General features: G+C 44.8%; 1 protein-coding gene and 1 long non-coding RNA gene across 2 annotated transcripts; both read right to left on the bottom strand.

The window, feature by feature from the left end:
• Positions 1–158,708: 158,708 nt before the first annotated feature.
• Positions 158,709–214,328, bottom strand: LOC142814624 (uncharacterized). Its single transcript, XR_012894994.1, has 3 exons — positions 214,011–214,328; positions 163,491–163,559; positions 158,709–158,961 (listed from the first exon to the last, which is right to left on the bottom strand). It is a non-coding gene; the product is annotated as an uncharacterized LOC142814624 (long non-coding RNA).
• A 9,419-nt stretch (positions 214,329–223,747) lies between these two features.
• On the bottom strand, positions 223,748–281,511 carry LOC119172376 (uncharacterized). Its single transcript, XM_037423442.2, has 2 exons — positions 280,914–281,511; positions 223,748–231,623 (listed from the first exon to the last, which is right to left on the bottom strand). Exons 1-2 carry the CDS (start codon positions 281,383–281,385, stop codon positions 230,854–230,856), a joined length of 1,242 nt encoding a protein of 413 aa, XP_037279339.2. The 5' UTR covers positions 281,386–281,511; the 3' UTR covers positions 223,748–230,853.
• Positions 281,512–288,358: the final 6,847 nt, after the last annotated feature.

Below are 288,358 nucleotides of genomic sequence, written 5' to 3'. Positions count from 1 at the left end.
ACTACCCAAGGACTTCAGAAAATTTGTGCTACGACCACGTGGAGGAATAAATATCTCGAGAATTGGCACTGGAGCCGTGGCAGACGCGATAGTACTGGCAGCCAGCGTCAAAGAGGAGGAGGCCAACAGGACGTGATCTGTTCCAACTTGCGGCAAAACATGAGGGTGGCAAGCACTCCGGACCAAGACAGAGCTTCAAGATACCTCAAGGTCAAGCAAATTGACATTGGAGGCAAAGTTTTTGACGTTAGCGCGTACGCCACGGCACCCCACGATACTTGTAAGGAAGTGATTCACGGGATCTCCTTAAGCGATACTCAGGACATTTTCACCCGAAAGATCGTGAACGCGAACAACCCACTCGCGCTGCAGGCCAAGAGAATCAAGGACACTGGGACAATCATCATAGCATTCGAAGGACACAAGGTGCAAAGATTCGTGAGATATGGACCTTCACTCTTGCAGTGCTCTATTTACCGCAAGAACATCGATATTCGTTACGTCTGTGGAAAGCTGGGACATCGGTCTGACGTCGGTTCGAATCCAGTTGAAACCATCTGCAGAGGCTGCGAGATCAAGAACCCAAATGGCCTGCACCAGTGCAATCCAAGATGCAGGCTGCGCGATGGTCACCATCCCACGGCAGATAAGGAGTGAAAGAAGAGGTTTTAGTGCCATACGTCGTCAGACGCAGACGTTGGGAAAGATCGCGAGCAGCCACAAAAGCCCGGGACTCATCAATCACATCGAGTCCAGACAACAACGACAAGCAGCTTATTTCAGCCTACAGGACCCAGAGCGTCCAGACTACACAAGAACAGAAAAAACGGCCCGACTCCAGGGGGAGGTCGCGTTCAAGAAGAGGTTCTAGACCAAAGGCCCGCTCCCAATCACGGGGGCGCTCGAGTTCTCAAGGTCACCATCAGGGTATGGATCAGCCTTGACGGCACCCGAATGGCCAGCTGCCTGGCAGTCAGTTCGAGATCACGGCTTCCAACGCGGGGAGGACGCCTGCAGTTACACCAAAAGGCAGCTGGGCTGAGCAAGGGCGCAACGGCGTGGCAGAGGTTATGACAGGTAAGCTGCCAGAGCATGATATAATTTCACAGTTAGAGCAAGAAAACGCGAGACTTACAAAATCGAATGAGATGCTGTCAGCCGAGTTAAAGGAACTAAATATTCTTCCTACTGAGCTAACCAGCGCGCAGTCTTCACAGCCAATGCCTCAGCCAGTTGATGTCCCTGTGGCTGAAAACGTGGGGGACTCGAGAACCACAAAAAAGAGGGCAGTCATGGCAGAACACGTCAAAGCCAACCAAACGACCATGTCAGATATGGAAGAGGTATTTGACACGCTCAGCAAAGTAGCAGCCAATCTTAGCGAGCAGATGGGTAGGCTACAATCAAGCGTGGCAGCACTGGAAGAGCCTATGACTTTGCGTATTATAAAGGTCGAAGCATATCTGCACAAAAAAGCAAGGCCTCCTCATGCACCAAACTCACCTCTTTGGCCACCAATACTAGTGGTACCAAATCTGTCGACAGGTGCAGCATACGGTTCTGGCGGCCCATGTAATAACCATGATGGCAGCGCTACGTGAAGCATTTCCTATCTGGCAATGGAACTGTAGAGGTTATCTTAAAAAGAAGGCAACCCTACAGCAGTATATTGGGAGCAGCCAAGAAAAGCCTCATATTATATTATTGCAAGAGACCCTTTCACAGCAAGCAACGCTGCCTAGATTCCGGCCTGTAATAGAGGTTACTGAAGGGAGGGGAGTCTGCATCTTCGTACGCATCAAACTAACGCACGTAACCCACGACCTCAAGATAGAAGCAGGCCGGTCGGAACACGTCATGGTAGAGATGGGGCCAGGTACCAGCAACCGTGAGAGCATTTCATTCTTAATATATAGAGCAGTCCAAAGGAACAAAAGCAAGAGTTCAAGACGGTTCTAAAGAAAGCTGTTAATATTGCCGGGGAATGTCCACTCGTCATAGCAGTTGATTTCAACGCCCCTCATCATACATGGGGTTACAAGTGCAACACTGGGAAAGGAAATTGACTTTGGCAAAGTTCCAGTGAACTTGATCTCACCCTAATCACAGACCCCAGCCTACGAACAAGGCTTGGTACATGTTGCTTCAGGGATTCCACCCAGGACCTTACATTTGTAAGGAACATCAAGAAGGCCCAGTGGATGAACCTTGCTGTACACCTAGGAAGTGACCACTGCAGTCTTGCCACTACCTTCTCCGTGGAGCGTAAAAAGCAGAGAGAATTCCACTTCACAGACTGGGATAAATTCAGGACGATAAGGATGGAAAGGGAACAAGATGGCCACAGACAAGGCTTCGAACAGTGGGTCAAACATATTAAAGAGGACATCAAATCCGTCTCCTCAACTATTACCACAGATTTTCCGATTGAAAGAATAGATAGCCGGCTCGCTCATCTTCTTGAGGCAAAGCAAGCACTACTGAACCGTTGGAAGGGTCAGCGCCTGAACCGAAGACTGAGAAAGAAGGTAGCTGAGGTAAACAGATCAGTCGAGGAACATTGTCGCGCACTATCCAGGCAGCAATGGGACGAAATCTGCAACTCCGTCGATGTTCAGATGCGCAATGGCAAGACACGGAATATGTTAAAGCATCTCCTCAACGAAAACACCACCAAAACAAATCAAAAGCATGTTATCGCTCGAATTTTGCACAAAGAGATAGGGCGCACTACAGAACAGCAAGTTGTGCAGCGTCTCGTGCATAAGTACCTCCCAATCAAAAGAGGAGTGGCACCACCAAATAGGCAGTACCAGGGCACGCCATATCCAGGTCTTGAGGGGGACTTTAACATCGAGGAGATCAGAAGAGCCTTGCATGATCTCAATGGCAGGTCGGCCCCTGGCTCGGACGGTATATCAAACAAGGCCCTTCGTAACCTTGATGAAGATTCAATTGAAACCCTGAAGGATATGATCAATGCAGCATGGAAAGAAGGCAGGGTGACAGAGCAGTGGAAGCTGGCCAGGACGATCCTTATTCCTAAGCCAGGAAAGCCCCCTAACTTGGACAACATGAGGCCAATATCCTTGACATCATATATCGGCAAGGTTGCAGAACATGCCATACTGCACAGGATAAACAAGTACTTGGAAGATAACGACATATTGTTGCGTATATTCACGAAGAAAAAGAAGCGTATACGGTGAACGCACTTGTCGCCCAGAGCGAGAGAAGAAGAAGAGGATCAGGAGGATCGTTACCCAGTCGGCCGCTTCTGAGCTGCCCCTCGCGACCTAATAAACGGCCCCTTTCAACGTCTACCAGTCTCTTTCAAACGTAACAGAGTGGTGGAGGAGCTGGGTAAGCGCTTCAACTACGGAACGATCACTGCCACAGCTTCGACGAAGCCGTCGACTTGCCGGTCTCCCACCATCTGCCGTGAGTGACTTCGACATGCCCGAAGAAGCAGGCGTTTCCAGGACGGCACCATCTGGCCCGCTTCCATACTACCGAGTTCCACCGCCCTTCGGAGGAAAAGCCGAAGAAGATGTCGACGCCTGGCTCACCAAGTACAAACGTGTGGGCAAGTCCAACGGTTGGGATGCAGCCGCTATGCTAGCCAACGTAGTGTTCTCCCTGACCGACACAGCATTGCTATGGTACGAGAACCACGAGGACGCACTCACGACGTGGGATCTTTTTGTTGAAGAGCTCAGGGCGTGTTTCGGCGACTCGGTTGCTAGAAAGAAGCGGGCTGAGCAAACACTGTCGCAACGGGCACAGCTACCAGGTGAGACATGCACCACTTACATAGAAGAAGTGTTAAGGCTGTGCAAGGTGGTCTGTGCTACCATGTCGGAAGAGGACAAAGTTGGGCATCTGCTGAAGGGAATTGCTGAGGACGTGTATAATTTTCTAATTGGAAAAGAAAGCCTCAGTTCTGTGTCCGACGTCATTCAGCATTGCCGAACGTTTGAAACGCTCAAGATGCGTCGAATTGCGCCCAAGTTTGGTCGGCTGGCTAACGTTACAACTGTTGCCAGTGTGGACACGAATCCTGGCCTCGACCTTTTCTCTACCATTCGACAGATTGTTCGTGAGGAACTGTCGCACCGAGAAATGTCGTGTTCGACAGCTGACCATCGCGAGTTGTGTCTGCCACGTGAGGCTATGGATGTGCCTCCTTTGACCCAATGGCAACCGACGATGAGCGCGGCAACTGTGGAGTACAGCCCAGCCCCACAGTCAAGAATGACAACCAGATTTCCCGCGTCGCGGTATGACCGACGCTCTCAGCGCATGCCTCCTCGACGCCCGACGTCTCGGTACGACGCACCCAACCAGTACATCCGTCACACAAGAGCAAATGATGACGCTGTATTCATCGACGAGCGACCGACGTTTCGACCTCGGCCGGTGTGCTATTCCTGCGGTGTGCCAGGCCACATATCGCGATTTTGCAACCGTCGGGTGACTCCTCGGTATCACCAACCATGCGATTTTTCGCGACCCTTCGAACAGCCTCATGGTGTCCGGCGGCCGGCCCACATACCACCTGAACAACTATTGGCCCAGCAACTTCCGCAACTACTCCCCGGCATCTGACAGGAGTTTAACGCCCCCACCGCGACCTCGTGCTCATCGTTCTCCTTCACCGCTGCGTCGCAAAGCGCCCTCTTCGCCACCGGAAAACTAGCCAGCGCGGCCAATGGGGGTGAGGTCGCTGGAAACGTGCTACTAAGAGAAATACCTCCTGTGTGTATGTTTAAAAACAAAGTGCGTGTTTTGGTGGATCATGTGCCTGTGATGGCGTTGGTGGACACAGGTGCAACAATTTTCGTGATGAGTGGTTCTTTTAAAGACGTGTTAGGGCGGAAAGTTGTTTTTACCTGGGATGAAACTTCGACGTTCTGTGGAGTGAGTGGAGAGCCATTGCGCCCTATTGGTGTGTGTAGTGCTGAGGTATTTTTGGGAGGCCTTATGATAACGACAGAGTTTGCGATTATTCCTCGGTCGACACATGATGTCATTCTCGGCATGGACTTCTTGCGAGAATGTGGTGCCACTGTAGACTGTCGCACGGGGAAAGTCTTTGTGAGTGGCCAGATGCCTTCAGAACTTCTGGAAACTCCAGCGAATGACCAAACTACGCTGTGTGTCTGTGGCGATACGTTCATACCTGCGTTGTCTACCGTACGTGTTCCTGTTGTTTGTCGCGGCGCTGATTCTGACAGCTTCGATGCGAGCGTAGAACCAATGCACATAAACTGCGTGAAGAAGAATGTGTTGGTTCCCCATTGTGTGGTGTCGATTGATGGCGGAAGAACTGGCCTATGGACTGTAAACTGTTCCTCTGAGCCCGTGACCTTACCCAATGGTTTGAAATTAGCTTCGGTCAGCAAAGAACACGCGACCTTATCAGTGGTCGAGCTCACAGACGTGCCGGAAGAACGTGACGGAACTGGTTGTCACAATTTAGACGGGGCGCTTATGGCAACGATAAATAAGTCGCTTAGCTCAAGCGAGCGCCGAACTTTAATGAATGTGCTGTTGAAGCACGTTTCGGTATTTGACTTTGCGCAGAAGGGCAAAGTAATCCCTATCCCCCTGTCTCGAACGCGCCATACCATCAACACTGGCGCGGCAAGTCCGATTCGCCAAAAACCGTATCGTGTTTCCCCATCAGAAAGACAAATTATCAACGGACAAGTGAAGGAAATGATGCAAAAGGGAGTAGTACAAGAGTCAGCCAGTCCGTGGGCAGCACCGGTAATCCTTGTTAAGAAGAAGGATGGATCTTGGAGATTTTGCGCCGACTATCGCCGACTGAATGCCGTGACTAAAAAGGACGTATACCCGCTGCCCCGTATAGAGGACGCAATAGACTGCTTACATTCGGCCTCTTATTTTTCCTCCGTAGACTTACGATCCGGTTATTGGCAAATTCCGATGCACCCAGAGGACAAGGAAAAGACTGCCTTTGTAACCCCTGATGGGCTATATGAATTCAACGTAATGCCGTTTGGACTGTGCAATGCACCGGCAACCTTCGAGAGGTTTATGGACACCATTCTGCGTGGCTTGAAGTGGAACATTTGCATGTGCTACCTCGACGACGTCATCATCTTTGGCCGCACGTTCAGTGAACACAACTCTCGTCTGGATACTGTTTTGAACTGCATCCGAAACGCTGGCCTAATTTTAAACTCGAAGAAATGCCACTTCGGAGAGCGCCAGACGCTTGTGCTCGGGCATCTCGTTGACAAGGATGGCATCCGCCCTGACCCCCAGAAGACAGCAGCAGTTGAGGCGTTCAATGCGCCGCGTTCCGTCAAGGAGCTTCGTAGTTTACTGGGGCTTTGTTCGTACTTCCGCCGCTTTATTCCGAAGTTTGCCGACGTGGCGTATCCTCTCACATGCCTCTTACGAAAGGACAATTCCTTTGAGTGGACTCCGGAGTGCGATTCTTCATTCCGTCAATTGAAGTTTTAGCTGACGTCACGACCCGTCCTTCAGCACTTCAGTCCTTCTGCTCCGACAGAGCTTCATACGGATGCTAGTGGCATAGGTATTGGCGCCGTCCTAGTACAACGTTACGGCGACCGCGAACACGTCATCGCATACGCAAGTCGCTCCCTAAGCAGGCCGGAACAAAACTACACTGTTACGGAACAAGAATGCCTGGCGGTATTATTTGCAATTCAGCGGTTTAGATCTTACCTGTACGGACGCCCATTCACAGTCGTAACCGACCACCACTCGTTGTGTTGGCTTGTCAACCTTCGTGACCCTTGTGGTCGCCTTGCGCGCTGGGCACTCCGGCTACAAGAATACAGTTTTACCGTCGCTTACAAGAGTGGTCGTCGACATGCTGACGCGGACTGTCTTTCACGTATGCCACTTAGTACAACAGACTGTGAATCCGATGACCTTGACCAGCTTGTAGCGTCTGTGTCGCCTACGTTCCCGGACTATCCCAGTTTCAGAGCAGAACAGCGGAAGGATGCTAAACTGGCACCACTATTCGCCGCTGCATCCGCTTCTACTAGTGCCCGCCGTTTCTGTATGCGTGATGGACTGTTGTTCAAAAGGAACCTCTCCAGTAGTGGCGCGCGTTTTCTTCTAGTGGTCCCGGAGAGCCTGCGAACAGTTATTATGAGTGTCATGCACGACGACCCTACATCTGGACATTTAGGTTTGGCGCGGACGCTTCACCGGACTAAAGAGCGCTTTTATTGGCCTGGTATGCAGAAGTCTGTTGAGAGCTATCTGGCAAGCTGCATGCAATGTCAGCGTCACAAACGTCCATCAACTGGTCCAGCTGGTCTTCTGCAGCCGATGCCTACTCCAGGCGCACCTTTTGAACAAGTGGGCATTGACTTTCTGGGCCCCTTCCCAAAATCGGCTAAGGGCAACCGATGGATAATTGTTTGCGTCGACTACCACACACGCTACTGCGAGACGGTGGCCGTCCCCTCCGCAACTGCCAGTGAAGTCTCGTCGTTTTTGTTACAGTACGTCATCCTCCGACATGGCCCACCTCGTCTGATTATCAGTGATCGTGGACGACAATTCAGAGCGGATGTCGTGGAGGAGCTACTCCGTTTATGTGAATCCCGCCTGCGTCACTCGACACCATACCACCCCCAAACTAATGGGCTGACCGAGCGTACCAACCGCACCATTATCAACATGTTGTCTATGTATGTTTCCTGCGACCACAAGAACTGGGATGACGTACTTCCTTTCATTACTTACGCGTTCAACACCGCGAAGCATGAGATTACAGGCTATAGCCCTTTCTTTTTGCTTTATGCCCATTCGCCCCGGTACACAATCGACACGATATTGCCTTTTTGTGACCACGACAACGTCACTGTCGCCGAGACTCTCTGCCTCGCCGAAGAGGCGCGTCGCATAGCTCTACTGCGCACATTGGCATCGCAAGACAAGGCGAAGGCACGCTATGACATTCACCATCGACCAGTGATTTATCGCCGTGGTGATCTGGTGTGGTTGTGGACTCCGATGCGCAAGCGCGGGTTATGCCAAAAGTTTTTGGCCACTTACGATGGACCTTTTGTGATTGTTGACAGACTTACAGAGGTCAACTATGTAATAGCTCGTCTCACGGCGAGTGGTCGACGAGCTGCCAAAACTCAAGTGGTTCATGTTGCCCGCCTGAAACTTTACACGCCACGACAACTCGACTGACTCGTCCGGCAGCCTTCGTCTGCGCGAAGAGGAATGTTGCGTATATGCACGAAGAAAAAGAAGCGTATACGGTGAACGCACTTGTCGCCCAGAGCGAGAGAAGAAGCAGAGGATCAGGAGGATCGTTACCCAGTCGGCCGCTTCTGAGCTGCCCCTCACGACCTAATAAACGGCCCCTTTCAACGTCTACCAGACTCTTTCAAACGTAACAATATATACGCACAATATGGTTGTATTCAGAGCAGGGCTATCCACACAAGATGCATTGAAGCTTATCAAACACCAGGTCATCCACAACGAAACGAGAGACGTGAGAGCCATTCTGTGCCTAGATTTAGAAAAAGCGTTTGACGACATCCACCACTCATTCATACTCACAGCAATTTCCAAGCTTGGTCTGGGGAAAGACTTCCATGACTACGTATGGTCTTTTCTTACAGATCGGAAAGCCGTGATGAAGATTGCAGATATCGAGACCGCAGCAATCGAACTAGAAGCAAGGGGCACGCCGCAAGGGGCAGTGATTTCACCAATGCTGTTCAATATTGCCATGATTGGACTGTCAAAAAAATTATCGAGCATTGAAGGATTGAAGCACAGCATCTACGCAGATGACATTACCATCTGGTGAAGCGAGGGGCAGACTGAGAGCGCCCTGCAAGAGGCGATTGACACCGTAGAAGAGTACCTTCGTCCTTCTGGGCTCAAGTGCTCCTCGAGTAAGTCAGAACTTTTACTGTATCGAACTGCACGCCGGGGACTGAAACCCAGGGGATGGAAGCCGTTAAACCAGATAGACATCCACCTCTATACAAATCAAGGGGATTCCATCCAGAGGGTCGACTCCATCAAAGTCCTGGGCATGCTGATAGAGTCTACCGGCGCCAACAGCAAATCTATTGCCAAGTTAACTTGGAAAACAGACAGTGCGGTGTACCTCATACGCAGAGTGGCCAACAAAAGAAATGGGATCAAGGAAGACAACCTCATCAGATTGATGCATGCGTTTGTTCTAAGCCACTTCACGTACGAGGCAGCAATGCACAACTGGTCAAGAGCAGAGTCCGAGACACTGAATGCGCTCCTCAGGAAAGTTATGAAGAAGATCCTGGGCCTACCCATACGTGCCAGCACCGAGCGTCTACTTGAGCTTGGCATTCACAACACGCTCGAAGAAATAGCAGAACTCCACGAGAGAGCGCAGTTTGCAAGGTTATCTACAACAAGGTCGGAGAGAATGATCCTGTAGGAGCTGGGCCAGCACCCAATGGCAATCAGACGCAATTACAATGCTATCCCCAACAACATCAGGGAGAATATCACGTTATCTCCTATACCACGAAACATGCATCCAGAACACAACATCGAAAGAAGAGTAGCCAGGGCCAGGACTATACTTCGTCAAGCCTCAAACGAGAAACGAGGGGTCGTATTTGTTGACGCGGCTTCTTACGCCGATAGTCTCAGCGATGGTCGGGACAAAAGACCCAATCATTGCGGAACAAGTGGCCATCGCCTTAGCACTCAAGATGAATAACAATCAAGTCGTCTACAGTGATTCCATGGCAGTACTACTGGCCTTCGCCAAGGAGATGGTCTCTGAACAAACGCTGAGAATACTGCAAGGCAAGAACATAACGCATCATCTTCTGAGTTGGTTTCCAGCTCACCTTGAGCAAATCAACGATTCCCCTCCCAATCTCAATGAAGCAGCACACGAGGCGGCGCGGGACCTCTCCAACTGCGCCTCCCCGGGTATGCGTTCTACCGGTGAAGGGGATAACCGGGAAATTCTTACAACATATAACAAGCTCACTAAATATTTCTACCTGTCTAGAAAGATTTTTTCTCCACCTCACAAGAATCTAACTCGGCCCCAAGCACTTACATTAAGGCTTTTGCAAACGCCGATGTACCCTACTTTGAAAATGTTACACATCATGTACCCTGACCTATACCCAAGTAATTTTTGTCCACATTGTGGGGAAATAGCTTCATTATAACATATGCTCTGGCTGTGCACCAAATTCGCTCATTTATCGAACATCACCTCTGCCAGATGGGAAGCGGCAATCCGCAGCTCGTCCTTGGCAGATCAGCTCTGGGCTGTCCACCAAGCCAGCGAGGCGGCTGAGAAACTTGCCATCTCAGTCCCCACGTGGGAGCTGCCCGCAACACAGTGATCTGTGTTTTGTAGGACCAAATAAAAGTTTATCCAATCCAATCCTCCTTCTCTTAGTATTTGGTATTATTCGAAAGGCCTTAAACTTCATATCCTCAATTCTTGGCCAATCCCCCTGAGTGGGCAAGAGCCATAGTGGAGGCATCATCATCATCATCAAGGCAAAGAAGAAAATACGAGCACGTGTGTTGTACCCTTTGCCTTCCATTCCTCGCCACCTAGCGAGGGCGCTCGCAACGCAACGGAGAAGAAGGATCGCTACGTGGCTCATCGGAGATCGGCTCAACGGTGAGCGGCAGGATCCTTTTAGCTAAGATTTGGTTTGCCTTTCATTCCTCGTATTGTTAGTTTCTCTCAACTGAAACGTTGTTGCAGCCCTTTGGAGGTCAGGCAAGTCAGAATATTCTGACGTCTTTCTCATCACCCTGCCAAAGGCACTCCCCTTGGCTGGCCTCACTACCGTTCAAGGATTGGCCGCTCGATACCTTGCTACGCAGTGGAGATAGCTACGTCCCTGTGCCTCTGGTTTCTCCAAATGGAGGTTCCATTACAGTGAAGAATCCCAAGGTGATACAAGTGGAGCTTCAGAAAGCCTCGTCGCTTTTCCAGAAGATTACTGAGGTTCACCAGTTCGGCCGAGGGGGTATCCTGTGCTGTTCTGCAGACCAGGATTGCGTCCGAGAGCTTCTGAATTGCTCTGAATTTGCTGCACTGCCGGTGAGCTCGTTCAATCCAGCTCATCTTGCATGTACGAAGGGCATAGTCCGTGGGGTGGATACGAGTCTGGCACCTCAAGAAATTCTTGACTTATTTGCTGTAGCTGGGGCAGTTTCAGTCTATTGTGGGGAAATAGCTGATTAGAAATAGCTTCAGAAATAGCTTCATTAGAACATATGCTCTGGCAGTGTACCAAGTTCGCTCATTTATCGAACGTCATCTCTGCCAGATGAGAGGCGGCAATCTGCAGCTCGTCCTTGGCAGATCAGCTCTGGGCTGTCCTCCAAGCCCGCGAGGTGGCTGAGGAGCTTGGCATCTCAGTCCCCACGTGGGAGCTACCCGCAACACAGTGATCTGTGTTTCGAAGGACCAAATAAAAGTTTATCCAATACAATTATTGTGCGAAGCTTTATGCCCTTTAGTATACAAATAATGTTAGCCCCCTGAAACGCCAACATCATGGAAGTACATATGTTTATAAAATACATATGCAGAAACGCAACCACAATGGAAGATTCACTAAGGCTACACTTGCAACAGAGCCTTTATCCAAAACAGTTTTGAGACCTGACGTGGCTCTGCGGTAGACCAGTTGATGCTCGCGAAGAATGCTTGAGTGCGATTCCTGCTGGGACCCGATGTTCATTTGTTGCATTTGTCAGGTCAACAATGCCGATGTTTGTTTTTCATCACGCTCTCCCAGTTAAATAACCAATGTCTTCTCTCGATGTCCCTGCGTTGATATGCTTGTCTAACACTCCATCATTGTTTTCCTTTACTTCCGTCTTTCCACTCCTCTTTCTCCCTCCCTCGTTTCACTTCCCTCTTCACAAAAGAGCATGCAGGTGTTGTAGACATCAAGCCAGTAATAAATTGATCTAGTAAAAATAGGATATTTACATGTGACAACAGTGGCGTATGCATAGGTTAACAGTCATCTTCATAAGATTTCCTGGCATCAAGGCTACTCAGTCGGTCGTAAATGAACTGTGAATGCGTTCCGGGAACTAATTCGACAGAAAGATCATTTTCAACAAATGGCATTAGTTTCTTCGTGTGACAGCAAACAAATGACATTACAAACGAAAGACATTCGCTGCAAATCACGTTATATTTGCCGTGTGACAGAGGTATTAGAGTATTTAGTACTCGACTAAGGGAGACCAAAGAGCCATCCTCGGGGTAAGAGGAGCCTCTATTCAGAAAGAGGGGTTACCTAATGTTATGCAGACCCAGTTTCTTGTTTGAAAAAGCTGACTCCTCACGCTGCACAACCATTCACTGGCCACCCCACATATATACGCACTGGATCTTGACCTCCAAAGCAGGGCCGGTGGGAAATTTCTTCTTTACGTTGTTGAACAATAAAAATTCGCAGCATGCGCGTTAACTAAAAGTGGACGGCGGGTCTTCGTGTTTAATCGGACTCTTCTGTTTCTCACTGCCAAATAGCAGCGATTGGCATTTTCCAGCCAGCAGAAAACACCGGTCCATCGCTGCATTTTTTACCCCTCCCCAGCTTTCTTTCCTGCGCAACGCCACCACGAGCGCCAGCGTCATCGTCGCACTCAGTGTAACGTTAACACCCGCTGCTTCGCTTCTACGCATGGTTTCCTTTAGCAGCAGATGGACTAATTTTTTTTTCAATATAACTGCATCAAAAGCTGTAAACAGTCGCAACTTATGCTCATTCCTTTAAATATATCCCGCAATATCTTCAGATGAACATTATCATTCATCTTAGTGATGCATAGCAAAGTAACGTAAAACGGCTGGTCTTCTATTTCTAGATGAATGTTTACACTGAGTTATAAAAAATGACTTATCGCCTAGCGGCCTCCCCACTCGAAATTTATTGTAAAGTTCTTCCAATATACCGTTATGGTCTGCCAATGTTTCTGTTTCCAATGTGACTGGCTGCCCCTCCAACCTGCTTTTATCACTCCAGTGATTTGTAGTTTATTTGAGCGAACACTATCATTTTCACACGCTCCTTTATACATTATGTTCTTTCCACCTTTAGCGTGAATCCTGTCAGAAGCATACTCTCAGTAACCACAAAAAAGTGACACTACACAAAGGCAACCACTTTTACAACTAAATCGAATAGGGACCTTGCTGTTCGGTCTAGATGCTCGTGTAGGCGTTAATGCTAAAAAGTATGGCGCTGGTTATTCCAAGGTTAACCGAAAAAAACGTTGTTTCGCAACCAAGGTTACGGGCAGGGAAAGAAGAGAGCTTGCTCGTCGTTGCTGACCGGACGACTCCTCGGACGGGCGAAGAAGACGGGGACATCCATAAATTACGGCAGCCCCCTATATAGCGCTCCCTCGCGCACTTCCGCATTAAAGAAAAACGACGCTGGAATGGTGGCTGAAAAAGCGTTGGGGCGGTTTGAGTTATGTGTGCCTCTTCCTAAGCGCCCGCAAACATTTGCTTCCCGTGCGCTTTCCGCTTGCGCAAGATATATAGTTGCTGACCCTGAGAGCGCGATGCCCGCCAACGTATAGCACAAAGTGAATTAACGACGTGCGATCTTCACGTATATCGGTGAGGAGCTAACGAAGTTAACGCGCATACTATGTAAGGCCGCAAGCTTTTAAAAGACGCTTGCGTCCGCAAGTGAGTTTGAGCCAGCGAGAGCTTGTTCTGCTGGCTCAGTTAGACCGTCGAACGAAAATTAACGCGTGAAAGAAAGAGATATATATAAATAAAAAATGGGGACTTGAAAATAGAGAAATAAATGGAGTATAGGAATAACATATATTGAGAGAGAAAAAACTGAGAAATAACAAAACGTGAACAGAGGGAGAAAAAATGTAAAAAAAGAGAAGTGATAAATATCGAGATAATAAAGTAAAGGGAAAAAAGAAATGTAGACCGAGCTAGAGTGCACCAGAGATGCTGAGAAACAAAATAAATAAAAATAAAGAGATGGAAGTGCCACAATGCAGCCTATACGTAATGTAGTACTCCAGTTTAGACATGACATGCCATTGCCAAAAAGAGTTGCTCTCGGCTTTACGGTTCACACGGTCGAGGAATACATTGAGCCGGTGGTAAGGTGTTACAACTGCCAGAGATATGGGCATAAGGCTAAGACTTGCAGGGGAACCAAGAGATGCAAGGTATGTGCGGGCGCACATGATTACAAAGAATGCACCTCGAAGCGTCCACCTAAGTGTGCCAACTGTGCTGGACCACATCCGGCGTCGTTGTCAGGCTGCTCTCAAAACCGTTTGGCATCAGCGGCACAAAGAGAAAGAATTGTAAAAGGGTACCATAAGATACAAAGAGGTCCAGCACCCAATGCGGATATAGTCGAAGATGTTCCTGCGGCACAAAGAAATGCAAAACAGTGGCGCCACGACTCTTACTCGGAAGTATTGAAGCGCTCAGCACCAAAACATCGCGTTGGCAAAGAAGTCCGGGCCCAGGAACATGCTGAAGTGGAACTTTCTGTCGGGCCAGACACAGCCAAGGAGCCACTGACTACCAAAGGGAAGGGTCACAGCAGCTTGCTGAGGAAAAATTCTTCAAGAAATGCGATCTCGGCGGAGACAGCCGGAAACGAGCAAGTCGTTTTTCCAATAATCTTTGCGGCTCTCAAAACGATTCTACGATCCCTGCCACAAGCAGGTTCTTTACCAGAAGGGAAATTGCTGCTAGATGTTGAGCATCTTCTCTTGTCGTAATCATGGCTACCGGACTATCTAACTGGTACAAAAGAAGTGCAATATTCCAGTGAAACTGCAATGGTTTGCAGAATAAGAGTGGAGATTTTCGGAAATTCATCGCTCAGCACGGGTTTCCTATATTGTGTATTTCCGAAACAAGAGTATCCACTAACTTTCACTTGTCCAATTATGTGGTGTACCAAGCAGAACGTCCTGCTGCAAAAAGCAGAGTGATGTTGTGTGTGAGACGCGATATTCCGTCGACACTTGTGGCTACATCAAAAACAGATGCACCGGAATTCGTTAGATGCAAGGTGAAGTTTGGTAACGTTACTGTAACGGTAGTTAGTGTTTACGTGCACGCTCAAGCAAACGTTTCATACGCAGAGTTGGCTGCAGTGTGTAGATCTGACCATGATCCCATAATTATATGTGGTGATTTTAACGCGCACCATAAATTGTGGGGTAGTGAGCGTCGTAGTGTAAGGGGATCTGCTATAGTAAAAATATGCGAAGATTATGGTTACACTATACTAAATGATGGTTCTCTGACGTTTCTATGGGGGCATAACTACTGCAGCGTACTAGACATCACTGTGTGCTCCTCTGAATTAGCGGCTGGAGCAGACTGGACTGCAGACGCTGATACAAGAGGAAGTGACCACTTGTCAGTATTCATATATCACCCAAAGTTGAAGAAAACGAGAAATAACTGCACAACAAGAATTACAAATTGGGCAATCTTTCGAGAACTACACAGACAAAATCTTGAACCTTGTTCTGGCGCAGAAACGTATGCATCGAAGATAGAAAAATTTCTAACAAAAGCAACTCGTGCAGTACCCATTCCAGATGGGTATTCGGGTGTGGACGCTGAGTATGAGAGGCTTCGGGCAATACGTCGCCGATCTGAAAGAAGATATCGCAGGTCGGGTAATTTAGAAGATTTTAAAATTGCACGGAAAGTACATTCTGCAATGCGTAACCAACTGCAGAAGCTTTCAACCAAAAGGTGGCAAGATTTATGTGCCTCACGTTCTCCATTTACCTCGGCGCCTCAACTGTGGAACATGGTGCGCGCCCTCCGACAGCCAGTAGTCCACTCGAGACCACTACAGGCTCTAGCGCTGTCTCTAGGAGTTAGCGAACGCGTGATTGCCGAAGAATTTTGTGATCTTATACTGAGAAATGGAGACGGCCCAAACTAGCGAATATAAATCCTCAGCAGAATCAGCTTTGGCGGTTGTAACAAAGTTCTCTGCGATCAGTTCATCAGATCTGGATGACAGCTTCAAACCAGAGGAGCTCCAACATGTGCTGTCTTCAGTAAAATGAACAAGTTCACCAGGAACAGATGAAGTTACATACGCTGCTCTTTCAAATTTGTGCAAAAAAGGAAAATTACACCTGTTGGACATCTACAATAAAAGTTGGCAAGAAGAAAAAGTTCCGGAAAGTTGGAAGATATCAAAAGTAGTACCGTTGCTAAAGCCAGGGAAGAGCCCTATGCAGTTGGACTCGTTTAGGCTGGTTAGTTTGACAAGTTGTTTTTCAAAAGTGATGAAAAAAATGATCAATGAACGAATTTTATGGTGGCAAGACATGAAAAAACTACTACCAGAAAGCATAGCCGGCTTCAAAAGAGGTAGATGCACAATTGACTGCATTCTGGATTTGGTCACAGATGTGGAAAACCAACGAACGCAAGGAAACATCACTGTCGCTGTATTCCTTGATGTCCACCGAGCATACGACACAGTGAGTCACCTTCACGTTCTGGAAGGTCTGGTGTTACAGGGATTCAAGGGCAAGATACTGCGTTGGATCGCTGACTTCCTGAAGCACCGGAAAATTTTTGTAGTTACGCAGAAGGGCGCAACGTCAGAACATGTCGTCAACCAAAGAGTGCCACAGGGCAGCGTGCTAAGCCCTACTCTCTTTAATGCAGTCATGGCGCAGCTCCCGCATAATCTTCCACCTAACATCAGATGTTCAGTATATGCTGATGATATAAGTATATGGACGTCTGGTCCATCGTTTTTGGATGTACAACAAACTCTACCAGAAGGATTGGATTATGTAGACCGCTTTCTAAAAAAAGAGGTATGGCACTGAGTCTGGCTAAAACAGCCATACTTCCGTTTACATTAAAAAGGCCTGGAAATTTCCAGATTATTCTGCAAAATCAGCCTATTCAAATGGTTAAAACTCATAAATTCTTGGGAGTAATTTTAGACCGGAGATTAACATGGTCGCCTCATGTCCAGTCCCTGGAACAAAAAGCGTATCAGGCCATTCGAATCCTCCGGCATCTCTGCGGGGCCAAATGGGGTGGTACTACAGAGTCGTTATTAGCCCTACATGTTGCCTGGATACGCCCCATCGTAACTTACTCACTGCCTCTGCTGCACGGACTCCCAGCCTCCACCGAAAGGAGACTTTACTTGTTATTGGCAAGGAGCTTGAGGGTATTTCTGGGTTTACCACGGTCAACTTTAGTGTATGCGGAGGCTCGAGAGCCACCTTTGGCAGTACTCCGAGCTAAAGAAACATCTCGAAATTTATTTAGAATCTTCACGCAACATGAAAGTCATTTTTTATCTGGTGCACTAACACAAAGGACGGCAACGAGACTGCAGGATACTATGTCATCATTTCAAGCAGTAGTACCAGAATTTAAACAATGGAAACCTTCAAAACCACTTTGGACGCTGCCACTTCTCAATGTTATCCGTGAAATAGACGGCATAGAGAAGAAAGCAGACATGGCACCTCTAGTAGCGGCACAGTTGGTACTTCATCAGCTTCATGTAATGCATAATGAAAAAACGAAGATATATACAGGCGGATCATGCACGGAAGAAGCGTCAGCCTGTGCGGTCTTTATACCCGAAATTCAGAAAAAGAAGTACAAATTATCGCACAAATCTTCATCGACGACAGCAGAATTGGTGGCTATCTTTGAAGCAGTTAAGCTTATCTGCGAGAATCCTGAGCCACGAAAATGGGTGATATGCACTGATAGCAAACCTGCTCTTCAGCTAATCAGAAATGTGAGGTCACCTTACAAAAATGATGAAATAGCACAATGTATCGCAGAAACTGTGGAATATGCCTCATCGCAGGGTCACAACATCGTATTACAATGGATACCCAGCCACATTGGAATAAAGGGAAATGAAGATGCTGATAGTCTCGCGAAGAAAGCATTGAAGGAAGGACGGGATTGCGCAATCCCTATGTCTGATTGATTCATTTGTGGGGTTTAACGTCCCAAAACCACCATATGATTATGAGAGACGCCGTAGTGGAGGGCTCCGGAAATTTCGACCACCTGGGGTTCTTTAACGTGCGCCCAAATCTGAGCACACGGGCCTACAGCATTTCCGCCTCCATCGGAAATGCAGCCGCCGCAGCCGGGAATCGAACCCGCGACCTGCGGGTCAGAAGCCGAGTACCTTAGCCACTAGACCACCGCGGCGGGGCAATCCCTATGTCTGGGGCGGATATTCGGCATTTTATATCACAAGGAGCTAACCATTGTTTCATGGAGAAGTGGTTTGAGAACCCTAAATCAAAGGAAACGGTACTTTATGAAGTTGATTCACACAGAACTTTTTCCATAGCGACAGACCTCCCACGACACCTAGAGACATTGATCCACCGACTTAGACTGGAAGTAGCATACACAAACAGCTTCCTGCACAAGATACATCGATCCAACTCACCGGAATGCCATTGTGGTCATTCAGAAGAAAATGTTCGCCATATTCTTTTGGAGTGCGTTAAATACGCGAATGAAAGAGAAAAATTAAAGAACAAATTAGCAAGTTTGGACAAACGGCCCCTCACAATAAAGAAACTACTAGGACCATGGCCTGAGATGCATCTCCAGATGCATCTCTTTCATTTCTTCTTTCACCCTCTATTTATCTAATTCGTGACGAATATCTATAGTTTCGTATTCGCTAACCACTATTACCCTGACAGCATGGCCACGCGTCAGTGTTTCACTGATAGTAGGAGTGGTTTTCTGGAAACTCGTTGAACGAGAGGGTTTGCTTGAATACCATATATTTTCGAAAGTACATTATTACCCGGTCAAATAGTAATGGCCTTGAACTCCAATCGAAAGAGAAATGGCAGGTTAATATTGTTCATATCGGCCCCAGTTTTAGACAGACAGACAGACAGACAGACAGACAGATTATCTATCTATCTATCTATCTAGATAGATAGATAGATAGATAGATAGATAGATAGATAGATAGATAGATAGATAGATAGATAGATAGATAGATAGATAGATAGATAGATAGATAGATAGATAGATAGATAGATAGATAGATAGATAGATAGATATTGCACATACCATACAGTTTCCTGAAATAACTTCAGGGGACTCTGGCACTGCGATCGTTCAGCGATGATGGGAATGACGGGTAGTACACGGATTTGCCTAGTCTTCGTACTTGCGGGTGGCGAATCGCGCTTTTGGCTTTGTGCATTGCTGTGCTTCAGTTTTTTTTTTTCAAAGAAAAGAACGAACACTTTTGAACTTCGCTACCCGATTTGAAGTGGTTAACTTAGAAAGATTGAGCTGGTTAAGTGCAACCGTTGAACACTTGCCGATTTTTGAGAAAACAGCTCCAAGCCACACGGACACCACAGAGCCAGAAGTACGAAGATTAGACAAATCCGTATATTACTCATCATTCCCATGTTCGATGAAGCGCCGTGCATGGCAGTTCTTTTAGACATTAGCGCCAGAGTTCCCTCCACACTCTTAAAAAAAGGGGTAGTAACTTGCTAACTGTGGCTAGTAATGGTTTGTCACATATGTTATAACCCTGGTAGTATGTGCCTTAAGTAACGGCGAGGGTGGTAACAGTTACTACCTTCACTGTTACTACCAGCATTTAGTAACTGTTACCACCCTAGCTGTTACCACCCATGGGCAGTAACGTTTAAAGGTTTCAAGAATAAAGTAGTAACCGATACCACAACGCTCACTCATTTTGGCATATATGTCTCCATTGCTAATGTTGCTTTCCATTACAACACAGCTTACGGTAGTATAGCGTGGTGTGCCATGATCACAAAGAATACGTAGACCTAACAAGTTCACTATTTTTTACGCGTACAGTATGAAGTAAGCGTGGGGTATATATAGCCCCTACTTTACAGGGGCTATATATACCCCACAGGGCACAGGGGAGCAGGGGTCTGGCACAGGGGAGCACTTCTGTTTCAGGATAAATTACAACACACTTGAACGTATACCACTACCTGGTTACGTGTGTATGGGGACGTAGCAGAAGACTTTTAATCAGATTTACTTATAAGCACTATATGTCATATTTATTTATTATAAAAGGGCCACAAGAAGGCGTTATCTACAGTGGCCCAAAATAAGGTAGCGAACTCGTTCTCAATGCATTTCAATGCTTCACGCGGCTACTATATGAGCTGTGAAAAGGTAATATACGTTCTTTGGGTTTGACGCGCCAAAACAACAATAATAGTTGGAGACATGCCGCAGTAGATCAATTGTGACCGTCCCCGGGGCTAACTGTGACTGTCTCGTTATTTTGATTGGCTGGTCTTGTTAATTTGCTGTAATTTACTAAGATTGTTGTAATTGTCTATTACAGCGCGTGTAGCACTTGCCTAAGGTTTTTTAACCGGTACTTCTCCGTTTCCACAATATCAGAATGACGTTTGCATATCTCGGTTGCATAATTTCAAACAAAATGTATTTTCTGGAGCTAGGGATGCCTTCTGCGTCATTTTTTTGTTAAGTTATAATGTGTCGAGACGATTTCTCTCATAATATGTCAGAATCGGAGTCACACACTATTTTGGATTAGATAGTCAACAGCCTGGTAGCGAAAATGTAGTAAACGGGGCAAGAAAGGTAGTAACGGCTGCAGTTACTACCTCTTTCATTCCAGTTACTAACTGTTTACTAACGTGGGTAGTAAACTGGTAGCAAAAGGGTAGTAATGTGGAAAGAAAGGTAGTAACCACTGCAGTTACTACCTATCTGCGTGCAGTTGCTACCTTTTTACTAACTCTTTTTAAGAGAGTAGTGTATATTTAAGAAACTCTATGACCCATACTGCCTGAAGGTTGCAAATAAATGCTTTGTACTTGAAAACTGTGCTATGAGAACATTACAGTTTCGAAAATAAACACTGAATTTTATACAGAACATTTAGGTACGTCCTCATACATCGATGCTATTCAATAAGGGGAGCAGAGAAAAATGCTTATCGGAAATAAGATGAAGACTCACGTGGAGCTTACTCTAACTTGTTAACTCTTGAAGCCTTTATAATTTGAATAAACTTGTCCTTTAAGTTGTCTTGTAATGTATGGGTAAATTTCCAGCCACCGTAAGTTTATCCAAGGAGAAATGTACAAGAGAACATCGTAATCAGAAGAAAAGGCAACTAAAGGCGGGCCTTCAGTGGTAGAATCGCGCGCGTTCTTAAACACGAAACGTAGGAAATTCCCAACAAACGTCATTACTGGTTCTTTCGTAATAATACGTGTGGGCCACAAAGAGCTTCATTTGCTTTGCAAACGTTTTAAGGATATGCGCACAGGAAATGATTCATGCATAGTCTGGACCACATCAGAAATATCGCTTCTAGCGTTCTACAACGCCTGCCTCGTCGACTGGATAATTTCGTACGAGTATCGAGAGGGAGAAATAGACCCCGACCTTCATGGAAACCCTTTATATGTCAGTTAATGAGGCTGTAGTTGTACGGCTTATACATATTCCTACTATAAAAGTACTGAGTGCTTAGCTTTTACGAATGCGCCCTAGTATCCTATAATGCACGGGGCTGCGACATCTTCACAGGCAGGCCATCAGCCTAAGCTTTGGTATAAGCAGCTACCAAATAACGTGAAGTGAAATGCAGAGTAATTTCCCGTAATGGTCATTAGTCTGGAAGCGCGGCCTTGCAAACAAACAAAAAAAGCACTTACTAGCGTCCGGCCGTAGGGGAGTGTGCATTCTTCATTACACAAACGTACAGCGCCAGGCCATGTTCGGCGAGCGCGTTGCTGTACATTTTGGTCTCCCCATTGGACGGCGCAATGGACAGCGTACGCAGAACAATTGGTCTACACCAAAGGGTGCGCACGAGTTTTTGTCAATAACCGTCTCTATCATGCATCATCCTGAGAAATACTACATGACTGCATCTTAAAAACGAAACTCCGAGAAAATCTCAACAACCAAGAGATTAACTGAAGGTTAATAAGTCAGAAGCACCAACGGCATTGTAGAAAGCACGTCTGCTTATAATGGTAAAGTGCGAAACTAACAAAAAAGGTTGGGTTGTAACGGGAATTTTTATTTTCAAAAAACTACAAGACTGCTGGTGCAATAAATTTAGTAGTAAAAAAGGTGGTAATGAGGCTGTCTAAAAACGCTAGCTGTAATATTTATAACCCAATCTATATTAACGAATGCATACCTAATTACTCCTGGCGAAATTGGCGGGAAGGCCAGTTATGATCAACAAATAGCTGCAGAGTTGGTACCTATATTCAGAAATCAAAATCTGTTGAACCATTCTTAAAAACATTCAGGTTTGAACGAAGATGCATGTAAACTCTTTGGAGGTTTGAATATTATTTTTCCTGTCTGTTGTATATAAATGTGGCGGTAACACAAAGCGTTAAAGCAGAATAAAATATTTTCAAAAAGACCAACGTATGGCGTCAAATTTATTTAAACTTTCGACCACTGGTCACTACAAAACCAACTTGATCCATTTTGTATTCACCTAATGCGCGTAAAGTTACACGACTAAGTTTGTGGAAATACGAAAGAAATAAACACAAATTAGCAAGATGTTTTTTTATTATTGTTGGTCGGTTTCGTTAATATTTCCGCTCCGTGCAGCAACTGAACATTGTGAAAACAGTTGTGCGGAAATACGAAACTTAAGCAAAATTTTCAATTATCATGCATTAACGAAGGCTGCATACACCTTTCTCCTATTCAGAAAAAACGCTAAATTACAATTACATATGAAGCAATAAAACCTGCAAGGTATCGGTTGGTTCACCCTCTCTCCAGAAAAAAAAATCAGAGATCAAGGTACAAACGAGTGATCGAGAATCATCGCTTTTCCTAAACGACAATATTGAATGTGCTATTCAAAAGATGTGCTGAATGACTATAACACCGAGTTTCAGCAGATAGTACTTCAATATATATTTTCTTGTTTGGCATTAGCAATGAGGCTTTTAATGTGCGATCAAAATCAAGACGCGATCAAAATTTCCTTGACAAAATAATGTTTCGTTTGGGTGACCAGCTTCATGTTTGACTGGACAGACCTTGTACATTCGTATTCGTCAAACCTTCACCAACAAAATGTGCAAAGTTATTAGTTTTCGCAATGTAGAACTATACTTTCAGTGCTAATAGAAGGACAATGATGAAGATCTTGGCAAAGTACCCACGGTTTCTTCTGATTTGTTGAACTTCATAATGAATGACAGCTAGCAATATGTTGTAGTGTAAAACTTGTAGCGAATACGAATGCCCAGCGCTGCAGCCAACTCACCAATTCTTCACGAGCCACGAGATGCACGGAGCTGCTGTCCGGTGGCTGCTGGCTATATCTCGACATCTTCGAGCTAAAAGACGTTCAGCCTTCGACGCTGACGTGCAATGGGCCCATGCGGGTGTCTTCAAAACACCCGAGTTTCGTCATGGTTTTAATTATGAAGAGTGTACACCTTTGTGTGAGAGTACGTTCTGTCACGACAACAATGCCAACGCTACCAAGCTCTTCCTCAGCACGTCTTTTGTACGCTCCAGCCAGTCCTTTTCCCGGTTAGGCCCTTCTACCGTATAGGCATTGATTTTTTCTCAGACTTTTCCCGTTCTCGTCTTCCGGAGGCCACTGGGTAGTCGTCACCGTCTACCACTTAAAGGGGCCCTGCAACACTTTTTGAACATGGTCAGGAAACGCTGCCTATAGGTTGTAGAAGGTCCCGACAACAAGCGAGCGAAATATTATAGCACAGCACGTGGCCTGGAATTCAAAATTTATTATCAAACTCAGCTAAAAATAGCTTTCTCTTTTCTCGACAATAGATGGAATTAAGCCCAGTAAGCCTATCTATCAGTCATTGGCTGATTTGAGCATGGTGGGCTAGGTTGTTACAGAAATCGCCACGAGAAACCGTCACTTGTCCACGCATGCGCGCGTGAGCACCCTGAAAAAGCCGCGTATTCGAAGAAAAAAAGAAAAAAAGTGCTCAAGGTCACAAGGCGTGAGTAACGTTTTGTTTTTTTGTTTTTTGCCCCTCCCATTCCTCCCTGCTAGCTTTCAGCGCTTTCGCCGGGACGAGAGAAGAGAGAATGTTATTGCAGCGTGTGACATATCGTAACTCCGCTCGTACTGGACGGATTCTTAAAATTTTTTGCGGTTTTCAATTTCTGCGGTAATACGCTTTTCCAGTAAATTAATTCTATGGTCACTCAAAAAATTGTTTCAGGGCCCCTTTAACGCTGTACGCAGAAGCAGTCGCTCTGCCAGCTGCCACAGCCCATGGCGTAGCATATTTTCTTGTGTGCAATTTTATTTTCTTTCACGGCCCACCACGTCACGACCCGCCAGTAATGGAGGAAGTGCGTTCCTTTCAGAAGTCAAAAATGCACGCTTTGCTGGACGCCGTAATGTTCATCGCACTACTATCGCCGACCATCGCCAAACAAATGGCTCTACGGAAAAATTCAACCGCACCCTTAGTGACATGACCTTCAAGTACGTTGCCTCTGATCACTCTGGCTGGGTCCTAATTTTACCTTTCGTGACGTACGCCCACAAAACGGCTCCGCAGGTGACTACAGAGTTATCGCCATTTTTGCTGTTATATAGACGAGAACATCTCATCACACTCAACCCCATTTTGCCGTACCAACCCGATTCCTCTGAACCAAAGCCCATCTCTCAATACCCCATCACGATTTATTTATTTATTTATTTATTTATTTATTTATTTATTTGTGGAGTTTAACGTCCTAAAACCACCATAAGATTATGAGAGACGCCGTAGTGGAGAGCTCCATAAATTTTGACCACCTGGGGTTCTTTAACGTGCACACAAATCTGAGTACACGGGCCTACAAATACCCCATCTCTGAAGTTGCCCAGCGCGCCGAGGAATGCCTACAGCTAGCCCTCTCGTTCATTACTGGAGACCAGTGGGCACATAAATTTTGTCGTGACGATGACCACACGTCCATTGAACCTCATTTTCCTCCGAATTCTCTTGTGTTGGTTTGGGTTTCAGCTGTGCTTACTGGTCTCCCCTCCAAGCTTGCTTCGAAATATCAGACACCTAACCATGTTGTTATGCAGACATCACCTGTAAACTATATATGTCATCAAACTAGTTGCACCTAAAGCCCCTATTTGCCCCGAGATCGAGTGGAGTCGCTGCCTAGTGGCCACTGGCTGAAACACACCAAGTGTGGATTGCTCCCTGCGTCGCCTGCTATGCGCTACTAGCACGTGCGCGTACGTCATGCTCGTGCTCAAAGGGCGGTGTGTCTCACTCTGTTAGCGCGAGAGTAACTGCTTGTATGTTTGCCTAGCACTGTCTACGAAGCATTTGGCCGTGCTTGGCTGTATATGTAGCACAATAAAATTAGGTCGAGCACTTGGCCAGAGTGATGTATATCGTCGTCGTAGCCTCTCTTCGCCAGTACCATGTCGGTGTAGGTGCCGCTTCGTAAAGCCCATCGTAAAGTGCGCTTGGCGTTGTCCCAAACATGATGAATATCAAATATAGTGTGAATGCAGCATTTTAGCGACTCGGGGATAAACGGAAGTTTTAGATTGTTTTTAGGAGCCTACTTCCAAAACATTGAAGCGTTCTTGCTGATTGGTTAGCTATGCGACGAGTTTTAATTGTTATTTGGATAACCCAGTTTTGTACGGTGATAGTCCCATGACACTGCTGTATAGCAAAGTCTGACACTTTGGTACTTCAATTGAATGACACGGAGCTGATTAAACTTGAGTTGCCGTGCGCAATTTCAGCATTGGGCGATATTTATACAGGCAAAACACTGTGCTTATCAAAAGTGAACATTTCGCAGAAGTCTGCCTGGTTGGGATAGAAGTGAGGCCATTAGAAAACCTCAACCAGCGATTGTATTCCGAAAGCCGACGTTTCGAAGCCAGATCAAGCGCTGACTCAAACACTATAGCACAATTTTTGATTGGAATTTCCTAATTGTCTTGCCCGTGTTCTTAGATTTCGGTTCGCTTAAAAGAGGCCAGATTGACGAAATTATTCCAGATGGCGTGCTTCACATATGTCGCATAATTTTAAGGAGAACGTCATCTTTTTTTTCACATGATTTAGAGTGTTTTTGTGGCGTTGTGCTAGATTGACAAAAGAAGTGGATACACATTCGCTTGAAAAAAACTTTGTTCGGTATAATAATCGAACCTTTGCATCACTTTGATGCAGATAATCAATAGAAGAAACTGCAGACTGAACTATTACCCATTTGTACTGTTAAGAGGAAGAACAAGTGCGCTTAAGCAATGTAAGTCACGTACAGCTTTCCTCAATAAACTTATCAACTGTCCTACATTTATTCCATGAGTAAATGATTAAGACGAAAATGTGGATGACTAATCGCTGTATTTTTGGGTTCATCGCCCAAAAACATCCGATTTTTTTTACTTTTTAGTGGGGGCAGGAAGGAAGAGGTTGACATTCATGACCAGCGTGTATGAATGATGAATTTAGTCATGCTACTGCAGCGCATAGTAGACGGGACATAAGATCAACACCTAAAATAAAAATACAAGAAACGTGACACACTGCAGTGCGAACGCACAGACAGTTTCCAAGTGTGAACATCCGCGAACTTGCGACAGACTGCGTTTCTGTCCCAAGTATTAGTAACTTTCGGTGAGCTTTGTGCATCTGGTAAGCAATGAATGGCATATATATATATATATATATGACGAGTGGGCAGTAGTCAACGCATTTTATTCGCCGACAATCGGCTCACAGCGCTCAGAAAACGCACCGCTGGGTGCATTGGCATGCGCGCCACCGGCAGCCTATCCACACTAGCACGGTGACGGTTCTGCCTCCTATAGCCCGATCTCGGGGCGAATACGTTCGGAAAAGTACAGCCTTCTTTTGATCTGCGACGCTTCCTGATCTTCAACGGATCTTCTTGTCTATTCGGGTGGATGCGGCCAAGAACTGGTTTTCGCCGCTCGGCGCCATGTTGCATGCTGCCAGGTGCCACTGTGTTGCTTGTTCGCCGCATGCAATGTGCAGGATATCGTAGAGCATTTCTCTCAAAAGTGGTTAATGTATCGAATTTCATGATTATCGCGGCTGTTCTCAAGTGCCTCCTGTGTCTGCAACAGCGTGAATGTCGCGTATGCTCCTTATGAAATGAACCGTTGGAACTTGCAGAAAAAAAAGAACCCGCCTCATTGCAATACCTATGACGATGTGTTGAACTTTTTCATTGCTTTGAGGTGATACTGTACGTCGAGTTCAGATGATACATCGCTAGAAATGAGCGAGCGGTAATTTTGACAGTAATGGCGCGACTGCGTTTTTTGACCTCTACAACACAGCAACGTCCTTGCCGTCCAGCAATTCGAAATACTTTCCGTGTACAAGACCGACCTTTATCGCCTACAAGACCGACCTTCATCACCTACAAGACCGACCTTTATCACCTACAACGCCCATGAAGACATGTGAAATTTCAAGACAATGGTTGCGAACTGCACTGCAGAGGACAAACATTTCAGAACGGCGTAGTGCATGCACAAGTCATTGGACAGGCAAACGATGTAGCATGTGAAACATCACAAAGTTCTGAGCCATGACTTTCATGGACATTGTTCACATTGCTGCAGTTATAAAATATCCAGATAATTTCTACACGCGGGAACTATTCCTTCCCAAACGGCATGGCTTAAGGCACCACAGCTGCGATTTAAATATTTCTTACCAGTTCTCAATAATTAGCGTGCCGAGTTTACCTAATTTAATTTCAACCTGCTCTCAATAACTCCAGTTATGTAAATCAGCGCCAGATACACAAGGAAGCGCTACGCTGCGAAAAGAAGTTTAAATGCCATGACATTCGCTACAACTTGTGCATGACTTGCAGCAGCTCTTCTGCCGTAATACCGATGGTTAGCGCACCCAGTCTTGCCTAGATAATCAACGCAGAAGAATCATTACATAAAGCCGTACGCGAGACACGGTCACGGCTGTACAGGAGCGGCCGTAACTAATGCAGCAGCAACTGCAAGCTCGTGGCGCGTTACAGGGGGCGCCACTGTCGCAAGCGAAAGAACAAAAAAGCTACGCGCTGGAGAGGAGACAGCGAGGAGGAGAGCAGATGGCGGTACTTTTACGAAGTACAGGGGTTTTAGTTGCACCGCCTTCTTGCCAAGGCTTTCGTAATCGAGAAGCCGTTGACGCCCAGCACCTGAAGCTCTACTACCATCCACTTGTACTTTGCTCTCCAGGAGCCACCACCATGGCTTCTTTTTGGATGGGGGATAGCTGTAGCGAAGAAGAATGCCCAGTGCTGCAGCCCCATCTCCAGTTCTCCACGAGCTAGAGCTGCTAGCCGGTGGTTGCTGCAACGCTGCTTTTGTCTGTCCAGCTTTCTGCTAATGTTCAGACAATCCTTGTGTTTTCTGCCCAGTGTTTTCATTACATTAGTAACATGTGCTTGTCCTATTTCGCCGTTAAGAAACCGAAATGTGCATAAGCAATACAACAGGTTTTATGCTAATTTACAAATGAAAATCAAATACTTGTGGGTAAGGATGCCGAAGGTCTACTGCCGAGTTGCTGCACAAAGTGTGCACACTTGGGCTGTGTATGAAGGGGACAATAATATGTCATTTTACGCCAGGGTGGAATAAATGTGCTGTGCTGATTGAAGTGTTTATTGGGAAGCTTAATCTCGCATGATGTAAATAACGTGTCTAATTTTTCAATGCACTAGGCATTTCCCGAGTGCAGTGTGCTACGATAAAGTGTATTGATAGATGGAAGAGTGCAGTTGGAGTGTTTTTTTTTCATTATAACACTTAAGTGAGAAAGATATTTGTAACTTAGGTATGCACGCGAATCTACTCACGTGGTCTTATGCAAATTCTCGCAGAAGGTAAAGTCAGTGGTAGGTGAGAGATTGACAAACCTCAATATAACAGTTCATAAATGTTAGCCGTCTGTGCATGATTAACAAGAAGCAATCCGTCAGAAGTCAAGCAGGAACTTTCGCCCCTCCCTGTCTGGATATTTTTGTTGCAACGCAAATACCGACGCATGCTTTCACAGCGTATTAGCACAGCACTCACTGTGACGCTCACACAAGAACATGGATTCCAACCGCATGCAAACAGAAGATCTCTAAAACCTTCCTGGCATATTCGTAAAAATTGCAAAGAATGCCTTAAGTTTTGTCTTACCAAAATGTTGAAAATTTGTGCTATCGACAAATACCTTTCCTTAATTTCATAAAACCGACCAATCGCTCAGTTTTCTTTTTTTTCAGTTTTTAGGGTGAGCTATTGGTGTTGCTTCCCACTTCCCAGTGTTACTGGCCTCACATACTCTACTTTCCTCGGAAGCGAGAAAACAGAAAATTCAGCCTTTAGAATTAACTACACGCGTTAATACGAGTATTATTTTCTGAGTCACCAGTGTACAATGATGGTGATTGGTGGAGTGGAGAGCTCCGGCAATATTGACCTTCTGGTGCTTTCTTTGCGCCTGAGCACACATGACACGGGTCATTAGCATCTTGCCTTCATAGAAATGCTACCAACACGATCGGAATCAATACCGAAACTTTCTAGTCAGCAGGCGAGCTCCAAAATCAAAGTTTAACCAAAAACAAATGATGCTGTAGTTTTCTCTTCCTCTACACACCTTCATTTCTTTTTTATCTTCTGTCTCTTTCTTCTGCCTTTTTGTGTTCATTTATTTCAACTTACTTATATCTATCTCTTTCTCATCTTTTTTTTCTTTCTCTTCTTGTCCTTTCTTTAGGTTTCTTTTTGCAAGCTTTTTTATGCTATTATATACTTCTTGTCATGCTCACATCTCTTCTTCCAGTGTAGCTTCTCTTTTACACCTACTTGCTAGATTTATTGTACAAGGCTATAATTTTCTCGGCTAGCGTGCCTAAAGAGCTGAATAGTTAGAATGCTAGCCTTCAGTTCGTGATCCCATCCGACAATTTTTTTCAGCGAGAATCTTTTTGTGCCTCTTTTCGTTTACTTCTCCCTTTCTTGGTCTCCTAGTCCCTGTATTCATTCTCTCGCTTATCGGAGTTATTGCATCCTACGCAGGAGAAATCGCTGCTAATGTGCTGAGAGCAAAGCAGGAGATGGTGAAAGGACGATGAGAGTGAGTTCCGTGTCATAAATATCATCATTACTGTTTTTCTGTCAAGGACGCATGCTTGACTTGAAAGGGTCATAAGCAACCCTTTGCGCTTGGCATGAAAGACACCTCAGAATGATTCAGACGCTTCACAGAAATACATAGCTGAAACAATTTTAGGGGCAAAGCTTCTTATAGCGGCACCCATTTGCTCCTCGTAGTCGTAGTAGTAGTAGTGTGTAACAAGTCTTACATTTTGACCTCCAAGGTGGTGCCGGTGGGAGATTTCCTGTGTGCGTTGTTGAACAATAAAAAATTCGCAGCGTGCGCGTTAACTAAAAGCCGAATTCTCCTGTCTCTCATTCCCTCTTAGCAGCCATTGGCATGTACATTGAACACTATCTGACAAGAAAGGGTTGCTTCGTTATACTCGCTGGGCGTAACCTCCTTCCTTTTAGAAAGGTTTAGCGAGCGTTGGGCCACAGTGCCATGAATACAGTGAACTAGTATATACCATGAACTCGAAGTGGTTAAAGGTGGGAAGTAGACACGAAGCGCAAGCCGTAAGAAAGTGTACGTGTGCCTCCTCTCGTTCAGTCCTTGGAATGTCCGCTGGATGGCGGTGCTTCTCTATGAGGAATATATGATGAAAAGATGCGAGATGGTGGTACTTGGAGTGTTGAATAGGTGGACGAACGGACACACAGACAGATGCATTGACGGACGCACGGATGGCTGCACGGATGGATGAACGCATAGACGGACGCAGGAGCGGATGCATGGACGAAAGCAGGGACGGACGCACAGATAAACGTGTGGACGCACGAACAGACGCACGCACGGACGGGCAGATGGACGCACGGGCGGCCACACAGACGCACGCTGTTGCGAAGTGCGCCTCCGACGACGTTACGAAGGGCGCCTCGAAATCTCACCGCTGCAACCACTGTTTACGAAAGACGGCGACGCCAACACGGTCCCGAAGGCGCCACTGCTTCGAACTCCGCAGGGAAGGTCACCAGCCGTTTGGTAGCGTAGGTTTCTCAGCTCGCGACTGCTTCTGCGCTGAGCTGATAGACGAGCGGACGAGACGATGGTGAGTTAAACAAGGTTTATATACAGCATATATACAGAGGCGTTACAAATTCGGCACTGGGGCCAACAGAGACGCGAAGAGCCGAGCTCTTCTCTCTAACACATAGCTCTACTCTCAAATGGGTCTGCTAACACATAGCTCAACTACCACATAGCTCAACTCTCCATCACACAGCTCTCTTCTCTACCACACAGCTCAACTCTCTATCACATAGCTCTCTTCTCTACCACACAGTTCAACTCTCTATCACATAGCTCTCTTCTCTACCACATAGCTCAACTCTCTATCACATAGCTCTATTCTCTGACACACAGCTCAACTGCGACACACATGTCTGCTCTCACACAGGACTGCTAACACATAGCTCAACTGCGACACACATGTCTGCTCTCACACAGGACTGCTAACACATAGCTCAACTCTGACACACAGCTCAACTGCAACACACATGTCTGCTCTCACACAGGACTGCTGCTCGCGACGCGCCGCAGGGCTTCTTTTATAAGCACCGGGTGGATTCTTTGAATAACAAAATGTCCAACCAGAAGCGCCGCTGGTCATGAGGTCAGACTCCTCCAATGGGGTCGCCGCTAGGCCGCGTCATTCTTTCTCATCGAATCTGGAGAGGCTGCGCTGCAGGTGACTGCACCCAAGGACGAGTGACGTCGCAAGCATTGCGTCAGACCCGCCAGACAGGAAGACGCCGGTTGTTTACTCGGCGGCTCGCTTGCTGAGGTGACTCACTGCACGTGGGCGACAGAAAGGCACCGTCGCGTGTTGATGCCCTTGAGCTGTTCATCGCGTCAGGTGGGCTCGCGTGCTGGCCTTGACACCGATTTCTTTTTTCCGAGGCATGGACGTTTGCTGCGGACTCGCAGGCATAACAACGCATGGATGGACGGAAGCAAGAACGAATGGACAGACGGATGCTTCTCCCCACTATCTATCATACACTCCGTGGATATGCTGCCATTTTTTTTCGAAAAGCTAAAGTAGAACCGGAGATACGCGATCGCAAAATTTGCCTGACGCATTCTTCCCCTAATAGCTTCATTCCGCCAGAAAGGGCAGCACTGTTCGTAGTGCCTCGCGCAGTGCATTACGCCACCTTAGTTCCGTGTTGTGTGGTTTCTTTTTCCTCGTATTGCAAAGGCGGTGACGACGGCTGCTGATAGTTCATAGTTCTCGTCAGCTGCTTCTCCATTAGCTGTAGCTGTGCGGTCTGGCGCGGTGTCTCCACTAGGGGAAACTGGATGGCGCTTCGAGCGCGAGGAGCGGATGAAGTAACCACAAGCAGCCGTTTTGTCCTGGAAGCGAGCGTGGCACCACTCGTTTTCATTGGGCGGGCCAGCGTTTCTTTTGCTTAGTTTGCAACAATGCCTTCCTGTAGCGCTTCAAACTTTTCAAGCTGACTAGCAAAGCCATCGAGGAGGACGTGTCCAAATGAGGTGATCCGAATTCGTACCAAGTTTCAGTCATTTTGCTACGAAATAAGCACTGGGGTAGGATTAGGAATCGACTGCATTTTTGTCAGCTCCTCTGCAAAATGAACTCGAAGGGAAGGCTAAGCTGAGCCTTTTTTTTTTGTCGTCATATGCTAGCATTTTACCTGGCTACATTGCAGTATTTCTGTGTGATTCTGATGTTGTGGAACTCCAGTACGAGATGGGTGCCACTGGCGTAGCATCTACAGGATTGGAGTCACATCAGCAGATGCACTAACGCTTCCTCACGAGCGCAGGTGCCACGATTCATGCGCTCAATAAGTGCTTCCCTCGAATAAAAAAAATAAACTTTCTACTGTACCGGAAAGTCCAGCAGTGCCATATACAATTATTTTATCAGTGTGAAGCAAGGTCCTGTGTGCATGGAACAATCCACTACGCGCGCTGGACGTTGGTGCGCGGCACAGCTATTCGGTGCTGACATTGGGCTTTTAAATTGCTTTCAAAAGTCTGGCTAGGGTCATATCGTAATTCAGCCTAAAACGAGAGCACTGTGATACAAATCACCATAAGTGACAAAAAATAATGAGCTAGCGAGGCTCGAATCCTGCCCGTCAATGCAGGCTGCAATACCACAACACTACACTTCAAGGACAAGGAGCTGTGTTTTTGATTGAATTATAAGTGGGGTTTAACGTCCCAAAACCACCAGATGTATATGAGAGCCGCCGTAGTGGAGTGCTCCAGAAATTTCGACCACCTGGGGTTCTTCAACGTGTACCCAAATCTGAGCACACGAGCCTACAGCATTTTCGCCTCCATCTAAAACGCAGCCGCCACAGCCGGGATTCAATCCCGTGACCTGCGGGTCAGCTGCCGAGTACCTTAGCCACTAGACTACTGAGGAGAGGCGGAGATGCGTTTTTATTTTATACCTTATTCCCCATCACTTATCACGATCAGCGCACAAAAAAGCAAAAAGAAAAACTCAAGAAAGTGCACGACAAAAGCGTGGGGCACGTACACTAGGGAGACGGGACGTTGCCTCAACGTCCGTCCAAGGGAGCACGCTAGCTCTCTGAAAGGTACACCATCTACGCATCTCCCTCTCTATTGCCGACATAGAGACCAGCGCACGCGTGAAATTGCCGAAGAGTATGAAACCATAAGTGTAAAAAACACAAGCATGACCCCGCCTTCAATCGCTCTCACAGCTGCTCAAATTTCGTATCTACAGCATACTCGATTTTGTGCTCGGTGGATGTAGCCAAGATTTCTCGTGCCGTCATGCCTGCATATATATGACACGTTTTTCGATTAAACTTTCAGTTGTTATCGGTGCTTTTGTCGTGCACTTTCTTGGGTTTTTGTGCTTTTTCGTGCACTGATCGTGATGAGTATGTTCCAACTAGCCCACTTTACTACATTACTTCAGTTCAACGCTATACTATGGTGACCTGTCTATTCAACACCTTGTTCAGAAACGCAGATTTCTGTCTCTCAGCGCTCACGACAACCCAACAGAATATAGTTCATTCGTTTGTTATGTGTTGCCCAGAATCAGAACGTCAACCTGGCACGTTTCGTAGAAAAACATGTGTAACTGCAGATGTGACCTGCATTCAACTTCCATTCGTGCTCGCTTGAATTTAAGCGGGTGCCCTTAGATCAGCAGATGGTAGTCGGGCTCTACAAAAAGCGGTCATCTGTTCTAAAAATGGCAAGAAATTTTTTCCACAATTCAGACTCTTTCTTTTAGCCTCTGTAAAACAACAATTCTGCACAGTGCCAACCGGAACAATGCATCTGATCCAAGCTATGTTCTCGATTTTTATCGCTATTTCCAAATGTCTTTTTGCGACGTCCGATGACATAATCGGTATGTTCGACCACTGACGCCTGATCACCAACGAGAGTGAGGACGAGTCTCTGTTTGAAAAGAGGGCAGACAAAAAAAACAACTTCATGCTCCACTTCTGTGCTTTAAGCGGTGCGCGCACGAATGTGATATTCGGTTGAGCAGTACATAGCTGCGTCTGCTTTTCGAAGGGTGCGTTTTTTCAACAAGCCGAGGGGTGCCTCTGCTTCCGGACCCCTTTAAGCAACTCTGCTGTAAAATTGTATCGCGTTCTGCGAAGCACTTAGTCACAGCGGTGGCAGAGCATTGCACAATAAAACATAAGCTCTACCAATTTATTAAATTTTGATGATGGAGTCACTGCGCTGTAAAAACCTGAGGTTTGATGTATTCTCGCCAGTATTTTTACATCTTCATTACGATGAAACTAACATAGCGAGAGAGAGAATAAAAGGAGAGAAAGGCATGGACGTAAATGCAAAGTTCTCAAGGTAAAGCTGTGGGCCAGAATTTCGAATTTTCATCTGAGTTTTATGTATGTTTGTCAACTTATGCTTTTTACATACTTATTTTTTTTATTTTTAGCTCGGTGACATAAACATGGTTATAGGGTGTAACTATTTAAAAAAATAGGTATATAGTGCAATAGTAATCGATTTGTGCTCCCGAAATTTAAATGCAAAATTACTCAACGTGCATGCTTGCAGAATCAGCTTACAATAAGCTTTTCATAGTAAACTTGGTCAATCTCTACCAGGCTTCATTTCTATGCTACAGTGACAACTTGAATCAACTCAAGTGTCTACGCCGATGTTCACGATTGACAGAAAATACAAGGAAAAACTTATACAGCCATCAACTGCTGCAATCATGGCGCATCCACCTTCAATCGCTACATATTCATATTCAGACACACGACCCAACGGGGAAAAGTAACAATGCATCTATGAGCACCGTGCATGAAAGCGCTGCTTTGTAACGCTAGCGTGCACAGGCTATACAGTGTGTCTGAGGTGTGATAACGTCTTCTCGCGAAGCATAATTGCCGCGCTCAAAGACGACCTCGTCCGGGCGCCGTAGCGACTTGCATCGGCGGTAGCCTTCATATCTTTCTTCACATGAGTCCAGTTATGTTCATTGGTGTGGACGCTAGAAGCTGAGTGATTTGTTTGTTTGTTTGTTTGTTTGCCTGGACTCATGGCTCACACCCACTCACTCAGGGGGATTGACCAAGAAAGCGTAGTGCATTTTTTGTGTGAGCATCATAACTATGTGTAATTAATTCGTATTATAATATGACTAATGTAGGGAAGAGAGCAAACGAAAAAAAATTGAAAAGTCAATTTGAGAAATTTTGAGATTTCAGGTGTTGTGATTACCACTCAGCTGCGTTTACTTCTCCTCGTCATTCAGAATTTTTTTTGATACTAAATATAGGTGCAATATTGTCTTTTATTTTCGTCTACCTTTTTCAGGATGTGTAATTTCAACAAGCCGAGGGATGCTTCTGCTTCCAGACCCCTTTAAGCAACTCGGCTGTTAATTATACAGCGTTCTGCAAACCTCTTTCTCACAGCAGCGGCTGAGCATGCGAAATAAGTTATTAGCACTGCCAATTTAAACTTTGATGATGAAGTCACTGCGCTGTAGAAACCTGAGGCCTGATGTATTCTTGCGAGTCTTTTTACAGCTTCATTACTATGAAACTAACATGGCAAGAGAGAGAATAAAAGGAGAGAAAGGTACGGGCGTAATTGCTAAAGTTCTCAAGGTAAAGCTGTGGGCAAGAATTTTAAATTTTCGTCTGAGTTTTATGTATGTTTCTCAATTTATGCTTTGTTTCATATACTTATTCTAATAGTTAGCTCGGCGTTATAAACATTGTTACAGGGTGCAACTAATAATAAGAAGATAGGTATAGAGTGCAATAGAAATCAACCTGTGCTCCCGAAATATAAATGCGACACTGCTCAGCATGCTTGCAGAATCACCTTAAAGTAAGCTTATTAAAATAAGCTTATTGCGTTAAACTTTGTTAATCTGTACAATGCTATGCTAAAGTGACCACTTCAATCAACTCAAGCATTCACAATTCACACAAAATATAAGGAAAGATTTATACAGCCACCAACTGCCACAATCACGGTGCATCCACCTTCAATCGCTACATATTCATATTCAGACACACGACCCAACGGGGAAAAGAAACAATGCATTTATGAGCACGGTGCATGAAAGCGCTGCTTTGCAACGCTAGCGTGCACAGGGTATACATTGTGTCTGGGGTATGATAACGTCTTCTCGCGAGGCATAATTGCCGCGCGCAAGGACGACCTCGTCCGGGCGCCGTAGCGATTTGCATCGGTGGTAGCCCTCATTTCCTTCTTCACATGAGTCCAGTTATGTTCATTGTTGTGGGCGCTAGGAGCTTGGCGATGTAGGCGGAAGCCTTACACAGCCATGGTAAAGTGTGCCCTGATAAAGGTTATGAGTAGTAAAATACACTCACGGGCGCTCAGTAAAATGGTTCAGAAAATGAAAACTAAAAAACTATTGGCCAACAACATTTGTCAGATTAGCTAACTTTTGGCCGATTTTTTCTACGCCGATCACATTTGCGCTTGTGAGAAAGGAGAAGCATGATTTTTTTTTTTACCTTTAGCATCCGCAGGTACAATGCGTTAAACATTCTTGGCAAGAGAGTCAATCCCTTCCAAAAACAGCATTTGTAGCTTTCCTCGGGTGCCTTCTCGGCAATCCGCCAATTAGTGAATTCATGGGGCGGAAGATAAGGCTCCAGTCCAAACTCGAAAATCGTAGAAAAGCGCTAACGTTTACTTTTGAAGGCCCAGTTCTTGGACTTGCGCAGTTGAAACTCAATAAATGTCTCTCGTGCTAAGCATATTCGCAGCTTGCACAAAAAGAACTCCTTCGATACAAATCGATTCACTCCAACACGGCAGCCAGAGACACACAGACAGAGACTACACTCTGCTTAAAATCTGCTCCCAGAAAGTGATGAATCCACAATGCGCAAAATATTTATGATCTAGCATCGTGCAGGCTTTTTCATCAGGCTTCTCTGAGTTGGTCGTCTTTTCCATTGCTGGGAAGCCCCACCTACTTGCAAAACAGTTTAACTCATAACATTGGCAGAAACGGCTTTTAACGCGATAGTGTTAGAGAGATCGTTTCTCATGAGTTCGGCCGTCGGTGTCGGTATCTGTGTAAGCGTCATTGGTTATGCGCGAGAAATTGTCATCTTGCCCGTGACAGAAAATTGTAGAAATAAAAGTAAATAACTTATAAAAAAGTTCTTTCTGAGTGAGAATCGGAACGAGGCCGTCAGCGTGGCAAGCAGGCGTCCTATAACAAAGTGATGGTATTGCTTGAAACTGAATGTTTCGTAGTGGAATGAATGTCTCGTAGCAGAAAAAATCTTTGCAATGTTTGCAACATTGCGGGGCCGCAGCGTAGAATGTCGCCAGGTGATAAAATATGTGAATTTCAGTAAGTAAGTGTTTTTAAAGAAATAAAATTGCAAAGCGGTCGCACACAATTGATTACCGTCAGCTGCAAAAACGTCAACAAAGGAAGCATCTGCATATATACACGTGTTGCCTGGCGGACGCGTAGTGAACCGTCGGCTCATTCACTAAAAAGAATTATAGGCTCACAAAGCTAAGCTTGGTGGCGCCTGCGACTCTAGACAGGCAGCCCCATCTCTGGCAAAAAAAAAAAGAAACAGTTCGGGTGGACGGCTTAAGCAATGAACGTGATAGCGATACATTGGGCTGTTATACAAAGCAATGTTGGGACATTCACTACAATTCCAAATGTAGTGAATATAGTCGATTGTGCTTGAATTGGCAGTAATGCAGTAACCATAATATCTAAACAGGTATTTTTTAACAGTTCACTGCGTAACGCCCGACAGAAGGCGAAATCCAAGTTTGGCTTTGATAAACGAAACAAAGCTCTGGTTTTCACGTCGATGTACATTAACGTTAAAGTCTTCAGTGAGTATCATTGGCAAATGCTGTAGGCACACTCCTCATAAGTTGTGCAGCAAGAATTTCAAGACGACAGTCCGCAAGTTTCCTGGTGAGATGTACACTGTCGCGACAACAAAGCCGTGCCATGTTCTGAAGGCGCAAGCGTCACCACAACTAATCTGGGCAGCGAGTTAAGCTTGTTCATCAAGAGTTAAAGCGGCGGTGCGCATTTCGATGGGATTCAAATTCCCAAGCATGACAGTACCACCAAGATCCCGAGTAGCCCTGGACTTGATGCGAAGGTTTTTCCCTGTTGCTTCATCGGAACAAGAAGTGTTAAGGCCTGTGTACTGTACGGTTGATACATCGCACAATACACAGGCCTGAACCTTTTCGGCTCCATCGGAATGCCACCATCGCGACCGGTATCAGACCTGTGACCCTCGGATAAGCAGGCGATCACGAATCCCACTGCTCCACGGCGCCGCGCCTTGAATATACTTCACCAATCTGATCTCCTCATTAGCTGTACCCTATATACAAATTGGAATCGATAGAAAAACTGCTCAGCCTAGTTACATAGCTTTTATATATCATTGGGATTCCAGCATTACTGAAATTAGATGTAACTTTTTTTTGCTAATTTGTATTCTCGGTGCTATCTCACCTTTCTTTGCCACTTTCATCAGTAAGTACTGATTGTTGTAGAAAAAAAACCCCGAGGCAGTACACCGACCGACCTTCATCTTTGTATCATCCCAACCAGACGGTCTTCCCTCAACCTTTACACTTCAGTAAGTACTGCTGCAAATCGTGGGCCAGTCGTCTTTCGCTTGAAGTTCATTCAGGTACATCGAGTCGACTGCAAAATCACATCTATTGAGACGCATTTTCGGACGCATTCAATAATGCTCAATGCCACATTCTGTAGCTCCTTCACACCCGAATGAAGTTTGTTAGCTGACTGACTGACGCCATCGCCCAAAGGAATAACCTTCCATAAGCTAATGTTTCTATAAAATACCCTGTCTGATTCGGTGAGCCATTGCTAGTTTCTATGTTCTCATGGCTGTGTCTACCAATAGTTTTTTTTTTGTCTTATTTTGTATTTACTGCATTTTCTGATAGCGTTTATTTTTAATCCTCCCAATGTACAATATTCTTTGCCGTTTTTTTTATGTTACACTCACTCTGCTTTAATAAATGAAGTTTTTACATCTAATAAATAACTGAATAAATATCGTTCCGGCCGAGTATTTGTCATTGACCCGGTGTTATACCTCAATGTACATATTCGTGAAACGTTGCAAAAGCCTGCGCCAGCGCAGGTGAGGCGTTTGCACAAAATACACACTTCCGCACTGCTCAAATCAGTGCAACGACACTTCTAAATGGCGGCTCTTGTTGATATACTAAGGATAACTGTACGGTTAATGTATGTAAAGCATCAATCAATTATAGAGAGAATTTTTATAAAGATTTTTTGTGTAGTTTGTCGTAACATAATACCTTAGTTCCTTTATTCTTATTTGTTTGGCTCCCCTCTTTATGTTTGTTAGCTTCGTCGCGATAATGCCGACACACTGTAACATCGACAGAATTCGCCAGGTTCACCCATCAGCGTTTACGGGACCAACGAATATTTCCAAGTGGCATCTTGTTTCCACAACAACTCCATGTCTAACCTGGCAACCTTTGGCATTCATGGGTCCTTCTATTGATAATTAACGTATTTTCGATCATATGTTGTTTTTTTTCTTCATTAGGGAATGCGTTGCACGACATAGGCTGTCACATTTGTACCCGCGTTCACGCGCACGTCATTATGCCGTAATTATGGGGAAACTGCGGCATTTAAACTTACTTAAGCATAGCCTTCTTGAACTCACAAACAACGCACATTCATTACGTTGTTAGTTGGACGTTTCGCTCATTAGTACATATTATTTCACTAATTTTGCAAGCACCCCTCTAATTACGAACACAGTAACTAAGCTTTCAGCCCTAATGCATCAACAAAATCTAATAGTCACTACAACAAACGAAAATAAAAGAATATTGTTACCAACTAATGAAGCCTTATGAAAAGGAACCTTGATTACCTGTGACCTGCGTGAAGCGATGATTCAGGCGGCAATTAGGAACAATCGAATGGCGCGGTCGGTGATGAAACAAAAGGATTTCACGACTAAGTAACGGTTTGCACTAATCACCTCACTCGCCATCATTTCTTGCGTTTCATGCGACTACGGGTGACTCACGAGTGCTCTGCAGCACACATTACTTGATGGCGATTCCTGAGGATCATTGTTAAAATACAGGCAGACACTACGCTTAGTTGAAGGAAGACTGGGGGCTAAAAAATAAACTGAGAAAAGCGGAACTTGTCCCTTTTTTTTTTCAGCGAAATGAGCTTTCGTTCAGCTTAGGACAGTTCTGTGTTCAGGTGCATTTAAAAACGAAATGCAAATCTATAAATATATGCCTGATTTTCTTTACTCAAGCACATCTTAAATTCTCAGACGTAAACTTCAAACAACTAGAAGATAGCTAGGCAGAGTATTGATAATACTTGCGAACGTGTTCCTGCACACTTCCCCTGATCTTCAACGATGCAATCACTCCATTTGTCTCGTATTTACTTTTTGTCAGCGGTTGTTTAAACAATCGAACCCATCAAAAACGTGTGTTCTATGCGCATTGATGCTCTTCTACTTGTGCTGAATATTCTTATTGGGACAACGGTGAATTTCTTCATTTACTAATTTGAAAGAACTTTTCCATATTGGTCGTTAATGTCAATCTTTTCTCCAAGTAATATCAACAATCGGTATTCTCTAAGCAATTTACCTTTTATGTCACCTGAAGCGTAGTCAGAAAAAAATCGTGTTCATTTTCAGAACTGAGTTGCCGCAAGTGACACTGAATAATGACTGCGTGTGCTTTTTTTAATTTTTAATAACGAATTCGTTTAAGGTCCCCGCATTTTTAGGCCTATCCTGCACCCCCTGTAAAGTATGGGCCACAGACATAGAATAAATCTGAAGACTCGCCATTGGTGCACTAAAAACAAAGAAGTAACAGTTAGTCCAACCAGCAGGTACGTGCCGATGAAATTTGTGCAGCCGATAAGAGCACTAGCATCATCACAAACAGGTGTGTGATACATAAACTGTGTCAACCCGCACTAGGCACAGCTGCTACGCTAAAAGAGAACAGAGCAACAGTTAGCCCAACACGCTTCCTAAAAGCATTTAATAAAAAAATCCAAACTTACTAACATCTGCTCCTCTACGAGTCATCTTTTTCACATAGTCAATTTTTTCTTCTCTTAATTTTTTAACAAATTCTACTGCCGTAGGCATTGTGTCCGATCCTCCGTGGTCCATTGAGCAACTACAAAAAAAACAACTACGTAATGGGACGGGCGACGACGGCTGCTAGAAGGCCCCGAAGTGAAGTAAGGCCGATGCCAAAGACGACGTGGCGTATATAGATCTACGAGAGATGTGAACGCTTGACTTCAGCACGAGTTTCTGCCTTTGGAGTGTGTGCATTAATGTCATGTCTGCGACTGTATGATTTGGCTCGAAACTCTCTGCGCTAAGAATGTACGCCTATACAACCTAGCATCACCGATCTGAAGCCTAGAAACGACAAAGCAGCAACCTATAGAAACAACTCCCGCCACCTACCTGATGCATAAAAACTGCCTTGAAACAACCAGATTAGTCTAGAGAATCGCCTAGTCCGTCTGCTTCAAGCATCGCGTGCCTCAGTGCATGCTTCACCAATTTCTTTTTCAGGTAAGCTATGAATAGAAGACGCAGGTAAATACTTCTTACTTCAGAATTAATGTTGAGATAATGTGATGAACGCAAGTAGGTCATCATTCGGTCAGCGATTATTTGAATGTAAGTACATATGCTTTTCAAGCAGAAACCTGGAGATTTACAAAGAGGGTTCAGCTTAAATTGAGGATGACGCAGCGAGCAATGGAAAGAAAAATGGTAGGTGTAAGCTTAAGAGCAAGAGAGCAGAGTGGATTAGGGAACAAACGGGGGTCAAGGATATCATAGTTGACATGGGCCGGGCACGTAGCACGTAGACAGGATAACCACTGGTCATTAAGGGTAACTAACTGGATTCCCAGAAAAGACAAGCGAGTTAGGGGGAGACAGAGGTTAGGTGGGTAGATGAGATTAAGAAGTTTGCGGGTATAAATTGGCAGCAGCAAGCACAGGACCGGGTTAACTGGCGGAACATGGGAGATGCCTTTGTCCTGAAGTGGACGTAGTCAAGCTGATGATGTTGATGATGAAATATGCTTTCCATAATCCTGCCTTATAAATGAAAACCTAATAAAGGTAAGAAAACAACCTCTCCTAAGTATTGGAACAGGTGCTCGCAGTTTAGGAATGAACGCCCGAGAAAGAAACCAGCTGTACTGTTCTTTTTTTTTCGATATAACGAAATCGTCTTATGCGTGTTCAATATTCTATATTGCAAGCTCCGCATCTTAGACGTGTAGAAATATTTCTAACAGCAACATCTCTTTTAACGAAGGCAAAACAAAGGCATACAGCTACATTTTTACCACGCATGTTGATTGAAAAGGCGGCATCTCTAGTAAAATACGTCACAAATAATCTAATCACAAACGTACTGCAGGCCCGTTTAGCGTATCTATCTATCTATCTATCTATCTATCTATCTATCTATCTATCTATCTATCTATCTATCTATCTATCTATCTATCTATCTATCTATCTATCTATCTATCTACACAAATCCAAACCTATTCGAGATTGTGGATTTTGCCACTCATGATGTCTAAAATATCTCTCGCTTTTAAAATCACTACCTTGTGTTGGAGGAAAAGGCGGTACGTGGCATAGTTTCATCACCACCTCTGAGGCACGTAGTTTAAAAGGAAGTGAAGATGCAGTTGTACTACGTGGGGAGTTTTCTGTCACATGATTTTTACCTGTCGTTTTACAGTTTATTACCTTACTGCAAGCTGCACCTGCTTCGGTGACGCTCTCAGTATCGTGAATCGTGAAGGTATACGAGCATCACAGATGTTGTTTTTTTCGTTTTTTTTTGAAAGATGGTATGACATTGTCACACGTTATTGCACACCACGAGGCAACTAACTTCCACTGAAATTGGGAGCTATATAAGCAAAACTAGAGAGGAAAGCATTCTGTGAACAAAAAAGGGTCATTTCTAAGACAATAAAAGCCTGCTGGAAAGATGTCTTCCAGAGTGTTGTGAATCATTGGCTTTTGTGGCCCTGCAGCATGGAGACAGGCGGAATAAGAAGCTTGCACTGTATGTGTCTGGTTGAGCTGATAAATCTGTCATGTTCTACAATGGAGCGGCCAACCGCGAGCCTGCGAACCTAGCTGGATACAATGCTTCCGTGCTGAATTTCGAAGAGCTTCCAGTGGTAGCAACATCAAGCTGGCGTAATCGTCCATGGTCGCTTCATGTAGAGTGACCCGTTACAACTTCGAAGCGATAAACAAAAGGCTTCGCTAAGTGTCCACACCGAGCCGGTCAGCGGCCAGTGTGAGTTCATCGCCGGGCCAGGTGAAAGAATCGTCGCATTGATTTCGTTTCACAGAAGACAATGCATGTTGGAGTAAAGTGCCGTCCGAATTGTCCACTCCATGCACCAACCGTTCTCACGCATCTATAGCGCGAAGATGGGCACTGATACGGGGCAGACTGAACCAACGAGCAGCCGTTGGTGAGCACTGTAAAAACCCGGACGGTGATCGGTCTCTTTGGTTGGAAGTACAACGCTCGATGAGACGCCGGAGATAGCAGACAGGCATTTTTAATTTGTGCCGAAAAGAACGACAAAAATAGCACGGGAGATGCCTTATGTGGTCAGCCGGTGTCTTTCGTCGCACGGCCGTGCTTCTTGAAAAGGCCTAAAGACGCCGTCGGTAAGAAGCCTGTATACAGGTGTGGCACCACTCTTGTTCACCTGCATTTCCCCTTCTTCACGCGTACTTCTTCGCCCGCTGCTGTGTTTGTGCACCGCCGCTCAACGGAAACGATCAAGCTGCCGTGGTTTGTGCGTGCATAGATATATTTTGTGTACTTGTGCATCAGAAGTGCTAACGCAGGTGGGGTCAACAGGCCGAAGTGTCAACTACTTAATGGATAATCAAAAGAGTGAGCTCAAGCGAGTCTTCCCTATAGGAGGTCAGTGTGACTCACAGCGACTAGCAGCCCACCTTAATTTTAGGCGTGTGTTTACACTTTATTGTTGATCAACACAGGAAAACATACCCCTCCTACCGGCACTGCATGGCAGGTCAAAATGATTTCCCTACATATGCCGGCTGTCCAAGAGCGGTATACGTTAACGCGAGCACAGCGTTCAGGTGGTGTTTTATTGTTTATTGGTTGCGTTACTGTACGTGTGCGTCTATGATAATATCTGCATGTGTCATAAATTCTTCCTCACTTGACGTCTGATAAATTCATTCGCTCAAGCAGTCACAACTGTAACAGTCAGCTTCTTTTTTTTACTACCTGAATTTATCCTCAGAAATCACCGTTAAACATAAGGCAGCAAAAGATTACTCTATACTCGCTTAAAAACATCAGTGGGGTAAATAATTACTACCCTTGACATTTTCAACGACTCGGTTAGCATGAGGGTAAATTTCACCTCAATTTTTAGGTAGTCAAAAAACGCAAAAGGAAGTGCAATAGAGTACAAGCAGTTTACCCCTTTTTCAGGTTGTCTCATAATATTTTTAGTATCTATCTATCTATCTATCTATCTATCTATCTATCTATCTATCTATCTATCTATTCGCCTACGTCTGGGTGCTCTCGTTATCACTCCCTTAACTTGAAAGAAACAAAATTTGTATGCAACGGTAAGAGAGCTTGACAAATCTGGCTCGTTGGTTATCACAAGAAAAATGTGACAATCCCGTCTAATGTGAACTACTTCTTCCAGCCACATGTGACACATACGTGTATGCATACCGGCATAAATCGTATACCAAGGGTGGATATGTGCCACGGGTGCGCGGCTTTGTGTCGCAAGTGAATGATAGTTTATTACTCACGAATCGCGAAAAAAAAGACATTGATAATTTAAATGCGAGAGTGTTAAGCAAAAGCGAACATCATCGCAGCATTGACCGCACGACTGCAAATAATAAATTTCAGGGTCCCAGCAGGAGTTGAAGCCCAGCAATTTGCGAGGCAATCGATTATTCTACCACAGAGCCAAGTCAGGTTTCGGAACTAATTTTCAAATAGACGCAAATGATCGTGAAACGTCATTTGTGGTAGCAGTGCTGAGTATGCAATTTTATAAACATTACATGTATACTCCTATGATACAGCAGTCACCTCATGTTGTATTTCAGCACCATGCACTACATTGATTTCATAAGCAGTGTTCAAGCACAAGCGCTACATATCAGCTTACCGCTTGTGTTGACGCTGCCTTTGTTGCTGTTGGCATTGTTACACGAGTGTGAACAGCTTGTTATATAATACCCAAGGCATGGTTTAACACATACATGTTTGTACATTTGTGTGTTAATTAGCACTATTTTGTGAGGTTCGCGCAATAAAAATTACAACGCAGTTACCATTCCTACACATGCTTTGCATAACCTCAGTTCCGAAGAAACGTGGGATCTGGCAAAGTTTGATGATTCACCAAAAGAGATGGGGCAATAAATTGGTATCCTAAAATGAGCTCGTAGTGCTTCCAATTGCGTAGCTACTTCACTTGTAACAAGAGAATGATTAAGTAACTCGCAAATTTTCAAGAATTGCTAGCCTGCTCGGTAAAATTTAGGCACAAGGCAGGAAACCGAATAGCGCAACAGTACGCCGAACGTCTAACGGCTTCTGTTAGCTATATTACGAAAATGTTCTGTTTATCTCAAACAGAAGCACACAGCGTGTGTTTCTGTTTGGTTCTGTATACAGTAAATGCTGTACTGTGTTCTTACAGACAATAAAAACATGACGCCCAGAGTAATCTTGTCATACATACGTGGTTTATACAGAAACAATAAGACTCGACCACTCAGAAACTGTGAGGCGCCCTAGAAAACAACGGTAACAATGTCTGCTCAAACTGTTAAAAGATCTGTCTGGTTGGCATACGGGGTTGACATCGAAAAGAGACTAATGCTGTGGGAGAGAGTGCAGTGGAGTGATCCGCATACCTTGTACCACCTGGTATTCTTGAAGGTGCACTGAAATCAAACTTTACCATGGCTTCAAGTATTTTGCCTACCGAAAAGCGACTGCCACGGCCGGGACCTAAACTGCCTTACTAATCGGCAGCCAAACGTTGCAACTACTAGTCTACCTCGGTGTCCTCTTACAGAGTGGAATATAAATTGCCTGACGCCTTTAGCTCAGGGCATGCCAGAAGATTTAGGCTAATGATAATTTATCTCGCACTTCAGCATTTTTATAGTGGCACGCCACGTAAGTCGCACTATGGATTTAAAGATATCTGCCCGTATCTCCTCTCGCGTCCTTCCAACGTCTTCCCTTAATAACCAGGGAAGCACTGTGAAATGGCTTCTCGTGCTGTCCTCTCAATAGTTGCCACTTGTACGAAACCCCAATCTGTGCATCATCGAAGTTCTTCCCGCACAGAGTCTAAGAATAACCAACAGGAGAAAAACAAATACCAGAATTTGTGGTGAGGCCACGAACCGGAGAGGCCATGGTGGGTGAAGCCAGGTCGCTTTAAACCAACCGCACGCAATCGTAACTTGCGATCACCGAGACATTTCGAGTTTAGTTTGGTTTAACTTCTTATCGTATATATCCACGAGGAAACGAAACAGGCTTGCGTGCATTTGGCATAACCTGTCCATTCCGGATCCAAGCAATGTTGCTTTCGCCTATTTTCTTTTCTTTTTTCAACGTGCGCCTTCTCCTGGTTTAACCACCTCGTCTGGCCACGGCATCTTCTCCGCAAGATCTACCGAAGGCTGCTGTGTTCCTTTTTTGCGGTGCAGATAAGAAAGTCGCTTTTGCTAAAATGTGTCTTGTGTTCTTAGCCGCAGCTCATTTGCAAGCTTGATTTATGAGCCAACAAACCAAAGAGAGAAGGGGCTGGATAGTTTGACCAAAAGGCCTTCACGCATAAGTGCTGCATGTATAGGCGCCAGTGCTTTCGATATATATCTCTTCAGTGTGAAGAAGAAGAAAAACGTAAACAAACATAGTTTGAGCGCTTTTTGTGCTAGCACGCTGCCAAGTGTAGCTACGTATGTTACTAGTTAACCACTCGTTGATCCAGCGCTTTACATTGGTGTGATGATTTCTGCCATTACGGGGCAAGATTCTACCAGCATTAGTATGTGTGCGCGTTCAGTTCATGTTTAAAAATCTTAATTTTCTTGATAAATGTATATTCGCAAATCATGCATTCACATCATGGGGTATGCTCACTTTTAAATTCACCCGTGGTGTCATTTTATGCGATTCTTACAAGCAACAAACTACGCTAACTTTTCCCTGTTTCACGAGCCATGGAGCAACACTTTGGGCACCCTCAAAGTTAAAAAAAAACACAAAATAACATCAGTGAACATTTACATCCCTTCATATACTATATGCACGTAAGAGTTCTTATTGCGATTATGACAAGAATATGAATAAAGGGATACTAGACAAAAGTTTTCCTACCATGACCTTCAATCAAATCGAAAGATTGGGTACTGAAATCAATAGAAACAACCTTCGTTCCCGGCACAAAAATAGTGAATTTAATTATTTTTTCACAAACTCCGCGTCTAACGCCTGCGCCGTGAACTAGAGGATGTGGCGTTTGGTGATGTTACAAACACCACCGAACACCACGAAGTCTTCCAGGCTGGGTATTTTCAGCCAAAAGGGGTCGCAGGAAACGTTGAAGAAGACTAGCAAGAGGCGGGCAACTGTCCCGCAAGGTGGCTACTTTTAGGACTACTGAAATAGTGATGGTACTTTGCATATATACTTTTATGTGTGAAGTTGTGACAACGTTTGACTTGCCGAGCAAAGAGTTGTATTTTCTATTGGCTGTTCTTCGTCCGTAACTTCTCTATATTGAAAGCATATGTATACCTTTGTTTTTCATTATAGACAAGTTTTCATATTAACTTTGTGGTTTTGGACGTAGAGTTCTAGTTTTTCATATTGTCATACTTATCCATACTCATTTCAGAATGCGGCGCCAGCAGCTTACGTGCTTAGCCATTCAGTCTTGGGCACTGTCAATATTATCTGTTTAATTGTAAAAAATATTCAACGTATTAAAGTACTAAGTTGTACAGAGGCCATCTAAATACTGCGGACCACGGGAGCGCGTGTCAAACAGCACTGGGGCGCCTCCTGGTGGCTGCCTACGAAGCTCGAGGGAGCTCAATTCGCACACGTGTCTCTTTTTAACTATAGTCATACCAGCCTGCTCATTCGCTCTTAACAGCGCTCGCACCGGAACGCCAGAAGAAGCACAAGGTGTCATTCCTTCTGCCCCCGCAGAAATACCGAGCGATGATATCGTGACGAAAACACCTAATTTGTACTGAAAGTTCTACCGGCAATGCTCGATGCGCACCGCATTCTGCACCTAAGTCTCAAAACACTCCGCTCTGCCGAAAACGGATATACCAAAAATCAAACTTTGTGAAGTGGTTTAAGCAGTCACAGCCGAAGTGACGACACCTTGCGCTTCTTCAAGCATACCGGTGCCCGCGCTATCGAAGAGAGCGAATAAGCAGGCTGGTATGTAAAAAAAAAGGATGGGTGGGGGGGGGGGGGGGGGGCGTGCGCAAAGTGCGAGCTTTTGAGCTTCACAGGCTGCCGTCAGAGGGTGCAGCAGTGCTCTTTGACACCCGCTCCCGTGGTACGCAAAAATTTTGAAATTTTGACCTAAATACCTCTACCTAAATACCTCTACCTTTTGACCTCTACCTAAATACGCCGAGAATAAAACGGTGTTGCTGTTTCACTGAGGGAACTAATTGTTTCGTTTATACATTGTCATGAACTTAAGTACAATAATTAGCGAGGCTTCTTTGAGTATATTCCGGGAAAGAGAGTATGTCTATGCGAGGCATTCATTCAAATTTTATAGTCAAAAATCATGAATTTTTGGCTAGTTATACCTGCAAACTGCATATTTTGAACACACAAATACAATAAGTTGTATTTTGATCGCACCTTTCTTCCCCATTCCCCTTTCCCTTATTGCAGGGTAGCAAACCGAATGCCACACGTTTTCGTTAACCTTCCTGCCTTTCTCTCATTTTTTCCCTCTCTCTCTCCTGAATATAGATTTGCAAAGTATGAATATGAGTTTTTTTTTTAAGACTTAGCGTCATAATTGACGCCTACTTTGCAATTTCTTGTGTCTCTCTTTGTTGGGACTGCATTCTATAGATTATACTATAGGCAGTTACCGAGAAGATGATGTCCATGAATAGATATCATTCGTCTGTCGTGATCGACAGCATTTCTGTTCACACCAACTTTTTCATCGAAGGCATACACACCAAGCTGCTGCTACGTAATAGTAGACTTGATTTGCGTTCATTTCGTACAAATACTTTCAGGCTGCTTTTTATATGGCCCTTTTTTGCACTATGTATTGTTTACTAGTGCCAGACGATTGCTGCTTTTCATTTTGATTGATACTATAAAGGTTTTTCTTTCTCAACGTCTTGTCACCGGTCGCTGTTTTTGCTCACTGGCGATCGGCTTTGCTTCGCTTCAGTAGACTTTTGCTGTGAACATTTCCTTTCAAGACTGTTTACAACTAGTGTTTTTTTTCTGAAATGTGACAACTGCGGCCGAGATCGAACTCGAAACTTTCACGTCTGAAGCGGAGCACTACGGAAGCCTTAATTCACGACAGCTGCTCGTTATTTGCGGCTTCTCTACTTCAGGAGATGCTGTCTCGTCGTATTGAACAGAATTATTGACACAGATGCGTACCTAGTACACGTGAATTATTAGTATTAGGTCTCATAGTGCTACTGGAACGAAAAATAAAAAAGATGCTGTCATATATGTCCTACAGCCACAGCTATACAAAACATCAGAGCTAGTCACTGGCTTTTAAGCAGCGTCAATTAAGGAGACTTGTTTCAATGTGGCAAATTTGCCAGTACTGATCATGCCAATGACAAAAAAAAAAGAACTTCGTGATCATCAGTATATTTGTTGAAAACGTTTTCAAGAGCATAGCCATTTAAGGCTTAGTAAAAAGTTTGGTCGCCATCAAAAACCAGAAGTGCGTAGGGCCACAGAAAAGATTTATATCTAATTTTTGTTTACGTAAAATTATTTGATTTATATCTATCTGCACAAAGCAAAGGGCGAAATAGTAAGACAAAAAGAGTGTGAAAGAAAGAAGGAGAAATATAAGGTTAAAGGGGGAAAATAGGACCATGAAAGGCCGACTTAGTGCCACTAGTGCAATGCTGTACGTTTTTCGTTCACAGCGCCCACTGAAGGAGACACTCATCTGATTGCGACCCTACAGAAGGCGCGGCGGTTTCCGTTTTTGGGGATCTTAATATTGAAATTGTATACGTTTTCGCCAAAAATCAAAGCACGAAATCGCGTCTCGAATATTTATGAGGAAACCCTACATAGAGGGAATAATCTGGGCAACTTCGTGACCGAGCACGAAGCCAAAAGCTGCGATTCTCTTCCTCGAAAGACACTCTGACAAAGCGGATAATTTGACTCAATGCGTAATTTGTTTTCCAGTGATTGGGGCAGAAATGAATGCAGACATTGTACCTCGCTCTCCTTGAGGCATATAATTACTAGCTCGCCTGCGAGAATTGTCGCAGATGTCTGATGAAACTACCCGTACGTTTTCGGAAAGTATACCCCCGTTTAGACGCTTCTCACGGCCTCTTTTTGTTATTTTAAGCTTGATGAAGGGGTCCCATAATGCTTCCAAGTTGCGAAAGTGAAATCGCCCCGAGGACGACAACTATATATGTGTGCCGTGCCAGTGATGGCAATCTTCTACAAAGCACGAGAACTTCAAAAGAAGTCGCTTTTTTTTCCTCTACCTTCTTTGGAACTGTGCTTGCCGAGTATACCACGAGTCGAGTAGTTGCTTGTTTTTCCACGCAAAAGACAATAACGTTCAGGAGAAGACAAGGATCAGCCTACACTCTCCTGTAAGAAAAAAGTGCAGTGCACTGAACACATAATTTAGTGTTCGGAGCAGTATTTCTAGAGAACGAAAAATAAATGGTCGCGCACTGCTTCTACGATGAATTCTCGTGTGAATATTGTGGAGTCATTTATATTGATGCCAAGGACGTTCATACACAAAGCTGGTAGCATTATTTTGAATACCTGCGAAGGGATACAGTGTATTGGAAAGTCGTGGCTCTCTCAACGGATGCTCGTGCGCAATGCACAGTTGTATTGAATCTGCTGGTTGATAATATACGAGGTTGTGATGCGATACTCAAGCAATCAGGTTTTCGGTGGAAGAACTCGGAGGAGAGGGCCTATCTCTGGAGACCGTCGAAATAGCTGCACGCACATCCTGGGTGGTATCATCTCGCATCCTCCTGGCAGTGCGTGCAGTGCTAGCGGCTGGGCATAGATACGGCGGCATATGCAAAACACACGCTGTGGTTATCTCTGACCCCTTACTTAGGTATGCGACGCAACACCCTTTCTGCTTCAGACAAACGAGGGTTTGCCGCGTCCACGGAGCCAGCGGGTATTGCGTGGAGCGACGCACTTGCCCGAAGATGTGAAGATATGCTTTACGCACTGTGCTGCGTGCTGGTGTGTCCGTGCCTTTGCAGCCTATCCGCTGTTCCCGCCTTCCCTCGACACGTTGCATGGCAGGCTGGTCGGGCACTGCTCAAAACAAAACAAAATATAGACACAGAAGAAGAAAGGCTAAGTTCAGGTGGGTCGTAGGAGGTATAGAAAAGACCATCATAACAAACTTGCGAGTTATTGTAGAATTATCTGAGCCAACAAAAAAAAAAACATATAGGGCCACCGGAGGACTCACTAATCACAGGGAAACTCAATGGGCCGGTAACGTACCGCGTAGGCAGGATAACCACTGGTCATAAAGGGTAACTGACTGAATTCTAAGAAAAAACAAATGCGTGAGACGGGGACAAAAAAAATAAGGTTGGCAGGTGTAATTAAAAGAGCTTGCAGGTATAATGCAGCCGCTTAAGGCACATGACCGGGTTGATTTGCGAAACATGAGAGAGGCCTTTGCCCTGTAGTTGGTGTAGTTAGGCTGACGGTGATGATGAACATTGAACTTCGATATACGTTAAATGGGATTCTTTCAGCGCTCAAGATGTTGTCCCAATCATAACAACAGTATTTATAGCTTCGTTTTATTATTTCATAAAAAAGCGTTCCTGTTTTTTCAGAGACTTGCAAAGAAAAAGAGGTACTTCCTGATATAATTTATTGTATTACGATTTTATGTCAAGGGGTCCACTTCTATGAGAGGTACTGAAACAACAAAATTACTTGTTTTTTTGTTTTTCGGAATTTTCAAGGTCGTCACAAAGGTGCACAGCACAATTGGTAAGCACAAAGGAGGAGGATGAGGGTGAAGAGGAAGGGAAGGGAAGAAATGAAAGACAGGAAGGTTAACGTCCCGTTAGCTTTCAGTGACAAAGGTCGTAACGTAGTGGAGTGTTAGCGCATGTAAACGCAATTGAGAAATAAAAGACGCAGGAACCATCTCCAAAAACCATAACAGTCCGAAAATAGACTTCTTAGGCAAGAGCATGAGTATGTATTACAACCAGTTTCATATAAGAGCTGGAAGTCGTTGTCCGGAGAACAGAAATGCTCGGGGATAGAGCGCGAGTGCTAAGCTCTTTTGTAAGCTACAGAAAAGTTCCCTATACATTTATATGGAATCTCTTTTATAGTTCAGACTAATCATCAACCTTTTCAATAATTGGAGCAGGCGCAAGACATCTTAAAAGCAGAGTGTCGAGATTGAGTGAGGCACTACAGGAATAATAATACCACATGAAGCCCATCAAGGGGTGTGGAAATGTTGGGGCAGACTGCTTGAGCCACGTTTAATAACCACGGACTACTGCACTCATTTTACCACGGTCACGTTATATCTCATTGCAGTAAACCACTTGTCACAGTAAACTATCGACATATTGCAATGGGGCGTTTTTTTTTCAGCTTAATCTGTTGTTGTTGTTTTTTGCGAATAAGTGATCTAATCAAAAGACTGACCGGTAGTTTTTTGTGCAAGAAAACTTCCCCACAAACGGGCCTATTGTGGGGAAGTGCAGTGACGCGGTGGTGTTGTTGAAGTGTGATGACCCCATAGTGTTGTGTGAGATATGCTGGGAGGCAACGGTAGCGGTGTTTCAGTATTGAACGGTGGAGAGAAGACGACGACCTAGGCGCGAAGTGTCACGCGTAAAACTCCTGCCCGCCGAAAAAAAGTAGAAATTCTCGGGAACATTTACATGGGCAAGGCCGTTATGAAGACCAATGGGAAGCAGACATGAGGAAGAAGAGAAACAAAAATTGAGGAGCCATACACCATTGGTGCGAATACTACAGAAATGGTGAGCTGGTAACCTTGCTCAATTATTTTTCCTTTTCCTCACTCTCACGTTGATTCCTCTTCTGTTCTGTTTTGCTGTGGAGAGGTTGAGCTTCATGTCTGTTTTTTTTTCTCTGCTTTTTTTTTCTACGTGAAAGGCAATAAACGATTCGCATCCTTTGTTAAACATTAATGAGCACAATACTCAGAAGCGAGCTTGTTTGCTGGTTTCATTAACTTATACTATTATCATACACGTAATAGTGATACTAAATCAGTTTATATAGTTTTCAAACAACAAAATTAGCGTTAAACGTTGGTACATTTATACAGTTGTCAGTGAAGCTAGAGGTGAACAAATAAATGTGTGACCTTAAAGGAGTAATACGACGTTAAAAGTTAAGCAAAAGAAAAGCTCATTTTGTCGGCGTAAACGCATCGTTTCTCATAAAATTGTTCCAAACAGCTTAGACTTGACGTTCATTGAGAAGTGCAGGGCTGCAAAATTAATGCTCCGAATAGGAAAAATGTGCTTACACGTACTATTTGTCAATTTCCGCATACACTAGGAGTGAAAAAGCAAAGTGTGCATTCCGTTACCACTGCTTACTATAAAATCTACATACTCATGGTCTCCTCTTTTCATTTAATGCTACGCCGAAGTCTGTGCATTCTCGCTCCATCACATTCTTATTGATGTTTGTGAAACGTTGCCTAAACAAAAACTTCCACTAGCTATATTTGTTAGTATTGTCGAAACTTCAGACTGAAATTAACACCATCGTAGAGAGTACTGTTGCGAGGTTAATTATGTTTGAACTAAGGGACAAGAACATGGAGGAGATATTCGTTAGACACGATAACAATGGCACAAATCCGCAGGTGTACCGGTGTTTTTTGTACAGAGAAAAAAGAGAATACGTCCTGCTTGACACTCGTTTTTTTGTTGTCGTTGTTGTTCTAGTTGCTTGCAAAAATCAAGCTTGCCATGTGGAAAGGGCAAAATGCTGAAAGGCTGGTACGACCGAACTCATTTGCATGTCACCATCTGCGGCACGGGTTGCCTGGGTGGGAAAACGTCAATCTTTTTTTCTACTTTTCACTCATTTTGTTTTCCTACAGCGTCTCACGACAATGAATCCGTACTTTTGGACACTTCTGTAGACGGCCCCTTTTTATACGTTTTCATTTTACTCTTGAGTTAGCCCATCTGCATGATTTAACGTTCCTTTAGTTTTGATGCATCACTTGTGGCGGGAAACAATTGAGCGTGGTGGTCGTTTGCATATGTCGAAAAGCAGACACATCGGACGACGACAGGGAAAAGGTGGCTCACTTCGGGCCAGATGGAGCCCGGCGAGACAACAATGCCTGCTGCCAGTTCACAGACGGACACCCGGGGAGACAAAACCGCGAGTCAGCGTCTGCAACCCGCAGAGGACGAGGGTGGAAAGAAACCCGAAATATACCGCTTGAACGACGCGTGAGGCGACCGTTGTTCAAAATAAATTGTTACCGCAGCGTTTCTTGACAGCACGGATGCCACCGTCCCTCTGTCACAAGGTTTCGCCCTTCCAGTTTCCGTTTTAAAGACTTCCCACTTGAAAAACGAATTTTTAAAACGATTGAGTGGCCCTTTTTTTAGCCGAGAGCAGGCAGTCTTAGGAATATTTGCATAGGTTGCTGATTCCCAGCCTATGAGTCATGCAAGACTTTGACAGCTGGCGATGAACAGGAGGTCTTCTAATGAGCTGAAGGCAGCTGAAAGTGTAGAAATGACAGCACTTTCTTTTAAAGAACACATTTCATTACCACAGTTCTAAGAGCCAGGGGTTGTTAAACAATTTATCTAACGAAAAAATGAGGTTGGCAGCTTCAAGTATTGACAACAATTCTTGAATTATCAGGTCTTAGTAGAGAATGAGCCGCACGAACAACGTCTCCTGAGCCAAGTATCTAACAATACCATCCTGGTTTAGAGCTCCGCAACTGCATTTGCCGCTCAGCACGCACGAAAAAGAATAAACAAAAACCCGCGCACTGAAATTTATCTTGGCCTCGAAGATCAAGCCGATCACGGGTGTTTCTCGGATATTATTTGGCGAGATGGTGTTGGCGCTGTGCGTTGTAAGACTTTGTTACTCATCCCTTTCTTTTTCCTGAATGACTTTGGTACTTATAAGTATCACTTTGTCTTGAATTTAGTTGTATGCCAGTGCTTTTTTCTCTGTGTCGTCTCTCTTGTGGCGTGTTTTCGCGCTGTTACTGCCACGCCCTTCAATGAACGAACTCGCCTTAAAACTTCGATAAAGAATTCTGATTCTCAAGATTTTCCCGTCGTGAAAATCTACGCAAGCAGGTTCTAGATCAAGCGGTATTGGCCGCGACACATGGAGGAGTCGCCGCATGGTGATGTCGCGCTATTCGCACCGAGTCCGAACCAAGTCGCCACCTGGTGACTACTGGCTGAAGCCCGCCTAGTGTGGATTGCTTCCTGCGTCGTCTCCTAGCCACTTAAGCTTAGCATGTGCACGTACATAATGTTCATCCTTAAGAGGGCAGCTAGTCCCACTGTGTTGGCGCAAGTTTAACTGCTTGTACGATGCCTAGTACTCTCTACAGGCATATTTGGCCTTGCTCGGCCGTATATGCACTTCAATTAGATAAGCTTTTTCGTGCACTTGGCGAAAGTGTTGTGTATTGTCGTCGAACTGTTCCCCAGGATCATTTCGGTGCAGTGGCCGCTTTGTAGTTGAAACACTTCCTGAAATGAACTTTGCCTTGTTCTAAACACAAGGAGCATCAAATACTTGGTGAACGCAGTGTTTTAGTAACGTACTCATAAACAAAGTTTTGCGTTGTTGTTAGGTGTCAAACCGGGGCTCGCTAGCTTATATGTTATGCGACGAGCTCTAATTGTGATAAAGATAACATTTTAGTGTATGGTCTTGGTCTCACAACAGCGATATATTTCTGTCTGGTAAATTCTGGCACTTCGGCACCTGTTTGTCATTTAAGGAGAACAGAATATACAAGGACATGAAGCCTTTACCTTCAGTCCCCATGCGAACATCTAACAGTGGGCGAAATCTATACAGACACACTCGCGGGGTTAAATCTTTGTTCACAAAAAAGAATCCAGATGGTCAAAATAATCCTCGCACTTATCTCGTAATTATTTTACGTAAAACGTCGTCATTTTTTACGCTATCTTGAGCACTTTTGCGGCATCGTTCTCGACTGGCGGAAAGAGCAGACATAATTTGCTTCAGAAAAGGTTTTGTGCTATAGAATAACCAAACCTTGTTTCACCAGTGCCATGCAAATAATCCATCGAAGAAAGTTGTGTACTGAACTGCTACATATTTTACTGGTATTTAAGTAAGAACAACTGCGCTAAAGCACTGTGAGCCTCGTAGCTTTTCTGAATAAACTTAACTGTACTACGCTCATTTCATGGAGAACTGAATAAGCAAAATTCGGCAGAACCAACGTACCTGAAAATCGATGTTATACGAAGCATGGGGAGAAAAAGCGACCGTGTTGCAATTTTTATTGAGCAAAACATTATGAAATGACGCTAAATATATGCACAAATGTTGCACGCATAGATATAAGTTGAACAGTTGAAGATGTTTATATCACAGGTTGTTTGGACTAGCACAACGATGCCAACTGTAACATGCGCATTAGCAACACCAGAAGCTGATATGAAGCGCTGATGCTCGCGATGATGCTGGCCCTGGACACTGCTACATCAACCAACTTCAGCGCATGACAACTAGCGATAATTGACGTTTACACGACGTGACGGCTGTATCAAAGAAATACTTATGTAATGTTTATAAAATTGGGTAGGCCGCACTGCAACTACTATTAACGTTTCACGAAAATTAGCGCCTATTTGCAAAGTAGTTCCAAGACCTGGCCTAGCTCTGCGGTAAAATGCTTCATTGCCACGCAGAATGCTTGGGTTCGATTGCAGCTGGGAACCTTCTTAGCATTCGTCGGGTACACGCTACCGATGTCGGGTATTTTTTAATGCTCGCGCGTTGAAATTGCCCATGTGTTTTCGTCGTTCCTGGGTAGATAATAACCCCCGTATTCACAACCACTCTTTCACTTAAGGGCTCCTCTCGACTTGAAGTCAAGGCGGAGCGCGGTCCTCCAATCAAGGGGCCGCTGTGTCTCATGAACGCTCCTCCACACTTCCTTCTCCAAGGGAGGCCTCAGGAATTTTCGCATCTCTTGAGTGAACTGCATGGGCCGATAAAAGCGCCTGATAACGAGAGTATTTAAAATTATGATTAAGAAGTGCCCATCTCTGTACAATAAATGAACCGTTTTCTTAATTATTCTTTTTTATAAATTGACATCACAGCGAAATACATGCATTTAGAGTTGTAGCGTGGTTTGCGTAAGCCTTGAGCCGGTATAGTTGGTGAAACGCCCGCTTCAAGTCTGGCAACAGTCGCGCCCAGGCAGCTGTTTGCTGAGAGTTTCTACGTGATTAGTTTATTTCGTCTTGAAGGCGTCTATTATTTGCCGTCTATATTTACGGTAGTGTGTGCGTGTGTGTTGTCTGGAACTCTACTTTCGCCGGGGTGAGTAACGAACTATGCGAGTGATGACAGGAAGCGCACAACATACCGTTTGTTGCTTTGTTGACTTTCGCTTTGCTCAGAGCCCTCTGATCACTAGTGTAGCCACCAAACGCATAACGCGGTGGAGTAATTTTTACTATATCATATTAGATTGGCGTTTTGGCTTTGCTTTGTAGAATATGATTGCTAGGAGTACCTCTTGAAAATGATCTTGGTGTCGGTACTGCATTCCGAAGCCTTGGCAATACATAATTTATGGGAGATGTTTTATTCTTGGAAAAAGTGTCGTCAAGAAGCGAAAACATTTACTCTGCACATTTAACGAAGACTAGTGCAACAAAGGGATAAAAAATGCGGAAGTACTAGTATTGCAGTCATCGCGGATACATCTGCTCAGAACCCTGTAAATAAAATATCTGCTATTGTTGCAACATTAGCATGTCTGCACGCTGGAACCACGCCATCTCAGTTTCGTGGAAGGGGAGTGGTGCTGCTGTATATAAAACAAGTTTGATTTTTGTACAACTGCTTCCTGTTAGAATCGGAGAAGTCGTTTTTGTGATCCTGTCTCATCCTATAAAGACACACATGGCGATAATTATGTGTTATAAATGAACAAAGCCGAAATTCCGAATGGCAAAATGAACCTTTATTACATGTGACTGATGAAAAGCAATGTGGCAAACACAAGAGTGCAACTGCGAAGTGTCCATCAATCAAGCATATACAGCTGGCACAATGCCAAGATAAAGTTCGAGCTTGTAGGTCATCATAAATAGGATCGAAGTAGTAGACCCTTCAGAGTGCCCAATACAGTGGAGCTGCGCGCTTTCACTGCATATTTTGTCCTTTTGTATACAGTCGTGCAAACATTGCAACGCATTGCTAATGCGGAACGTTCTAGGAGACTTTTCTTCTGTGTTCTCTTGTGTGCAGCCTGGCTCCTGTACAAAACAGGCAAGAAATAATATTAGAAAAACGCAATAGCTAGGAGACCAAGGCCACCTTCTTCTTTACTTCTCGTGTTAACACATGCATCAATATTTCATGGGTTAAAGAACAGACATGGCTGAGCTATGGAGCTTTGACTATTTTGGCGCAAGATTTGCTCGGGCACTTGCGCAGCGGACCAGGCACTTGGTTATGTAATTTCATTATCTAATTGCACAAATCAATGGCTGTTCCGGCAATATATTTTAGAGGGGTGGGGGGTTCAACCATCCAAAAACAAACCTATAATGTATCTGCTGTATTTATATTTCATGTGCTTGCGTTTTGATACGACACACCATGCATTTTTGCGCACGAAACTCTGCTTGATGCCCTAAAGCTGGGTTTGGTTGTTCATTGATACTGTGAGCTGCGTAGACACTGTATATTGAAGCTATGTTTCACGCATAGTAGAAACAACAGCACACGCATTGCGCTCAATTGCATTGTGTTTTGTTTTTCCTGAACTGTCTGTAATAGTGATTTGACCTAAGCATAAAGAAAATGAACTAAAAAAGCAAGAAAACTTACCTTCTCGTTCATACAGACGATCATCTAACGAAGGTATGCTTCACCGTATATTTAAGCTAGGGTACCAAACATTCACCGGAGAGGAAGCCGCTCAGGAGTATGGTGAATGCAGCGCATCGAAAGTTTCCAGTTACATTTTCTCTTCGCTTGTTTGCCAAGCTTTCGCGCCACGCTTTAACTGATGTGCTGTGCGATCTTCATCGAAACACTTGAAATCATTGGCGTCCGCACTAAGCCTTGGAGTAGTCGGGCGACGAGTATACGCACGCCCGAAGGCAGGTAATCCACTGGCTCATGCACGAAACACAACACACCACGGCACTGGTGAGCGCTCCGCTTGACACCACGCCCGCCTGTCCCGGTGACAAAGTAGCCGTTGTCGAACCGTTTGAAGACAGCTCCGTAGTAAACGCGCACCGTCACTGGCGAAAGAACGTGGTAGTGGCAGCCTATATAATTGGTCGAGAAACACCGTCAAAGCGAGACGGGCTCCACCATGGACGCGATGTTGGCGCCAAAACTTCACTCGAGAGGCGATTCAAGGTAACTCGATCGCTTTCTTGAAAATCTCAAGGAAACGCTCGAGCTTTTCTCAAGCGAAAGAAGCGTTTTAGGTGTAGGGCGGTTTGTGAATGGGAAAACGCCACTCAAGGAACGTTTCGAGTGAAGGGCGGTTTGTGAATAGGAAAACGCCACTCAAGGAACGTTTCGAGTGAAGGGCGGTTTGTGAATGGGAAAACGCCACTCAAGGAACGTTTCGAGTGAAGGGTCGAGTCGAGGAGCGTTTGTGAGTACGGGGTTAAGGCCCATATTCACAAACGCTCCTTCACTCAAGGGCTCCTCTCGACTTAACGAAGTCAAGGTGGAGCGTGCTCCTCCACTCAAGGAGCCGCTGCATTTCATGCATGAACGCTCCTCCACACTTCCTTCGCCAAGGGAGGCCTCGGAAATGCTCCCTCCACTTCAGGGAACTGCACGGGCCGAGAAAAGCGCCTGATAACGAGAGTATTCGCAATTGCGGTTAAGAAATGCCTATCTTTGTATAATAAATGAACGCTTTTCTTACGCATTCTTTTTTTATAAATGGACATCAAAGCAAAATACATGCATTTAGAGTGGTAGCATAATTTCCGTAAGCCTTGAGCCGGTAGAGTTAGCGAAACCGCGGCTTCAAGTCTGGCAACAGTTGCGCCCAGGCAGCAGCTGATGGCGTTTCGTCTGCTGCTGAACGTTTCTACGTGCTTAGTTTATTTCCTCTCGTGTGAGTCTATCGATTGCAGATTATATTTACGGTAATGTCTGAGTGGGTATTTGAGACCCTGCTTTCGCCTAGGTGACTAACGAACTACGTGAGTAATGGCAGGAACCAGAACAAATAGTTTGTTGCTTTGTTTACTTTCACTTTGCTGAGAGCATTCTGCTCAATAGTGTAGGCACCGAACGCGTAACGCGGTGGAGTGAGTAATGTCTACTTTATATCACATTATATTGGTGTGCTTTTAGAATTCACCTCCGACAAAGATTACTTGTACGTGAATTCGTTTTCGCTACGGGAGTAGATTAACAGTTCCTGATTTCAGGGGACTGTGCTATGTTCATTTTTTTCATTTACTGTGAATTTCAGCGTGGCACTTTCGTAGTTGCTCCTCTGCATGTAATAGAAATTCGGAAGACAATGCTGGCTACTTCTATTCAAGGTTACACCAGAGTAGCGTTGATTTGATTGATAAGTGGGATTTAACGTCCCATAACCACCATTTGACTATGAGAGACGCAGGGTAGCGTTAAAAACTAGGCATGGTACACTCGTGGCTGAGCGTTTGAATTAGACTGCTATGCAAATTAGAAAGAGCGATCGCGTGCCTTTCTTCAACTAATGGCAAAATCATCATTTTGAAGTTGTTGTTTTCTTCAATTAGCAGCATATATAGTCGGTTAACAATGCGTGTTTGTGTTTTTGTGTTTCAATTTTAACATTTCAATCTTCCAAGGATGCCTAAGTAAGCAGTTATTTTTTCCATCTTCTTTTCACCCTGCATTTGTGGATGCTCTATTATGACACCTTCGAATAGACGTAATCTTTAAATCTCTGTAGCTTCCGTCTCCAAGTTCACACAGCGGCCCCGTCTTGAAATTTTTGTCCCGTCTCCTTTATCTGCAAGCTCAGAAGCACATTCGTTAATGAACAATAGACCTTTGCACTAATGTGTTACCTTTTATTTGTTAAATAAGATTTCCGGGAATACCTCTTGAAAATAATCATAGTTTCTGTGCTTCTTTCTAAAGCCTCGGCAGTACATAATTTATAGGAGATGTTTTATTCTTTTGGAAATGACAAAATTGAAGGCGTTTTTTACTTTTGGTGATGTTCTGTCTTAAAAATAACCGTGGTGGTTCACTGAACCTTGGGGAAAGAGTCGTCAAGAAGCAGAGTATTTTACTTTGCTGATTTAACGAAGACTAGTGCAACAAAGTGGTAAAAAAAAATGCTCAAGAGTATTGGAGACATCGCGGATATATCTGGTCAAACCCCTGTAAATAAAATATCCACTACTGTTGCAACATTAGCATGTCTACACGCTGGAACCAGGCCATCTCAGTTTCATGGAAGGAAAGTGGTGCTGGTGTATATAAAACAAGCTTGATTTTTGTAGAACTGCTCTTCTGTAGAATCGGAGACGACAGTTTTTTTGGTTCTGTCTCATCCTGAAAAGACGAACATGACGATATATATGTATTCAAAAATAAAGAAAGTAGAAATTACGAATGGCAAAATAAGCCTTTATTACATTTGACTGATGAAGAGCCATGTGGCAAACACAAGCGTGCAACTGCAAAGTGTGCATTAATCAAGCATATGCAGCTCACACACCGTCGAAATAAATTTCGAGGTAGTAAGACATCATAAATAAGATCAAGTTAGTAGACACAATAACGTGTCTTATGCAGTGCAGCTGCACGCATTCACTGTAGATTTTGTCCTTTTGTATACAGTCGTGCAAACTCCGCAATGCATTGCGAATACGGTACGTTTTAGGAAACCTTTCCTTTGTGTTCTTCCCACGGCAGCCTGGCCCCTACACAAAAGAGGCAAGACATAATATTAAAAAAACGTAATAGCTACAACACCAAAGCCGCATTTTTTTTATTTCTCTGGATGCACTCATTCATTATACTTCTTGCGTTAAAGAACCGACATGGTTGAGTTATTGAGCGTTGCCTATTTTGACACATGTTTGGCTCAGGCACTTGGGCAGCTCACCAGGCATATGGTTATGTAATTTGATAACCTAATTGCAGTAATCAATGGCGTAGCCAGCAATATGTCTTTTGGGGGGGGGGGGGGGGCTCAACCATAAAAAACAATCTTATAATCTATATGCTGTAATTTTATATCGTATGTTTTCGTTTTTATACGACACTCCATGCATTTCTGCGTGCGTGCACGTTTCACAGAGCACGAGCCTCTGCTTGATTCCATAAAGCTGGGTGTGGTTGTTCATTGGTATTGTGAGCTGCATAGACACTTTATATCGAATCTATGTTTCACGCGTAGTAGCAACAACAGCACACTTATTGGGCCCAATTGCATTGTGTTTTGTTCTTCCTAAACAGTCTCTAATAGTCATCTGACCTGAGCATTGGGAAAATGAACAAAAAAACAAGAAAAAAAAGAACTTACCTTCTCGTAGATACAGACGATCATCTAACGAAAGTGTGCTTCGCCATATATTTTGGCTAGGGTAGCAAAGATTCCCCGGAGAGGAAGCCGCTCAGGAGTATGGTGAATGCAGTGTATCGAAAGTTTGCTATTACGTTTCCTCACAGCTTGTTTGTCAAGCTTTCGCGCCACGCTTGAAATGGTGTGCTGTGCAAGCTTCATCGAAACACTTGAAAACACTGGCATCCGCACTAGGTCTTGGAGCACTCGCACGACGAGTATACGCACGCCCGAAGGCAGGTAATCCACTGGCTCATGCACGAAACACAACACATCACGGCACTGGTGAGCGCTCCGCTTGACACCACGCCCGCCTGTCCCGGTGACAAAGTAGCCGTTGTCGAACTGTTACAAGACAGCTCCGTAGTGAACGTGCACCGTCACTGTTGAAAGAACGTGGCGGTGGCAGCCACATTGATCGATAAACGCTGTCAAAGCGAGTTGGGCTCCGCCATAGACGCGATGTTGGCGCAGAAACTTCATTCGAGGGACGATTCAAGGTAGCCCGATCGCTTCCTTGACAATCTCGAGGAAACGCTCAAGATTTTCTCAAGTGAAGGAAGCGTTTCAAGTGAAGGGTGGTTTGTGAATGAGAAAACGCCACTCAAGGAGCGTTTCGAATGAAGGGTCGAGTCGAGGAGCGTTTGTGAATACGGGGGTAGATGACGTACGCGAACGGCCTGTGACATTACTCATGTCTTGACGAGCACCTCATAATCGTCAAATCATCTTACCCTCTGATGCTAATTTTGGTTCCCGCAAAGTTGAAGGGGTGACCACGAGAGGACCCAAATGTAAGCGGCTAGATAGACAGTTGCGCCCAAAGTCGCCAAAGTATGCTTAGAAGTGCTTCACATTTAAAATGTGTATCCGCACTTGTGGTTACATTACTTCATCGCCTAAGAATGTGCGGTTTCTTTTCTTCTCTCTCTTCATTTAGTATTCAAATTTCAGACGCGCTACAACACTTCAGTATACATGAGGCACAAGCTCAACCAATAAAACTTAAAAAAAGAAACAGGAAGCGTGACAAAGCGCGAAAGCGCCGACAGTCATCAAGCACGAATATTTCTTTAAAAGGGTAGATTGCAATTTTCTCACAAGTAATAATAACTTCCGACGAGATTTGATCAATTGAACAATGCATATATATATATATATATATATATATATATATATATATATATATATATATATGCAGCAGTCCACGCATTTTGTTTATCGACAATCAGCTCACACCACTAAGCGTGCCGTAGCGTATACATTCTTATGTGCGCCGTTAGCCGCCTATATCCAAACTAATGTGGTGACGGTCCTGCCGTTATAGCCCGACCGCGGTGCGAATAGCAGTTAGCAGTAGATGGAACGCAAGCTCAACGCGTACAAATAAGGCAACAAGAAATGTCGTAAGGTGCGAAAGCGCCGACTGCTACCCAGGGCGAGCCCCCCTTTCACTGGCCGATTCCTTCTTCTCTCAATATATATAACAAAGTTCTATAGGCTTCGCATGTTCATTCGGCAAAAAAGAGCTTAGATATTACCTGTAAGTGGCAATAAACATGACGGCTGTATCATAGGAGTACGTTATGCAATATTTATAAACATTTAAAGCCAGTACTGCAACCACAATTGACAACACATGAAAGTTAGGGTCTAATAGAAAAGTATCGCAGTGGCCTGGCGTGGCCCTGTGGTGGAATACTTCATCGCCACTTAAAATGTTAGGGTTCGATTACTGCCGGGACTCTGACATATATTATTTGCATTCGTTCGGTAAAGGCTGCCTATGGCAGCTTCTTAACGCTGAAGCGTTAAAGTTACCCATGTGTGTTCTCGCCATTCGTGAGTAGATATAAAATGTCCGTCACCTGTCGCACATACCCGCACACTACATACCCACAAGTTACAAGATTGTGATAATATTCATGTCACGACGAGCGAGTCATATTCGCCAAACAACCTTACCCTCTTGTACTAATTTTGGTGTACTCTACGGCAAAGAGGTGATAAAGAGAGCACCCAGAAGTAGACAGACAGACAGACAGACAGACAGACAGACAGACAGACAGACAGACAGACAGACAGACAGACAGACAGACAGACAGACAGACAGACAGACAGACAGACAGACAGACAGACAGACAGACAGACAGACAGACAGACAGACAGACAGACAGACAGACAGACAGACAGACAGACAGATAGATAGATAGATAGATAGATAGATAGATAGATAGATAGATAGATAGATAGATAGATAGATAGATAGATAGATAGATAGATAGATAGATAGGTAGATAGATAGATAGATAGATAGATAGATAGATAGATAGATAGATAGATAGATAGATAGATAGATAGATAGATAGATAGATAGATAGATAGATAGACAGACAGACAGACAGGCAGACAGACAGACAGACAGACAGACAGACAGACAGACAGACAGACAGACAGACAGACAGACAGACAGACAGACAGATAGATAGATAGATAGATAGATAGATAGATAGATAGATAGATAGATAGATAGATAGATAGATAGATAGATAGATAGATAGATAGATAGATAGATAGATAGATAGATAGATAGATAGATAGATAGATAGATAGATAGATAGATAGATAGATAGATAGATGCTAAAGGTGCTTCAAGTGCACGAAGAAATACTTCGCACCTAAATCCTAGTTACAGCAGCTGTAACAATGGTATGGAAGAGGTTGTGCACTACGAGCAAGCCGTAATTGTCCAAGACAAAGTTGTACAGGCCCACATCTACCCCGATGATGATAATGGCCGCAGACAACGCATACGGGGTCTGCAACTGCACTTTGTGTTTCAGCAAACCTTCTGTATATGCGCAAATTGTCCTTAAGTCGCATAATATCATGGCATACACGCGTGGCGTTGTTGTACCTAACAGAAGTGCCAAAAGATTTTTTGCATCCGCTGAGCTTGCTATTACACTCTAATAGTGCTGACATTTTCACAAAGCTTGCAAGACAATGCAGGTATGCCGCAGAACATTGAAATAGTGTTGCAAGAAGCGTGACACTACGTTTTTCAGAAAGCACGGGCGCTTCGATAAGCAGTATGAGATAAGACGACTTTGGTATTCGTTGGGCAAGGGCCTAGCGTAGTCTCCATTCTTGCATCTAACTCGCTTTCCTAGTGCTATCTCAGGGGCCCAGCGTACTTTCATTATATAGAGAGCCAGAACTTCTGCAGAAACTTGCGAAACGCAATAAAAATTTCCACGTGTTGTGGCTAACTGGATCGAACTTCATGTGGAAGATATCAATAAAACGCATCCTGTACTTTTTTTGTAGTCCTTAATTGGCCAATACCTTACATTATATGCTAGAGGTTGCCATCTTCCTTTCTTGTTTCTTTCTTCTTTACCCGTATAACGCTTCCCACACTGACTTACCCTTTCTGTCCTCTTGTTATACATGGCTATGATATGCGTTCTATTGCGTGTGTAACTCCGAATGGCGCCTCAAGATCATAATATACGACAACCGCAAATTACACTCCTCTTACCTTTCATTTCCTCCTCACCCTCACATCGCTGATACTCAGTCTGACTTTTCTTTCTCACACCCATGCTATAAATATTATCCTATAGTTGACTATGTTGCTCGTGGTGTATCCTGTGTTGCACCAGTGATGACTACAGCCTACCATCTACTGGCCCCTAAACTGCTCCGCACCTTGAAATACTCCTGCTGTCTAAAACTGTTCCTTTTTAGGCTATTCCCTTCAGTGGCGATTATACGTACCATCTCTTAAAAACATTCGTAATTTGGTAAACACAATGTTACGCTAAAATTCTTAATCGCTCGCAACGCTAATCAGTTGGCTCTTGGAAATTATTGACTCTTTACTCACCCCGAATTGTCAGCGTCTTCTAACGATTGTTATAGATCATTACAGAATCACGTAACTGCAATGTTTCATTCCAAACATGCAATGAATGCATGAAAGCGCATCACAAGATATCAAGAGAAGTCTCCTACAGTCTAAATGTATTAAATGCGCCGTGAAAGAATAGACATTGTAAGCCAGGCACGGCGAATGCTCTTGAAAAAAAAAATTCGTTTGATACAAGCTTCTTTGGTCGAATTCTGAAAGAGAATATACATCTCGAACTACAATTCATCGTTGCAATTACTAAGAGAGCACATTGTATCGTCACACGTTGAAGAAGTATAAATGTCCACATCATTTTGGCTAACTTCGATCTGCCCAAGATTTGTGAAAGCGCATTATTTTTAGTTTGTTTTGGTAGAAGTTTTCAAAAAATGCCAGCAGTTTATTTGCGTACCATCAGAACCCTGGTGATGCATCGCTAATCTCTCTACAAACCATGTTCAAAGACAGTTTCTTCATGTAGGGAATTTATCTCCTATTGTGTAAAGAATACCGCCTTTAAAGCGCGAACTGGTCGTCCCCTAGAAGCCAAAGCGTCTCTGTTCTTCTGCACCGTTGGAGCAAGTTGCCTAAGTCCAGGGAAAGTCGAGCGAGTACCTGGGGAGACTCTACGAGCGTCGAGTCCACGTCCACCATGGGGACTTTTCGTCCCTCGCAGTTAGTTCGCCGTTCTCCCTCGTAGCCGTCTGGGGATGGACAAGTCGACGCGGTATCGAGATGGCTGAGCCATGACTCCCCCAGATAGTCTTCGGCGGCCCACTAGGACGGTTGAACGCTGCGTGCAGTGTCAGCGACGGATGACCTCTCTGGATGTGTGCGTTGTTCCTCTTGATCGGAGACCTGCGCGAAGCATCGGATTACCACGAAACCAGCTCAATGGCAGTTGATGTGAATAAGCACACAAGGAATACGTGCAAGAAGATTGGGATATGGTTGTCAGGAGTGGCTTGCAGCAGGCAGTGTTGTGTGAAAGGCAGTACCGCTGAAGTTATGTGTTGTGGGAGAACTGTGATGCGCCCACTTCGTGTGTTCGATGAAGGAGGATATGATGGATACATGTTTGAGGACGAAACGAAAACGCATAAATAGGTCTGTATTTTATTTCTTATTGAGCCATAAAGTGGGAAATCTAGTATTCAATCTATTTAGCTTAACTAAACTTTCTCGAAATATATTTTAGAGCTTGCAAGTTCTACATATGTGGTTCTAGTACCTTGGTGTCCCGGCTCCTAGTTAAAAGTGGAACATTTTGCACCTGAACGGCATCATCAGTTAGGCGCAGCAATGAGCAATATAATATAGCTTTTAAATAAGATTTATATAGCTCTCTTTAGCAAACACTCAATTACGCCTGCTTTTCCCTGCACTGCAACTATGGAACACCAGACGGCAGTGTTTGAAATGTTTCGTTAATTACGCACTCAAAAGTCTAATAATGACCCTTGTACGATGTGATGAACGCATAAATATTATAGTTAAGCGCAATCGAATACATGGTAATGGTACACTCCAATGAGCACGTCTCTGATAGCAGTGCTTTAGAGTCAATATTTGACGATTTCTGTTCTTGATGTTCTGAGATTTTCTAACAGCAAATAACTAGCCAGGGACACCAGTTCATTTTATTAGGTTGCGTCCTGATGAAAGAAGTTGACTTGCAGAAACGGTCGACGTTGTCCCTAGGGTGCGGTCCGTCAGCAACCCTAACCCTAACCGACTTCGGTACCGAGTTCTGAAGCAAAATATACAGCTTTGCTGGTCACCCAAGCACTTAAAAAGTGTTTTCATGTATTGTATGGGCAGTTGAGAAGCACATCTTCGTTTAAATGCAGGCTGCATTTCTTGACTAAAAAGCTCCTAAATTTTTGACAGACATTATAAACACATTGCAAGACATATTCTCTTTGAAATGTGGCCGAGAATTTCTTTTGTATCGTCTATAGAAAGAGAACAGTCAATACGAACTGCACGGTGTGAGTTGGTGTGCTGTAGAATCGTCATTGTCAGTTTTCCACAGGATTCTCATGTGCATGGGAGTAAATTGTGCACTTTTTTTATATAGCCCAGTGATAGTTGGTAAAATTTGTGATAAAGCCATTTTACTTTTCATTTCATTTGCTTTCCACTTTAAGCCAGATTTAATTAGGTTTTCGGTATTTTACATATCATAATTATTCGGCGACACCTAAAATAGTCAACCAGTCGATAAGGCAGGTTAACTTAGTTCTTTGAAATTTTCGTTTGATAGTTGGAATGTTTTGTCTCTATTAGCCTATTTTCTTAATTTCTTATTATTCACATGTATAGTTTTTAATTATATTGAAGACAAATTTCAATGCGCACAATAAACATGCAACAACTTTCCGGCTACTGCGTTACCGTTGAAATATGGTATCGATAACGTAATAACAATCACGTAAATCAGTGCCATTTTTGCACTTGCCATATTTTCTGTCATTAATTTCAACATCTTCAAGTGTACTCTATTCTAGATTTATATAAGATATGCATGATTGTATCGTTCTCAGCTGCAACATGTCTTAATCTCGGTGCCTAAATAAACTTAATATTTTGGCATACTAACGAGTGTTATATGAACCTAATACGAATGTACGTGCCCACTTCGCATTTGTATATTTATCCTTCAACAATATTTTTTGTCCTCGGGAAGTATCCGTATCTCTTCTGCTGGCATAATTCTATGTATCGAAACTTCAATCAAGGTAGTATAATGTATGTTCCCGTAAAAACTTCATCAACTTACTATTTGAGGTTGAATCCATGACGACTGTAGCAGACACGCAGTATCAGCACTCCAATAATATCAGTTGTCTACGCTTTAATGGTTTCATTCTATTGGAGACGCACTAACATTAGATGAGAATATGCACGGATGAGCTTATATTGAAATTTATCTTGAACCATTGGAAGACTGCTTCGGTGCAAAGCACAATGTGACAACATTATATTATTGACAGAGGTATGATCTCCTCTGCTGTGTTACATATCTTTTAAAAATCCGGCAGATCGCACGTACCTTGGGAAGCGATGTTGTGCGAAGCATGCGGGTGGACAGTGAATGTGTCTAATTTTTTTCATTGAGCGAGGCGTTATGAAATGGCGCCGAATATATGTACAAATACACGCACACGCATGTGTTGAACAGCCGCATATTTTTTTTTTACATTGCAGTTATTTACAGTTGAGTAAGCATGCCAACAGCCACATAAATATTGGCAACCCCAGAAGCGATAAGCTGACATGACCCACTAGTGTTGGATCTGGCGCGTGGGAGGACGATAGCCCTCAACACTACTACACAATAAATTTAGCGGATGGCGCCTAACTGGGAGTACATACATAAGTTCACAAAATTTGATAGCCAATACTGCCGCAACAATTGACGTTACACCGACTTTAGGGTCTATTTGGAAATGTAAATCCGAGGTCTGCCTGACGCTGAGGTAGAAATGCTTCATTGCCACGAAAATTGCTAGGGTTCGCTTCCTGCTGGTACACTGACATATATTGTTTGCATTCATCTGGCCAAAGCTGCCCACGGCAGGTTTTTCTTCAAACTCAAGCGTTAAAGTTGCCTATGTGTTTTCTCGCCATTTCTGGGTACAAATAAAAAATCTATTACCTGCGGCACATACCAACGTTATCCAACGTTACATAACCGCCTCCGGGCATGTGGCACTGTTTTTAAATGCGAAGTATAATGTTGCGTACTTTAGGCACTTTGTGTATCTATCTATCTATCTATCTATCTATCTATCTATCTATCTATCTATCTATCTATCTATCTGTCTATCTGTCTATCTGTCTGTCTGTCTGTCTGTCTGTCTGTCTGTCTGTCTGTCTGTCTGTCTGTCTGTCTGTCTGTCTGTGTATTTAACTATCTATACGCTTACGGCTTGGTGTTCTCACGATCGCTACCTAATTTGAGTGAAATTAAAATTGGTATGAGAAAATAAAATGGTCTACAAATACAACTCGCTAGTCATAACATAAATAATGTCTCAATCGCATCGCGAACGTTGTCAAACACCCCCCTCCCTCAAAAAAAAATTAACAGTGAAACATTCTCTGGGGGCAGCTATGTGCCACTGCTATGTAGGTATGTGCCACAGATGTCTGTCAGTTTGTCATCTAGGGACGGTGAGAGCACACATGGGTACTTTTAACGATTGACCGTTAAGAAAAAGTGGACACGGGCAGCATTGACCAGACCAATGCAAATAATAAATGTGATCGTCTCAGAAGAAATCGAACCTTAGAATTATGCCTACTGATGTGCGAGGCCTAACCACCGCCGATAACCTGGGAGCGCGACTCCGGTTGCAACTGAGACCACTAGGAGCACTAATGGACTGACGTGAGTGCAGGCATCGTCTGGGGGTTGGCGAGGCGGGAGCTCTCACGTCTACTCGGCTTCGTCTTGACTCGCCCTTCACGATGACGGCCCGATATTCACAAGGCAAGGCAGTCCATAGGTCAACGAAGTACGTCTGGAGGCTCGCGAGGCGGGAGCCTTCACATCTTCTCCGGCTCAGTACTGACTCGTCCTTCACGACGATGGCCCGATATGCGCAAGATCACGCAGAACGACAGCCGTACAAGTGACAGATATTGGTAGTGCGAACCTTCAGCGATGGATGTCGTGTCGACTCCGACTTCGCCTCATGACACGGCTGACCAGTGACTTCTCACGTTTCCAACACTATACCGGATCATGGAGGCCCTCTATGAAAGGCGGAGTCAAACACGCAAGGCCGTCACGCAGGTCATCGCCGACGTCAAACGTTTTCGGCAATCGGATTGCCCACCAATCTGTGAGTTACGACGTATTCACCGAGTTTGTTTTGAGCAATATGAGGAACTCAAAAGAATCGACCAGGAAGTAGGGGATGCACTTGACATCAATTATTTGGAAGCTGAGATGGAGGAGGTGGAAGTTTATGAGCATCAAATCGTTCTAGCGAAAGTCAGAACCGAGTATAAAACCACCGACGCATTAAATGCACGGCAGGCTCGTTTGGAGACAACAAGACTGCAGATTCAAACGGAAGAAGAAAAATATGCACTCACTGCGTCTGCGTCACCACCATCCAGCCAAGGCCTATTAGACAGCAATCTTGTAGCACAGATGCCAGTCGAGTCAGCCTCAGTACATATTCTTGAGCGTGAAGTAAGCCAATCAATCAGGACCTTGACTGAAGTAACGACCATCGAAGGAGCCTGCGCAGAACTACCACTACTTACAAGGAACCGGCCCACGCCTGCAGAGCTGTCGTCAGCGTGCCATACCCATGAACCTGTTGTCAAGACGTCTACAACAACTGCGGCGTTCGAGGTGGAAGGCATTCCCATGATTGAAAAGGGGTAGACTTTGTAGACCCAAAGGGCCACCGACTAGATGCTGAGGATACATCCAAGCCAAGGCTGGCAGATTTAGACTTTGTAAAGTCCTCATCGCCCTGCATACAAGTGCCCGATGGGGGGAAATGAAGGTCAATTCTCAAAGTGACAACAAACAGAAGAAAGAAACAAAAGGCCACAACGAGACAAAAGCCAGCCCCTTGCGCTGCTGAAAGCTTAGGTTCTTCGAGAAAGCTACAGAAGCTAATATTGAATGGAGTGTGCTAGGCACATCTTTATTCCACAAAGTTGATAAATGCTGACTCAGCGCAACAGCGGCGAATGAGAGAGACCAGACGAAGGCGGAAGCAGAAAGGTTACAAAGTAAATACAGCAACGAACAGAAAGCAGAGGAAAAAGTTACTCAAGTATAGCAACACGATATCTTTCTGGAAGAGTATAATCTGCGAATTTTCATGCCAAGGAAGTTTGCTCAACGGCAATGCAGGTTCATCAAAGTCAACGCACTCAATAGCACGAACTTGGCACAAGCGCCGAAAACACCGCTGGAAGATCAAGTGCAGAAGAAGACCCGGATGACACTACTAGAACTGACGTGGAACTCTTACTAATACTAACGAACATATTGTACTCGGACTCACGTGAGCGTTCAGTTTACTTTGTCGTTAGGTGCTAATGTGGGGGCGTGGAGGATGTTAAATATTGTGTGAACGAGAAAGAGCGCTTTATTATCATTAGGAGAGAACCAGTGCTCGGAATAAAGAAGAGGTCGACAGGTGGGCTTCGCCATGGGCAAAATGTAGAGAAAAGGACGAGGCGCCGTGCTCATGGCGAAGCCCACCTGGTCAACCTCTTCTTTGCTCAATGCACTGCTCTGATCCCTGATGATGGTAATATCGCTCCTCGTCCTCTACACAATTTTAAACATCCTCCACACCCCCCAGTGTGGCTTCACGATGAACAATATCACAGTTGCTGTAAACGCTAAACACACAATGTTCGTCACTAATAGTTTGTGGTACAAGACAATCTACGTGGACCAATCCACGTTTGCTCTTGCACCTGGTTTTCCAATGGTGCTTCCGACGCTTGTTCCAGATACGTGCCTTTGAACGCGTCGAATTCGATGAACTTGCGCTCTCGATGATCAGGTTTCGTTGGCAGAAACATAGTGTATTGTGCGAGCTTCTGGTGTAGCCAGGTTTGAGAACTTTTGTCTTTGAATTTCTTGCCTTGACTGCGTTCACCTTGGAAGCATAATCTTTCTTCCTCCATCCCGGACATGATTGTTTCATTCGCCGTTTTGGCCCTGTCTCAATATACTTAATCGGTAGTGAGGTAGCTTGCACGGTTCGCATTTTTTCCCCTTAATGTTTGTAGCTTACTCGTAGAGCCCATGAGACTAACACAGGCAGCAGGCGCCTCTGCCCTCACAGTTCTTCTCTTGCTCCTTTTCGCTTGAATGCGTCTTGATTTGCTTGTGTCAGACATTTCTATGCGTGGCTGTGAGGACTGTGCAACATATGAATCTGCTGGCCTTGGCTTGCATCCATTCTTGATATCCCTTGAATGCCCGTTCAGATCTTCAAAGGCTTCCCGCTACTCATTAGTAGAACTTTGTCCCTCCATCATGTCCACTTGAGTTGTAACTGTCGTGTCGTTTGCTTCATTAAAGGTGTACCCTGATGGAAGTTCTAAAGTCGTGGGCCAGTTCTTTGGAAGTAGAGGTTCTGTACGTGCTTGGATGCTCGTTACGGTCGTGAAATCGGCGACTTTTCGGCTTTCAGCACGTTCAGCAATTCGTCGCGAGTTTGAGCCGTCTGGCTTCCGTAGAACAAGATTGCTGCTGAAGAGACAAAGTATAGATGGCGGTGCCACAGATTAAGAGTGCACGCTAGCTTGTACTTCTGTCCAAGTGTTTTGTCTCATGGCCTCCAAGCGAGATTGCCCGGCATATAATACGTCCGCGATCTTATATTCTACTCTGACCTTGGCAAGAATGGTCTGGTGTTCATAAAGATCTGCTTTCTCAATTTCTTCTTCAAAACATTCAATATTAACAGCATCTTCTACTGCCTTGTCGATTTCCTTAAGGAGCGTGCAATGCTCAATCAAAATCCGATGAATATATCGTAACTCACTTACTGACAGACGCTTCACGTCTACTAGACGTTCAACGTTGGCGATGGCTTCTGTGACGGCCTTGCGCACTTCATTCCGCCTTGCGAACAGAACCTCCATTATCAAGTACAGTGTCGGAAACATGAGAAATCACTGGCCGGTCACGTCACAAGGTGAAGTCGCAGTCAACGTGGTGTCCGTCACAAACGCTTCGCAGCACGAAGTCGAAGCACGAAGCAATGTCGCGGTGTCATGCTTCTTGAGCTGGTTCTCGGGAGCGGTTTGGCTTCGCACATCCGCTTCAACCAACGGCGGCTTCACAAAAGTCCTCAAGGCTGCGACTGCGGTCAAAATTAGTGAAGGCCGCTCCCTCTCACCTCCAAAGCCCCTTCCTCCCGGGTTTCGGCACCAAAATGTTGAGGAAAGGACGAGCCGCCATGCCCATGGTGAAGCCCACCTGTCGACCCCTTCTTTATTCCGAACACTGCATGGTGCTCTCTTAATGATGATATAGCGCTCTTTCTCAATCACACAATATTTAACAGAGCCACGGCAGGTCTCGGAACTACCTTTCAAATAGACCCTAATGTTCGTGAAGCACCAATGCTGGTTGCTGTGCTGGCTTTTTCAACTTCATAAACATTACGTATGAACTTCTACGATACAGCCGTCACGTCGCGTTAACACCAATTGAAGAAAGGTGTCATCCGCTGAGAGAGAGAGAGAAAATAAGGTTTAGTCAAAGGCAAGGAGGTTAACCAACTGAAAATTTCCTGTTTGCTACACTGTACCGGGGAAAGAGAAATGGGCATCAAAAGGTAAGGTGGGAAAAAGGAAGAAAAGGGGTGGTTAAAGAAAAGAAAACAGGAAGCATCCACACACTCAAGAACTGGAATGTCGCAGCCGTTCAGCGAGTCCGGTTGAGCGTAGAAACTTCAGCAGCGTTATCATGGCTATCTAACTTGAAGGTTTCAGCACTCGAAAATTGACTGAATTTATGTGGCAGCTCCCAGGCTTCGATTCACGCAAGAAGAAGTGCATTATATTAGCTTGACGCTTCTGGGGTAGCCAACATCCCTGTTGCTGATGGCGTCATTACGCAACTGTAGACAGCTGGTGATATAAAACATATGCGACTGTTTAACGTACGTCTGTGCCTGCAATCGAACACATCTTTAGCGCAACTTCGTAACATTTCGCTGAGCAAAAAAATTACTGCACAGTCACTTTCCACGTGCATGTTTCGCAAATCATCGATTACCAAGGTATGTGAGACCTGCCAAATTTTTCAGGGAGTGTCTCACCACGTACGCAACGAGGTTGTAACATCTTCCATGCCATGACCAGCGTTTCGATTGATTTGTGGGGCTTAACGTCCCAAAACCACCATTTGATTATGAGAGACGCCGTAGTGGAGGGCTCCGGAAATTTTGACCACCTGGGGTTCTTTAACGTGCACCCAAATCTGAGTACACGGGCCTACAACATTTCCGCCTCCATAGGAAATGCAGCCGCCACAGCCGGGATTTGATCCCGCGACCTGCGGGTCAGCAGCCGAGTACATGACCAGCGTTTCGTATATGTCAAACCATTTTACCCTCCGCACTAATTTTGGTGAACCCCAAGGGGGTTACCATGAGAGCACCACGACGCTGGCGGCTAGCTAGCTAGCTAGCTGGACAGACAGAAAGACAGACAGACAGACAGACAGACATTAGATAGATAGATAGATAGATAGATAGATAGATGGATAGATAGATAGATAGATAGATAGATAGATAGATAAATAGATAAATAGATAAATAGATAGATAGATAGATAGATAGATAGATAGATAGATAGATAGATAGATAGATAGATAGATAGATAGATAGATAGATAGATAGATAGATAGATAGATAGATAGATAGATGCTAAATGTATTTTAAGCAAAGAAATTCTCGGCATGTAACCGTGCATGAATGTTGGATATTTCCTACATAAAAATTTAATGAAGTGGTTTTGCAGGTGGATTACGTCAATTTTAACATGACCGCATTACTGGCTATGAATGTCGTGTTGACCTTACGTTTATTATCGACTATTTATATTCACAATGTCGATAGGTATAATTCACCACAATTTTCTCTCAGCAGGGTTTATTGACTGCATTAATGTCATTTTACAGAGAAGCTTGAGAAAGCTTTCAGACGTGTGACGTGCACATTCACTGATCCCTATTGTTTAATAATATTTATATAGAAGGTTTACAGGCTTACCGTCCCAGCGTTTATCATGGCCTCTGCTCACTCCTTTTTCTAGCTACACTCTCTATAGGTGATTCTTTGGTCCATACAGAGTTACACTCACTGAGCCTGAATCTGTTCTACTAAGAACATACCCTGAAATTATGCTGTGAAATGCCTTAAGTTGGGGCCCTCCACTGCTCTTGAACAGCACCAACGTTTGACCAGGACAATGTCAGAAATTTCGTCTCCTCATAAAAATACCTGGTCATTTTAATAACTTGGAAGACGCAATGTGTACGGACGTTAGCTCACGGCTGACATCCACACTGTTGACGTCCAAAGGTAGGCGTTTCTACGCAGATGATCTTGATGTGTAAAAAAGGATGAAGCAGAATATTGCTTTTTTCAAGTCAGGAGGAGTGCATTGACTCAAATTTATTCTTTCAACAGTTTGTAGTTGTATGTCAGTCTTCCTATTTCTGAAAAATCAGATTCCCCCGATGACATCATCGCAAAGCCAATTTCCTGTTGCTTCTAAAGTGCCACAGAAACATTTTGATAAAGCTATACGTGACTTCAGCTTCGTAGCATAAAATATAACGAACTACCAGGCATGAATCTGGAAACGCTGATAGCAACTACATAAAAGTTCGAAGTCACTAGCGACATAAATACACCTGACAGATTTTAGCATCCAATTTGCAAACACCATTCTACTTATTCGCATTCCTACAGAATTGAGTAATGGCAGTGTCAACTTTTCTCTTTCCCTTCCGTTTTTCGCGCAGTTTACCACAATATTCTAGATGCCTACTCCGTTGCCACAGTTGTGGTTTTACTTTAAATGAAAACTTTTTTGTGCGGGAGAACTGGGATGCAATGTCGTAACGACTTACCACTTCCTGTATTGGACTCCAACTTTTCTCACAAGCCGTGTGACAAATTGCTCAAATACTCAAAACTTGCAGTTGGAGACACTTCCTGGGACATTCTGACTTCCAAATGCATGTGATCAATCAACCTTACTATGCGAAGCAAACCATTCACTACGCAATCACTAACTAGTCCTTCTTTAAACCCCATGTCTCACTCTCCACGAATAAACATTTGTTTACCCTATTCTCTTTACAAACTTGCTGATACCTAAACCTTCTCGGCTGCTCAACTTTAGGCATAGTCTTTTTCTTCACGATATTGTTTGTTTGTAGTACTTATTTTGTATTTGCTTTTGTCGCTACGTACGTCTCTTTTAAGACTAATCTTCATGCAGCAACGTCGGTGTTCGAGCATTCATACACAAGGGCATTCCACCTATGAGAATTCTTTAGAGCCTTCGAGTGATCGCTTATTCATTTGATGAAGTGAGCCAGCTCATCTATCTTCCGATACTTTAGCAAACTTCATTCCTCTCAAGTGAACGGCCTACTTTGACATGGATGCTTTTGTTTAGGCAGTTAAAAAGCACAACAGCAAATGAAAACTCTCAGTCAGTTGAAGTGTTGTTACTTTAAAATTCAGCAAAGATTTTGGTATATAAAATGTTATTTAGGTGCTTCATTTTGCCTCATGCTGAAGTTGTCTAAGTTTGCATATGAGTTACATTGCTAAACTAACTTTTAGAAAAAAAAACACTCTGCACACCAGATGCATTTCTAACACAAACCTATATTTTTAAGCCTTTGAGCAAAGTTATCGTCGTATACCAGTGTCTGCGAAATTAAATCGCCACGCTTTATGGTGTGAATTGAATGCCAGTGACTTTGAACCAGTTATATTGTTTTAAGAACATAAGACGAAGCCGGAATAGGGCTATGTAGCTATATTATGGTACACTGCAAATACTTGGATATAGTTATATTCATGTGCATATCAAAAAGCTTTTTATTGCCAAAATCAGTTCTGTGTCTCCAAAGGCCGCGTTCTCTGTAATCGCGCTGATATAGTTGTATTCAAGTGTGCGTCAAATTATTTCGTGTGTACGAAATTAGTTCATTATCTCCAAAAGAGAAAGCTGAATAGGAAGGTTTGAAGGTTAACAAAATATTGGCATGCGATTTCCTGCCCACAAAGATGGATAAATCGGGGCAACAAAGTGTGCGTAGAGGGGGAGATAAAAAAAACGCAACCGTACACAGGAGAAAAAAAACACACATTAAGAGTGCTCCTGCTACAATCGTTCAGAGAGGCCAGTAGATCACATAAAGCACAGTAGCGTTTACAGGGCCTTCTTCAGAGATGAGTAAAACATTTACTGTGCCTTATTACACGTTGTTATAACATTTAAAGCATGAATATGATGACCACCGTTAGGTTGTGAGGGCAGCAACTTTGACAGGTAAATTCATTACTTTGGTCAATATTGTAGCTGAGACATAATAATAGGGCACATAAACAAGAAAATATAGAGAGCTACGAGAAACGAATGACTGACTATATTCAACGATATATTGAGACCAAATATTCCCTCACAATATCTTTAAAAAGTGTCATTTTTTAGTTACCTAGCTTTCAAATTATAAAAAAGCCACTGTTTTCTATCCAACCCTTTGAATTTCCGTTAATAGGCTTGAAACAATGCAAGCACCCCGAGAAGTGCATTAATTTATGACGTCCCAGTGATTTTTTAGCAGCAACAACACATTCCCGAAAGCTGAGCAAAAAGTGCACAACAATCCATGGAAAGTCTGGCAGCAGCAAAAAGCAACTTAGTATTCCAGATACGTCAAGAATAAAGGCGCTTGTTTAAAACAATGAGCTTGTTCATGAGGGATGACCTCAAGAAAGGAATGTACCGCACGTGCTTCCTGTGCAGAACTTCAATAGTTCTGTAGCGTGTTTCCGAAAACAAATGTAAAAATATAGCACTTAAACCACGAAATGATCTTTCATAAAATAATAAAAGGTACTTACGCATGTACCATCAAAGGTATCTTTATCACGGCAGTATCAGTCTCACTGTTTTTTTTTTTTTGACAAAAAAACTTCAATATTTGATGAGTGCCGTCTTGTAGTGCCACACTAGTGCTCTTAAAATGCAATAGGGCCATGCCGTTCATGATGGAAAAGTTTTCATTCAAGGCATAAGCGCCATAATAATGTCCAAGTGTTTGTTTCTGTAAAGTTCAGGGGGGTTCTCAATGTTTTTAAATATGACACCGGCGTGCTGTCACAACCTAGTATACTATATGTAAGGCAGTGCTACGTTTGAAGTCGAGGATCGGTTTCCTCAACGCAACGCCTGCATAATTGCGGGGCTAAAATATACGAGAAATCCTGTATTGCAACTGAAGAGCGCGTGGAAGAATCGCAGTAGTGAATAAATATTCTTGGCTATTCATGATGGCATGCCCTACAATCATTCGTGTATTTCGCTCGTAAAACAACACAGTAATTAAGAAGTCTTGTCGATCGATGCTCAACATGTTCCCGCATGCAAGTTTTCATTAACTCATTCAGTATGCGTGTACGATTCTCTGTTATAAATACATGGTTAGCATCTGAAAGAATTAATTATTACGAGAAATCAGCGCGAGATTTTCTGCATCGTCAAAACACAAGAACCTGCTTTGGCAGTGCAAACATATTTATGGGTTAAACTTCAGCGTAGCAGCGAAAGCTTGTGACGAGATGGCTTAGCGTATGAAGCCTATCACGAAAACTTCATTACACACGAATACAGCAAGCTTGCACAAGTTAAAAAAGTTTAGGGACTTTAAGCTTCGCCTTTAAGAATCGAACGCGATAGTCCTCAGTTCTCACTTGGTGTATGAAATATCTCGAACTTGCTATGCACCCACTACGTAACCTTATAGGCGCAATAAGGTGTGTGCCTTTTGTAGTGGGTGACCGGTTTCAAACTAAAAAGTCCTATGATAATCATACGTTCCGACTCCCGATGGCAATTAACGCTTGTACCACGTATTACTGTGGCAATATTTTAGTTGTACTGTGAAGCATGTATACAGGGCGTGTGCAGTTTTAAAGCACGAAAGTTACTTTCACTGTATTTCCAAGCAGAGTAATTTATCTTCACGGCAATCTCAAGCATATGCGTAGCCACGTAGGACACCCGCTTGCCACACAGATTACCCGGGTGCTATCCGCACTCAGAACTAGCAATATTTTTTTTTTATTTTATTGCATCTTTGTGAATTTTTGTGACGCTATAAATGATGACTTTTCGCTCATAACGAACGACGCCGACACCAGAATTTCTACTAACCTAGCTCTCTAAAGGTATCGCGTTAAAACGGAATAAATTATAATCTGTTGCACACCAGACAAGCATATTAAACTAACGAAAAGTCTTTGCAGCACAGAAGAATAAATGCCTCACAACCGGCTCAGTTTTCTGGGCAGGCGTTCCGAGCGATCCCTCTGAGGTGAGAAAGGCCGGCAGAAGCGAACCGGTTTGATCAGGTCTTCCTGCTCAAGAATGGAGAGCGCTGGAACGCTCTCTGTTCCTTTAATTGTTTTTATTATTGTTAGTTTTTTTCTCATCGACGCGACACTAGAAGCAATACACTTATTGAAGGGGTCTGTGGGCTGGCCGTGGTTGCCTACAATCAAGCTGAGCAGCTATTAGTGAATATATTACGCTCAATAAAGGTGAGGCTTAGACCTCCAGAGTAACTGGGAGCGGCCCAGACAGAAACCGCCCGAGGGGGAAAACGTAGACCAGTCTACGGAGGTCCCCATACACTCCTTGTTGTGGCTAATCGGTGCTATTTGCTGTCTTCACAAAAATGGCATAAATAAAGACATAGTAGCATTGAATGCTATGTGATAAAGTAGCACAACAGCATACAAAGCTACCCAGTGTGCTGCATGTGAACAACTACAAAAAATAACACCCCGCTTTCCCTTCACGAACATTTCTGTTTCGTAAAAATAAACTTTCAATATATATATATATATATATATATATATATATATATATATATATATATATATATATATAGAAACTAAGTTGCGTCGATGCAAAAACAGTAGACAAAAAAGGGTATAAGCTGTGCGTGCTTGCGTTTTGTTTGTAATGATAGATTCTCGACGCACGTTATTTACTTATGAATATCTTGAGCATGCAGCGTCAGAGGATAGTAAGAGGGAAGCAGACATATGTGGCATTTTCTTTTTTTTTTTTTACAGCAGGTAGGTTCAGAACCCCCAAATGGGCCGAAGTTTGCGCTAATTTAAAAGGCTAAAAAGTGACCTTAGCTTTTTCAGCGTTTGTGATAAAAACGGAGTGATTCCTTGTGGCATAAACTGAGTTTAAAAAAGCGCTTCTGAATAAACTATTAGCCAAATATTTCACCCGTGTAAAAGCTAATTGAGTAAGACTCGTAAAACCAGCACTGCATGCGTGAACAATCCTAAGCAATACAACGTACATGACCACATCCAGTTTGTTTTATTCGTATCCTAGTTCAATCAGAATCGTGCTATATTTGCTCGATTACTTTTTCTTGGGCGAGTCGGTGCGTGCTGAAGAGCATGATGCTGTCGGAGATAATTTTAATATAAAGATGAAGGAGGTGACTTTATCTATACTTTAGAAATTCTAGTGTCTCTTTTCGTGTTTAGTTCGGCAGTATCAAGTGCGTCTTTTGTTCCAAGATGGTACACTTGAAGTGGAAGACAATTTAAATAAATATATTTGGGGCTGATTCATTCCATCAAGTAATCCCAAACATTGTTATATGAAACCAGCAAAAAAGAAACTAAGAGGCATAAAGAGCAAGAAAAAGTTTTTTGAAGGACAAGAGCAAAAAAAAAAAAACAATTGCGCCAGCACGGATTAGTGCACCTGTTTCCATGCCTGGAAGGAGCAATTGCTTTAAACGTCTTGTCATAACAATTACCCTCATGCAACAAAGAACGCCATCAACGAAAACACAAGGCTAGAACTTTGTCAAAAAATGCTAATATATAGTGTTCATTCAGTGCCATTCACACTTATTTTCTGGAGTAGGGATCAGCGCAGTTGTAGAGCTTTGCCACGCATACGAATATACATCTTCCTTGTGAAGTAGTTTTATCGTAGTCATCGAGAAATAGAGTACAGGTCATGACAATGCTTTTTTTTTACGTGGGAGACTTCCCATTCCAGAACAGCTAGAATCAACCGGTTGGATGTTAGTAATACCCCATGGCAGTGGACAGTGCAGATTACAAGTGATGCAATTTGACAACATTTAGCGCGAACACACGAATGCCACAGAACAAATGAAATAAAAAAAATTGGCCCGAATCTACATGTTACACTGCAAATGTCGTCGAAAGACTTTAGTCTTGCGTCTGGAGAGAGTGAACAAAACGTTTATTTGATGTTCTACGCAAGAAAATCGGTGAATGGTTTACTGAAGGCGCTGCATTAGAGTGCCTCGAGCGTGTAACGAAGGCGAACGAGCGCATCTAGGCACGTTAGGCACGCGTGCCATCTGGCAGTTATTTTCGAAAACGAAGGCATGCGCGACCACGCAGAAAGATGCGTGCCGGTCACGAAGGTGATAAGGTGTAGAATGCAAAGCGACGAGCCGGTGCCACCACCGTGTCGTCGTAGAAAAGCATCGGAAACACTTTCTTGAGCATCACGTTGCACTGTCAGCGCAGCGCGTTAAACGCTACAGTCCTTAGAGTTACTTGTGTGTGCCTCTTAATGCAGACATACAAAACGTAGGCATGTTGCTATGGCGCCTCAGATATGCGCAATATTTGTTTTTTAATTGGCAATCGCACAAAAATGAACGCTAAACCTTGGGCAATATTGGTGGGCGCTGCGACTGGGGTTGGCCGTTTGGTGCCGTTTGAAGAATCGTTAGGATGGACAAACAGACAAATATACAGACAGACAGGCAGACAGAACGACAGAACAAAATTTTTCTGTCGAAGGTCCCCAAGAAAGACTATCGTCTTTAAAAGCGCGCGCGTTTTGGTATTATTCTTTGTTACCCCGTACGCTTGACAATGACCGCCGCAGTTTAGCCTTTCACGAATTACTTGCGATCAACCATATTCACTGTGAGAAAATACCTACGTAGGAGCATTTTTTTTCTAAGTCGGCAAAGTCACCCGCTAGACACGCTTGTAATCAGAACACATGCTTGCTGCTTCACTAAAATTGTGCAACAAGACATTAACAATATTGTGCAGAAGCAGGCGGGTTCTATACGATGACCACACCAATTATTCTGGTACAAACTGTTAACACGTTCAATAATGATTATCCTTACTTACAAAACTGCCCCTGCGCGGTGGTCTAGTGGCTAAGATACTCGGCTGTTGACCCACAGGTCACGGGATCGAATCCCGGCTGGGGTGGCTGCATTTTAGATGGAGACAAAAAAATTCCCGCAGCTTCCCTCGGGGGAACACTGAGGAGGATGCGGAGCGTTACTCACGCTAGCCGAGGGAACTCGACCGGCAATCAACGACTGCTTGCACGTAGCACACACGACGTAGTCGGCATAGTCGGTGCCCTTTCCAAACGTATCGCAAAGAACCGACAACGCTTTGGAGTTGTTCTGAATGTTGCCGATCCGAGTTAAGTTGTTATCGAACCAAAGACGATCACACACCTTGCAGGTGTGGCCGAAGCTTCGGTCGAGGAAGTCGCGCTTGAAGCGAGCGTTGGGCGTGGCATACTGCTTGGCGCGCCACGCCGCTACCTCGGCGCGCTTGCGCTCGCGGGCAGCATCGGGATCGGCCTCTCGTCGCCGACGCTTGCACTCGGCTTCCCGTTTTCGAAAGTCCGGGTCCTCTTGTCGACGCTTACGTTTCAAAGCGGCCGAATCCAGTGCTGCTGCTCGACGCTGACGTCTCTCAGCGGCTTCACGTTCTCTAAGTTGAGCATCTTCCGCTCGACGCCGACGTTTACGTTCGGCGTCGCGAGCTCTTCTCCGCGCTGCCTTGTCTTCGGACGACGACTTGGTTGCGGTTCCGCCAACACTTTGGCCGGCGCTGGTCGAAGGGACGTCGATCATTGCGACCTCGGACGTCGACGCGCCGTACAAACCAACCGACGAGCGGCAACTGAGCGAGCGAGCACCGACCTTGAGTATATATACAGCGCGGCGGCGCATGCACTGTCAGCTGTCGATTGTTCGAGAAGGGGGAGAAGTGCAACGGCGCATGCGCGCGCGTCAGCTGCCGATGTTCTCGAAGCGCGACGGCGCATGCGCGCTACATTATACAGCTAGCGAATGTTCGTGAAGAGGAGAAGCGCACGCGGTGTGTAGAGGAGGAAGGGTGCACAGATGGTGGAGGAGTGAAGCGCGCGCGGTGTGTAGAGGAGGAAGGGATGCACAGATGGTGGAAGAAGGAGGAGGAAGCTTGCGGACGGCGCCGCACTACAAGCCTCGAGTATTAGATGCTCCGCATCTAAAACGCTGTAGGCCCGTGTACTCAGATTTGGATGCACGTTAAAGAAACCCAGGTGGTCGAAATTTTCGGAGCCCTACACTACGGCGTCTCTCAATCATATGATGGTTTTGGGACGTTAAACCCCACATATCTATCAATCAAAAGGTTTACGTTTGAAGCGTTCAGTGTCCTTCCAGGGCACAACATTTTGGGGACACGATGTTCAATTTATCGTTTCGAAAAATCTACGCAGATCACGCTGGCACAAAACAAAAACGGCAGCGACCAATGACAACTGGAAAAAATTCAGCAGAACCCACGTATGTTGGAATCGACGTTATGCGAAACATGCGGAGGGAAGGTGACCTAGTTGCAATTTTTTTGATTGAGTGACACATCCTGACATGACGCTAAGTATGTGTAAAAATACGCACAGACATATGTTGAAGGGCTGCAGATGTTCATAAAACCAGTTGTTTGCATTTGCGCAACGATGTCAACTGGAACATGCATATTAGCAGCACCAGAAGCTGATATGAAGCGCTGATGCTCGCGAAGATGCTGGCCCCGGACACTGCTGCATAAATTTATTTATTTATTTATTTATTTATAGAATACTGCAGACAAAACGTCCAAGCAGGGTGGGCATACATGAAACACACTAAATAACAGAATGAAACAAGGTTGCAAAGCGTTCTTACACAAGTCCTTTGCTATAAGACAGAGGGGTTATGGCTTTAAAAAAAAAAAGTAACAGTTGAACAACAAGGTGCTAATACCATTCAAGGAAGTCATGGAAGAAGAGTATTTACAAAATGGTCAAGGGCGTTGAGGAAATGCTTCGGTTAGTTTATTCCAATCATCTATTGTTTGTGGGAAGAAGGAGTACCGAAAAGTATCAGTCCTTGCGAAGATTGGCGTTAGGGAATGAGGATAGTGGTGTCGAGTGGGTCTGCTTAACAAGGGGGATACGTATACTGCGGTGTCTAAGGGTAGCCTGTGGTTCACTATGTCTGAAAGAAATTGTAGCCGACTTTTTGTTCTTCGAATTTGTAATAGTTCTATACCATTTGCTGTTAGTAATGCAGTGGGGGAGTCGGTTGACATAAATTTACTATATATGAATCGTACTGCTTTTCTTTCAATTCTTTCTAGGTTTTGGACGTTAATTTTTGTGTGGGGATCCCAAACTATGGAGGCGTACTCAAGTTTTGGCCTAATTAGGGAAAAGTAGGAGAGGAGTTTAACACTAGGCGGAGCAGTCTTGAGCTTGTGGCGGAGAAGGCATAATTTACGGAATAAATAAACTTCAGCACACGGCACCTAACCACAATTGACGTTTACCCGACGTGACGGCTGATTGAAAGTAGTGCATATGTATATTTATAAAGTTAGGTGGGCAGCACTGCAACCACTATTGACATTTCACGAAGATCAGCGTCTATTTGAAAAGTAGTTCCGAGACATGGCGTAGCCTAGCGGTAGAATACTGCCACGCAAAATGCTTGGGTTCAATCCCTGCTGGGACCCAGAAATTTATTATTTGCATTCACAGGGGGGTCAACGCTGCCTATTTCGGGTTTTTCTTAACACTGACATTTATTCTACGCCATCGGCAATTGCGTCTACGCTACCAATGTCTAGTATTTCTTAAGGCATACGCGTTTAAATTGGCCATGTGTGTTCTCGTCGTTCCTAGGTAGATACTAAGTGTCAACCATTTGTGGCACACACCCGCGTACCAGCGGCACATACCCGCCTCTGGGTATGTGCCGCTCTCTGACGGGAAGTGTTTGACGACGTACATGACTTGATTGTGAGATAATTCATATCTGGACCAGCGCGTCATGTTCGTTGAACAATTTTACCCTCCAATGTTAATTTTGGTTCAGGCCAAGTTCAGGGGGTAACCACCAGAGTACCCAAACTTAAGCGGCTAGATAGATAGATACGCTCAAAGTCACTGAATTTCCCAAAGAAATGCTTCGCATTTAATAGGTTTGATTGGAATGTAGGGTTGCGCGGCACACGCAACCAAGGCATTCCCTACATGTTCGCAGCCAATGGCACTTGAGCGCACCGCATCGGGATAAGCTTTAGGCGTACTTTAAAAAGCTTTCGAACTTGTTGTATCTTAGTACGTTGAACCATTTGAATGAGTTACTTTATCGGTGCGTTTGGATTAATCACGGCACTTTAAAGCCACCACTCGGCATGTGCCTCAACTGCAAGGGATACCGCACATCATCCTGAAACTCGCTACATAGATGGTTAAATGTGAATTACGAGAAAATTCAAAAGTAGTTACAGCGGTTACTCTTGGACTGACAGAGCGTGAGTGGTTATGTGAACGTGCTAGAATAAACGAGAACTGTTGAAATGGCAAGACATCGTGGAAGCGAGTAGGCAGAAAGCAGTTTCAAAGGCAAAAACAAAAAAAAAAAACAGAGTTTTTTCACGGCACCGAAGCAATGAATGCGATAGGCACACATCGGACTGTTGACGAAGTAAGCCTAGACGATTTAGGAACCATACGAAATATATCGAACACGGCCCGATTTTTGTTGAGCTGCAGCGTTTCTCGAATGTGAAGCAGCACGTTCCTCCTGTGTCTGGGCATGTATGAGAAGCCGCCTTGCTTCAGCGCGACCAGCATTCCGTTGGAGCCGTTCGTCTACGACAGCGGTAGTATCACAAAGGACCAACTACATACAGCGTTTTCGCCGTCGTTTGTCCGACCTTTCCTTCCTTGGCGCCAGCCGACATCGACGGTACTGGTGACGGTTGCGAGAAGTAAACTTCCAGTGCACTTCAGCAAAACGTTCACGTGAAGTTGTCCTATATATTTCAGTGTCGGCGTGGAAGCCAAAAGCAGCTGGATGATGATGATGATGATGACCTCATAGACATTGCCCTACCCACAAAAAGGGATGGGCCAAGAACCGGGTGGCAGGATGCTTTAAGTAACAGACTGTAAAGCTAAACTCAGTTTGAAAAATTTGTTGAAATAAAATTTTGAATTATGGGAAAAGCTTGCTTGCTTGCTTCTTCCTTGATATAAGGCTCCCACCCACCACAGGGTATTGGCCATGAAGCCAATACCCTGTGGTTAATCTAAAGCGGTTAATATAAAGATAGTCTTTAGTGTTGAAAAGGCAACTCATGGCAACTCATTTTTCGTGTTACACGCCTACATGTCGGACATACAAGCTTTGTTGAAGAATGTTTCTTTTATGTCCGTTTACAGTATAAGGCAGTAGAAAACGCTGAACGTCTGCATACCTCGCCGTTACTGAGACGTACAGCTTGGCCTAGTTGGTTAACCAAGTCCGCCGCGGAGCGAGGGGTTTGCGGTTTGGTTTCCCGGTGGGTGTCTTGGAATTTTTTTCTTCTGGTTAGTTTTTTTTTTTTGCCTTGACTAAATATATACATACACATATATATCCGTGACATGATGATGGCGGCCACAGAGAAGGCAAAAAATCAGCTGAGAGTGTCCATATAATTGCTATTGCGATAAAATATATGATCCCATGTTTTCGAAGACTGTTTTGGTGTTTTTGAGCACTACGCTAGGATACACCGACGTCAGTGTACGCTGTTGCTCCGACCGCACCATTCACACGACCACCAAGAAAGGATCACTATCTCCTTTAAAAAGAGCTCCCCCAATTCACCTGTCGCCATGAAGTTGGTGGCGGCCTCTTTAGTGGAGGCTATGTCGCACTGCAGAACATGTTCTACCATACTTGGTTTCTAATTTAAGGAGTAAGTTGCCTCGTTCTCTAAACATGAAATTTAATCGCGCGAAAAGGCACGAAGGAAACGCAAAGCACTGATCAACATTCATCCCACTTTCTGTAGCTTCTCGGTCACTGCAAGAACACCGTATTTGTGCAGCCGAAATTACTGTGCGTCCACTTCTTGTTCATCAGCGTAACGACAAATGGTCGCCTTAGATGGAGAGTGAGGAGCGGAACTAAAAACTACAAATAAACTGTGGCATGTAACCTTTCCAATGAAAACTTGTGTCAAAGAGGGTAGACGAAAGCGCGTAGCCTTAGACGAGGAAGCAAAGCAAGGCAAAGCTGTGGAACCGGATATTACATCTGCATAACCCTGCAACGCCTCGTGTGTGGCGATAGAGTAGATAGCCGCCCCTGCAATTGTTGTTTCTTTTGCGACTGTTGCCGCGCTGGCTAAGAGACGTGATGTACGGCAGTGGAGCGCCGACTGGGCTGCACTTCAGCAAGGAGAGAAGGCTGTACGGTGACCTTCGCTGGCGAGTAGAGGTGAACGAACCTGCTGTCTGCGCCCAGGAATGGCGCTCGGTGTGATGGCACGCCAGGGTAAGGCGGCACAGAGCCACCCGGGGAAGGGAAAGAAGCCTAGACGTCTAGCGCCCCGAGCGGGCCACTCAGCCAGCTAGACACTCTGCGAGGTAAAATGAGCATCAGGACTTAACCAGCAGAGCGAAATGGCGCGACTGTCACATGTGTGCTTTTTTAGGCGCATTTTTCAAGTATAGCAAGAATGTGAAGTTTATAACTGACAAAGGCACAAAAAAGCACATGGGACACAAAATGTTGAGAACACAAGCACAAAACGTGAAGCCTACGTGTACATTCTTTTTAGTCAATACAAGTTTTGAGTGACGAAGTGTGTGGGGTCTAAGAAAGAGGGTAATGCTGGGGATGATGATTGGTGCTCTTTCCACATTATGTGCTCCATCAACTTCAACTTCACTGCAGCTGATTGGGCTTACCAGCCGTTTGGCAACAAGGTGCGTTCTTTATTGTACCTTGCTATTTATGCCCGTCTACGGATTTCATTGACACTTTTTATATTCCGAATCAATACCAACTTAGGGGGAAGGGGAGCAGTGTTGAATTGTGATAAGAATAAAAAGTGTCCTAACTATAGCAGAAAAAATATATATTTATAGTTAGCTGGCAATAACATCTGCGAAAATCTCGAAATGCCGTCAGAAAATGTACGTTGAAGTTTTGAGGTGTGCGTTTGAAAGAATATACAAATTAGCATCAACACATGTGTATTATCAATGTTGTTTCCATTTACTAGCGCAAATAGCGAATCATAGTACTTCGGTAGGCAAGGTGCTCAAATATGAAATGACGGCATCTTCTATTGGTTGAAAACAATATGGTCTAACAATATGCGCCTGGTTTTTTATGTTATTTTGTTTTCTGCAATGAACATGTAGCTAAGTGTTTAATCCATGAAAATTTCTGTAAAGGCAAGATTTGCTGATTGTGGCACATTGAGCGCATTTCTTTCCAATAATGTCACAAAAGTAATTTAGCTAGTGTCAATTGCACGGCCGAGCATGCCTGCTACAGCACTACGACGTCCTACAACTGCTCCCTCGTCGGCAACTCTACTGAGCGCGTCTGTACCAATAAGCAAAGGCAGCTGCGCCGCCATTAGGAACGGCGTATTTTCAAACAAGCAGAAGCACGAACCAACCCCCTCTCTCAGCGGAGCGGCCGCCATCATTAACCCTCACCGGAGAGGAGGGTGGCCTCCACCGTCTGGCTCGAAGCACTGCTGAGGCAGCAGCCGTGGCCATGAATGTCGGTGATACTTTGTTCTAAGTTTGCAACATGGGACCCGGAGAAACGGCGCACCATCAGGCCTTGTTGTTTCTTGCTCGTCGTTTGGAGCCATTTTCTTTTCTTCTTCTGCTTTTCATGACTTCGCCCGAGCCTTTAGCAGTAATGCATGTCAGCCGACGGTCGTTTAAACGGCGAACGCCAAAGGACGTACCCCTGTTAAATCGTTTGCGCTTGTTTCATCGGTGTTTGGCCTATGCCGAAAGGGCTTCTGCAATGCGTGGCTACCATCAGACAGAGAAGTGCACGCGCCGCGGTGAGACGTCATACCGACGGTGCAGTCATTACTGGGACGACCGAACATCATGAAGCACAGAGCGAACATTGCCACAGTTGTATGTGTGTGCTCGCGCCTGCCGAAGTGTTCGTGCCTTTAAGAGGAAGACTTTGACTCAGATTAGTGTACATGAGCGGAAAAAAGGGCTACAGCTTTTATAGGCTATTCAAGAAGCAAACCTCCTGCGTTTCAGACTTAAAGCTCAAAATAAAGCTAGTTCGAGTTAAGTAGAATCTAAACGGCAAAGCTGACAAGAAAGCGCTGCCCCATGTCGAACGCAGTTTGCCTTAATTCTTCATCTTTATTGGTCTTCATCTTTCTTGAGCACTGCCAATATTCGAATATTTCGTGTGATGAAATATGCCGCGTACAACAATGCCCATTTACTGCATTATGAAATACGATGATGAAGTATGGCGGTTGGGTGTCCAGGCTTAAAGGTAGTCTCATACTAAATCCTGAAAAAAACGAGGAAAACGAGAAAATCAAGCAGCTGAATCCAAAAATGCCGCAGCACCTCTACAAATTAGAAGTAAGCTTTGCCGTTCAGCACTAAAGAATTGCAAAAAAGCACACTTTAAAAGCCCGCTACGGTGTGGGGTGGTGGTCGCTTCTTTAAATGCACTATTGTACATGCAATTTGAGTAAAATCTTCAGACTTGCAAGGAGTTTGGCGTCCAAAACTTTACAAGTTATAATACATTGGCTTTACGTGGGTTGAGACGATCCGGGGAAATAGATCAAATTTTCAAGCATATCCGAAAAATCTGCAGTTTCGTTGTCTTTATCAGTGATGTCTTTTGGCATATCTCATGCGATATCATATTTTTCTCACTAGGGTCTGCGTACCCTTATTTCGCCTTTATTCATGCAGCCTGTTTAGAGTAATTATCAGTAATAAACATGATGTTTTGTGACGCCTGAGTATTGTTATATGTACGTTCGACTCTATACTGCACCTCTCTTCTAACCATCCTCCTAATCCCCGTAACACACTTTTTCACCAGTGCCCCCCACTCTATACTATACTATGAAAAAACATGCTGTCGTTTAACAACCTAACGGCCTCCTTTTCCTTCTCGTCGTTCCAGCCTTTCCATTTTTCTAATCGTTACGTCAGTATTTTTCACACTCCCTTCATTTTCCATCCACCTTGCAAGACAATGTTGTACAAGGTTATGCCAATTCTGCCCTTTCAACCTTTCTTTACTTCTTCCTCACTGTCACAACACTCCTCTATTTTTCTTCCCTACTCATTGGCAGAGCAGATGGGACACACACACAAGTAATAAACTGCATGTTATCAAGCCGCAGCTTGGTCATTGGCAGCTAGTATCAAAATCACGCCACACAGAAGTAATACTTACAAGGTTAAGAATAGGACATACACGCTCAACACATTCATTTCTTTCGTCTGGTGGCGATCCACCTTTGCGTGACAGGTGTGGAGAAGCACTCACTGTACTTCACATTTGAATCCACGGTAAACAATTATACACTCTGAGAAGACAACACTTTCCATTACCCTACCGGCAACAGATACCGCTTCATCCTGCAATGTTCGTCAGTAGGGAACCACTTTTCAGACATAAATCGTTGTTAGCTTTCTTGAGAGAAGTTCGTACTTTTCATATCATATACCCGGGCATTCCGTAGCACGACCTCACCAGAGAGGTCTTCGCTGTGGTGGCTACACTCAAAAAAGTACTTGCCTCATGGCCCTTGGATGCAAGAGTAGGAACAAACGAGGCACTTGTGCTAATGCCATACAAGTGCACCATGGTTTTTTTTTACACATACTCACGTCATTCATTGACACTATACCTTTTCATGACATGGTCATGATTTTATTGCTTCTATGTTTTTACTCGCCTTAGCGCGAGGATCCATCGTGAACTTTCTTACAGCGCAACACTAGAAAAAAAATACAGGACAGGGAAGGAGTAGAACAGAAAGAAAAGACGGCGCTGACTCACAACTGTTGTTTATTGGAAAAAACGGGGTGAAAAATATTGGCAATATATATAGGTCCCGGCAGCCTACACCACAACATGCGCAGAATACGAGGTGCATCGAGGTAGCGTTATCACACTCATGGCAATAAACAAGCTTGGCCTAAATAACTTAATTCTTTTTCATGCAGTGTGACGGATGGTTCACTAACGCACTTGCTACCCCTTATCTTTATATGATATGCCTCAGCGATTTCTCTAGTTATCTGGTTAGGATGTTTGAAGATGATGGTCGTTCTCTCAAAAATGGGACGACAACCGCATGACCTGCAATGTTCCGGCAGATGAAGTCGCGCGATCCCTTGAAGAGATAACTCATGCTCTCTTAAACGAACATTCACACATCGTTTTGTTTGTCCCACGTACTCCCTGCCACACGATAATGGAGTTAAATACACAGCTTTCTTTACGCATGCGATGTACTTGTTTTTATGATTCACGGCGCATCTCCCTTTGGCCTGTTTTTCTTTCTGTTCTACTCCTTCCCTGTCCTGTATTTTTTTTCTAGTGTTGCGCTGTAAGAAAGTTCACGATGGATCCCAACCAACTGGCCCGACTTACCGTCTTACTATATTATTAGCGCGAGGAATTTTAAAGCCCTTATACAGCCGCTTATCACAATCATTGCCCACGTCCCTAGACTCATGAACTGGTGCTTTTTGGCCATCTATTGGTCCTTGTAAGACCAAAAACCGAACATTATTATCATCATCATCATCATCACCATCATTTCCTTCCCTACCCTCTAGCTATACCACCTTATTCATGGCTATGGAATACCATGGGCTACTAGGCACATGCCTACTGGCTGTAGATAACAGCACGTTCTGCAGAGCTAATGCGTCTTTATTCATAAGAAATCGAAATATACAATAAAAGATATGAGACTAGGGACGACGAAGCACACGCGCACAGCGCTGACAATCTACTGAGTGTTTACTACACACGATGCAGCCCTGAATATCCACTCGCGTCAGCTGAGGGAATTTATTGTGAGGAACACGCGGGGTACCATAATGTTTTGATTGTCTGCGCATGAAGTGCAAAACAAAATCAATTTATTTATTGCCTAGAGAGATATTAAGCTGGCTGATGCAGTTCTCTTCATTTCTGAATAATGTATGACTTTAGGATCAGCCTCATGGATGAGTTCAGGTGTCAGGGGCTCTGTGAACTATACTCTACAAGGCTACGCCATGTCTTACTTTGTCCCCTACACCTCATCTTCACATCTTTCATCCTCACTCTCACTTCTCATTTCTACCCTGTTTCTTTATTATCTATGCATAGCTGTGCACAGATACGAATATGTCTAGATATTCATACGAAAATGCGTAGTGTGTCTACCATGGCTGGGATTTAATAGGATTAGAGCTGCTTGACACAGACCTCCTTTCAATGCCACATACGCACCGATCTTTGCGTGGATGACAGAGAAGCTAGTCGAAGATCAAACAGCTCCGCTCCTCAATTATTGGTGGCAGGGTCACACAGGAAGTTGCTTCCTTGGCAGCTGTGCTGCTCGCAACGAATAATTACCCTAGTCTGGCTTCAGGCATGACACTTATCATCATCATCATCATCATCATCATCATCATCAGCCCGACTACGCCCACTCCATGGCAAATGCCTCTCTTATGGCCCGCGAATGAACCCTGTCTTGTGCTTTCTGTTGCTTCATTATACCTGTGACCTTTTCCGTGTGTGTTTATACCTGTGACCTAACTTTCTGTCGCCCCTTCGTGTGTTTGCCTTCTCTGGGAATCCAGTCAGTCACCCTTAATTACCAACGGTTAGCCTGCCTACGCGCTACATGCCCGGTTCATGTTAATTTCTTCTTCTTGATATCAACTATGATAGCCTTAACCCCGGTTTGTTCCCTGACCCACTCTGCTCTCTTCTTGTCTCTTAATGTTACAGCTATCATTTTACGTTCTATTACTCGCTGCGTTGTCCTCAATTTAGGCTGAACCCTTCTTATAAGCCTCCAAAATTCTGCGCAGTAGGTAAGTACTGGCAAGACGTAGCAGTTAAATACATTGCTTTTGAGCATCGGAGAGAGAGAGCGGTAAGATTCATAATTAAGTTTAACAAAAGGGGCATGATAAAGGTGGTACATGCCCACGTGCCTACATCGAGCCATGATTATCATTTGGTTGAACTTCTTTATGAAGACGAAGAGTCCGCCATTAATAAAGTAAAGACATGTTATACTTTTTTGACGGGCGACTTTAATGCCAAAGTAGGCAAAAAACAGGCCGGAGACCATGAAGTGGGGGAATGTGGCATCGGCTCTAGAAACGCCAAAGGCGCATTGTTAGTACTGAGTACGCAGAACATTATAATTAACGGACCTTGAATACCTTCTTCAGAAAACAGGCTAGTAGTAGGTGGACGTGCCAAGACCTAATGGGGAAACTAAAAATCAAGTAAACGTCATTCTGTGTGCACACCCACGCATTTATAGGATGTAAAAGTACTTGGCAAGATCCAATGCAGTGACTATTGAATAGTAAGATCTCGTATAATTCTAGATTTAAAGGAGCAACTGCGTAAACTAATATGGAAGAATTCAATGAATGCGCTAGTGGTGAGAGGGAAGGAAGAGGAACTCATAGCCTCACTTCAGGATAGATACGAACCTCTAAACAAGGTAACCGATGTTAGCGTTGACACAATGAACGACAATAATACTAGTATCATCCAAGAGTGTGCAATGGAAATCTGAAGTACAGTCACTATAGGCAGGACACTGGCAAACTACGTCAGGAGACGAACAATCTCATCAAGGAATGACAAGCCGTGCTACTTAGATCCGTAATCAAATATCTTTTTGGAAAACCCAACGGCGGAGCATCTGATGAATTCCACGTCACAATTTATTGCTGTTCAGTTTCGAAATGAAGACCTATCATATTACGGTTGCTGGTGACTGCTAGAGGCAGTTCAAGATCGTAATGAAGTTCGACTAATTTCAGTATTTAGAATAGGCCTTCTTTTAAATGCAAATATGATGAATCCGCTCAGCTCATATAGGTACGTACACTAAGAAGTAAATAGGCTGCGTAAATATTTAGTGATTTCACTGTGGTACACCTTTTGCTGAAGCGCAAAGCGAGCATTCCTGCCCTACAAGCAGCAGTAACAAATGCATGCTCGGCTCACTGGAGCGTGGAAGGCTGACATTTGCGAGCTAGACCCGGTTTAGCAGCACCACTTTGTCGAGCAGCCGTCATGGGTGTTGCTAGCCTGACAACCAGCAACACCTCCGATGCCTAGAGTAAGGGACCACACTTCGACATACTGATCAGTGATCAAAGAATTTTTTTTTATCTTTTTGGTCTTATTAAACTTTTTACTGAATCACTGCCGTCTTTAGAAGGTACTACATAGTAGTATGATACACCTGGCTTGTGTTGATTATTGTCAAAAAGAAAAAGAAATAGCAAGCACGTCACAGCAAGGGAAGCCGTCCAAGAAAGGGGACTACTATAGGTGCCAGCACAGCAACTGGTATTTACAAACTCCCTTAAAGCTGTGGCGTCACTACGATGAAAAGTGCTCTCACATCTTCGTTGCCCTATCTGGTGGGCTGAGTTTATTTGTCATAGTGTTTTCCACAATCATCCCAGCTCAGAAAGTGCTTTTCACAGTCAAGTAAAGAAGCAGAAATTGAGAGGGTCTAGACACCTTGCCGTCAACCAAGACATAACGTATTACAACCAATGACCATGAATTAGAGATTCCGTCTTTCGTACTGCAGAACAACAATATTGCCCAGCCTTGAATTTCCCTTAGGTACTTGCGTGCTCCGGTGCACAGTCTGCATTTTTAGGAGCCACTCCTTGCTCCACTTTTGATTCCGATAATTCAGTAGCTTCATAAGGTAGTCTAGCTTCCTTTGCAAGTAATCTCGAGGCAGTCTAAAGTATCTTATGGGCTTGGATCTTCATTTGCTAGGATGCAACTCCCGATGAGAAACAGAGCTTTGCGCTCTAATCACCCTACCTGCGTTTATGTGTGTCTTAGCACGGGGCTAATCACGACGTCCCCTTACAGAAGTATTGTCATCAAAACCTAGCTAGCTTCCTTGAATGATGTGCTCGAGAAGTTTTCGAAGAACTGATTCGATTGATCTGACGAGCTTTTCTCTCCAGCGGCCCCACCATAGGCCGTAGCACAGAAAGCATTTTCCCACTATTCGTAGATTGGCGACATACCCAGTAAATAAGGATCCACTGATACTTTCCCTGTATCACGTAGTTAGTCACTTGCATTCATGTACAGTATCGCGTTGTTAAAGCACACAGCGAAAGACACTGCTCTACGAACAAGAAACATCAAGGTAACAATAAATATGTTCAATAAGAGCCACTCAGCCAGCTTTATGATTTCCACTTTTGTTACGCAGGTAAAATACAGAGCAATGTCACGGGGAAAACAAAACAGGCAGCGTGCTGTGTTACAGAAACGAATCGTTTACGATCACGTATATGCTTATAAGATTTTTTTTCTCCTGACGTGCGTGAACAATTCATAAACACTCATGATATTTTTTATTGTAGCTTCAGTGAACCTCGAAAATCATCTCATAAACGTACCTGATTCACTCCCGGGTTTCTACACCAAAATACTTATGTCAAAACTCGAATGGACATTGAAGAACTGGGCAAACTTCAATGCGCCACTGAGATAGTACATGCTTCCTACATTGGCATTTTTGTGCGTTGCGTTGATTTATTTCAATCGCTTCTACAAAACATTCTCAAGATATCCAAGTAGAATCTACATTTTCGGCGTTGGCCACTCATGGTTGCTGCAAAGGAGCATTGCCTTTAAATAGGGCAAAGTAGTGAAATTGCATACGTTCACGGTTCAGTTTTTAGGTGACGCGTACACAGCACCGATGAGGCAACGTAAATTCAACTTTAGTTCTTCATGTGATCCGTAAGGGCACCACCGCGGTGGTTTAGTGGCTAAGGTACTGGGCTGCTGACCCAAAGGCCACGGGATTGAATCCCGGTTGCGGTGGCTGCATTTTCGATGGACGCGAAAATGCTGTAGGCCCATGTGCTCAGATTTTGGTGCAAGTTGGAAAACCCTAGGTGGTCCGAAATTCCGTACACCTTCACTACAGCGTCTCTCGTAATTATATTGAGGCTTTGGGTTTGGGGATGTTAAACCCAACATATGATGATATGATGTATAAGCGGCGCATAGGGGACTCGGAATCTGCGCTGTGGGACAAACACTCCAACATTACGCGCCTGTTCTTATTGTCCCATCGTTTCTTGTCTATGAGGTCGCTCGTCACAATAGGCATTCCGAAGTGCGTCAGGCTATGTAGCTGCAAAGAAATCAAAACAGAAAAATACCCGGTACGCCTGGCTTCAGCATTACTTGTTAGAAGCTCTCCGCAGGAAACTTCATCGTCACTGCTAAGTTCTCGTCCCACACTAAGAAATACCTGTGGTAAAGCATCGACAATGAAGCTTCGAGTGCTGCTAGCTCTGCTAACGGAAGGGAGCAACGTTCGTGTTACCGGAATACGCGAAATGTAACAACAGTCACCTGCCTTCAGAATGCACAACCCACAGATCAGTTAGCGCAAGCAAAAGAAGCAAAACAATGTTGGCACCTAACAATAGAGGATCAAAATAGTGTGTGTATATTAACAAGTTAGGTGATTAGTTTAAAAATGCAAAAAAAGCATGAACTTCCACTACAGCAATCGTAACGTCATTGCCGTCCCACTGAGTTGCCTTCATGATTCGAAGACGCGTTCGCGTCGGGCTACAGCACTCAGCGAACTTTCAGTTCCAGAGCTGATCATGACGTTGGTAGAGACAGTTCAAGCCATTGCACGCCACCGCGGCTCTTGTCAATGATGGATCTACGCGCTTCGAGAGAGACAATGTTTCTCCAGCGAAACCCAGGTCGCTCTCTTTTTTTTTCCTTCATGTACGTTCTTGTTCTCTGCCTCCACGGCTGGAAATACACGCAGTCACCCATCGCCCCGCGCCGATGAAGAGCGGTTGGCAGATGCGCAGAGCCCCCCCGCCGTGATGTTCCTCTTGCGTACGTTCCTCTCTCTCTCTCTCACTCTCTAGTAAGGCGAGCGTTAAACGATAACCGGTTTCATAGTTGCATATAGTATACACTCTCGAGCACGCCTTCGAACACTGCATGCACTCGTCTAGCTATTGCCAGGTCATCACCCGATCTTCCTCCGCGTCCCGCCGTCTCTCACTACGCAGGCCGGAAACCTCGACTAACGCTTGTTTATCTTGAAGGCGCCCAAGTCCTTACTCTCTGCGCGAGGCTGAAACCAAAAATAAGGTTTTGCAGACGTGGAAGGCAGCAGAAGGCAGCCGGAAAAGTAAAACAAGAAGAAGAATATAGACAAAACAAGGCAATTTAGAAGTTCTCTACTGACAGGCGGGCTAGGTTTAGAAATAGGACACAGGTCAATGACACAAAAGACCGTGAAAGTTGCATACAATCCTTGATTTTTTTTTTTTTGTCCTGACACTTCGTTTTTGCTTTTCCTTTGGAGGCTTCGTGGTCCCACGTTTCTTTGCACTTTAACTAAACGAACAACTCTTGACGGAAGCCAAGGTTCAGGATTTTTTAAGCGGATATAGTCCTTCTATGATGACTTGAACGAACATTTTGGTCTGTCGGTCTTTCTGGAAGTCTGTCTGTCACACAATGCAGCCAGCTGGCCAAAGTATAAGCACTTCCTCAACGCCCTGCCAACTCGAACTGGTGACTTCATTCATACTTTTAAATATTGTTGATGAGGAATTAAATCTTACGCATATGTGATATGCGACATCGATACGTAAGTATTAAGTGGCTTGTTCTTTTTGTACAACATACATGGATGCGTAACTCTAAAGACCCTGCAGTAGTGTTTCTTACGCTGCGCTGACAGGGCGACGCTATCTATGCTCGAAAAAGACGGTCGGTTCATCGACGCACATAAGTGGCCAAATGTTTGTATTTGTTTGCATGTGAGAGAGAGCACGCGCATTAAGTTTTACAATTCTACGGCGTATGCCTCATGTATCGCACTAAGCCTTGATTGATTGTTGGGGTATAACGTCCCAAAACCACGATATTATTATGAGTGACACCATAGTGGAGGACGCCGGCAATTTCGGCTCTTTGGGATTCCTTAACGTGCTCGCGAAAATCCTTTCCATTCGCCTCTTATCGAAATGGAACGGTGCATTCGTCATAGCTTGTACACAGGTTTGGAATGATGTAATTGATTAAAGAAAGGCTAGCTGTCAACTGATGGTAACTGTAAAACTGTTAAAAGGTAAACAGCAACAAGAGAATGTGGAGAGAGCGGGGTGATGTTGTAAGACGAACCCATACAAACCCTGGAGCGTCATTATCGTATTGAGTCGTTAGAGCCAACAAGTAATTCGTCGAGATCATACTGAGGAACACCTTATGAGGAGGACCCGAAATCATAAAGTACCGAATTCGTTAGTTTTGCAACATGATTGAAAGTACGCAAGCGGTAATGCACAAGACTTGCTTGAGCAACTCTGAAAGTGGTTTACGTTTGGCTTCCACTGCTATGAGCCAAAGATTTTATGTACAGGTCATGAGGTCCGCGATGACTGCGCAGCAAGAGGTTGAGATAACACGTTTTATCTTGCATCAGCCTCGGCAATCGATGTACATGAAGGTTCTCGAGGGCAGCCATTATCAGAGAATGCTTTGTACCAACAACCGATTGTTCTGCATGTCGAACCTGTGGTCAGAGTATCCGTTTCCACGTGTACTGTTTTCGTATAGCTGACGTTATCCTTCCGTGCCATCTGCAGTTAAGCGTCTGGCACCAAGAGACCACGCTAACCGGTACCTATAAATCAAACATCCAGAGAAAACCAACTCGCGAGCCGTGGAGGAGTCCCGGGGATACCTCGAAGGCAACGAAACGACCTCCGCACCCCGCTGGGTATCATATCGTGCCTGCACACACGTTCGTTTCATTTGCAACCACTGACCGACCTGAACACGCGTGCTTCATAAATATACATGCGGTGTGCGCACATTATTCGTCGAATGTGCAGAGGTCTCACCTGCTATTCGATTCCAGCTCTGTATGAGTCCGTTTTGGCCGCGTGTGTTGTGTTCTTATTTTCAAGCCTAATCATGTCTACACAACCAGAACATGCATTCCTAATGAAATTTGCCGTAAAAGAGCTGCTATGCTTCTTGACAATAGTGAGTTAGTTTTTTTTTTTTTTTACTGATACGGTAGTTGGAGAAGCCAGTTTCATAGCCGTAGCTACGTGCGTTTGTGCGTGTGTGTGCGTGCGTGTGTGCGTGCGTGTGTGCGTGCGTGTGTGCGTGCGTGTGTGCGTGCGTGTGTACGCGCGTGGCCAATTCGGCCCATCTCACGTCTGGCTGACGCACCCGTCCCTGCGCCCTTCCGTTCACCGCATAGGAGCAGATCACCCAGCTTCGCAGCGGTGATACACTTGTGCGAAAACAGCAGAAACTACAAAAAAGAAAAGTCCGGCTCAAACCAGTCTTGTGAGAGACAGCCTCACAACTCCTCCTCTTGCAGTTTCCCACACCGCGACTCCTTTTCTCCCACGCTCTTTCCAAACTAGCGCATCAATCCCAGCGGGACGATCCAGGCAAGAATTGAGAGAGAAAAGAAAGATTGAGAGAACATGATCGTATTTCGCTTTTACGATGTTCTGTGTTTAATTTCTGTGTGCCCCGTGTATTTCGTCTCTCCTTCTCTATCCTCGATGGCGGAGGGGGGGGGGGGGGGTGAAACGCTGAAAGAGTACAGTGCGCTTCGGGGCTACGACCCTTCCGAGGCGACAGCATGACCGCACGTATACGAAGAGGCATGGTTGCCGCCTAACTAAACCAAAGCGGCGAAAAAAAAAAAGCAATCCTTCTAACTCTCGAACGCCGCTGCCTGTGCTTGTTCGAGTTCGCGTTGCGGTTGGCTGAACCTACCTTTCCCGTCTGCTAACTAAAACCTGCCCTGCCGGAACTAAACACATTGGGGGAGGGGAAAGAGAGATGTGTGAGTGAGGCTAGCTCTTTGAAGGTGTATCCTGTATGCCTGCCATACATCAGCACACCTGGCGTGGTACATTGTTGCTCGTTCACGTTCGTAATGCAATCGTGCCAGCGAGATGAGAGGGGAAAGACATTAAAATAAGACGCGGCAAGCAACTAAAAATGTAAATATTGGATGGGCAAACCATGGCGGACATTTCGTTTTAAAATTATTCTTTTTGTAGTCTTGACTTGAAATATCGCACCTACAATTTCGGTGTATTCTTCTCTCCGCATTCATTCGTTGTTCATTATTTGTAGATAAGACACAGCACATAATACAAAACTGTTTTCGTTCGTTTTAATAAAGCACGATTTTCAGAAAAAGTGGACTGCACATGTTTTTCTTTTCACTATCTAAATTCATAAAATGCTAAAGGCGCGCAGATGCACTGAATAGTTTACCGAAAGGTTATCACAGTCTATGGCCCTTAACACCAACAACATCCACTAACGCTCGCATTCTCCTCGGCTAGCAAATGGACGCGTTCCTTGCATTTTCATCTCGGACGCTTGGGAAGAGCTTCGGAAAGGTAGAAATAAAAGCCAACAATCTCATTCGACGTGGGCCTGGGCACAGCTGCAATGCCACAATTAAATTTCGGCCTGCGTGTTACAGAATATCCGTTCTTAACGTCAAGGCCACGCTGAATGACAGAGCGAAAATCGCCCCACTTGACCAGTAAATGATGATGATGTATGGTGCTTTATGGCGCAAGGGCGAATCGATGGCCAAAGAGCGCCATTTCAATGACTAGAGATGTGAATAATGATATGATGCGTGGCTGTATAGGGGCCCTCAAGTTCCTCGCACTTACGCGGGTAAAAACATAAGTATTAAAATCATGACAGTGGCGTAAAATATGTCCAGTAAGAGTGGATGTAGAAAGGTCATGATGATAAGACCATGGCAGAGATGTAGTCACCGCAGCCACGACCACGGAACGGAGCTCGTGCTACGGATCACCTCTATATATATGTGAAAGCTTTGAACATCTTTTAATAAAGTGAAGGGTGATTGCAGATTAAGAAGTGAATCCCTACCGATGCCTTAACCAGTTCAGCTTCGCTTTATCAAGCCTGCAAACTCTGATTGCATTTGAATTGAATGAAAATTCTGAATATGCCACACACCTTGGAAATCTATGTTATGCGAAGCATGCGGATGGAAGGTGACCTCGTTGTCGTTTGTTTATTGAGCGAAACGTTGCCAAGTAGCTCTGCAGATGCACGCACATACGTGCGTTAAACATTCGCAATTGTCTTATATAAGCAGCATTTTTCACAGTTGAGTAACGATGCCAACAGCAACATGGATATTAGCAACACCAGTAGCGGAAAGTAGATATGAAGCCCTGATACTCGCAAGGATGGTACCCCTTAACACGGCTGCACAACTCCTCTTCAGCGGATAGCGCCTAACTACAATTGGCGTAAATCCGACGGGATGGCTGTATTCTATAGGAGTACTTATGTAATGTATATAAAATTTGGTACCCAGCCATGCACCCACAACTGATGTGACACGAACATCAGAGTATACTTGAAATGTAGTTTCGAGCCTTGGCGTGGCTGTGGAGTACAATACTTGATTATTACGAAAAATGCTGGAGTATGATTGCTACTGGGACTCAGACTATTATTATTTGCATTCTTCGGGTCAACGCTACCAATGTCAGCCTTTTCTCAACACTCACGCGTTAAAATTACCCATGGCTATTCTCGCCATTCCCGGGTACGTATAAACTGTCAGCAAGAGAGAGAGAGAGAGAAAACGGAAAACAAGGACGTTGACCAGATATTTGCATCCGGTTTGCTACCCAGGCCTGGGGGTGGGGAAATAGGGACAAGAAAGAGGGGGTAGATAGTGAGGGAAAAAACGCACGTGCGCACAAGAGAAAACGAAAACAGAAAAAGTAAGGGCGTTTCCTAATGAAGACCCAACTGCGCATATTGCACAAAAACGTCAACCCACCTCGCAAGACTTCCCTCAAAGTGTTGCGCATACAGCTACTGCCTGTCAATTTCCATTTAATTAATTGTGACAATGCTTGGAATATCCGGGAATTTTTTTCCTCCTGCCAACGATTCGGTCCCCCTTTCAGGTTCATATTTCCAACACCCAGGCTTTGTATCCGCGCTCTTCTGCCAAAAAATATGTTTGTGCTAAAATCATCATAATCGTCAGTCTGTACTTCTGCCACTCTATGCTGATAGCGCAACTCAGACTTACAGCTTCTCTGTCTAGCGTGAGCTCATTCGGTTTCATGAATGTGAACTTGCCAACTTCGGCACCCCGAGTGACTTTCTTCAGCCTTAGTTTCCGATTCTAATCATTAAGGCATTAAGGCAAGTGTAGCAATGTTTACACTTGTATATTTTTCCGAGATTTCAGTGAACAATTACAATATACCCATGAAACAGTTTTCTACTTTAGCGTATAAAACAAATTATATCGTGAACATTATGTATCACTAGAGACCTGACTATAGGCAAATGCCTATTTTGTCTCTTGTGTTCCTACCATGCCACTTTGACATATGAGCATGAATTAGATGTTAGGGTGGGTTTTCATATTTCTTTATAGTGCCTATTCTGGACATTCATGCCCAAGTTCTTTTAAGTGCCTATAAATTTCTATTTTCAAAATCGGTGTCTTTATGATCACTTCCTAACCCTAAATTATGCTTTGGAGAACAGTTGGATGGCGATATTCAAGTTACCGAGAAAAAGTGATCTTTTGGAAGTCTATAGATTAGAACCTATACTCCATCATAGAAGTTACTTTCAGCCCTGTCAGGCCTACAAGGCCCGTTAGCCCATCATGTAGGGGCAAGCGTCCGTTAGATAAAGGGCAAGCGGCGTTAATTCTGACATTTCACCTTTTTTCAGTGCGCGCCTTGCAACTCTTCGGAGAGGACATCATAAGCACCCAGTGCACGCATTTTTTTTTTGCCTGCTATAAATGCTCAAACTTTATTAATGTTATGGAGATTCACGGAGAGAGGAGAAATTGACTCTGTACGATCAGACCTAGTTAAGCCAGGCTAAAAGACCCTTCAACAGAATCGGAAGTTGGGCTAGTTCGATAAACATGGTATAACTATCTTTCAAGTGCACGAATAAACACGAAGTAAGAGAGGACAAGCGCTTGTCCTTTCTTCGTGTTTATTCGTGCGTTTGAAGGACAGTTATACCACAAAAGACCCTTCTAGCCAGGCCCTTCTAGCCAGACCCTTCTAGCGGTCTGCCTATTCGCTCCTGTGCTGCCCTTCTTAGCCATGCCGAAAAGATAGGGGCTCAGGAACGTGTTTATTCGAAAGTGAACACTAAATTCACCATTATGGACAATAAAAAGAGAGAGAGTGCTCTGCGAACCCCGAGGAAAACAAACTGCATGGCTATGCTAAATGACTGGCGCCTTTGTAAATGGCAAGACTGGGCAATGTATGTGTCAGCAGACATTCTACAGTCCTGTCACAGAAATAGATTTTCTTCAAAATGTTGGTACACGTGATGTTTATGGCGCGCTGTCACGATGACTGCGTGTTCATAGGTGAATTCTGTTTTCTTTGTTTTGTCGTTCCTCATTTGTTTTGTCAGATGCTGCTCAAGTACACATAGCGTGGTTCCAGAAAATAAATCTTGTTGTAAGTCAGTGCCACTGCCTCTCTCTTTCTTCTTGTCCTGCGTTCTTAGCGCTGTTTTTTTTTTTGTGAATAATGTCATACCAACTCGCCCAAGCAACCATTTTAGCCTTAGTACCTTCATAAACCAAGACATCGCTTCTTGCTTTCTTGTGGTAGGCACAGATCAAGCACGCACATCTTCGAAATTTGAATTTTTGTAAAACTTTAAAATGCCTAAAATTACGACATTGGTGGCCTAAAACTGTGTTTTGCCTGACAATCTTTCGCGCCTGAAATTCAATTTTTCGTGCCTATATATCCGCCCTTTTATTATCAGTTCATATGTTGGTCGTGCATAGTGGAAATAAATCTACCGTTCTTGTGTCCAAAAACTATTGTTACGACTTCATAAAGCATCAAAGCATGAAAAAAAACCTGCGCAGTGATAAATACATTGAAAAAGAATACCTTTCCAAGTTTACGAAATTACACACATTGCAAACCCTGTTCCTAATAACCCTGTCCTGTTCATAATATAAAATTAAATATTGGTGATTACTGACTGCTTCTCCTGCATAAAATGCACGCAAGGAGTATTTAACGTTACAATGTCGACCTATAGATCTGCAGTATGACAGAAAAGTATAAATTTAAGGACTTGTTTTCTTTTTCACACATAACAATAGTGACGAGACGACAATGCAATTCAAATATTTTGCGAGGAAACCTTAGCACCGATTCAATTTATCTTGTTTGATTTCGAGTATTTTGTTCTGTGGTGATTTACACTGAATTTCCCAAGCTAAAGTTAGTGAATATTTGATTTTAAAGTGAGTGCTGTATGTTCAGCGCTTGAGAAGAAAACACGCGTGAAAGCCTCGAGAGGGTCATATCTTACAGAGTCTGAAGCATTACTATTTATTCATCGTGTCTTTAATATTTTTTGTTACCTTCGAATCATATATAGTATGTGCACCTATTCTTTGGCACTGCGTGCTTCTAAAGAAAGTGTCAATTGTCAGGCAGTAAGTATTCAATAAATAGTGTGCCTCGTATTGTTGATTATAATTGCCTACTCCAGTTATGGATATGACTTGCTCTGTACACAGCCATTACTGGAATTCAAGCAAAATACCGAAGCTGTAGTAGACATTTGTGATACGGTACTATTCCATTGTTCTGCACGTGGGGAGTCCCGAGATCCTGAGAATGTGCACTCCGCGATGGTGCCGACTTAACGCCGCCTATGTTTGGGCAGGGAGGGTTGAAGGAAAGCCGTCCAGTTTCCTACCATTAATCACTCGGTCGCTATACTGTAGCCACTTCGGATCGCTCACTGAAGGGTATGAATTACTGCCGTCCGCAGAAATACCACCCAGAGGAAATTGTTCCACACGTTATAACACCATTAATTTCAATGACGATCGCAGCCGCTGAATTTGCGTGCACTTGTGCTTTAGTCGCCTGCTGATCTTCACTCGACACCTCCTCTCCCAGCTTTCCCCACGTACAGTGTAGGCGTGGTTAAGCAGGAAAAGGACGCCGTGTTACGAACACCATTAGTCCGAAATTGTAGGGTCATGGCAAACATCCGCACACCCATCGCTTCTTGGGCCGCACATTTCGATGGGGCGCTCTGATAAAAGGCAGGTTAGCGCTTAGGATTAGTAGAGCTACTACGTCGCCCTCAAACTGTAACAGTGTAGCAAGCGAAGGGACAATCTTCTGAGCCGGTATTCAGAGGCTACATAACGCTTCAGGCATTCGATACGTGGCGGGGTCGTTGCCTGAAATTTGTTCAGGCAATAGTCTTCAGGCAATATCTACAGGTTTTTGCCGAACGCACTTCAGAATTTACAAAATGTCTGTGAAAATTTTCATGAGCACGCCTTCCCAAAACTCATTCAAGTCGACTGCAAAACGAAGGCGAAGCTTATCCAGTACATGCACCGTCATGCTCCCCTGGCTCGATTTCGCAACAAAACGAGAGATGCGTTGGAGCCAGGCCACTTGAACAGACATACTTGGCATCTCAGCAGACTACAATCAAATGTTTTCGACGCAATACAGTACTATTCTTTCTTTAAATATACGGGTTATTTCAAAAAATTCAGATGCTCATATGATGGCATAATCAGATGCGCACGAAAATATTTGACGCAAGAAATATAGAAATTAAAACAATTACCTCTGGGTGATCTTGTAGTCGTCTCCTTTCTGTGACACTCACCAAAATTTTCTTGGAACCCGCCACAGTAGTGTAGTGAATAAAAAGCACGGTTCTGAGCCGAAGGTCTTGGGATAGAATCACCGCCGCGGCGACCATATTTTCGAAGGAGGCGAGGATGTTCGAGGCCCCAGTGCGATTAAGGCTCGCGTTAAGGAGCCCCAGGTATGAAATTTCAGGAGCCCCCCCAACTACGGCGTTTGTTTATTATATTGTAGTTTCAGGACTTTGAAACTGAAGAATATTGTTATTGATACTTTAAAGGAGGAAGGGAATTTCTGTGTAGTGAACAAAACAAAAGGTTTGTCATATATATATATATATATATATATATATATATATATATATATATATATATATATATATATATATATATAGCGTGATATACTTGTCCCGTACGTCATAAAAGAATTTCTTTTACTCACATGTCCCCATACCACAGCCAAAGGAACACCGGTATGATCAGCACGGCGTCTTTGATCACGATAAAGCTGACATCTGCGCTCTTACTTCATTACCGATGTGACTTGACATCATACCCTTTGGGCGTCCGTATAGTACCCTATCATTGTAAAAGCCCACCATCATTGCTATAGCACAGGAAGCGGAGGGGGAGCGACAACACCCTTCAAAGTGTTTTCTCAGATGGGAACTTTCCTCATATAGGTGGGGCCTTAAAAAAGTAGCCTCCTCCGAAAAAATTTCTTATTATTACGTAGAAAGTAAAAACAAGATGAAGTATAAATTGAAATGAGCCAATGCTACTACTAGTGCGTTTCGTCGCAGGAACACTCGACTTTATACTGAGGTAATTTTTCGCAATCACGTCTTTCTTGCATATTTAGCTTAGGCAGCCTTGAAATATAGTCATCTGAAAGGTGTGCTCTCTCCACGGTCACTCATCTGTGTCTACATAATTACAATGTGTTTGAAGTGATTCATTCTTTACCGGCAAGAAGCACGCGCTGTCACAGAAAGGCAGCTTGCAACTTATAAGGTATTTGTAGGTTTTCTCGCTCATTCACTCCCTGGTTATCACTTCGACTGCATTTCTAACCACGACAATTTTAAGTGTTGCCATTTCTTTTTTTTTTCTTCGAAAATGTGTTGCAGTAAGCATGGGAGGAACGATGAAGCTGTGATGGCGTTTTTGTACATCAGTAAAACTTAGCATGCAAGCTGATACACCTAAATTCAGCCCTGCTCAAAAATATTTTTTTCCAGGAGTGCTCTAGCCATCTGAAACAATAACTTATCCCTGCCTAGCAAAGCCGTAAATAGCAAATCGGGCCTGTTGAGGCCACAATGCAGCTGAGCACCAAGGATTATCAAATGTGAGTGAACAATTCGTCTAACTTAGCCAGGATCAAGCTTTGCGCAGGTGTTTCCAGGAGGAAAGTACTTATATCAAACGCACCACGCTGACGTATACAAACACTTCCCACGCAACGTAGACCATTTTTGAAACATAAAAAAATTTTTTTAATGTCGTACGACCCGACGTTAAAAAAGCATAAACTTCGTACGAAAATGATCAATGACTACTGAGTATGAAGAAAGCCGATATCACGAATATCCCAAGTGTAAAGTATGAAGTGGAGAGTATGACAGAAGGGTGCATTAAAAAACAAATAAGCGACACCGAACAGAGTAAAGAAGAAAGTTTGGGCTAGTCGAGGTCTTATTTTGTTTTGCGATTCTCAAGTATCCATGTGTACTATTGCGTACAAGCGAATGCAGAGATGTAACATGAAAACTTTTGTGTTTTTTGGTTGGCATGTCCCTATCTCTAACTTGAATAATATGGTTGAGATGTTCAGGTCTTTTTTTAACGTATATTGTAGCGTGTCCTCAACTTCTCACCATATTGTCTTCAAGCAAAATTATCGGAAGTTAGAAAGGTGACTAGGATTTATTTTCATGTTTGTTAATTTACATGTCTCATGCGGTACAGTCCTGTCCACACAGGTAACTTTATAGCGAGACAAAAAAAATAACCTCGTTATGATTAGAACGAAATTGTATATATTAGTTGGTGATTTATGCACAAATTTTAACGTCTTAAACAGAAACCAAAGAGAAAAAAAGAAAGAACAGAAACTGGAATCGCATTATTTTACCTACGCTGCCCTGTCGGCTTAACCACAAAATTTCCCCGCTATAAAATCTGGTTGAACGTTACTTGATGCCTCTACGACACGCAATGTAGCCTCATTTATTTTTCTCTTGTTGTCCTAGTAGTCGATGAACCCACTGATTAAAAGACTGCTGGCCATTCTCTTTCATCTAGTGCCTCCTCTTAATGCATTAAGCTCCTCCTTCTTACATCAGAATAGCGGCTCGTTCACTATGCTGTTGATGGCTCGTTCCCCAGTGCTCATTGGGGACACTTCAAGCAGCTACAAAAAAAATGAAAGTGAAAAACACAAACCGGAATTGTAATAGCCTCAGGCTATTAGTACTCCTCATTCCCATTTACCCGAAGAAGCCGTGTCTCCTATTTCTTTTCTTTTCCTCTATGAGCAATACGTCCTTATATATAGTGTCATGCCGCCTTGGTTCGCTTACTTTCCACGCTTTTTTCATGGTGAATCGCCAAGTATCATACAGTCAAAAAGCGCAATACCATGTTACAAGAAAAGCTCAAGCTAACCGAAATAGGAGCAATTTGAGGAAACAAAGCTTCGAGGAAACAAGGGTTCCTTGTTTTTCTGTCCGTAGTCTTCTTGAGGCGAGCAATGCGCAATCTGGCAGACCACAAACGCACATCCCACAGACACGCACACGCTCTGCAACGTCAGTTTCAACAAAATAACCACTCGAAACGCCAGCTATAGTTTGTTAGTGGCGCCCTCCGAATCGTCTTTACAAACTCACCGTAAGAGCAGCGTGATGAATAAAAAAAAATATTTCACGGCACTTCGTATGCTCTTTCCTTTCCTTTATGTGGGGCCTTTTTTTTTCTATGAATTGGCTCATTCGCTCAGACGCAGAAGAAACAGTCACTGCCTGGCGACACTGTGGAATAGCAGCAGTGCTTTGACTCCACACACAAGTACGGCATAGAGCTGTGTGCTTCTCTAGGAATATCTGCTTCAAACGAGCGACGGACAAGGACAGTGTCGCAATATCTGTACAAAAGGGAGAATCGAAATGCCTTAGTGGCGCTTTACGGGATCCATTTGATGGTGGTATAGGCTCTGCAAACGGCCCTTGCTAATGGCATGTATCACCTAGTCGAGTAAATGTGAATACACATTTACACTGGTTTGCCCACATGGCAATGCAAAAAAAAAGAAAACAGAGAACAAATCTAGCCTTACCACGGTGCCTGGATAGCTGGTTGCGTAAACTGCGGGCTCTGAAAGAGTGTTTGCTGACTAGCTTGCCCTGTTGGGGACTTCAATGTTCCAGAGCTCAATTTCAAAAGTAGGGTGGACGACAAAACCTAAATAGCACAGAGGCATGCAACCAAATGAGGACTACGAATTAGGCCCAGGGGAATATTCGTACAACGACTGCTAAGACGACACAACTACGAAATTACCACATCATTGAGCATGCAATCATATAAGTGTCTCGCCTGCCCCAACTTTCAGACACTAGTAATTACGTTTTTTTTTTTTTTTGGGGGGGGGGGGGGGTCTTTTCATGTACTCTTAGCCCTCACTTACCCCCCCTGTTTATTTTGCCGAAATAGCACATTGATGAAGTTCAATTTTGCATTTCACCAGATCTGTCCTCGAAGGTGAGTATTTTCTTTAAGAGACAGTATGCATGAGAAAAGCAACAATAGAGGAGGCAGGGAGGTTAACCAGGCACAAGGCCAGTTCACTACCCCACGCTGGAGTTATAAAATGGGACATATAAAAATGAGAGAGAGAGAGAGAGAGAGAGAGAGAGAGAGAAAGAATAGAGAAGAGAAAGAGGCGAATAAATTGTCACTCAATGGCTGGATGCGTATGCAGAGGTGGATTTATGCAAAAACGAAAGGCGTTCACGAGAGCCTGTAGTCTTCAAAAAGAGCAACAGGGCTTTGACTGCCGTTTGAGCCGATGAAAGGCGAGGACGGTGCTCCAGCAGCATCTGCACAGTGTTGGGACTCCGGGTCCTGCCGGTCTCGTTTTCGGTAGCTGGCCCCGTCGCAGGATCCATCGTCCGACAATTCAGCGAGAAGAAGCGCCCGAACGAACAACAGAGATTTATTTACATGTGGGGAAGTGATCAACTGATCCAAAGAGAGAAGAGTGAGTGTGGTACAAAACGTCTTCGGCATTTTATAGCGCCGCGTTGTTGACACTGGGCGCCTTGTCCGCATCGTCAGCCAATACGGTGTCCCCGGCACCTCGGCCACGAGGGAGGGGGAAACACCTCTCACAACACATGGAGTGGCACAACCTAACACGATGTCCATATATGGTCACGGCGCCCTAAAATGTTACCAAACATGGTCACGAACGCACCGCAGATTCCGGAGTTCTCCCGGCGAGAGGAGGAACCTGAATGGGGAGGTAGGGGTGGACGACCCCGTCGGTCAAGAACCGGTTCTCCCCCAAACTCTTCTTGCTTGGTTCCCTAGGGCCGGTCGTAACAGTCTCTCGCGCGGGGGGTTGAAGATCTCGATGGGCTGAGGTTTGCAGCCACTGTCCGGAGAGATCAGCGCCGGCAGTCGGTTTGGTGACGACCATCTTTGATGAAGTAGAGGGCAACACCTGCTTCATTGTGGGCTCAACAGACATCACATACGCACATGAAAACACAACTACTAAGCCGGTGAGCGCCGGACAATTCCGCCAAACTCCACCAGGCAATTTTCCCCTTTAACTGATAATAAAGGAAATACACAATTTATTCAAAATGTTACTCACACTTTAAGGTGACACAAAACAACAACACTGGAAGCACACCGAACCCGAAACCCTGGATAGCCGTGTCTTCAACGTTTTCAAACAAGTACACCTAAAAGAGTAAAAAAAACAATCACTAGCTCTTGTCTAGGTCAGGAAAAAAAATGCCAGAGTTCTCGAGACATCCTCTCGCGTCAGGGGCATCGACTTAAGCCATCAGCGTTGCCATGGAGTACACCCTTTTTGTAGCGTATTTCAAACGTATATTGTTGCAAAACGAGGCTCCAACGCACCAGGCGGCCGTTCTTAGAGGACATGGTCTGTAGCCAGGTGAGAGGACAGTGGTCCACTTCCACAATGAACTTGCTTCCGGCAATATAACAAGCCAGTTTCTGGACTGCCCAAACCAAGCACGCACATTCCTTTTCGCTAGCGCTGTAAACCTGCTCGCGAAGGGTGAGTTTCCGGCTAACATAGAGGACGGGATGCTCTTGATCCCCCTCATCCCTTTGACTAAGAACTGCCCCCATGCCTCTATCACTAGCGTCGCATTGGACTATGAAAGGCCTCGAGTAGTCCGGTGAACTAAGCAAAGGTTGGCTCGACAAGGCCGCTTTCAAAACGCAGAAAGCCTTTTCTTTCTCCTCATCCCAGTCGACCATTTGGGGCTCGGTCTTGCGTAACGCGTCAGTAAGAGTGCTGGCAATGTCGGAATATCTAGGGATGTACTTACGATAGTAACCAGCTATTCCAAGAAAAGCCCGAATATCGGTTTTCGTTCGGGGCTGGGGAAAGTCTCGGATAGCGGCCACTTTCATTTCAGAGGGACGGCGATGCCCTCGACCGATAACATGCCCGAGATAGAGTACCTCTGCTTGTGCTAGCTGACACTTGGGCGCCTTTACCGTTAAACCTGCTTCGCGTAGGCGTGTCAGTACTGCTCTCAAATGCGCCAAGTGTTCTGGCCAGGACGAGGAAAACACGGCGACGTCGTCCAAGTAAGGCAATGCGAAGTCCTCTTGACCCCGCAAAACCTTATCCATTAAGTTTGAAAAACAGTAAGGCGCGTTCTTTAGGCCGAAACTCAACACTTTAGGGCGGAATGTCCCCAATGGTGAAATAAATGCAGCATACCGGCTCGCCCTCTCGGTGAGCGGCACCTGCCAGTAACCTCTCACTAGGTCTAGCGTTGAGATAAATTGCGCGCTGCTTACCCTCTCGACGCGTTCCTCAATGTGGGGAATTGGGTATGTCTGATCCTTGGTGATGAGGTTTAACTTACGATAGTCTACGCAAGGACGCGGATCTTTGCCGGGTACCTCCACCAGAATTAACGGGGAAGTGTAATCACTTTCACACGGCTCAATCACGCCAAATTCCAGCATCCTGTTAACCTCTGCTTTTATTAGCTCAAGCCGGCGAGGTGGCACCCGATACGTCTTAGATCTTACCGGTTCCGACGAGGTAAGCTCTATGTCATGAGTGAGGACGGATGTCCGGCCTGGCTCGCTTACAAATCTGTCCTTAAACTCGGTCAAAAGACGACGCAATTCCTGCTTCTGCTTCGTTGTCAGTTGTGACTTTGATACTAAATCCTCAACTCTTTTCTCGATCGGGACTTCGTCCGATTCGGGAGCTAATTCAGGGATTTCTGCCGGAACCTCTTCCGGAACATTTAAAGTCATGTTCACGATGGCTTCCCTCTCTTTGTAGGGTTTGAGTAAGTTGCAATGATACACCTGGTGTGCCTTACGACTTCCTGGTAATTTTACCACATAGTTGGTGTCAGACAATTTTCGAGTAATTTCGGCCGGGCCGACCCATTGCACTTCAAGCTTATTCTTTTGGGAGGGCCTCAATAACATGACCCTGTCTCCTACAGCAAAGTGTCGTGCTTTAGCTGTCCGATCGTAGTAAAGCTTAGCCTTCTGCTGTGCTTTGGTCATCGCACTCTCGGTCAGTTCTTGGGCTTTTGTTAGACGATCCAATAAAGTGAGGACATATTCCACTACTACAGGATCATCATCCTGACCTTCCCACGACTCTCTCAGCATACGAAGAGGAGACCGCAGTCTGCGGCCGTAAACAAGTTCCGCTGGCGTAAACCCTGTTGTCTCATGTGGTGCAGTTCTTAGTGCAAACATCGTTGCAGGTAAGCACATTTCCCAGTCAGTTTTTCGTTCAAAACATAAGGCTCTTAACACTCGCTTCATCACGGAGTGAAGCTTTTCTATAGAGTTCGACTGCGGATGGTAGACTGAACTATGCAATAATTTCACGCCACACCGCTCTAGAGAGGTTGTCGTTAAGGCACTCGTGAAAATGGTGCCCTGGTCTGATTGTATCTCGGCAGGAAAGCCTACCCGGGCAAACACGGACAGAAGTGCGTTCACTACTTCCACGGAACTTAGCTCTTTTAGCGGGACCGCCTCTGGAAATTTAGTAGCTGGGCAGATTAAGGTCAGGATGTGACGGTAGCCTGAAGTTGTCTTGGGCAAAGGACCTACTGTGTCAATTACCAACCGACGAAAGGGCTTCGTGAATACGGGTACCAGCTTCATTGGAAATTTCGCCTTATCTCCCGGCTTACCCACTCGCTGACACACATCGCAAGATTTTACAAACCTCTCTACATCTTTAAAGCATCCAGGCCAGTAGTATTCCTGTAAAAGACGATTTTTCGTCTTCTTTACGCCTAAGTGGCCTGACCATGATTCTCCATGCACCAAACTAAGCAAATCCTGACGATACGCCTGAGGTACGACTACCTGGTCAAACTCTACTCCTCGCCTATCTAGATATTTTCGATAGAGTATGCCGCTCCTCTCTTGGAATCTCACATTTCGTTTGGCAATTCCCTCTTTCGAACTGTCCTGGAATTGCTTAAGCGTCGGGTCCCCCTTTTGTTCGGTTATTAATGAAGCGGGGCTCACCTGCAGCAGCCGACTGAAATTACCCGAAGTTGGCATGACACACAACTCTTTTGTATTTCCTAGTACCTGGAAAGTGTCACCCTCTGTGCTATCCTCTGTACTACCAGGAATCGGCTTGGGAGCAATGGCAATTTCTATTTGCTCGGTCAACGAGGCGTAATTGACCCCTTCCAATTCGGGAGGAGGTTCAACGTCGCCTTTAGGAATGGTTGCCTCCGCGACTACGGCTTCTGCAGCCTGTTCTCGCACAAGTCGATTTGTTACCGTGGTGTCCAACTCGCAACCAGGCCCGTTGTCGATTTGAGGCTTGTTTGCCTCAGTGAATGTTGCTCTCGACGCCAGCGCACGTGCCTTCGATCTAGTCAGTGCCTGCACTATGTCTTCTCCCAACGTTAGACCTTTCTCCTTCAGCATTTGATCTGACTTATTTGAAAATAGGTAAGGATACTGAGGGGGTAGATATGGCGATACCGCGGCTTCAGTTTCCAATGTTCCAAATGCGCCTTAAGGACAACTTTAGCTACGGGAAGGCACTGACTGTTTGCTTCTACGGCTTGTCTAATCCAGGCACAGTCTCCTGAATACTGTCCGGACTGAACAAAGGACGGATGAACTACGTCCATAGTGGCTGCGGAGTCTCTAAGAACCCGACACTGCTTGCCGTTCACGGTAAGGTCGTACATATAGGGCTCTAACAACTTCATGTTCTCGTCGGCTTCATTTATAGATAAAAAGGCCACCTTTTCTTTCGGGCAATGTTTCGCGAAGTGCCCTGTTTCATGGCAATTGAAACAAGCCGCCGGTTTTTTTGCCTCAAATTTCCTTTTGCTTGCCTCTGCCGACGCCTCATGGTTAGATGCCTTGTTTTCCTCACCCTTTTGTGCGAGACTTGTCGGTTGTTTTCTAAACGGCGCCTTATTCGGTTGTAGGAATTTTTCCCCTTTTGGCTCGCTGCTTGCCCCGAGGGCGCGGCGCGTAACGAATTCTTCAGCGAGCTCTGCGGCTTTTGTTACGGTGTTCACGTCTGGTCTATCCTGCACCCAGAACCTCACCTCTTCTGGTAACCTTTGATAGAATTGTTCCAGACCGATACACTCGAGCACCTTGTCATGATTCCCATACGCCTTTGCCTCTTTCAGCCACTCCCCCATGTTGGCCATTAACTTGTAAGCAAACTCCGGGTGTGAATCATTGCTCTCTTTTACGGCGTTGCGAAATTTTTGTCTGAAACCTTCCGCTGACAACCTGTATTTCTTGAGAAGGCTCGACTTTACCTCACTGTACTCGTCAGCCTCCTCTTTCGTGAGGCGCGCGATTACTTCTGAGGCCTCCCCCGGAAGTAGGGACAACAAGCGTTGAAACCATGTATCCTGGCTGAAACCTTGCCTTTCACAAGTTCTCTCAAAGTTGACGAGGAACAGCCCAATGTCCTCCCCTAGCTTGTACGATCTCATTAGGTCCGTCATTTTGAACCTGACCCGCTCTGCTGTACCGGATGGCTCGCTGCCTCCTGCTCTACTATTATGGCTAATCTCTAGCTCGAGGCGCTTCATTTCAAGCTCGTGCTTTCGCATCTTATCTGCCTCGGCTTCTGCGGCCTCGGCCGCCTTTCTTTCGGCCTCTGCCGCTTGCCTCTCCTGAATCTCCGACACATTCTGACAGCTCGTCATCCTCCGCCCCCAATGCGAGGATCGCCTCTATCAGCTCTGGCTTTCTTTGAGAGTCCGACACCTCCAGATTCAACTCCCTTGCAAGTAGCAACAACATGGACTTTCGCAGGGATTTCAGATTCATGGCTGCCTCCAGTACCGCTGTCTCTGTACCACAAAGATTCCTGTCCTGCAACTAATTAACCTTGACGGCAACGACAGCTCTAGGTTCCTGCCTTGCCTCAAGTTTTTCGTTAACTTAGTCTACAAATAAAGCTTCAAAAAGCTCTTATACGGAATCCTGCCCTGCCACTGTTAACCTTGACGCCACTGACAGAAAGAGCTTAACCAAGCTATCACACAATTTCTGTCTGACGCAAGTTACCTGTTAACCCAATGACTAAGACAGCCCCTCTCTACCAGCTTTTACTTAACACATAGAGTAAATGCCTGGTGAAATTTAACAGAGAAAGCCGGCACTCACCCAGTTCGCAGTCATGTCTCCGGCGTCGTGCCTCTCAGAAGTGCCGTTAGATTCCCTCTGGAAGTCGATGAGCTCTTGTCATCTTTCTCCTGTCGTCCCGTTGTTGGACTTCGGGCTCACTCCGTCCAGTGGTCGCTTTCGGGGTTATCGGCATACCACCGCTGCCATCCAGTTGTTGGGACTCCGGGTCCTGCCGGTCTCGTTTTCGGTAGCTGGCCCCGTCACAGGATCCATCGTCCGACAATTCAGCGAGAAGAAGCGCCCGAACGAACAACAGAGATTTATTTACATATGGAGAAGTGATCAACTGATCCAAAGAGAGAAGAGTGAGTGTGGTACAAAACGTCTTCGGCATTTTATAGCGCCGCGTTGTTGACACTGGGCGCCTTGTCCGCATCGTCAGCCAATACGGTGTCCCCGGCACCTCGGCCACGAGGGAGGGGGAAACACCTCTCACAACACATGGAGTGGCACAACCTAACACGATGTCCATATATGGTCACGGCGCCCTAAAATGTTACCAAACATGGCCACGAACGCACCGCAGATTCCGGAGTTCTCCCGGCGAGAGGAGGAACCTGAATGGGGAGGTGGGGGTGGACGACCCCGTCGGTCAAGAACCGGTTCTCCCCCAAACTCTTCTTGCTTGGTTCCCTAGGGCCGGTCGTAACAACAGAGAGCGGCCGATCGCCCAGTTGTGGCAATGCGTCAGAAAGTTTTTGTTTCTCAGAGGCAAATCCAGGGCAACGGCATAGCAGGTGGTCGATGTCTTTTAGGGGCGAAGCTCCTTATAGCGGCACCTGTTCGTACCCCGTAGTATGTAACAAGTATAACATTTTGACCTCCAAAGTGGTGGTCGGTGAGAGACTTCTGTGCGTTGTTGAACAATAAAAAATAGTGCTCAATGTACATGTCAATGGCTGCTAATGGGGAATGAAAGACAGGAGCATTCGGCTTTTACTTAACGCGCAGGCTGCGATCACCATTAGCAGCCATCGGCATGTACATTGAGCGCTATCTGACTAGAGAGGGTTGCTACGTTATACTCGCTGGGTGTAACCTCCTTAACTTTAGAAAGGTTTAGCGAGCGTTGAGCCGCAGTGCCATGAATACAATGAACTTGTATATACCATGAATGAACTCGAGGTGGTTAAAAATGGGAAGTAGATACGAAGCGCAAGTCGTAGGAAAGTAAAAGCCGAATTCTCCGCCTATCATTTCCCATTTGCAGCCATTGGCATGTATATTGAGCACTATCTGACTGAAAAAGTTTGCTACGTCATACTCGCTGGGCGTAACCTCCTTGGTTTTCGAAAGGTTTAGCGAGCGTTCGGCCGCAGTGCCATGAATACAGTGAACTAGTATATACCATGAACTCGAGGTGGTTAAAGGGGGGAAGTGGACCCGAAGCGCAAGCCGTAAGAAAGTGTGCGTGTGCCACCTCTCGTTTAGTCCTTGGAATGTCCGCTGGATGGCGGTGCTTCTATATGGGGAATATATGATGAAAAGATGCGAGATGGTGGTACTTGGAGTGTTGAATAGATGGACGGATGGACACATAGACAGATGCATGGATGGACGCATGAACGGACGCAGGGGCGGCTGCATGGACGAACGCAGGGACGGACGCATGAACAGACGCACGCACGGACGGGCTGATGGACGCATGGATGGTCACACTGACGGACGCATGGATGGACGGAAGCAAGAACGAGTGGACGGACGAATTCTTCGCCCCACTCTCCATCATTCACTCCGTGGATATGCTGCCATTTTTTTTCTGTACCACATACGTCGCATTACGCCTTGTCGGTCAATCCAATGAGGGTTGTATAAACTTTTGTGAAGGCAACCCCGAACCAACGCCGACAAAGGAGAGAAAGTTCCCGTCGACAAAGTCCGAATGAAGGTCGAAGTTCCAGTCGAGGGTTTATTTGACGGTGTCTCGTATGTCTTTGCTTGGGTGTTCCACTCTAGCAAACACGGACTAGGTGCCAGGTGATGATTACCTTGCAGTGTTTGTCCTTGACAGGGGAATCGGAAGGGTTTGATCTTCTTGGTCAGATATAGGAGCCGCGTTGTCTGCGGCATCATTACCACTGATACCACAATGACCAGGTAACTGCTGAAAATGGACCTCGTGGCCTGTTTCTGTCACGTGGTGAAGAAGCTTGACAACCTCGTAGGTTAGCTATTCGAGACAGCCTCATCGAAGGAGAAAGCTGGTGTACCCAAAAAAGACTGGCATGCAGAAAGAGCTAGCCACTGAAATTGTGCGTGTCACTCTACATTCTTTCTTTGTCATGTCTGTTTTGCGCGAAGCAGTGTTTCTAAAAAGTATAAACCACACAGCACAGGCAGAAATTTTATTTCATCTTATTTTCTAAAGCAATGTGCGTTTAATTCTCTAACGGTCCAACTGTTAAGCTTGCCCCGCCGCGGTGGTCTAGTGGCTAAGGTACTCGGCTGCTGATCAGCAGGTTGCGGGATCGAATCCCGGCTTTGGCGGCTGCATTTACGATGGAGGCGGAAGTGTTGTAGGCCCGTGCACACATATTTGGGTGCACGTTAAAGAACGACAGGTGGTCGAAATTTTCGGAGCCCTTCAATATGGCGTCTCTCATAATCATATGGTCGTTTTGGGATGTCAAGCCCCACATATCAATCATCAATCATCCAACTGTTAAGCTTTTCAATCTGTCGCGTGATGTCACTATGAAACATTCATCATAGCCAGTTTGCTATTGCCACGTTATACTAAATTATGCCTACACGAGCCCAGTTCGGCCATGTATAGCGAATTTGATTAAGCATAGTTCTGAAGATCATCATCAATTAAGCCAAATATAATTAGGTCTGATTGAGTGAAAGGTAACAAACCAAATAAATTCAAGCAATCCAAGGGGAAATGCCACTGTAGCTATAAAGACAAGCTCACGAGTATTATAATTACTACTCGCCAAATTCAGCGTTATCAACCCCAAGTAATTTCTATTAGTGCTAAATAAGAATAGGTACAAGTAGGACTCACTGCTTCATGCACAGTCACACCAGCTTCACCCTGAATACTGCAGTATTATGTGACGTAATTACAATAAATCCCGAGCAAGCGTGCCCTTCGCCTCCTTCAGCCAATTGAAATCACAACGAAGCGGAGGAATGATCTCGCCCGGAGCGGCACCAAATTCGAGATGGTGTCAGCAAAGTTTCACGCCAGAAAAAAAAAAATATCTGCACTTGGGCTTTTTCAGAAGCTTTCTTAATCTCGTTCATGGCATAGTGCGCTACAACGAGGGCTGACAAACATGATAATAGCGATAGCGACGCGACAAAAGCGCGGGAACCATACTATGAAAGCGTCACCGATTACGAGCCAACTCAACAGCTCTATATAAGCAACAGAGATCTTGCAAGCTTCACTTTCACTGAATATGGTGTCATGGACACAATCTTGGAAAACATGTCTTCAAAGCTATGCTTGTTCTCTTGGGGTGCTGAATATTGTCATGGGTGTGCTGCGGTATGTTTAATGTGCGTTCATTGTGTGGGAAAAGTAATCGAGTTTTGAAAACAAATTTCATGTACATGCACTTTCACGTTGCGCTGGTAAGCAGGACTGAATTGTATTCATTTAGACCAGCGTTGCGTATTTGCGCTGCATGACGGTGTTGCAGAAGCGGAGGAGGAGGGTTTACTGGAACGGAGTGGAAATTCGGAATGGGCAGTAAAATAAACATGAGCGCTTCCTGAGGGGGAGGATTCTTTGCTTCGAATAAGGTGATTGTTCTTTTAATTAGGCCTACATAAACAGGACTCCTGAGGCAGATACTAAATACTAGTACCAGAGTCAAGCCTAGCGAAGTCTCGCCAATCCAGATTAATGCTAATTAAGGCTAAGCTTTACGAAGACGAATCAAGTTGGGCATTATCCAAGCAAACCCAGTCCAGGTACTTTCGTTTCGTGTGGCATATTACCCGTAATGTTTTTAACACAGCTAATTAAAGGTAATTAAGCCGAAGGGATTTTCTTCGAGTCGAAACTACCCCAAAACCATCCGCTCCGCAAACACTCTGTATTGCACCCCCCAGTGCGAGTAGCACACAGTCTAACAGGAAAGCTATCTTTAGTCGAGCCTTTCTTGCCCGGGGGCCGTCGTTAATCCTAAACAGGCATGTCCCGCGGAAAGTGTGTATATGCTGCTCCTCCCACCCACTTCCACTACTTACTACTTTCACACCGCTATACTTACTCTGTTTCTGCCACTCGTCCCATTTCATTCACCAAGTTGATTCCATTTTATTGTCACTTCATTCCCCACTCCATCACGCTTTGTTCAATCCCACTGCATTCAGATCCTACGTCATTTAACCAGCTAAAATAATTGATAAAGTGCATTTATATTGTAAGTCTCCAGCTTCGCTGCTTCCTCAATTTCCATCATACGGAGCTGGCGTTTGTAGTGCACCAGTCATTTTTCCATATCCTCTAACGGAAGTCGGCTGTATATAAGTTAACAAAGAAGTGCTACGTAGTGTACAAACAATGTGTTGCATAATTTATGTCAATGAATTATTCAAGTCATATATTTCGAACAGGCGGCTCCTCATGCGCCACGCCACTTTCTAGAGTGCAGAGGGAAAAGTGCCAAAGCTGTAGACGTATGCATATGTCATTCCTCCTTCCGCTAGAAGAGACTAAGATAGAGAATTCCTGCATGTACGGATGTAAAACATTGTGAGGACAGAGATTCACTGAATACTAATGAACCATGCATACAATATAGCGCAAGCAATCACAGAATGTGATAAGGCTACGCCCAATATTATTGCCAACAAAAGTGCCACAAAAATCTACTCAATTAGGAACATTGTAGGAACGTGCCTGGTTCTACTTGAAAACTAGAATCGGGCACGTTCTAGTTATAAACAATAAGTTTTAACTAGAACGTGTTCTAGTTAAAGATATTTATGGTATTTAAAATTGAAAGCTTGTATACAGATATTATGCTAAAAAGAAAGCTAGCACATATGATAACGCACAGTCTTACTGAAGCTACAGAACCTTGCTAACGCAATGTTATCTAGTCTGGTAATAATGTAGTGGGTGGAGCTTTTTTTTTTTTGTAATATCTTAACAATGGTTGGCATCTAAATTAAGGCGTTAAAATAAGTATACTAACTCACTTTCAGCTTCACTCATTTCAAGAAGCTTTGCCATTTACAAAACAAGCTTCATTTTAATAATACGGTACTGAATGCACCAACTAGTACATATTTCTGCGGAGAATCGGGTACCGACACGAGGGTCAAGCGGTGGACACCCACGCTTTGATCAGTAGGGGTGTGTCCCTAAATTTTCATGTTTCATTATTCTGGTGCGTTATAGGCAAAATTTAATAGTAACCTAAGAAAGGCCTGTTTCTTTCCACCAGAAAATTTGCCTGAGCGTCATTACACGTGTGCATCCAGTTTCATTCTTACATAAGATAGTCACCGTAGAGCCGATGTTCATGGTATGGAAATGGGCTCTAGCGCTAGCTTGCTGATGATTTCTATTCACTTATCTTTTTTTTCGCATTTAAGGACCGGCAGCTGCATTGTGTAACACCAACTGCGTACGTCAGACCATCGCGTACTGCGCTCATTGACATCAATAAGGCTTTCTGTTGTTTGTAGTCCATAGGCATCGTATTCGGCAGTAAAAAACTCAGTAGACTTAAGTCAATGCACAATGTTTTTGGTTGAAACAAAAGAAATGTTTAGAAGAAGATACAAAGTCGCGGTGAGCACAATTTGTAAAACTTCCGACGCCGGTCCGGTTAGTGATAGTTAGCGACAACTATGAAACAAAGCGGGCAAGTGTACCGACCAACCCACAGCAGCAGGGGCCAGCTGGAAGGAACCACGCCGAGCGATCGGTCAAAAATAGCCACTGTGCAACCGCTACACCAGCACTCAGAATGCGCAGCCACCGGTAGATGGAGCTGCCTGTCCCTGGAAAAATGCGACGCTTTGTGCAACCGAGTCTGCGATTAGGAAACAAAGAAACAAATAAAAAAGATAGCGCGATATTTCTGTCTTCGAGCGGCTGTCGCAGTGCCCCTCGACGAAAGTTGGGACTGATGTACTCATCGTTATTTTCTTGTACCTTTCTGTTTCTCTTCTGTTAGTCGTGAACTGCACAGCCCGATGTTGCTTCAACCTTCCATTTTTCAAGTTCCCTTCCCCTTCTTGCTCACCCACCCTCGTGGGCACGTGCTGTTATTTTCTTAGCTGCCACAAACCTTGATTTTGTTTCGTGATGTTTCTCAACACTTCCAGCGAGTTTTCGTACAGACCCAAGCTGCCCATCTCCATTCCCTCCCCAATGCCGTCACTGTTCCGACTGAAGCCGGTGAGCCAGAGGTTACCTCATTTGACTAACAAAGTACGCATTGTGCCAAGACGGACGAGACCTCTCATCGTCACCGAAATCTTCACCCTCTCTCTCTCTTTCTCTCAGATTCCTATTTCCCGCTCTCACGCTGTATATCTATTCTACTTCAACAAGCTTAGCTAAGAGTACGAAGAAAAAAAGAATTGAAAGAAATTTGACTAAAGATAACTTGCTTGGGACTTTAAAAGAGGCAGCTCTCTATCGTGTTGAAGACACTTAACATCAGTGCAAATAATATGAGGCGTTGAACAGTGAACGCAAGAAGAAAAACCACAGGGATTGCTGTACTCTGACATTAAGCGATGTATTAAAGTAGAGGTGTTAAACAGAGGTTCATGCACACTGACTCGGTATGCGCAATCATGAATGCAACGATTTGTAAAGGACGGCTAAAAGCCCACGATCCTGATTAGTACCGCGGTGGTCCTCGTGAAACAAAAAAAAAGGTAGTAATTTCCATCTCAACATCGTTATCAATACCACGTGAAAAAGTCGCACTTGTGCTAAATAGATGTTTAAAGTTTTGTCATAATAGGATTCCTTGATGTCTGCCTTCATCGACGTGAGCATAAAGATAACTGTGTATATAGGATTCATAGTCTCCTTACAATACGAAAAGTATGATAGCAATGAAAAGTCTATTAGTTCGTACAGTTTGATCCTAGGCATGATATTTTTCACTGTGGAGGACTATGTTTGCTCTTTGCTACATGCATAAATCTCACGCATTCATAACGTGAGTGGCACCCTGCTTTAATTTTTCTTCCTCTGATACTTCCATCGAAAACAATCAAGTCTCATCTGAAAAAAAATTGAGACCGCGAGTTCAGCATGCTTTCTGTATATTATTTCTAATTGGATAGGGGCCATAGGCAAACAATAAACACTCTTAAACACATCGCTGTTTTTAACTAAAACTACATCATTTTAACTTTGTTGGTTCCAGTGAGGTATGTCGGTAAATCGCAGTTTGTCAAAGGTGGACGGATCATACACCTAAGGCCAGCCGACTTGGCTCAAATGCTGGGGCGATCGATGCGGGACAAGCAGAATCCACCGAAATCTGTTTTCCGCGTTGAACAAGCATGTAAAAAAAGGAACAGAAAGAAAGAACGCATTAGGCGAAACAGCGATATCATCGTTGCGACACTACGTCCATTTGGAGGGGGAAAAAAGCACTCTGGAATGGCTGCAGCAGCTGTGCAACGCTTGGCCGGTGCTGCCACGCATGGAGGGGGACGGCGCGCGTGGAGGAAGAAAGAAACGTGGTATATACACTCTCTTCGTGCTTGCAACGCCCAGACCGCTCTTTTGTAACCTGTGCAACATAATCTTTGTAATGTAACACGCGCACCCATGCAAGCACACGTGCCTGGTGATTGGGCAATTCGAAGAGCCGCGGAAGCGTCGAGAAAGACACCTTGGTAACCAGCGCGTTAAAGAAAGGCGGCTGGTAACTGCTCGCCTTTCAGTGAGACTTGCATCGTTACTAAGCGACGATGAAAGCGACGCTCGAGCTTATGCAGCCACGTAGCGTGTACTGGCGCGATTAGTGGGGCCTCAGAAGTGAGTTCGTCAATAAAAGAACAAGTTGTCGTCAATGCAAAAAGCCTCACAACCGCGCTTAATTTCCACCCGCGATTCATCGCTCTGCGTGAAAAACTTCCCTGGAATGTAATAGCCTCAAAATACGTAGCTGTCGCAAACTCCTGTATAAAAACCTTCAACTCATCTTTAAAAAACGTATCCTTAGAGAAATCATACAGACAATTACGATCAGTTGTCACATAGAGCACGGATAAGCGATAATGCAACAATGGTTTTCAGCGCAATTTCCACAGAACGGCAATGCAAGCTGAACAGACTCAGGTTGTTGCTGGCGGCGCATATCCTGGCACCGCATTTATATTGCTGTTATATTGTGTCATAGCTGACGCTAACAGAAATTCCAAACACAGTAGCGACTGGCACGACCACGTATGCTTAAACTCGCCAGTGCTTTAATCAGTTGGACATCATTAGTCAATATTGTCAAATAACAAGTCGACGTAGTTACAATTGGTGATATTGAGAAAATATTAGCCAACATTAGCGGATGGTAGTTATCACTGTACTAACTTGGTCCGCACTGATGTACTGGCTTAATATACGCGAATGGGCGTGTGCTCCGTAATCCACAATTCCTTCGGCGCTTACTGTATACCCTACAGCACATATTACTTCTCATAATAAATGTTTCATACTTTGCCTGCAGGTGATGTGCTTATAGGAGCTAAAAAGTATTCGAGAAGTACAGCATGAACGAGCTAATGTTTATTTTTGTCGGCACTTGTGTATACCTGCAATGCAAATGTGATTTACAGTTATGCTAACTAGGAACGAGCACGCTATAAGGTGAGGCCCGTGAAATACGAATAAGGCTTGCTAAATTACTATTACCTGGTGATCAAACGAGAAGTGGTGGTGAGTGCGTTCAGTATAGAAACGAGCAGACGCGGCACAACGAGATAACCATGCGATGGGTACTTCGATCATGCCTTTGTTAGTATTGGCATATCATCATTATTAGCCTTACTACGCCCACTGGAGGACAAAGGCTACTCCCATGTTCGACCAGTCAACTCGGTCCTGAGCTTTTAATTTCTTCTTGATCTCGCATATGATATCCTTATTTGTTCCCTGACCCACCTCGTTCTGTTCTTGTCGCTCATCGTCAGCGTAACTCTTATCATTTTTCTTTTCATTGCTCACTGTGTCGTGTGCTATTTAAGTTGCAGGATGACCTCTAGCCTTTTGGTAACAATAAACATTTCTCTCTTCCTCAAGTTAAGCTGAACCCTCTTTGCAATCCTCCAGGTTTCTGCTCCGTAGGCAAGTACCGGCAAGAAGCAGCTCTTATATATCTTCGCCTTGAAGAATAGCGGCATCTACCATTGATGATTTGAGAACGCTTGTCCATTCTCATTATAGTTAGTTCAATCTCGTGGCTTGGCTTCGTGGTTACTACATGTCCCAAGTGGACGTAGTCTTGTACTACTTCGTGTAAACTGCTACCTATGTTGAAGCACTGTTCTCTTACGAAGTTTATTTACTACATACGAGGTCGTTGTCTTTATTACATAACATTAGTACATAAGCTCTGAAAAATACGGCTAGCTTCAAAGCATTGCAATTCTTAGCTGATCTTCTAAAGTTTGTGCAATCTATCATGCTGCCCCCTCTACAAGCCTCCCCTAATTCCGGCAACGGTGACCTCGAATCGCACCCGTTCACGATATGCTCGCTGTGCTAATATCCATAACCTTGGTATTTAAATTGCGGTTAGTATATTCTTTGTGCATATTTATTTCTATATATCATTTCAATTTTGAAAATGGGTTCCTTTGCGTCTCTGCACACAATATATAAGGGTGTAAGAATATTAATTCATCACGTACATCTCTCGTTATTATTAGGACACTGGCACTTGCAGCAGAAACTGCTATTTTGTCTAAATTATTTAGGGGCCTTCGTATGATAGTGGCCTAATGCTAGCCAATAGCACTCAGATCACAATTACTCGTGAATTACGGTAAGTGGTAACATGCTAAAATGCTACCAAATTTCATTTAAACGAAAAACAGCAATGTATTGCCAAATTGTGCTCCTTTGAAAGATTAAAGAATCCCCAGCTATGTTGCCAGCAAGAGCTGCAAGAATAGCGACTTTCCCTTGTCCTAACAAATACCCGTCCTCACCTCCAGATATGGCGAATTTCGGCAAACGTGAGCAAGAAACAAGGTGGCAAACTAATGACAACTGTCGGTTAGTGGCAAGGTGGTTCGCTATTTGTAAGTTTTGGTTAGTAGAAAGGCGACGAAGAGGAATGGCCTGTCAGCGAAAATTAAGCAATATATTGGCAAATGTTGCTGAGTCAAATCATAATGCTGTATTGGCAAATGCTAGCAAAATAAAAGCCAATTCAGTTAATGGAAAAATAGCTAGGCAGTAGCAAATTTAGTTCAGTGGGAAGTTAGCAGTGTATTGACAAATGCCGCTAATTGGAAATATGGCGCAACATCGAGCCATGTTTGTACAAATGGTTTCACAAATAGCGTCTTTCCTTATTCAACCTATACCCTATCCACCTCCAAAGATTGCAAATTACTGGCAAGTACCACTAATTGAAAAGATTACAAAGTAATGGTCAATGTCGGTTTGTGGAAAGATGGGTTAGTGATAGAAAATGTCGGTTCTTCGATAGTGGGCGAGTTATAGGCAAACGCCAGTCAAGAAAGTGGACGTCAGTAAAAAAAAACGAGGTATTGGCAAGTGTCAATTTGTAGAAAGACGGCAATGTCCAACAATAATTCATGTAGCTAGAAAACAGGGAAGATTGTGACAAATGCTGTTAGTTGGAAAAATGGCCAAGTACTGTAAAATCGTGGTATTGGTAAGAAGGCACAAGTGTTGGCTAATGTGGGTTAATTGAATGACAGAAAAGTGTCCACATCTGAGTTTGTGCACAAATTGAAATTCATTGACAAATAAAGATTACAGGTGCCAAATAATGATTAGCAATGGTTCAATAACAGTATGTGTCAGACAGGTCAGTCGATTTTGGCCATTTGTTGTTGCAAAAGCAGTGTTGTTGAGCGTCAATTAGACTCTTCTAACGAAATGTTTTGCATTGTTTTCATTGTTGAAGGTTGTAAAAAAGTTGCTATAGTTATTGATACGATCGCAAAGAACGGTAGGCTGAAAAATAACCAAACGATTTCAATCCGTTCAATGCCAAACTGATTGCGGCTGCCACAACCTTTCGCTACTCGCGCGCCCCCTCAGCGCAAATCCGCTGTACTGGCGGTGGCAGCCGCTGTACCGTGTGGGAAGCATTTATCCTTGGCCTTCAAAACGAGGAATAACAGAACAACCGAGGAAGTGATCGTTTTCTTTATTTTTCTTTGTCTCCCTGGAGGGGTGCTTCCCTGCACGCCGTTCCCTCTGGTTTTTCGGGAATGACCGGGAAACTCATCACCGATCGAAGGTCCCATGCGTTCGTGCGTGCCTGTGCAGCACCGCTGCTATGACGGGCTTGCAGCCGAGCGATTTGTGTGATGTGCAATGTGGTGGCGCTGGCCTCGAAAGTAAGAATAATTAAACCATAAAACTACCGTGGCCCAACGCAAGAAAGGAGGCACTGGGGGGGGGGGGGGGGGGGGGCTGTGATGCAAGCGTGCGCTGCTTTTTTTCGCGGAGCACTTCGCCGTATCGCGTCGCGACAGCCGTTACTATGTGCAGCCGTGGGGGAGGCGTTGCGTCAGCCACCACCCACGTAGCCACCGCCGCGCGAGCCGCCGCTGCACTGGTAGGCTCTCGCAGTGCAGTGGTATAGGAAGAAAGAGAAATAGAGAGGGCGCTTCGACAGTCCTAGCTTGTGAGCGTGTGCAGGACGCACGCGTGCCGTTCTGCCTACGCCAAAGCCGCCTCGTTCGATGGTGCTTGCGTAACACTGCACGGGAGGCGAGAGGAAGCGCCTGCTCCGCTTTCCTCGTTTAAGCCCATTTTGCTTTTGATGACATGCATCTCTTTCCCTCCACCCTTGAACCTGCTCTCCAATTGCGCTGCTCTTACTCTCCCACACTTAAAGCTCTGCCATTCTCTCTCGCTCGCCGCACAGAAACGGCCAGAACGACGTCAGTAGATTAAAAGGTTTGGATTTCAAGCCAACTGTGCTTGCACAAGAGAGCCGGCTTGGACCATCGTAAACTGTAATTGTAAGCAATAAAATTAACGACTGGTGAAGAAGCACTCTGCCTATGCGGACAAGAATAGTCCCTGCGTTGATGTCATGCAAACGTCCCATTAAAATTAGCATTATTCATCATAGCGTTGCCTTGCGGTATCTAAGTTCCGTTCTGAGGCATCTGCATAAAGCGGAGATGAAATCATTTGCCTCGGCAATCATACACATGAAGACAGCGTCTTGTATTAGCGATGACATCTGCAAAGTCGGCATCGCAGTTGAGGTAAATATAAAAAAAAGTTGGACATATATTTTAAAGTTCCTCTATTGCATATCCGGAATACTGAATACAGTATATGAACCACATGGCGCTGTTGCCTCCTGCCATCTGGAGTTACCATTAAAAATGACCGTTTCCTGCATTCTTCAAGTACTACAGTGGGTAGCCTTGCGGGGTTGTTAAGGAAATTCTTAACCCACTCATTCTCACCTGGCGCATAATGTTCTGTCATGCCATTCCCCTTTCCCTCTTGGATACGTTTTCGCGGGTGTCGCGCATCCAGGTTGGACGGCTGCTGCCTTCCAAACATTGGCTCTGCAGGCGTTTTCTGCGTTGTGATGTGTGTGGTCTCGTATGCTACCTGAATAGAAACCTCAATAGCCGGCAGGAAAGGCTTTCACCAGTCAATTTCTTGAGAGACATTTTCGATTCTGCCACCATACGATCTGCTTCCTCATTAGTTGCAGGGTGATATGGAGCTAATGTTATGTGCTCGGTCATGTTTCCCCTGAAGAAGTGGTGCATTTCGGACGAAGTAAATGTTGTATAAGAAACTACAACTTGCGGTACGCCAAAAGTGGCGAAAAGTGATCGAAGCATATTCGTTGCCGCGGAACCAGCTGTGACAGAACTTGTCTTACTTCTTACCATTTGGAGACTCATCCACTACCGATTAAAATACTCTTGTTCACCGCGAATTCAAATAAACAACCTTCCATGGTTCATTTGGGCGGGACCACGGCGGAATCGCAACCGCGGAAGGAAGGATGCTGACACTTGGCTTGTCTTGCATGATCGCACCTTCGACTCTATGTCGGCGTCCAAACCAGGCCACCACAAGTGACTGCGAGCGAAACATTTCGTCGTAGTCAATCCCGGGTGATTTGCATAAAGGGGAGTCAATGCTTCCTGTATTGCTTTCATAGAAATCATTACTCGTGTGGCGCATAACACGCCACCACGTTGCGTGTAGAGTTCTCGCACCCGACTATCGTACGGTTGAAAATTTGTAGCCTGCCATGATGCCATTGATCTGATTTGTAGCCCATAATGAACTTGAGAAAGTGTGGGTTCTTCCATTGTCAATGTGGCTATCTTTTTAGCAGTAACGGAGGTTTTCGCAATTCTTCAATCACTAACACGTCCCCTGGTGCCGCAAGCTCACTGACATTAGAAGCCAGAGGAAGTCTCCTGGGCGCATCTGCATTCTGATGCCTTTTCCCTTCTCGGTACACCCACTCGTAATCACAGGTACTTAAAATCACGCATCAACGAAGCGTTCTCGGTGATAAAAATTTCTAAGTCTGTTTGCTAGGGCACACGATTTCAAGAAGCTGGTTATGGTCAGCCACGATGAGTTTACATGCTAAGGGGCAATATACTGGTGAAAATGCGTGACTCCAAACACAATTGCAAGTCCTTCTCTGTCAAGCTGAAAATGATTTTTCTCGGATTTTCCGAGGGTTATTAATGCGAAGGCTACTGTCATTTCTTGTCCGCGCCCGTCCAGCTGCGTAAGTACTGCTCCTAAGCCATAAGGCGAGGCACCACAGTTCAGCATCACCAGACGAGAGTCGTCGAAATGCGCAAGGACAGTATATTCACGCTGTGCCTCCTTAAGTTTCTTCAAACCAGCCTTGTGCGGAGCTTCTCATCGCCATTTAGTTTCTTTAGCCATTAAACGATGTAGGGTTCGGCAATGGATGCCTTGTCGCGAAGAAACCAGCCGCAAAACTTGACATTCCTAAGGATTGCAGTGCATGCCATCTCTTTTCTTGGTTCTGAAACACTCGTTATTGCTTCGACCTTTTCAAGCGTTAGGTCACTTTGGATCCCAAGAACTGCCTATCGTGTTCACCAAATACGCACTTTTCTTTGTTGGCTTTAAATCCTGGATTTTGCAAACGCTGCAGAACTGCTTACAGTCGATCTAAATCTTCTTCATTTGATGCTCCCGTGGTGAGGATGTTGTCCAAATATGCGCAAACACCAGGTAGTTCAGCGAGCACAGTGTCCTTGAAGCCTTGGAATTTATACCAGTGCGCTCAAGTGTTATTGTTCAAGTGGCATGCAACGAATTAGCACACGGTGAAATGGTCGCAGAGAGCAATCGATCCATACTCCTTTCCCAAAGTGTCCACGTACCACGAAACCTAGTAGATCTCCAGGACAGCCACTGCAAGGTTCTTGTTACAAACTTCAGCTATAGACCACCGACACCTTTTACTGGTACTGTCATCACGTACGCCGGCTTAGTAACCAATGCAACTAAGTGTTCTGCTTCCCAGACAACCGACAATGCCGAGGCATCTGTCCATGGCATTGTCGTAAATCCAAGGCTTCCTGACGTAAACACACGAAGGCGGCATGACCTATTGCAAGCGTTCCACGCCTGCTTTGCCCATTTGTCGAAGAGGCGAGCAAAGTAATTTTTCTCAATTGACCTCAAAAGTGGTTATTGGCAACTTGAAGTCAATAGACGGGACCGCGAAAAGACGGCTTTTGTAGCTTATGGCGTTCTGTATGAATTCTGAGTGCTCCCATTCGACATCTGTTTCGCTCCGGCCACATCACAACAAATGAGGAATGCCGTTCTTGCTGACCTCAAGTAGAAACGTTGCCTCGTCGATCTCTGTTACGTCGTTGTCTTTTCGGAAACGTTTGAAGAGCACCTTCATCGCCTTTGAAGTGTTCTTGAAGCTATACGATCAGCTGACCTGACCCTCAAGCCTCATAAACACCATTTCGGCTTTAAAAAATTCAAGTTCTTTGGTCACGTTGTGAGTGCTGGAGGCGTTCGGCCCAATTCCGGGGAGACTGCCGCCATGAAATAAGACACAACGCATGTATTCTAGGCCGAATGTTCTTATTCTAACTTTGTTCTTCTCGTCCTCTGTTAGCCGGGCGTACGCCAATGCAGCAGCGCCACTCTTGCTTCTTTACAATATATATTGTAATGACAAGGAGCACCAGGAAGGACTCGCAAGAGGAAGATATTGATGAATTTAAAGAATAAGAACAGCCGGCCTACCCTACGCGCGTTGTTTGTTTTTTACTTCACACACACACACACACGCATATATATATATATATATATATATATATATATATATATATATATATATATATATATATATATATATATATATATATATATATAGCCTAGGTCTTTTGAAACGCAATAAAACCAACAATGAAACGTGAGACGAAGATTAGACTATATAGGACGACTAGGAAGTGGCTTCGTTACATAGCTGTTATTACACGAGGTACTCTAGGTCGTTCACCTTTTTCCAAACACACAGTACCTAAAGTACTCTGTTAACTGCGTAATTTTTGTCAACACGGCCTCATGAAATGGGAGGCCCACGGAACGGATTTATGCTCTCCCATAGTAGAGTACAAAGTACTATGGATCTAGCACCATTTTCGGTAAACACACAAGATAACTTTTTGGCCAATTTGCAGGCGAAACATTCATACAAATGCTTCTTGACTGGTAGCCATTTGCGTTAATGCATTAAAAATTTGAATGCGTCATCTGGCTTCGCCTTGTCTGGCAGGAAAACATAGTACATTAAGGCTAGATTTTGTATAAACAACCAATAAGGAACAAACAGCGCATAAAAACCAACACGCCAGTAGTGTTACGTAATAGTTATAGTGTAGAAATCCTCGACCGTAGACAATCCTAATTAACTAAATTTATTTTACATGCAAGCTGAATATGGCTAAGAAAAACGAGACTCCGTTCGGAAGCGCAGTCATGGTCAGTCTCCATTGGCTGCTAAATGAGTTATGTCAATGCCCCCCGCCGCGGTGGTCTAGTGGATAAGGTACTCGTCTGCTGACCCGCAGGTCGCGGGTTCGATTCCGGGCTGCGGCGGCTGCATTTCCGATGGAGGCGGAAATGTTGTAGGCCCGTGTACTCAGATTTGGGTGCACGTTAAAGAACCCCAGGTGGTCAAAATTTCCGGAGCCCTCCACGACGGCGTCTCTCATAATCAAATGGTGGTTTTGGGACGTTAAACCCCACAAATCAATCAATCGAGTTATGTCAATGTCAGCATCGTTCCCAACCACGTGTGACAATGGCTGCCTTGTGAGTGGCATCGTCGTGATCTCATAATAGTGAAATCTGTTATCAGATCACAACTCGAGTCATGCGTCGTTGTCCACCGCCGCCGCCGACTCCACCACCGTGGTCCGTAATCACATCGCGCGAAATTAGAAAACATAACTAGCACCAATGACACAGTGAGGCTGGAACACGGGTCCGCTGGGTGCCAGCCCAGTATTCAATCAATGAACTACGCTGGTGCTTGTAAGTTGTCGTCAAACTAGCCTTAGGCATGCTTGATGTCAGGAAAGCAATCGTGTTAATACGACTTATAAAGCGTTTTAAAACAGCGAAAGAACAAGCAGTCGTCGCACAATGTGAATAGCATAACGAGTGGGCCATATAATGCTCCAACTCATTCCAAAAGCTTCTTCTTGTTCCCCTATTAACTGTGGCGCATGCCCACTTCAGCCATTATTCCTCATCGTCTTCAGCCACTGCACGAACTGTTGGCGCGAAATTCGTTGCAAGTGTTTAGCGGATACCAAGCTTCTCAGAAGAATGAAGAAAAATAGCACAATGAATGCCAGCCTACTACTAAAAAAATTATTATTAATGCCCTGGTGGGTATCAAGCAAGTGTACTTGCAGTAGTTACCCGATGAGTGTTTTGAAACGGCTCTGAAAGGCCGCTCTTCTAGCTTTCGCTGTGACTGTGCTGTGCCTCTCGCGCAAGCCTGGCGTTTCGCGCAGGCCTGGAACTATTAGTTTTGACACACAAGGTTCTGCTACTTAAAATAAGGAATCTACAGACGTGGGCCCGAATGTTTTGTTTTGTGTGTGTATGCGCTGCCTTAGGCGCTTCGTGGAAAAGCCATTCCGCAATGTTACCCAGTCTTCTATGTAAGAGCCAAAGCCATCCCGTCATAACATGACATGTCCTTCAGCTGTTACTCACAGATAAGCCTATAAGCTTCGTGAGGATGTACCGTCTGCACACACAAGGGCAACGGAATAATAGAGGGTTTCGCACTGAGTTTCGTCAAGGAAGAAATAAAGCGCGAGAATATCTCTTCTTCCTCTTTCGGCCTCTCATTTCGAGCTCATGTAGGTGTGCGAGGAAAGCTTTGTGGGCAGTGCTGTTGGCGCCTGCTTGCGGGCATCCAGTTACACCCAGTTACCATCAACCCCCCCCCCCTCATTCTTCCACCAGTCAGCCTAATTACCTCTAACTTTATACCTGCCCATGAGACATCCGAAGCGACATTCGTATACGCTTATTTCGCATTTCGTCGCCGATGCTCGCCTCAAGCACGTGATTATATTTTTATGGCAGGAAATTGCCAACCATCGATTAGTTCCTTCGCCTCACCGGATGGTGATGCCGACGGCGGGCATTGGACGACCACTGCCACCACTACAGGCGAAGTTGTATAACACCGCTGTAAACCTCCGAGCACAGTGATCACGACAAGTCGCCGTTACCGGCAACCTTTTCGCTCTCAGCGCAGTAATTACAAAGAGCTTGCAGGTTTCCCAGAGCAATCGATTAGCCACGCGATCGACCCGTTGTGTTTCAAAGCTCGTGCAGTGTGTGTGCCGCATCTGCAACACTTGACCGAGTTGCCGGCGACGATGGGAGGTTCCTCAAGAGTTCGTCTTGAAAGAATTCATCTATCAGGGGATCTCCTGTGTCTTTTCTACATGCTCCATCTTTTCCGGTTAGCTACGTACATGTTTCATAGGGCACAGTGTAGCCTACATGCTGTTCCAAAATGCATTGTGCTTGTCATTTAGTTTGTCTGCTTCTGAAAATTATATTGAGAAGGAAACAAGAAAAATAGCTTTGTAGTTATTACCAGGAATGGCAATTGTCCTCTATACTTGTTCCTCTTGTGCTGTCTCCTCTGTTGACTGAGGTCGAACAGCAGATACGTATGTGCACACAGCCAGACACACGCAGGCCCGCACGTGCCGTACGTCTGGAACTCAAATTAGCTTCAAGCCTTTGGGATAAGAAATACTTGCTGTTCATAGGGAATCTATAATCCCCCCTCCCCATCTCTTTCATCGAACCTGGGCTAAGCTAATCCTGTCTAACTGGTGACCCACATTTCTGTGGCGGAGATTCATGCAGCAGCATTAGGCCCAGTACAAAGACAGAATAGCAAGGTCATTAAAACGGGTATGAAAAGAGAATGATGAAAAGAAGGGACCCCCCCCCCCCCTGTCACACCCAGTCCCGTTAATTAGGGAGGCGATCGCCGGGCTAATTCCAAGGGTTGAAGTATCGGCCCCCCGAACCGCACCACGAAAGCGTGGACAATTTAGAAGTGGTCCTTTTTGGCGCGCCAGCGGACGCCGGCTGTGGTCCAAAGAACAAGTCAGAGCCGAGAGTTGATAAACAAACAAAATTATATTCTCAATAACGGCAGATCAAAACAATACACACGTATGCACACTCCACAATAGTTACATACAATACGTCACCAATCAAACAACGTACTACACAGTACAATCAGCCACACTCAAAACAACGGACATAGACAACGAACGATACGCTCTACAATGCAGTCGCATGCATTGAACAACCAAGACACTTAAAGACTAAAGAGATAGAAACCTATCCAGTCCAAAGTTCTTGGAACAAAAGTCTGGATGATACTCTTCCGAGAATCACTCACTCAAAGTCCAGCGTTGTTGTCGTTCCGCGCCCTCGAAGTTTCTCTTCCAGGAAACCTCGCGCCTTCAATTGGCCACTCTCCAAGCTTCAAACTTCTTCGCCCGAACACGTCGGCTTCACACACGCAGCTGTCGCCACGCGTCTTCGCTCGATAGCGGTAAACACACTCTCTTGCCTGTAGCTCGGGCCTTCACCCCTCAGGTGGAAATCCTCTTCATCTCCTGCTTCATCCCTACGGACAAAACCTTCGCCGACTACACGGCGGAATCCCTACGTACTCTGGCGCTACTTCCGTCTCCTCCTGATCTCTCATCTCCGCTGCTCGATTAAATACCTTCCGCACGACATTCCAGAAAGTTCTCCTCATTTCGTCGGCGCGATACGCAGCGAAGGCTGGGGAGAGGCGCGAGACTGTACGGGGGCCGTCCCCGACAGATGAGTCAACCCGGCATACACGCCCATTTCCTTCTGGAACGTTCCAGTGCTTGCCCGGCCGCCGCTGTGGGGTGAGGAGGTTCATCGGCGAAGCCACGCTTCCGAGGGTAGAGCGCGCGCCCGGGGAGCCTTGGATGTTTGTTTTCTTTCTTTTTTTTTCTTTTGACCTCGCGGCGTTTCTCCCACCCGTTATCGTCGCGACAATTTGGCGGCGCGCCCGTTTTTAGCGCTCGTTCTGTGACACCCCCCTGATGCAGAACTGGTTGCCAACAGATTTGACGAGCGTCTGCATGGGACACACTTGGGAGTATATATGAGCTTGTGTGAAAGCAGTGCAACGCTGCAGCCTGCTCTAATGGCACGATGCGGGGAGGAGGGGTAGCAGAATTTCTAACAAAAAAAAGGCAAAGCCGGAGGTGGATAAGGAAGTATGGCGAATAAAATATTAGCTATAATGTAAGGAACGACAATAAGGGAAAATACAACAATAGAAACAACACTCAATCGCTTAATGGAATATACCGTAGCGAGGAATTTGAGAACAGCGAGAACACATAGAATAAGAGAGATTGATTGATTGATTTGTGGGGTTTAATGACCCAGAACCATCATACGATTATGAGAGGCGCCGCAGTGGAGGGCTCCGGAAACTTCGACCACCTGGAGTTCTTTAACGTGCGTCCAAATCTGAGCACACGGGTCCACAACATTCCCGCCTCCATCGAAAGAGAAGAATAAGAGAGAGTTGATCATAGTTGGTAGATGTTCATTCGAGAAAACTGGGCTTGTAAAGATGAACACAACAAAGCCCGACACCACAAAACGCCGGCATCTAGTGGTGTGGGGTTGGCCATCATGACTACGATAAAAAAAAGTGAAGCCAACCCTCCCTTATCAGAATGTTTGAATATCGAATAAAACCTTTGCTAAGCAGCATGCTTGTCATACGTACATGCAACCGCGTATATTATGATTTATAACGTGCTAATAAGGCAGGTACGTACGACGGCCTAACGGTGTATGCAACATATAAGTCACCTTATTCAGAGATGGCGTGCATTTTATGAACACTCACGCCTCACCGGTTATCCATGTCCGTATCAATGTTATGAACTTACGCCTCTTGGCTGCTGATCCGAAAATTGTTGGTTTGATCGAGGATGTGGTGGTCGCATTTAGATGGAATTGAAGTACTTAATGGGTGCCCTCGTACTGTGCGATGTAAGTGCACGTTATAGAACGCCACATTGTGGAAATTCCTGGAGCCCTCCAGTACGGCTTGCCTCGTAATCATACCTTTCCTTAGGGACATGAAACCATAGACAGTAGTACTAATTCTCATTCATGTTCCTGATAGACGTAATTGTCGGCGCAATTTAGCATACAGCAAGGTAATATGACGACCTCTCGGTCATTAAGAGAACGCCTCGTCGAGTATGTCACGATGGTCGAGTATGTCATGACGTGCGAGAGTTGACGTGGAATGTTACTTAAGCCATGAGGTACAATTCATTTCGGTCGTGCAGCGCTGCCTCCAAGCTAATTTTGGTATATACCAAGAATGAAAAAAATGCTCGCGAAGGCACCAAGACCTCGCTATGTGAGCCACAATATGCATGTCATACCTGCTATAATGGTCAAGTCTCCAGCTGTAATTGATGCTCACTGTAAACTACAGACTTGCATGCCAACTTTTGCATATATCCAAAGGAAGAGTGGTAGACAGATAGATAGATAGATAGATAGATACATAGATAGATAGATACATAGATAGATACATAGATAGATACATAGATAGATACATAGATAGATACATAGATAGATACATACATAGATACATACATACATAGATACATACATACATAGATAGATACATAGATAGATACATAGATAGATACATACATACATAGATAGATACATAGATAGATACATACATAGATAGATAGATAGATAGATACATAGATAGATAGATACATAGATAGATACATACATAGATAGATAGATACATACATAGATAGATAGATACATAGATAGATAGATAGATAGATAGATAGATAGATAGATAGATAGATAGATAGATAGATAGATACATAGATACATAGATACATACATAGATAGATAGATAGATAGATAGATAGATAGATAGATAGATAGATAGATAGATAGATAGATAGATAGATAGATACATAGATAGATAGATACATAGATAGATAGATAGATAGATAGATAGATAGATAGATAGATAGATAGATAGATAGATAGATAGATAGATAGATAGATAGATAGATAGATAGATAGATAGATAGATAGATAGATAGCGGTGTCTCGCGTTCATTGATTCACATTTCAAAACCGCCCGACCTCACAACACGCGCAATAGTATCAGCAATAGCTAGAGGAGCTGTTCTCATTGCAGCCGTTGTGAATTCTGTTGCGTCGAATACTATGCACGTATACATGTAAGATACCGACTGTTATAAATCACTGTGATGTCTTCCAAGTAAGGAAGCAGTCATAAAATTACTCCTCATACAGCGAATAATTGAGGCCCTTGCTGCAGTTGTCGAGATAATTTTTATTTTAATGCAATAGCGTTAAAGCGCCTCTTTTAAATTCTTCAGCTGGTGTGCTTGTCGACATCGTTGGTCGTGAGATCATCTTGTCCTGGCCCAATATGTTGAGAGAATGCAAATAAAATCAATAACGGAAAACTTAGATTGGAACCCAAGTGGTCTGCTTTGCAAGCAGGTATTCCACCGCACAGCAATGCTATTCCTTGAAACTACTTGGGCAAAAACACTATATGAATGTCACTTAGTGGAAGCAGTCTCATTAGCGCACCGAATATTGCATGGAAGAAGCGTAGAATCCTGCCAGGCGTCAAAACTCGTGAATTGCGGCACATTCATTGTACCACCCATTAGAAAGCTCTCAGAGAAAACTTAATCGTGATAATAGGCAAAAGGATTGGCAGCATGAGCATCTGCGTAGCAGTGGCGTACGAACTCTTTCGTGAGTAGAGGGTGAGGGCGGAGTGCGGCAAGCCTACCTCACTCGTCAGCTGGGATATATATATATATATATATATATATATATATATATATATCAGGAGAGAGAACTTCATCGAGGCGCTCACACTTCAATATGTATTTGCATACACAGAGGTGACACGATGCCACACGTTCTTAGCTACCACGAATTTCGATCACACTTTAACAGGCCGATATATGGCGCCCTTATTCCAATCTCCACGTCCGATATGCAACGCTCATCTTGCTATCATGCCTCCTACTTTCATTATGCTTTTGCGGTTAAGATCTACGCATACCACAACGGTTTAATAAATGTATCACGGATGATAGTCGTCGGGATGGAGATGTACCAAGCGCCAACGAGAATACATCCACGTTGAACGCATCTACAGCTGCCAAACACCAAAACATACATTCGGCAAAATGCCCCTTATCAATCTACAGTAAACATTTAATTACCCCTGTAAAAGCGCGTTTTACTTTCGTGTCATATGCTGATTGCTGTGACGGAAGGATCAACCATGTTTTTCAAGGAATGACAGCTGTTTTATTGTTTTCATAACTGTTACACTTTCTTGCATATTTTCCGGCATGCGTGCATTATTATTTGCCTTATTTGCTAATAGTCTAAATACTGTATCTTCGGCGTCCAAATATTAATATTATGTTACTGTTATGAACTTATCAGCTTCTCAACTATTTGATTTAAAATGTATAATTTGTGGGGTTAGGGGCGTAGTACATCGTTTACATTTAATGTATTTGTCTCAAAATTTCTTAACAGGCCCCCAGGCACCTGCACGAATACACCAATACAAACGGTGTATACAAAACTTTTCTTCAAAGAACAAAATGTGGGTGATTATAACGTTAAACTATACCTTGTTGCTTCCTTTTGAAATTGTCGTTAGCTGTATACTGAACTTAGTTTATTGCACGACAAGGTTGCGAGGAGACCAGGCAAAAAAGATACTCGAGCAGCTTGAGGGGAACTTTGAGGGAATATTAGTGTAAACACACAACAAATGACCACTCATTTGTTGTCTGTTTACACCAGACCCATCACGTAATTACCACTCATGCACCACCACGTAAAAATTAAGATTATAAACTATTTTTGATACGGCATATTGTTTGCCATTGGTTCTTCGGCATTTAAAATCTTCTGTTTGTCACGAAATCATTTACTTGTTATATGACGTCACGAAGCCGGAGAGCATCTCCTAAATGTAAGTCAAGTAGTCTAGCTGCCAATCACATAAGCAGCGGCTACATATAGGAGCTGGCGCAATGGAGTAAAATAATAAATGTGAAGTATTTCTTAGCGAACTCCAGCGACTTTGAGCGTATCTACCTACCTATCTATCCAGGCGCTTACGTTTGGGTGCTCTCGTTGTCACCCCCTTAACTTGGCGTGAACCAAAATGAGTATGGGAGGGTAAGATGGTTGGACGATTATGCCGCGCTGGTCAAGACATTATTATTGTCACAATCCTGTCACGTACGTCATCAAACACTTCCCGCAAGACATTGGCGCATACCCACGGACGGGTATGTGCCGCTGGTATGCGTGTATGTGCCACAGATGATTGACACTTGGTATCTATACAAGAACGATGAGAACACACATGGGCGACTTTCACGCGGGCGCGTTAAGAAATAGCCGACATCGGTAGCGTCAACCCGACGAATGCAAAGAATAAATGACATGGTTGCAGATGCAATCGATCCCAAGCACTCTGCATGGCAATGAAGCATTTCACTGCAGAGCCACGCCAGGTCTCGGAACTACTTTTCAAATAGACGCTAATCCTCGTGAAACGTCAGAAGTGGTTGCAGTGCTGCCTACCGAATTTTATAAACATTACATATGTACTCCTATGATACAACCGTCACATGGGGTTCACGTCAATTGCGGTTAGCTTCCACTGAAGTTGATCTATGTTGCAGTGTCCAGGGCCAGCATCCTCGCGAGCATCAGCGCTTCATATCAGCTTCTGGTGTTGCTAATCTGCATGTTCCAGTTCACATCGTTGCGCAAGTAAAAACAAGTGGTTATAAAAACTTCTGCAACTCTTCAACATATGTATGTGTATGCAACATTTGTACCTATATTCGAGTCATTTCATGATGTGTCGCTCAATACGAAAAATTGCAACATGGGCGCCTTCCCTCCGCATGCTTCGCGCAACGTCGACTCCTAGGTACGTGGGATCGGCCAAATTTTTTGTACTTGCAGCATAACGTTGTTCACTATTTTGTGCGCGTATTCATCTCTGCGAGCTCACTGAGAGAAAGAGAAATATAAAGAAATAAGCAGCGCTGCACGCGCGTGCTTTTTCCCTGTTCGAGAGGTATTTTGAGCTGTAATGGGCCATTCAAGTTGATTGAAAATTAACGGGCCTGATTCCTAACTAAGCCTTTATAGTGCCAGAAACCACGGTATTTAACCTTCTCCCTGGTCCGGTGAGTCAAGTTGTGGGGCAAGCTTAAAAGCTGAGGTTTCTAGTGAACTCCAGTCCGCTGCTTTGTTAGTGGCTACTTTCCAAGCTACTGCTATGGCTCCAAGTTACCATAAGCAAGGCTGATCAGGTGTATCGTGGACTAAAGCGGAAACAGCCTCTCAGTACGAAAAAATCTTAAGCATCTAAAATGATTCGCCACGCTAATCGGCTCGCAACAGCTTCGACAGAGCATCAGTGATGGTATATGCTTTTCGAAGAAAATTATTTTCCGGAAGCAGCAAATACTTTGATCGCTTCATAAACAGTTTGCTCGTTCCCATTTGTAACTCCATCAACAAGTCCAAGCAGAATAAAAGCATGAACAAGCTTTGTAATATAATAGCACCTCTGTTGAGTGCCTGCGGGCTCTGCAATACTACAACACAAGACGCGAAAGCGTCGCCCAGGCGACCCGCACCGCAAAGAGCCAACAAGAAAAATTATAGCCGAAATGTTGGCGAAATTTCGCTCTGTTGTAACATTGCCCTGTAACATTTTCATTCCATCGTAAGAACAAAATTGAGTGATTACTGTTGTGACAGAAAACTTCGCCTTACTTGTTCATTTCTCCAGCTTGCAGCCAAGAGTCACCATGGTGCACTGTCGAAAGTGAGGGGGGCTCAGTCTTCCCCCTAGCTTTTCTCAGTGAGAGGCTGGCGCCTCCCTTGCCCCCCCCCCCCCCCATCCGCTCCCGGTTGATACGCTTATGCTGCGTAGAATTGCATGTTGCCCCATGGACACTTAGTGTTCCCCTCACTGATTTGGAAAAGGAAGGATTATGATATAGTGGTGACTTCACAAATGTACTCGCTGTAGGCATTCCGTGGTAGTTTGAAGCGTCCACTGCTACGCACAGTGTAGCTCGTTTTCTTACGGCACGCCAGAAACGTGGATTTATAACTTAAGCGAGGCTAACAGTTGTGAAGGGAATGTGCAAAGGGCCCAATTATGTTGCCGTGTTTAACTCCTGCATTCAAAGCTCGAATATCCTCTAAGTTTTTGTTGAAGCTTAGGTTATTGACTGTGAAAAAACTCATCTTTGAGCCCTTTGGTGGAAGTTGCAACTTTTTAAACATCCGTTTATATTCTGTGACACCTGGTCAATATTTTGCACTTCTACTAAGCCGCATTACTCCTTTTAACATGGCGGACGTGACGCCAGCATACCACCTCTTTGGGAAGGTATGTCAAACGCAGGTATAATTTTATAATTCCCGACAGCAAACCATAGGTCCCGGGTTTGAAGCTTGCTTTATCGTGGACCATTTTTTTTTTTTAATTTTGCATGTTAGGGTTTACGGACACCGGCGGTGGCTGTTGTGACAGTGGACATCGTCACGTTAGAAATCAGCTGCTGTTGTGACGTGATAACACCTTTCATTGAAAAATCATTGCGTCATTGAACCAAATCGATGAGCAATGTGCTTTATGAATAAACAAAACCTTTTCGTCCCACATTCTTTCAGACGCAAGCTCAGGGCGATTGCGGAAGTAGGAAAAAAAACCCGTAATGACATTTTCAAACTAATTACTCTGGTCATGAAAACTAACGTACGGTATGGTTTTTGAAAAAGTGGCGGTGTAACTGGGTTCTTTGTCCAGAGTAACAGCCATCTCTACATTTGTCTTAGAGGGGAAGGTACCGACGCAAACGAGTTAAACGGTGATAATTAACTATTGTTCAATCGAACGTTCGCCACCGGCATTGTCGATTTGATCGGAACAGTCCTGAATCAAAGAAATGCGTTTTAACTAACGTACCAGCAGTAGATAAAGTAAATTAAGGGGGAGATATCTTGATTCTGTTTGAATCCCCATGTTCCTCTTTTTGCTTTCTGTCTGCATATCTTCGGAAAACAAAGTAAGTTATTCATTTAAGAAAAGAACCGTATTATCAGCAAAACCAAGAATTGATTAAATTTGTGAGAGCTCTGAATCAGTCGTGGACAGCACATCTCGTACTTTTTCAGCACCACCTCGGGACTCTTGATAGCAACGTTATAATGCCTCCCTGCCTTTCATTTCTTCCCTTCCTCCTCCTCCTCCTCCTCCTCCTCCTCCTTATAATGCAATAGCAGATAGACTACAAAGAATAGTCACCAAAGACGAAATAATTTATTCAGATATCGGGCAAACACATAACCCGAATGTCTGTGTAGTTCTTACAATTGCTCGTTTTTTGTTTTGTTCGCACAGAAAGTAGGGCGACGTAGTACAACAAAGCGAATTCAGAGTGCCGGCGGCACTTTTTCTCCGCTCAATCAGTGTCCGTTCTCAAGGTTCCTTTCCTATCTGTGCCTCGTTCCGTCTTCAGTACACCTCCATTGCTTGGAACCCTGAAACGATGTGTCTTCCCCAGCCGACAGCTGGTCTAGCATTCATTTAGACCGAGCGCCTCTTTCTTTCTGCCTGACAGCCTCCTCCATGCTTGCAACCAAGCGCGAGCGGGGGATGCCATCCGCACCGTCTGACTAGCGGACACAGCGCGTGACGTTCAGGAGTCGGGCGTCAGTGACGTCACAGGGATTGCGCGACGTCACGACGGGCTTTCCGCACTCTCACCTTTGCCATCCATAAGGACGAGGGAGAAGGAAGCGGAGCTCGCGTGTACTGTGCTAAAAAAAAAAAAGTGCGTGCTTTCCTTTCGTTATTTCATGCGCTCATCTCTCTCGCTCGCCGCCCTCTCCTCCTCCATCTGCGCTGTTAGTGCGGGAGGGCATCTTTCGAGGTCGCTCGGGCTGTTGCTACGGCGCCGGCCACCCTCGGCGCCCGTCGAACCACGGTTCCAGACCCATTTGGACTTCAAAAGCTCCCATAACGAACCAAAGGGATTTGGGCTGTGCCTACCAGCTTTCAAGAAAAAAAAAAACATCGTTCTACCGTTTTGCTTCTTCTTCCGCATCCGTTTTCCTCGCCCGTTCTTTGTCCAGCTGGGCCCGAGCTCCAACCAGTACCTCGAATGGCGCAAAAAAAAAAAAAAAAAGATTTGTATAACGCTGCCACACCTCCTCCCTTCAGTTTGTTTCTTAATTCTATTCGACAGCCCGTCCATGTCCCATCACCTTACCCACGACGCTTCTTTCTTTCCCATTCTCTTTCATTATTTCACTCCTTGCGCTCGTCTCTGTGCAGCTTGTCCTCCTCCTGCGTTTCTCTCCCTCTTTTGCCAGCGTCGCGGAGAGGAGAGATCAGTGGCGCTTGCTTCGGCGCGCTTGTAGCAATAGGGCGACCTTGAATGTAACGACCGGCGCCCTTGAAGAAGGCTCTCCCGAAATTGAAACATTGCGTAACAGAACGATCTGCGGTGGCGTGCGCGCGTGCTATGCGCGTGGCGGAAGCAGAAGAACGCGTCTAAGAACAACGAGCCCGAAACGTTCTGAGGTGTTTGGATCGCCAACTCCCTCATTGTTATAGTAGACACTAACCCCAGAACCTGGAGTCTTTATTTGACTCAGACACCCGAATCTTGAGAGGCACCTTTGATTTCGATTCAGTTGAAAAGAGTAGGAACTTTACCAATCATCATCACATTCTTCTTTAAGATTAAAAAATGAGCCAATCCTAACTGTAATCTTGACTACTAGTGAGTGTCGCCTTCAAGGAAGAACGCGATAACGTAATTGAACCCCACGTAAATTGCATTATCAATTTCCAGCCTACCTTGGGTTCTCGTTGCGTATCTCAGCCTTGCCCGAAGGATACGAATGACGGTGCGTGCAATACCTGGCCGTTGAAAACTATCTTGGAATGCCTACTGCAAGCACAGTTGTTGAGTGCCCGATACGCCATAATTCTTCCTCTTCGGAACCAGTGAATTGCCCACTAGGCACCAGCAAAGCAACATGCCAACCTATTCAAACTGCTGACTTTGTTGATGATCGTGCAGATGATGATGATGATTAAATATATCTGAGCATTTTATAATGGTTTGGCTACTAAAACACCCAATCGTTGCACAATTCAGATGTTTTGTTGCATTGCGAGATTCTACGCTTCTGCCACGCGTTACGTGCGTTACATGCATTAATGAGACCTCTTCCATCCCACCACATTCATATAGTATTTTTTTTTCCTTGAAGCAGTTCCAAGCAATATAGTGAATCTGTGGTAGAACATCTTCATGCCATGCACAGGGCCTGGTTTCGATTCTCACGTGAACAAATGATTCTTCTGATTTGTTTTATTTGACTATTTCTCAGTTGTTTGCTCGTGGAAAAGAAATGATTTTTCGTCCACCTAGAAGGGCACCGACAGTGACGACAACCCCGTATTTCCTGCAAAACAGGTTCTGTAACGCAGTCCCGTTATAACTTCGACAAAATCAACGTCGATCTCTCTAAACCAGCGTTTAAGTAGCAGACCGTCATTGGGCCACTTGGTCGTTCACATTGAGGCTCTCTCTTCACATAATGAATGCCGTGAGAGAACTGCTTATTGTTTGCAAAGTTGAAATACAATTGAACGTCTAAGCAGTTCACGCTTTGTACTCTCACCTGCATGTTTGAATGCACTTCCTTCTCTCATGAAGCGTGCCAACTTTGTGTACCCTTCCCTGCGATATCATTATCTTTCCCGAGCAAAGCGACATGTCGTGGGGGCGTCCGCTTGGTACTCCGTGATAAGTTGAGTCTTAGTGCCGTAGTAAAAAATAATAATAATGGACAGGACTCGTCTCTCCTGGTTTCTATATTATGTAATCGCGCTTGTGATTGTGCCATACTGGTGTTTTGACTCTGCTGAAGAAACGGAAGGAGCCGTATGAGAAACCAGTGCTGTAAATGTAAAGAACGAGCAATACGTTGGATGTACAGTGTTCAACGTATCAATACCAATTTCATACAGACTCATTTGTGCGCTTGAACTACCCCAAATGTTGAGACTTTGTATTCGCTGAGAAAATTCAAGAGTAGCATTAAACATGCGCGGAACGTATGCGCGAAACATGCGCGGAACAGAAAATTCAGAGCTATAACAAAAAGCCTACCCTACTTTGGGATATGTGAAAATTTTATGTATATTCTTTTGAAAAAGTGTATTCATTTATATTTGACAAAAACAACAAGCCTGCAAAAGCTTTACGAACATAAATCTTATAGGTGCCTAATATTTTTATCCATTACTTCAGAGAAATAGTCAATCTTTTCGTTATAATATACGGAAACACCTCAGTGACGGCCTCACAAAGACTGAATGGAAAAAATCATTCTTGCAGTGTTCAAGAAATTATATTGCTATTGATGTACGTGGACGTCCAACATAAGAACTGGGACGAAAGTTTGCCCCATATACACGTTCGCGTACAATACTGCTAAACGAGAAACGACTCGCATGACTCCATTCAGCTTCGTTCACGGACGGGAGGTACGGACAATGCTGGATGCGACGTTGTCACACGTATGAGACGACACCGACACATGTAGGTGCCGACGTGTTCACTGAACGCGCGTAAGAGGCTATAGGCAGCTCGCACGCCTACGGATCCGCCAGCGACAAGACCACGACGCAGGCTGCTGCAATGCCCACCGTAGAACAGTAACTTACAAAACCGATGACAGAGTGTGGGTTTGGACCCGCGTACGAAAATGTGGACTGTCCTGGAAGCTGCTAAGGCGCTATTTCAAACCATATACGAGTATCGTACCAGCTGAGTGACGTCCCCTATGCCGTCGTCCCTGACAGTCCTCTTTTGCATGAGGCGTCGCCAGCACTAGCCTGTACTTGTGTATGTAGTGGTGCGTATGAAGCCGCATGTGAACGACTGACTGCACGTTTCACAAGAAATGCGGTGGTTCTGAATCCGCATCGAGGCGATGCTCCAAAAAAGAGAGGCAAGTGACACGTCTGTATATAAAGAGAACGACGGTGAGATTGCTTTGCCGATCCCGGCAAGTGGGACAATGAGTTTTTGGAGACAAGGACGAAGCAGGCGTCTTTGTACAGCTTCAAGGAACTTTACTTGATCCTGAACACGCTCTTTCGCTCTTTCGCTCTTTCATCATCCTTTGTTCGCGTTGCACTGCGACAATACGAATTGTTTTAGGCCATTTCGTTGTTGTAGGGGAGAGGCAGAAAGTTAAGCTACTTACAAATCGTCGCTTATGCTCAATGCAGTGTAGCAAACGCGTTGGTCGTCTATACTAATCACATCAACTTGCCTGCGTTTATTTCTCATGTTGTCAGAAAAAGATACTTGACATTCATGCATGCGTAAATATATTCTCTCAGTGCTACATTGTCAATTTACATGCCAAGAGACGTCAGCAAACATGCACTATGATGATCGCATTTCATAAACATATGTGCACACACACACACACACACACACACACACACACACACACACACACACACACACACACACACACACACACACACACACACACACACATCCACAAGCGGAAGTATGTTCTTCGAAAGGTAACAATTTCAACCTTGTTTAAAGCAGCCAGAAATGGCACTGAAAGTCCATCGCTTGGATTGAACTAAGATTTAAGCGCAAAAAGTTCGTCCCTCTCCAGGTATCGAACGTGGCACAATCGCTTTACAGGACATTGGCCTTGTCAGGTGAACTAGTCACGTAGTCGACTAAAGCCAAATCTAATCGGATTAACATATTGGTACCGAATGCATTTTCAGGAGCCGGAGAGTTTTCGTGATGAAGTCTGGCTGATTACCACTTTGCGCATTTATCAGAGGATATGCATGGCTCCCATACATTGTCCACAAAATTATTTACCAAATCAAATCCAAGTTTGTATTCCGTTCTGTAGTACAGAAGAAAAGACTGAAAAACAAGCTGTGTTTTAAAACAGCTTGACTAGTTCACAGCCCCATACAAAAAGATAGCAGAAAAATAAACGCAAAGTAAAAAGCTGGAGCGGTAGCAGGATCGCGGTAAACATGTAGATATAGTACCTCAAGGGCAGCACGCCACAACCACGCTTATATATTGTAAATATAATTTAATACATATATGAACTGCCGAATAAAGGCGAAATTATCACACTGTGTAAAAACAAACAAACATGATAACGCGCGATTGTCATCCAGAAACAAATTATAAGGCACATAATACACTATACAATAAAAAAGACATACGTAGTAATATTATACACTATATGGATCATAATGCCAGAAGTACATACATGCAATCAAAAAATATTTATGTTCCATACAACACTTACATCCATACATGTGTTCTTTGCAATGCATATACACCCCTACATGGGCATGTACGCTTGTATGTATGTATGTATGTATGTATGTATGTATGTATGTATGTATGTATGTATGTATGTATGTATGTATGTATGTATGTATGTATGTATGTATGTATGTATGTATGTATGTATGTATGTATGTATGTATGTATGTATGTATGTATGTATGTATGTATGTATGTATGTATGTATGTATGTATGTATGTATGTATGTATGTATGTATGTATGTATGTATGTATGTATGTACGTATGTATGGTCATTCACAATAAGGTAGTGACGTAATTGGTACACATTTAATTCTAACTACAATCATTATCATACTTTGCAAAAGAAACATTATTGTATGACATCTCATCACAAATTTCAATCAACATCATCTTACGTTCCGAATGAAGTGTTGGGCATCATCTTCTATGAGGTCTTAAAGTGTTCACCTTATATATGGGCGATCCTGTACGTACGTATGTTAACATCAGATTAAAACGCGACATCAATTCCTTTTTAAGCGTAACGACTGCTATAAACAATAGCTGATGATTACTGGGTCATGCTGCCTCATATATAGCAGTTGTGGGTTACGTTGGATCTGCTCTAAGCGATCATGTTAAAATTACGTTGATAAGACACGGACCGTAGTCCCTAAACATTAGTAGGTTCACTACTTAGCCCTAAGTTTTCGCGTTTTGATCCGTAGTGCCATACGCAGGGAGTGTAAGTGGGAACGGTAAGGGAGAGTATCATACGGAATATTTCCCGAATGCAAATTTGTCGCTCCAAGGAAAGCATCAGATCGAATGCGATTCGCCCGCAATAACGCTAAAGGCTCCAGAGGAGACACCGCACAGCCGTGAGCCGTGCAGCTGTACTCAAAGGCAACTAGGCTGCATTGCAGGGACGGCAATATAGAGAAGTAGTTTGCCTAACTATAACTCGAGAAACAAAAGCTAGCAAAAAAAAGCCGTAGTTCCTGGTACGGACCGCACGCACCGATTGCGAAGTCGTGGTCCGTTGCGCGAGCGTGTGATAAAGAAAGCGAAAGTCAAACGTGCTTAGTAAGCGAAAAGGATTATAAAGTGAAAGAGGTGGTGCGCTTAACTCGATGAGGCTGAATCATGCATGGAATCCCTTCTCCAAGAGCCTCCTCTCAAGGTGACTGCCACAGATATCACCACTCATCATGTCTCTGTTGAACGTGTGCTTACTTCTTGAAAATATTCTACCAACTTTTTCGAGCATTTGAGTAGTTTACACGAATAAAGGCGGTGAACTTTCCTGAAGATTACAGCAGTTTCTTTTTGGAAATCCGGTTTTATAGGCCCTTAAATGATCTATAAGTATTTGGAGATACGTCATTTAGGTAATGTGAATAAAGACGTAGTGCCATCTCTGCTGTCGTCGGCGTTTTAAGCATGAAATGATTTCCTCAACCTTGAAGTGGACCAGAACCAAAAGCGAGTGCTCTCATCCGGGTGCACAAACGAGATCACCCGGGCTTCCCGGCAAATGTGTAAAGAAAACGCGGAATAGGGTGCCTACCCTTTGTATAACCAACATTGCATGCGCTCGCGAGGTCTCACATATATTACCAGAAACAAAAATATTGCTTACGGATTCTTCTTAATGGGTCCGTTCAATTCACCTGCACCACATGAACTAGTTCGCGAAGTGCTGTACCTTACCATTCGTTTCACCGTTTAAAAAAATTGACCCCGTATCTGCATGTCACACTGCAAATGTTGCCGAAAGACGATAGTCTTGCGTCTGAAGAGAGTGAACAAAACGTTTATTTGATGTTCTGCGCAAGAAAATAGGTGAATGGTATTCTGGAGGCGCTGCGTTAGAGTGCCTCGAGCGTGCAAATGACGCGAACGAGTGCATCAAATCACGTCACAAGTGAAACATGAGCGCTATCTGGCAGTCATCTTGGAAAACTAGACGCGCGGCGTGCGCGCCCGTCTTGGAGGTGATAAGGTGTAGAACGCAAATCGACGGGTAGGTGCCATCACCGTGTCGTCTTAGCAAAGCGTTGGCAACACTAGCATTTTTGTGCAAGCGTTGCATTGTAAGCGCATCGTGATAAACGCTACGGTGCTTAGAATTACTCATGTATGCCTTTTCTAGTAAAAAGACACACATACAGAACATTGACGTGTTGTTATGATGCCTAAGATATGCTCAATAATTGCTTTTTAGTTGACAATCGCGCAAGTATGAACGCTGAAGCTTGAGCAATATTGGTGGGCGCTGCAGATGCGGTCGGCCGTTTGGGGTATCGTTAAGGCGGACAAACAAACAGACACACAGACGGACGGATGGACGGACGGACGGACGGACGGACGGACGGACGGTCCCCAAGAAATCGTCTTTAAAAGACATGCAGCAGAGGTGCCACACTGGTTCACGATTTTCCTAGACCTCCCCCGCGGCCGGGTGCAGGCTTCGAGCAGACGCGCGTGCAGCTGAGTAGACGACCCAGCTCTTAAACGTAGGCGCCGTACCCACCTCTGTTGCGGGCGGTGTACTGCACCGCCCGCAACACTCGACTGGAAGTTAAGTGGAAACACTCTTTGGGCTCGTTCATCTGCGATAAAACTTACACGAGACCCAACCCGCCTCACGTGTCTTTGCGTTTAAAACATACGTTCACTCGAGTAAACGCTACACCGAGTTTCTCTTCAGACCGTTATTCCAGTACCTGCGTTGAGGCCCATTTCAACAAGGTCAACGCCGTGCGCACCACAGCTAATTCACATCCCATCAGGCATCGGAATCATTTTGCTGGCGAGTAATCAAGGGGGCATTGGAATCTTTTTGGAGTGAGTAATTGACGCGATGTTTTCATCTAACTTTTCCATGAGCCCAATTCTAATTTATTTTGTTCTCCTACTCTCTCCTGTCCGGCTTTCAACAGGAAGTCATGTAAGGACACATTTATTAGAGCTGTAGTAGAAGTACTAGTAGTAGTAGAGTAGTAGTAGTAGTAGTAGTAGTAGTAGTAGCAGTAGTAGTAATACCAGTAGATGTAGCAGTATCCATACTTGTAGCATCATTAGTAGTAATAGTAGCAGCAGCAGTAGTTGTAACATCATTAGTACTAATAGTAGTAGTAGCAATAGTAGTAGTATTAGGCTCTATAAAAGCATTCCTCTTTAACACACACCCACTGCGTAATGCATTTCATATCTTTACTTCGAGCAGCCATTACCCAATGACGTAATTACACAGCTCCACGACAAGTGCGATCGTCCACGCTGATATGATGCAGCTGTGCGATATAGCATTGGAATATACAGCTGCGTCGGTAGGCAGTGTATAATACACGTGTGGGGCATTTTTCCCTCATTACAGTGACATTCCTTTACTCTTAACATATAACTTCTGCATACATATTTATGTACAAGAAGTATGCGTAATTACCTACATCATATTTTTCATTTATATACGTGTACTTATATTTATTTATTTATTTATTAGAATACCCTCAGGGCCCGTAGGGCATTACAGAGGGGGTGGGTACAACATTTATAACACACAAGAAAAAAAGACAAAATAAAGAAACAAGTGTCAGATGCGCAAATCAGGAAGGCAACATAAGTCAACTAAAAATGTATAAGTAAGAATTCAAGCACATACAAGACAAAGATAGATAATGGAAACTGCGTATAGTTACAAGCATTGCTGAGAAATTGCAGTCTTGAATAACAAAGGGTCTGTTATTGTTACAACGGAAGAGGGAAGGTGGTTCCAATCGGCGGCTGTTTTCGGTAAGAAGGCTGCTGAAAAGAATTTGGTGCGGCAAAATGGAATGGCAACCTTATGCTGGTGATCAATGCGCGATGAGTGGTATGACGGTTGTGAAATGAGGTCTCACTTCATTGATGGATTGTGAAAAAATATCTTATGAAAAAAATGCAGTCGCGCCAGTTTCCTCCGGACAGTTAAATTGGGTAGGTCAAGGTTAGATTTTATTTCTGATATGCTAGCAGTACGGGAATAATTAGAACAAATGAACCGAACTGAGCGGTTCTGAACAGATTCTAACGCGTTAATTAAATTTTGCTGCACGGGATCCCATATAGCGGACGCGTACTCAAGCTTTGGGCGAATTAGTGATCGGTATAATAGAATTTTGAGGGACAGCGGAGCGCGAGAAAAGTTGCGGCGTAAGTATCCTAGCGTTCGGTGAGCGTTATTACAGATGTAGGTAACATGCGTGTGCCAAGATAGATTGTTGGTAATGTAAACGCCGAGGTACTTATATGAAGAGACATGCTGGAGGGACATGCATGTGCATCTTTTGCAGTCGTTGCCATTTCAAACGAGTTTACGTGTGTTGCTTTTGGCTACGTCTCGTGTACATCGCACCTCAAACTCAAGAAAAAGGTCCATACGCCGTCATGTGTCAGATTTCGTGGGCTCCAACAAGTCGTTCTCCAACACCGTAATTCATCATCACTGGCATAATGCTTTGTCAATTATTTTATTCAGGTGGATTATTCATTGCTCTTCTACCATTTACAAAAAGAGACGCACCGCGGTAATGAACATTTAAGGACCCTGAGCGAAGAGCTCTGACCTTGAATTTTCAAGTAATCATCTTGAAGGCAAGATCTACAGTAATACCAAAATTTGCCTGTTAGCCGCTGTGCACAATACGACTTTCATGACGAAATTAACGTTTACACTTGAATTCGATGCTCAACAGCCACACCATCCCACAAGCTCACAAAATGAAATTTTACTCCAACGCATGCATTGCGAAGCGACGGTGATATAAAATAATGAAATCTGACAGTAATGCAATTAGTCAGGCTAACATTGCTGTTTCTCGTAGTGTCGCGGCTTGTAACGCAATTCTTTCGATTAATTTACGATTGAAACACTACCCACACTACGCGTACATTTCCTCTACGCAATCACTGACACGCAACCATGTAGTTTCTGGAATTGCGCCAACTCCTACGTATTCTAATTGCGTGAGAAATAAAATTTAGCGGCTGTGACATCTGTCGCAGCTATAGCCTAACTTGACTACGTCTAATCCAACGGGTTTCCGATTCTTTTTCTCCATTTTCTTGATATAAAAATTATAATAAGCAGTGTGCGCGAGTTCAGACGATTTCTCAAGTCACGCTGAATAATTGAAAAGGCGGAAATTTTTATTAAACACAGGTCGCGATCTATGTTCAAGTATTTGTCAATGGTCTTCATAGTTTCGGCAGCACCCATCTTTTGCCCCATGTGAAGCACATTTCAATTCGTGGTATGTATATTTTATGTGCGCTTGAATGACACTAACATAGAAGGCATCATATTCTCGGGCTCGCGGGGACGCTAACATTATCAGCATTTTTCAGGGAAATGACAGAGGGATATCACTTGATCCGCATTGAAAGAATATTAGAATAACCTCAGGAAGTTCCAAACGCCAGTTGTTCAGAAGACTTGGGACGATAAACATGTCTCCGCTGCGTTAGCTGTCCACGTCTACACAGCGAGTACATGATTGATTGATATGTGGGGTTTAACGTCCCAAAACCACTATATGATTATGAGAGACGCCGTAGTGGAGGGCTCCGGAAATTTAGACCACCTGGGGTTCTTTAACGTGCACCCAAATCTGAGCACACGGGCCTACAACATTTCCGCCTCCATCGGAAATGCAGCCGCCGCAGCCGGGATTCGAACCCGCGCCCTGCGGGTCAGCAGCCGAGTACCTTAGCCACTAGACCACCGCGGCGGGGCAGCGAGTACATGCCGTCGCAGGAATTACAGACGTGAGGTGTTAGGAAGAGTGATGTTGGAGTTTGATTCAAACTGCTTTTACGAACATGAAATTGCATTTATTACTATCGGATTGGGTGTGGATGCTTCAATATTGTAGTATTCACAGGTCCTCATCAAGCCGCTACGGCAGCAATAACCTACCCCAAACAATTTGTTCTGTCACTTATGAAACTGCCCACCTGTTGGTACCTAAGGGTCTGCAGTATGTAATAAATAAAACACAATAATTAAAATATTACATTAACTACTCAAATGATTTGTAGGCGTATTTGTCTGTTGTTAAATAATGAAGCTGAAGAATGACGTTAGGCCATAGACACAGTGTGAGTGCCAGTGGAAGAGATGAAACGATGTGCGGTCATATAGAAACCAGACGGTGTGATGAAGTTTGCAGGTACCGAACGAAACACAGCTTATACATATACATTATACATATCTGTGTGTGTTTGTGTGTTGTGTGTGTGTGTGTGTGTGTGTGCGTGTGTGTTGTGATGATTATAAGTGTATCAATAACATGAGCATCCCTAGAGTTGTACACAGTTTCAATGCGCCAAGAACCCTTCAAGTGAACTTACTGCGTTGAGCGTTAGTCTTTTTACCCATTATAGGGGAAAAATCATGGAAGCAACCCAAAATTCTCGCCAAGAGTCAGGGATATTCGTTTGAACACTCTCTGAAGGCACCGTCAGTGTGTTCAACCTTACCGTTGAATGAAAGGCAGCTGATTTATTGACGCATATATGTAGAAAGTTTCACCAGGCCTGAACTCACTGTTTGCAGTTCTGGTATATAGCCGGCAGCGCATCAACGGCGCTGGTGTTGAGGACAAAAGCCGTGCTGTTTTACCAGGCCGCGGTGGTGGCTAAGCGCCAGCAGTTTCCCTTTCAAGACATCTGCGTATTGATTGCCGGTAATTCTAAGGATTTCATCGAACGAAGAGTGGTTGATGTGGTTCACACACATAAGCATTGACAAATTTTACAAATGAAAATAAAATATATTGAACCGTGAAGAGTTTATTTTTGTTTATTTGTGTTTTTCTATTATTTAGCACATTAAAAATAAGGCAATGCGCGGAAAATGGTCGACTCAAAGTCGTGGCTCTTGGCCCCTTTCAGCCTTTCCACTCGCTCAATTATTGCACACGGTTGGCGTGCCAAGTGTGAATAAGCGAAAAGTAGGACATTTAATGAAGCGTGCGACGAACAGAAGCCGCGGTGAGCCACTTCTAGCGAGTGAAACGTGCATTACATGAAGATGTATCGAATCATCACATTTGTTGCATGGCGCTGTGGTTTGTTAACTCACGAATTTCGAGTTTCCTGAAGGTTTTCCATGATTCTCAGTGGTAACGGGTGAGCACAGCCATTTGAGCTCCTTATTTGAGAAGATATTCACTTTAGATGACTACAACAATAAATCCAGTTCGCTGCAAGCCTGAATGGACAGACATAAGCGCAGTGTGGCTAGACAAAATCGTCATGACGACGGCCTTGTGCTTCCGGCAAAATACGTTTAATGAAAGGCTTGAATGTTTATTCGTACGGCTACACAGTATATTAATCCTTTACTTTTGTTATGTAGTCCAAATTATGTGAAGCAATCATAGGTTCGTCGTGTTCAGGGAAATACATGTAGCCAGACTAACTTAGTGGGCTTGCATATATTTATTACAGTTACTGGAATACATTTATGGTATTGAATATTTTTACAAGTCATTTAACAGGGAATGTCACTGGTCCCAACGTTCTCGCAAGTGTATTTCAAACACTGTTGTAGCCCTGACCAAAACAATTCGACATCCGAATTATTGTCTCCAGCAGCACTACCTCTTCGACGATTTCTCATCGCTTCACGCCATCCTCTCCTCCTGGACTTAAGACTTTGTAGACATTCATGTCCTGTAAAAAAATATGTATGTCGTCATAAGAGACGTGATTTAGTCAAGTACACCATGACCTACTCATTACTATAAAAAGTTTTGCATTGGTTCCGATATTATAGTTTTAGTGTTCGATCATTCTGTGCATAATTCAGTTGTAAATGAAATATATTTTCGCAAGTTGATAGTTTCACAATACGTGTATGTCTTTTTTAAATATGAATCGTCAAAAAGTATACTTGTTTTAGCTGTTCAACCACACAACACACGACCAAATTTCGAAAATAATAAACTAAATCTAACGTGTGGCTGCTTCACCTGAGCGACAAGTGGACCTGCAATACAGCACGAACAGATCCTGCTTGCACGCAAAAGGGCAAAAGACAGTTTTCACAGCTATCCTCCCCCTCTCAGTGTCACGTTCCTTCCCTGTATTTGCTGGCCCCACCAGTGATTTCATTAAAAATGCGTAGTTTGTTAATGATTTCTAGTGGAATATCCAACAGTCGTCAGGGGAGGAAGCAGCGCTGCCGCTGCGTATCAGCAAGTGAAGCCGCGTATCGTTGGAGTTATAGGGAGTTTTCGCCCCTGCTTTAGCAGCGATAACTGTTACGTGATTACAAGAACAGTTGCTTTTAGTGCTGTGGTTGTCCACCGCCACTTCCACCTGTGGCCGTATAGCCGCCGTCATGTAAAATGAGAAAAAAAAAATGCAGAAATATCGAGAATGGGACCGGATTTCAGCCCGGACCCTGTGCGTGGCAATTGTATATCCTACCATAGAGCCAAGCCGGTACTTGAAACTTCTTTGCAAAAAGAACCGACACTGCCATCATGTCAGCCAAGTAATCGTGTTAACATAAGCCATATAGCGTCGTAGAAGCGTGAAATAACAACCAGGCGTCATACAATCCGAATTGTCTGACGAGAGTCTTGTTTAAAGCTTCCCATCCTTTACAATGAACCCAGCCACAGTTCTGCAGCGCCATGTGCCACATCATCAAGGAAGTGCATACAATGTCTTACAGATGTGTGGCTGGTGTCTGGATTCTCCCTAACATGTCGATTTGGCATTGTGAGTGGCTTCCTACTTAACATAAATCATGCTCTATGGCGTAGCGGTTACTTTGCAAGTGTACCTGTATTTGTTGTCTCAACATAGTTTACAACGCGCTCTAGGAAGCCTGCGCTTCCAGCTTTTGCTGTGTCTGTGACGGGCGTTCCGGAAAGGTCTGGTGATTTTTTTTTCGTAGGCAACTATTTTACAACTTAATTGCGCTGATAATAGAATACACAGATCTCGCTCCAGATCATGGGTACGCATTAGAATTCTTTTGGTTTTGTTTTAGCTGAAACCTTCGCAGTTTGAATGAATAATAATCAACTGAACTGAGCTGGATACACTGGATTGAGCCCACAAAAATTTCATTAAATGTAAAGCGACAGGGTGTACACATTAGTATAGTGGTGTGTTTTGTTTAACATGTGACATCCGGCAATTTACCGGGAAGAAATTAGGTAAGGCATATAATTTTTCTCTGAAATACATCTGGAATACTATGAGATTTCACTCATAGCTAACCTGATATTCATCCATCGTACACATCTGACATGCCACAGCGCAACATCCGCTGAAGGTTAGGCAACCGTTCCGTCGCTGGGGTTAACATTACAGCAGCGTGTACAAGTTTGAAATGAAGAGGCGACATCATTCAGCAAATCAGATTGCATATGCATGTGAAACGAGCACGCTGGAATCTGCATTCTTTAGGAGACAGTTAAGTTACTTCCAACAAATATCCCGCGTAGAGTTGTGTTTGCTTGGATAGTTTGAAACATGTAGTTTTATCCAATATTCGCGCTCAACGACAACTTTGCTATGACGCAATCTTTTGCGATCTTTTGATGCGTACACCACGCAGACAAAAAAATCACAGCATATCGATGGAGGGAATAATGATGAGTGGGGCGAAGCGTCTGTCAGGCCGTACCCGCTTCCGTCCGTCCGTTCGTTCATTCGCTCTCGCTTCCGCCCGTTCGTGCGTGCGTCCGTCCATCCATCCATCTGTCCATCCATCTATCCGTCCATGCGTCAGACAGACAGGCAAACAACGGACGGACGCGGCCAGTAGATGATTCACGGTTTGCCGATAAACCTTTCGAAGCTTCACCCCACTCATCATCATTCACTCCATGGATATGCTGGGCTGTGGTTACTACATACATGCATACATACAGGTGACGACCGACCCACGCCTTGAGAAGCTTAACACCTGAATTTACCTAATAACACAATAGAGAGCCATTTCAAGTTAAAACGATGTGTAAAATGATAATTCATAGTTGTCGCACGGCCTAAGCGTTGTGCTTAATGTCTCGGTGGAGAACGGACAAAGCACAGGAACACCTTACGACAGTGAAACAGCCAAACAGGCCGAACAGAATGATGATGATGATGGCGATGATGATGATTATTATTATTATTATGATGATGACGATGATGATGATGGCGGTGGCATAAACACATGGCTCATACCCACTCAGGGAGATTTGCCCAAGAGGAGGAAGACCTCTTCCCTGTCTTCGAGTACCGAAAGCTCCACTAGGCTGTGCCCGTTAAACCTCTCAATTAGATTGCCTCGATGCGAGCTCCTCCGATCCTCCGCCTAAGTGGGGGTGAACGCATCGAGGCACCCTTCCCACAATCGTCATTTTCATCAACATGTAACACACACGTGTCTGTATAATTTTCTATAAGACCCCTCAATTATTGACGGATTCCCCACAGTGGGTATGAGCCACAAGACAAGGTCAAAAAGAACAAGAACAGTACTGCGATGTCTGAGTGACATCACCTTACAAGTTGTTCCGGACGGTCCCTATTGTGCGAGGTGTCGCAAGCACCGTCGTGAACTCGTTCATGTTGTGCGCATGAAGCCATACGTCAGCGAGTGACTGTGGTAGGTTTTTGTTTAAAACAAAACATTTCTGATATACCTATACACGCGGGCGATGCCATTTGAGGGACATAAAAAGGACGCGTCTGTATTGCATGTGGGCAACAACGGCGATGAAGGGATTGAACGGACATAGTTTAGTGGAGGTATAAGTACTCCAAAATGAAGAGGACGTGCTTCTTGTTCAGCCGATTTGAACACGCCGTTTCGATGTCTCAAGGTGTTTTTTTTTATGGTTCGCCTTGCACAGCGACAATAACATACCTGTCGATGAAACAGCGACCATTACAAATATACGCACATGTTAGGTGCTACAGATTTTCAGCACATTGTGTCGATTAATATGGGGGGGTTTTACGTCCCAAAACCACCATATGATCATGAGAGATACAGAAGTGGAGAGCTCCGGAAATTTTGACCTCCTGGGGTTATTTAACGTGCAGCCACGTCTGAGCGCAAGGGCCTACAACATTTCCGCCTCCATCGAAATTGAAGCCGCCGCCGCCGCCGGGATTCGATCCCACAGCCGAGTGCGTTGGCCCTTGAACCACCGCGGCGGGGAGAGCATATTGTTTCAAAGCGACAAATAGACATATTGGGAAAATGGTGAGAAAGTGCGCACAGCACAATTTAGTGTAAGGACCAAGCGCACTATATAACAAAAACTGAAGTTATTCAAGCAATTGTTTACTACATCCACCTTAGAGTAAAGCGGATGTCCTTTATATTTACGTAATACTTAAGGTATTGTTCATGTAACTACTTTTCCTTTTCTTGTTGCGTCAGAAAAACGCGCCTTCTGAAACAACTCTGCCGATCAGTAAGCAAGGGTTCTACACGTAACCATTTTACAAACCAGTTCTACCCGTGAGGAAGATAAGACGAAATGGACATCAGTACAATGAATGCATGCAGCTTTTAAACAGGATGGCTACTGTGGCCCTTAGAAGCGGGTTAAGAAACCCTGGCAACCCTTTTTCAGCACAATGGTTATGAAAGAACAACATTTTGCTCCAAAGAAGACGCAGGGGAGACCCCGCGCCATCCGGCAAGTCCTTTGTATTGGGACCGCCAAGCCGAGCGTAACCTCAGGACCGATCAAGGGCACCCTGGAAGGCCCGGATTCTGTCATGGAGTTCAGGGCTGCGAAGCTGTCCCCATCTGTGTTGCCCACCTGTGCTCGCTACCTAAAGACGGTGACGATGGCATCACACTGCCATACTACATGGTCCAATGTTTGTCTTAGGTACACAGGCAGGGCAGTCCACGCAGGGATGACATTCAGCCTCCTGAAAACCCCCAGCCAAACAACATAGCGTGGCGCACGGACTCTAATTTGCAATTATTGCTCAGACTTAGCTAGAAATTGTCCCCCTCTCGAATAAAAAACTGATGCCCTAAATACAAACAACCGTACCATAAACTAAAGGTTTGCGGCCATTGGCTAATTTCCGCCTCGTCAGTTGCATATAGTAACCGTGCCCGCCGCGGGATGCTTTCACTTGCCTGTGCGCTCACTCTCATCAACACTGAATAAAAGTCGTGCGTCCGAAGGAAAAGAAAAGAGAAAATGCTCAGGGTGCTGACTCACGCTGAATAAGGGCCGTATTTACTTCCTCCTCATGCCCTCCCAGTCCCTGCGTAGCTTTCAGCGTGATCCCTATATTAAGAAAGGAGAGAGAAAGCGCTAGAAGCGTGCAACAATTTCTGTTACTCTGTTCATACTTGAAAAGGGTTGTGGCCGTCAACATTTGAAGCAATAATTATAACCAATGAAGCACTTCGACGATTAGCGTGTTGCAGAGCCTTCTTAAGATGAACAGAAGACCTTACTTATGCACCTATCCATGATATAAAGGTGGCTTGGGTGCAAGTGATCCACTGTATCAACCATATTGCATTCGTTTGTATTGTTTTTGTTTATAACCTTTCATTACACCAAATTTTTGCATCCTAACGTGGTTACTTGTTTATATTTATTTATTTATTTTATTTATTTGAATATACTGCAGCCTTAATGCGGGGCTATAGTAGGAGTGGATGAGTTATACAAAACTAATACAAACAGAGCAACAACAATAAAACAACAATAAAACTGATATACATTACAGCAATACATAAGAATACATCGCTATTGTATTGCAAACATGATCTTTACCTATTTTCTAAATGGGCAATGCCGGCATCATTGGGAGTTCGTAATGATAGTGAACGAATACTGCCCGGTAGGGAATTCCAGAGGTCTATATTACGTGGGAAAAACTAAATTTGAATGTGTTAATACGAGCAAATATAGGCTTTATGTTCAAGATGTGGGAGCTGCGGGTGCAAGATTCTTACATAAATGCGATGTAGTTACCACCAAAGATGCCAGGAGAAGAGTTGACTGAATATAATAGTTTTAAAGATTCGATGCAATAACGAGATTGTAATGTCATTAAATTTTACCCACTCCCACGACATCCGCGTTGTGGGATTGCAGTTTGTAAAAACAAATAAATATTTGCGGAGCTTACAGATCGAACGACGGCAGTTATAAAAAAAAAACCGGTAATTCCACGCACAAAAATAATTAAAGGAAGCTGTCTTGTGTTGTATTTCGAAGTTTCAACAAATTTTTACAAATGCCTAATTAGATAATCTTTTTGACAACTTAATCATAGAAATCATTCACTCGCGCAGCGAGCAAATATTGCTAAGTACGTTATACCATATATCCCAATAAATTACGTCATGTCATGGTTTTGTGTCTATGATCGTGCTGCTACTACCTTTAGCTGATTTCTTTAACCGCAACAGTGACTTAGGCCTACTTTTTCCATGAATGACGCGGAGTTACCGGCGAAAATTGGTGTCCGAGTAATACGAAGCAAAGAAAATGATGGGTGGGGGGGGGCAGCATGGCGAATAAATAGGGTTTGTTGAGGTTGCAGTCCATCGTATGGAAAAAAACGGGGGAACCTAAACGCATACGGAAGCGGTAAAAATCACGTGCCGCAACACACTGATCCCATTGTCAGGCACGCCGTAGAAAGATATTCCCGAAAATATTTGTACTGATTACAGTAAAACTGATTCTGATTATGAAATCGTATCAAACCCTGGATATGTGCAACCTGCACGTATTTGTAACTTGCACAAAATTTTTTGATGTAAAAGTTTTGTTGCATACCAAACCAATTTCACTGTTCCCATCTACCAATCCGGCCACCTATAGATCAATTAATCTCGTCTGTTATCTCAAACAACCTCGAAAACGTTAATTACTTGCAATCATACTTAGAACATGGCTGAATATTCCTAAGTAGCCGAAGTGTGTCAGTATTTTATCTTTCGCAAACAATCCTGTAAGCTGTTCCCTTATATATTCTTGTTGAATCCTCCTCCTCTCTTTCGTGCTTTTCGCAGGGTTTTGCTTTCAGTGGCACGGCACTGAATATCATACAGCGCCTCGAGCAACCTGGGTGAGCTAGCACTTGCAAAGCAGCCAACTTGGATGACATGGTTGCCCATAGGTCGAAGGCAAAACGTGTGATCTTGCTTCTAAAGTAGGGTAAGTAAATCTGATTGTACCTCATACGCTCTTGAAACAGGCATTAGGTCTTTCGGTTTAAATTCTAGCTTTTGTGACAACTTACAAGTGTGTAACGCTGAAACCGGGAGACTTCTTGAGAGCAGTAACGTAAATCTTCATGGATTACACTTAAGAAAAGAGAGAAAATAAAAACGAAACGGGAACTCGCACTGACAACCTGTGGCACCACCACTACGCCCGCAGAACAGTTTGACCATGGCGTCTAAAACAACTACATACTTACAGCAACAGGCCCCCTCATTCTTGCCATTATACCTCGGTGACAGGCCTCCGCACCGTAGTGATCGCTTTACGGAGATGGGGTCCATTGCTATAACTGCATCGCTATTATGACGGGCCCCCTTACTTTAACGATAGTACTGCGTTTACGGGTTCTGTCACTGTAGTCACGATTACACTACGCTGAAGGGCCCCCTCAATTTAGCGTCAGTACTGCATTGATGGGCCCCGTCACCATATATTCACTGCCATAAAGTTTTGTAACGTTCCCTATCTTCAAGCACAACACCGATAACTCCTTGGTATTTCGCTCTGCCAGCCTTTTTGTGTAAAACTTCTTTTGCGTTTACGTGGAATTTTTCTCTTTTGAATTTCTGAATAATTTTGTGTGTATATGTACGAAATTAAAATGCGCATATCAGAATGCCAAGTCAATCGAATGTATCGTGCACTATGAAATGTCTAGTTTGTTAAGTCACTGATACAGACTGCATGACTTATCAGTGGACCAAAACCTCGTCCGACTTATTATCCTTTATTAGTGACACCCGGCCGAGACCTATTGCCTATTTTCCAGCAAATAATAAAAAAACTGTGGAGTGTTAACTATTTGCCACGTGACAAAATGAATCAACAAAAATATCTGGGCTGACCTCTTCTGTTCCCTCACCTAAAATCTGTAATCTATCCAACGTCACGGTTCATACAAGGAGCTACGTTACTTATACGATATTAAGCACATTTACCAAAAACGTCTTGAGGATGGCAGGAAATGCTATATAGGTGGCTTCCTATACGTTGTACGCAGCAACCATTCAAATGAAGTGGCATTTTAAGCTCATGGAAGACGCCTGGTGCACACACCGCTCAGGGATACAGAGTGCTGCGTGACAACCTGGCAACTTCTGTCACTCGCTCAAGTTATCGAAAATTATGTGATGAGAATTCAATAATTCACTTGCTGTACCAAGTTTCATGTAGGTTCCTATTCTTTCAACCTTCAGTTAGGACTGTCGAATGCCGGCTGCGGCGGCTGCTTTTCCAAAGGAGGCGGAAATGTTGTAGGCCCGTGTGCTCAGAATTGGGTGCGCGTTAAAGAACCCCAGGTGGTCGAAATCTCCGGAGCCCTCCACTACGGCGTCTCTCATAATCAAATGGTGGTTTTGGGACGTTAAACCGCACATATCAATCAATCAGTTAGAACTGAGATCGCCTTGTGAACACTTTGCGTCGCTAAGCAACATTGTAATACCTTTTGTTGTCGTAAATCACTTTCATAATATCCAATTCATTCGTAACATAAGCGACGAGCAACGCCGACCATTCCTGTATCGGTTATGGCTGAGCATACTTTGTGCCACTTTCATACTTGGCCACCAAGTGATGCGCTCGGTGAACAATTTTCTGTCGATTGTACAGCAAACTTCCCAAAAATTAAAGGCTGACAGATCGCATCCTGATCGCCCTTGCATAAACTAGGGGAAAAAGGCTCGTTTTCGCTTTTTAAATACGACTGCAATGGACTGCAGGAATGGACTGCAGGAACACATCACAGCGGATACTCATTGGCAAATTTACTCCCACTGACTGCGTTCTATTGTGTCGCTAAGAAATTCGAAGCATTTCTTAGCGAACTTGAACATATCCATCCCTCCTTCCATTCCACCCATTCATTCCATCCTTTCCATTCCATCCTTTCCATCCACTCCAATCCATACCATTCGTTCCATTCGACGCCATACATTCCATTCATTTCATACCATCCACTCCATTCCACCTATCTCCTTCCATCATCTAACCACCTATACCTGACATGATCATTCCTTTAGTATGTAAAACCAAATTAGCACAGGAGCACATTAGTGTTGGAAATCACGAATAACTGAAATGTATATCATGGAACCCATGCGGTGTACCTCATGAAATAATTTCGTTCGAAACATTTGGGGAGCCGCCTACCAATACACATTATGTACATTATGTACATTATGTACATTATGTGCTACACATTATGTACAAACTACGTCAACCAATTAATGGGCAGAATATACTTGGAAAATGCTCATACGATAGCGTGAAAGAGCCCGTGTTGCATGTGACCTGGATAGACGCAAAAAAAAAGGGGGATCCTTAAGCTTTGCCTTTAAGTGTTGAACGTGAAACCGCTATTCTTTCCCAAGTACGTACTTGAAATACTTTCTGAACACATGTTACTTTATGGTCCTACTATTAAAGTTTAAATTACGGATGATATAAAGTGGCGTGTGTAAGTGAAGCTTTCGCATATAACTGCATGTGTGTAGAGGGTAGCATGCTTTAAACAACGAGCAAATTAGGCGCGTTAAGTGTTTTCGACCTTATTATGCACCCACTACGTGGCCTTAGGAAAATATGCGCAGTAACGTGTGTGCCTTTTCTAATTAGCGGCTGGTTTTAAACCATCAAATAGTCACATGTAAGGACACCCGATGTCGTTGTACGCTTGTACCACGCAATAATACAGGATCTTACATGTGTTATGAAGCCTGTATAAGGGACGCCTGCATTTGTAAACCAAGTTACTCTCACTGCATTTTAAAGAACAGAAAGTTATTTTCACGGTATTTTTAAGAAGACGTGCGGCTGTGTGGTTGGTCACCTGCTTGCCACGGAAATGACCTGGCTTCTATCATCACTCAGACACGAAAAATTTTATTACTTGTTTTACACGTATTTTTCTCGGTGTTTTCGTCGCGCACAGGAGAATGACTTTTCACTAGCAACCAATGACGTCAACGCCAGAATTTCTGCGAAGGAAGGAAGGAAGTATGTTTATTTACAGAAAGGCAGAGAGGTCGGCCTGAGCGATAGTTTGCTCTAGCCTGCTACTCTACACTGGGGGAAGGGAAAGGGGAAAAGAAAGAATAATGGATGACGATGGTGAGATAGAGAGGTGAGTATGTAGTGTTCTTTCTAGCTGAGACACATTTTAGAGCCGCGCACATAGTCCAGTTGTTTCTAAAAAGGTAATAACTGCTCTTGTGACCGCAGTTGCACTGTTGGTGCCTGGCCAAGGGCCCAACATGGTCTCATCAGTTAATGACCTACTGCGATATTGTTCAGTAGAAGAAATCAGTGTTTGTCGTTCACGTGGGTATGCTGGGCAGACACAAAATATGTGCTCAAGTGTTTCTGGCACATGACAGTGTTCACAATTAGGACCGGTGTCACTGCGACCGATGATATGTGCGTAACGTCTGGTGTACGCTACACCAAGACGAATGCGGTGAATCATACTTGTGAGTTGCCTTTTCAACTTAGGAGGCATGCAGAACCTCATTTCCGGGTCCCATTTGTGAAGTCGCTGGTGTCGCCGTTCCGGTTTGGTCCAGTGCTGAAGTGTGTAGCTGCGCATCACGCAACGAAGCAGGGCGTTCGTGTCAGCTCGTGAAAACGCAATGCGTACTTCAGGGGCACTGCTTAAGGCATTTTTAGCTTGAGCGTCTGCCTCTTCGTTTCCCATCACAATCTCTTCAACGATATCACATTCAAAATCGTGGTTTTAGCTGCACACTAACCCCGTGGAGTAGCTAGGGGGTGGCATCAAAACTTGACACTAAAGCCCCCCCCCCCCCAACACGCACACACGAAGTGTTTCTTCACCGTGGCATACAAAGTGAAAAATGACGATTTGAGAAAGTGCCCACCCCATAAATGAAAAGTTCTCGCAACGTCCCTGCTCGAACCCATTCATTCTTCCTGGCAGTCTAGTAACAGCAAAATGCTTTACTGCCACGAAGATTGTCTATGTTTTATTGAGTGATGTATTCTGCCGGAGACTCACATTAGTACATAAAACTGCCGCGAAAAAATACTATGCAACAGTCTTATCAGGCAACATTAAGTATGGTTGTCGTGCTGGCTAACTGCTTTCATAAAAATGTAAGAAACATTCCATGCGTTCTCCTATAGCTGTGCCAGCTATAGTCAAGGTTTGGTCTACCTTGAGAAGATACGCAGATGACCGCTACTCAATGATACGCCCTTTATCGCAACGTAGCCTGCCCTTCATTTCGATAAACCTAACGTAGTTAGAGAGGACGCTGGCAAACTGTCCCACGAAACGAAGAATCTCATTAAGAAGCGTCAAAGCATGAAAGCCTCAAGTACAACAGACAAAATAGAGTTGGTAGAGCTTTCGAAGTTGAATAATAAAAGTAAGGTATCAGATGTAAGAAGGTATAACAAGAAGAGATTTGAACACGCTCTGTACAACGGAGGAAGCGTAAAATCAGTGAAGAGAAAACTTGGGATAGGCAAAACGCAGATGTATGCACTAAAGGACAAGGAAGGCAAAGTAACTACCAGTATGGATAGAATAGTAAAATTAGCGGAGGAGTTTTACAGAGAGCTGTACAGTAGCTAGCGCAACCACCACCTTAATATAAGAGCTAGCAGTAACCCAGATGACGCACCACCAGTAATAATAGAAGAAGTCAGAAAAGCCTAGGAGAGCATGCAAAGAGGCATAGCTACTGGTGAGGATCAGGTAACATCAGATCTGCTGAAAGATGGAGGCTAGATTGTGCTAGAAAAACTAGCGACCCTGTTTACGAGGTGTCTCTTGACGGGAAGAGTACCAGAATATTGAAAGAATGCTAACATCATCCTAAAGCACAAGAAACGAGATGACAAGGACTTGAAGAATTACAGGCCGATAAGCTTGCTCTCCGTAGTGTACAAGCTATTTACAAAAGATTTTGCTAACAGAATTAAGGCAACATTAGAATTCAATCAACCAAAGGAACAAGCAGGATTTAGAACAGGCAACAATCGACAATATTTCTACTATGAATCGGTAATACAGAAATGCTCAGAATATAGTCAACCACGCACTATACATAGCCTTCATAAATTACGAGAAGGCGTTTGATTCAGTAGAAATATCAGCCGTCATGCAGACACTGTGGAATCAGGGTGTAGATGAAGTATATATAAACATTCTGGAAGAAATCTACAGGGGATCAACTGCTACCATAGTGCTTCATAAAGAAAGCAACAGAATACCAATCAAGAAGGGTGTAGGGCAGGGGGACACAATCTCCCCAATGCTATTTACCGCGTGGTTATAAGAGGTTTTCGGAGGCCTAGAACGGGAACAGTTAGGCATAATAGTTAATGAAGAGTACCTTAGTAACCTGCGCTTTGCCGAAACTTTGCATTGCTGAGTAACTCAGGGCACGAATTGCAACTCATGATTACGGAATTAGACAAGGAGAGCAGAAAAGTAGGTCTTAAAATTGTTATGCAGAAAACAAAAGTAATGTACAACCTCGGAAGAGAACAGTGCTTCGAGATAAGTAATTGTGTACTTGAAGCTGTAAAAGACTGTCTACTTAGGACAGGTAATAACCACAGAGCCGAACCACGAGACTGAAGTAACTAGAAGAATAATAATGGAGTGGAGCACACTTGGCAAGCACTCTCAAATTATGACAGTTAAATTGCCACTATACCTCAAATCGAAGGTATATAACAGCTGCATCTTGCCGGTACTTACCTACGGAGCAGAAATCTGGAGAGCTACAAAGAGGGTTCAGCTTCTATTAAGGACGATGCAGCGAGCAATGGAACGGAAACTGGTAGGTGTAACCTTAAGAGACAAGAAAATAGCAGAGTGGATTAGGGAACAAACCGGGGTTAAGGATATCATAGTTGAAATCGTGAAGAGGAAATTGACATGGGCTGGGCATGTAGCACGTAGACAGGATAACCGCTGGTCATTAAGGGTCACTAACTGGATGCCTGTAGAAGGCAAGTGAGTTAGCGGGAGGCATAAGGTTTGGTGGGCAGATGAAATCAAGAAGCTTGTGAGTATAAATTGGCAGCAGCAAGTACAGGACCGAGTGTACCGGCGGAACATGGGAGAGGCCTTTGTCCTGCAGTGGTGTAGTCAGGCTGATGGTGATGATAGTGATTATGATCAACGTAAGTACCTCGGCTTGTGTGCCAGTCATACATCGGATCATGAGTTGCCCTTTAGGCATCGGTCAAGTGGACATACCTTGTAAGCCCTCAATACGCCCCCACCTTGATAAGCGAGGACACGTCAGTATATCTCGTAACCGTTGGCTGAAAAGAAAATGTGGCATAAAAAGCGACTCGTTGAGTGCTTTTTCATAAAATTATTCTCACATTGCTTCGGGATCTACCAAAGTTTTCATTTTGAGGTTCGTTCATATTTTTCTCAGTATACCGCAGCTAAAGATGTGTGTTTTAGGTCAATGCCTAGGTGTTTCTTTCATCTATTTCCATGTCTTTCTCTCTTCCTCTCTCTCAATCTTCCTCGCTTGGTAGTCGTGTGAGGCAGGAAAATACACATTCTAATCATTTGCATGTGCGTGGCCAAGTGAGATATTAAAAGAACTGTGATCTAATAAATATTTTCAGTTAAATCAATCGAGTATCAGAAATATTTTACACAACTAACCCACCCAGCTTTTCACAGCAGGCCCTTTCTGATGCGAAAAAAGTTGGGAATCTCAAAATTTATCTTCTGATAGAAAAAACATACTTAGCGCGAAAACCCTTACCAGAACTTTGAGCTATTTCGACTTTTTGAACTTAGCAGCAATGGTGTGCCTCAGCCAGTGCAACTTCATTAAGAAATATTGAGAAAAATAGCAAGAGACGATGAGCAGGCCGAGCCTATTCAAAGCCTGTCTTTCTTTTTCCTTCTTCTTTGCCTACATATAATGTTTACATAATGGATAGGGGCAAGTCTTGATAGTGACTGAAGCTGTCACGTGTGGGGCCGAAATGAACGATGAATACTTTGCTCACGTTCGCCAGAATCATTTTCTGTTTTGTTTTACATACAAAGCGCACATTGCCACATGCTGTATCAGCACGACGTCTGTCATGTCGCGACCACCGCCGGAGGCGCTGCCGCGCTGCGACTCACTGTAGCGAGCTCTCATACATTCGTGCCACCTCGGTGCCAGCTGGGCGGCCTTCGCCTGTCAGCCACGGGCGCCTTCTCTCCTGACTGACGGGAGCCCTGCCCCTGGTCTCAGTAAAGCGAAAGAAAAAAAATCAAAAGGGCAAGACTGTGGAGACGACGTAGGAGAGAGCAAGTTGCCACATCGCAAAGGGAAGGCGGCCAGCCCAGCAATAGCCTGAAGCCGCCGCTGTCGCAGACGTGGTTACGACAGGCTACTCGCCGAGGCTGGATAAATGCCCCCAACAAGGAACCGGGAAGGGTTGCGGAGATCGATGAGCAGACCCATTTGAAAAGGCGTCTGAGACATGAAAATGGGGCGCACATACACTGCCTCTTGCAAGATTGCCTTTACTCGACGATCTTTTTTTTTTTTCAGTCATTCAGTCAAGCAAGTGTACTGCGCGATATATGGGTAATGAGCTTGTCCAAATGTGCTTCTGCCAAATGGGCAATTATTGTCGGATCAAAAAGCGGACGGCTTAAACTGCCTGAAGGTAACGTAGCAAATTGGGCTATTGAAACATACTAATCACAATCAGCGAAGAAAACAAGAACACGAAAGCGCAAGGAAGTACACGACACAAGCGCTGTCTAAATGAAAGTTGAAAAACATTGGCAGCATATCCACGGAGTGAATGATGGAGAGTGGGGCGAACCATTCGTCCGTCCATTCGTTCTTGCTTTCGTCCGTCCATGCGTCCGCCTGTGTGACCGTCCATGCGCTCATCCGCCCGTCCGTGCGTGCGTCTGTTCGTGCGTCCGTCCCTGCGTTCGTCCATGCATCCGCCCCTGCGTCCGTTCATGCGTTCATACATGCATCTGTCTGTGTGTCCGTTCGTCCATTTATTCAACACACCAAGTACCACCATCTCGCGTCTTTTTATTATATATTGCCCATATAAAAGCACCGCCATACAGCGGAAATTCCAAGGACTAAACGAGAGGTGGCGCACGCACACTTTGTTACAGCTTGCACTTCGCGTCTACTTCCCACCTTTAACCACCTCGAGTTCATGGTATATACTAGTTCACTGTTTTCATGGTACTGCGGCCCAACACTCGCTAAACCTTTCTAAAACCAAGAAGGTTACGCCCAGCGAGTATAACGTAGCAACCTCTTCCTGTCAGATAGCGCTCAATGTACATGCCAATGGCTGCTAATGGGAAATGAGAGACAGGAGAATTCGGCTTTTACTTTCGTACGGCTTGCGCTTCGTATCTACTTCCCACCTTTAACCACCTCGAGTTCATTCATGGTAGTTCATTGTATTCGTGGCTTTGCGGCTCAACGCTCGCTAAACCTTTTTAAAACTGAGGAGGTTATACCCAGCGAGCATAACGTAGCAACCCTTTCTTGGCAGATAGTGCTCAATGTACATGCCATTGGCTGCTAATGGGAACTGCAGCGTGCTCGTTAACTAAACGCGAAATGCTCCTGTCGCTCATTCTCCATTAGCAGCCATTTGCATGTACATTGAGCACTATTTTTTATTGTTCAACAACGCACAGAAGAAATTTCTCACCGGCACCACCTTAGAGGTCAAAACGTAATACTTGTTACATACTACAACGTCTACGAGGGACGAACAGGTGCTGTTATAAAGAGCTTCGCCCCCTAAAAAAAAACACGGCGTATGTAAGCCTAAAGGAAGGCACTGAAAATGTTATCATTCCCCAACAAGCATGTAAGAAGTAATCACATACGGTGTAGATACGAAATCTCAGCACCTGTGAGAGCGATTGAAGGCTGGCCCGGGAATCTATCTTTTGCTTTCAGGATTTCAAACGCTTCAGTAATTTAACGCGTGCGCTGGTCTCTGTGCCTCATCAGTGTCATCACCTTGTTTAGCTCGGTTGCGGAACCACACTGCCGGCAATTAAGGGAAAGATGCATAAATGGTGTACTTTTGAGAGAGCTACAGCTTGATCACATGAACGGACGTTGACACAACGTCCGTCTGCCTAATGTACGCACCACCAAATGACAAAGAGACGGAGCACACCACTTCACTCGCACAGTCAGCGAAACGCTTAGAATGTTCTATAGAGTAACCTTGAGCACTGACAGTGGCCTGCCCTTTCTGCACTCTTTTTCAACGTCTCGCGCACACGCTTCTTAGCTTCTCGCCAGTACGAAAGACAACATTTATCTCATAATGGCTGGCAATCTTCTTTAAACTGTACAACAGAGTGCAGGTATGGGATAACGACAAACTTTCCCCGCCTATAGAGGACAAAGTCGCAACGTCAAGGTCCTCTTCTTGCTTCCTTTTTCAATGAGGAAACAGTCGCTGTTAAGTGAAGGCAGGGACTAGGCACGGTAAACTAGCCGCTTCCAATCTGTCAACGTGCGGTAAAAAACTCACGTACGGCGTGACACTGGGCTTCTTTAGAGCCGAATTAAGCATACAATTTTTGAATGAGCAGAACGACAGCTTAAAAGGGGTTTCGCGGAACGGGGGGAACAAGAAAAGCAAACATGATCCCTCTGGAACTGTAATCTTTCATTTTATAGCTAACTGTATGACTAGAATATAACCGAGTGACTTCAGTCTCGGCGAACTGTCGTGAATATTTTTGCCAACGAGCGTGACCACGCGCAACAACTACAGTTACTTCAGCATGTCCTCTTACTAGAAGAGTAGTTATACCAGTAAAGTTTACACGAGTAATATTTTATGTTCAATGCCAGGTGGTACACACTCTATGAGATGAGAGCTCAACTCACGCCACACTGCTTCGATTTGTGATGGCCTTACCAGCAGTAACGTTATAAATACACTGAGAAGCCGAATTTATAACATTAGAATTCGGAAGAGTATTATAACTTAGACGGAAGTGAGAAATCCACTTCGTATTGTGAGTATGGGCGTATTTAGGTATTGTAGAATAAACGGAGTATAAGCTCATCACTCGGCTGCACTAACGGGCTACTTCTTCATACATCGCGACACGGCTGTTCTATACTCAGTGAAGCCTCATTCAGTCGTAAGCGTTCAAGACTAACGCCAGCTGACGTTAGCTCTTCATTTCTCGAGTTACAGTCAGCAACACGAAGCTAGGTGGAGGTCGAGTTGGGGAGGATTTGATACATGCTGGCACACGCCGAAAGCAAGAAAAAGAAAGCTGCTAGTTTGCATCCCGTGCGGGAGTGTACAGACCATGCCGTCACAGCTTAGCCTGCTGCGAGCGTGCAGTCTCGGCGGCTGCAGCGACGGAGATACGCGATCCCCTGGCAGGCGCGAAACGGCGGAGGCATCAAGGATGGGGCTTGCGAAAGGGCTGAGCAGCTGGTTTTTAATTGTCACGTGCCTTCTTTACTGCTTCTGGTTTTTTCTCCTCTCTCCGTCGACCCCTTCCTCGAGACCTCCCGCAGACTGCGATTCTGTTTCGCGAAATCCGTGCAGTGCCACCAGATGCATACGGGCATCGTTGCTAAGATAAATTGCGGTATGCAGAAAAGGGTGAAGCAAAAAATAAAAGTGTCAGCTTTTGTCGATAACGCGCTTAAGGTCGTGAAGCTTGTTTGGCGTGTCGAAGAGTCAAAGGTATTATGAATGAGGCCTTTTTTTTTTCTTTGGAGGTCCTGAAATATGAACGGGGGTGTTAGAAGCGCAGCGCTCTAAGAAGGTGAGAGATAAAGTTCGTAGCTTGAGTCGTGAACACGAAAAGGCATTTCAATTCCGTTGCTATGTCTCTCGCTGGATTATTGCGATCGAAACTCGATGAGCGGAAAAAATAATTCACGTCCTTCACAGAGTGTTGCTACCTGCCTGGCTAATCCCGTGGTGGTTCCGGGAGGTAAAGCCTCCTAGCCCTGTTATGGGTGTACTGGACCTTGGGCGATATGGGACATGCGACTGCGATCATCCCTTAAAAGCGTGGCCTCCGAATACCAGGGCTAAGTGACCCCGCATGTCTTCCACGTGTCTTCTCGCGTGTCTTCTAAATAATATTCAGTTCTTCTTCATCATGCCATTAATTTGTATAAGCCTGTAAATAAGTCGGTGTCTGTAGTGTTCAGGTGTGACCGCTTTAGCTCTAATAAGTCTATTGTGATGAGTGGCAAACTTCCTCCTCCTCAGGTTGTCATGTTTGTAGATTTCATTCCTTTTCGTGGATGCATCTCTTCATTACCTATCCCTTTAAGGGTCTTCCTATCCATCAGAATGAAAGCCATATAAAAATGCATACCGGCATGTATGTTGGTGAGAGAATGCTACTGGCCTCTTTATTTGGATTTGTGGTAATGTCGTCGAGTGAGTTAACGTTTGATTGATTATTATGTGGGGCTTAACGTCCCAAAACCACCATATTAGTATGAGAGACGCCGTAGTGAAGGGCTCCGGAGATTTGGACCACCTGGGGTTCTTTAGCGTGCACCCAAGTCTGAGCATATGGGCCTACAGCACTTCCGCCTCCATCGAAAATGCAGCCACCGCAGCCGGGATTCGATCCCGCGACGTGCGGGTTAGCAGCCGAGTACCTTAGCCACTAGACCACCGCGGCGGGGCTAACGTTTGTTCTAAACCAATAAATGAAATATATATCAATTGTCTGTTTAGGTGTTAACCATATTTGCGACCTGTGGGTAATCATTTCGCCGTCTGAGAGCTCCAATGGCTTCTGTGAACTCGATATATATTACTGTGTGTATATCGTCCATCATGTCTGGACCAACGCGATGACTGCCTGTTCAGATATTTCCGGTTTGCTAGTGTAAACCTTGGCGTGGTTGGTACTCTTGTTCTGGCGGTCGGCTATCGCCACTGCTACTATGGTTCGTTCCTTATAGGCGGCTGAGTTCACAACCCAAGCTGTTATATCTCCTTTTTCCAATTTCTACATTGCAGCCTTAGTGACTACTCTCCCACTGATTTTATCTGTGGCCGTGTGAAGGGGATCGACTTTCTATTGACACGTATCTCATGGACAAGGAGATATAAGACGAGTTCATAAAGCGTCGTGTGGTGCATCGGAAGTCCAGTTGCAGTAAATGAAAAAAGTGTGAATAGCGCAGTAGTTAGAGGGCGCGGTACGTTTCACCGCTCATTGAGTGGCCATGCGTTTGACTTCCGATCGATCTGCACCAACAAAACATTATCTACTAGTCTTTTCTTTGCCATCATTTGCGTGTATTTTACCAACACCATTTCTGTTATGAAAATGACGTCAGAAAAGTCTTGGTCGATCAGGCCATAAAATCCTTCCATGTTGAAACAGCCATCTTGGGCACTGTTTGTGTTAAAATGTAATGACAATGAGATACGCTGCCTGATCCAGCTGTTTCGCGCAAGTGGCAAGCCACAAAAAGCACCCGCATCCAAAAAGCGAGATCGGCTCAAAGAACTCACAGCTTTCAGAATTATTCTGAAGGCCAGCCTATGTGAAGCAGTCCTTGAAAAATAATATGGACAATACTACATTAAATAACTGAGTACTTCATGCACGATTGTTGGGGATATGTTACCTAACGATTCAAATATTTTTAGCTACCCACAACATTGGTGCGTTAGGAAGAGTTTGAAAGCTCACTAGACCAATTATTTGTATCCACTTTGCTGAGTTACAGAAAGAAAAATGTTCGTTGTGCTTTGAAGACTTTCTCACGTACGTTTGTTGAAGATTAGATTGGTGTGTGGAGATCAGTAAACTGAGTATCCAGGACTCTAACAGCATCAGGCAGACATCGATAGTGCGGATGAAAATCTATTCATCTTTGGTTTGGCCATTTATAGCTTCGTGTTGGGTAAGGCTTCCTTACTGCGTACTGCAAGCTATTTTCTCTGAGACTATGTCAAAGACGGCTAGCAGCACTCCTGTCTGACTACCGCTGACGATGGCGAGTCGGCGATGGCATCGTGTGAAGATGGCGGTGGCTGAGAACTGGTGACACCACTGGAAAAATTATGTCTGCGTGCTAGGCTCTTCCCGACACCACGCGTATATAAGCACGCAGTCCCCCCCACCTCCATCGTCCCTGTTTGCGACACGTTCCATATATGTTGCCTGCCATCGCTCATCCTTTGCGTGTGGTTAACCGAGGCGTACATAGCGCGTATGGAAGCAATAAACGCGCTGTCACTATACTGTATAAGAAGCAGCGTTTGAGCCCTCGTGATGAAACAACAACAACAACAAAAAAACGTGACAGTTGTTGCCTGTTGCCAAACACAAAATCCCACAGCCCCACAGCACCCCCCCCCCCCTTATTGCCTGCTGCGTTCTGGTGTCACTCCGCTGCCATATGGATTAGCAGCGACTGTCTCTACGACCCACCGGTACATGTCTTTTACATATATCCGCATCAGTGCATGTTGCTGTGTTGATGGTATTGCTTCGGTCCCTTGATTACACGAAGTGTGCCACTCACTGCACGCTGAGGTGTCAAAGACAATCTTGCTGTAACTAAAAAAGCAGAAATTCACGAATACGCGTTCGCAGAAATAAAATACGCAGAAATAAAAGCAGAAATTCACGAATACGCGTTCTGTCACATCGTTACTATCATCATAGACATTATTATGAAGTAAACTGCAGGGCAAGGACTTTGTGATCTTCACGTTCCTATGCATTGAAAGAGCTGGTTAAATTTTATGCCAGCTAATTTTTTTCTTTCATTCCTTCGTTTCACATAGCGCTACCTTCTCCTCGATTATACGATCTACCGATCCCTTGGTACCTATGCTGTCGTCCTAACCAGCCATCTGTTATCTGTCCTTGTGATGGGACGTTTTCGGAATAACATTCTCAAAGGAGAAACATTCATTTGTGAACTCCGTTCTTAGATGCCGACCACCCACCCACTCAGTTACTTAACCTTCCCCAGAGGCACTGGTTGGACCTGTATTACTTGGTATGGTGACAATTCGATGACATCACGTAGGTATGTGTAACGTCCTTGAGATAGAAGTCCTTTCTAGGAATCGAGCATGTTGAGGCGTCCCCACAGAAAGTAGGGCAGATTCGCTGAATCAAACATGTTTCAAAATTACCCATTTCCGAGACTGACAGAGAAAAAGGTGAAATAACTATTGTATCTTTGGTTTCACGTTAAAGAACCCCAGGTGGTCGGAATTTCCGGAGCCCTCCACTTCGGCGTCTCTCATAATCATATGGTGGCGCGCTACTTCAAGGGAGGCAAGACATCGATGTCGCAGAATATTTCTGTGCGCAGATCGCCAACCAAGCCACTCGTCCAGATTCTCGAGTGAGAGGTGACGTCCTCCGTTCTCGTGACTACCACATGGACCTCCCTTTTACAATGGAGGAGCTCGAGGCGGCACTAGCTCTCTGCAGGCGTTCAACTTCTCCGGGCCCAGATGGTATCCCGTAAGCGACTATCTAAAGCTTTGTTTCTAGATGTGAAAGGCGCGTACGATAATGTACTACATGAAGCCATTTTGGGTGCTCTTGCGGTAGTTGGCCTTGGTAGTCGAGTCTTTCGGTGGATTTCGAGTTACCTGGCTGCAAGACTTTTTTTGTGTTAACAGATGGCCCAACTACGCAACGCTTCCAGGGGTGTTCCTCAAGGCGGAGTTCTTAGCCCGACGCTATTCAATCTTGCACTAATTGGCATTGCTGAATACTTGCCAAGTATCATTAAAATCTCAATATACGCAGACGACATCTGTGTCTGGACTTCGGCAGTCACACGTCCTCAGATACGTTCCAGGCTTCAAAGAGCAGCAACTATGATTACCAACTACTTGTTAAAACAAGGTCTCAGCGTATCACCAGAAAAATGCGCGCAGGTAACCTTCACTCGCAAAGCAATGACCCCTTATGTCATCTCGATCTGCGGGCGACCGATTTCTTACGCCAGAACCCACCGGTTTCTGGACATCATTATTGATGGGACCTCTGTTGGAGTCCGCATGTGGCCTATATATGGAGAAGCGCCTGACCGCTATTTCCCAATTAATCAAGTTCCTGGCAGGAAAGACGGGGAGGATGTCAGTAAACGCAATGATGAAACTCACAGAGCCCTGTTTCTCGGTTTCCTGAGATATACCTTGTCCGTGTTTGGCAATACCTGCAAGACCAATGTTCGTGTTCTACAGGTAGTACAAGCCCAAGCACTGAGAGTGTGCCTTAGTCTGCCCAGATGTACGTCAACCGAGGCGGCAATTGCAATTGCTGGCGACTATCCGATACCAACTCACATTGTTGTAGAAGTCCTGAGAACGCACATCAGACACTTCGCACGTGCTCCCTGTCATCACTTTCCACTGTTGCCTTCAGAGAGGCGCCAAGTATCTTTCGCTAAAATTATTGTGAAGTACAACGAGAAACTTCCCTCGGGCTTTACTCCTGCATCTAAACCATCCATACCCCCTTGGTGTCTTATTCGACCCACAGCGCATCTTAGTGTACCAGGGATCCGGGGGAAATCTGAGCTTTCATTGCCCGTGCTGAACCAACTGTCTCTTCTTCTTTTGCACGAGAAATATCCAGACAGTGTACATATATATACCGATGGCACCACGAACCGCCAGTGTTCATCAGGTGCAGTAGTTGTCCAAGCAAGACGTGTTATCATCAGCTTTAGGACTGACCACTCCACGGCATCTACAACAGCGGAACTAGATGCTTTGCGCGCTGCACTTTGTGTGGTCAATCGGGAACCACCGCAACAATAGTCAATTTTCAGTGACTCAAGGGCTGGCCTACAATCTGTGCTCTCAGCACTGCGTCGCGGGCCGTAAGAACATCTTCTTTTCCAAATTCGATGCCTTCTCCACACTTCACACGAGAAAGGGCACCATGTGACGTTTCAGTGGCTGCAAAGTCACTGCGGTGTCATAGGGAACGAACACGCCGATACTACCGCGCTGTCAGCTCTTGAAGGAACACGAGAAGAAGCCATACCACTTTCGCAGACCGATGCATCCAGTATTCTTCGACGACTTGCGCGTGAAATCACGTTTTCACAATGGTGTCCACCAAGCAACGAGACGAAACTTCAACACCACCTGTCATCTTTGATAGCTCTCCGCATGCACACTGGGCATGCGTAGAGCCATCATTATTGCTGAGCCGACCGAAGAGACGCCACAATTCTTCATCGCTTATAACTAGGAGTGGCATTTACAAAATCTTATTCCGTCGTCTTAGGAATCACAGGAAATGCTTTCTGTGATGACTGTCATTGCGAAGAGACAATACACCACATCCTGTATGACTGTCCGTTGTATGACATCCAGAGACAGTCACTGGCGTCCGTTCTTGCGCGCATCGACAACAGCCAAATGTCTGTGGACACTATTCTGTCAAGTGCCCGAGAGAAGACATTGTAACAGAAGGCGACAAAAGCTCTGTTGAAATTCCTACGCTACATGGATTTGAACAAGCGGCTGTAACAGCAATGTCACACATTGCGAAAGACAAGACTGGACTATGACTGAGTGTGCGCGCGTGCGCTGCGGAATGTGCTTTGTTTATCTCTCTTCCCTCTCTGCTCTCTATCTTTCGGCTCCCCCCATCCCCCTCCCATGCGAAGGGTAGCGAACCGGCTGCATATAGGCTGGTTAGCCTCCCTGCCGTTCTTTTCCTCCCATTTTCCTTCCTTCTTTCCTTAGGACATAAAACCTCACATACACATCAATCAATCTTCAGGCAAAAGTGTCTTCTTTTCTTGATCTTGTAGACCAAGAGGCTCAGCCTCACCCAGGTGACACCACCCTCAAGGTGGAACAAGATGATCTTGAAGTCAATACATAACCCCGAAGAGAAGCACTGCAGGCAGCCACTGCAGAAACAGAAGCGCGCAATAACATACCACATTTGCAGAGCTCAACTTTTTCTTTCATGCCACATTACCAAGAGATAAGATCGTATCTGGATTGGGTTCCTTTACTCCTACAGGGCAACGTGGATCTTAAACGGGCAGGCAACGACGGGTGTTCTGAAATAAAATTTTGCTGTCTCAAGTAAAATCTTTTTTTTATTTGGTGCTTGCGTGGTAAGTCACAGATGAGGCCAAATTTGAAGTCTTTATTACCAAGTGCCCCTCTCGCGAACTTTCTTGCAGCATGAGGCTGCCTAGCCGAGCTAAACTTAAACCCGAGTTGCAACCCCACCGAGGCTGACACAGGGAATGAAAAAGGGGCTTTCGTCTCGAGATTAGTGTGTATACAGAGCGCTGTCGACAGACCGCTACGCTTAGCTTGCAAACAGACGCACCCGCCTACCAGAACGAGCAGCTTTAAATAGGAGGGACTGACAGAAATGTTAATGATGGAAGCGTAAGAATGCACTTGTTTCATGCACTTTCCCTAGACAAACCAGCAAGCAACGACAAAGAGGCGAGGGCTACACCCAGACTACAGTTTGTTGTTTTCTTTTATGGCATATTGCTACCGTTCCTGATACTACAGGAATATATGAAACGCCTCCACCTAGCTCAGCATTGAGCAAGAGCCAACAACCATGTAAGTCGAACTAACAGTGCATCCATGGCACACCAGATTCTGAGGCAAATATAGTTAGGCATGCCACCGTGCTTGCATCGTTGTATGCTGTTGCTCAAGCCAGTGAATAGTTAGTGACGCAAATAGAAATCCCCAAGCACAACAAGGAACAAGCCAATTTGGCAGAGAGAACAAGGAAATATTGCTCCTAATTTGCAATAACTTCGTTAAAATATTTTTAAACATTCGCCTCTCACAAGTTCCTATCGCATAAGGGTAACTGCGAATACCCGGATTGTCAGCGTAGTAGGAATTACTAAAGAACCAGAGTTAGCTAGATATATAGTAAACAGTCCACATAACCTCCTGCGAAGAATACATAAATACAATTTAAACATAGCTGCGTTGCTTGCGTTGTCCGCCCGTTTCCTTTGATGAATACAAGGAGCAGGATGCTCACCAATAGAGAGAGAGAGAGAGAATAAAATGAGGGAAAGGCAGGGAGGTTAACCAGAAATTGGAGCATCCGGTTGGCTACCCTGCACTAAGGGAAGGGAGAATGGGGAATAAAGATGGGAAAGAAAGCGAAGAGCGATATAAACGCACGAAAGAAAAAAGAAAGTGAGCTGGGGTGCTATAGCCTATTCAAGATAGGCCACTACCACGCAAGAAGGTCAATAAGGCCTTCAATGATTTTCTGTGCGAAGACAGATTATGTCTTCATTCAAGTACTGACTGTTATGCTCACCAAGGTTGAGAAGAATGATTGTGCCTCATGACTGTGCCTGTTACAATTAACGAAGAATCCAGAAAAAAAAAGAAGAAAGGCTGACTAAGCGCACAAAGGAAAGAAAGAGATCAGCTTCACTATTTTACTATTATCGCAAAAACTTATCTTGTGTACGATAAAGTGAAATTAGGACTGCCAAAGAAATGAAAATAGAAGTGTTGCGAAAGTGGCGTAAATCTAAGAACGTACAATGCACCCTAACTGCAGTACAGGTAGCGTTCCATAGAAGTTTCGTGTAGGACCGGCATCTTTCAAAATTTGTAGGTCACATATATCATTCTGCTTTCTAACTAGGAATTATACTGTTCAGGCACTGATTAAAGATAAGTTTCTATATAAAACGTAGCAATTAACTTGAAGGGGATGAGTATCAGCATACAGGCCGCATTTTTGCTTTTCGCTCAATCCGACACTTTTCATTGGCTTTGCAAAGATAGGCTGCAGGAGTTGCATGATTCTATGCTTCTCCCTAAAATGTCGAATCAGTGAACGTGTTGGATATCTTATTTAACACGTAGTACGCATGTTACATTTAGTTATTTAGCAGATTATTTATATGCTTTTACATGCTGCAGGGTAATAGCAAGGCAGGCGCCAGAGTACGTGCAATTCGAAGAAAAAACACTCATATGCGTAAGGTCCGATGAGGGCGGGCTAATAAAAGCTCATATGAAAACTAAATACGAAAAAATGAGGGCGGCTTCACACTGGTGATGCCAAGTAAAAAGCCGTGGTGGAGCTTGGCGGCCTTCTGAAAGAAACCCTTCCTAGAGATAGCCAGTCAAGCCTACATGTCGCCACATGAAAATATAAAAGAGAAGGAAAAGTGAGGAGGAGAAAAGGAAAGAAAAGTTGAGGCAGTGCGTCTTTCTCTCTATTCATTCCTCTATTTGTTTCTCTTTCTTTCTTTCTTTCTTTCTTTCCCGGTCTGTATCTTTCAATTAATTCCTCTCTTTTTGTTTGTTTCTTTCTCCGCCGCTCTATTTCTCTTTCAATGTGTTCTTTTCTGGTTCTCTCTTTCGTCGTAACGTAACCATGTACTAAAATGAATACAGCGCCAAAAACGAAGGAAAAAAAAGGAGACAGACAGCGGCACTGACTGGACTAAAAAGGAGAAGGTTCATGAATGGCACGTGGCACAGACGTACATGGCGGCGATGACACGTGGTTCAATGGTCAAACACTTAAAAGAGTCAATGTACTAGAATTAAAAATAGCTAAAGTGTATGCTTGGGCGAGTTGGTATGACGCATCACATAAAGACAGCGCCAAGAACGAACGACAAGAAAAAGGAGACAGACGGTGGCACTGACCGGACTAAAAAGGAATTACTTTTATGTCTTGTACACGTTGGGCTCTTAATTGTTTCATTGTTGAACCACGGGTCATCGTCGACATGTACCTTTGCGCCGTGTGCAAGCAGGAGGTTTTTTTTTTTAATCCTATCAGTGCGACGCTCTGTCTCTTTTTTCTTGTACCCCGTTCTTGGCGCTGTGTTTATGTGAACAATGTCATACCAACTCACCCAAGCAACCACTTTTCTAACCATATAGTTTCCACAAATCCTTCTTCTTCTAGCCTGCGTGGCTTTTCGAGTGCTAACAACGCTCACCTTCCCACCGTGAGTTATCGGTTTTGAACATCGCCTCTCCAAAAACTCCACGTTGATTTATTCATTTCTTCTGCTCTACCTCTCTTTTTATATGTGCCTCTGCTTCTCGCACCCTTCTTCCAACACATCCCTATGTGATGCATGATGACGAAATAACCCGGCGGGGTTGTTTGTTGACCACCTAATGGCCTAACTTCCAGAACAAAAAAAAAAATGTGCTGCCAAAAAGAAATATTCTTATTGACCGAACTCTTTTTGAATTATTTCCGGGGTTTTTCGCGTCAGAACACACGATCCTCAATATCCATATTAACTTTGACATCTTCCGTATGTTTAAACGCCTAGCAAACTAATTATACAGTAGCCTGTGCTCGTCGCTCCAGCGCGATAATAGCCGTAAAGTATTGAGCCCATGTACTGATGCTCAACATTGCAATATACCATAGCCACCAAAAAAATCGGCGGGGGACCCCTTGAAGCATTATATAGTCATAAAATACAACTATAGCGATTAGTTAACACCTGCCAAACCACTCACGTAGTCCAAGAGCGCCGTATATATTTGCGCACACGCTTACCTGTGTAAATAATGTTGCCATCCCTACAGAGAAGGCAGCCGAATGCCACAGCTTGTACATGCATACGTGTCTTCCTGCCAGGGACGTGCTCGTCGCTCAGAACCGCGCGCCTTCCGGCAGGAGCGCTTGTTATAGTTAGTATTGTTTATCCCCGACGTGACGTGAAAGCGGGTTAGTTTTTCGGCTAATTGGTTCCGGCTCTTCGAAGCAGAACGAGTGCGGCGGGAAACGAGGAAAGCTCAAAATAACGCTGCAGCGACGGGAATGCCCGATTGCGAAAAGGAAGACAGAATGGATGCAAAGACACCGGGTTCTAGCTGTACGTGGTTCGCCAGTCACGTCTTGTGCTTAGCAAGGTATATGCTACGGAAGCCACGCAAGTAGTATACAGGTGCTTGAAGGACTCGCTTCGCACACTTCACAATGCGGTACCTTTGTGTCGAGAATGCTATCCCCGGAATAACCATTTCATCTTCGTTTGCTGCTAGACTTTCTGCGAGAGTTATATTGATTCTCGCACCTCTGAGACGACATTCCACCACAGTTAAACAAAATATATGTAAATAAAACTAGGCATATTTGATTTTGTGCCTCTACAAGCTGCATGGATGTAAAGCTGCGTTATACACCGACATAGTACCTACGTCATGCGGATTTTCGCCAACAGTACATGACTCTGAATTGGTGCGAACGAAAGAAACGCGCACCGACCTTGGGGCGAAGAAGGGTGTCCCTACGTTCAGTTCATTGTAACTCGGTTCTTACCTGCGAAGGCTTGCCCTCAAGGATACTAAGAGAGAACCTAATAAACAAACAACGCAATACTTCACCATCTAAGAGCACGCAAGCTTTTGGAAATGATATGACGCGCTTCAAAATGTGAAATGACATTCCATGCCTGCCGCACTTTTTCTCCAGCTGCGAATGTACGTTATGAAACGAGTCATTCTAGAATTTATAGAGTTGTCCTGTTTACGAAATACATCAAGGGTTTATGAAACGTGGCCCACTATTCGCATGCGACCATTAGCCCTTTGCGTTGCAGCCCAGCGCACCCATGACTGCCTTCGTTCCTGATATCGTCCCAATAAGCATGTTCAATAGCTACACAAACGTAGGTAGCATTACCATTTTTTTTTTTCGTGAGACGCATCATGCGGTCATCATGTGTGAACGGTGAACAAGATATCTACATTTGAGAATCGCTACCCGGGTATGGAAATGCAAAAAAAAAACATCTATGTTATTACATTAACGTGCACGTTGACCAACTACAGACCAATGACTTTATTCCGTACTACCCTCTATACAACGTGTCTCGTAGATCTAATTTTCTGTTGGCGCGTAAAAGCGCAACAGTTATGTAAAACTAGTATGTCGTATTTTCGTTCTAATTTTCAGAGTTGGTTGCAGAATCTTTAAAAATGGTTTGGTATTTGTCACTGAAGTCGGCTAGCTTCAGAGTGATGAACGTGTTACAGCATTTTTTTTTTATTTTGGCATGCCTCTGTTGCCTTCATTCATTGCTTCTGTAAAGCAATGTGGCTAATTTAGCATATTCGTTTTCCATGCTCTTTGAGTAGGAACAATTGAATAACTCTCACGTTCAAAAGAAAAGTCTTGGCAGTAACACAGTGGGAAAGCTATCGGCAGCGTGTGGTTTAGGCAAGAATCGGTGACTCGAGCAATCAAGCTAAATCCTATTTTGGTTCGCATTCCTTGTTGTTAACTATCAAGGATTGCTCAATGTGTCTTGACGATTGTTTACTTACGTAAGTTGTACGGATAATTGTATTTATTATGCAGCATGCAGCAGGCTTGTTTCTATTGTTCGCTTCTATTTTAAAGGACTCCTGACAACGCCAGTTTTCTTTGCGAATTTCGTGCAGTAATTTGTAGCTTTGCGTCTGGTAGTTCTAAAGTTATATCGTAAATGCTCTGAAGCATCGTGTAACTAACGCTATAGTGGCTTTAATTCAGAACAATTTTGCGTCAATTCGAATCGCCCGTTTAAATATCGCAAGAAACCAGCGTTCCCAATGTGCCTAAGGCTAAGTTCTCTCAAGCTTATGTGATGCTAAAACGTGCAGTTTTTATAACAGAGGTACACGCGTACGGTGAAGAATGAAACAATTTGGGTGCTTTGAGCGTGAGCCGAATAGAAAAAAGAAAAGCATTCCTGGCGTAAGCATGCAAAGCCACCTTGAGAGAAGACTGACAACAAAGCGAGAGGGGTGACAAACAACAGTTCTCACCGGTGCTAGTCGGCATATTGTGCCCGTCCTGAAAATACTAACCTCTGCGACGTTACAAGGCGAGTCCCAGTCTACGTAAAACCACAGAAACTGTCGATTGCATTTGAATGCTCGGAAGAGTACGCAACCTTACTTTAAAATTAAATTAAAAACATCTGTAAGTATTGCAAATTCAAGGTGCTTCGACAACTTCAAGCACAAGGTGCTTCGAGTTGTCGATGAATTCGACTTCGCACTGTCAATTGCTAGGTTCCTGGTTGGCTCAGTTTGCAGAGCGACTGCCCCAGATAGGCATTAGTCCCGGGTTCGAACCCCGGACCAGGACGAATTTCTGAGCAACTAAGTGGCTTTTCTTTTGAGAAATCTGTATGGTTTTTCTTGTAGCTTCGTGTGGCTGTCTTTCCCTTTCTTAAAATATATTCAGGCTACTGTCGTCGCTAATAATGAGTCAGAGGAGGCCCCGCGTGCAGGACTATCATATCACAAAAGCATCTTAAGTTTTCACATTTGGTGTCAGGTGTTCCTTGAATTATGTGTACACTAGCACAAAGTTAATCATTGCACAGCACACTTTATCTCCTTTACATGCACAGAATTTCCTGTATCCCCTGCATTAGAAGAACGTACCGCTTGCGCACGTTCATAATGCTTCACCTTACTTTCCATTTTATTTCTCTCTCCAAACGGCCCCGTTAATTTTTTATTTCTGTTTTATGTCATCAATTTGTTCTATTTGCTTGCATATGCAGAGCTTGCTTGTTAGACCGAAAATTTCAAGTCCACGTCAGTTTCTCGCTACCCGTGTCGCATTTTAAATCGAATTCAAACAAGGAAAGGAAGCCGTATGCTTGCTGACGACCGCCGTGGCACCTGTTTTTCACCGCTTTTGATTTTGACAATGTTACGAGAGAGAGGAGAACGCTGCAGTAGGAGCACGAGGGGTTCGCGTATACTGCAACAGGACTGCAACAAGAGTGAGTGAGTGAGTGAGTGAGTGAATGAGTTAATGGGTGAGCGAGCGGGCAAGCGATTGCTGTCCAGCAATTCCCAACCGAGGTTATAGCGTTGATTGCACGCCTCCGTGTGGAAGTGCAATGTAGAGCCCATACATTTTCTTTTAATGAGCCAATGTGTCATTCATACGGTGTCGAAGAGTCTTTCCTTCACAACACTCGAAAAACACAGAGAATGCTCGAGCATCGCCTTCGAGGTTGAAAAGCAATAGCTCAATCGGGCCTCACTCGTATCACTTTCTCAATTGCTAGCCGTGTTTCACTGGTCAGTGGACAGGAATAACGCCTGCGCACGTAACACTGGCTGTTTTAAGCTGTCCCGGAATGTCTCCTGCGAGCGAAGTTGCGTGTATCTACTATGCTTTTTTTTTCTTTTTGCAAACCGGTAAAGTACCCGCTACGTGTCCATCGGGCGCACATACGCAGCCACAGGCTCGCTACCCGTTGGCCATTACGACATGCACAGTGACCATCAAGTGAAGCGTCAAAGTATGCATTTTGCGTACCTAAGTTATGTTGTAAACGTGTGATCTATCTTCCTGCTACGGTCGGTTTCAAGAATCGTTTTGCTATAAAGCAAACTGCGTATGTGGAAACAACATTTGAACTACTCAAAAAGTACAGCATTTCCTTTCGTGGAACAGCTCACTGAACAGTCACTATAAAAATCAGATCTCTCAGCGTTTCAAAGCACACTGCAGAATAAATTTATTCTTAGGGAAATGTGTGCTCAAGAACACAAAGTGCATTAGCGTGCAAGCCACAGTGTAAAGCTAACATTATTTCAAGTTTTTCACAAAGTAGACGGACATGTTTTCTTTTTTCTTCTTCTTTTCGTCCTTTTTCCGTGCACCCTAGTGCCAGCGCCATTAGCAGGAGTCAAACCAGCAAATTCCAGCATTGCGGAACGCACTACTCAGCCTGCAGACGAGCAATGTCGCAATGGTTAACCTAATCTGCGTCCGCTTTGCGTCGTATTCAACTACAACCGTTCAGAGCAAAAGGCAATCAGCCGAAGTGCAGCTATAAAACCGTCTCCGCTATTCTCCACGAGCGGTCAGATATCACTCGTCTCAACGCTGCCCTTTTTAGTCCTCGTTTGAGCTGACTCTGGAACAGCCGAGACTGAAACGTATGCCGCTCCCGATGCACTCATCTGGAAGTATCTTCCGCGTCATACCAGCGCTGGGTGGTTGCTTTAACTCAAGTTTCTATTTTGCCATCGCAAGCGCCCGCCGACTTTCGTGATGGGCGCGCTCGGCGCGCCCCCTATCATTCAGTTAGAATACGCATTGGACGTTGCCTTGCACACGTCAGCTGTTGAAAGAGAAAAAAAAAACATGACGTTACTATTACTGCCAGGCAACGCGCATACGTGCCCGCTGTGTGATATGGTTTCGAATGATAGGTCGACGCAAAGGCAGCTTGCGCCAATATGCCTAAGCTACATAGGGCTTGCCAGACCTGGACGGCATGATAAGCCCGCTTTGCAGTTACACCAACGTCGCAGTAGCAGAATGGAGGAAAATTAATAAACTCATTGATAAAAACATGTCGTTTGATTTATAATGGCATATTTGTGTAGACTGATCATCTTGCGTCTACAAAACGTGTACTGCTGATGATATCGAGAAAGGGAGAGCGAGACTCTGCTATAAACCTTTTAGGAAAATGACATCAGCGAGGTACACGAGGACTAGTGAGCACTGGAAAGAGAATATGTAGATATAACAAGTCCCCTTTCAGATTAACACTATCACTTATCAGGAGGCAAGTTCATGGGGTATCTGAGAATGAACATGGGTGTCTGCTCTACATGAACGCTTGGTGCAGATGGACGCCTGTTCATATTTGTTAGAGAGATAATAATCGCGAAGATATCAAGCCGGAGGTTGCCACTACTCGCCGTGTGGCATGATCACGTAACAGAGCCCGATTGATAGTTGCTTGGACTGGCCTTCTAACTCCACAACACAACAGTGCCCGCCTTGCTGCAGAATAATGTTCGGCGAGAAACTGTCTTCGTAATCAATGCCACCAGTTTTATATGTGAACATGATTAGTCAAGCGATTCGTTCTGCCGATGTAACAAACGACTGAAAAAAATATGACAAATTGTAGCTCACAATACCTTCACTGCATATTACCAGATAAATAGTTGTACGCGAAACCAGTGTTTTCTACGTGATTCACGGCCATCGCACATGGTCCGATTTAAATGATTCTGTTTGCTTTTTGTGGCAGAGCTAAAATTACCAAGAAAAACGCCATGCTTCACTTTCAAGAAAGCAACAGACGTTTACCATTCACCTGCAATAAAAGTAAATTTTACCTCGTTTGCTCATAAAGGTTTGTCTGTGCATGGAGATAGCCTTCCGATTATTTTTTCTGAACTCAAAAAACCAACTAGTGTCCTGCACAAGATAGAAATATTCATAAAAGTAATTAAATCGCGACAAAATTACTGATGCAAACCATTTTAGTCTAATAACTCATTTACATTGCATGTCAGAGCCCATTAAGGGTAATGATATTTCCTTATGCTCCACAGAGAAAGTAGGCAAATGAGGTGATTTAAACGAGTGTTAACTTTCGTTGTGGCCGACTCTTGTTGTCTTGAGTTTCTGTGGGCAGTAGCCTTTCAGAAACATTATTCGAGGTTCGGTGACTGCAATAGTCCTGCGATAGTCCTCACTACAATAGTCAGTAGTCCCCACGACTATTGTAATGTGGACTATTGCGGGATGGACACCAAAATACACAAGTTACACAACAATTGAAAAATAAAAATGCATGACTGTAGATATTATATATTGTTACATGGAGTGTTAGGAAAAGAAACTATGTGGCAAAATGATTAAGAATTGGTTGATTTATATGTAGGGTTTAACGTCCGAAAACCACCATATGATCATGAGACATGCCGTAGTGGAGGGCTTCGGAAATTTCGACCACCTGGGGTTCTTTAACGTGCGCCCAGATCTGAGCACACGGGCCTACAGCAATTTCGCCTGCATCTAAAATGCAGCAGCTGCAGCCGGGATTCGATCCCGCGACCTGCGGGTCAGCAGTCGAGCACCTTAGCCACTTAACCACCACGGCGGGACAAATCACTGAGAACATAAATGTTACATAGGGGGCGCCTTCAGTCTTACGCAGCAAAATTTTACTAATAAACACGAAAGAAACTTGACCACATGTTTCACCGATCGATTGACATATTCACAAAAAGCACTCAAGAATTCTGAAAGGGAGAAAAAAGCAGCAGAAAGAAGCATGAATTGAATTATGCGTGGCATGGATGTGATTATCAAGCAAATATGAATTGTATTCACATCTTCAGTTATAAATACGGGCAATCTATTCCATTCTCCAACTGGCTGTTCAAAAAAAAAAAGAATGCTTGAAACAGTTGGCGTCGAAACGGCATTCCTGTAATGGTAATTATTGTATGTGGCATGATTGTCTGGTGTCTGAATTAGATATGAATCTAGAGCTGCCGATGTTTAGGCGCGGGAGAACAACTTGTATGAGCATTCCTAGGTGCGCGAGTATAGCGCCATTCCGCAATGTTATTAGCCCAGCTCTTGTTCAGTAGCTGAATTGAGGAAACAGCATTTAGTATAGATAACGATAGCCACATTTTTGTACACTTTGTAGCCTTTTAATTAGATCATGTATGGCCACGAACCAGACTGATGATTTCAACAAAGAAATGAGATGGCATGGCCTAGCTTAGGTTAGTACAGTATACCAAGAAGTGGGGAAAGAGAGGGGGCAAGGAGGAAAAGTATGCCACAGGCTAAGTGAAGCCATTCTAAAAAAGATGTAATGACGGACACCCTTGGTAAGGAGCTGTCCCAGTTTTATTTTGATCTATTGCCATTCAACATCTCATTCGCATTTGACTACATTCACTTGGAAAATCAATGTGTTAACGTCAGCGTTGTCTCAGAGCTACATCGTGTTCTTGAGTGTCACTCGATGTCTTCCTGCTACCAAGAGACACAGGCTGAAGATGTGTTTTTGTGTCATGAAACTTGTAACGCTATAAACTTGGGTATTAATATATTTCATCCATGCAAAGTAATCTTGTTAGTCGCATATAGGATTATGGCTAGGGAAAAATGAGAACTAAGCCTGAACAAAAAAACTGCATAAAAGAACTTGGAAGGGATACGTAATCCTGAGTAAATTGGAACCGTTGCACAAGATGCGAGAAAAAGAATGTCGGGGAAAAACAACCAAAAACAGTGATTGCGTTGACACACGCGGTACTCAGAAGCACGTACACACAGACGCCTACCAAGAAGAACGAAGGTTCTCAGGATAAAAAAGAAAACAGTAATAGGACATCTGTGGATGCGAACACTCAGACCAGCTAGCGATAAATCGTTAGTCCAAGCGCAAGTGGTGGGCTTCCTTAGCAACAAACGAAACCTGACCTGCCAGCCACGACTGCGCTTCTGCAATAGGCAGGCAGTGAGCGGAGACGTTAAGCCCAAATCGCATCACAGCTAAAATGAAAAAGCACAACCCCTGCGCACGTAGCCTATGACCAGCCTGCCTATGGTCTTACGTCTTCGGAGCAGTCCCTGCAAGTTTAGCATTCGGCGAATAGCAAGAATGCAACAAACTACACCTAAAGCTCTAGGGACTGTATAGCAGTGATTCACTTGCCCTTCAGCGTCGCTCACGTTCACGGTCAGGGAAGCGCTGGCGTTCCAAACATGGAGCGTGCTCGGCGTCGATGCCGGCAAGGGACAAAATTATTTGTGATGCACCGGCCCTCTTTTCAGTCACCCTTGCTCTTTCATCTTTCCTTTTCCCGAATCCTCACTTGCGTACTGTTTCCATCTCTCTGCTTTATTGTAGAATTCACTTGCAAAAGTAAACGAAGTTTTTCTATTTTTCAAATAAAGATTTTGGTTGGAGTAACTTTTTCACCGACACATACATATCCCATGCTTTATTATCCCTATCGGTCATTTGCCTTCTCATACTGACGCTATACCATGCCCTATGCCTACAACTTTAGCTGCTATCATAATCACATCCACTCTTCGCACCTTCACTTCTGTCCTCGCCTAGCAGTGATACTACGCATGGCGAAGCTATGATTCACCCTCGCCTTCCGCCTTTTCGTTCTGCTCCCTCTCGCTTATATTTACCGTAATTCGTTTTAATTGCGAAACGTTCATTATCGAACTTCGGCTACTATCTATCTATCTATTGATATAGTAGCCGAAGATCTATCTATCTATCTAGGCAGCCGCCTACGACTTTTAGCTCTTCTGGCCGTTTCGACAGTGGTATCGAAACCGAAGTGATATAGAATAACATGATGGTATGATGAGCAAGAGTGACTGGCCATTAAAAATCGTGATATGCATGTCATGAATTTAGATTTCGTGGTCTCGCTGCTCTTGCGCTGGTTTCGTTCTCATGACAAATTGTGAAACTGGTGTGGCATGACATGTCTGCATGGCGATTATAAGTGACGGACCCTAACGTGAAAATTATGACATGCATGTCATGTAAGTCATGACTACACGCCACGCTCAAGGTGCGCTCGCACTGGTTACGCTAGCTTCACATATACCAAGTTTGCTATTAAGAAACGTGAATGAATGACGAAGGTGAGTGGTGCAACCATGCTAATTATGAGATGCGTGTCATTTAAAACATGACTGCATGCTACGCTCATAGTGTGCTCGTGGAAGTTTCGCCAGCTTCACATATACCAAATTTGGTGTTACTTGGCGTAAATGAACGATGTCCCAACATGACAATCATTACATGCGTGTTATGTAAAAGATGACTATATGCTACGCTCATAGCATGCTCGCGGCCGTTTCGCTAGCTCCCCATATACCAAACTTTGTATCACGTGACGTGAATAGACTACGAAGGTAAATGTTACGTCCAAACATGATAAACAAAACATGCGTGTCATGTTAAACATGACTACATGCTATGCTCATTGCATGCTCGCGGCCGCTTCGCCAGCTCCACATATACCGAATTTGGTATCGCGTGAAGTGAACAGATGACGAAGGTAAATTAAACGTACAAACATCATAATAATGAAAAGGAAGTCGGAAGTCATGAACGGCCTAATTTATGTCCACCTCGTAAGGCTGTGCTTATTTTAAAGTGACATATCAATCTTCCTCATTCGTTCTTCGCATATCATCGATTCCCACTGTACTTGGGATCTGCAAATTTTATTGCACGACCCTAGGCTTTATTTGCTAGGCTTTATCATTCCTGTTTTCACTTTCTTGCTCCTCACCGTCAGAGCAGTCCTCCTCCTTTCTCTTTCACAAAATTTAGCATGCGATATTACACTGACATTACTATATGCGATGCTGACTATGCTACGGTCAACATTCTCTCTTCCGCATGCTATTCCCTTTCCCCTCGATTTCGTTTCTCACCACCTTTGAATTCTATACATGCATAGTTCTGCCTGATTGAGGTTTCATGTGGCAATGCTGTGCCTCTCTCCTCTTCATTCTTTCCTTTTTTCTCAACTTCACAGCCCTTTTTACGCACCCATGTGACACTATTTTTTAACAAAGAAGTGGTTAAGATTCGAGGTTAAATACTCGTTTATCCTTGAATACTCTGTGCTGTAGTCTAGCAACAGCCAAGCTACAGCTGCGCACCACTTCGACAGTGCAGTTGTTGCCGACACGCCAATGGTGGTGACAGGAAGCGTGGCTGTCAAGCCTGGCGTGTGGCGTGAGCCAATTACGACCAACGACAAGGGCCACAATCAGGTTGCACTATAGTGTTTCGCTTTGGGTTAGGACGTGCTTGAAAGGTTCGTGATAAGCTTTGGTTGAACTCTACGCTGTCTATCTACGCCCAGGAAGGACGCATCATCAGTGAAGAAAGACCAGGTTACGCTCTTACGGCTGACTAGCGTCACTGTTAATTAAGTTTTACGCAGCTACTATAAATTTCATGTATCAGTGGCTACGCTATACATGTCGGTGCATTGCCATAGATGTCTGTGCCATTCTCTACTCCTTCCCTTTGCCTTCTCACATTCACATCACTTTTCACCTCGACTTCCCTTTCCTGACCTATTGTTATATACTTTAGACGACTGTGTACGCATACCCTCTTACACTCCTCTTGAATACCCCCATGCCTGCCCCCTCTGAACCCTAGTTCGCCAAAGCTCACAGAGATTGCAGAGAGATAGAGACCTGAAGGTTCACATCACGTCGCTTGCCTGCGTAACGGTAAGCGACGACATGAGACAGCATACGATTGCAAAGTAAGGCAGTGTACGACAGTAGGGCCCATAAAGCGCTCATAATGGAGTTGAAGCAAGTGGGAACAAATGTTCCACGTTAACATGAAGGGACCTCGTCACCTCGTCCGACAACAACTGTTACCCTCCACATCACAGTGATGTGAACAAATGCTACGTGAAAATTACCAGTTCTGCGCAGGCCTGGCGTTGTTTTTTTTTTTTGCCCTCTCTTAATCCCGCAATCATCACTTTTCACATACGCGCTACGCTGCTTCGAACACAGCGTTAATAAGAACATGCTTTTGCCCATCCTTCCGCCTGATTCACTTCTACATACGGGCAAATTATCGCTGTGTCTACGCTGCCTGCTCTCTGCAGGCTGCCATGCTACTTTGTTGCCGTAGCAGTGAACTTTCTTCTGTAATTTTTCATTCGCTTTTAACTCAAGCTCCTGATAGGCGAGGTCCGGACCGGCAATGTCGCGGTGGGTAACGGCAGGTACGCGGTGGAGAGAGAACAGCGGCCGGAGGAAGAGGCGTATAACGATGGCGCCACCTGCTGATCGTTTCAAGCTTCAAGCAGGGAACGCAAGGCGCTAGTCTTGTGCCTAGCCTAGGGAGTTTCTGATGTCTCCGTTTTCTGATAAAAAGGTCGGGGAGAGAACTGAGGGAACACCCTTCATCCTCTCTCTTGTTCTCTTTCCCTTTGACTGCTCTCTCAGTCGCCTTCTCTCTGTCCTTCAGGTCTCTCTCTCTGCAATCTCTGTGAGCTTAGGCGAACCAGGGTTCGGAGGAGGCAGGCACGGGGGTATGCAAGAGGGGTGTAAGAGGGTGAAGACTCCTCTCTCAGGAGATCGAGGCAAGTGCCGCCAAAAACGGAGGAAGAGGGCGCCAGTCGGGAGCCACTATGTGCTATGTTGTAATCCGTGGCGGTGGCGCTTCTCCGCGATTTTGCTTCTGTTTTACTTCGCTCGGTCCGTGCCCGTGTGGCGCCGCACGGTGTGCCCGTGCCGCGCTTTCGAGGTGCCTCTGGAAGGCTTGCGGGTGACTCCCATTAACGAATGCTGCAGCAGGCAACAGCTCACCACTACACTGCTCTCTCGCTAGCCAGTCATACAGCAACACGCTTTAAATATAAAAAGTGTCTATTACCATATCTTATGAATATAATGCATTGAAACATAGAAAATTCTATCGAGAAAAGCCTCTGGAGGCCCCTTTTGCTGTTTACGTGAAAACATTGTTTCCGCTGTGGCACAAGCCATAGATAACGAGAATGCATGATGGTCTGTTCAACGGCGTCCCATACAAAATGAACTGGCTATGTTTTACAAACTTCTATACGCCGTCGTATGGCTACTAAGGGTTAAGGATGAGAGCCGTGCATGTACGTGAGGAACCCGAGTCTACTTGCTGTGATGGGTGGAGAGCAAGAACAGGTGGGAGGCATCAAGGCATCACTCTTATTTTTCACCCATAAGTGGCAAGGTTGCCAGGAGGACGTAGCCTTTTTAAGGCTTTTATCAGTGCCGTAAGCTCCCTTACAAATCCGCTGTCAGCCCAAAGCTATTTCGGAGCGAAAATTTTTGTCACAAAGGCAAATTAGTGTCATTTGCTTTCTTTCGGAAGTAAATGTATACAGTGCGCCACCACTCATTACGGCTTTGATAATGCCGCGATGGACCATCGTCTATAGAAAAGCTCAATAATCAATGCACACGTTTGCTGAATCCGTCGCTCTCCATGTGGACAGTGAGCAAATGCTCGAAAACCAACAGACAAATAACTTTAATGAGGCGTGGTGCCGAGGATATAGTAAACAAGAATCCACTGAAGCCCTCGGCACGCCGCTGGCTGCTGCCATGTCGGAACTCGGATGCCATGCCTCTTCTCACTTTCACCGGCGCTCTGAGCAGCGGTTGATTGGAAATGCATCGAAACGCACGCACGGACAGTTATAATGGTTGCCAGAACTCCCCACCCCAAATTTCTTGCAGCGCCCCTGGACAAGCAGACGACACGTCGGCTTTGGTCTGGTCGGGATCATGTTCGATGTCATGAACTTGAGCGTTGAGGAACCACACGTTAAGAAGAGCAATAGTGAACTTGATCGAGCGGAAAACTGATGGACGGACGGACGGACGGACGGATGGATGGATAGATGGATGAATGAATGGATGGATGTGACTGTACCCTTTCGATCGGTCGGTGGCTAACGCCACTAAGCCGTAATACTTAGTGAACCAAAACTACAATTCATTTTTTTTAAATAGTGAGGTTGAGGATTCGTCCTTTGCAGTGAAGGATTTGTTTTTCAGTGGTGCCTTGACTTTAGCCACCAATCAGATAACCTCCTTCTAGTCAGTTCTACCCGCTTGAAGTCTATTTTGCCCTCCCTGTCCCTAAACCCCAGTGCCTTGAAAAACTCTGTGCCATAATCCTGAAATATAGGGTGAAGACCTTTACAAAACATTATCAAGTGTTCGGTAATTTTCTCCTCCTCTCCACAGCCACTGCAAACCGTGTCTACCCCTTCGTATTTGGCCCGATATGTCTTGGTTCGCAATACTCCCGCCCTGGCCTCAAACTACCCCGAGTATTATAATAGATCCTTTCTTTGGCAATATCCCGCTTAAGAGTTCGATACATCTCTAGTGCGGACTTCTTAATCATGCCAATTTTCCACATATCGGTCTCAGCTTCCTTCACCTTCTTAACCGATAATTCTTTTTGGTTTGGCTCCCTGTTGCTTTCTAAGTATTTAGCAGTCAATTTTCTGATTCGCCTTCTCCATTTTGTATCGACATTCTTCATGTACGGGTAGCCGAGTACATTCCTAGCCCAACGCTTCCCCATTTCTCTCAATATACTTTTCAAATTTTATCTTGCTGCTAGCTTCTCTACCCTCAAATGATGTCCATTCCGTATCACCTTGTACTCCCTGATTTGGTGTATTCCCGTGAGCTCGCCTACGTATTCCACCTATTTTACGCCTTGGGCGGCAGCGCGCATTCTAGTGAGCATTGTTGGCATCAGCGGAGAGAAATGACTTCCGCGTTGACCGGAGAAGTGCACACCGGCAGCACCGGCGTACCCGCCGGTGGCCACCCGAGAAAACATCTGAATAAAAAGCTTGCCGAGCAAGCTCCTGAAAAAAGCAGAGAGATCGCAAGTCATCGGACAGCCATGTACAGAGTCATGCATGCCATGTATAGCGCAGGATGTGGGTGAAAAGGGGAGAAAAGAGGAGGGCTGGTGGTAAAGCATAGCATAGGCTACGTAGGGAGTCACTTAGGCAACAGTATGCACAACATATCTATGTGGCATATGAAAGGTCGATGAGGGGGAGGAGAGTCAAAAGAAAGCTCCAGTAATATTTGATAAGGAATGTGGAAATTTAACATTCCCTAACCTGAGCCTCAAGCGTTTTGCTTCCGTCGAAATGCGGCTACCGCGGCCCGGATACTATCTTCGACAAGGCACCAGAGTGCTATAGCAAATTGTCCTCACAGGTGGATGCAAAACATCACCCTTCACTGTGAATGACCTCCCCTTGTTTGTTCATATAGCCTTACTGTTTATTTAAGTTTAATCATCTCGATGTCATGAATGTCCTGTCTCTGTTGTACAATTTTGCATTGTACGTCACTGCATATGCAATAAGTTCTTTTCGCTGTATATAACAGCTTGCATTGTACATACGCATTGTTCACCATTGTCCATTTTTATGTGTGCACATAAGCTGTGTATAATATATCCGGAAATGAAATTCTCTTAAACTATATACTGCCATGGCGGATGTATTTGTTTAGGTAATATTCGCGTCTGCAGAAGTCAAAATAGTACATGAGAGTTGTAGATCATACGCGAGGACTCCAGCGTTATTGTTTAGTTGTAGGGGTCACGGAACGAATACATATAGCTATAAAAGTCCCCCACAACGCACATTCTTGTTTAATCTTTCTGTCCCATCGTATGTTTCGTTATTCGTTCGATCAAGAGATATTTTGAAGAACTCTGTGTTTCGCAGACAGGAAGCACCGATAAAGAAACTATGGTGGCTTGACGTTGGCATTGCTACAGCTGATATTTGTGAACCTGGTGACGCTAAGATATGTGTTGGAGTATTTGCAAGGCCCTATCACCAATTCTACCATTCTTTTCACTGACATAAGAAGCGTTATTAAAACAAGCGAAATAAATGAAACGCTTTCGCTTAGCAGAAATACCGCAACGGGTTTGGCATATCTCCAAATGTGAGTAAGCGCCATTTCAGCGATCAAAGTAGGGCCGTATAAGCCAATTACAAGAAAAGACGTGACTACAGTAAAGATTACCTACTTCATTAGGGGTGACTCGGGAATTTTTTGTTAGTGCGCCTGCTCAAAGCTGAAATTCACTGGTTGAGCTAACGATTGAAGTTGCCAGGTTTAGTATGACAAATGTGTTTCCATATACTTTTACTGCCAGTTATAATTGTATAGAGAAGTAATTACCATGCAGGTCATGGCGCGACAAACGTAACCGTAGAAATTGCCTTGAGCGGAGTGAGCATACAATTCTAGCTAACGGCAACCTACAAACCTTATGCAAACATTCGTATAGCTGGCCCCGAGGTTGTGCAATGCAGCGCTAGTGTTGCTACCATCAGCATTCCTAATTTTCAACCTTGAACATTTGCGTCGCGAGTATTGCGTCACATGTCACTTCTTTTCGCATACGAAATGAGGTGCATTCTGTACCGCTGTTGAGGCAGCAGAGACTCGCTACACTGAGTGTTTCTAGGCTCTCAGAGCACATTGATGCACTTCTGCGCTGTCATTATACGCCTTTTGACATCACATTCATGTGATATCTGTGTTCGCTCACTAGACCTAACCAAAGTGGCTATCCTCAGTGCACGTTACGCCACTAACCACCCCGTTGTGATAATTATGTTGGAGAATGTTAAATATAATTACGTCAGAATTCCACCAGATTGTGCTTTGTGGCCCGAGGCTAAAGACGAGAGCGTCTCAAAGCACTGCGAAGAAAATCGCAATGCTCTGAACAACTAGCGGAATGTGTTAAGCGTATTCGATATCGACCAGTCGAACGGAATTCGCGTCGCGGAGTGCCATAGATTACTCGAAAGCGAGAGGCGAGACTGTACGATGATGTGATAATTATTAGGAGGAATCAGGCCACTCGCACAAGAGAATGGCTCAACGGAACCACAGAGGCTTTAAAGGACCAATAGACGGAACTGGCAAAGACGTTGCAAATTTAGACGCAGAATGAAACCATTTGCAGTCGAGAGTACAGTTGGTAACCTGTATCGGTGCAGCGATGAGACACTCACACATTAATATCCACGTCTGGCCGAACCACGGCCGTGGTAGGTCTCCGCACTGGAATAGTATGGTGCGTTGCCCAGAATATAATAAACGAAAGACATTCCTCGGCTGCGCCAAACGAGCTGTTGCCGAGTAAACGCCTGACACAGGAACAAGTCGGAACAAGAGCACGAGTTTTCCGTAGCCGCACAGCAGGCTCGACCGGGAAATTGGATTACGTCATGGCAGCTCAGGTTATGATGATGATGTTGCTGTTGATGTTGCAGCTGATGTTGCACCGTCATACAATTTTTAATTGAGACTCTTTAATTGAGAGCTTGGACAAAAGCACGAGACCATCTTTTTAGAAATCCCTCCTCCCCTAACAAAAACAACTGTGTTTTGAAATCGTGTATTACAATATTGTACATTTTCCATGAAATTGGCCACTGGTTTCTTCCAGCCTTGGCTTCATTTACTGCTAGCGCTTTATTTTCCCACAAGGCAAAGAGTATACGGCGATCAGCAAAAAGTGTGCTAATGCCATTTCGGACACCTTTTCCTCTCAATCAACCTATTCCCAGTTAGTGGTATGATCTGTCCACGAGGAATCCAAATATTTGGGCCATGCACTGATCTGATTTTACGTGTGTTTTGAAAAAGTGGGTAACCATGGGGTAACGATTTATAAGAGTACTAGGTACTCTACTATGGGAGAGCATAAAGCCATCCTGTGGGTTCCACACTTCATGAGGCCCTGTTGACTCGCCAACGCTGCATCGGTGCTCACAATGATCTCGTGTGTTTAGAAAAAGTGGTTAACGATTTGGAGTACTTGGTACTCCACTATGGGAGAGCATAAAGCCATCCCGTCGAACATCTGCTCGTATCACTCTGCATCTCATACTCTGAACACTGGTGACAGGTTGTCATTCTTTAGGGGGCATAGCTTACAATTATTGAAGAATACCATCTCACTCCCTTAAAATATGGCTGCATTTTCTCCATTGTACCTACCAAAAATCCCAGTGTAATTCATTTGTAAAGAAATCTCAAGATTGTAACTTTTAACTTTTTGTGCTTCATGCAGACTTTCCATTTTTTACTCTTTAATACACTTTCTATAAAAACAATATAGCAACAAGTCAAAGTATAGCCTGATGAATTAGTCCTAACGCTGATTGTGATGTGGCTTTGATTGCAGCTGTGGTTCTGACTGCAGCTCTTGCTGCACCCTTGGTTTGGTTACGCCACTCATACTTCCGTGTCCATGTGCTCTGCTGCAATCTTGTCCTCAGCAATCGACTAAGACATGTCCTTTCTGGGCATCAGAAGTGAAAGTGTCGCCTGTGAACAGTGCGCCACAGTGAACTACTACTGCTTCGAAAGCACAACACTCTGACGACAGCAGCGGCTTCCTAACAAGACGAACGGTCTCACATCATCTTCTTAATCATCTCATTTCTTCCTGTGTCTCGGGACAGTCTTTGAACGAGCTGTCGTGCAACCATAGGCCTTTGAAGCAGTGGAGCACCGTGGCAATGAAGGACTCTTCAGCATACGTTTCGGCGCAAAGCGAGCAAAGTTTCGTGCTCTGATACAAGACACTCACTTGTCCAATCGTTTGTGACATCGGAGTGGCCTTAGAAGGATTGGTCGTACAGGATGCCGAAAATGGCGTTCCTTGAAATGCAATGGCAGAGTTAGTTTTACATACCTCGAATGTTAGTTTAATACAGCGACATCTGCCCATGACATACCTATAAATTATACCAAAGCCATCAACAACTGCTTTCATGAGACTGCCCAAGTCTGTGCTGTAAATAGAAATGTCCATGTCGTAAAGGACATACAAAGCAAGTATTTGTGCTCCCGAAGAGAAATCCAAGGGTAATAAATAATAAATCAAGTGAACAAGGAAGAACACAACTCACATTCTATTAGCATGTCAGCTCTGTTCATTTTTGCGAAAAACCAAAGAAGTTTATTGCTCTGGCTTTGGAACGTAAGCGTGGTGTTCTGGGGTACTTAATTGCGTGGGCTCGTTGGCATATTTTTGCGCCGTCCTGATATTTATGTGAAATCGTTGGGTGTTGTGCTTCTTCAAATAGTAAATACACAACATTGCGCACGTGGTCCAATCACAGTAGACCACAGATATCGCGTTTCAGACAAATAAGAAGGTCGCCGCAAATGCAGGACGCTGCTTCTCCCCCTTTGGTGTTCAGGGGCAGTACACAGTTAGAATTTTATTTATGTTCCACGACTGCATGCATGCCATACCGGTGGTTTTGAATGTTTACTTTGTGTGCTTTTTGTGCCTTATAAAATTGTTGTATAGATAAATACGCTAATTGATTAGATTCTTGTTCCCAGCTGCATTATAATTATTATTTGCCGTCTGTAATTGAAAAATTTAGGGTTGTTTTTGCTTCTTACGGTTCAATTTTATCTTTGCCGTTTGCGAGACTTGAAGAACAGTAGTAAACTACATAAATAATTAAGTGAAAAGCAAGCTTTAGTAAAATTTTCTCATGCCAACTTGCAGGTTCTTCTGGGGTCGTCAACTGAGTTGCACTGGGATAACGGTGAAGAATAAGTCACATTCCAGTCGCCACCAAAAATTTCGTCTTTCCAGAACGGGTGAGAGTTTTAACTACTTCAAATCTGCGTTCATCAAATTATTTACAATATTTGAATATGTCACTTTTAGCACTGCTCTACAAATCATTAGTTTTGGGCTTACGCTCTTCTCTCCTATCCGATTTTGAAGCAAACTCGCAGAAAAAGTACGCCCTGAAGCTTATGACGGATGTCAATCATCACCATGAGCATGCGCACAGCTGCCATCCCATAATAAAGGGGAGTGATTCATCTTGCCCATTTCTTACTCAGTGGGACCGACCATTGTTTAATCTGCAAAGTGATGGGCACGTAGGTTTTTCACAATAATTGCACTCAAGAACCACTGATGTTGCAGTTCAATAAATACGCACTTCCCCTTTTAGGACCCCGAAAAGGCGTGTACAGAGGCAGGTGATTCTGCGGAGCTACCCATTGCTTCATTTTATTCTTGGCACCAGTTGCAAAACTCCTTTTCTTTGGGACTCGAGCAAAGGGAGTATGGTAGTGCGATGCGTTAAAACTCAGCTGCTCCCAACACAGAACCGTGCCTATGCCTATAATGGTCCCGTTTATTGCGCTAAAGTGGCAAACAAATTTGATTACCAATATTTATTGGCCTGTTGTATCGACCCTAACAAAGAATCTTTAAAAATTCACCTTCGCATCGGCAAATGAAGTTAGTTTTTTATAATATTTTTCTGTGAGGCTCACATTTTACGAAATTCAATTTTCTGTTGGCGTTGGTAGTTTACAAGGAAAAAAAAGGCGGGCCCACAAAAGAAAGGTTCTGGTGCTAATGGCATCGATTTAATAACGTTCAGATTGCATTACAAATTTGTTGGTGCCAACGTAAGTAATTAGAAATGCGGTAACAATACTAGGTAGTCATTGCACTGTTCTCAAAATGAACATTCCGTTAAAAAGAATAGAAGAGAGAGAGAGATAGAGTATATAAAATACGAGACCTATTGACTGGGCGCATACTTCAACCTGACACTGAAAAACTATTACTGAAAGCTCTTAAAACAAAACAAAACAAAGCAACAAAAGAAACACGCATACATACATACTACGCCTATCTTCTAACTGTGGTAGGAGAAACAAGGTGTTGGCAAGAAGTTCCTCAGTGTTGTCCTGCGCCCTCTCTTGCTTGCTCGTGCGCCTCAATTTGGAAGGGAGTGGTAGGATCTGCTCATATGGAAATGGAAAATTCAGAGTTGCCGCGGTAGGTTCTCAAATTGAAGAAGAAATGGATTTCTGGCCTGATTCATCGAATGTGGGTCTGAGCCGTGGTTTTAGGGGAATAATAGAACAAGGAAAAGTTCATCCTGTGCTGGCTGGAGAGACGAAGATTCAATTTTTAAGCGGGAAAATATGGGGAAACGGGAAGCGAAAAGTGGACGTGGGGACCAACGAAAAAGCGCCTTGAAAGCAAGGTGACGTTGACGGTATGGTATCTAAAAAAACAAGTGAGAACAAGAAAAAAAATACCCGGAATCGTTTGTATTCTTGAGCAGTGACGAGTACAGCGAGACACGAGGTTCGTGCATGTAGGAAGCGCACTTCGAGGACGACGCAAGCGAATGGATGCTTGCTCCGAAAACCTAGTGCCACTTTCCCCTCAGCAAAAAGAGGAATGTCTTGGTAGCTCGAAGTACACGCATTCGTAACTAAGGAAACGAGCAAGCGAGAAAGCAGATACACAAAGAAATGTCACTGAAAAAAATAAATTCAAAAGGAAGCTAGGCAAGCAGGGCAAGAACGACAAGATTGCCTGAACTTCTTGCCAAAAGAAACAGCGAGAAAAGGGGTCTCGCGGCTGCGTTGCTTTCAACACAAGCTTTGCCATATCGCCTTGCCTTCGCACTCGCATACAACAGAATCGCGAGGAGAACAATCTCGCTGAAACTTTCGAACGGCCCGGCAATTGTGGGTGGCATTTCTGCTTTAGAAGGGAGCATGCATCTACAATTTTGAATTGTTTTTTTTTTTGCGCGAAATAGTCAAGCACAGTGTGTATAGAGTTTTCCGCCGAAATTATAGGGTTGACACAGAGTTCCCCGCGGACTCTGGGTCGTTCCGAAACGAGGCGCTGCAACCTGCGATAATTTAGATTAGAAAAGCTTTACACCACATAATGGCGATCGTAGTAATACGGGTATAAAGTTGGCAGCGAGTCTAACTTTCCGCAAATTCGGAGAGCAGCATGGAGTTGGAGACAACTGCCGCGGACTTTTTGTGCGCGTGGCTGTGCGTGGGTTATAATAGTACAGACCCACGCCACCTCAAGCTGGCGGCCAACCGATTTCTATAAAGTGGCTGTTGCGTTAGGTTCCACCACCTGCACTCGGATTGCTCCACAGCTTCGAAAAAAGGAGCTCGGCACCGCTTTTGTTCGCACTGTCGGGAGGTAAGGATATTCCGAAGGAGATAAGGTTGAGCAGGAACGTGTACTACAGAGCATTGAAGGCTGGGAACTTCCGTAGTCTATACAATTTATGTATAGAAAAGAGAACTCCCGAAGTTTATAATTGGCCTCGACAAGTTTAATAATGTGTGATCTACACGTTGCTTTGGAAACTTTTGAAGTGCCGCTTGTTGCAAGGCTCATTTCATACAAAGGCTGAGAGCATTCATCCTTTGCCAAAGTCGGTGGCGGTAGAACTCCACCTTTTTTCGGTAATTAAGTGATCTGTGTGTAAGGGGTACTAGTTATAGTATTGCGTCTTAACAATAGCACCAGGCGCTGCATTAATTTTACAGGAAAGGTTTGCGCCACTGACAAGTTAAGAAAGAGCGATTCAGAGGCCCAGAAAGACTCAGTTTTCTCAAGTGAGGGCTCCTTCTTCGGTCTAACAACTAGACTAGCATTCCATTCTCTTCTTCGCAATCGCCGAAAATCAGTTACGTAGAAAAGGGGAAACCCAGTTAGAAACTGAATTGTGTACTTGTAGTTGGCATAACTAACTTTCTAGATGTGTGACAGCTTGACCAGATGCTGACAGTTGTGAAGTCTCGGCAGCTGCGAATGCGTTTCTCGCTGACTATTCCGCAGTCGCTTATAAAGTAGGCTGTTCAATAAAGTAGGTTGTTCAAATAGGAGAATCGTTCAAGGGACAAGCAAATCATTCCAACAAACAACGAAATCACACGGTAGATTATTAGTATAGCTTTGATCATACTGTAGTTCTATCTTACATGAAATGATTAATATAAATGAAGCGAATGTTGAACCGCCGTTTTAGTAGAGATAGGCTACGATTAACTTGGCCGAGATTTCGATTCTATAGCAAACTGCACACTGTCACAAGCTCACGTCTGATAAGCACTTATAGTCTACTGCTAGATACATCTAAAAGAAAGATGCATCCAACTGCCAACTAGCCCAGTTTTCCATCTTGGACAAGGACTTCGCTTTTTACTTAAATAGTCACAAGGTAAATAAACAGTATTGTAACAATAGGCAACACCTACTCACATGACAGGTTCTCTTCATAAGCAGTTAATGACTTGTCCCGTGACTAATGTCGTAAGAGGTAATGACGGAACATGTTCCCGCCAAAGCTACGTAACAGCTGGTTCGAGACTCAAACCACATAGCACCCAGTCACGTGACTAAAATCACGTCGCATCGATTAAAGCGACTAAAATGAGATGACTAAAACTGCGTAACATAACGTCACAACTAGTCACGTGACATGTGCCCGCCAGAACCACGCACAGTTCGCGTGCGTTGTGAAACTGGAGAACTATTGCCAAGCCTAGCCATATTTGGTCTTAATATAGCAAAAAAACGATGCAAGGTCGAACGCTAGTTCCACCGTTGGTTCCAGACTCGCGGCATTAACGCAAGCACCACACATCTTTTTTTTCGTTTTTTTTCTGATTAGTTGATCGTTATAGTACTTATAGAAAGTTTCGAGATTGCAAGTGTCGTACCTCCAGAAACTTCCAGCCACCCACTTAACAGCTCCTAACTTCGGAACTAAAAGCACAATCTCAAGGTTGTTTCAAGGGTATAAGAAAAGTCTCTATTTAGTTTTTCACATAAAAAGGAACGTGCCTGAAGTTCAAATGAATCTATTGTCATTTTCATGTAGCTCAAAAAAAACATTCATTGGAATATATTTTGCCTAATAAGGGAAGAAAAGTGAAGAAATTTAGCGGGCTATATTGTAAAGCTGTTATTTCTCACCGATGCTAGTACGGCACATCGGTAGATGGAACAGTATGTCCCCGAGGTTTCGCATTATTTCGAAGCTGTATCACATAGGATAACGTCTTTGTAAACATCGCTCGCGTATACTTGAAAACCGACATGCGTCTCAAAGCGGTAGTGAAAAGGCGAAAAAAAAGCTCGCTTCTTGACAGTGAAGATGTTAGTCAAGCTATGGCAGTGGTATTGCAAAAAAAAGAAATAAACCTCACCACCTTACAAACTAAACTACTTTACAGTAAAAAGAAAAAAAACGAGAGCCTCTGCCATCTCATAGGTAACTTATTAACAGCTTCACCATTAGGAAAATCAAGAGAGCACATGCTGGCCCATGACGACAGTTTTTAGATGCGGAGCATCTAATACTGGAGGCTTGTAGTGCGGCGCCGTCCGCAAGCTTCCTCCTCCTTCTTCCACCATCTGTGCATCCCTTCCTCCTCTACACACCGAGCGCGCTTCACTCCTCCACCATCTGTGCACCCTTCCTCCTCTACACACCGCGTGCGCTTCTCCTCTTCACGAACATTCGCTAGCTGTATAATGTAGCGCGCATGCGCCGTCACGCTTCGAGAACATCGGCAGCTGACGCGCGCGCATGCGCCGTCGCGCTTCGAGAACATCGGCAGCTGACGCGCGCGCATGCGCCGTTGCGCTTCTCCCCCTTCTCGAACATTCGACAGCTGACAGTGCATGCGCCGTCGCGCTGTATATATACTCAAGGTCGGCGCTCGATCGCTCAGTTGCCGCTCGTCGGTTGGTTTGTACGGCGCGTCGACGTCCAAGGTCGCGGTGAAATGAATTCCAACGAATCCACAAACACAATGATCGACGTCCCTTCGACCAGCGCCGCCCTTTCGCATACGTGTGTACGTGTTCACTCATTTAACACCCCCTCCTACAACCACGTTAACCAATTTAGCCATCGACCCAAGTAAGTCGCAATTTAACACCCCATTTCACAACCACGTTAACCAATTTAGCCATCGACCCAAGTAAGTCGCACTTTAACACCCCGTTAACCAATTATATGCTCCGCATCCTCCTCAGTGTGCCCCCGAGGGAAGCTGCGGGCAATTTTTTTATGGGCGAAGCTTCTTATAGCGGCACCTGTTCGTCACTCGTAGTCATAGTAGTAGTCGTAGTGTGTAACTAGTATCATGTTTTGACCTCCAAGGTGGTACCTGTGAGAGATTTCTTTTGTGCGTTGTTGAACAATAAAACATAGTGCTCCATGTACATGCCAATAGCTGCTAAGGGGGAATGAGAGACAAGAGAATTTGGCTTTTAGTTAAAGCGCACGCCGTGAATTTTTTATTGTTCTACAACACACAGAAGACAAGAAAGGGTTGCTACGTTATACTCGCTGGGCGCAACCTCCCAGGTTTTAGAAAGGTTTAGCGAGCGTTGGGCCGTAGTGCAATGAATACAGTGAACTAGTATATACCATGGACTCGAGGTGGTAAAGGGTGGGAAGTAGACACGAAGCGCAAGCCGTAAGAAAGTGTGCGTGTGCCTCCTCTCGTTCAGTTCTGGGAATGTGCGCTGGATGGCGGTGCTTCGCTTCCATATGAAGAATATATGATGAAAAGATGCGAGATGGTGGTACTTGGAGTGTTCAATAGGTGGACGAACGGACACGCAGACAGATGCATGGATGGACGCATTGACGGACGCAGGAGCGGATGCCTGGACGAACGCACGAACAGACGCACGCACGGATGGGCGGATGGACGCACGGGCGGCCACATAGACGCCCGCATGGACGGAAGGAAGCAAGAACGAATGGGCGGACGGATGCTTCGCCCCACTCTGCATCATTCACTCCGTGGATATGCTGCCATTTTTTTATACACATTGTACACATCAACGTTCTTAAGGCCGTTTCAGCCAGTGTAGCCATAAACGCATAAACAAAAAAACACTCATTTGGTCCTCTTTTCTAGCAATACTGAAGGTATTGTTCTCAACAACAGTCAATATAAATGTTCATGTGAATAATACGCGCGAGTGTCGCACATAAAGACCTCAATCTTCACTGACAAAAAAAGAGACAGGGTTCGATTGATTTAGCAATACACATGTGGTGTAGTTTTCTTCTGGCACGAGAAACTTTGGACATGAACTGGTGATGCGTAGTCTCCAGAAAAAGAAAGAAGAGGTAGTTTGAACGATGGTGGAATAAACCGTGCTGTGTTTTCGTGACCGATTCTCAGAGTGCTGTAAACGCGCACTATATATACGAACGTGACCTTCCATGGAACCGCGTGAATTTAACACTTTCTGAAACGTGGTTACAAAAACACAGCTCGGTTTATTCCGCCATCATTCAAACTACCTCTTCTTTTTTGTGGAGACTACCCACTGCCAGTTCATGTCCAAAGTTTGTCGCACCAGGAGAAGAAGAAAATTACGCAATACACACATGTGTGAGTTATGTATCGTCAAGTTTTAAAGGCGAAGCATTTCTTAGCGAACTTCGGTGACTTTGAGCGTACCTATCTATCTATCTAGCCGCCTACGACTCTTAGCTCTCCTGACCGTTTCGATAATGGTATGGATACCAACCTTGGTGTGGCGTAACATAATTGTATGAAGAACATATTTGACTAGTCATAACATGAAAATCATGACATGTATATGATAAATGTCATGATTTACATTTCAATGTCCTGGCGCCCTTGCGGTGGTTTCGTTCACATGGCATGTTGCAAAACTGATTGATTGATATGTGGGGTTTAACGTCCCAAAACCACTATATGATTATGAGAGACGCCGTAGTGGAGGGCTCCGGAAATTTTGACCACCTGGGGTTCTTTAACGTGCACCCAAATCTGAGCACACGGGCCTACAACATTTCCGCCTCCATCGGAAATGCAGCCGCCGCAGCCGGGATTCGAACCCGCGCCCTGCGGGTCAGCAGCCGAGTACCTAAGCCACTAGACCACCGATGTTGCAAAACTAGCATGGCATGCCATGATTGCATAGCGAACACAAGCGACCAATTCTAACAGGAAAATCATGACATGCGTGTCATGTAACAACATGACTACATGCCACGCTCATGATGTGTTCGCGGCCGTATCGCTAGCTCCACATGTACCAAACTCAGTTTTACGTGACGCGGACGAACGACATAGGTAAATAACATATCCAAACATGATAAACACGACATGCGTGTCATGTAATAACATGACTACATGCCACACTCATGATGCGCTCGCGGCCGTTTCACTAGCTTCACATATGCCAAACTCAGTTTTACGTGACGCAAATGGAGGACGAAGATGCGCGACTGGTGCAAACATAATAATCATGAGATGTGTGCATGTGAGAACATGACTACATGCCACCGTCAAGGTGCCTATAAATTTCGACGTGACGTGGTGCGAGTGCTCACCGGCGTTCATTTCGTCGCGTCACGCCGGCATTGCCCCGCCAAACGCCGGTCCTGCCACTCGCAGGCGCGCGCCGCACTGCATTGCTTTGACGCATGCGCGTTTCAGCGGCCCCGGCGTCTCTCCGTCACGAAAAGAGGGAGACGCAGTGTTGTCTGGGCAACGCATGTCGCATTTGGCACCAATTGCCATCGGGCAACGCCGATGGACGCTGGTCGCGCCTGACGTCAGGCTATAGAGTGCTCGCGTTTTGCTAACGTATAGCGTCGCTGTACGCAGTGGCGCGCGCATAAATGCTACATTGGAGTATATTGGGCCCTTCATGATGCACTCGCGGCTGTTTTGCGAGCTCCATATGTACCAACTTCGGTGTTACGTAACGTCAATGGATGACGAAAGTATATGAGTGGTGCAAACATGATAATCCTAGCACGCGTGTCATGCAAGAACATGACAACATACGACGCTCATAGCGTGCTCGCGACCGTTTCGCTAGCTCGACATACTAAATTTGGTATCACGTGGCTTGAATAGATGTTGAAGGTAAACGACACATCCAAACATAATAATCAGGACACGGAAGTCATGTACGGCATCATTTACCTCTACTTCGTAACGTTCTGGTGATCTTAAAGTGACATATCAACATTTCTCATTCGTGCTTCGCATACCGTCAATTCCCACTGTACGTGGGGTCTTTCTATTTTTTTTTCATGTGCAAGGGGCAGAAGACATGAAAAGCAAAAGACAACCATCTTCTTTACAGCGTCCTGTTGGGTTAAAGCTTCCTCTCCGGCGAGATCATGAATGCCATGCAAAAAGAAGAAATGGTCAGCTGTTTTCCAGATGCGCATTTACAGGCTTGCCCGGGTTGACCCATAATATTTGTGTAGGTGCACATTTTATTCTCAACAGTTCTCGTTTCAAGTAGGCAAACATAACTCATCAACCGCATCATAAATAAACATGATTAGAGGTGAGTTGAAGGGTGACTAAGTTCACGCACAGTGACCTCAGCCGTAGTTTGGTGACTAACTTTACGCGCTGCTATTGGGCATGACATCACTCACAATTCAAGCATAGCGGCCGCATTTCGATGGGGGCGAGTATATATCGATGGCCCTTCAAAACACACAGAACATTAGAGTAGAGAATCATCAGTTATGCGCGGTTTCTGCGGGTGAACCGCAGAGTTCATTTCTTTGTGCGCATCAATTCGTGAGCAACAAAAGCAAAGCACTGGTGCTTTAAGAAATGCGCCTCCTAACCAACTGCGGAATAGCGTTCATCTATCTTTGAGAAGCTGACGCATGCGCAAACAGAGGAGGTGCAACATAAACCCGTTCGGCGAGCGCCTAAGGCAAGGTATATGTAACCTCGTACCGTAACTTCCAAAGCAGCCCAAGTATCTCGTATTTAGTGGCTCATTGCCCACCCTCACTGTGTACGTATGCAGGGGACAACTAACATCAAACATAATATAAAAAAGACGACATCGCTAGCGGGAGTGGTAGCGACGTCGTGCATTTGCCCTACATGGCACGAAACTGAATTTGTTTTTCGAATTTCTGACCTTTTACGTGCCATTATAAGTACGTGATTATACGGCACCGTATGCCTCTTAATGTCACGCGCGAGAGAAAGGGAAGACCAACAAAAAAGATTCCAAAAGCAGAGATAGATATGTGGGGCTTAACGTCCCAAAACATCGCAATTGAGTAAGCAAGACTGTTTTTTTAGCCAAAAATCGTACTTGCAATATAGACCGAAAATTGTGCAAACGAAATTGTGACAATTGTTCACGAGCGCAATAGCATAATACTTTGAAAGCTCACCTTGCCAAATCGTAGAAAACCACTGCAGCGAGACAGCAGCCTATGGAATGTCGCTTTGGCAGCCCTAGAGTACGGCGTCTCGTTGCTTAGCGTGTCGCATTCACGGTCACCAAAGGCGAGGGCGCGCCAGTCTTGCGCCAGCTGAGGCAGTCGGCAGTCACAGGAGCTGCTACCTACACATTCTGTGAGCTAGTTGAACTCTGAAGTGTCAAGCCAATGAACAGCACACCAGCAAATAAATGAATTACGGAAGGCACGCACGAAGCCACCACGCAAACGTGAGTGATGCCTCGTCGACCGGGCGGAGCATGCGCTCAACTAAACACAAGCCCTGTTAGCGGATTGCCTGGATACGCCCCCACTCATGGCACGCGACTCATCGCCCAGTCGTGCTTCAATCTTCAGTGGTTTCTGATGCCTGTGGCAATAAATTTTCGATTCTTTTTGTTTCAAGTTTTGTAACTGATACCATTTCATCACGCCTAAGGCTCCTATAGTTTTCTAGGCATGTAATAACGAATTTAAACACAAGCATTTAGGACAATGTAATGCGCGTATTTTTTAGAAAGTGTCATCTTTGTACATTATCGACCTAACCTTCTGCCGAACATTTAAAACAGCAAACCCAACGTTATTGAAACCGTCACATTTTCCATGACTATGTGCGGTTAACACGACCACGTTGATGTAGATGTAGTCGTACTAAAAGAAATGTATTGTTTCAAATATGTAGTCGTGTTCATATAAAAACGACAAGGCAACCGAGGCACATGCTCGGAAGCTGGCAACGTGGCATGAACATAGACTCACACACAATGTGGCACATATTGTAAAGGCAGCTGCCCGCAGCCAGGTCAACAGTGTGTCATAACATCTGTAGGTTGGCGTTCAACATTTTGGCCTCCTTCTTTCTATTGCACATCATTCTAGCTGTGCCTATATCCACAGTCACTGTGTGTGCCACTTTCCCACAGATGTGTGCTTCTCGTGGGCTGCAATCTCAGTGCTCTGTTGATTTGTTTTCAGTTGGTACATGAATATTTAATTTTACAGAGGAGGACATGCGATTAACTTGTTTTCTCTGGAAACACCTGAAACGAACAAAGCGGGTTTGCCAGTAAACTAGTTTTGTAAATTTTTAGAGCATCTTAATTGATTTCAACCACCCCTTCTTCGTAAGATCGAGTTAACGTCCAAAGCTAAGGCTATATGCCACTGTTTCAGTTTGATTTCGCATGGTGAGTGGGAACCTGGATCAATCTCGAAAGCAACTGCAGAATATACAACACACCTTCTTTGAAATCGTGGCACACTTTGTTTCGAACATAGTTACAAACGACTACCACAACCGCAATTTCCGGCCGACGCAACGTAACGTGCCAGGCGAAAAACGTCGTTGATGCGTCTCACCACAAAACGAAACTATACCTAAACACAACGCCAATCATCTACAACGCGTAGGAGGATAGAACCCTGGCACCGCGCGAATCTGTCCCAGCGCTGCCACTGCCCGCAAATAGCAAGCAAGGGTCGTCGCAGGGCGTCTGTGTTCAGGGAACACACCGGCCGCTAACGCTTCATTAGCCACGCACACTTTAGGTGAAAGCGGGGGGCGTGGCGGGCAGCTCATCTAGCCAAGCGCGCTAATGGTTTTTATCTGCCCATCAAGAGTTGTCGCGCGAACAACCTAAAGTCGCTTGGTGAACGGTGTCCTCACAGGGGGGCGCTTAGCACGTTCTCCCGTTATGACACCGCGTGTACGATTTCGCGCGAAAACCAATTTACCGCCAAATGTACAAGCGGCATCTGCTCGAAGGCGGGAAGGAGCGGTCACGTGCGTAGAACGAGTTTCGGTTTCGTCGCGTGTGTCCAGGGTTGAACCCTTCGTGTCCAGGTGGCGAAATTACCGTTTAGGCGAAGCGCTATTTTATGACCTGGGCTTGCTTGCAGTCACGCTAGCGCGTGAACGGGTTGCTCTTAAGGTGTGCTTTTAACATATATACATTTGTCTATGAGTCACAACTTTATTTTTTTTGACATTTCGTTGAAATAACATGCATAAACGTATATTGCCCCTTCGATTTTAGCTTATGGCACTTTCTCTTCACCCTTCAATATTACTGAACCTATACATCACTCTTTCTTTTTGTATTCAAAGAGGAGTATACGTAGCTTACCATTAACAGAATCGCTTAGTTACGCACTGGCATGCTTTTGTCTTTCAAGTGGCATCTTGGCGCTATCGACAATACCTAAAACGCTAATGGAGAAGTCTTGAACTCATGCGCACGCCTCTTTATATTAAAGAGCAGTCAAACGGGGACCTGTCGCTGGATGAATTCAAGAAGAAAATTAAAAACCATTTCCGGAAAAAAAGTTGAAGCGAATGGAATTCAAAACATCGACTAATTTTCTCAGGAAGAAAAAATTAAAGCGACATATGGCATTCCCGTCATGACACGCCGTTAAATATTGCACGTTTGTCATGCATGCGTGCATGTATACATCCCGGTTTATACCACGCCAGTGAGACGCATACACACAGTGTATGTATATCAAGTGTAAATCACCTTCGAGGCTAGACTTGTCGGCTTCGCCTGTCGTCATGGTGTTTCATGGAGCCACACTCCATCATAAAACGGTATGCGTCCCAAACATTATGTACTACATCGCACTTCCCGCCTCCTGTGCAATGAAAAATGAGCCTGCAAAATTTATTGCTAAAGTGGCCGACGACATCACTGGAGTGGGAACACTCCCTACAAGCCTGGTTTTAAGTTTGGCACCGCTATACTGACTAATCAAACAAATATGTCGCAAAACACTACATGATTCACCTCTTCGAGGGTATCCCGTTAGTGGAACTGAAACACCCATCCGCCCACGCTTCGCCTCTTCTATCTATCTATCTATCTATCTATCTATCTATCTATCTATCTATCTATCTATCTATCTATCTATCTATCTATCTATCTATCTATCTATCTATCTATCTATCTATCTATCTATCTATCTATCTATCTATCTATCTATCTATCTATCTATCTATCTATCTATCTATCTATCTATCTATCTATCTATCTATCTATCTATCTATCTATCTATCTATCTATCTATCTATCTATCTATCTATCTATCTATCTATCTATCTATCTATCTATCTATCTATCTATCTATCTATCTATCTATCTATCTATCTATCTATCTATCTACTTTGTGCTCATACTGATGAAACGGGCTCACTTAAGACGAAAGCACGAGAGAGGAACACGAAACACCAGCGCCGACTTTTATCTGAAATTTTATCGGCACGCGCAAAATAAATATATACCTACGCGTGGCTGCACATAGATAACGAATTATGATTGATTGATTTGTGGAGTTTAACGTCCCTTAGCCACCATACGATTATGAGAGACACCGTAATAGAGGTCACCGGAAATTTCGACGAACTGCGGTTCTTTAACGTGCACCCAAATCTATATAAGCCCACGGGCCTACAGTATTTTCGCCTCCATTTAAATTGCAGCCGCCGAAGCCGGGATTCCATCGCGCGACATGTGGGTCAGCAGCCGAGTAGCTCAGGTAATAGACCATCGCGGTGGCGCATAACAAACCAGTACATAAACATGTTCCTGTGCCCATTAGCTTAACTCGGCATGTACAAAGGTTCAAATGCTGGGCCTTGTCTGCAGCATAACAATATGCCTGCAGTTTATTGCCTGATTCGCATGGCACGGTCATGGTGCCCTCACGACAGTTTCAGTAACTTTATATGCATGAACATTGGTAAGGCAGGGCGTGAATGTTTGGCGATCATAAAGTTTCCCTTCCGTGCTCAGCCGCACAACCATCGGTGGACGCGGACGCGTAAGGTCGGTCTCCTCACCTGTTTTTTCACTGCTCTGCGATCGACCCACTACTGACTAAGCTAAGATGCCTTGTGTGTACGTCCAATGCGAAACCGAATTAGGAGCAGAAAGCTTTCGGGGAGCGGCCAGCCAGGAAAATGCACCTACATAGAAGAAACAGCATCTTCTCGTCGCTCGCTCTCTCTTTTGCTGGTTGCGTATTTTCGATCGGCTTGTTGCGTGTTCTCGCGAAGCAACAAGCCTCGCTTCACGATGCGCACTATTTTATTTAGGAGTATGCACTTTTTTGGGCGTCCAGTGGCTGTATCTGATCCAGCGGGAACGCTGCGGAGCTAGGTTGCATGAAATGTCTCCGTCGCTGGGCGTGGTTCAGCGGTAACAGCTACGTAGTTGTTGCTACTACGTATTTTTGGCTTTGCATGAAGTCCAAGGGCTGTGCCACGTGTTCAGTAGCGACGCCGTTACTGGCTGCTATGGCTACGCCACGCATAACTTTCTAACTTCGTTCAAAATACGGAGGTGGCATCACGTCATACATATACACGCGACATTTCGGCTCACCTCACGTGAGTGCCTGTTTGTCTAGGTCAGGGAGTTGGCTACTGCGCCTCTTCGGGCATGTAAACGTGCGAAACTACACCATTGCTGTTGTCAAGTCCCGGGGCTCTAAGTATTTTAGCCAATTTTTCCTCATCGTTTTTGTAACACTCGAGCTGAGGGCGATGAGAACAAGACGAGCTGGTGAAATGGTTCCCTCTGTTTCTGTTCACGCAACACGACTCACAGATCCCATTTTCCATGTACATGACGACTTATCACGACCACAGACTTTCCCGCCACGGCACTTTGGTGTGACTAACATGTTCAACTGAGGAAACGGTCAAAGTGCGGACAATGCTGCGTCATCAGGGGCCTAGTAGCCGGAAGGCTCAAATGTTCGCTGAAGTGCGAATTTCCAAGAGCTGCAAACAGTGTTACGATTCATGGTCACGATGTGATGGTATCAGCCGGTACTGCTCAATAATAACACTGTGGCAGTTCTAATTAAGAAAGAGACTGATGGATGCCTTCGGAAAAGTCATAATGCAACTGACTGAACCGACAGTGACGGCGTTCCTGCTGTCGCATCTAATATGCGACCGGATGTAGTGATCCTCTGCTACATATCAAACGAATTTCTCGCGCTCTTGAGCGAGTAGAGCAAAATACCAAGACACAGTTGGATGAACAAAGGACGAGCGAGCGCTGACTCTTCTATCGAACAAAGATATACGCTGGCGCTCGTTTCGTCTTTGGTCTTCGCTCGAGGCTTTGTGGCCTCCCGCGGTGGTCGAGGTACTCGGCTGCTGACCCGCAGGTCGTGGGATCGAATCCCGGCTGCGGCGGCTGCATTTTCGATGGAGGCGAAATACTGTAGGCTCGTGTGCTCTGATTCGAGTGCACGTTAAAGAACTCCAGGTGGTCGAAATTTCTGGAGCCCTTCACTACGGCGTCCCTCATAATCATATGGTGGTTTTGGGAAGTTAAACCCCAGATATAAATCAATCAATCGAGGCTTTGTATTTCGGACAAACTGCTCAGTAATTCATCCGGAAACGCCTCAAATTCAGTTCTCGAATTTCCCGGTCGCGAGTCACACGAGAACTGTTTCGTCATCCACTAGCATTTGGTCGTGAAATGCAGCGCTCATAGGTGGCGCGCTGTCGAGCTCGCGCAGCTAAACCAGTCGCGTCAAGCGACTGCCTCGCTTATGCGCGCTTGCGCACCTTCCCCTTTCGCAATACGGCGCCGAGGTCACGCGTGATTTAGAGCGACGCAGGCACGAGTATCTCATGCGCGGAAAATTTAGAAACGAAGACGCAAGCCGAGAAGAATCTCGCAAAATGGCGCCTCCTGTGGTTTCGAGCCGTGCTCGCAGGAGTGGGAACGGGCCGGTAACACATTCCGAGACTAAGGCGGTCTTTAGGACAAACATGTGTTCAGCCCCTTGCGGTGCTACACGTATTCTACGTTCACAGCCGCTGCATATGCTTTGAAAGGCAGAGCTGCGCTTGCCTTATAAAGTATGTTGCGAGTGATATGCGATCCGCGGCTGGCGTGTCTCTCCAAGGCCTGGCCTGGCGAGAACCGCTGAAGTACGGTGTTATATGCGGCGAGCACTTACTTACCCTTGGGTGTCGCCGCGGTTGCGCGAGGAGCTGGATGCAAATGACCCTCGCTCAAGTAGGTCTTGGCGCTGTGGTTCCGCCTGCCACGCTCGAGGCACGTTCGTAACCCGAAACGCGCCAGCATGTAGGTGACGCATTACACTACCGCCTGAGTCTGTGTGCGAGCCGGTAAATGTTAGTCTTTCCGGTGCTTCGCTTCGCAATCCCAGAAAACGGTCACGAAAGACAAATTTTCTCTTTGCGCGAAATTTTGGGGGGGTCAAAAATTTTCCCTCAGTTGGAGTCTCACTCGCCCGCATTCCACAGTCTATGTAACAATATATATGAAGTCAAAAACGGTGACGCTAAGCTAGGTGATTGTTGGCGCGATAAGGAACCCTAGGAAAAAGGGTTGTGCTGGTGTCACTGGCATCGTAGACGAGCGATAAACGTTGAGGTTATGGTTGTAGCCATAATGAAACCCACGCATTCCGCGTGACGTTATCTGTTTACGACAAAGCCACGCAAGTGCAAACAGTGAAAAAAAAAAGCTTTGATAAAAGACCCCATACAGACGTCATGATGGGCAGTGCGCGAGCCCCTCGTAATCACTTAAAACGAATATCTCATTTCAATGTTGATAATTACATCAAATCATAATATTCCCTTTCTTTGTTGCGCCACACCATACAAGTATCAGCAATGCATCAACTTTTGTTTTTCTTACACAATATACTTTCCGATGTTCTCTGGTCTCCGAATACCCTCTCTCTACTGAAATTGAGGGACTGCTAAGCTTTGGATCCCAGGTACGGGACCTACAGTGCGAACTGCTCTCTGTGTTCTTCTATGCAACGAACCCGATTGGCGCCCTGCATGCAGCTTAGCATATGAGCCAAGTAAGCCAACAACAAATTCTCTTAAGAAAAGCTCGTTGTCGCCAAGTGGCCTAAACGAAACGCGTCTAGCGACCCATTCCATGTTTATAAACACAAGTAGGCCGATGTCGACATTATGGGTAAAACTATAGCGACATCCGCGCGTAACTTCCGCCATAAGCGCTGAGGGCTGCGATGTGTGCCAAACAAAACGACGTTGTGAGACGCCATAAGCGTTGTGAAAGCCTTAAGCGCTGAGGACTGCATGCGATGTGGGCCAACAAACAAAACTAATTTGTGAGACGCCTCTCGCATCCAACTGCGTCGCAGTTCGTCGGCATACCGTTTTTTTTCTCGTTGCTTGACTGAGAACACCACATGCGCCATTGAAAACCCAGCAGAAACCGCGGTAGGCAGAGCGTCTTTTGCCTACCAATACAGTGCCACCGCATTTTCGTGACGTAAGTCAGGTGGAATTAGTCTATACGCTTGGCGGCGCTTTTCTATTGGCAAGTTACGTATAGACAACGATTAACGATCGCCTACGCGAAAGCACTCGTTGCAACGTATTAAATTATCCTGTTGACAAAGCGTGCCCGTAAGGATACCGCCTAACACCATCTGTTCTGTTATTCCCGCTCTGCAGTGCACCTTCGGAAGTGCTCACATAGCGAAATATTCATCGATCTGTGTTGGACACTCCTTTCGCTTAACACGTCCACTGCCTTGTGGATCATCGGTAAATGATAGCCTGCGCTCCTCCTCGTGGCCGCGATTGCACGAGCCAACGCCTCCTTTATTCATTTCATTGACTGAACAAACACGCGCTTATCAACGGGAGCCGTTGGTCCGCCTTAGTTCCTGGAGTGGTCGTGATGCGGCGCTATATGAGGGGTCGCGCTGATTATGTCACAAGTGCTGCCGAGCGTTTTCCGCCGGAGATGCGATAGACGTGTGTCCCTTTCTAATATCATACGTCTATCGAATTTGTCCCTTCATGCTCCTTCTTTGTGACTGGAAGCAATGACGGCGCCATCTCAGAGGGCTGGTTATGCAGCGGCGCCACCGTGACGCGTCCCCATTGGATGCCCGCATAGTGCGACGAATGGTGACACGCCATCCGAAAACACCGTATCACTTACTGAGCCAGCGTGACCGCCAACATTGTGATAACCAGAAATGCAAGACACCACCCCATGTATCCGTACATAGATGAACAGAAAAAAACTACTTTATATCATTCCCGGCGTGAGGCACTGCATGAAGGTCTCTCTTTCCCATGACCGCAAAGCACAGGCGAAGGCTAGGTGATGGGCGAGAGCAGGAAAGGGTAGAGGAGTCAGCGGTTAACAACAGGATCGGGCGCATCTAGCTGGCATTGATGAAGTAGAGGAGGCGCTCCACGAGCATGCATGCGCTTACCTATACAGTAACTTCAGTACACGTGGAGCAGATGTCCGATTCGTGTAGCAAGATGTTATAAATAGCCGCAATGCACTTGCGCTGTTCGGTGCACGTTAAACAACCCCAGGTGGTCGAAATTTCCGGGGTTCTCCACTACTTTGTCTCTCATAGTTTTATGATGGGGGTTTTGGGACCTCAAACCCTACATATCAATTACCCTGTGCATGCTGTTCGATGACGTGACCACATAGGTGAAAGAGTGGCTTGTCGGTCTGTATACCTGTTGCGTTGCGCATCAGTATTTTTCTGTGGTTTAAGGGCAATGCACTTTAAGGACCTGGGTGTATCGTCGGCCGGCGAAATGCACGCGAAACAGCGTACAAAATTAGAAAAAGAGGAAGGAAGCGCGAAATCGAAAAAAATGAAATCGAAAGAAAATTATCAGTAAGATGAAATAACAACAGAAAAACTGCAAGAAAGATAGAAAGCGAAAACTGAAGAGAAACGAAGCTACGCAGTTCTTTTAGGATTGGCAGTGCACTGTAAGGCGAGGCTGCCTTGATTCTTAAACTACGCTTAACTCATACGCATTCTTCCTGCTGCTCCCAAAAATTCATTGGAAATAATGCATCATGACTATTAAGGAGCACAAGAACCACAGCATAGAGAAAACAAACCTGTGATTGTGTTTTCTGGCGCCGGCCACTTGGTACTTCTGAGTTACCTTACGCGAGAAAATAAAGCTGAATAATCACGCCGTACCTTTCAAATAAACGTGGCAAACTCCAGCCGCTAGGGTTCTTCGCTGCACGCGCCCCTAGCTGGGTGGAGTCACTCTTTGAAGGTGTCAGTGTCGCCTTCCGATCAGCGTCCACCATTCGGCTCCCCCCGCCTGGTCGCGGGTGGTTGAGGCAGTCACGTGCGTGGCGTTTTCTTCGTCAAATACCCGGTCGTTGCGAGCCACAGTGCACAAACCACACGCGAAATGGCTATAGGATGTTCAGATTTCCAAAAGATCCGAAAAGGCGACTCTTGTGGCTGATAAATATCAAGCACGACCCACGCACCGTCCGTGTTTGCGCAGTGAGGCTATGCTATGCTTTATCCTCATACTTCCTGCTTCATCTCCTCTTCCCTCTCACTTCCCTTTCTCACAACCTTACTATACCACACTATACAAGGCTATGATGCGCATCGCTTTGCCAGCGTGATGTCACACACGCTATGCTATACTGTACCTTCTGCCTTCCTCCTTTTTCTTCTCGCTATCACATTCCTTTTCCGGCCCCTCTTTACTATCGGTACATTCTTATGCCGGGCGTGAAAATGCGTGGCACCTTACGACGACGTGAGATGACTGCGTACGACCTCGAGCTCTTAGAGTGCTCCACACTTAAAAAAATAGGAAGCCCTCGAAGTTAGACACAAAAGCCAGGTTTCTGGACTCACAGCTTTTTATTTGGCAACGACATCCATGTACAAAATATTCTTTTACAAACTCCTCCGTACAATTTTGTGCGCTATAGTCGAAACATTCTTTATCCAAAATCTGCAAAATCTAGCCACACTCGTTCGCCAGCAGGAAAAACAAAAGGTGTGCGCTTGACAACGTGTGGCTCGTAACAAAAAGAGACTCTAGCGGACGAGTCCGGTTTCTTGGCACAAACCGGGCCCGCCGTAAGTATACTGCGCTAAGCACAGACCAACTAGGCATCTTCCACTATCACAACACATCATATCACGCTTCTGGTGCCCCCTACATTGGAGTGAAACTAAGGTTCCCAAGACTCTAAGACACATTTGCAGCCGTTCAACACTACTTCGTCAATGTGCGTGTTGTTAGTGAATAAGTAATCCCCTAATTTATTGTTCTTCTCCGGTGCTTTACCAAAAACCAGCAAAATTGGTTGTCGTTCTTTGATTACGTTTTGTATCCAATAAGAACGTCAAGACGAACGTTACTTTTAAACGAAAAATCAAAGGAACGCACGGTGGGATTACTATGACCGGTGAGATCCAATCAGTTAAACGACGAGAAACCTGGTGAACAAAAAGAGACACCAACAAGCAGCGAGAGTTTCCTAAAAGCACGAGTACAAGGGTAACACTAAAGCAGTCAAGAAATGCCAATAGTGTTATCTAGAATAGAAGGAAAGCCATGTGTATTTTCAGCACCCAAATCGTTGCGTCTCAACAGAGTTTCGTAGTAGCGAACAAACTCGCAAAGGTTCTTCAACGGATCCCCTCAGCAATGCCAGCACGCTGTCGCATCCATCAAAGGGAGATAAAATAAGAAAGGCTACTCTTGGTCAGTTTCTCCGAGGCATCAGCCTCAGAAAGAACTTCGTGCATAAACGGAACTTCGCTTTACCGGGAAGGTCACTTTCTGCATCCGCGGCGCACAGTTCTTATCACAGCATTCGCATCAGTGCATATAACTGCGGAAAGGTGATCTCCCCCGCACTGCACTGAGATACACGGCGAAACCTCCGTTTTTCCCCAAATGTGTTTAGGTACGAATTGCAGTTCATGGTCATTTTGGCAAAGAACGAACTGCATCGACTAGTTATGCTCCAGAAAAGCAGCATGATGCAGTAGGACTAGTCGTTCATGGTGGCCGCAGGGGCATATCCATGTTCAGCTTAATTCTGGAGATCTCATGCAGCAAGAAATTGGGTCGTAGTGGTATTTTGTACTGTTGCACTTCAAGGAGACAAGCAGCCAATAGGTTACCAGGACATCACACTACACTTTAGTAGTCTCTTGGTTGTTTGTTCCTAGCCAACTCAGGCATTACGTAAGCACCCATCTGGCCGGGTGTGAAGTGGCTCAAATAAAGAGCCTCTACAGATGAAGGAGATTTATTCAGGGTGAAGTTTATATAAACTAAAGGTAAACATAGACGGGATTGACAAAGAAAGAAGTGTTGGAACACACATTCGACAAAAGAAGGAGGTTTCGCCGCATCCTACCAGTACTTCAAGCAACACGGTATACTTGGAACTCCGCGCAAATCACCAAACTTTGTTGTTAAAGCACTGCGAAATAACAAGCTGTCGTACACTCAACTTCGTCAACATCAACATGCACACATATGAAAAACATCGACACCAGCCTTGACTGGAGAGTCCCGTGATTTTTCACTTCAAAGTACGCAGGCACCAAGTACAGCTTCTCGAAGCAAATCGTGGTTAGCAACGTGGCTCACTGTTGCACGTTCTGCGCAAACAAATGAGTGACGGCGACGCCCAGACTAGACCGAACAGCTGAACAACTCGACGAATCAAGAAAATGCTTATAACTTTAGGCACACTCTGTAAACCCCAGCAAATATAGTACTAGTCACTCGTAACACGTACGATATTCCGTACCTTATGCACAGCTTATCACAATCGGTTACTGCTTGTGTACATGGTGCGATGCGAACTGAGAACCAGTATAGGAAACGCCAACGTTTAAAAACAGTTGCGCAGTGTTACTATTATGTACGTGACGCACCTCAGGGGACTCTCCAAGTCACTTTTCCGCTGCAATAACCATCGTACGGAATACCACTCGAGGCGGGCAATATTCTCTGAAACTTTGGCGTATACAAACATATCTGACGACACACATACTGGACAAGCAATCGCCAACATGACTGACTTGACGCTCGGCACAAAACTTGCGGAGCGCCTCATATCACACATTCTAGCAACTTCGTCATCACAGCCATTGGTATAATGCACATCTCGTTTTACAGGCACTGAACCGGGCACGTAGAGAGGAAACAGAAAAAAATCTCAAAAGCCCTGGACTTTCTTCCAAACGGACGCGTACATTCAGTAGCAGCCAACGAGGCCAGGTTTACTATGGCATTGCACTCATAGTTTTTCTTCAAAAAGGCGGGAAAAAATTTAAATTACACAGCCTCCCTACGTGCCGGAAACGGAATCTCAGCTGAACCAACGGGGATCCGACAGTCAACCACAACGTCACGTGATAATCTTCTCGCCTGACTTTCTTACTAAAAAATAAAACATATTCGCACGTACAATCAACTATCGAACGCCTCGATTTCCTTCTTAATCTCTCCAACCACTAAACAAAATGGGGCAGTTGGCTTCGGGCAATATCTTACCGGTACACGGCACATAGACTTTATAAACATTCAGACACTAACAACCAGAAAAGTGGTGTGGGAAAAAGGGCAGATATATGGTGTTGCTGTTTTTTTTTGTATCTTCGACGCGGAGAAATATAGTGACGAGTCGCATAGGGTCGACCTCCAAGCTAATAGAAAATAATATACGAAAATAATAACGATGTGACGACGCTCTGGCTTTCTAAAAAGCAGCTGATCGACCGAGAGGCTAGGGCACATGACACCATTGAATAACGAGAACACCGACAACGACCGGGGACGAATCGGTACCCTAAGAAAAAAAAAACAACGCTTACGAGATTGGGACAGACGGTGGAAACGATTTTCCTGCCCCGCCGCTCCGAGAAGTCACAGGCATCGAGTAATCAAAAGGGCCAGATGCGACACGCACAAATCAGGTTGTGGATCTTCCACCACGATGAACGTCTCCTCGTGGCCCTCTTTGCAAACTGGTTTCTCCGACGGCAGCCAAAGACAAGGATATGTCCGCGGCTGCAATTTAAACAGGTGCCCGACGCTTGGCTACGTTATATTAGGTTGTATATGTATTTAGTTTAACATATAAAGCGGCATTCAGTGTCTTGCACCAGATATTGTAAAAAAAAAAAAAGCTTTATGAGTGCGTTTGTGTATGTCAGCTACGAGATTGAAAAAGACGCGTGATTCGGCATGGTCGTTCAACGCGCAAGGCGGAAAGGTTGAAATGCGTATGCGAATGGTGTACACTTGTGCATACGACAGAAACAAAAGTGCTACATGCGCTAGCGACATCCAGTGGCTAGATTAATTTAAATGATTATGCCGGTTTTTTTGGGTAACGCCGTCTGGATTAATTTGACAATGCACGGCTCATCGCACAATGCATAGCATATGAAAGTATTTCATAACAATGATACTCTGCCACTTGTGCCATGAGTTAATGAACTTAATGGGAGCAATGTCCTAAAATTCTGCATGTGCATGACAAAACCAGCACGTAACGAAGAAAGCAGCGCCGCTCGAAAATCAAACGTCTTCCACACAGAATCTCTCACAAATCCGTGAACATTTCGCCCACCACACAGTCATAATGTAGTGAGAACGAGGAGATTTTTCTTGAATGTGCCGAGTAACAAAAAGCTTGATAGAACGACGCACTTGATTCTCCTGTCAGGTGCAACAGCGAAATTAACTTTCTAGGCACACACAACGAGACATCAAGGCTAGATCTTTTATATAACCACCTCTTCACTAAGACACGGTTGGGAAATACTACAAATGTTCCAAGATAACACTTGTCTGAGACTGCAAGTATCAGACACTCGCAGTTCAGTGAGTGTCTGAAACCAAAATAGCACTTGCCCAATATGTATTCGCTTCCTTGCAGGCTGTGCGATCGAAGGTGAGATTTTAAAAGAAAAACAATATTTGATGCAAACCGTGCACGTGCAGTGATGGTGACATTTCGAAACATCTGCAGTGCGCATCCAGGCGACCAAGAACTCAACGAGACCAGAGACACGCACTTCACTTCTCGAGTCTAAACAATAAGGAGGAGTCATGTACGAGCAACGATAGTTCTTGAAAAATGTAATTAGAGCACTCTCTTGAGTAAGCCTCAAGTAATTACGCCCTCTCACAGAGAGCCTCGATAGGCAACATACAGATAAAACGCCCTCATACGCTCGTCAGGGCCAGGGTGTGTGATACAGGTCGCGTGTTAAGAACCAGCAGCTACTGTCACAGCATCAACAACAACAGAATGAGTCAAGGTGTTTTTTGCGTACATAACTTGCTTATCACATGCGACTTGTTGGTGATAAATGAACGTGACAAATTAAATGGCATGCTGTTTTGTTGCTTCTCGCAACGTGTATCGCAATCTCAGCGTAGGAGGAGGAGGAGGAAAGACAGGGAGGTTAGCCAGTTCTTAGACCAACTGGCTACCCTGTGCTGGGGAAAGGGGTGAGGGAAATAAAAGATGATAAAAAGAAATAATAATCTCGGCGTAACTTCGTTCGTCACTCGGGAGGATGTGACGAGCGCTGACATCTGAAAATTCCTCCAAATGCCCCCGATAACCTCTTAATCTTTAGTCACAGAAAATTCTGCAAGTGGACTTCTAATCCGGGAGAGTCAATAGCTATGCGAAGCACGGTTTTTGATATTGAGCTCGGCGCACCAGCAGTCAGCAAAAGCATGGTTTACCTATACGCCACCTTACTCTGAAAATTTCGTAACGGGCACACAACACCATATCGCGCTTAGCTGTACAACGTACGCGTGTCTATTTAAAAGAAATAAAACTTGCACAACACGAGACAACAACGCACAGCCATGCACTGACAAAGTCCAGAAAGTGACAACTTCTTATCGGGCGCATACGCACGTATTATATTTACCGAAGGTAAATCACGCGATAACTAACAGGGTTCGATATTTACAATTCTTGAGAGAGTTAAAGAAACCGATAGAAAGTACTACAGTTCCCATGACCAGCATCCCAGTGTCCGGTGTAGCGAACGCTTGTATTACGTCATTTTTTCAGGGGGTATTGGCTTCGCAACTTAAGATAAAGCGCAGGCGTCTGGAATGAACACAAACCTAATTTCAAATGCCTTTTTTAATGTCTTGGGGATACCTTACAGGGTGAGCAGTCGTCGTTAAGTTGCCAAAACGTAAGCTTGTCGCTGAGGTTAATACTGCAATGCTAAACGCTCAGCGATTGTTTAACGTAAGATAACAACAAAAATATGTCCTTTTTCGTCTTTGCAGGGCGAACTCGAGACAGTCGCCGACGGCGTAATACATAAGCATTATTCGGTTTCCAAAGGATTATCAAAAGTGTCCGCGGCCGTTCCAATCTTATAGAAAAAAAAAGAACACGTTCACCATACGAATGTAGTCTATTCCTCCAACATGCAGAAAACCGTACGATTACTACAGCTATAAATAAGTAGAGAACGTTCATATACACACGTTAAAGCTTGGTGTCCTCTTCAAGGCATCCATTTTCTTTATGAAATGCATTCATTCTTAGCCACTCACATTCATATACGATTGTATTATCCTGGTCTAATGAAAAGACGGCGCTGTCTGAATCTGATTAAAAAATAACGGTTTCTAGCAGTATGGAAAAGGCTGAATGGCAAAACATTTCAGGAAGTGGTTAACTTACCTAGAGTTTACCGTCAAGAATGTTTGAAGGTTACTGCCGTGCTGAAAAGAAGCATCTAGAGATGGCAGCCACCAACCCTATATTCCATTTTCCGGTCACAAGTGTATTCACGGGCACATTATCTTGCTCTCTTGCTGTATTGAAGTGACTGCAAAGCGTTTTTCGCTACACGCCAGCAGATAAAGAACCAGCAGCGACGTCAAATTTTTTTTTTGTTCTAAAAAGCCGTCTTTTGACAGCGTTACCGTTTCTCACTTCCTTCTACACTCCAAGCTATATTTGGTTACACGTGCCATCATTACGAGTTGCATCGGTTTAAAGAAAGCAGGCGCAAGCCGAGTTTCAGAAGAAGCGTGCCTCAATCAATTAGGACCTAACATTTGAATCGTATCGTGAGCGACAGGATACAAACACACACACACGCTTGTACTAATAGACGAATGATGCGAGCTTGGATGAACATAATTTGTCGATAATGAAAACTTCATAAGAAACGAGCGTCACTGTGCGTTTGCAGCGTAGTTCAGGTCGCGCCTACGAACATCCGAACAATGAATGCATCGTGCGACCAAAAAAAAAAAAAAAAGAAAAATCAACGACGCGAGTTTCAGCTTTAAAATTCGCGAGAAAATTCACCGTGATGTTTCCTTCCCTCCATAGTAGAGAAGAAGCGGTGCACATCCGCAATACAGGCAACTGGATTGTCGCCGAAAAAGCATGAGCAGATATCAACACCTTTGTTGAGAATACGGAGAATCGCTTCATTTCACGCTCATTGCCATTATCACATAACGGCCAGAGACGAGAATGAACTCATATTATTATTAATAATAATAATAACACCACATGCTCGCGCTGCGAATACACATAAATATTTACAATGTAAATGGTGGCAACAAAAGCCACACTTTGCACCACTAACTAGACACTTAGACAAAAAATCTCGAATAACAGTGCACTGTTAGGTAGGATAAAAATAAAATAGAGTTTCGACACCGAGGACCAGAAAACGAAAACGTGAGCAAATACAAGAGCACAACGCGGTCACGAGCCAGAAAGATAAAGACCGTTCAAACTCGCATTCTACTTGAAAAAAAAAAAAATTCAAGCCACCGCAGTTCATCGCGTGACGCGTGCATGCTTCAAATTCAAGAAATATACATGGAGGTCCCAAGCGGCTGACAAACGCACAAACACACGCAGCACCAGAACGAGCACGTCCGACGAGCCCCGACACACACTCAGTCCCACCAGAGGAGCGACGGAGCGTAGGACGACAGCGGCATGCTCGAATGGTGGGCGTGGTGGTCGAAGTGCAGGGACATGCCGGCAGCGGCGGCGGCAGCGGCAGCGGCCGCAGCCGCGGCGCTGCGGTCGTACGCGTACATCGACGGCGAGTAGGAGTTGACGCTCGAGGACGCTTGCGCAACGCTGGTTGTCGCCGCGACGGCAGGGGTGGTCGCCGTGACGACCGCGTCTACCCCGGTGGCAGCGGGAACGGAGCCGGACAGCGACGCCACTGCGTCGTATCTGGGAGGGCTCGTGGCCGCGGCTGCAGCGGCAGCGGCCGCCGACATCGTCGTGGTCGGTATGGGCCTGGGCAGTCTTGCAGCGGCTGCGGCAAGATGAAGTGGCGCGGTCGTGGGAGCCGGCACTGATGGTGCCCCGGCAAATGTCGTCGAAGGCGGTGGCGGTACTGTACCAGCGGCGGCTGCTGCAGCCGCCGCGAGATAAGGCGACACGCCGGGCGGCGTCCTGGTCCAGGGCTCGTACGGCCGGTGTGGACTCGGCGGCAGCGGGAACGGCAGCGGCATGAACAGCGGCGGCGAGGCGTCGCCGGCACCGAACAACGGTGAAGCGCCAGCGGCCGTTGCGCCGTACAGCGAGTGTGGCAGCGGGAAGGACGACGACGAGGAAGATGAGGATGAAGGGGACGGCGAGTACGGGGACGGTGGCAGTGACGGCGAAGGTAGCGTGGTCAGGCTCACGTCGGCGGGCGTCACGCAGTCAGCTGCACGAGAAACAATAAAGAGCAACATTTAGGTTGACCCCTGATTTAGGCATATAGCTCTGCAAGACCAACAGATCTCAGCATATATAATATCACATCGCCCTCAATACATGCCGCTGAATCGCAGGTTAAACAGAATATACACTTTTGACTTGCAATTCAATGGTACCTGGGTCATTCGGGGACAACTCGGGACAATCTCCGCTAGAGAGGTTGTAGAGCTTCGTTCAACAAGATACACGAAGGTATATAGGTGAGAATGACACAATAGACGACATTTTAGTGGAAAAACTCTACTATTCCATATCTTGTCAGGCCATTGATTACGCCACAGTGAACTCTAGTCGCCAGAGCGCATGTAAGGCAAGTGTGACGACACGCCGCAGCCTCGCCACTTGAGTGCCACGTGACTTGACAGAAGTTCAAATAACGGTTGCTTAACCAACTCTTGGTCGCTCAGTCCCGCAAGAAATAGCTCACCGTCTGGGCTAACTACGCGTGTGCTTCAGCGCAAGCAACAAGCATGAGCCCTTCACCCAGAAGATACAGCTCGACAGTAGGCTGCGAATCCGAAGCACAGGCAAAGTTGCCTGCTCAAACACGGAAGCAAATGGAGGCCAGATGAGCCTACTGTACAGAAACTTAGCGCGGAAGCGTGCCAACGAGATACTGCATCTGCCCCGCCGCGGTGGTCTAGTGGCTAAGGTACTCGGCTGCTGACCCGCAGGTCGCGGGTTCAAATCTCGGCTGCGTCGGCTGCATTTCCGATGGAGGTGGAAATGTTGTAGGCCCGTGTACTCAGATTTGGGTGCACGTTAAAGAACCCCAGGTGGTCAAAATTTCCGGAGCCCTCAACTACGGTGTCTCTCATAATCATATGGTGGTTTTGGGACGTTAAACCCCAGATATCAAATCAAATCAGATACTGCATCTGATGACATTGCCATGTACTGAATTTATTTATTCATTTATTTGCAGTACCTTCCAGGCATAAATATATTGCAAACGGGGTCGAGGACGTCTCCACGACAGAACAGTGTTCATCAGCATCAAAGACGAAACGTAGACAACAGTATACTTACAATAAAACATAACTTTAACGAATGACTGTTTGAATATTCATTGAATGAGCAAGACAAACATAGCTTTTGCTAGCAATAACTAGGTTTGAAAGCTCAAGTTCAGCCATGTTTTTGCTCGAAACCCGTCGTAATCGCCAATTATACCTGCTAGACTCAGACACCTGTCTCGGTATTACTGATTCAGATTTCGTTGAGCGAACACCGACAGGAGTTTAAAATATGAATTAAATGCAAGTGTACAACAAAGGGGTGGATACGAAAAGTTTTCGTTCGTTTGAGTGGTACGACATGGCTTTGTTATCTTCGCGAATCACGGCCCAGAGGTGAAAATCTGCTGAAGTTATCTGTCTGTTTAGCAAAAGTGTTTAACGATTTAGAGTACTTGGTATGCTACCATGGGAAAGCGCGAAGCCGTCCCGTGGGCCTAACATATCATGAGGCCATGACGACAAAAATGACGCCGTGGACTAGTTCACCAACAGGACGAACGAGTAGTCACAGAAAGCGACATTCTTTTACGATAAGTTGAAGTAAAAAATAATTTAGATGGTCGTGTGAGTGATATTCTAGTAGCCACAACACAGAAACTGTTCTTGGAACTTGGTCAAGGCAAGTGTTTCAGTTTTTCGAGAAAAGTTGTGACTCCTTTCCAGCCTTGTAGACTTGTTTTCGCGGCGTTTCCTTAATACCGTATGCCTCATTAGGTGCAAAAAAAAAAAACAGAACAATGTGCTAAAGCATAACTTCATTGATCGACACTCATTTGTTCTTTTTTTTTTCGCAGGTTCCGTGCCGCGCTTTTCATGAAGTTTTCGACCATCGATGTTTGCACGTCGGCTTATGGAACGTACAGGGTAAGCTTCAGCTGGTGCTGCCCATGATTATTATGCGCACTGCCCAGAACACCCGTTTTAGTATAATTAAAACAAGAAGAACGGTTAGCGCCGCAGTAGTTTCATTCAATGCGGACACCTAACCATTCAGTAAGAAAATATCCTGCGGTTAGTGATTACCAAGGAGACCTTGCTAAAGATAAAAAGGGACAAATAAAAGATTTCAACAGTATGGTTAGCTAAAGCTAGATATATGTCCCAACGAATGACGCAATGCGCCTTTGGGTACAAGAAAAGGGCCCAGGCCAACGAAAATCGTCATGCGAAAGCTAATACAGTTGCTACGTTCTTGAAGGACAAAGTCGCCTGCAATGATTTCAAACGAGAAAGCATGTGTAAAAGAGTTCGTATAGGTTCTGAGGACGGAACGACTTTTTCCATTGCAGTAAGCACAATCGAGAGTAGTTTCATTAGTTTAAGTAAATAAATAAGTAAATGCACAAAGGGATATAAGAAGTAGTCTTAAAACCAATTTATTTATAACTTACAATCTATTATCAAATTTTGATAAATTCGAGAAAAAACGCTTTGGGGAACAGCTTACAAATTACGGATGAATAGACGGTTACTTGGGTAGTTGGATGCATAGATGAATCTACCTGACGTCACTCTACGCAGCTTATCTGTACCAAATCAGTTGTCCAAGTTGACAAATACAAAAGGAGAAGAATAGAATGAACAAAAACAGCGAGAAAAACAACCACACAAACATCTTGCTTGTCTGAAACGACTTTATTTCTGACAGTTTTCAAAACTCCATTTTCGATCTTATAGCTGAGCTCCAAATGTACAATTATAAGGAAAACGAGCGAAGAGTTCGGTCGGTTCACTAGACAGGTATAGCTGCGATCTTCAGGCGACCAACGGTAACCTTCAATCAAATTGTGTTTCAAACGCGTTTGAGGAAGCGAAAAAATCCTACCCTCTGGTTATGCCAATCATCCTTTTTACACAAACTTTTGACACGTCAGACGTATATGAGATGCCTGAACGTTCATAGTCTGTTTCCAGTCGATGGCATCTCGCCTATTTGCATTCTGTCTCTCGTGGTGTACGTGATTCCCCATCACGGACGAGGTCTTCTTCAAATGAGAAGAACGCTTAAGCTGAACACTTTTGCATGATAAAACTGGTCATCGCGAAATTATCTTCCTTCTTCTTTGCATTTGTACATTGCATTCATCTATAGAACTTCCTTTGTAGATCATATTAGACACAGCGTCAAGGGAAATGCAATGATGCAGCGGAAGAAAGGGTCTCCGCGACATATCTAGGGCACCTTGCTGTCGGCAAGCCTTTCAAGCATTTCGTGCGACAGCGCTTGCAGCAAGGCCCACTTGCCACAGGAGGGCGTACTATGAAAAGACGTGAGATGACGAGTAGTGGCGGACCAAGACAGCACTGTTCGTGCCTTGAAATCCCGATGCGCCACTCTTCTAATGCTATGCAGCAAGTCTTGAGGATGATGCGGGAGTGCGCAGCATACGAAAGCATATATTGATAGTTTCTGGAGTTTTATGAAAGTTGAAACCGCGATATCATTACGAGGTCCCACTCAGTGGTGGGCTCCCGAAGTTTCGATGACATCGGGTTTTTTAACGGGTACTGACGTATCAGAATACACATAGTTTTAAACATTTTCGCCGCCGTGACAGCGGCGCCCACAGCGGCCAGAAACGCACCCACATCTTTCGCGACCATAGCTGAACACGGTAGCTACAGTAGTACCACGGTTGCTCGAGATCAGCGACCAATAATACAAGTCATAAAGCTTTAAAAAAAAGCGTACCAATGGTGCCTTGGCTATTATGAATGACTGATCCACGTGAGCTGGCCAATTAATGAAACCTATTCTAAAAAGGTGTAGGAGTATTTGAACCTCGAACTTTTAGGTTGAGTGTAGTATATCTGGGAAAATCCGCAGAATGCGCAGTGATGCACTTATTTGGAACTCATGTTCGACATTGTCACATTGACTCATTCTTATACCTCACAAACGGCGAAAATCAACCCGTAAAATACATAATGCAGTGGCATTCATATATCATAACTAATACCATTTTCAAATATCGCTGCACACTGATTGATTGATTTATTGACTGATTGATAGTGGCGTTTAGCGTCCGAAAGCCACCATATGATTATGAGAGACGCCGTAGTAGAGGGCTCCATAAATTTCGACCACCTGGGGTTCATTAACGTGCACCCAAATCTGAGCACACGGGCCTACACCATTTTCGCCTCCATCTAAAATGCAGCCGTCGCCGCCAAGATTGGATACCACGACCTGCAAGTCAGCAACCGAGTATACTTTAGCCCCTAGATCACCGCGGCGGGGCAAGGCTGCAAACTGGCTGTGTAGTAGTCCTGTCAGGTGCCACTACGGTGCACAGATTTAGTGACTGCACCGCGTGCACTGAAGTGGAGACATAGTCGCGCAAAACACGCACAAGAAAAAAAAGAGGAGTACCAAAACAAATGAGCTACAGAAAGAGGCCGGGCGAGTGAAACAAGTAACACAAACAATGTAAGATTAGTTGAGCAAAAAAAAGAAGACTTGAAAACAAAGACAAACACAGACGAAATGGGCCCGTTTGGCAAGAAGATATAAAGTTTCTCTCGGGGCATTCAACTTGGCGGAGGAAGCGAGGCGACGCGTTCTCGCTCTCCGGTGCTACACAAAAGACTCGACTTGAAAAAGAGCTGCGCTTGTTCTCGTTCGAGTGAGCCGCTGGCGGTCGAGAGAAAAAGTGTCGCCGCCGACGCAAGCGAGAAACGATGGCACAGGCGCGCCGGTGCGTGACCAGAACGCTTTGGATTAGGTGCCACAGACACAGCGGCCGAGGGTGCTTGCTTGCATTTCTTTGCGGGATATGCCACGCATTTTTCAATAGCTTTTCCACGTACATGTCGTCACTGAAATACGCCACAGTAACATAAAGTTCGGAGAGGCTACAGGCTGTGGAATGCAGTCTAAGCAACAGCGGCTTTGAAAATGGTTTTGGTGAGAGACGTTTTAAACAAAACGACCTCGACGACAACCAACGCAGATAGCCCTAATGTACACAAAGAATAATTTAGCTGAGAGCAAGTAATCAACACCTATCGGAACCATGACACTATAGAGTGACTATACGACAAGATCGGTGGAGTCGCTATACCACAGGTTCGGCGGCGGCCACCCGCGTCGCCAGAGCAGTGCGTGCCGTAAAGCCGCTGAATAAAATAAGCGTGCCGCCGAGCGTCGGCTGTTGAGGAACACGCCCACTCCCTGCGTTCCGCGGAATCCTGGGTCGCGAGGCGGTCGCGCTATATACGCTCCGCCTGCGGCGGTTGGTCATAAATGCGCTGCACGAATTAGTATACGCGCCTGTCACGCTACTCAAGCCGTTCTCTTTTTAATGTGAACCATGCACACACATACAAAACAGTCTAGTAAGTCCATTCTGAGCAATGAGCGACGCAGCTGGTGCAAGTCAGTCGTCTGCAGTTAATCGAGCTGCCCGACCAGAGGCTAAACGCCGCCGACGCCGGAGTTCAGACGTGCACGCCACTAAAGCAGAAACATTTGCATCAAGATATCGCGAAATCGAGACACTTGGATAGCTCCGCTCAGATGTGGCATTAGACAGTATTTTAATTATCAGTGAATTTTTCACAAAGCGCTAGGGGTGGTTCACGACACCTCGAAGGAACAAGAACAGAACATGGTAGGCCAGGAAACAAACGTGTGTTGAAGTCATCTCTGTCGAAAAGAAGAAGCACAAATGGGCTTGGGAATGACATCTCACAATAAGGCACGATAGCAAGTGGTCAATAGAAGCAATAAACAAGATTCCAAGAAAATAAAAGCATGCTTTGGAGAGACAGAAAGTTAGGCGGGCTGAAGTGTACTTTTTGATTGAGCGACATGTCATGAAATGACGCTAAGCATATGTACAAATGTGGCAAGCATAGACACATGTTGAATGCTTGCAGATGTTTATATCCCCAATCGTTTACATTTGCGCAACGATGCCAACAGGAGCAGCAACACCAGAAGCTGATATGAAACGCTGGTGCTCGCGAGGATGCTGGATTTGGACACTGCTACATAAATCAACTTCAGCGCATGGCAACTAACCACAACTGACATTAACCCGACGTGACGGCTGTATCAAAGGAGTACATATGTATTGTTTATAAAATTTGGAAAACAGCACTGCAACCACTATTGTTGTTTCACGAAGATTAGCGTCTATGTGAAAAGTAGTTCCGAGACCTGGCGTAGCTTTGTGGTAAAATACTTCAATGCCAGGCAGAATGATTGGGTTCAATTACCTCTGGGACCCTGACATTTATTCTTTGCATTCGTCGGGTCGACGGTACCAATGTGGGGTATTTCCTATCGCTCGCGCGTTAGTGTTGCCCATCTGTGTTCTCGTCATTTCTGGGTAGATACTAAGTGTCAATCACCTGTGGCACATACCCCCACACCAGTGGCACATAACCGCCCGTGGGTATGTGCCACAGTCTGACGGGAAGCGTTTGACGACGTACGCGACGGGATTGTGACATTAATCACGTCTTAACCAGCGCATCATATTTGTCGAACCATCTTACCCTCCCATAATAATTTTGGTTCACGCCAAGTAAAGGGGTGACCACGAGAGCGCCCAAACGTAAGCGGATAGATAGATAGATAGATAGATAGATAGATAGATAGATAGATAGATAGATAGATAGATAGATAGATAGATAGATAGATAGATAGATAGATAGATAGATACGCTCAAAGTCGCCGAAGTTCGCTAAGAAATGCTTCGCGTTTCAAACGAAGATATCACGTAAAACAAGAAACCGCGTCAATGGTCAGTGAGATACCGCGAGATGTAACGCATATCAGAAACATTGGCGCTGCTCCAAGCGTACTTAGCACAAGATTGCACTTTTAAAAAAAAATGAGAATAATAATAATAACAATAAAAACACTTTGACGAAGGATTGTACATCGACCCACACACACACAAAAGAGATAAGTCTTTCGCCACACGAAGCAGAGCATGCACAGTATCTTACGCAAGTATACGCTATAGACAGTTTACCCGCGTTTTCGTTTAAACCCTTATAGAAGCCGTTCCTAACTTGTGAATTAGAAATGATTCGCGTATCTCGCGCCAATAATGTGACGTGAATCCCGCCTCCGATACAGTTGCCCTAAATGATCAGAAATCGGCAGATGAGGCGTGGAGTGTACGAGCGTCTTTCGATTGTCAAAACGATAGCGAAATGCATTTTCAGTGTGACCGATATACTGCAAGTGACAAATGAAGTACTCAAGCAGATAAACTACATTAGCTGTGTCACAGGTATAATCAGCACGAAGTTTCAAACTAAAATTGTTTGCGGAGCTTTCAGCCACAGCTGTGGTCGTCATCTGATTGCATACCTTGCATCGAGGTTTGTGGCATGGATGGCAACGAGGTTGTGAAATGTAATGAATGTAATCAGTGTATATATATATATATATATATATATATATATATATATATATATATATATATATATATATATATATATATATATATATATATATAATGTGATGAAATGAAACACAATGAAACAGGAACTGCCACTTAGACAAACGCGAAGGAAGATTAGACGCACAACATTTTCGTAGATTACCCGAATGCAAGCTAATTATAAAAAAAAACAAAGCAAGTTTGGCGCCAACATTGCCGTGACGCATACAGAATTCCAGCGTCGTATATTAAAAGCCGCCTTCTTGTAATCATACCTTTCTGGTAAAATTGAACTTGTCCCAAGGCTTTTTTTTTTCTTTCTTCTCAGGTTTGCTACCCACTTGCTTCGAAATAAAGATACGCGTATTTACATACCAATAAGAAATTGATCAGTTAACGTTGGACAATAGATTGTGGTAATATTATTTATTTTTATCTGATCGATTCTCAAAGCGGACGTAAATCTAAAACACCTACATTTTAGATTTTTCCCGCTTTTTTTTTCCTTTAAGCTTGGCTAAACCTGGCTGGGCCACGACACGTACGAAAGTTCTGTGCAGTGGAAATAAATAACGTATTTTAAAAATTGAACTAGAGGTTACGATAGTTTCGGTATGTACGATGAAAACTGTGGCAATAATTGAGTGGAGTGAAATAACAAACAGTCCTACTCAACTCATCCTGCCGCCTTTATCTGCGGCACGCACATTTGCAGGCGTAGAGTCACCGCCCACGGCGAAGCGGGGTGCGGGTAGCGAGCCTCGTCTCATTTGGCACGCGCGCCTTTCAATCGGCCTGAAAGCCGGCTTCCCCCACGAACGCCACTGTATAGAAGAATGTGACACTGTAATGCTCTTCAGCCACTTCCATCAACAAGTTAGCGCGCGCCGTCCCTCGCTAAGGCACCTAGACCGAATGCACACGGTACATACATACACGCCCACGCGTGCATAGGCTTCATTCATAGTGCAACACGCCCGTCATTATTAAAATTAATGATCCCTCGCTGGGCGTTACGTGCGCCGTGCCGCTTTGCAAGTCGGGGTGGAAACGCGTTTTGTAGCGAGAGCGTACCACGGCAGGAGTACAGAAGCCGTCAAAGCATGTCTGTATTCTGTTAGCATACTTCGAACAAAAGGCTTACCGAAAGTAGGATAAATATTGTCATAACAGGTTTGCCGCTTCCAGTGAAGGTGCAATGTAGCGAAGCTATTGACACTTCACATTCGGTACGCGAGAGTGAATTTCCGACATCGGGATTTTTTTTTTCACCCGGGAGACCAATAACCCACCCCAACACCTCTGACTTGGTTTCGTTTTCACACTAGGATAATTAGCTCTAAGAACGATCACTAGGGTTAGCGTATAGATGCCGTCGCAACATATTAAATATGGAACTGCCCGCATGCACTACATTCTTAGAACGCATAATAAGGGTATCTTGCAGAGATGAATATCCCCCCACAAAATTGGCAGCTGAAATTCCGTTCAATACAATGAACCACGTTTACACATATAATCTGAAAGAAAACGTCAGTCGAGGCATGCAAAATCACGTTGCGCAAAACAAGAGAGGGAGAAAGCAAAAAGGGGAAAGGCAGGGAGGTCAACCAGAAGAGCATCCGGTTTGTTACCCGGCACTGAGAATAAGAGAATCGGGACGAGAAAGAGAGACGAAAAGCGCTGCACGTACAAAGAAATACGTTCAGTTAAAGACAAAGCCGATTTATGTTCTAATTTAAGCGTGGAAAAAAAAAGAAAGGACTCTCCAGAAGAGGAAGCACTTTTATACGAAATGACGGCGCAACACTGCGCCTATTAAGACATTAAAGGGATGCATACGCAGCGAAGAAGTTGCTTGCGCACGAACCGGAAACTTGGAGACATACGGATAGATACATTATTAAACAAAAAAAAGGTATACGAAAATTACGTCAACAACCGTTTCACACAGCGAAAGGAAGTTCGCGATGTTTCATTGAGACATCCAAACGCGCATGAACAGACTAAAATTTCTCAGACCTCATTGTCTAAATGGTATAGCGACACCAACGGTTTTGTCTATGCGAGTAACGCGAGACATTTAAGCCACGTGCTGAGTGTGATACCCACACCTTGGGAGACTTCCAGCGTGCGATCCTAAGCGTATTTTCTTCTTGATCTCCGCTATTGCCAAGGCAGGGCTAAGACAAGTAAAACTGGCTGATGAGGACGAAAAGTCACAGTGCCTCCTTCACGTCTAAACTAGCCATCGCCTTTGCGTTTCGCAGTCTCCGTCTTCCGTTTCCGATACGACGGCTCCAACGATCGAACTGCACGCGGTTGGAGCCGTATACCGCTGGAAAGCGGAGAATGGCCGAAGCCTGTGCGTGACACGTGTAAAAGATGGCGTGAGACCGAGCAATGCTGGAGTGCGAGGTCGCGATGTTCTCGTTTATTCCGTTCTTTATCTTTTTTCTCCTCCCGTTGATTGAACTCTATGGGATAAAGCCGCAGCACAGCGCTTCCGACCAGTTCACGGCTCTTTGCTTCTCCCAATCCGCGAGAATTTCCACGCGAACCCAGTACAGTGTAACCAAATCTCTTCAAATGACAAAAAGTGTTGACGCGCGTATATAGGTATACCGTCACAGTCTGGCTGGCTCTCGGTTCAAAAAAGCGAGGAAAATCTGCTAAATGTGCAAGCTATGCGCATTAGAAAGCTGGGCACGGGAAAGTCCACGCTGCATTTTCTTACCTATTTCAAAGGCATAAAAACAGCAACATACACAGAAATAAGGTTATAAAGCGTTTATGGATCTATGGCACGCCACCAGTGTGCTGGTAACGGACGGCCACGGCACAAACTACGAGACTCTGTAGATCCGGCAGCTTGTAAAATATTCTCGGTTGACTCCACGTGCGCTACACTTTCAGGCCAGGCTACGGAAGAGTTATTGTATTTGTACAAGATAGAAATTCTTATTCAGTAAGGTAAGCTGGAACAAATGTTGCGCTTCGTTCTGTCGAAAAATTAGAAAACTGAAATATGAAGTGCGTAATAAAGAATGAAAATCCTCGTATAATTAAAATGAGTTAATAAATAATCACAATACCCGTGTTTTAAACGAGCAACAATTCTGTGGCCAGTTATGGGGGGTCAAAGCTATCAGTATGGTGTATTTCTCTCGTACGCATTCCGTCTTTTACAATTCCCTGAGCTGCCGTTTGCTGTTTTGGTGGAAGCGTCGACAACCAGTACCACTAGAACGAAAGCCTCCAAAATCGAAAAGCGTTCCGCGACTTTTCGGCTAGGGTAAGGGATCGCGCCACTGCTGTATGTAACTGATCAGGAAAGAAGATTCATTAACAAGCACAGATTGCAGCTTTTGCTACTGTTTTCACGTGGGTTGCTGTAGAAAGATCAAGCGACCCGACGCCACAGCCATCAAGGTAGGCGTAACGATAACAGCCAGCAGACAAGCTTATGAATATGGAAATATACACTGCAAAAAGTGTGAACACGTCACTACAAGCTTGTTTTCTTTTTGTTTGGGGGCGAAGCTTTTTAAGCCAAGGGTCTGTACATGCATGTCAGAGAGACAGACAGACGGATGGACGAATCGGCGAACGGACCATGAGAATTCAGGGTTTATCGATAAAACCCTCCGAAGCTTCACCACATTTATCATCAATCACTGGGTGGATATGCTTTATTTTTGTTTCTTCTTTTGTTTTTTTTGCTACTACGCACAAAATATTATGCGCACGCTCTATTACAGCACACAATAAGAAAATACGGCGTCATAACTTCAGCCCAAAGATGCTTAAAAAGTATCCTCGCTAAGCTGCACTTCCAGGGTATACAGGCACCCCGTTTGTGCGCATACATGGATAATATTACTTAAGTTTCGCAAATCAATATAAAGAAATACTTAACGTATACTTTAGTTAGGTTGAGATGTTTACGTGTCGTTGAAAATTAACAAGCCTTATCGGTTAATTAGTACGATCGCATGGAAGCACAAGAAGCAACATGCCTGTCAATTTATATACGTGTCATTAGGCACTGTGATAGAATCAAAACAGAGAAATAGAATGATGATCAGGTACCATTCTCGTTAACACGCTAATGACGAAAATAAAAAAAAGTTTGAAATGTTTCTATACGATATTCAAGACAAGCGCCTAATGCGCTTTCAGGGTAAATGTTAATGTTTTTGCGAAGGACACGCTCGTCACAAGACAAGTCGAGCGGAATCTCGTGCTCGTGAAGCAGTAACCACGTTCACCTAGTCAGGCTTTAAACTATGCAGTGTTCGGCCCGTGGAGACAGCTCCTACTTTCTTTTCTGTCATCGCATCTTGTTCTCCCCAAATTTGTAAAGCGGCATCGAATATTAAGTCAACGCAGCGCGTGCCAACATCCTGAGGTTACGTTTAACGCAAGCTTTAGTTATCCTTGAGTGTCTGTAGAGCGGTAAACTGGGATGGGGACACGACCACGCAGTGTACGCTGCAGTCTTCAGTCGAAGCAACGGACCTAGCTTGGTCAGGAAAATTACCAAGGTTTCACACGAGGAGCACGGACTCCAGGTCGAGTTTGTACATCATCTTAACACGGTGGTGCGCAAAAAAAAAGGCACAAAGGAAGGGATACAAAATACGGAACGAACTTTCAACTTTCAATTTATAGTTTATTGCCACAATAAATTCTGAGTTGATAGTTTGAGCCGCGTTTTGTGTACCTTTATTCTTGCTATTATTTTTTTGCGCACCACGGAGTTAAGATGGTTTTACGCTTCATGAATTGTTCGTTTTAATTTTTGAAACTATTGAACCCGAATGTAAGAGATCCTCGTAAAATTGCTACGCCAACCATGTTCCGCAGTCTGGTTGGTTTTCCGGCTTTCCTATAAAGTATATACGCAAGTACAAGAGAGTGCAGGCAGCCTATATCTCAAATAGTGTAATAGGCCGAAGAATTTCCATCGCAAAACAGGCCTACTGCGTACTCTGGGGTGATCTACACGACCATCGTGTTTTCCGAGTGCTGCAACGACCTCGCGTATTTTTCCCAAAGACCATGGCTTTGATTGATTGATTGATTTGTAGGGTTTAACGTCCCAAAACCACCATATGATTATGCGAGACGCCGTAGTGGAGGGCTCCGGAAATTTCGACCCCCTGGGGTTCTTTAACGTGCACCCAAATCTGAGCACACGGGCCTACATTTCCGCCTCCATCGGAAATGCAGCCGCCGCCGCCGAGATTAGATCCCGCGACCTGCGGATCAGCAGCCGAGTACCCTAGCCACTAGACCACCGCGTCGGGCTAAAGACCATGGCAGTGTTCGGCGAAAATCACACGGTATACCAAATAAATAAGGAATAGCGGCTACCAATGAACGCAGCCAAAGGCGGATCTTATTCGCTTATGTTGTATTGAATAGATGGTTAAATTTTCTGTGGAATAAATATCGAAAATTCCTAAACATCACTGGCCTTTTGCATGAGGCACTCAAAATTTCAAAGCCCATTCGTTTGGCCACGTTTGGTCAAACATTTTATCGAACAAACATTTGCTCGCTGTGACACTGATGAGATGATGAAGGCTCCAATGAGAAAACGGTAGCTGAAGATCAATAATTAATATCGCTGATTACTTCCAACCTTGCGATGGTTATGGAGCGAACGGGCGCAAGAGGCAATAGTTTCAAATACTTGCCAGTAAAATGAGCTGCCTGTAAAATGAGGCAGGTGAGTGGGGCGAATAGGTGGCTCAGCACTGCCGCACACATGATGGCTGCTCCGCTACAGAGGCATCGCTTCCTTATGTAGCGAACCAGGTCGTGAAAGATAAATTACGATCGCGCAATGAGTTCCTACGGCTTACGCCGTCGGCGACGGCCATAGCAACATTGTAAAAAAAGCGGAGCGGGACGCCATGCCTCAACCGAGAAGGTGCTTAATGGGCCACGAACAGCCTTGCGAGGTTATTCGCAGAGCAGAAGCAGAGGCCGACCACCACTCTCTCGCCACAGTTAACGTCGCTAAGCTCCTTCTTTAACCCGTATATCATATTTTAATAGAGCGAATCGGCAAGGCAGGTAGGATAACGAAGCCAAACGCGCATAAACGCGCACGATACAGACCAGGGAGGCCCTGCAAAGTTAAAGCTCAATAGAAAGCGTACGCCCCCTCTCCCTCGCTCAGTTCTCCTACTCCTGCCATCTTTCCCCTCTCTACATATCTTCCCCTTTCTCACACCGCCTTTCTCTAGCGCACAGTTTGTGGGAGCCGCCCCGTCGTTAGCTGCCCTTTCCCGAAGCACCACTGCTTCCTATACCCTTCCTACTTCCACACTCTTAACCCCCGGCAATGGACGTCTGCGATCGTTAGGCTTACGCACGCCGCTCTACTGGTGGCAAACAATGGTGCAGTGAAAGCGTGCGCGATAAAGGTTTCATTGCCCAGGAGCTAATTCAGGAGTCAACGATACTCAAGGACAATGCGGTGGATGCTCAGGTACTAAGCCTGCTAGCGAGAGCTAGGCGTTAAAGTGCACTAATGTGCTGGCAGCTTGTAGACGTGCACAATGTGTGGCAGTGCGCAAGATGTGCCTGCGGAGCACTTCTGCTTACCTATGACCTATGCGTAAATGCTTCCGACGCTAAGATGTCAGCGAGCTACAGATTACAATTGCAAGTGTAAATTACAAAGTGAACGAGCACGCGAAATGAAAATGAAAGACGAAAGCTCGTCGATGAGACACGGCACCTTTGTGTTTATAACCATCCCGAATATAAGCAGCTTGCATGCTTGGGAGCACTTAACAATGAGCGGCGCAGCTTAATTTAAAGGCCTATCAAGGAGCTTATGTAGCGCTTTTCCTCGAAGTGCAGTGGTAACAAACGTCGAGTGTAACAAATAAAAGCAGCATTCTTCAGCAGAAGAACGATGCAACGGAAAGACGACAAGAGTGACGTCGACCGAGCTCGCCGACATTCCGACAACGTTTCGTAGGCGAGGGTAAGGAGAATGTCGCACGACAGACACACTTTCGCATTTTTCTAACGTTTTGAGTTCGTGAGTATACTATCAAAATCAAAATTCATTTAGCGCAACTGAGCGCAACTCAGTTGCGCTAAATGAATCACAGGTCTGCAGCGTATACGAAAAAGTTGCAGCTTGTACTCATAATATATAGAAGAAATGAACATGGGCTGGGCACGTAGCACGTAGGCAGGATAACCGCGCTGGTCATTAGGGTAACTCACTTGATTCCTAGAGAAGGCAAACGCACGAATAGGAGACAGAAAGTTATAAGAGGGCCCACGAGATTTAAAAAAAATCACAGCATATCCACGGAGTGAATGATGATGAGTGGGGCGAAGCGTCCATCAGCCCGTCCGTTCGTTCTTGCTTTTGTTTATCCGCGTGACCATTCGTGCGTCCATCTATGCGTGCCTCCGTCTGTCCGTCCGCCCGTTCGTCCATACGTCCGTCCATCTGTCCGTCCGTTCGTACGTCCATCTAGTGAACACTCCAAGTTCCGCCATCTCGCATCCCCTGTGACACATACCCGCTCCGCGCGTCCGTCCATCCATCCGCCCGTCCGTCTGCTAGTCTGTGTGTCCGTCCTACCATGCGTCCATCCGTGCGTCCATCCGTGCGTCCATCAAGTGAACACTCCCAGTATACTGGGAGTGTTCACTTGATGGCGGTATACCGCCATCAAGTGAACAAGAGATGAAGAGAAATCAAAGATTGCGGTATACCGCCATCTTTCATTTCGCATTTTCTGTAGCACCACTCTAGAGCGGGTATGTCCACCACTGGTGGCTGCGTACGACAACGAAGAATGGACAGACCCACGCCTTTAGGAGCTTCGTTCCTAAAATTTCGCGAGTATATATATATATATATATATATATATATATATATATATATATATATATATATATATATATATATATATATATATATATATATATATATATATATATATATATATATATATATATATATATATACTTTACATGCGCTCTGCCAGAAGTACGCAAAGCATTTCCGCTGAAAGTTGACACAAATCGCGCACTCTTCGAATGTATTGATAGGAAATCTTTCGCTGCAAGTCGAAAGCAACGGTCCGCTAAGGATTTTGGTTCCGTTTCCACATATTTCCGGTTGATGAACTCTAAGAGACGCAGACTAATATGCCCAAAGATTAATCTTTCCGGCTGTCTGAAAAGAAAAACAAAACGAAAAACCCGTGCCGGCATAGTTTAAGTTTCCTAAAAAAAGTCAAGTCCTGGCAAGGGAGAGTGCTATAAATGTGTCAACTTGGAGAGTGACAAGATCACTCACTTGGCGATGATGGATGCGACATATTGAGAATGGAAGAGGTGCGCCGAGAGATCCGGCGTTATTTTTGAGACAGAAGCGAGCAATTTTCGGGGGGCGGGGGGGAGGGTGAAAATACTCTCCAGCAAGCATCACGATGGAATGGCTTCTCGCAAAAAAAGTGTCACCACGACTCGCCTGAAGTGTTCGTCACTGTCACAGACGACGGAAGGTCTGTACTGCGATAACCGTTGCTTCCACGAGAGAAGCCAGTGCGGCAGTATTGGAGAGGGACGGGGAATCCTTCACGCGAAATGAGACAGAACTGCACGGAAAGCTTTCTTTGCGAACGTAGGGTGAAGGGTTCGCTGGCTTTGTTGACGGTCCACGTCCCAGCCGGTGCGCAAGGAAGACGAGGGCGCTGAGCCGCGCTTCCGACGAGGGCTGAAAAAATAACTTTTCGTCCTCTCTTCAACCTTCCCATGCTCTTCACGCTGAAGACAGAGGCAGCGTGCAACCGAGAGTGCATACACTTGTGCATGCAAGAAACGTTTCAAAGGCGCGCAACCGAGCGAACAGTCACTGGAGGTCACTCGAGTTCTTTTGTTTGTTTTTTTTTCGTTCTTTTTGATAACGAACCTTCACAAGCGGGAAAAATTGTGCACTCAGATTGTAAGGTGCGATAAAAGTATTGTCATAGCTTTTTCTTTGTCTTTGCTCGTTTCATTGCACTGCGAAGGTGCGCCGCTATAGCTACGTCTTTTCCTCATAGCGTACAGTACGACATCGTTCGTAAACTTTTCAAAAACGAACAGTACACCTCGGAACACTTACAATCTCAACTGCGATGTTTTGTTTCATCGGGAACGTTAGCCATAAAGTAAGCGTGCCAAACAGAGTGGTAATAACGAGGTTCTGCTTCATTACTGACCACTCTGTTTGCCTAAACTTTCCAGATGTGCAACGCGTGCTGTTACTGGTAACAGCAGCTGAGGCATGTTCTATACGGCATATTTCTTGTACTCATCGACTTTCGCCCATAGCTAGCTTTGTCATCCACCTTATAGAGTAAGTGTCTTCGGTCATTCACTTTTTGTACAATATATGCTGATGCATTGTGAATGTAGTATTCAACTTTTTTTTCTCCTCTGCTTGAGGTTAACCACATAAACGTTGGTTACGGACTTACGATCCGTTTCAAAATGCGGCACGTCACGTTTTAGCAGATAAGCGTCACAATAAACTACCTTTCGAGAGGTAAGTAGAAATATCTAATGAAGATCAGAATAGTTATGCTTTAAGAGAGAGAATAAAATGAGGGAAAGGCCGGGAGGTTAGCCAAAAATTGGAGCATGCGTTTTGCTACCCTGCACTAGGGTAAGGGGGAATAGGGAAGAAAGATGGGAAAGAAAGTGAAGAGGGAAATAGACGCGCGCAAAAAAAAAAGGGGGGGGGGGGAGGGCTGGGGTGCTATAGTCTATACAATAGGCCGCTGCCACGCAAAAAGTTCAGTAAGGCCTTCACTGATTTTCTGTGAGCACACAAATCGTGTCCCCTTTCAAGCACTGATTGTTCAGACAATGGTCTGTCGTCTAGGCGAGCTAACGCAGCAGCTAGTTGCCGTCTTTGCACGCTGTAACGAGGGCAGTGACAGAGAACGTGCTCTATAGTTTCATCGCTGCCGCAATGACCGCAAGCAGCACTGTCTTCCATGCCGATTCGAAAGGCGAAAGCTTTGGTGAAGGCGACGCCAAGCCATAGTCGGCAAAGCACCGTTGTCTCGAGTCGAGAGAGTCAAGACGGAAGCCGAAGTGAGCGATAAAGTTTAAGCATGCATCTAAAATGTTCCTTGTGCTTCAAGAATCGGGCCACACCAGCATCCCTCCCCTCCTTCTTATGTTTTATTAGACATATATTCTGAACTGGACAACGTGTGGTTGTATGAAATTAAGGTTAGGAAAATTTCACTGGCAAAATCTCCGTCACTGCGGTCACATACAGTTCCATAACAATGCGATATTTCTGCTGTTCTGGGAAGAGAAAAATGAATCACCGAGTGCATGCATGCAGCTGCTACCGATACGGTTAGCTTTACGCTGCTCAAAGCGATGTAGAAAAAAAATTAGGCATACCAAGAGAAAAAATGAATAATGATCATTTTTCCTACTGGTGGAACACAGCAGGCCTGCTTGAAACACACTGTGCTACGACCACTCATAGAAGACAGCTGAAGTATACAACAGGCAGAAACAAAAAGTAATGTGAAACAGTATTGCTGGATAAAGCCATAGCAACAGTCTGCGTATCGCGGTCTAGGAAGCCCGCAGTGTATCGAGCCTCAGCTCCTCAGCAATACGTGCAACTTGTCTTTACGGGCGCATTTACGGGTCCTGGCTACGTCATCTACGGGTACGATAACCACAAATACAAATCGATCACCACATCCAAGCAACAGGCATATTAGCTAAAAAAAAGGGGGGGTATTAATTTTTGACTCTGTTGTTTCCTACAATCTCCCCAAATTCCTCGTGTTGAGAGATAGACGAACAGTATACTTCGAGTTATTTCGTATGCGCCTGAGAACGCAAGAAGTGCGATGTCGAGAAAATGTGCGCTAATAGCCAAAATGTGCACTCCTGCATGCAACGACGACACCGGGCAAGCTCGAAAACTCGTCCCTTATTGGCGTTTTCGATGTGAGTGACGCCATTGTATTGATTGAAACACTATAGACGATGATAACAAAGATGAACATATCTGATTAATGTGGTTCGTGCTCCCGTCGCTGCTGTTTGAACTAGGTGCAACAAAAAAGAAACACGAAAAACAAGGGAACGTCACCAACTCATTGTGCCCAAATTCGCAACTGCTTTATTCGCCTCAGACAGTACCACATAAAAAATAAAATAATTTAGCACCAACAGGTATGGCGGGCGACGGGATCATGGGAGCGCGAACTCATGCTGCTTGCGACGTGGCAGTAAGCTTTAATGAGTATTCGCGGGAACCTCAGTTATCTTTAGCAAAACATACAGAATGAGCCCATTTTCTGTCCCACTGTCTACATGGATGGATGGATGGAGGGATGGATGGGGCTGTACCCTTTAGATCGGGCGGGAGCTAACGCCACCTAGCCGTAATACTTAGTGAACTAACCATTAGACAGTTCACATAAATGCACGCCCCTATAGAACGTCGGAATTCTGGGAAAAAAAAAAAAAGCGAAGACACTGCGGCTCGCAAATCGTTCGAGGCGTTCCACATCCGAACCTGACGATGCTCAGGTATTAGCGAAAACATCAGTCTCAATCGTGCGCGCAGAAAGAAATGGTAAAATGTGATGAGGCGTTTCGAGAGTTTCAATGGCTGACGGTATGCGCATGTCATGGCGCCTAATATAATGTTTCTAAGAAAGCATGAATTAACCGTCGAAAGCTTGCGCTCCTCCGTGCCCTTCGCTGTCATCTGTTCTCTCTGAATGGCCATGTATTTCATGGGCTACTCTGTAAAATGAAATGAGCAGCCCAGCAAAGAGTTATTTTGGTTTATTCGCATTTATCGAGGAGTCGTGATAAGGCTATCGATGAGATCGGGGAGAGAAAAAAAAAGTGAAAAAGTGCGCACTTGGAATGTGGAACAAAGTAGGATAGAAAACAACAGCTGACGTCTTCCTGAGCCAGTTAAAAGTGAAGACGTGTTGGCGTGCTTCCCGTTCTGGGGATTTCCTTCCTGCATGAGATTACTACACGAGTAGCAGTTGGCGCAAGAGATGCACTTGAAAGGTGACATATTAACCCAATTCATCGCTCTCTCGAACTTCATGGGTGAAAGTCGCATTGACGGGCGCTACAGGTATACAGGAGAACTGAACAAACACGAACATAGGCGTCTTCATATTAGCAAAGAGAACTGGACGAACATCTCTAGGACGTTACGATGACAACAGGAACGCATTACGAAGCGTAACCCTCAAGTATTGCTTCACTGCGAGTCACACATAAGGACCGTGCACGCTGAAGCGCAATTGCGAGTTCGGCAAGTTGGTCGATGTTCACAGCGATACTCAGCGGCGTCCCGCATATATTTAACCCTGCCGTCGCACCGAGTATTACTTTCACGACGAAAAGGATAGACGCGAGTACCGAGTCCCAATGGCCAGACAGAGGCAATGGGCCGATTCGTCTTCTGCAATAGTAGCCTCGGGCGAGGCGGACAGAAGCAGAGCCATACAGACGGGTCCCTCTAAAAGAAACTGCCTCCGGAGATTGCCGCAGCTAATGACGCAGAAGACGGAATGGATCGCACTATACAGAGCGCGTCGCTGTCGCGTCAGGCTCATTTCGGAGATCGCCCGGGGATCGCCAGAGCGTGGCGCAAAAACAAAGCAGATACTGTTCATTTGCAGGAAGAAGAGTTGCGAGATAGCGCTCAGGCTGCATTGCGGATAAAAAGGATACAGAATTGATGCGCGTCCGAAACGAAAATGTTTATATATATATATATATATATATATGTGCAAAGACAAAGACATTCGTGTGTCATTTGAACCACAAGGCAACAAAGTATGAATGACGCAACAAAAACGACGCGGAAGTGTCCCGTACTTCGTATCGCACAGCACGATGCGCGTACACTGATAGCATTGAAGAAAATTAGTGGCTTACTGAGATTTCAGAATAAACCACTGAAGAAGTAAGGGAGGACAAATTCAGCTCAGTGTGGCCGCAATTATCCTGATTATTTCTTTTTGAGTGAGTTGTTAATATTGAAGGAATACGAGTGCATCCAGTTACCGACTTCACTCTTGAGATATACCAGCCCCGGTCAAAAGGTTGAGAAAAAATGTAGTCATTGGTTTGTGAACTTGCGCCTGTACGTTGTATTAGTTCCTATTCAGCAGATCCAATGAAGTTTAGACACACACACACACACACACACACACACACACACACACACACACACACACACATATATATATATATATATATATATATATATATATATATATATATATATATATATATATATATATATGTGTGTGTGTGTGTGTGTGTGTGTGTGTGTGTGTGTGTGTGTGTGTGTGTGTGTGTGTGTGTGTGTGTGTGTGTGTTGTGTGTGTGTGTATAACACTGACGCACTCAGTACCCAATGCGTTAGTGCTGTACACTTCAATAGAAAAATATTTCCATGCACCACAAAAGCTGGAAAAACAAACAGTAGTGTCCGCGCCATCGAAATGTCCACACAAGACAGATAAGTTCGCTAAAATGCTGTCAAAGCCGGTCATGTCTCTAGGAAATTCTCTCTTAAATGGTGCATGGTAAGTGCAACGATAAGGTTTCCACAAATATTCTTACGCTGAAACAAAAGCACAACAATATTGTAGCCAAATATACGGCTTAACAATTTTGTTACTTTGACATGCGCACTGATCAGGGTGCGACACACGGCCGAGCTGCGCTTTACGAAATTTGTCGCTGCTTCGGCGCAAAGACCTTATCTGTACATCGCATCGCAATGTTCGACGACACAGTCTGGCAAAACAGGCCACTTAATTTCTCTCAAAAGAGGAGCTGAGCAGTATCAATGAGTGCGGGCTCTCCAGTAGACAAGTTTCGCTATAGAGCAATAGCGCTGCGCCTCCTCAAAGAGCAATTGACTAAGGAAGTAGAACGAATGGACGATGAGGCTGTGGTGCGCCTCTACTCTTCAGACGCTATAATGCATAGGCAAGCTCGTGCGCTTTAGCACGTGTAGCGATCCATATCTCAGTGATCAGAGGCTCACACAGTCACCGTCGCCGCGGGCAATTCTTACAGGGAAACGTATAGAAATGAGTCAGAACGTATCGGATCAACGCGCCGGCCACCAATCAGTATCTCGAAACTAGCTTCCGCGTCTGGCCGCGGACGGCGCCACTGTATTTGTGCGCGCGCGCAGTGATCACTTCTCCTCGCATCGCTGCACTTCAAGGGTGTTGCTCCCCGCGTCTTCTTTTGTTTCCTTTCCCGTTCTCGCACTTCTTTACTTATTTTCCTTTTCTGAAAACGCAGTGTGTGTTTCCGACGCTTCGCTAAGCTCCTTGCGGCTGCTTTCCACGAGTGCACACGCTGTTGACCAGCATACGCAAAAGAAAACGGTCGTCAGGAAAAATAGCGAAGAGACAAAATAAAGTCGGAGTGATTGTAGGGGGGGGGGGGGGGATGAAGGAGAAGTAGCACCTGAATGGAGGCAAAATATTACGCGATCTCTATGGCCCTGCAAGGTCATTCTTTGTTGACGCCAGCTCCAGTCCGGTAATTCTAGTATCCTAACATATGTAACTGGTATTATTTGTGCGCCAACAGACTTAAGAGGGAAGGCACAATAAGAAGCCAGATGCTAGAATCATACGTTTGAGTATGGCGAACGTTGTGGCAGACTGCGTGACTGGTTGGCATCGTAGCGCTCGCTGGTGTAATGCAAGTGCATCTACACACTCACGGTACAACCAAGCATACATACCCGAATACAGGAGAGGATAACATCGACTACGCTTGCTAAAGCTGCAGGCGCTCGATATGAGGTCGCCGAAGCGCAACTGTGTTATACCCAGCGTGCTTTACTTCGTTAATATTACCGCGTACTTGGTTTGGTGATGGTGTTACTTGCAGTCCTTTTTATCTTGGAACGTTGCTTGCAGTTGGAGGTTACCCTTTCACCAACAGACCCGAAAGTCTTTTCCCTCGGGTATTGAAGAATGGGTGAGCGTTTACGACGTACTTGAACTCGCTTCTCTTTTGTCTGCCAGTTCGGCCATTTCTTTTCCCATAACGCATTTTCAAGCTCATGTTTTCCCTCAGCTCGGGTTCCCATTACATACGTTCGCGATTTATCATGATTCGCGTACAGCTGTGTTTTCAAAACACAAACTCCGATGTAGCTCTCACCTGCTTCACGTATGAGCAAATGAGAGAAGAAGGCCCGTTAATTTTGGCGTTGACCATATTATGTTAAACCGGCAGCCATGGCATCGAAAGGGTCTGTTGATGCAATAAATCGTATCTGCAAACCAGCAGTCTCTGTGTTATTTTTCTTCTAAAAAGAACAAAAATGTTGAGATGAGCTGAATATGCCACCTTAAACGAGCCCCACGGGGATCGTTCGTAAACTAAATAGGAGAGCCGCATGCTACTTTTGAAGAACGATTTTTTTATTTTTTTGTTACAATGCACTGGTCATGAAAATTGCGCGGATTTCGTCAACACACTTCATCATCATTATTATTTTAGTCCTTGATACCAATAGAGTGAAAGCGAAGTAATTAACCGGAACTAACTGACGATTGCCATGGACAGCAGCTATTATAATTTTTACACAGTGACATTCACACACACACACACACACACACACACACGCATATATATATATATATATATATATATATATATATATATATATATATATATATATATATATATATATATATATATATATATATATATATATATATATATATATATATATATATATATATATATATATATATACGTTTGTAGCAGTGGTCGATCCTACAGAGAGATAGCTGTAGAGAAAGTACCAAAACGGACGTCACTCTAATACCAGCGGCCGCACAAATAGATGTATTGCGGGAATGCTGGTGCTGATCCCGAAACAGGGTCTATTTCCATCTAAAGTGACAATACCCCAGCCATTTTACTTCAAGGGTCAAGGAAAAAGTGGCTTCTTTCGCAACACGTACGAACAAAATCACCCCTTCTTGCATCTGGAAGACAGCGATTTCTCTTGTGGTTCGCGCTGTCGCTACCATGTGGAAGCAACTGCAGATAATAAAGCACATTTTTTGGCACGAGAAAACGCTGCCAATATGTGCAAGTAATATAGAAATGCCCAAACACTACCTTCTTTGAAAATATTGGCAGTATAACCTCGATCAAGGAGTATGTTGCCGTCCAGATGCGAATGGTGTCTTACAGGCAGTGCGTCATTGAGTTATAGCTTTCTGTGACTATATTTACGGAATAAACAATAAACGCGACGATTTAAGTTCAGGGTGTCTCATTATGAGTAACGAGGTGACAGCGAGAAAACAACGCATCATTAAATAAGCAGTTGAGGCTTGCCAGCTAAGTGAACAACAAGCACGCACGTTTCTCGTCAGCAGTCGCCAACTGCACCGCAGGTAAACAGTAGGAAACCGACAAAGAAAACGTTTCAATAAAATAGAGTCTAAATTAAGACAAGGCACGTGAAAGTTATTGATTAAAAGAAAGCGCCTGCGCATTAAGTGGCTAATGTTCTCAGTGAGGTTGGACGCAACTTTTCTCGGGATAGATGTTGACACGCAATCAGTGCGTACATGAACAAAAAAAAAAACATTAATTACAACACAAATACGGCTCAACAAGCAGTCCGCTATGCATCACTAGAAATAATGCTTCCATTGCGATGTATATTAAGTGCGGACAGTGTAAAAGCCGGCGAAATCGATGTGTAGTGTGGCGACAAGACGTGCCCTACGAAGGGGTTGAAGTGGACTTGGGTGTTTTGGAGCAGCTCAGGGAGCGGGAATAATGCTGTTTTGGAACAGCTTCCACGCAGCATAAGGGGCGTTCCGGAGCAGGTTCATAGCACCAAAAGATGTGTTTTGAAGCAACGCGAGTTACTTTTAGAGCAGCTCTTTAGGGTCAAAGATCAGCATGAATCAAAACTACTGCTGGTACTAAAAAAAAATTCCGATGGTTTTCACTAAACATTCAGTACTAATGGGCGTATCAGATTTACCACCTGTGCGAGTGAGTGAGTGAGTGATACAAAACATGCCCATTTCATACTCATGCCTGAAACGAAAAGAAAAAAACTTATTATGGGTGGGAAAAGCAGGGAACTTTTTCTTCACGCGAACGCAACTATTCTACCGCAAGAAGTCTTGCTAGCCCTGCCGCGGTGGTCCAGTGGCTAAGGTACTCGGCTGCTGACCCGTAGGTCGCGGGTTCGAATCCCGGCTGCGGCGGCTGCATTTCCGATGGAGGCGGAAATGTTGTAGGCCCGCGTGCTCAGATTTGGGTGCACGTTAAAGAGCCCCAGGTGGTCGAAATTTCCGGAGCCCTCCACTACGGCGTCTCTCATAATCATATGGTGGTTTGGGACGTTCAACTATCATATGTTAAACGCCCATATCAATCAAGGAGTCCTGCTTGTCTCCGCGGCGTTGGACCTGTTGTGTGAAGCAGAGTAGAGATAATCGCGGCGCACTTCGCTTGGCGGTAGTTCGTTGACCCCAAGCTATTTAAGCACACTACTCTGCTCATCGGTCTGGGGCGGAGTGGGGACGAGCAATTCACACAGCAAATCTGCGTGCACGGCACAGCGAGCCGTCGGGCAGCGGCGGTGTAGGCGGCGTAGGCGCCTCGCTGCATGCAACACGAGATGATCTGAGTCCACGCGACCGCTCTTTGTATCAATAAAACTAGTTGTCAGTTGTCGCTCAGTGTCATATCGCGGTATAGAAGCGCCAATATGCATCGATAGTGTCCGTTCTCTCGCTATTGTAGTCGCTGCGTATCCCTGACCAGTAATGGTTTCGGAATGCTCCTTGGCATCGCCACTGCGCGCGATAAAACGACCGTGTGAGAGTATTAGCCCCGTATGGTCTTTCCCTTACTCTGCCAGAATGAAGGACAAAACCTTCTGGTAGGTGATTTGGGCGACAACTGCTCTGTTACTGCATAGAGGTGGCGATGACGCACGTCTGAAGATGCACATTTGCACTTGTAAACGCACTGTTGTTTAGTGAAAGATTGTGCAGTGTCGCCGGCTGGTACAAATCATCTTGTTTTAACTGTATTACTAAACAATTAACAGTTATTCATGTTGGAGGCACCACTTTTAAGGGGAATCACGGCAATAACAGCAATGAGAGCTCCACGGATTACCAGAATTACAACCTGAACCAACTCCACTGGATATGAATGAAGCCGCGTCCTTTGTGTACGAAAGCGGTCAGTGTTACTCGGTAGACGCTAATATTCGGCCTGATTTGACAGTTTACACTTCCAATCTACCATTATCACGGAAATCGCCGTTTTCACGCAGCCTAGCGCAGAATGATGCAATAAGCGCAGCACTTCTACCTATGCGCCTATACGTGCAAAACTGTTGCGTGGATAACCGCATAAGCTGGCTTGCGAATAACCACGCGACTGACAGGTCGGACGTGTAGCATGTCAAAGCTGCGCACGTGTTATAATCATGAGTCTGTGGTAATTACGCCACCTCAGATAATTGAAAGCATCCAGTGCTTTTACGAGCGTTCCCACATGCCCCATCCTTCGAAACGCGCTTGACTATAGTTTAGAAGAAACGTCAAAGATGGCGTCTCACCTCAACGCGCTGAAAACATCTTCTCTCTATCCGCTATGTTTTCAGTCTTGCTAGCATACCAATGCAATAAGTAAATGACTCTCTTCAATCTGTGTCCGTATTCCATAAAACAACATGTGTGCTCAAGTTACACAGCAAAGCCAGGGTAATTGCTTGAGTGCAAATGAATGCACGCATTATGTATATGTAAGGCGTTGCTCGATTCCTCATCTCTAGAGAGAAAGAACTCAAATAACCGACTCTTCTGAAAGTGCGAGGCATCTAATTGAATAATATATCAAGCAATCAAAATGTTACACGAAGTAAGGACAACAGATGATACTTTCATATGCGACGAGGCATAAACCCAAAGTGCAGCAGCCATCATGCTGTATTCAAGGCTTCGTGACAAACCTTGGGCTGAAAACACAACACATGCAAATGTATGAGCCATCGGCTGACTCTCTACAAAGATAAGGCACGCCCTACACCGGGCGACTGTTCCCTCCTGGTCAAAATACGCGCTTCTACTCAAAGCCGCGTAGTCTCCCCCTCCGCCCCCGTACCTATTTATGCACGTACTGAGCGAGGAACAGGACACTGCTTCATCTCTGTTTCAGCCGAACTCGTTTTAAGTAGACGCGCTACTAAACTGCGCGGGGTTCACTGATGTTTATCTATTTAGACTTTATGAAAACATGACGTCGATTCCGACGCTCACAAAGACGTCTAAAATGCACCTCTGAGTGTCCATATAATTGGTATCACTATAACATTGGGGCAACGCGTGCTCATGCGACGGCCTGAAGAGCCCGTGATCATGAAAATGCGGGCAGTTCCTGCAGAACGTAAACGGGCCTTCTAGACAATATATCTACCCGGAGGCCTTCTAAAACGTCCCGCGCCCACGTGCGCTTGCTCAGAGAGCAAAGCACGCTGTGGCTACGCGTACACACGTAATCCTTCGTGTATATCGTAAGACTGAGCTCGTCAAGCATCGGCCACACAAAATAGTCCCACAGCAATAAGATCTAGTTTCGTTTGTGTCTTCGCTTCCTGTTTCGCGAGTCTGTCGTTTAGTGTTAGTCCTTATGCGGCCTTCTCGGAAAGCTAGTTGTCCGAGCAATCACGAAACCTTCGAGTAAACGCGTTTTTGATGGCTTCGCTTGCGCCGTGAACCCCATTCGTAAAGCTCCCGCTCCCCCCTGTCTCTCCCCCCCTCTCTCTCTCCCATTAGAACGGCATCGAGCACGGCCGATTACGCCTCTTTTATTTTGCTGGGCGAGGACCCACGATTTTCCACCCACAGCTTATCGCGAGATTCCGGTCTCAAAAGGGTGGGAAGGAGGAGAACCAGTGGATATAGGGTGGACCATTCCGGAAGAGCAAAATATACAAGAAAACGATGCAAAAGAAAAAAAGGCCGAAGTGAGTCTCTTCACTAAAATAACGAAAACAAACAGCTGAATTACCTTTCTTTTTTTACTCCTCCAGCAGCTAGCTAAAATGACGATATCAGAGAAAAAAAGACGGACTGCCGAAAATGGCAGAAGAACAAAGAACCAGAAACAAATCGCACTCCTTGAACTGAGTGGCAGTTTCGCAATGATCGAGAGAAACTCAAACGTTCTAGTCGTTCGGTACAGACACTGGAAGCAACAGCCTGGTTGTCAATAGAATATGAGCAGAAAAAAGCTTTGAAGAATTTCCGTCTGCAACAAGAGTCGCACAAAATGTTGAACAAATACAGATCTCGGTTGACGGAGAGCGCGCGATCGCTGCTCTGTTGGAAGTATTATTTTCTAACATATTGTCGTTGCGACAGTAGCGAACTACCCTCCCCCCACCCCTCCGCCCACCCCTTCTATTTTTTTTTTTGCCTTTCAGAGGATCTGCAGCTGCCAGAATCTTAGTTTGAAAGAATCAAACGCAAAGCCCTAACTTTTTATCCGGCGCACGTCAAGTCTTATTTAAACCAGAAGAAGCGACGCTGCAAAAAGAAGAATGCGGAGGCGCGGATTTCTTTAGATTACGTCTTCGACGGGAACACAAAAGAGATCATGGCAAGCCTCAGCAAAAGAACACCACGGTGTGAAGTTTAGGCGAAAATAAAGAACCGTGAAAGAAAAAAAAACGTCGCATAGCAACAGGGATCTGGTTAGAAGGCACAATATGAAACAGTTTCCACACACATCTCGACTCTGGTGGCGGCAAATCTATTGATATACTTTCAGAATTGGAGTGCGTATGCTTCTTAACAGGTTTGAGCCATTCGTAAGGTTTAGCTCGATTTAATATAGCTTATTAATATTAATTATGTCGTGTGTACAGGGACGAAAGTGAAATAGAAAGCAACAAAAGCAACTCTGTATTTCTATGCTACAACATGATGCGTGATAGCCTAACTTTACAGCGATAGCATTTATATGAATACTTTCAGTAGTTTCTCGCCCTCCAAAATGTCTTGGACGAGAGTCGTATGAATGCTTTGGCTCGAGTTCGGCTTGAATCTCGATATCGATTCGCATCGGCCGAGATTTTCCAGTGTCGTCAGTAACGCCGCCTGCTCACAAACAATTTTTTTGGGGGGACAAGAGCTCTTTAGCTTACTTATGAAGCAGCGCACGGAGACAAGCACAAAAGAAACGAAAGGGACACCGTTCCTTTTGTGCTTGTCTCCGTGCGCTGCTTGATAAGTAAACATAAACTATCACCAACTCACTCAACTTTCAACGTTACTGAGCTCCATAACACTCTCCCATTAAAATTTCAAGGCTATGTTCAAGCCGTTCTTGAATTGATATGGACTGTAGGTAAATCACTTGTGGCCCATACCCGCGTAATATGGTCCGTGCTACGTCCGTACGTATTGGCGTCAGGAATATCACCAACGTGCAAAATATCCATCATTTCACGAAATTCCTTTACGCTATGTAGCTATACTTCCTTCCGATGTTCGAGTCACTCACCTGAGCCTGCGATCGAGAATTACCTACAGGAAAACAATCGCGTTGAGCTCAAGTGTTGGATGAAGGCGCAGTTCATGCAGTTACGCTTGGCACCAAATCAGCGCAAATAGCGACCTCAAGTACGTGTTTTTCTTCCTAAAGCAGCAAAGCGCTGTTCCGTTTTTCTACGTTGCACTAAACAGACATTATTCAGTCTCACCGCCGATCTTGAGGTAGTGGGTATCAGCATTTCACCAACTGACCCATTGTGAACCACGCGGAAAACATATCCACTCGCTTATTTATTCGTTTCGCCTTGGGAAAAGGCTGCTGCTCATGTGTCTGTATACACATAAACAGTGTCGCAGAACTTGTTTGCCGAGTTCTATTAGCACCAATTGACGTATTACCACTGTTCCTGAGAGTCATGACGCTGATGCCGTCCCGACAAGGCTCACTTTACAGTGCCCCAAAGAAAGAAAGAAAGAAAGAAAGAAAGAAAGAAAGAAAGAAAGAAAGAAAGAAAGAGAGAAAGAAAGAGAGAAAGAAAGAAAGAAAGTGGCGAGGTGACGTCGGAAAAAACGGTGCATATTAAGACGATGGAACAAAATTTTGTCGCTTCAAAACGAGGGTAAGTCAGTCTCCGAAACACCCTGCAAGGTAGGGCCGCGTCTTGCTAGGGCCCAAAGAGCTACTGTGATGTCAGTATTCATCGGATGCTGTGTTATTAAAGGCTTCTCGCCATACACGTTCGCAGGAATTTTACATCGTTTTACATTATGTAGAGATGCTGCAAAATCTCGTACGACAATGCACCTTTAACGCTGCCCTACATTATTTAGCGGAAGGAAGCGGGATAGTGAAGCCCGAATCGTAATCTGTGACCACGATGCACCGTAAAACTAAAGCCCATTTTGTAAAACATTATTCGTTATGGCAATGGCTTGCCATGTGCTTTCGTGTTAACGGTGTATATATTTCTTTGAAGGAACATGATTGCACATCATGATGACCATGAAATAATGGCGTGCTACGTGAATTCTTGTGGAGAATAGCTGAGAAAAAGGAAAAAAAAATATCCGTTGTGTTGACTAATGATTCTACAGAGCCATCCATCCATTTCATCCGTCTGTCCTGCCTCTATCCATTTCATTTAACCCCATTCATCTCATATATTCCTTCGCAGTGCAGAGGTAGTGCAATGGGCACAGATGTGTTCCCTTGCAGAGATTGTGGATGTCAAGGTTACCCTTCTTCATCAGAGCGTGGTACAGTATCGAGAGCAACCCAGACAGCTAACAAAAGCGAAAATGGTATACAAGCTAAGGAACTGCAGCGTAAGCACCACATATATTGCACTGTCGCGGCTTGAGCGCGATGATTGCATGCAAGGATTGAAGGGCAATCGTGGGTACGCGCTCAAAGTGATCTGACTTGAATATGTGCTGCTTAGGCTTGTACTAACCATATTCCCAGCGCAGCTATATATTTGCTGTTAGGTTAATTACACATTATTTGGGCGATCTTTTTCCACTCTGTACCTTATACCTACTTTTGCGCCTTGTGCTGTCTTGAACCGAGACCAACTCACCCAAATACTCTTATAGAACGATATATGCTGGAAGGTCACTCACATCACCGAAATAATTAACAAAGGAATCATTCATATCTTTCTATCCTTCCCTTCTCTCTTCTCGCTGCCATTTCTCGCTGCAAGCAGACTTGGTTTCCACGACCGACTTACCGTCACACCTAAAGAACTTCAGGAGCAATGAGAACACAAGAAACCCAGTTTCCACTTGAACAAGTGTGTATTCTATCAATTCAGGACAGGTAGCCAATGTGCGGATCGCTCAATGCAAGATACATGCGCGTAGAGGCAAGAAACTCTTTTCTCGTAACTCTTTGTCACAGGATAAAGTGAAGCTGTCATAAAATAAAACCCACGTGGCAAATGGAAAGTCGCTCTGCCAACGTCTGAAAAGAGATTCGGTGGTTGCGGTACGGTCGTAACAGCAATGAAACAGTGACGGAAGCCGGCCAACCTGAACGTCGTTGCCTGTAAACGCTCCATATTTTCAAGCGATAAATAGCTGAAGGAAAGTTATGAGATCCCAGAAGCAGTTTTCGAGGGTATCGAGAACGACAGCCGAAGAGCATATGAATGGCAGTCTTAGTAGATATCGGGCAGTTATTTAGAAAGCGGAACGGAAACAATAGAATGCTCTGCCCACTGGTCTAGATGCCTTTGAAGGTTTATAATGAAGGAAGTTAATAATGAACTTGATGATGAACTAATAATGAACTATAAATGAATAATGAACTTTGAAAATATCAAAATTGTATTCGTAAAACATTTTCTAAAAAAAATTGGCCCCGTATCTGCTTGTTTCACTGCAAATGTCGTCGAAAGATGATAGTCTTGCGTGTGAAGAGAGTGAACAAAACGTTTATTTGACGTTCTGCGCGAGAAAATCGGTGATTCGGATTTTGGAAGCGCTGCGTTAGAGAGTCCGATTCGTGCAGCGAAGGCGAACGAGCGCATCGAGACACGTTAGACACGAGCGCTATCTGGCAGTTATTTTCGAAAACGAAGAAAGGCGTGCGCGCCCACGGAGAAAGATGCGCGCCTGTCTCGGAGGCGATAGTGTGTAGAACGCAAAGCGACGGGCAGGTGCCACCACCATGTCGTCTCAGCAAAGCGTTGGAAACACTTGCCTTTATGAGCCTCGCGTTGCATTGTCAGCGCTAACGCTGTGGTCCTTAGAATTTCTCATGTGTGCTTCTCTCGTATAAAGACACACATACAAAATATTGACGTGTTGTTATGGTGCCTCAGATATGCGAAATAATTGCTTTTTGATTGACAATCGCACGAGTTTGAAGGCTGAAACTTGAGCAACATTGGTGAGCGCTACGGATGGTGTAGGCCTTTAGGAGTATCGCTTGGTGCCTTTTGCGGTATCTTTACGGCGGACAAACAGACAACTATACAGTGAGACCAAAATTTCCGCGTTGAAGTACGCTAAGAAAGACTATCGTCCTCAAAAAATTTTTGGCAGATCCCACGTACAGCGGGAATCGATGATATGCGAAGTACGAAAAAGAAATGTTAATATGTCACTTTGAGATCAGCACAACCTTACGAGGCGGAGGCAAATGATGCGGTACATGACTTCCGTGCCATGATTATTATGTTTATATCTGTCGTTCACCTTCGTCGTCTATTCACGTCACGTGATACCAAATTTGGTATATGTGGAGCTAGCGAAACGGCCGCGAGCACGCTATGGGCGTGTACGTTGTCATGTTTTTACATGACACGTGTGTCAGGATTATCATGTTTGCACCAGTCGTATATTTCGTCATTCATTGACGTCACGTAACACCAAATTTAATATATGTGGAGCTAGCGCATCATGAAGGGCCCAATATACTCCAGTGTAGCGTTGACGCGCGCGCACGCTGGGCACAGCGACGCTGCGCCCAGCGTGCTGTGCACAGTCATGTTATGCCATACCAACTTTGGTATCGATACCACTATCTAAACGACCAGGAGAGCTTAAAAGTCATAGGCGGCTAGATAGACAGATACGCTCAAAGTCACCGAAGTTCGGCAAAAAATGCTTCGCATTTAATAAACAGCTCTAGACCAAAAAGGTGTTCTGTACAGAAATCTCAGTTCGTAATCAACGAAGTCACTGTAATGACAAGCAAACAAGCATGTGAACGGGGCAATGTGCTCAATATTCATAGAAACTGTGCTTCTATAACCTGCACAAACACTGCGCTGTCTCTCATAGTAGTACCGAAGACTTCATGCTGCATCAAATATAAAACACAAAAAAACATAAACAGCTGAACCTGAGTACATACACCTGTTTGACGTAGCTACACGATAAAGTTTCCCTTTCTGCATTGGACAAAGTAAGGACAATATTTAACGCAGAATTTATTTCATTTCCCATTGTAATCATTAGACGAGTTACTTACTTAACGTAGGTATTGTTACCTATTTCTGTCGAGACGGAGCTAAAAGCGCTTCTTGCGCACTGTCTCTGTGGTCACTTTTTCCAGTTTGGCTTGCTACTGCATGTGTGCAAAGCGGTCGCTTTCACTCCGCTCAGAGTTGCGGTAATAAATGCTTCCTTGACGCAAAGTGCGAGAGAGCTGGAAACAAAACGGCAAACTACAGCAACAAGCTAAATACACAACACAACATTCACAGACAGTAACTATTCCTGTTACCGGACTTGCATGAACCTATACAGTTTTCTACGAGAAATTAAAAGCACGAATGGAAGTAATTTCCTCTACAGTTTCCAGAGCAATCGGGCATTCCGTATTGCAATGAGTGTTGTCTTCACTGTGGCTATTTGTTAAAGCTTAGGTTGAACAAAAAGTATTGACCGCTCACAACTAAAGTCGTCACATCATAAACCCTTGAAAAATTGAAAACTTTGCGCATTATTATTGAAAAATAAATCAACTAATACAATAGAGTGTTCGCTGTTTACACAGAATAGTTAATCTAATTATTTCGACGGGCAGTGCATGACGATGCTGAGTGTTCGCCACTAAAAAAGTGTACCGAATGATGTCGTTATAGCTGCTCTTTTGTAGAGTTGCGTTTCTCTTGAATTTCATGCGTTAACGCTATTTGGAGGGAACCGGACACCGTCGCACACTCACTGATCTACACTAATAAACTCACGTTTCTCCGTTCGTGCTGACTAAAGCCCACGCCCTTTCTTAATGCACGCTGTCAGTTACTCCAACTACATAATATACTAGTAAAACAAAACACCGCAGAACTGTTCCACTGAAATCCACACTTGAGAGCTCGGCGTCGCGTAGCCTTCAAAGAGCGGCCTACTTATGACTGAACAAGAGCACTGCTTGTTTCTTGGGGACACCCGCCTTAACGAATCGTATATGAGATGTCTAGCGTATACGGGAAGCCGACACACCAGCGAAGAATGCAGGAGGGCGTTTGCAACTGAGTTACAAATTCGAGCTGCTCCTGTCTAGATTATAGATAACGTAGCGTTTCTCATTAGCGTCGGGCGCCCACATCCTGTACCGTAGGTTTTGCACGCATCTCAAGCTCTTCACTCTAATCATTATAGTAAGGCACGTCACGGCTCTTAATGTACCAAATTAAAAAAAGATGCATGTTCTTGACGCATGTAAGATAATGACGTGCGATAAGACTCAGTTTGAAGTGACATGTCATATCACGTGACGAATTTTGTGGCACATTTTTTTTTCTTCTTTGCAGGCGAACTTAAAGGCATGCACCGCAGCCGACGACCGAGTGGATCCCTGTACATTTCACAAGAGGCACCGCTTCAACGCTGTGGGCGTGCATGAAACGTGGTAATAAAAGAAGGTAAGGGTATAACTCACAACGCCTGCGTATCTGATGTGTGCTGTCCACTGAGCGAGAAGCGCGCGCACACCGTTTGAAATGAGTAATGTCCCCTGATAATTATTAGTAACCCTCCCCAGGCTTATCGCAAGACAGAACTTTTTTAAAGCGATTTCTGATAACCAGCTTCAAGTGATTGCGTACTGACGTCAAAGCTATTCCAACCATTTCCTTACTGAACGCTGTAGCTATAGTTAAAATACATCGCGGGGCCTACGCGACAAACTATTCCTGCCTTACGAGCGTGTGACGTTTGACGCCACCTTCCTTTTCAAGGTGACATCCATGTGTACAGCTGTTACTGTAGGCGAACTGTTACGTTAGCTATAGTGTTGACGTAAATAAAGCAAATATGTGCTTGCATGGTTTAGTAGAGTTCCGTGATATCCCCAGAGGTACTAGAAATACGATACAACTCTGTAATTTTCTTTTCCTCTCCCTTTCTTACTCTTTTCTTTTTGCTTTTTCTTCCAACTAATGAATTCCCTGTCTCAATCAAGACACAAGGACGAGTGTTAGAGCTTCCGGATCTTAGATTTTTCTTCTTTAGTTCCCATGTGAATTGCAAGCTTTTTTTTTTCCATTAGACTGCAGCATTTTTAAGCGTATATTACCATAGCGACCGCACCCGAGCCTGGGCTGTAGAAATAGCGTTCTATTGCAACAGCTTTCCAACTTTGGTTGCAGTAAATGTCATATGCAGCTAAGACCTGGGCGGCATTCAGTAACGAAATCCTGCGGCTTTGCTTAGACAGATTACACGGTATAGATGATGTAGTTTTCACGGCAATCTAGTGGCTAAGGTACTCGGCTGCTGAACCGCAGGTCGCGGGTTCAAATCCCGGCTGCGGCGGCTGCATTTCTTATGGAGGCGGAAATGTTGTAGGCCCGTGTGCTCAGATTTGGGTGCACGTTAAAGAACCCCAGGTGGTCGAAATTTCCGGAGCCCTCCACTACGGCGTCTCTCATAATCATATAGTGGTTTTGGGACGTTAAACCCCACATATCAATCAATCAACCAATCAATCATTAGTTTTCACGGCAAGAAAAACAAAAAAAAACGAAAAATGCCGCAGGGGTAAGTAAACTATTACTCAGGCAATACTGCAAAGACAATTTAATTTTTTTTCAGCATTACCTTTAGATAAATGTCGCTAGGCTCCACAGGAGTGAGGACCAAAGCAAGCAAATGTTATCGCAATTTTGGATACATCAGCCACTCCGAATTTGCCGTCATATCACTTCTTCGACATTGTTTATAGAAAAAGAGTCATGGAGCAGTATCGCGGCTGGACTAAAACATTGTCACTTAGTCGCGCAATGGGATAAACTGGGCGACTCCAAAAATCTCCTTTGCAGCACGTATGAGAGCAAAGGGAACTCGCTCAGCAAACACGAGATTACTAAACCGCTGCAGCTGTTTGTTCGAAGCCGACAGAAAAGCAGCGAAGTGGCTCTCATGCATTTTTCATGCGGCATGCACCCGTACACGTTTCAAGGGAAGTTGCCAAAAAAGAAGAGAACCAAGTTGGGCGCCAAACAAGTGCGCGCAATTCATTCGAACAACGGTAACGCAAGTACCGTTCTCACCGCTGTTTTAGGCGATTCACAGAAACGTTCACACACGGACAGGCAGAGGCGACAGTACAAATCGCACGAACTCATTTTTTAAAGGTAACACGAAGGAGTGCTGACAAGCATATAATTGTTAGAGTAGAGTGGTGTTGCCTTCTCCCTTCATGGTAAGTACAAAGAATAAAAAAGAATGTGAATATAGTCTAGCCTAGACGTATATCTATTTTATTCCGACAAAAGTGACGCTTTGTGATAGCTGCAAGGCGTGAAAGTGTGGATGATTTTGTATAGAAAGAAACAAATATTGACAACCAGAAAAAAAGAACGCGTTACCATTGGTGCACGTTTTGCACTGGACAAATTCAAGATTGTTGAGCAAAAAATGACAAAAAAGAAGCTTCAATGCTTGCACGAGCAATGATAGAATGACGTCTGAATCAGAGGATGTTGGCTCCCAAATATATTGCCACAATTTTAAAGACGATAGTCTTTCTTGTGGACCTTCGTCACAAAAATTTTGGTCTGTCTGTCTTTGTATTTTGGTCTGTCGGACATTTGTCTGTTTGTCCGCTCTTAATGGCATCGGGTACTTGAAACGGCCGACCCCATCCGCAGCGCCCACCTATGTGGCTCAAGGTTAAGCGTTCATGCTTGTGCAATTGTCAAATAAAAAGCAATTATGGCGCACGTGTGGGGCACCATAACAACACGTATATATTCTGCATGAGCGTCTCTTACTAAAAAAGGCATACATAAGTAATTTTAAGGACCGTAGCGCTTATAACGCTGCGCTGACCATGCAACGCTTGTACGGAAAGGCGAATGCTTCCAACACTTTGCTAAAACGAAACGGTGGTGGCACCTACCCGTCGCCTTGCGTTCTACACCTTATCACCTCTGAGATGGGCGCGCACACCCGTCTCAGAGCCACGCGCTTTGTTTTCTAAGACAACTGCCAGATGGCGCTTATGTCTCACGTGTGACGTGACTTGATGCGTTCGTTCGCCTCCGCTGCACGCCCGAGGCCCTCTAACGCAGCGCCTCCGGAATACCTTTCACCGATTTTCTTGCACAGAACATCAAATAAATGTTTTGTTCACTCTCTCCACACGCAAGACTATCATCTTTCGACGCCATTTGCAGATTACATGCAGATACGCGGCCATTTTTTCATTTTTTTCTAATCCATCAAGTATGTGCAGAGTTACAGAGATTTATCTCACGCATTTACGTACTTTCTCTCTCTTTCCGTCCCGATGCACGTGACATACAAGCGGGAGCAAGGAGGTGGCGAGTGGGCAGAAGCTGCTCCCGTACGCCGCTGAGCGCCTCGAGCGCTTTTTCTTTTTGACACTTTTTTTTCTTTACCTCGCACCTCTACCTCCCAGCGTGATAACGAGCACACAGATGTATTTATTTATATATTGCGCAGTTCCAGCACAATAGAACACGGCGCGAGTATGCGATGTCACCCCGCGGTTGCCGCAGCGACTACGCAGGTTGCGACGCCGTTATCAGCCTTAGGCCGCAGCTGTGACGCGGTCGGGCGAGTCTGTGGCATCATTTGTGGAGATGAGCAAGATATCTATCGCGCATCGGTGCGCACGCAGCGCGATGTCATCGCAATATCTACGTATCATGTGGAAGCTGTGGTGGGTATTTATAAAATCTACAGGGAAACTGATTGATTGATTGATTGATTGATTTGTGCGGTTTAACGTCCCTAAACCACCGTATGATTATGAGAGACACCTTAGTGGAGGGCTCCGTAAATTTCGACAACCTGGGGTTCTTTAACGTGCGCCCAAATCTAAGTACACGGGCCTACAACATTTTCGCCTAAATCAGAAATGCAGCCACCGCAGCCTAGATTCGATCCCACGACCTGCGGGTCCGCAGCCGTGTGATTTAGCCACTAGACCACCATGGCAGGGCTACAGGGAAACTGTGTTGCGCAATTTCACGTGTCGCGCCCCCGATATGATTGCGAGACGTGCCGCACTAGGTTACTCCAGGCTAATTTAGGCCTCCTGGAGCTCTTTGAAGTGCGCCAGATTAGAAGAACAAGGGTGGTTTTGCATGTGAGCCGAAGAAAAACCATAAAGTAAGATTCGCGCTTATTATCTGCATGTCTGATTCCACTGTAGTTTGGAAGAATACAGAAATCATTAAGCAAGCCGTCATATTTTAAATAAAGACCTTAATTTAAATAGAAAACGCCGGAAAAGTTTTGGCTTTGAGGAAGACAAGCGTCTATGTCGAAACATTCTTTCCGGCCTGAAGCAAAGCCTGCAGGTCGATAGCAAACCACTTCGATGCAGAACCTTCTAGCTGACACTGCATAATGCAGATAGTTTCCCATTCCGAGGCACTTAAATTTAACTTCAGCAGCTACTGCCGAGTTAATAATTATTATTACCACTGTGAAATCATGACGATATGCCACAAGCACACACACACACACACACACACACACACACACACACACACACACACACACACACACACACACACACACACACACAAACAAAAATAATCCAGCCAGCTGTCTTTGCTGACCACATCCATCCACTCCGAACGGAAGAACACCTCAAACGTAAACGGATGAAGGCCAACCAAACAAAACACACTGCATCGATAATACGAGCCCTGCTGACACATTTCAGGTGCATAGGTATGGTTCCGGAAACTACTGCCCTTTCATATGAAACTTTGTATCGCGATGGTATCAAAAACAATAAAGTAAGACCCTCTCTTCAAGCCTTCTATGGAATGCAGACGCTCGATCTTTCGTAACACATAAAAGCTAATGGACTCAACGCGATAAACGTCCGGATTCTTCCTAGCAGCAAGGACTGGTAAAAGCTGAGAGTTGTGAGCATTGCAAAAAAAAGCGAATGCTTCTCCTCGTACCAAGAAGACGGCGCTGAAGCTCTTTGTTTATGTACACTGCAAAGGCCACCACGCCAGCATATTTGTTCACTATTTCATTCTAATATATAGTCACACGCGTATCACCGTGACCGTGAATTGGCATGAACGGCTGGCTCCCAGCGGCTCAGCGACCTTGGCCGCACATGTCCACAATCACTTTTCGCACTCTCTGTCTGAAACAGCTGCATGCAAAATAACTTACACTGCCAGTGTTTTGTGGAGCGCATCGCAAGTCTTTTGTTCTGTCCTTTATAGTAAGGTTTTCATTGTGACCTTGTAGCAGGGCGAATGTGCTTCAAGCAATTGTTATTTTTTTTATTTGTTCTCATTTCATTTTTCCCCAGACGGCAAACCTGCGGTACGATTGTTTCCAGCGCGTTTTAACAAAGTGTCACAAGCTGTTATCCACAGCGCGATCTTTTTCGGATAGAAATAAAGCGCGCAACATATGCCTAACGTAAAATGAGTCACTGGCCAAACGCGGTTACAGCGCGTGGGTCTTTCTTTCGCGAGATGGACGCGAGGGAAGCGGCATCGCGAAAATACTTCAGCGCATATTCTCGGAAGAATGATGTCGCGCAACTGGAAAACAATGCTGGTATATTCCGTTCAACATGCAGGAGCTTCGTTTCTCTGTATTCATCATATGATTCCTGCAGCTCGCTCACAAAAGACTAAACCTTTCACTGTGTATCGCAATGTGGAAGGAACATCTTCAGCGAAAATTGAAGAGAGTGCTGCGCCTTTCCTGCTTGTTGAAAAGGCGTCAAGCGCGGAGCACCATACAGAGGCCACCTCTGTTGGCCACCCACAGTCACACGTCGCCTAGTGGAGCGGTCAACACAGGCATAAAACATGGGTAACAATGCTCAGAACAAGTGCACACATACACAAACACACACGCACTACACACACACACACACACACACACACACACACACACACACACACACACACACACACACACATATATATATATATATATATATATATATATATATATATATATATATATATATATATATATATATATATATATATATATATATATATATATATATATATATATATATATATATATATGTCCTGTGTGCTTCCTTGGGCAGCGGTATATATATGTGTTGAGGTAGCATCTCCGTTCATTTATTTTCTCATTTGCTTGTGCGGCGCAACTTCAAATCTTCTTTCTTGTTCGCCATAAATGTTTTCTTTTTTCTACCAAAGCCTGGGGCGTTGGTGGCATCGACAAATTAAGTTGACTGGCTTTTCGATGCGTCGTTGTTAATTTCAATCCTCCATCAATCCCTCGAGAAATAAACGAAGTAACAAGAGATGATGAAATTTAATAACGAAGCCCCGCCGCTATCCAAGCGGTAAGCGACCGAACTTTCAGGATGGAAAGGTCGGCGTAGTCTTTATAAAAGCACGGGGTTAATAACGTTATGCTAATCAAAAGTAGGAGAATTTTTCTTTGACGCCCGTGCGAGTGCCTTTCAGAAATTGCATACAGGGACATCACCTTCCCCGAGTAATCATATTTGCTCTAGGCCGACGTTAAGAATACCATCTCCGACATTTAAACTCCTCCCGCAGCGACAAAGACGGTAGCAACGGCATACCCAGAATCGCTGACGTCTTCACAAGCGCACTTGCGACGCGCTGACTGGAGAAAGAGAGCTACCGTTCAATTTATTCTCGGCATGATCGATGCGCCCTTTATGTACACAGTGCGACTTGTTAATTTTATAGTAACAGGCTGTAGAAGATACCTAAATCTGCTGCTCTCTTTGTTCCTGCGTTTTTTTTTTCTTATGCACCTCCTCCCGTGGACTTATAATGAGTCATGTGGCATATTTTGCACCTACTTCTTTAACACCTATTCAAAGGTAAATCCTAACGCAACGCTCTTTGTTACTTAACTGCAAATGATAGAACGAAGAAAATGGAAGCGCTATACTTTTTTGTAGCGAGCGCATGTGCACCTAGCATGTCCTGCGAGAATGGTTTCTTTCTCGGAAGTCGGGGAAAACATGTGGCTTCTGATCTTTGTTGTGGCGTGCCAATCTGACAGTTCAGATAGTTATCCGCCTTCAGTTGGAGCTCGTTGACTAGGGTATATAATAGTTAGCGCAGCGTATGACCAAATTACTTTGAGCAGAAGCGTTTTGAGTTGAATTTGTACTTTAAGATAAATCATTTCGGCGAGGTTGTAAAGATCAACTTTGCGAAGCCCAATTCGGATAGTGTGCTCGTGAATATACTAGGAGAACCCAAATTTGCCCGGAATGATCAATGCAGAAGAAGCTTCACGTTAACAATTGCCTCAATATCGAACAATGTGAGTAGTGATAGCGAAGCTGCAACCGCCGCGATTTATCTCATATACGAAGAAGTACTATGGCCCGTCCGCGGTGGCAAACATCCACGCGTTGGGCGACTACTATTCACTCCGCATGCGGCGGCTCCCTGTAGATGTGTCGCACAGCGTGTTCTAGCATCATAGCCTTCATTTTTGAGTGGTAAATTTGAATGCCGAAAGTGTTGGTATGAAGAATCGTACATTTGAAATTTACGAAGACGATGTTGGTAGAAGGAACGAGGCATATTCTATACCCGAAATATACATCTTGTAAACTTGATTCATGCTTATGAAACCCAGCAGAAAAGACACATTCAGGAACAGGCAAAACAAGACTCGACTTCATCTCTGCGTGAGTGTTTTTTTTTGTCCGTTCCTCGGTAGCTATCATGACTCAACAACTAGCCCATAAGTACACACTGATTTCTCTTACACATCGTTCCGTTCTAAAAAAAAAGACGACGTTTACAAGGCTGAAAACCAGAAATGCCACAATGCGTGGTATATAGCTTTAACTGCGACACGCGCACAATATATTGAAATTTTTGTATGTGCTGTACTTATTGTATACATATGTATTCATTACTTTCTTGGCTTGAACAGTGAAACTTTTTGTGTTTATTGTTTCGCATTTAATATGTTTTTATTTTCACTTTAATCACACAACATATGAAGTATAAATTTGTGGTGTTTTTTTTCTCTTTTGTCCAGTACATGCGTTATTATGAAGTAATTTTCTATGTCGCTCCTTGTGTTCACGATGAGTGTATGAAACACTCACGTCAAACAATCTTTTTTCCACTTATTGTTTCAACTATGTATCTTGTAACTGCCCACGTACTTGGACCTAAGGGTCTGCAGTATGTAATAAATAAATAAATAAATAAATAAATAAATAAATAAATAAATAAATAAATAAATAAATAAATAAATAAAAATTGAACGTTGAGCGAAAGGAAAAACCTAATGCTTATATGAGAAACCATTCAGTACATTGCGTAGCAAAACGTGGATAATGTAGTAAACGTGAGAGCTGTGATAGTTAAGATAATGCACGAATACATAAAGGAACGCTTGACGATGTGTTATCGTTATCGACAATTTATTTAACGGTAATGAGAAAAAAAAAGCCACAGGAAGGAAAGGATGAAGCACACGGAAAAGAATCCTTGCAGAAGAGATACATATATTCGAATGTGAAGGGAAGCAAACGTGTTCGCGAAGCACTTAGTTTAAAATGGAGCGAGCGGGATCGCGCTCCGCACAGTTGCTTTTGTTTCAACGGCATTGAAACAGTAATGAGAAGCACTATTTACGTTTTTCCACAGAGTGATCGCGACTGCAATATCACGTGCTGTCATTGCATTACAACGTTCTTTTTTAATTTACCGTGAAATAAATCGCACGCAGATGCACACTTCAGACAACATTCACTGCGGACAACATACTTCGTGTTCAAATAGGACGGAGCAAACATTCTTACATATCTTTGAACTACTGTTACAAACGGTACTATTAACGCCTAAATATACTTACAATACGACGCTACCACCCGCATAAACACTTAACAACTGTTGGGATTGCTATTCATTGTATCTCTGTACCTTTTCGTGTAACTCATAACTTGCTTGACGCAAAAGACACAAATGCTTCTCGAGCTTCTAACTTTTCAGCAAGCAAAATTTAAATGAAGGAGCAGGAGGACTATGAAGGAAACGCTGGAAGGTCAACCAAGCACGCGTTCGAAGCATGCAGAGGGAACATGACTGTGTTCCGAATTCCTTATTGAACTAAACGGGACGAAATGACGATAGAGGTATGTACAAATGTTGTATGTACAAATGTTGTACAGATATGTTCAACACACGCACACGTTTCATATAGACAGTTGTTTGCAGTAGCGTAACGATGCCAATAGCGACATCGGTATTAGCTAACACCCCGAGTGATAAGCTGTTACGTAGCACTTGTGCTCGCGAGGATGGTAGCCTTGCACACTGCTTCACGACTCAACTTAGACGGCTGTATCATATATATATATATATATATATATATATATATATATATATATATATATATATATATATATATATATGGTGTGTGTGTAATGTTTTTTTTTCAAATTTGTATTTGTATAGCCAGCAGTGCAACCACAATTGACATTTCATGAGGATGTTTTCTTCAAGAGCAGTTCCGATACCTGGCATGGCTCTGAATCTTGAATAGTTCTTCATCGGAAGGTTGAATCACATACTTGCGCACAGGTGGGCATGGGGGGGGGGGGGGCGCTTCGATGAACCTGCTCCCTTCCCCCCCAAAAATAGAAAAAGATGGGGGGGGGGGGGGATTCCTGCATACGCCTGTGGATGTACTTCCTTGTGTTCACCATGCGAAATGGATCTGGTGCATTGCCTGAAGTAGGCATACGCGGCGAACGCGGCCACGAAAAGAGTCTTGACGGATGCACCGCACGCACTGTGACGCCATCTATCGCGGAATACGGAAACTCGCATCGCGAAACCAGTTGACTTGCTCACCAAATAGTTGCACAGTCGAAATAGTTGTGCAACTCCAAATATTGCACAATCCAAATAGCACAATCCAAATAGCACAATCCAAATAGCACAATTCAAATTGCACAATCCAAATAGCACTATCCGAATAGTTGTGCGCGCTTGTGTATTCTTCTGTTAAGCTGGCATGAACGATAACTGTTAAAGTTCCGTACAGTTCGGGCATGGCTTTTCGCAGTCACGCAATACCATTACTACCACTGCTATTACTACTACTACTACTACTACTACTACAAACAATATTTCGATTGATAATAATAATTCATAGCAAATAAGCTGTTATCTGTCAAGTGGCCACTTGACGGAGTCGGAGCTCGAAACCACCAGTGCAAGCATTGGTGGCTCGAATCGCAATGATGAAGCATTATGCGGGCACCTGCATTCGTAACCAGAGGAGAAAGCCATAAACCAGAAAAAATATCAAAGCGATTCGAGCATGCTCAGGCGAACGTGAGTGAGAAGTTGCCTGAAAGCTTCAATAAAAGCTTAACTTAGCGTGAATGTATAATGAGAGGCGCAACACTAATCTTTCTTCGCATTTAAAATGGATGTCACATAACTCAAGGTATTTGTTTGAGTCAACAAAAAACGCTGACCACGAGGCAATGCGATCCACATGGCGTGCAATCAGGCATGCCACGTAGGGAGGATCGGGCAGCGTCGACCAATATCGCAAACGCATGGTGGCGCTATGTAGAAAATCCTTCCACAAATTCTCCTTTCGGCGCACCAAAATTTGCGTGCATGGTCATTGCATTGTGGCAAAAAAATATTCCTGTTAGACATCTAGCCATAGCCGCTGGTTCCTAATACGTTAATGCCTGGAAACGTGTAATGTTGCGGATATCATCATCATCATCATCAGCCTGACTACATCCACTGCAGGACAAAGGCCTCTCCCATGTTACGCCAGTTAACCCGGTGCTGTGCTTGCTGCTGCCAATTTATACCCGCAAACTTCTTAATCTCATCTGCCTAGCTAACCTTCTGTCAGCGATGGCGTAGTGGTTAGAGCATCCGCCTCGCATGCAAAAGGTCCGTGGTTCAAATCCCAGTGCCGCGCAGTTCCCAACCGGATAAAAAAAAAATCCGCGTGGTGATGGTTTTGGATTAAGAGGCCTGGGGTGCGGCCTCACCGGTAACCACCGCCGGGAACGCACTCCCTCACCAGAGAAGGATTGGCCACCCTGGTGCAGTATCTGGCCACTACCTCCCACATGCATATGTTGCGAATATAGTTAGCGTTATATACCGCTCATTTGAGGCATCTCTGTAAGTAATTGCTTTGGCAACAATGACATGTACCAAGATGTCGGCGCTTTTTCGGCCCAGCCTTTGAAAGCTAGATCCTGAACTAACTCCATGCACTCGGCGTTCTTTTGGCACGCCACATTTTAGATTTCAATTTGCATTAAGCAAATGCACGTTACTCGCGTACGAAACCCACACTGCTCTCTTCTTAGCAGTTACTCCCGAATTTTTCGCTGTACCATTGATGGCATTCATGAAGGACGGAAAGTTCAACTATAGTCTGGTAGCAATGCAAGTTCAGAAAAGACATTGCATAGCTACCGAGATTGCCAAAGAAAAATGTGCTGTCCGTGCGACTCCACGCGTGTCGGAGTATGCACGCTAAACATTTCGTAAAAAAAAAGCGGCCATGAAGCAAATAAAGACAACAACGCTTGAAGGTCCACTTCGAGAATATGAGCAAGCAAGCAAGCCCAAATATGTTTCTTCCAAACATGATGAGTAGTCTTCCGCTTCATGTTGTACGTGCTTCAAATGCACACGCTATCAAACTTCTCCCTTTATATTCATGTCGAAGTGTTTCTTTTTATTTTAATTCTTACTTTCATCATCTGCAATGAGCAACGAAATTATTATTTCTGTAATTGAAATGTTTTCACTGGTTTTGCTCCTGCTGTCAGACATGCAAGTCCGAGGTGAAGGCCTCATCACAAGACATACGGGTCTCCTTTTGCCATACCTCATGAAAATGTTTCACACTGTGAATTGTGTATCTATGTCTGGTGTAGCGTGCCAGGCATGTTGCCAGACGCGCACAGATAACTTTTTAGCGGAGGTGGGTCTTCAGCGGAACCCGAAATTTACCGCCAGATTTGCTCAAAGAACAATGACAAGGAGGTTCTAGAGGCACACAAGGCGCACACCGAAAGCCACAATGGCAATGAAAACCCGTGTCAATAAAAAGAAATAACAGAACTTATTTGTTAACCCACCCCTTATGTAATACCCCTCGGGGGTCTTTAAGGAAATAAAGTGAAGTGAAGTGAAGTGAACAGAAAGCTTACGCAATTAGAAGTAAATGACTGGTTTTTCGAACAAGCTTCGCGTCGCCTAATAAAACTGACTATTACATCGCTAGCAACTTATTACCCAGATTCACATAATCTTACCTCAAATATAGCATTAACATTTTTTTACGCAGGCATTGTAGAAAATATGTATGATTTTTGTGTGCACTGTCGCTGCAATATATTTATACTTGATGGGTACCCGGCAGATACGGCATATTCAATGAGTCCCTAGACACTCTTTTTGTTTATATGCTCGCAAACTGGACTGGTGAAGTTAACCAGAATAAACCATTCATAGCACGTAGTTTAGCAGTTCACACTCAGTACAAGCGCTTTAGTGACCTCCATGCGTTGTTCATCGTTAATGGGGATGAGAAGAACTCGATTAAGTGTAACCATCACTGAGGAGCCTAGTAATATAGTTTAAAATTAGGGAGGCTTCGAATTTCAGGTGGCATTGTAATGCATAAAAGAAATAAAAGGCGGTGTGCATTGGAACTTGCCCTACGAACACGGTTGACTACGATCTAGGATTAGGTGGTGTGATATGATACGGAAATGTGTAGCTACAAAGTTTGGCGACACAGAAATATGAGAATCCTGCAGTTGTATTAAGTTAGACTTATGCAGATATATAGGATCTCAGATGAAGTTTTCGTGCAATAAAACAATTAATAATACACACAGGCAGACACGACGTAGTGTCCTTTACACTGCTACTCTTTTATGAAAACAAAAATTCTCTTGAAGCACACCTGAGTGAAAATTGGAATTTTGCATCAACGAAATCCGCTAAATTAAGTATTTGAACTTTTAAACAGTTTTATTTTTTTCCGATAAAACGTTTTGAATGTTAGGTAGTTTATTCTAGCGTGACTAAATAACACAAGAAAAGTTGCATAGTAAGCGACCAAGCAGCGCCATGTGAAGATTTTTCGTTGACTCGCCATTTCATATAAATTATTCAACAGGCGCAGATGAAGAACATTGACCAATCGCCGCATATAGTGGGACATACTACCACACTACTATATCTTCTGGGCGACAAAGTCTTCCTGCTTCATTGCGTGTCCAACATCATAGCTTACAATTTGGAACGTTCTATTATAAACGCCCTCTGGCATTGCATAACATTGGTCAGGCCTAAAGCTGGATAGTTTTTTCTACCACAAAACCGCGCAGTCCTTCAACGACTCTGTTTGAAGTTTTGAAATAGCCACAGCGGAGATGCGGTAATCAGCATCGATGCCGAAGTCAACGTTCAAGATGAGCCATTGCGACGCATCGAAGTTGCAAACGCGTATTCATCTTCCTCAGACATAACTAATTACCTGATGCGAACGCTACAACCTTGTTGTAGCGTTCGCATCACGTATGGGCCGCGTAGCGGTAAGCCCATGCTTACAGCATTGCTGTTATCGTTCGCAAAGCTGCTCGTATCACAAGTACACATCACACCAAAAAACATTTGGGGGTAATCATCAGAATTCTTAAGCCTGGTTTCATTTTTGGTTATATTATACACCAGAAAATGCGGGTAGCTTTTTACACCCAATAATATGCGCCAACCAAACAGAAAAGTAAGCATCTATAGGGCAGATCAAGATAGAGCTTAATTCCTTCTAGGGAAATAGTTCGCATAAACGTTAAAGCATACTCTAGATATTTCAACGCGAACCTTTAGAGCAGGCTGACTGTCCTGAATGACTTGCAAACTAAGACTGTATTACTTTTTCGCGCTGATTTTGTAACATACCTTATACTTTAAACCGGCGCGATATTGGCGTACTGAAAAAAAGTACTTGACATTTTAGCTGGAGTTCTAGAGCCTGACCGACGACGCATTTTCTTTTGCTCGCAGAAACTCCACACACCCTGTTCAAAATGTTTTCCTGTTGAGTGTATCGCGAAACATTCCAATACTATACCCTGCGCGCGATATATACGGCAGAACTAATTCTTGGAACAGCTGTCGAAGAACTTCAGAAATGCAATGACGCATAAACTATCATTCACATTAACTTGTTATGATCGTTTTGTATGCGAGTCATTGCTCCTCTGCGCACTCACATACTCGCCTGATATTCATTCGCCGAGAAAAAAAAATTATGAGTTATAATCAGAAAGCGTAGTTCAACAAACCTTCAAGCAGTTTAATTCCTTTTTTTTTTTTGTAGACACCGAATACGTATCACGTGTCTTTCTTTGTAAGAGCACGTGGTCTCGTCCATCCTCGGCTTTTTTGCAAAGTAGTGCACCCGCGCTTACACGTTTCTGCCTGAACAAGATATTTTAAAACATAAACGCTCTGGTCTTCATTAAACGCCGTGCTTCAGATACTTTTGAAAGCCAAACTATATTGAAGTCGTAACTGAATAATAAAAGTATGCTCCCTAAGCACTAAAAAGAGAAGTACAGTCATGACTGCTTTAATGTTTATACACGGATCGTGGCTTAAATTCAATTGCATTAAATCCCACGAATATTCCCTAATCCCAGAGTTCTACGACGACATCGCCAAAGGATGTGCGAACGTAGCAACAGCGCGGGTTAGCTCGACTTCGAAAGACCTTCGAGCGCTGGGCGCTCGAAGCTCTTTCGAAGCGATGTCGCAAGCGGCGCCGTTCAGACAGTTCCATCAAGTTACAAGTTAACGAGCCCCGAGAGCTCGCGTATGAACGGAGATCGCGGAGATCGGCGCGCGGGTCGATACACGGAGAAGATCGCAGCGGGCTTTAAACCGCGTCGGTGTTGAAATAAAGCGCAGATATAATACATCAGACAGTGCATTAGACCAAGTGAACATTGAAGTGCACCAGACATGATGTAATTTTTGAAGTTTCGGTAATCGTGAGAGCAGTGGACATCGAGTGAACAGTGTCGCGCGAGGCGGCCCGTTCGGGAATTCCCTAGGAGGACGGCGCACGCGACTACGGCGTGGGACCTCCTGTTCTGCGCCGAGCGGAGGAGAGCATTGAGATTCTTTACCGGGTGGCATGCTTCCATTCTCGGCGGCCAGTTTGAGCTCCTCGGGGTCGACTTCCTCGATGACGGTGCGTCCCATGGCCTCGTCGAGCGCCTGGGCCCGGCGCAGTGCCACTTGCTTGGCCATGACCACCTGTCGCTTGGCGATCAGCTTGCACCGGTCGCAGACGCAGTCCACGTACGGGCAGAAGCGCTTGTGGCCCCGCAGCAGCACCATTTTGTTGTGGTTCTTGCAACGGGCGCAATTCGGTGTGCGACCCGAAGGCGTATTGGTGGTCGCGGGAGCAGCAGCCGCCGCTGGCGGCGGAGTGGATCCGGCCGCGGCGGGCGCCGAGCCCGTCGAGCGCGCTGCCGCGGCGCCTCCGCTGCGTGGTTTGCTGGCGCCGTTGACTGAGCCACCATCGCCGCCCCCCTTGCCGCCTTCCGGACTGTGAGCGATGATCAAGTTCAGCTCTTGCCGCACCATCACGGGCATTACAACGGCCGCCGCACAGCTGACTTGACTATACGCGACTGACTCGCCAGCCGATAACCAGCGGAACGTACGCGATCACGTGACGCCCTGGCTGCTGCCGCCGGCTGCTTCTGCTGCTGCTCCGCCGCGGCGCCCCCAAGTGCCCAGCGACGCCCTAACAGCGAAGGACGAGCGGCGCCGCGCGATTGCCACATCGCTGGCGCGGAGCTTTTTTTCCCCAGCGCGTTCCCTTCCTAGGTGCCGCCCGCCGAACAGATGCGCGCTGGGGAGAATCCGCCCTGACAACTAGAGACCTCTCTGCCCCAGGTTTTCTGACACTTTCTCGCCACCTCTAGCGTGCGCAAGGGAGTGCGGTACCGATTCAGCGGCAGATCCATTTTCCGAATAGTCTTAATAAAGCAGAGGAGTATTTCAGCAGAACTTTTGCCTCGTGGAAACTCTGGTACTTAAAACACGAACACGTACATATATGACAAATATTAAAAAGATATAAGCATCTACAAAGCCGTTTGTCTGTCAACTTTTTGATCGGAGGCTGATCTTCCATATGAAGGCTGGTTTGGAGATGCATGTGCAGGAGCACAGCGATCCGAGCCCTCCACTACGGCGTCTCTAAAAATCATATGGTGGTTTTGGGACGTTAAACCCCACATATCAATCAATCAGGAGCACAGCGAAAGAACGGCACATCGCGCGTGTGCCAAACGTAATGTTTATGTGTACCATCATATACTTAATGACATAAGAAAGAGAGGTAGGTTTCAGGAAGGCAAATTAAGCAAAATATGAGGCATGGAAAACCTGCCCAGGACGTAAGACCTTGCTCAACGCTCCTTAAAAAAGTGGTCTAATAACCTGGCTGAGCCCGATTCCTCTCGCGTCACCCTTGTGCACACCAAAAACAAACACATGCTAACGCCACGTGTGAGATGTTTAATGAAAGTTATATGAACAGTGAGGCAATAACAAAAAAAATGCCTATTCAAGAGTTGTTACGCCGTGAAACAGCTCATTACGCTAATACAGTCAACAGCTTCCCCTCAGCATGCGACTATTAGCTTAACTTTCATACTTGTGAATCGTTACCGCATAGTTTTTATGACATCGGGCGGCCTCCTAGCTGCCTCTGGTAATGATCGGCGGCCATATATTCGGCGCGGGGGCTGCTGCCGCAGTTGCCATTTTTCATTCTGACAAGCGATCGACAACGGGTTACAAAGTGCTTCGTATATTGTGTCTGCCGTTCGAAGCGATGCTGTTGCTTCCCCCCCCCCCCCTCCCATGTCAATGCTGTTGCGGCGAGTGAGCCGATTAACAAAGGCGACGCGCAAAGTATAATTAAAGAAACCTATTAGGATACGTGCGAAATAATACGCCCGGAATTCACCTCAAACGAGGCGTTGTCATGGCCTTACAGTTTTTCTCCCGCAATCGAATTCGTCTTTCAGCTGTTACAAAATAACGAAATAAGCATTGCAAGCTTACATATGTGTATTTGAAAACAGTTGGAATAGTAACACACTGTTAGGTGTGTAACATGACTTAAAATTCGACAAAAAGTATACTTGTTTGCTTACGTCATCGCAGTATAGATGGTATGTAAGTATAATTCCGGCACATGTTTTTGGTTACTACTTGAATCGCTTTTTTTACGTTTTCAAATACTAACCTCGCTTTTGCCTTAGTGGTTGTTTATTCAACTATGCAGCAAACAACGATTGCGAATACTGTCAAATCGAGAATTTTCTAATGATATATGGATGAACTCATGGCAAAAGCCTTTTGGCATGAAAGTTTACGAAAATTGCTTCAGAATACTTCGATTTTAATGAAAGCTGCTTTAATGCTGCGCATACCAAGTTCTCGTGCGCTGTTTTAGATTCGAAGTCAATCAGCGTAAGTTTTCAGCATTCTTACCTGATGGGCCTCTTCTGATGCAGGTCAACGAAACGTAGTCTAAACGTAAGTGTAATTTGTTGTGACACTATATGATATATGATGGAGGCTTACGAATGGGTGACCTATAGAGCAGCGCGTATTTATTGTCACTTCAGACTTGTGTCAACAGCCCTGCACATTCATGCTTGTTTGGTCTTTGCATGCTTGGTCATTGCATAATATTGGTCATGTTTTTGTGAAATGGTTGATGCCTTGATACCGAAAAAAGAACTAGCTCAAGAAAAAAAGTAATTTAGAGTAGCCTTTTATCTAGCATGCTGCACAGCTCCTACATAAATTCTGCTTTGCCGTTCTTTTTAATGGGTTCCTGAACAAACACGTTGATTTACAGTTATGTTAACTTGATAAACAATGAATATTTTATAAAATTTGCCTGTTTCAGGCTATGTTCATTTACATTAGGGGCTTTCTTTTACTATAAAAAGGTAGCATTTATAAGGAAGTGGCTGGTATGGCTGGCTTTTCTTACCTTTAAAAGAAAACTGCTGCTTTCTGCAGCTGCGCCACTCTGAGAATAACCGGTCAACAAGAAGCCTTTGCAAACTTTAGGGCGTTTTGTTTTGGCCGTTTCTTGCATTGCATGAATTCGAAGAAATAGTAGACTCAAAAATAGAATTCAGGGGCTTGAAGAAATGCTCTCAGAGGTTCCCTCCAGCCTTGACTTTAATTATTCTCGCCTAGGGTGGTGTAACAGAGACCATGACTTTGCATTTTCGTACATCACTTGCATGGAAACACCTACTGGGCCTAGAACTGTATCCGTGTTCACTTATCGAAGAGTAAACGCTATAATCAGTTAGCCAACCACGTCTCCTTAATTTAAATGTGTCGTTACATTATATTTTTGTATGCAGGTATGGAATGGCTCGGTAATGTCGCTTGTACGGCATAGCGGCAATAGCTTTTCCCCTGGTATTCTGCCTTTAGCGCTGTGGGACTACGACGTAAGTGTGGGGTCCAGTCGGGTAACTTAGCCTCCTCTGCTGAGGAATAAGTATCCTCGTATTGTACAAACAAATATGCCCATAACTCGTGCAATTGCTTGATTAACGATATTATTCATTATGATTCGTTATGGTTGCGCACGTTATGATAAAGGAAGTTTCACACACAAAAATAGATGCAGTATATTCAATATTGCAATCTGGAAATAGTTTATTTATATAAAGAAATATCTGCTTTCACGTGTGAGCTTTTGTTAGTTTTTTACACAAACAAATAACTGCATCTGCTGACATGTACATGAAGAAATCGTGTCATGCATCTAAAGTACTAGCTATGCTTTTTATTGATATTTCACCTCAAGGTTAAAGCAGACTTTCTGGGATCGCATACAAAACGAGTTTCTGAAACCTTTAAAATATTATCCATATTTACATCCACATGGTATATATATATAAGATCAGTTGTACCCATGAAGTCTTGCCTATCACTGAAACTCCTGGATGAATGCCTGATATGGGTACTAAATAACGGTATATGATGATCAAGCAGACTCGTTTCCTCCTCCATGCACCTGTGTCCCACTTCATTCAAAACTGATAAATGAAAAAAATTCTGCTATAAGAACCTTATCCTTTTTATATAGGAAGTTTAAGGCCCCGTATAATTCTCATATGTACACAAATCCAAACGTGCTGCTCCAAACTCTGCGGGTGAAAAGTCAGTACCGTGGTTATTTCTCGGGTGGTACCTTCATCAATTGAAGAGAGGACAAACATATAGTCTCGATGTCAGAAGCACGTTTTTGTGTCGAAAAAATGCTCATGGTATATGCACTCACTGGCTAACGCCCATGATACCATTTTAATGATTCCGCCACTATAAAAATTCAGAAAGTTGAACCATGATAGAACTTGTACATTATTCAAATATACAATAGCTTGCACCTGAAGCCTGCAATAAATTCGAAACATTGGAAGTTCATACTTTGATTCAACATTCTACAACTTTGCGCCAAAAACCGCCGCACGGCAGAAATTTGAGGTTGATGCTATGACTACTTTTTGGCTATCTTTTGAGCCTCTTTTGTTTTGTTGTATTAAGTAGCCAACTATTTTTATATGACAGGAATGCATCGCAACTCATGCTTACCGAATCAGAAAAGGAGAGCAGAAAGGTAGGTCTCAAAATCATTCTGCGGAAAACGAAAATAGTGTATACAAGAACCTCGGAAGAGAACAGCGCTTCGAGATAGGTAATAGTGCACTTGAAGTAGTAAAAGACTACGTCTGCAGGTAATAACTGCGAAGCCGGACCATGATATTAAAGTAAATAGAATGAGAATAGGGTGGAGTACACTCAGCAAGCACCCTCAAAGCATGACTGGTAGACTACCACTATTCCTCAAGAAGAAGGTATATAACAGCTGCATCTTGCCGGTACTTTCCTACGGAGCAGAAACCTGGGTCCTTACAAAGAGTGTGCAGCCTAAACTGTTGATAACGCAGCGAACGATGGAAAGTAAAACCGTTGGTGTAACCTTAAAAGACAAGAAGAGAGCAGAGTTCATCAGAGAACAAGCCGGGGTTAAGGATAACGTAGTTGAAAACAAGAATAAATGGACATGGGCCGGGCATGTAGCACGTAGGCAGAATAACCACTGGTCATTAAGGGTAACTGACTGGATTACTAGTGAAGGCAAGCGGGTTAGGGGGAGACAAAAAGTTAGGTGGGCAGATGAGATTAGGAAGTTAGGGGGTGTAAATTTGCAGTAGAAAGCACAGGCTTGAGTTGACTGGCGGAACATGGGAAAGGCCTTTGTCCTGCAATGAATGTAGTCAGGCTGATCATGACAATGGCATTTTTATATGCAGTGAAAACGATTCAATACTCTTTCCTCGGCTTTTTCTGTCGTGCCAACCACTGCACAAGGCATCCTTTCCTACTCTAGCAGGCTAGTGAACGTCGACGCAATCCAAAGCATTATGCGGTTTTCTGATTAGCTAGATGTTAAGAACTAAATGCTTTAGGTCTCCTTTGTCGGTGACATTCCAGCGAGTGCAAGGAGCCAGAGCCGTTATCCGTGCAGTCAAACGACAACATCAAGGAAACCAGTCAAATGGGAAAAAACCAAGCCTATGCCCTTAGCACTGCGTCCAGTATCCCAAAACATACCCGATACCCTAAAGAAGCAATTTAGAAAAATATTGCTGCAGAGTCCTAATGTTTGTTCGAAATATCAAAGTACTTGTAACTCCTAGTAGCCTGAAGTTTTATTGTCGAGTTCCAATAGCAACGTTCCAAAGGCAAACACAAGACACCAAGCACTTGACTGTCCCCTTTTGTCGCTGAAACTGGATTGCCTGCGCTCTCTTCAACGCGAGTGACCTGTTAGTTTCACTCCATGGGTGTTGCGCCACTGCTTCCGAGAGACGGCACCATGCCACGTGACCACGCCGACAGCATCCAGCGCGGCGTGCATGATGTTTGGCCGAGACAAAACGTGCAATGAAGTTCAGTTGAAAGCATGGTGCTTTCGGCCTATAATAAGTTGTTAGGCATATGTGGAGTCATGCCTGATATGAAATTCGGTTAAGTATCACGAAGTGAAGCGGCCCCAGGTGTTCTGTGCACTATGACAACAGAAGCCAATATGGAACCGGAAGCCACTGACATCGGCGGCCGCAGCAGAAGCAGCCGAATCAGCAGCAGCAGCAACAACGTTACAATAGCAACGTGCAGGAGGTAAGCTGGGTGGACGCTGCTGGGCGCACTGATGGTATCGCAGTCAGTGGTAGGGGTGGCTCCGGTTCCGGTCGCATAAGTGGTGGCGATCTCAAACGAGCCATACAACATCGCCTAGGGCCTTTAGAATATAACAATCAGTGAGTTATAAGAAGCGAAAATGCGCTTCTTAGAGAAGAAATATTCAAGTTGAAAGGCGTGATGACTCAGCAGCAGCGGTATTTTAGCAACAACCTCTTCCGCCACAGCACGTGCCAGTCTAGGTATACACTGTACGAAAGCTCAGTAGAGAGAGCGGACGAACGCGAAGACTACTCGGTATTTTCCAAGAGAGCCGCGTTAGACCCCGAAAGACTCGCGATCAAACCACGTAGCACTTCTTACGAAAGGCTAAAGGAGTGCATAGGTAATATTCACAAAAGCATAGACAAGCGTTTCGTGAGCCAGATGGAATAAATCAACAAAATGTTTACCATGGTCAACAACTGGGTGGCTAAGCTCGCGAAGCGAGTGACTCAGGTGACTGGGACGCTTACGGCAGAAATAGATGACATTGAAGCAAGGTCCCCACTCCTTGCGGGCAGGCCAATGCGGGCAACCGGTAAACCATACGCGGCACAGCATGCAACAGCAGCACCAGCAATCACCGCTCACCGCTGACACTGCTGGAATTACAGAAAAAAGCGTGCAAATCTCCAGCTGTTCTTATACAACTGCGAGAGGAAGCCGGACGTAATCCTGTTACAGAAGACAAATGACCCGGTCAAACTAGCGGAGCTATAGGTGCGGCCGTGTCTAGCGAACAGCAGAGGAAGAGAAGACGTGGAGTTGCGTTGACCGGTGTTATGGCGACACCGCCAGCTGCCACGGTGCTCGTTCCTCGCAACCTCATTGTAGCGGAGCCTGAGCTCCAAGAGGTGAACATAGCACACGTGTTCGTAGAGCTGATTCCGAGAAAGGATCAAGGACTATTTGTTCAACCTATACAGCAAGCCCTCGCTGCAGCACAGATTTGGGGAGCTGTACCGCAGGTTATGCGCAGTCGCCGGCGATAGACCGCTACTCGTTGCGGGAGACTTCAACGCGCCTCACGCGGCCTGGGAATACGCACGAGAAACATGCAAGGGGAGGCTTTTGCGGTAGGACTCGGGAGACCAGTGACTCATCGCGAACCCTGCCAAGCCCACGCGCTGGGGCAACAGCGCAAGCGCTGACATGCTACCAGACCTTGCGTTCGTGGCGAAATAGCCCACACGCACCGGCACAACATGCAGGAGGATCTCCGAAGCGATTATTTCTTAATACAGATTGAAATAGACACGGAGCA

This window comes from Rhipicephalus microplus, chromosome 4 (assembly GCF_043290135.1).
Source record: "Rhipicephalus microplus isolate Deutch F79 chromosome 4, USDA_Rmic, whole genome shotgun sequence".
Classification (NCBI taxonomy): Eukaryota; Metazoa; Arthropoda; class Arachnida; order Ixodida; family Ixodidae; genus Rhipicephalus; species Rhipicephalus microplus.
This window is presented reverse-complemented; position numbering and strand designations above follow the sequence as displayed.

What these genes read in the sequence shown, in the direction of transcription:
- LOC119172376 (XM_037423442.2), bottom strand. Translation starts at nt 281,385, where the DNA reads ATGCCCGTGATGGTGCGGCAAGAGCTGAACTTGATCATCGCTCACAGT. An exon ending in GAATGGAAGCATGCCACCCG is followed by an intron (nt 231,624 to 280,913) that starts GTAAAGAATCTC and finishes TTTCTCGTGCAG; the next exon opens with CTGACTGCGTGACGCCCGCC.